This window comes from Microtus oregoni, unplaced genomic scaffold (assembly GCF_018167655.1).
Source record: "Microtus oregoni isolate MIOR12 unplaced genomic scaffold, Mior012 000002F_ref0000024, whole genome shotgun sequence".
NCBI lineage: Eukaryota > Metazoa > Chordata > Mammalia > Rodentia > Cricetidae > Microtus > Microtus oregoni.
Window position 1 is genome coordinate 44,207,133 of NW_024543061.1, and position 288,358 is coordinate 44,495,490.

At 38.3% G+C, this 288,358-nt stretch overlaps 1 pseudogene; it reads right to left on the reverse strand.

Moving 5' to 3' along the window:
• Positions 1–29,643: 29,643 nt before the first annotated feature.
• LOC121442833 lies at positions 29,644–30,120 on the reverse strand (annotated as a pseudogene).
• Positions 30,121–288,358: the final 258,238 nt, after the last annotated feature.

The window sequence follows — 288,358 nt, forward strand, 5'->3', positions numbered from 1 at the left end:
CTTGTGTGTGAAAGTCAGAGAATGACTTTCAGGATACAGTTCTGTTCTTCCACTCTGTGTTCTGTGGTCATCAGCCTTCTGTCAAGTAATTTTACCCACTGTGTTGTCTCACTGAACTGACTCCTTCCCTCCCTTCTCCCCTCCCTCTTTTCCTCCGTTCCTTCCTCTTTTTTCCTTCATTCCTTTCTTCCCTTCTTCCTTCCCTCCATCTCTTTTTCTTTCATTCTTCTCTCTCTCTCTCTCCTTTTCTTTCTTCCTTCTCTGTTTATATATCTGTTTATTTATTGGGGCAGGATTTCAATACAAGCACAAGATGGCTTTGAAAAGTTTAGACTCTGTAACCCAGTCTTGCCTCTAACTTATGGCTTTCCTCCTGTCTCTAGTGTTAGGGTTTTAGGTATGAATCTGATTGCAGTTTATGTATGCTGGTCTTTAAACACTTTAGTCAAGAGTGTGGACTTTACTGCTGATTTACTACCATTTCCTCAAACCCAATGATTGCTTCTTCCACAAAACTGATTTAATTATATGATCCATGATCAGGTCACTAAGTGAAAATTATTATATGATTCTTCTGTCTCATTTTTCCCATCCTCGGTTAGTTAAATCTATTGCAAGTTCTGTGTTTTGAGTTAATTTATTGAGATGTACGATATCCCATTTTTCAGAATTCAAATATTCTTTTTCTCCCCCAACTCTTTCTCTCTCCCTCTCATTCTTCCTTCAAAAAAATTAAAATTAAAGAAACCTAATGTGTATTCAGCTATAATAAGCATCTCTCATCCTATAGTATCTCTGAAGTAAACTCCCATGAGTCTGCATTTTCTGCAAAGCACACCAATAAACCAGCTATATTGCCTTTCTTAAAATAAATTGCTGCAATATTTGAGTTCTTAAATAAATTCTAGTTTCTCAGCAGGGCAGGAAAATGTATGCTTCAGCCATGTTTTGAAGATCAAATATTAAATAAAACCCATTTTGAGAAGGCAGCTTGCAACAAAACACAAATAAAGTGGAACAAACCTTTCACTCATGTAAACTCCCATGCAGTCACCTCTTGAGCAAATGTTTGGGCAATTCCATTTGAAGGAATTGGCCTACTGCCCAAGCTAGCAGAGCAAGTCACAAAGGAATTGAATGTTGCCTCTGGCTGACATATCAAAGCATTAAATGAAAAAAGAAACAGCTTAATCAACCTTAGCTGAACCCTTCTCTAGACACTGAAATAATTCACCTATTAACTGTGCCATCCAACACCAAAGTGTATTTCCTGAGAGAAAGCTATATATCATGGGTACTGGCCGAGTGCTGAATTATGGATGTAAGAGAGTTGACAGGTGTGTTTCCATCACTGTAGAAAAATACCTTAGGTAATCAATTTGTAAAAAGAATAAGGTTTATTTTGCCTATACTTTTGGAGAATCCAGTCAACTACTGTCATCAGTCACACACCATTTCATTGAGCCCATTTAGTTCCCCTAAAGATTACTCAATAGGCACCAAGCTAGGGACATTGAAATTTTTGTGTGATTCAGAATCCACACTATGGTAATACATACAGTAAGAACTCAAATGCATCTTTCTTATAGCCTTCTATCACAGGGTTTCAGTCACTTTTACATTATTTATGCAATTCTCAACTCAAATAGATCTGAGGTAGTGCTTCTTAAATGTATCCTTCCCCAACCATTACCTCTTGCTTTTAACATTTATTCTCATATCCACAGACTTTCATATTCTTTATATAGCAGACGACCTAGAAAAAGAGATAAGAACTAGTGAGCATATTAAATAATGAGGTCTAAAGTTAGCACATGTCTTAAATAATCTGTATTTGAATTTTAAGTATGAAGGCATGAAATGACAATCAAATTAAAAGTTTTCACTAAGACAGTGGTCCATTTCAATGAAAATAATACAGATTAATTCTTTGAGCTAAATACAATCAAACTCAAACTCCAAATTCCTGAATTCCAAAGTTATACAGCTTATTTATTTCATAGATGTTTTTTATTCTATTATTTTTAGCATTTACTTAATGTCAGATTTTACTGACTGAAAATCATGTTACTGTGAATGTTACTTAGTGTATAGAGATAATAGAAAAATAGGTTGTTGGAGAAATTTTTGCATTGGCGCCTTCCCATTTCTTCCTTCAAATGGAGCCAGGAGAGGCCTGGTGTCTTGGTCCAGTCTTTACTGTGACTAACTCTCTGGGTGTATCTCCTCAGTGTAGAAGCAGGAACCGTTCCCGTCCAGATGGAACTCCTCAGCACCGAAACATGGAAGCCTGGTAGTCCAATGACCTGCAGACAAAAGGGTGAACTTGGGGGGCAGGGCGGGGTCGAGGAGAACACTAAAATAAATAAATAAATAAATAAATAAATAAATAAATAAACAACAACAAAAAAGAAAACTAATTAAAAAATACTAGTGAGGATCTGGATGAAAGGGAAATTCATGTTCACTTCTAGTGGGTATGTAAACATGAAACACTGTGTAAGTCAGTATGAACTTTCTTCAATAAATTAAAATAGATCTATATTTAAAAAAGAAAAATAGGGTATAAAATACAAGAAAAACTGGACACTCAAAAGGTTAAATTGCTTTGAACTTAAGCTAAAAGTTCTGGAGTGGTTAAAATTTGTTCTCAGCTGCTTGTGTGATAAAAGAAGGACCCTGGGAACAATTTGTGCTCTGTGTGTGCATGTCTGTATCTGTCTGTCTGTCTTTGACTCTGTGTCTTTGTCTCTGTGTGTGTGTGTGTGTGTGTATGTTTGTGCTTCTTTGTGCATTTGTGTGTATAAATGTATGTGTAGGTGTATGCATGATCATACAGAGATATAAGGTCAAAACTTTGGTATTACTTTTAAAGAGAAGTCCACCTTATTCTTTTTTTTTTTTACCCTATTCTTTTTTATAAATAGGTAAGTTCTCTCTTTGATCATCAGGACTCGATTAAGCTAGGTTGGCTGACAATTAGTCCAGAGATCCATGTGTACCACTGCAGTGTTAGTGCACAGAATGGGCTACTATGTACCACTTCTACATGAGTTTGGGAGATTGAACTTGTCATTATGTGTTTGTGGTAAGCACTTTACTGAGTAAGCTGTGTCTCCATACACATTTTCTGTTTCAAATGTAGTTATTCATTGTCTTCACAAAAGAACTGCATTTCACTTATCCCTTCTGATACTATTTTTCAAGTTTTGGGGGGATATAGTCTTTGTTTTAGATGATGTAACAAATTACCACAGTCATGATAGTTTAAAAAAAAACAATCTTTTATAGTTTTGGATATCAGAAGTATAGAAGCATTTTCACTATGGCGGAGAGAAGCACATATCTTTGCCTATTTTACATTCAAAACAGTCTTCATTGACTTGTTTCCCTTCTAAGTCTTCTATACCAAGATTCAACAGTGTCATAGCTTCAGTCCAGCAATGACTTTATCTTCTACCATCAACACTCTCTGTGACATTCTTTACTTTTTTAATTTTATTCTGTTGACTTCATTATGTTAAGTGCAGTAATATGAAACATACCTTCTTAATATATTTTATTTGTTCAGCAAAGTATTATTGACTCCTGTTGAAATGTCTTGCAGAATATTTGCACACAGTATCCATCATGAGTGATTGAAACATTACTACTCTTCAGTAGCAACGTCTCCTTTGTATTACACACCAGTCTCTGGAAATCATCATTTTACTACTTTAAATACCTTACAACATGTGTCTGTGATTGTCTTACTTCATTTGGGCTTTACATATTTCTAAATTTTCAACTTTATTGATGAGTTCTGTGTGGGTATACTAATGTGGTATCATACTTCCTTTTCCATTTCATTACATTTGTGTATGTCAGTTCCTTGTTGTTCTACCTTAGTTTGTCAATGCTTTGTAGAATGAAAATGAGGAGAAAGAATATCTTTATCCTCTGCTTTATCCTCTAGAAGGACCTTGTAGTTTTTACTGCATTATGTCTTTATGTAATTTTTCAGCAATTATTTTTATTATGTTGAGGTAAATTTCTTGCATTTCTAGTTTCTTTACATGCTTTGTTACGAGACGTTGAACAGTTTATCAGATTCTCCATCTTCATGTAATAACACTACATAGTTTTATCCTTTATTATGCTAATGTGTTATTTCAAATTAAATTGGTTTATGTAAGAATCCATCCTCACATCCAATGAAATCTTACTGGTTATGATCCATGATCCTTTTAATGTTATGCCAAATTTAATTGGCTTATATTTTTGAGTATCTTTCAATATATACCATCATTGATATTAATTTGTGGTTTTCATTTCCTGTAGAATCTATTGTAGTTACTTTTGTATAGCTGTATTAAAACACCATGACTATAGCAGCTTTTGAAGATAGCATTTAATATGATTTATGACTCAATAGCGTTAGAGTCTTCTATGATGGTGCAAAGGAATAGCTGAGGGCTAACATCTTGAACCAAACCTATGGAGCAGAGAGAATAAAACAAGTCCTATGAAACATCAAAGTCTGTCCCCAGTGAAACACCTGCTTTAACAATGCAATATCTTAATATTCTTCCCAAACATGTCTACCTGTTGAGGATCAATTGCGGAACACTAGCTGAGTTTTACAAGTGAGATATCAAACTGATGAGCCTATACAAGCCATTCTTACTTAAGCTACCACGGCATCTTTCTTTAACATCTTCTCTACCCCAGTTTTCTCTTGGTGTGTATGTGTGTGTGTGTGTGTGTGTGTGTGTGTGTGTGTATGGTTGAGAAAAGAGAAAAGGTCTTTTAGCCCATGCTGTCGTTGAACTTGAAATCCTCCTATTTCTAACTCCATAGTGATGTGATTATAGGCATACACAACTATACTCAACTTCCTGAATTTTATATCAAAAATTTGTCTCATAAAGTTACTTTAAAACTTGGTTCTCTTAAATTTATTAAAAACAGTTTGTGAATAATTGGCATTAATCCTTCTCTAAATGTTGAATAGAAGTGCACCATGGAAGCCGTTTGCCTTGGGATTTTCTTAGTTGGATGGATTACTAATGCTGAACTTCCCCCATCAGGATCCTTGACTTAATTGTATCAGAAAAGTCTCTGAATTAAAAATATATTTGCAGGTTCAAGAGACCAGGACTTGAATAAACTGTGAGCTATTTTCAACTTTATATACTTGACTATGCCACATTCTTTAAAGATTATACTGATCTGAACATAGGTGATCTTAACTAATATAAATCCAGTTAGTGTTTCTATAATTTCAGAAACAGAGTTGATTATAAACATGGAGTTTATAAACTGCAGTCCCTGAAGGCTGTGGTAGGAAGAAACCTGGGTGCAAACAGGAACCACAGACAAACAAAACCATAGATAGATGTGTATTGTCTCTTTCCTTGTTGTTTTCTACATATTCTTATCATTTCTGCAATAAAACACTCCCTAATTACCTTTTCTAGTCCCCTCTTCTTCTTTCCTTTCTATATCTCATCTCTCTGCCTCTCTATATTTGGTTCCCTCTGTTTCTGACTTAGTAATATCCTCCAAAAATTTGTGAACTAGAAAATGAGCTTTGAGAAAGTCAGTGGTTCCTAGGATATATGAACTAACCAATAAATTAACAATTTTCATAAAATGATGGCATTGTTGGAAGGTGATGGAATTAGGAGGCAGAACAAAGTTGAAGAAAGTCTTCTTTCTTGTCACTGTGAAGGAACTCTATGAATATCTGTCATGATGTTAAGACTCACTGTGGCCTAGAGCAGTGGAAACAGTCAGTCATGGACTAAAAACCCTAAAACCATGATCCCAAATATATTGTTTCTCCCAGCATATATATTTGTCACAGTGATGAAAAACGAATACATCCATGTTTCTGAGACTTGATGGATGTACTTGCTAAAAAACATACATCTCTAATCCCAAAGGTAAAAAAGAAAATTGAAAAAGAGAAGATATTGTTGACCATAAAACAAATTATATTAGTCTGCACTATCTAGCACTGAAATAGTATTTAATAAATTTGGTTACCCTTTAGCATTTGAGTAGGTGTGTAAGAAAAATACAGAAAATAGCTATAAAAACTGAAATGAAGCATTATTCTAATTACTCTTTATCAATAAAAAATCAGATATTGTGGAAAGAACTTGAAATATCAGTGAAAAAGAAAGCATCTACCAGTAACCTCCTCCCTCTTCCATTCCTCTGTCCAAAAGGGCTGAAATCCTCCCTGAGCCCTGCCTTGTTACTTCCTGTCTCTTCTTTGTCTATAGTCCTCCAAACATCTATGGTTAATTTTGGTTAGTTCATGGTTACCTCCACCCTCTGACTCCAGGCAAGCTTTATTTGTCAAAACACAACCATATTATCACACTCATACTCCCCTTTTGTCTAAATAAAAAGCAAAGGTGTTGACTAATATGGTAAAACTACATATAGTAAGTACAATAATTATGTACAAATATATATAGGCAAGAATTATATTAACAATGTCCAGTCCATTTTCATTTGACAAATTCAGAGAAATTATTCTATTATCCATCCTATCTTGGTGAGTTCAAAGTGTTGTACCTAATTCATTTTCTCTCCTAACTTGTGTTACCAACTCAAAACCTATCTTTTACGTCTCTCAAACTATACACTTTTAATCTCTTCGGTGAGGTTCTGTTTTGAATTTAGTAACAAAGAAAACTAGAACTATAGCTATCTAATCTTTAATTTTATCAGAGACCTAAAATAACATATTTTTTTACATGAGTAAACAGAAAGTGAAAAGCAAACAATTTCCAATCCTGAGATACAACAGAAGTAACTGGCTGCTTGGACAGTCACTCAAGGTTCCTCTACAATGCTGGAGTATCCATCACTGGCAAACAGGCCTAGAATATCAGACAGGATTTTTGAGGGACTGTCCTGCTTTTTTTGGCCAAGATTGGCAGTAACTTTCTTTGGTGTCATGCTTGTCCAATTTGGGGAGCAAATTGTCATCAGTCAAAGCAAGGGCAGTTTCTTTTCCAGTAAACTAATTTTGCCACTAAGAAAGTAAACTTCTTATGGAGTTTCTTTGATGCCCATTGATAACTGTTTTTGTATCCCTGGTTCTGGGTCTCTCCACTCACACAATAAGGCAGATCAAGTCAAATTAAAAGTCCAGGTTTAATGAGCAAAGCATCCCTGGATAGCTAGTAAGCTCCCCAGAAATGAAGCAGGAGAGGGAAGAAGAAAAATCACATGGCAGGTCTTAAATACTCTTAAATACAGAGCTTAAATACTTTGTAGATATGGTCTTGAGCAGATCTGGGGAAGGAGCCACCAGTTGGAAAACTTTCTGAAAAGAGCAGATTTGGAGAGGGAGGAGGGGGGCTGAGGCAGAGCTGCTAACAGAACACCCATCATCTTTTCTGGAGTAGATTGGTAAAGTGGACATGATCAGACATGTCTCTGTCATAGAAGAAAACATACTGTTATGTTATTAAAGCATCTTAAATGCCATATTCTATAGATCTGTGAAGTGTTTGAAGACCACCTGTCTGTCTAAACTAAATCTCTGTTTGATCTTGAAAAGACAGCTAACACGACTACAAGTTTTATTGTAATATGTAACTATTAACCTGCCTTTCTTTATTATTTTAAATAGATTTAATAATAATTTTCAAGGACTAGAAATTTAAATTACATTTTTAAATGAGTCATATAGGTACAATACCTTGAACAAGAGTAGAAATGTATGCACAGTAGGTTGTAACAAAAATAATCTTAAATTTGTATCAGTGTGCAAAAATCTATAACAATGTAAAATATTTAAGTTGCTTTTTTGGTTTAAATGTAGATTCAATAATATACCCTTTTATCTTATGAGTTTTCTATCCCCCTTTTTTCAGAATGAGATCTCTGAATCTTTCTCCTTTATTAAGCTTTTTTCTTGACCATTGCAACTACCCTCCCCCCTTAAAGGGTAATAAATATTCATAATCCACTGAATGACCAAAAACTGCCCACTCTACCTCTTGGGATTGTGGGTACCATGTTCTTAAAATTACTTTCTGTTTTTTGGATCAATGTCATCTTTAGTGAACTCTGGAAAAATGGGATAACTGTCAAGTCCTAGAAAATCTAGCTGTATCATTTGTTGTCCAGTTTGTATAATGGAAAAAAAAAACAGGGCTTTTCTCAAATCTTGGTAGAGTAGTCTGAGAGGCTCAACCATCTCAGCTAGTAACCTTGAAATTTTCCTGAGCAGTTTGTAGTCCAAACCTGATCTTTGGGTAGTGTTTGTCAGCTTAGTGGTGTTACCACAATCCAGATAGAATCATTGATGTGGGCCTTATCTTCCTTTTGAAGATTTCAAAAGTCATTGTTAGGCATGGTTGTGGTTCACTGAAGAAAACTTAAACATTTTAAATGTCATATGCATCAGATCTTGAAGCAGTTAAAGAGTCATAATTTGCTATGTATATCCTGAGTAAAAAGAACTTAATTCTTAGTTAGGTATAATTATAGTTTTCCCTAGTTATGATAAAAGGTAAATTAGATACAAAACTTTGAACTCACAAAGATAAAAGAGAATATTTTCTTTTTGCAAAATATAAATAAACTATATATTGTAACTGTAATTCTTACTAATAACTATTTTATTATATATAGTTTCAATGTGTTAAGTTTAAAGTCTTCCTTTTTACTTAGACAAAAAGGGAGAAATGCTGTGGAATAATCCTTCTATACACTGTATATATGTATTACTTTCATTGGTTAATCAAGAAGATGATTGGCATATAGCAAGGCAGGATAAAGTTAGGTGGAACAGTCAAACTGAGGATACTGGGATGAAGGACAGAATCTGAGAAGTTGCAATGAGAAGCTAAAGAAGCAGCATGGGAAATATGTAGATTAGATAAATGAGCCTTGGAAAAGCATGTAGATTAAAAGAAATGGGTTGTGGTAAGCTATGAGAAGTATCTTAAAACAAGCCTAATCTATTGACCAAGTATTTATAATTTATAATAAGTCACTGTATAGTTTTGGGGAATGGCTGGTGGGACAGAGCTGTTCAGCGAGTCACAGAATGTTTCACCGACACTAAAACATAGTGACTGGGCAAACTTCCCTATATGTGTCTTTTGCATATTTATTATAAAAAGTTTCTTTGGGGATATGTGATACAGGAAAAGTACTTCACAATTACTACCAGAATTTACATTAGATTGCTATTAAAGCAGGATTTATTTTTCCTATAGATGAAAATCTTTAAAACAAAATAAAAGTGACATCATCTATAAGTGTTAACTAAGAAAGTCTTCTGATAACAAAATTATTATCCTTTCCTCAAGTGCTTACATTGAAGTGGAAAAGCAGACTGAAAGAAGAGCCATTTGTATGTTCTGCTGTGCAGTTTACCAGAAGCTTTCCTAAAAATGCTACTTACTACACACAGGCTCATTCTGAGACGGGTAATTCCTACAAAATTGAATCTTGTTTTCATGCTTAAAAGAAAAAAGTAAAGTAAAATCTCTTTATATCTGGTATTTTAAAATCCTAACTCTTCTGGAACCTACTCAATATGATTTGGTACCACTTACATTATTTAAACTACTATTTTAAATTCACTAAGTATTATTTACTTATAATATAGCTTAGTATATGCTAATAGTTAAAAGCAGATTAAGAATTCAATTTAAGACTTCTTGATGGATATATGCACCTGTAGCTATTGGTGGAAAGTAATTTTGTTTAAGAACAGGGTCCTACATGTTGAGGTGTGTGGGGAGCATTCCAAGAGACCTTGAGTTCTTGATAAAACACAGATTCTCCTGTTTGATTAGACTGGTGAATCTTTATTCTACCTTTCCAGTGGGATTTATTCAACAGTGTTGTTTTTTGTCAGGATAGAAAGTCATACTCTTCATATCATTTGTGATCTGATAGCAAAATGGAGTGTGAGAGTAGGAAGATATAGCCAGTGTATTGGGCACTATTCTGAGAAGATAATATACATGGCTTTTTTTTTCTTTTTTTAAATTAATTAATTTATTTATTTATTAAAGATTTCTGCCTCTTCCCCACCACCGCCTCCCATTTCCCTCCCCCTCCCCCAATCAAGACCCCCTCCCTCATCAGCCCGAAGAGCAATCAGGGTTCTATGACCTGTGGGAAGTCCAAGGGCCACCCACCTCCATCCAGGTCTAGTAAGGTGAGCATCCAAACTGCCTAAGCTCCCCCAAAGCCGTACGTGCAGTAGGATCAAAAACCCATTGCCATTGTTCTTGGGTTCTCAGTAGTCCTCATTAAATGCTTTTTCATTTAAGGGAAATTTTAAAATGGCAAGGGGATATTTTTCCAAAACAAATATCACCATTAGCCAAATAACTGCATGTTAATGTTTCCCTCTGCTCTCTTTGTACATCATGCACACAGGATATATGAAATCACTAGTTTCAGACTAACCTTGAATTTGGAACTAGTTCAAATATTTCAGGCTCCATCTGCTTGTAGGAACTATAAAATTATGAGAATTAAAATGACCAGGAGATTTAAAAAAATTATCCTCCAGTGTTGAAAGTATATATTATAGCTTACAGCTTTAAAAAAAGAGTCTCTTCTGTGCTTTGTATATTTTTTTTAATTTCTCACGTGCATTTGGCTAACTTTCTCCTTCTCGGAAGAGCAACTATAATAGGTATTTAATAAAATTGCCAGCTGTATTTTCTATTTTGTTGAAGTTAAAGTGGTTAAAATCACATTTATTCTACAGAGGAAATAAAAATAATTTTTAGATTTTAATTCTTAGACTTTGATTTTGAACATTTTTTTCCAAAAAGTTTATTTTAAATTGTCAAATTAAAAGAACAATAATAATTTAGTTCAAATATTATCCTAGGCTGAGAGTGTAGTTCTGTGCTTGTGTGTGACTAGCACATTGAAATGTTATGTGTTAGATTCTTGGAACCAAAAATGTAAAAGAAAAATAATGTTCAAATATTAACATTATTTTCAAATTATTCTTTAGAAAACAAAAGAAAAAAGGTATTCAATTGGTTCATTAATTCATAATATGATTTTTAAAAAGGCCTTGAGATTACTGAGAGGTTTTTAAAATATCTGACTAAAACCATAAAACTAATATTAAGATTTTATAGCAATGTGGTATAAATGTCTCTATCTCCATCCATTGCCAGATGAAGTTTCTATGGTGATATGCAAGATATTCATCAGTATGGCTATAGGATAGGGCCATTTAAGGATCCCTCTCCTCAGCTGCCCAAGGAACAAGCTGGGAATATCTCCATAGACACCTGGGAATCCCTCTAGAGTCAAGTCTCCTGCCTACCCTAAAATGGCTCCCTTAAATAAGATATATACTTCCCTGCTCCCATATCCACCCTTCCTTTATCCCAACCATCCCATTCCCCTAAGCTCCCCCATCCTTCCCTTCTCACTTTTCTCTCCCCATCTCCACTTACCCCCTTCCTATCAACACCCCCAAGTTCCCAATTTTTGCCTGGAAATCTTTTCTACTTCCAATGTCCAAGAGGATAACTATATATTTTTCTTTGGGTTCACCTTCTGATTTAGCTTCTCTAGGATCATGAATTATAGGTTCGAGTCCTTAATTTATGGCTAGAATCCAGTTACGAGTGAGTATATACTACATTCATCTTTTGGCGTCTGGGTTACCTCACTCAGGATAGTGTTTTCTATTTCCATCCATTTGCAGGCAAAATTAAAGATGTAATTGTTTTTTTACCGCTGAGTAGTACTCTAATGTGTACATATTCCACACTTTCTTTATCCATTCTTCCATTGAGGGGCATCTAGGTTGTTTCCAGGTTCTGACTATTACAAATAATGCTGCTATAAACATAGTTGAACAAATGCTTTTGTAATATGATAGGGCATCTCTTGGGTATATTCCCAAGAGTGGTATTGCTGGATCCTGTGCCCAAATGAGGAGCAGAAGTAGGGAAAACATGAGCAAGGAAATCAGGACCGTGAGGGGTGCTCCCACCCACTCAGATGATCTAATGGGAGCTCACCAAGGCCAGCTGGACTGGGACTGATAGAACATGATCATAGAACATGTGATCAAACTGGACTCTCTGAATGTGGCGGACAATGAGAAGCCAAGGACAATGGCACGGGGTTTTGATTCTACTGCATGTACTGGCTTTGTGGGAGCCTAGTCTGGATGCCCACCATCCTAGACCTGGATGGAGGGGGGAGGACCTTGTACTTCCCACAGGGCAGGGAACCCTGACTGTTCTTTGGACTTTATACGAAGGGGAAGAGGGAGTGGAGGGGGGGGGAATGGGAGGAGTGAAGGGGATGGAAAATTTTAATCAAAAATAAATAAATAAATAAATAAATGTTAAAAAAAGATTTTTTACCTTTGTATCTGACAATTTAAAATCATATAGTTAAAAGCTGGCTTTGATATTTATTTTTCCTTAATTTTTTTTTCACTTGTAGGCATAAATAGTAAAACAAAATAATTAAATATATTTCTGATAAAAGAAACAGTGAAGAAAGATATGTTTATATACAAGTGCTGGCAAGATAAAGTGCTTTGAGTTACAATGGCCAGTCTTGTGCATGTGTAGGGTCCTGGTTTAACCATTCAGCCTCAACATAACTGGGACAAATGCTCTGTCACCTTGGTACATCTCCATGCTATCAAGACTTCACTAAAGAATTATTTACAGACCTTTCATATAATTCAAGATAGAATTAGCAATTACATCTCATTTTATTTTTCTTAATAATTATGGCTAAAAATGTTGAAAAACTATTTAAACCCACCCTTGTCAAGACTGAAAAAGATTAGCACAAAAATGTGTGGCCTTGGGATTTGAGACATGAAGAGTAGCAAGTTTCCCATGATTGTTTTTGCCGTAAATATGTTTCAGCCCTTTCACACCGAGAGAAGCCTGTGACTCAGAAACACCAGAGTATGCAGTAAACTGAATGAGGAAAAGCTTTCACTCTCTTGCCAAGGTACCAGCAACAGTGAAGACTTTGGACTAAATCCACTCACTTCAGGACAACACCAAAAAAGAAACCACGGCCCCCTTCCGGCCCATGTGCAGGGTAATAGATCGACCCTGGCACTCTGTCTTTCTTTGTCTTTGCCAACGCCCTTTGTGCCTTGTTCTGGAAATCTTCTCAGTGGCCTGACTCCTTGTACTAAATAGACGACTCTATTTTGGACCCATTATTTCTTGATCCATACTGATTTTTTTCTTCCTTGCTTATGCCTTCCGTTTTCTTATAGTTCTTTAATTCTCGTGTTTTCAGTCATACTGGAATTCAATACATTTCACATAGTTATGTAATGAAATAAAAGCCAGTGCTTCTAAACCTCTAAACTCACACACACCTACAATCCAAAATTCTTCCTAATGTACCCAAAGTGACCTTTGTGACTGTCCTGGTCCTTACCTTTCTTCACTTCCTGCCATCATTAATTTCTTCAGTAATGGCACCTATAGAATCTTCAACTGAGCTTTTATCACTAGAAGTCATTTATTTGAAAAAGAAGGCTGAGACATATCAACTTTCTGTAAAAGCTGAACATCAATTAGAGTAATGTTTTAGACTTCCACATGAATGGTTTCAATCTATCAAAAAGCTCTCTCAAAATGTTTTTGCACTTTTTCCATTGTTAACACAGCATCTAATTAGAAATTAAAAGAAAAAAATAATTTCTAAATGTTTCCAAATTGCTCTGTGACTAGCAGTTAAATATAAACTCTTTAGATGGCATGTTTTACATAATTCATGATCTTAATGTGGATGGAAGAAATGTATCAGGACATATATTCCAGCTCCATTAAAACACGAGTGGTATTCTTTCACTTTTAAGGTTCACAGTTGCCACAGCAACCAGCCATATGCATTTATAGTACTACCCCGGCCACATCTAGCAGCATAGAATATCTCACTTTCTTCTACACAGACCAGTCCTCTCTGTTTCTCTTTTTGTCTTTCCATCCACCTTTCCTTTGCTCCATTATCCTGAATGGTGGGATCTGATTACATGTTCTGAATTATTCAAAGTCAGGCAGTGGGCCACATGATAGCTCCACCTGAGAGACGGTTGCTGCTGAATTAAGCAACACCAGTTCAGTATCAAGGATCCAAATGATGAAAGAGAGAAGTAACGCCTGTAATTTGTTCTTTGACCTTCGTATATATACCATGGTATGTGCACACATACATGTGCACATACGCATACATAAGCAGACATGCATACAATTTTTAAATGCAGTAAAAAAAATCAAAACAGGTAGTTTGAAGGGGCAACACTCCTAGGAGTCTTCTAATGGTCTGAGATGCTGTGATAATACCAAAAGATACACAGGCAGGTATTAGAGAGAATTTGGGAAATCAAAACCTTGACAAAGATATGAAAGGTTAGGATCATAATAACAAACATTTAGTGGCTACTTTCCATTAATCAGTGACAACAACTTACTTCTTTTATGTGGTGTTTTAATAAGAACCTGACATTACAGAATCTATTTGAAGTTAAACCCAAATGAATAAGAATTAACACAGAGGAAAATTACAAGTAGAGTAATAGAATCTGGAAGAGACTATAGCAAGAATCAAGGATCTTAGTAAATTTAGGATTGATAAATATGATGTTAACTCAGAAGGGTATTAGGAATTGAGGTGAAGGGGAAGCCAGTAGCTATATCATGAAGAGTCATTATCTGGGCTAGAAAGGTGGCTCAGAAATTAAGAGTGAATTATGTTCTTGTGGATGATTGGAGTTAGGTGGTCTATGTATATATCAGGCATCTCATAAGTGCCTGTTGCTCTAAAGCCAGGAGTTACAACACCCTCTTTTTGTCAATGTGGACACTTGCATAAATGTGAACATAAACACACAAGACATATAAATATTTCTTAAGTAAAGCTTCTCTGATTTCCCTCTCTGCTTCCATATCCTTTGTGTATAAGAGGGCGACTGATTTTTTTGGAGTTTATCTTGTATCCTGCCACATTACTAAAGGTGTTTATCAGCTGTAAAAGTTCTTTGGTGGAGTTTTCGGGGTCGCTTATGTACACTATCATATCATCTGCAAATAACGAAAGTTTAACTTCTTCCTTTCCAATTCGAATCCCCTTGATCCACTTATGTTGTCTTATTGCTATTGCTAGAACTTCAAGCACTATATTGAAGAGGTATGGAGAGAGTGGACAGCCTTGTCGTGTTCCTTATTTTAGTGGGATGGCTTTGAGTTTCTCTCCATTTAGTGAGAAGGGGAGGATGATTGGGATAAAGGAAGGTTGGATAGGAGAGCAGGGAAGCACAAATCTTAGTTAAGGGAGCCACATTAGGGTTGGCAAGAGACTTGAACCTAGAGTAGCTCCCAGGAGCCCAAGGCGATGTCCCCAGTTAGTTCCTTGGGCAGCTGAGGATAGGGAACCTGAAATGACCATATCCTATAGCAATACTGACGAATATCTTGCATATCACCTTAGAACCTTCATCTGGTGATGGATGGAGACAGAGACAGAGACCCACACTGGAGCACCAGACTGAGCTCCCAAGGTCTCAATGAGGAGCAGAAGGAGGGAGAACTTGAGCAAAGAAGTCGGGACCACGAGGGGAGCACCCACCCACTGAGACAGTGGAGCTGATCTATTGGGAGCTCACCAAGGCCAGCTGGACTGTGACTGAAAAAACATGGGATAAAACCGGACTCTCTGAACATGGCGAAAAATGAGGGCTGATGAGAAGCCAAGGACAATGGTACGGGGTTTTGATCCTACTTCATGTTCTGGCTTTGTGGGAGCCTAGCCAGTTTGGATGCTCACCTTCCTAGACATGGACGGAGGGGGGAGGACCTTGGACTTTCCACAGGGCAGGGAACCCTGACTGCTCTTTGGACTGGAGAGGGAGGGGGAGAGGAGTGGGGGGAGGGGGAGAAGGGTGGGAGGAGGGGGAGGGAAATGGGAGGCTGGGAGGAGGCGGAAACTTTTTTTCTTTTTCTCAATAAAATATTAAAAAAAAATAAATAAAAGAAAAGTCAAAAAATATTTCTTAAGTAAAAATTAAGAAATAAATAGCCACTATCAGAAAGTTTTTGGGCATTAGATTATCTTCTCATGATTTTTTTCAGAGATTGAGAGTATACCCTTTACTAAATTATGGAAATACAAAAATAAAATACAGGAAAAAGTGATATTTTTTCTTTTGGCACATGCTTTTCTTCTCTCATACCAATCTATAGTGTTTGAATTTTTTTGCTAGTAATCTTGGGACACTCAGAGTGGATTTCTGATTTTCCAGCTGGTTGTTTGTTAGGCTTGCTTGCACAGAAGGTCAGATTGGCAGGCTGAAAGAGGTTGAAAGGGGCTTGTTACTTTCTGCTTTGATCTTTTTGTGTCCTCATTTCTCCCATGGCTCTTTACCCCAACACAGGCATTTGGTGATATTCTATAGTTTTATAATTCTGCTCAAAACCAGGCTCTTCATAAAGAAAATAAAATCAACAAAGGCAACAATCAAGGTCCACTTTTATATAAAAATTATACCCTTTCTCTTGTGTTTTTTTAAGAAAAGCATCTAAGTCGCACTGGTTTGGGTTTTTTTTTTTTTTTTTTTTTTTTTTTTTTTTGCTATATAAACAGCATTTATTAGAGTAGCTTACAACTTTTGGCCCAACTATTTCAACAATAGCTGTCTCCCCATAGAAAGGCCAAGAATGCAGTATTTGTTCAGTCCAGGGTGCTAGATGTCTCAGTTGGTCTTCAGTATATGTCAGAATCCTAAAGAAGTAGTTTCTAACGCCAAAGAAGAAAAAATAGACTTGCCATTGAGAATGAAGGCAAACAGGCAAAGTGCAAAAGCTTCCTTTCTCTATATCTTTTGCATAGGCTGACACTAGAAGGTATGGCCCAGATTTAAGATGGGATTCTCTCACCTCAAAAGATCTAGATTTAGGATGGGTCTTATTACTTCAAATGATTCAGTGGAGAAATATTCCTCACAGGTGTACCTAGTTGCTTGGGTTTTAGTTAATTCCACATGTAGTCAGGTTGACAACAATAATAGGCAGCACAGAGTGTGACCTGAGAGTTGTAGATGGAAATAAACCTCTGCTCCCAAGCTGCTTTGGGTCATGCTGATCCATCTCAGCAACAGGAACTGTATGCAGTTGCATAAGGCACTGGGAGATAATTGGTTTCATGTTTGGACTTGTAACGCAGCAAGAGCATCAACATCTCTGCACTTGTACTTTTTGCTTTTACCGTTCTTCAGTAAATTGTCCATCGGTCCTATTATATGCCTGCTGTGGGAGCACACTGGAGTCCACACCTACACCATATAGTCACAGCAGAGCAGGCAGCATTGTTGAAATACGGAGCGGCGGGCTGTGTCCCGCCACCCGGCTAGCTTTACCCGAAATAATTACACGGAAACTGTATTCTTTTAAACACTGCCTGACCCATTAGTTTCAGTTTCTTATTGGCTAGCTTTTACATATTGATCTAACCCATTTCTATTAATCTGTGTAGCCCAAGAGCTGGCTTACCAGGAATGATCTTAACCTGCGTCTGTCTGGAGTGGGAGAATCATGGCGACTCCCTGACTCAGCTTCTTTCTCCCAGCATTCCGTTCTGTTTACTCTGCCTACCTAAGGGTTGGCCTATCAAATGGGTCTAGGCAGATTCTTTATTAATAAGAAATCACTCCCACATCATTTCCCCTTTTTCTGTTTAAACAAAAAAGAAAGGCTTTAACTTTAACATAGTAAAATTACATATAGCAAAACAGTTATCAAGCAAGAATTACAGTTACAATATTTATCTATTTTATCTTTTATCATAACTAAGGAAAACTATAACTATCTATTCATTCTTCAACTCCATCAAAGACTCCAGAAGGATATAATACTACCTAAGTAAACAAGAAATAAGAAAACTCTAGAAATGACAGAGACATCTCGCTGCCTGTACAGTCACCCAAAGTTCCTCTGTACCATTGGGGCATCCATCTTCAGCCTTCAGACCCAAAGTATCCAGCAGACATTTCCATGAAGCAGGAAATTCCAAAGACAGTTCAGTCACTATCTGCTGTGTCCTGCAGAATGTCTCGCAGACTCTTTCATGAGTCATGAACCCCGAAAGACCATCTCACCTTTAGGCAAGTTCAGCAGTCCTCTCTCTGCGGGTTCTCTGTGTCCATTTTATGCAACAGTCCAGGCAAGAGCAGTTTCTTGCCCAAATGGCTATCAAACTCCATAAGGATCCTCTTCGATGCCCATCTTCCTCTCGAAGTAGATTGGTGCTGCCAGGAGCAGACGTGTCTCATTGTCATGAAAAGTCCTAAGTTATTAAAATATTTTAAATGCCATATTCTGTAGCCTTTGAGTGATATGAAGAATGCCTATCTGAAATATATCTCTATATATCTAGAAAATCTAAGTAACATGACTACAAACTTGACTATTATAATTATCCATCAACAACCTATATTTCCTAATTATACATTACATTTTAAAAATGAACTACACAATCACACCTTATTCAAGATCAAAAATACATATACATATAACAAAATTGACCTTAAAATCCATACCAATGCAAATTATTCATACCTATATCATATCCCCCTTTAAATGTAAAAGAACATTTATAAACAATATTTTGGGAACATGGGCGCCGTTTTTTCTCTCCAAACTGCTTCCTGCTGAATGGGGGCGTCGTTAATTAGGTCTTTCATGGTATAACCTGTGTGCTAGTTTCATCTCAGTTGGCAGTTGAGCGAAGCAATTTTCTGAAGATGTTCACAACAACCTTTCAGGAGGGCGTGGTCTATCATACCAAATTGTAATAGAAGAAATCCACAGGGTTTGGTCCTCTGTGAAAACAAAAGAAGACCCTCTCCAAAGCATCATATTCTTAAACCCAAATTTTGAAATCGTAATACCCTTATATCCATTATGGTTTAGCTTAGCAGCCCATGTAATGAAATGTCTCTCTGTACTTAGCTCCTTTACAGTCAAAAATTTTAAAGAAAGCACAATGTACATAATCCAGACTCTCTGTGAATTTTCCATTTTTATGTGGCTTATTTTTCTTTATTTCTTTTAATCTCTTAACTATCTGTACTCTGTCTCTTTAAAGACTTTACCTTTTTTTTTTAAACCATTAACTTTATTCTCTATATTCTTTTTCTTCTCTCTCTCAAGCCTACGTACATTTATCCAACAGTGTGGTATTTTATGTCTGAATCTGTTTTATTGTGAATCTCTAACATTTTTTTACTATCCAGGAGCATTTCTTAAAATGTTAAGCAGTTCTTAAAAACTTAAGTTGCACCATGTACAGGTAATACGGTACCGCCTGTGTCCTGCCCAGTTAAAACCTTAACTGCACTGTTTTTATGGTAATTACGGTAGTTCCTGCCTGAGACCAGCACAGTTCAGCATGGCAGAGCTGAGCCAAGCCGCTCCTGCCTCAGAGCCATTTGGTGCCCCTGAGCCACACACAGTTCCAGGCACACAGCAGTCCACATTGCCATCAAGCAAGCCGTAAAGCTTTACTCCAAATGCTCAATTCAAAAGCTCTGTCTCCCACAGGAGCCAGACAGAGATTGCAATGGCGGCACAGCCCAGAAAGCCGGCATTTTAAAACAGCCAGTTTTTTTCCTGCTGCTGAGTCAGGACAATTTCTTTGAGGCACGCAACCCACAAACAGCAAAAAGCTGTCTTAAATTCTCTCTCTCTCCTTTTTAAGTCCTCTCAGGTTTTACGTGGAGTTCATTAGCACGTTGGGTACCACTCTGTTGAAATACTGAGCGGCGGGCTGTGTCCCGCCACCCGGCTAGCTTTACCCGAAATAATTACACGGAAACTGTATTCTTTTAAACACTGCCTGACCCATTAGTTTCAGTTTCTTATTGGCTAGCTTTTACATATTGATCTAACCCATTTCTATTAATCTGTGTAGCCCAAGAGCTGGCTTACCAGGAATGATCTTAACCTGCCTCTGTCTGGAGTGGGAGAATCATGGCGACTCCCTGACTCAGCTTCTTTCTCCCAGCATTCCGTTCTGTTTACTCCGCCTACCTAAGGGTTGGCCTATCAAATGGGTCTAGGCAGATTCTTTATTAATAAGAAATCACTCCCACATCACAGCATAACATAAAAACTGGGGCAAAAAAATGTAAGTGGGAATCTAAACTATTGGCAATAGACTCAACAGGGCCATTGAAAAAATGAATGTGTAAATTTGTGTAAGTATTGTGTGTATGGGTGTATTTTGATAGTCAGTAGATACACAGAAATATGTTTAAATTTTCCCTTATCGATTTTTAGATAATTCATGTCATTCTCAGGGTTGCATAAGCACATAGCCTTTGCATGACACTTTTTTTCCTGTAAAAGTTTATGTGAACAGTTGCTGAATCAGAGAGTGGGGTATGGATAACCATTAGAGACTTGACCACTGCCTTATTCTCAGTACAGATGCTGGAAATTTTGGATAAGCCCCAAATCCAACAATACTCTTTCATGTAGAAGTTAGTAACTGTAGGAGGCATGCTATTTCCGGAAATATGTTTCTCTGGTTTTGATTATCTAGCTCACCCTTACTTACAAGTTTAATATCTATTAGTATACTATCCTTCTAGAAATAGGGATAATTAAGCCAGTCACTCTAGGTGACTATGTGATATAATCACTTGATATTAAGAAAAACTTTCTGAGATCTGTAAGCAAAGGATTTTAAGCAGATGCAAACTGTTATTATCAACACAATCTTCACATTTCACTGAGCTATGAAAAATGGCATCACAGCGACTATTCAAATACCGATAGAAATCTACCCTGTGTATCAGCGATAGAATTTGTAGAGAATTTCAACATATCTTGGGAAAATTATAAGGGCAGCTAATTGAGGTATCTATATTATCAGTAGTATTACTTCCATGATAAAATACTAGAACAAAAATAATAGTAGAAGAGAGAATACTATTTATCTTACAGTTTCAGAAGGATAGAGTTTATCAGAGATAAGATCAGAAAGAAGAGAGACCAAACTTTAGTAACACACAGGGAGCAGATGAAGAGAACTGTAGGCAAGGCAACACTATGAACCTCAAAGCTCACCCAGGTGATTCACTTCCTCTAGCAAAAGTATCCTTCCTGAAGAATGCTTACCCTCACCAAACAGCATCTACGACTGAGAACCAAGTGTTCAAGTACATGAGGCTTTGGGAGACTTTTCTTCTTTTATCCACCACAATATTGATTTCACTTTTCCTAATAATGCAATTCAGCTTTTGTTCTAGCATTGGGTATTTTAAAACATTTTGCATTTATTTAGAAATCGCCTCACGAACACCAGTTATTCATTGACAACATCTAGAAACATTACATTAATTTTTATATACAAGCCTCTACATAAAATTGCATTTGAATTTATCTGTTTATCTCTGTCAGAATTATAAAAAGTTGTCTGTCAGGCATCAGCTTTATACATTTGAACATCGAAGGTCACTGTCTATTTTAATTGTTAGAATAGGCTAGCGAACATTTTTTCATGGAAATTCTTAAACATTATGGTGGAGGAAGGAGGAATCTTTGTGGAAAGATAAAGAAAATCTGTTGAATGGTAGCAACTCCTTTTCCTGGCCACAGACCAAATTGCTTCCTTGATCGCTATCAGCATTCATAATAATTCCTGTAGCTTTTGAAATCTTAAAAAGCAAGTCTACAACCATATTTCTTGCCTACAGTGAGTAAGTAGCTTTATGTACACAGATGATTACAAATATATCTTTCCAACCTCTATTTCCAGAGAAAAATATAACTTTCTCCCTGGCAATTTGAAGAGCTGTGTTGTGTAGTATCTTACAGTGAATTACAATAAAAAGCAGAAGTACAAAAACATATCTCTTACTAATGTTCCCATGAACCATGGTGCTTCACAGTGAGTGTTTGGCATTTATGTATCTATGGTACATAGATATTCTACAAGCCTAGACACTAGGGAGAAATATGCTCAGTGGGTGTGCATGCATGTATAGTCTCTATTCTGTTTATAAACAGACACGACACATGGTAGTATTACATGTTGCTATAGTAATCTAGAAAACACGTATTCAGATCACAATATTCCCTGTTATGACTAATCATTTATGGATATTAACCTGTCTCTTTCTTTCTTTCTTTCTTTCTTTCTTTCTTTCTTTCTTTCTGGCATTTTGAGACAAGGTTTCTCTATATAACCACTCTGGCTGTTCTGAAGCTCACTCTGTAGACCAAACTGACTTCTTTTCTCTGCCTCCTGAGTGCTGGAATCAAAGGAATGCCACCATGACCTGGAAACCTGCCAGTTTTGACTGATCCATTTGTGTTGGATGATTTCTGTAACTAGACAGCAGTATTACCTATTATTCCTTCAATTTTTTTCTCAACAGACATTTATAATTACCACATATATCATGTACTGTATAAGCCTCTGGGGACTCAGGACAGTTAAACTCAAAAGCCTTGTAGTTTTCTGAAAAGAGATAATTCATTAGCTATTCATTGACACTTAAGGAATAATCAAGGAAATGAGAAAAAGATACCAGGAATTTTAAAATGATGAATATCAATACTTACATGTTTCTAAAATCACACATCTCTGGGATTGTGGTTTGAAGGCTTAGACAACAATGAGGACACTAAGAGAGACTTACACAGATCTAATCTGCTTGGCAAGTCTCTTGCCAACCCTAAAATGGATCCCTTAATGTAGGTATCTTCTTCCCTGCTCCTATATCCACCCTTCCTCTATTTTCACCCTCCCACTTTCCCAAGATCTTGCAAGTCCTTCCCTTCTCCCTTCCCTCTCCCCCTATTCCCTTCTTCCCCCAACCTCACCCCCACCACCATGCTCACAACTTTTGTCCTGCAATCTTGTTTGCTTCCAATTTCCAGGAGGATCTATATATGTTTTCCTTTGGGTTCACCTTGTTATTTGGCTTCTCTGGTCTTGTGAACAATAGGCTTAATGACCTTGGTTTATGGCTAGAGTCCACAAATGAGTGAGTACATACCATATTCATTTTTGGGGGTCTGGGTTATCTCACTCAGGATAGTGTTTTCTATTTCCATCCATTTGCATGCAAAATTCAAGATGTCACTGTTTTTTACCACTGAGTAGTACTCTAATGTATAAATATTCCACACTTTCTTTATCCATTCTTCCATTGAGGGGCATCTAGGTTGTTTCCAGGTTCTGACTATTACAAATAATGCTGCTATAAACATAGTTGAACAAATGCTTTTATAGTATGATTGGGCATCTCTTGGATATATTCCCAAGAGTGGTATTGCTGGATCCTGAGGTAGGTTGATTCCGAAATTCCTGAGAAACTGCCACACTAATTTCCAAAGTGGTTGCACAAGTTTGCATTCCCGCCGGGCGGTGGTGGCGCATGCTTTTAATCCCAGCACTTGGGAGACAGAGGCAGGTGGATATCTGTGAGTTCGAGACCAGCCTGGTCTACAAGAGCTAGTTCCAGGACAGGCTCCAAAACCATAGAGAAACCCTGTCTTGGAAAACCAAAAAATATATAATAATAATAATAATAACAATTTTGCATTCCCACCAGCAATGGATGAGTGTTCCCCTTACTCCACATCCTCTCCAGCAAAGGCTATCATTGGTGTTTTTGATTTTAGCCATTCTGACAGGTGTAATATGGTATCTCAAAGTTGTTTTGATTTGCATTTCCCTGATCACTAAGGAAGTTGAACATGACCTTAAATGTCTCTTGGTCGTTTGAACTTCTTCTGTTCAGAATTCTCTGTTCACTTCAGTGCCCCATTTTTTAATTGGATTAATTAGCATTTTAAAATCTAGTTTCTTGAGTTCTTTATATATTTTAGAGATCAGATCTTTGTCTGATGCGGGGTTGGTGAAGATCTTCTCCCATTAAGTAGGATGCCTTTTTGTAGTAAGAGATTCTCACCAGAATCTGAATCATCCAGCACTATGATCTTGAACTTCAAACATTCAGTATTACAATAGAATATTTTGTGTTGCAATAACCATCCAGTTTGTGTGATTTTGTTCTGGGAAGACACCCATAATGCAGTGAACATAACGAAAAAAATGGTAGACTGGATTTGACATTCCCTTGACCCACATATTCATATTCTGTTTACACTACTGGGACCCTAAACTAGTAATGGTTTCATTTCAGTTTGAAATTAGAAAATTAAATTTATTGCATGGTGAAAGTATAGTCAGTGTTGAGCTGTGTGTGAGTGTGTGTGTGTGTGCACGTGTGTGTGTGCACGTATGTGTGTGTGTGTGTGTGCATGTGTGTGAATGATGGGGGAAGAGGGAAGGAGGAGAAAGAGAATAAGAGAGAATAAAAAGAGTGAAAGAGAGGGGGAGAGAAAAAGAGAGACCGTGGTCATTCAGATCCTTTTCCTTCTAAATGCTCTGATTCTCTGGGTCATAGCACACAAATCAAAAATTGAATAGGAAGCTATAGAATCAGTGAAGTTGTTAAATGTCATCTAGAAGATAGACACAGACTTCTTACTAATGAAAAATTTTTGGTCTTCACATTTTCCAGTCTTTCTCCTCCAACCACCATTTCAAGATATTTAGTTATATATCAGAGAAGATACTTTTAAATCAACAACTCAACAAGATTCATTTTGAAAATATTAAACACATTGGAATGTCAGGCTAAGAAGACCGTCCAGGCACACTGCTGAATTTGGATACCCTGGAAGCCCAGCTTGCACTGTTATTTTCCACCTTCTTGTCCAGTGTGTGGGCATACATTGTGTGCTCCGTCTTTTATATGTAGTAGCGCTAGTCAATGGGAACTACTTACTCTGGGGTGTTCCCCTTCAGACCTCAGATTCGCTATATACCACACCTAAACATCAATTTCCAAACACAAAAAGATCCAATATGAAGCAAGGCAAAGAGATAAGATGACTGAATCTGAATGAGGCAGAAACAGCAGAAAAAAAAAAACTTCTTAAGTATTAATTTTAAGAAGGAAAAGGAGGAGGGAGGAGGTCCCTGTTAGAATGAGCTAGGGTGGGTTGGTTAAGTTTTGATTGAGTATGTTAATTAGGGTAGTCAAATGGACATTGCTGGTGTCAAACCTTGATGCTATGATAGTTGGACCTTGATGGTCAGTCTCAGGAGTGAGTGTGGCATAAGAAAGTGGACAAGGAAGAGAACAGACATGGTGGGTATCTTTAAAATGTAATCTAACAGCTTAGCAAGGGAGAGGCAAGGTAAGACCTGCCAGTACCGTGTTTCCCATGCTTAGGACTGCTGGAGCGCATCACTTGTTATTTGACATAACCACTCAGAACCCTTCAGTGCTCTAATCTTTTAATGAAACTTACTTAACAACAGATTCCTCTTAATGCTAAGGAAGATGCCAACCAAACTAAGCTCTTTGGTATGGATTCATCAGTTTACCCTTTTGAAATCCCACCTGCTGTGTCACTGGAAAAAAACATTCTTTCTTCTGTTCTGTTTTCATTATGACAAAGAAAAACATAACATGTGACTATTTCACTTAGTATTTATAACCAAGTGGCCACTCTGGCTAGGAAACAAAACAAAACAATTTAAAAAAAAAAGGAATTATTTTTGAAGTTTCTCTTTTGCCCAGCATTGAGCCAGCTGGCCTGTCTATTTTTCATAGGCAACCAGAAAGGATGAAATGTCTATTTCACCCATCAGCTCTATGCTGTGTTGTTTTAACATCTGGAGAGGAAATAAAACCTCCCTCGTCCTTCTCTCTTCCTAAGTACCACACCTCTTCATTTCTGTAGGGGGAAAGAAAGAGTCTTTGTTCATTACAAAGTGAATAGCTTTGAAAGCAGTTATGCCATAATAGACAAAAAAAATATTTCTTACTTGAAAAAAAAACATCTAAAAAAAACTTACAAATTTTTCTAAAGGTTAATTGGGTGGCATCCTAGAATAGCTTCCTGTACGTAGACTCAGGTCATTTGTGGCTCAGAGAAGAAAACAGAAAGCTGCTTTCATGAAACACTCAAGGCTTAATTTCACTCCAGTTGCTCAGACTTTTATGAAGCCTGCTCCGAGTGTAAGAAGGCAGCATTCATTGAATGCAAAGGAACAGAATTGGTAGAATGGGCTGAATTTGAGGATTAGAAATTGAGACTATGAGAAACACATTCGTTTTGGTGAGGCAGATGTTTATCCAGGTTTAGGACATCAGAGTCTGTTCCCTTCAGAAACCTGCATGCACCATGAAAGATTGCTTTCACCCTGTCTTAAGATCACTGCATTCAATTGAAACCTGTGGCTATTGAAGCAAAAGATTTTTTTTTCAAGTCTTTAATTAGCTGGTCAAGGAGAATTGTAACACCTGTTCTGACTTTCGTGTAAACACCTGAAAAATAGATGGCACAGAGTAACAAGAAATGATGGCTAACGAGTTATAACATCATTGCCCAGTAGCACAGAATGAAGCATAAGCCATGTGGAGCCAGCTGAAGAAATACAAGAACAAAAGGAAGCTACATGGATGGATGGAGCGTTAAGAAAATTAAAGCAATAAATACATGACAAGATGAAATCAAAGGTGTATGATAAAATCCCACTCACACATACATATGCTATTTTATGTGTATATTTTATATAAATATATACTGATGTATTTAGGTATATTCAATTGTGTAAGTATATATTTAAATAGTAATTCCATAAAATGATAGTTGAAAATTCACATGTACTCAATGACATAAACAGAAATATTTATATTGACAAGTTAATATCATACATATACAGGTGAGTTTTGTATATAATGTATATCATAAATGGTCATTCAGAAAAAAACATAAGTGGAAATGAGTCTATAGAGAGACTTCCCTTTGAGACAGAGTTTTGGGACTGGATGCAGTGGGAAAGAAAGATTCTTTTTCTACCTTACAGACTTTTAGGTTGTTTCATTTTTAGCTCAAATATGGATTTTGTAGACTGTAAGGCCTCCTCCCAAGGTTTAAAAATATGAGCAGTAGCTATTGTTCATGTACTGTTTTTTTGTTTTTGTTTTTTAAAGAATTCCCAGCCAGGCGGTGGTGGCACCTGCCTTCAAACAGGAGGCAGAGGCAGGTGGTTCTTGGTGAGTTCGAGGCCAGTCTGGTCTACAAGTGCTAGTTCCAGGACAGGCTGCAAAGTTACAGAAAAACCCTGTCTCGAAAAATAAAAAACAAAGCAAAAAACAAACAAACAAAAATGGGTCACTTTGGATCACTTTCTTGAGAGTTACAGGAGTGGAATTTGTTATCCATCAGTGATACTCTCTTCCTGAAACACAATACAGTCTACCGTCTTGATTTGAGGTATCTGTTAAGTATCTATGCATTGTTGTGTGTGGTATTCATCTATGTGTGGGTGTACATATGTGCAGGTGAGATGCCAGCCCCTCAGGCTTTTCATGTGAGTGCACAGTATCTGAACTCTGGTCCTCAAGTTTTTGTAACATTTAACTTCTTACTGGGTGGTAAAACATGCAATGTGCCAAGCATTCTTTGAGTGAAGTAAGATCTCTATGTGATTTTGTTTTCCTTGTCTTTTCACAACTCCAGATAATTGTGTTTTCAATTGTCATGTGTGTGGCTTAGAAAAATATAAACCCATTCAAACCTGTTAAATTTGAAATTAAATATTAATGACTCAGCCACAGCAAAGGCAAACTGAGGTGGAAAGCATGCTTCATGATAGTGGATTAGACTACCATAGCCTAGCTAAACTATAAATCTTAATCTCCCCTTCCCAAAGCCACAATTGACACAGAGAATATTTGCAGGTCTCACAATAATTGCAGTTCAATTCCCGAATCATAGCTTTTCTCAGCTAAAAATTAAGTTCTCAAATCCCGAACCTCGCGTAGTAGATGGTAAGTATTCAAGCAATCAGTGGTAACTAGACATTTCTTAACTATGTTTTTAAAATGTACTTAGTCCTTTCAGTTATGACTTGAAGTGTTATTTATCAAAAGCACAATGAGAGGTTATCAAACTCTCATTTTGGTTAAAGAAAGAGGAACATTACCCTCCAGAGATAAATCCTTCAGGAAACTTTACAAAGACTTTAAGTAGATTCTACCCCACTTATCAATTGCAGTTTACAGAATGCACTGGCTGCCTGGGTTTAGAAAGAAACCAGGGGATGCAGCTAAAATTGAGGTTGATGACTTGTAGAGTGGCTGAAACTTCTGTTCTACCTTTATGTGTTCACACGCCTTAGACACTAAGTTTAAAACTAGCAGTATTTATTGCTAAAATTTGATGTTGTTTTGAACTGTTAAATAAATAAGTAATGTTTTTAACTTTGGGAATATTTCTCTATCACAAACAAAAACAAATTTCTCATTTATCTTAAGAAGTGCATCTGTTTGGTGTCAGCATACTTTTCTGTTTTTATTCTCAGTGTTTGCAGAAAGCCAATTTTACAAGTGATTATAACCAAAAGTCTGAGAAGCAATAATCTATTTTTTATTGTTTAATTAGTTTTGCCTTTTTCAGACACCATTTCACTGTGTTGATAGAGATAGCTTGACACTTACTAAGTAGTTCCAGCTGGCCTTAAATTTATGGTGATCTTCCTTTGTCCACCACCATTCAAGGCTATTTTCTTTGAATTAATCATTGAGTCTGCTGTTACATTCTTTCACCTAGCATTGTGGTACATGGTTACAATCATAGCATTTGGAAGGTAGAGATAGCAAAATCAATAATTCAAGATTATATTCTGCTATGTAGCAAATTCAAGGTCAGTCTGGGCTACACGAACTCTTGTTTCATAGAAACACATAAATCTAGTGAGGTGGTATGGCAAATGAGACTCTTGCTGTGCAAACATGGGAACCAGAAACCATGCAAGAAGGTAAAAAGGTGGTCATGACACCATGTGGTCATGCAGATGCTGGAGAGGGCATGGTGTGAGGAGAAACAGAAAAATCCCTGAAGTTCGTTGACCGACCAGTCTATCTATATCAATAAACCTCAGGCCGAGGAAAAGAACTTGTCTCAAAAATAAAAGTGGAAGGAAAGATATGCAACTTTTGGCCTCGGTACATATGTGCACTTGCCACCAACCCCATGCAGACAGGCATACTCACATGCCACACAAATACAATACAGCAAAGCAGTTTTTAATTGAAATTATTCTGTTTTCTATATCTTCTGGGGTTCATAATCCTTTTCCGCTCTAGAATGTAAGGTTATTGAGAGCAGGGACTTTACCCTGTCTAGCTCACTCTTGTATTCTAGCTGAATGCATGTGTGTTGGCAGATATCTGTCCTTGTGACAAGATACCTGATAATAAAAACAAAACAAAAACTTCTTCCAAATAAATTTTTTTTTTAACTAGGCAAAGAATTTTATTAACCCTTTTCCAAACTTTATTCCCAGGCTTATTCAGCTTAATTTGCTGCAAAGAATGAATTGTGTTTACGCAAAAACTGAAAAGAGCTGCAGTGTCCAAGGGGCTTGGGCTTAAAAATATTAGCGATCTAGATTTGATCAGATCAATAAACAAAAGACCTTTAAAAAGCAGCCATGATATAAAATAGCAGCTCCTGTAACTTCTGCAAGTGTCAGTTCTTCAGAAGTCTCCTCCATTCAGTTTGCCTCGTTCTTAGAAGCCTCATCAAAATTCTCCACCAGGTCTGGACTTCATCATCATCATCCTCTCCAGTAGCAAGGGGTGTTTTTCCATCCACAGATTGTTTGGGCAGAGCTTCAGCCAGTCTCCTTAAACTAGTCAGACTGTCTGCCCCAAGCTGGTTTAGAATGCTGGGAAGCATTTCTCTTAGTTGTTTTGTCTCGGAATGGTGAAGGTGTTTGCTGCCAGAGACGCCTGAACTTTAGGGTTGTTAAAATGGATCACTGTTCCTTGGTTTGTAAACATGTTCACCTCTCAATACCAGAGATATTGTTCACCCCTAACTTCTTTAAGGAGAATTGCAGTTTTTTATCATCTGCTGTGGCTGTTCTGTGAACCACCTTCTTCTTTCTGCGAGCAGTTCCTTTCCCACCATTGCGCACTTGTGCCTGCAGCTTGGCCAGTTTTTCCTGGTTCATGATCGTTTCTTTCATCTTGTCAGAGTGGAAATGAGGCTGCGCGGGGGACTAGGGTTCGCACTCAGGGGGTCTCGGGGGGACCAACTGAGATAAGGCTCATACACGCGGGGACGCAAGATGGCAGCTAGAGGGCTCTAAAATAAAATTTTAAGTGGCACACGATTCCAGAGGTTTCTGTTCATGGTCGCATGTCTCTATGAACTTGCAACATGGAGTCACAGTGTGTTGTAGTGGGTCATATGGGAAAGGGTATTCATACTTCGTGTTGGCCAGGAGACAAAGAGAAAGAGGAATGGACCTATGGTGATAATATTCTTTGTCAGAGCCCTCTCCCAGGGACTTCGCTGTTATCCTTGGACTCTATCTCTTAGAGGTCTCAGGACCTCCTCATAATGCTACACCCTGGCCGAACCTTTAACCTATAGGCTATTGAAGTCTAAGAACATAATGTATTTGTCTTGTGAAGAACATTTAAGATTCAAGCCACAGACCTCATGAACAGTATACATCCAACATAGATTTTTCAATAAATGAATGAATGGTTAGACGGATGAGTGGGTAAAATGCTTTAACTGCAATAGTTTCAAACGCTGATTTATTGTTTTTAGATGAATTTTACAGCCAAGAAAATAAATCATTCAAATCTGAGGCTATTTTCATAGATTTTTATTTCAAGGGCCATAAAATAAAAAAATTAAGTACATATTGGATATTAGCTTAGAAGTAGCCCTCATTTTAGTATTTTTACATGCTGAATTTATTTATTGAAGTCTTAAACACTTTCTGTAACTTTGGATTTTATTCTTTCCATTATCATTCAAAAACCTTATTCAGTATGAACATTCTGGATTTTGCTGGGCCTTCCTACGAGAGCTATGATCAACCGCGGCAACATCACTGTATTTAGCTTATTTTATAACATTGCCCAGAAGAGGATGAACTGGAGGCTGCATGTGGGTGACACAGTAATAACTGCTTTCAAGAAAGCAAACAGGAGCTAAGACATAAGCTCTGTCCTGCAGTAGTAATTGGACACTGAGAAGATGGGATATTTATTTGTGCTGGAGATAATGTAGGAATTGTAATAAATAAAAAAGATGAGATGTTCTGACATTATACCATCAGTTGTAAAGGAGTGTGTAGCCTTTGCAGCCCAGAATTGAATTAAATACAGGCAACACTGCATGATTTCACAGTGTACTTATAAAACACAAACATAACTATAAATACATAGAAAGTATTTTGTTCAGAGAAAAGAGCATTTGTTAACAGTTCTTTCTGGACATTCAATTTTTTATTATTACATAGTTTGTTTATTTTACATCTTGACCACAGTTTCCCCTCTTCTCTTCTCCCATTCCTTGGCTCCATCTCCCTTCCCCCAATCCACTCCTCTGTTTCTTTTCAGAAAGGAGCAGGTCTCCTAGGGGTATCAACAAAGCATAGAGTATTAAGTTGCAGTAAGACTAAGCACCTCCCCTTGTATTAAGGCTAAGCAAGGCAATCCAACATGAAAAACAGATTTCTAAGAGTCAGCCCAAGCATTAGGGACAGCCAATGGGACCATTTTTAGGAGTCACACCAGTAGATCAAGCTACACAACTGTAACATATATGTAGAGGGCCTAGGTTGGTCCTAAGCATTCTCCCTGGTTGTTGACTCAAACTCTGTGAGTTTCTATGAGCCAGATTAGTTGTTTCTGTGTGGTTTTCTTGTGATGTCGTTGATCTGTCTGTCTTCTACAATCCTTCCTTTCTCTTTTCAGCAGGAAAGTAAAATGTACAAAAGTGAGGATTTCATGCCCTGGATTGATTTCCATGTTCATTAGTTAATTACTGAGTTACAGAGACTATGAAAGGGAAAAGCTGGAGATATTTCTGCAAGAGGGGTTTTTAATTCTACTTAAACTGTTTAATTTATATAATCAAATTTAATGTCAAAAGAAATTTAAAATGACAACCTAGAAATTGGAGTAGTTTACCAAAAATAGCTTGTTATATGATAATGAGAAATTATAGTAAATCTATGACTTTCTCTTTCAGATGCATAGTTTGAAGAATTAGTTTTATTGAGAGCAAGGCTTAAAATTATGTAAAATTAAAACAAAATGGCTAAAGTCAGTAAGGCTATAAATTCAATAACAATTTCCCCCTATTATTTAATCAATACCAGATTGTTTTGCTAAAGTCTGTAACCTCTTTAATTGTCACTTTCGTTCCAATTGTATTGCGAATACATCATGCTTTGAAGCCACCTGACCCAGTACTTGCTGTATACATAAGTATAGACTCAAACTTACAGCAATCTCCCTTCCTTTGCCTCCTGAGTGCTGGAATTTCAGACATGCTTCACAAGTCTTTTAACTGAGTTCTGTGAGCTGGATTTTCTTATTCTCAACTTCTATCGGTATTAGTAACTGGAGGAGATAAACTGACTATTTGGGAAGAATTGATGCTTCAAGCAAGACACATGATGGGGGAGAGTCTTCTGTTTTGTGTTAATTTCATTGGTTAAATAAAGAAACTGCCTTGGCCCTTTAATAAGACAGAAAATTAGGTAGGCAGAGTAGACTGAACAGTATGCTGGGAGAAAGAAGCTGAGTCAGGCAATCGCCATAGCTCTGGTACACAGATTATTAGAAATGGGTTAATCTGGATATATAAGAGGTAGCCAATAAGAGATTATAACTAATGGGCCAAGCAGTGTTTAAAAGAATACAATTTGTGTGTTGTTATTTCGGGTAAAGCTAGCCCTGCGGGAGCTGGGTGGCGGGAAGCGGCCCGCAACTCCTTACTACAGACACAGTTGAATACAAATGTGTATTTGAAATTAATATGGAAAGAACATCTAATGGCATATTTTCAGCAGTACTCAACGATATAATTAAATTTTGATTTGAATATTAGCATAAAAATATGTCAAAGCCAAAAGAAGAAATGATTTATAAACCTAGGATGATCTTGTTCTAGAAATGTGGTCACAAACAAAGGCAGAGTAGTGATACTGAGACACCCCCAGTACTTACTTGATTTCACCTCAAATTATACTCATTTCTTTGATCCATTTCAACAATAAACACTATTTCTGCCCTCCACAATCACATGTACAGTTAAAACTAAATTGTACAGATCCAGTGAGATGGTTTACTGGGTAAAGGTATTTGCCACAAAACCTGTTGATGTGAGTTCCATCCTTGGTACCCGCATGGCAGAAGAGAAGAATCAACACTTATAAGTTGTCCTTTGACTTTCACATTCACACTTATCATACACATACCTATGCATGCGCGCACACACACCTGACACCTGACATTTTCAAGTTTTTCTAAATGCCATCAAATTTTAAAAATAAATATAGGTAGAGCATGAGACTCTTAATCTCAGGGTCATGGGTTCGAGCCCCACGTTGGGCGCCAAAATGATGTGGCATAATAACCAGGCTAGCTTAATATGAAATAGTAAACTTTAATGAGGGAATAGCTTACAACACCAGGGATCTAGCGATGAGCAGGAAATAAAAAAAGGGGACCGGCGGGGCTCGTGCCTGCCAGATTTATATGTAAACCTTAGCCCGAGGTGAACACGCCCCCTTGGGCTGGGCTTCCCCTACATAGGAATATCAATATAAGTAAAAAGCATGTAAGAAAACAGCTTTTCCAATCTACCTCATTGTGCACTCTGAAAAATAATCAACATGATCACTTTCACATGTCTAAATTACCAGTCTCTGTATACACAGATATGGGATATGTACACACACACACACACACACACACACACAAAAGTATATATGTGTGTATAATTGCAAATATTATGCCACATATTTCATTCTGGAACATGCCTTCTGCATCAAATAATGGTTAACGGAATTCTTCCTATCACATTTGATGTTAGTGGCTTGAATGCAAAGATTTAGAAGGACCACAAACATTCAATCTTTCTGACTTGGATTTACAAAATCCAAACATGTATTGTGCTTTGATCTATTTACTTTCCCCTTTTCAATTCTCAAATGTCGTCTTATAATCTGGATGATCTGGCTAGAATACAGCATTAAAGTTAGTGATGAGAGGAATTTGGTCAAGGTATCCTAACCCTACAAGGCTAATAATATATAAAATGGTTACCTATTCTCTAGTTGACAGACAGGTTTGCATTTACAAAGTGGGGTGCAGTCTGTTTAGCTTTACTATAAGTAAGAGGTGGAAAACATTTATTTAATATTTTGTTATGTTATGTCTATTTGAGTAAAGGACAAAGAGTTAACTGTGCCAAAGAGTCCTGTGAATTAATACTGCTTAGTGGCCTGTGGCTACCTAAGAGCAATGACTATCAAATCCTATCATGGAAAACAGTCAATATTTGTGCAGTGATTCAGCCGTTGTCTCTTCTGTCAGATATCATTCATGGATCATGTCATTTTCCCTTTAATTCTAATCAAAGATCACAGTCCTCTCAAGACAGCCTTCGGAACGGCTGTAGTCATTCTGCTGGATTCATTCAGGAGACAGAATCCATTTTCTACACCCGGATCATTTGATACCTTCTAAAGTGGCCAACATATCCCTGCCAACATTGTGTACACTCATCCCTGGTTAAATGAGTTTCATTGAAGTGAAACAAAGAAAACTTACTACAATTACAGAAACTTTATAATATCAAAAGGAAAATATTCAGTGCTCAGACATGTTTTTCTCAAGCCCAATAATAGGAAGTTTATGTACTTTGAATGTAAACCCATCATTTAAAACTACATGCTTACACGAGGGGTGCACCCACACACTAAGACAATGGGGATGTTCTATTGGGATCTCACCAAGGCCAGCTGGCCTAGGTCTGAAAAAGCATGGGATAAATCCAGACTAGCTGAACATAGCGGACAATGAGGAATAATGAGAACTCAAGAACAATTGCAGTGGGTTTTTGATCCTACTGCACGTACTGGCTTTGTGGGAGCCTAGGCAGTTTGAATGCTCACCTTAGGAGACCTGGATAGAGGTGGGCAGTCCTTGGGCTTCCCACAGGTCAGGGAACCCTGATTGCTCTTCGAGCAGATGAGAGGGGGGGGGACTTGATCGGGGGAGGGGGAGGGAAATGGGAAGCGGTTGTGGGGACGAGGCAGAAATTCTTAATAAATAAATAAATTAAAATAAAAAAATAAAAAAAAAAAAAAAATGAGGTTCAGATAGTCAAATGATCCCATGAAGAACATGCATATTTATCCCTGGAGATTTAAGATTTAATTTTCTTTGGAATTCCAAAATCTAACATGAAAATTTCAGATTATTTAAAAGTGGATTTGCAGTCATGGAGAAAATATGACTTTAATAGTATTCCATTCTCTGTTGAAATAAAAATTTCTTAAAACATAAGACAAATAAAAAAAAAAAAAAAAAAAAAAAAAAAAAAAACTACATGCTTACATTCTGTTGCAAAGATCGTATTTGCCTCCTGAACCAAGGAAAAGAGATCAAATTTCACTATACAAAGGTTGTTACCCAGGGCAGATTCACAAGTCTAGAAGAATAGAAAAGAGTATTAGTCACACTGCTCCATCAGTACTTAATTTAATGTTCTTTTCAAGACCTGCAAGAGACCCGACTTTACACAAATTGAAACTTAAAGAAGCATGGAAGAGCAACAACTTCATTTCCTTTCTTCAAGAAAAAGTTTGTATTTCACTACTACTGACTTTTGAGGAGTACTCTCCATGTGTGTGTTTGTGTCTGTGTACACGCACACATTCACATGCATGTGTGCATTTGCACATGTGTATGCTTTTGTTCATGTATGTTTGAGGATTTTTACAACGTTGTCACTGTTATAAAGAAAAAGAACAGTCTTTTGTAAGAATTCTACATTAAATTTGTTTTCTACATGCTTACTTTATAGTAATGCTGTTTATTATGCTCTATATACTATTTCTTTTACATAGTATATTTAAAAGTTTATCTTTGTTGTAGATTATTATAGTCTTGTTTTGATTATATGTGCTTATTATTGTATTACCAGCCTCTTTTGCTCAGCATTGTTTCTGTGGCAGGCAATGAGTTGAAAACATCAGAGTTTGTTTTATTCCTTTGTTCACAAATGGGTATTTTATAAGTGATGATTTTCAGACATTTATAATACCATGAAGATAAAACAAGCATAAGAAAGCATTCTTATTGAGTTTATATTCTGGTGGGGTAATAAAAACAAAGAAAGGGATAATATGGCTTGAATATATTCTCCATTATATTTTTTATTCTTTGGAAACTCAATACTAAAATTGAAATTTTAAAGTGGGCTTAGTGGAAGCTTAATCACTGGGAATGTGACCTTAGAAGAAATTAATGTAGTACTTATAGGGTCTGGAAACAATTTGGGTTTTTATATCGTGATATGATCTTTCCACTTTGTATATCATATTGTGTGGATACCTCTTTTCCTCATGGGTTACTGGTCTCTGTCCCACGAAGGCAAAGGGAGCAGAAGAGATGAGCTGGGTTCAGACAGTTCTTAGCATGATGTAAAGTACTTCTCAGAGTCAGCTTCAGAGAGACAGCTCAGTTTATTTAAGCAATGGGGCTAGCTTATATCTTGAGTCAAGGAGGAGTGGAAAGCAAAGACACAAAGGAGGGAATATACCTAATTTGCATATGCAGACCTAATTGAGGACAGACAAATATTAATGATTAATGATGCACCAATTCAAATACCAGAGCTTGTAAGAATAAAGAAGGAAACTTATGTGCTGAGTCATGAAGCCTTTGTAGGGAGTTCCATGCAGCATCATCTTCCAAATAAGGTTAGGCAGAGAAGGGAAGCCCTGCTGAGAAAGGGAGTTCTACATTTTGTGCTGAGATCACAGAGCTATTTGAACATGGTGAGCTGCAACCTTAAGTGCAGGATTCTTCAACAGTATTGCTGGTGCACGTCTATCTGTAATTCACACTCCAAACAAGTTAACACCAAGGCATGTCCTTGAATCTCATGAAATGTCACACATATAAAGCTATTTTTATAACTAATGTGGATTCGTGAATTTTGTTACAGTAGAAGAAACTGAACTAATAAAATATACAAGAGTGAAAGTGATATAGGAAATGGGCTGATAACAAAAATGTTGAGATGATAGTTGGCGTGGCGGACAATGAGGGCTGACTGAGAAGCCAAGGACAATGGCACTGGGTTTTGATTCTACTGCATGTACTGACTTTGTGGGAGCCTAGTCTGTTTGAATGTGCACCTTCCTAGACCTGCATGGAGGAGGGAGGACCTTGGACTTCCCACAGGACAGGGAACGCTGACTGTTCCTTTGACTGGATAGGGAGGAAGAGGGGAGTGAGGGAAGGCAGAGGGAAATGGGAGGTGGGGAGGAGGCGGAAATTTTTAATAAAATAAATAAATAAGAAAGAAAGAAAGAAAGAAAGAAAGAAAGAAAGAAAGAAAGAAAGAAGATGAGCCAATGTATGTTCACGAAAAGTCTCTCTAGCATAAAAAAAAAAAATCATCCTGAGGCAAGTAACCCAGACCCAGAAACAACTAGAAAAAATCATGCTGAGCTAGGTAACCCAGACCCAGAAAGACAAATAAAAGTATGTACTCATTCATAAGTGGATACCAGACAAAAAGAAAAGATAACTAGCCTACAATCCATAACCGCAGAGAAACTAGAACCCTCTGCCAGAATCAGGTGAAAACAGATACAGTGACCCACAACTAACCACTGGGCCAACATCCAACTGAAGAGAGGGACAAATGATAATATAAGCAAAAGGGTAAAGACCGTAATGGAGAAATCCACAGACACAGCTGACCCAAACTACTGGAAGATTACTAACTCTGGACTGTCAAGAGGGGAACCTGTATGGGACCAAACTGGGTCCTCTGAATACTGGTGACAATGGTGTGGCTTGGGAAGAATATGGGGCCACTGACAGTGGTATGAGGATCTAACATTAATGCATGAACTGACTTTATAGAGCCTCTTATCTATGGAGAGACACCTTACTCATTCTAGGCATTGGCAGGGGCGGGGGACTTAGTCCTGTCTCAACATCTTGTTGAGACAGACTTAGTTGACTTCCAAGTGGAGGCTTTAACTTCTCTGAGGAGCAGATGGGGGATTGGGGTGGGGTGTACGGAAGCGGGGAACAGGAGGAGAGGATAGAGAGGGAACTGGGATTGATATATAAAAATTATTAATTGATTAAAAATAATTCAGGGGACATGTCAAAGGGATGGAAACAGCTGAGTAGATGACCCAGATCTCACTTGGCAAACTAGGTTGGGGAAAGATGTGAAAATATTCTTCTGAACGTTTTCCTTTTTAGAGAGAATTTAAAAGAATGATTCTAGCTTTTATAAAAAGTAGGGGGGATAATTAGCAGGTAGAAGATAGTAAAAGTTGAAGAAGACAGAAGGGATTAATGTTGAAGGAAAGAGTGAACTGCTTAGGACAACGTAAAACTTCCAGGTGAGTACTGAGAATCAAACAGATTTTTTTTTCTTTTATGAATTTAAGGTGAGACACATTGGTTTTATTACTCCACCAATACCACAGTATTCAGTGATTTAAAGAATAGAGCTTAAATAACACGGTCTTTAATTTAATCATACCTGGTAGTTTGTTAAGAACAATGATGAAAGACAAGGACTAAGGGACTGGAGCATACTTGTAAGTAACTAATTGTAGTGTTGGGTCATGTATCTAAAATGGAAAAGAAGAGAAGTGAGGCTCCTTGGTGGCTCAAACCTGAAATCCCAGTACTTGTGAGACTGAGACAGGAAGAATATTATGAGTTCCAAGTCAGCATGAACTACAGAGAGGTACCCTGTGTCTATAAACAAATATACAAAAGGCATTAGGAGGGCGATGATTGTGTGATCACCCTAGTGGATGGAAGGTCAAAAGATGCAAGGATACTTAACTGGAAGCCACCAGAGATGGAAGAATATATTAAACAAGGATTCCATAGTGATGAAACTGAAAGACAAGAGATGGTTTATTGGGAGAGTAACGGATACAATACAGATTAAGGAGCTTTGAAGTGTTTATTCTTAATGACCATAGAAGTGGATAGTGAAGTGTGCAGGACAGAATTTCTGAGTCTAAAGAAGTTAAGGAGCAGAAAGAGGCTTTGCAGAGCCTAAGGTATTGGAATCCTCATCTATATCAATGTCAAAGTTAGTAATAGGTTTGATGGAAGGGAACAATGGGATAGGAAGGAAAGCTATATTCTTCAGAGATTGAAGGCAGCTAAATCTTAAAGGATTGCTCACTCAGGTCACTTAACTTGAATGATAAATGGTAGTCACAAAATAAATGAGGCTCATATCTGCCACTACCAGAACATACTTCCTCCCAGAAGTCTGTGTGTACATGGCATAGCATACAAAATTGACAAATGCCGAATATACCTCTTAATGGCAAACACCAGAGTATTTCCATTTGATCACCCTGCCTTGGTTTCACTTCATGTACTATGCCCAGCCACCTAAGTGCTAATCCTAACTCCTGACCACATTCCCTGTGGTGCATTAGCTCTTCAGCTCAGTTGTTAATTTCCTGGCATCTTGACAATGCTTTGTTTCATCACCATCAAAATTTGGCTCCTCCTCCTTCTCCCCACTCCTTCTTGATTAATGTGGTCTCAAACATTTTAGAACATTTTATTGTTTTATGAACAATTTGTGAACAAATACTTCTTACCTTTCCAAGTATACTATATGTTCTTTACGATCATTTATACTGTACTTTTCCTTCTGAGATCAACTCAAATTGCCCCAAAATTTTAACTACACAATCAAAAATTCAGCTTTTTGATTGATTAAGTTTGTCAGCAGGCAATAGGAGAGTAAAAGAAATTTCAATATTCCCTGAGTTCTCCAAACCATAACTGACACCTAAAAATCTACTATGTCAATAAATAATAAACTTCAGAAATGGCATAAAACATAGACAATATTAAAAAGCATTCATAGCAGGAATTTGGTGCTTGCTAAATATGATCTTAATCATGAGTCTTTGAATTAATATAAGATGCACTACTATGTTTTTAGGAAAATGTTTATCCTGTAATCTATGTTATTATTTAAGGGGAACTCTTAAATGCCAAAACCTTGTGCAGTCCAATAATTAAAGTCAGGAAAGCATTCTCTCTTGTTGTTGAGGTAATTGGAAATTGAAAGCAATTTCATAAAAGGGAATATTAATAATAAGAGAGGAGTAATGAAAAGACAAAAACTCATGTGGCTACTTCCAACAGGTTTTGGAAATTTTTGGAGTGCAGGTTGGTTTTGTATCACTGGCCTGTACTTTTATCTTGTTTCATGTTGTTGTCAGTAATGGTGAATGGTTATTGATGCATCATGGGAAATTGGGGAACAAAAAAAAAAAGTGTCTTTAGGACCAGTCTAAGCCAGTCCCTGTCTTACGGTGTTTTCTTCAGAGAATGAGACCCTAATGACAAACTCTTGAATGGATCTACATTCCTTTCTTTCCACACAAAAGTTCTCAAATTTTAGCTATTTGATTAATGGATGCTGTCATAAGTTATATGGAATTATATTTCTTTTTCAGATTTTTTTTCCCTCCATTTAATAGTCTGATTCATTTTAATGGCCATAATGTATTCTGGCAAAATCCATTTAATTTTGCATTATCTTTATTGAATGCCTCTAATAAAAGTATTAATCAAAAAAGCATGGAGACTATCCTGAAAGTGATAAATGAGGCTTAGTGTTTGTTTTATGAATCAGCCTCATTTTAATAATTTTGCAAATTTATATGTGTTAGATAAGAAACCCGAGGCAGTCGAATGCCCTTGAATAAAAAAAAAAAAAAAAAAACACCAACCCAAATGGTTATGTCAAAGAAAAGCACCATTTTATATTTTTGGTATATTCTAGATTTAGTTGTGGATGTAGTAAATGAATATTAAGGATCTGAAATTAATAATAAGGTTTTAAAATTACAACATCAAATAGGTACTTATATAGCACCTCCTAATGAGCCTGTCACATAGTAAAATATTAAGAGATAATGAGTGTCCACACCCAATCTTTAAGTGCCTGTATTTCTGTTAAAAAGGATAAAAGGCATTCTGGTTCTTTTGCTTAATGCCTGCTGCAAGCATTAATCATCCCTTAGCACTGATGTTCTAGTAGTGCAAAATCATTTTGCAATATTCAGTCCTGTGGATTATAGTCAGCGCAATGGCAATAGGAAAAATGTTAATTATTAATTACTTTACAATATTAAATATATTTATTTTAAAATAATTATATATGTGTGTGTGTGTGTGTGTGTGTGTGTGTGTATCTGTGTGAGGGTTTCTTTGTGTACACACACATACATACAGAGTTTACATGTGGAGGTCAGAAAACAACATGCTGGAATTTATTCTTTTCTTGCACAATATGTTGTTATTGTTCAGTTCTGTGGACTGAACTCATTTATGAGGCTTAGAGGCAAGGCCCTTTAATCTCTGGGACATCTCATTATTTTTAATAGCTATATTCCTAGGTAGATACACTTATTAGCCTCTGTGATCCATAATGTTTTTTAAATGCACATGCAGCATGCATACTATGTTTGTCAGAGTACTACAAAGGACTTAACACACTGCCAGTCCACCGTTGTCAATCTTCAACAATCTTCCATTGTAATTTTTGAGTGTAGTTGTTTTCACCCACCATTTTATGTTATCTCTAAAACAGTTTGCAATACGCAACTATTTGAGTGATTAGAAGTGGTTATGCTAGTGTGTCTGTAATCTCCTGTGCTTTAATACCAGCATTTGAAAAGCTGAGACAGGTTGATCTCTGTGAGTTCAAGGTTGGCCTGTTTTACATAGTTTGTTCCTGATGTACATAGTGAGTTCGAGGATACTTTGTCAAAAAAAAAAAAAACCAATAATAGTAAACAAACAAAAAAGTGGCTAACTGTTCAGAAGGCTTCACTTTTTCAACCCATCGGTAACACTTTGCAAGGAAACCAAGTTTATTAACAAAGAAAATGTCTTCATAAAATAGGAAGGAAACTCAAATGTGATTAAATATGGTGTCTCATATACTTGTCCGGATTCACTTCCTAAATGGCTTTAAAGAGTTCCGTAGGATAACACTGAAAATAATTTTTGAAATATTCAGAAGAGCATTCCCAGGTGCATGATTGGCATCAGTCAAATGATATATTTCACAAACTTATTGCCTACTCCTAGCTAAAGCACAAGGACACAAAACTCACAGATAAATTTTTCTCAGTCCTCTCCTACCATCCTGGTGTCTGATAAATACTGTTTTAGTTTCAATTCTTTTAAAACTCAATGTAATTATGTACAATAATGCATGGGAAAATGTCATAGTAGACAATGTTCATTTATACTTGCCATGGGACAGTTAAAACTCAAATAAAAAATAAAAAATATTTCGTCTTTCTTTTTTTTTTCTCTTACTGAAAATCGATCGTTTTCATATGTAATATACACTGTTTATAGTTCCCCTCCCCCTACTACCCCATGTCTCCTTCCCTCTGGATCCACTCCCTTCTGGCTCTCATCAGAAAAGAATAGGCTTTAGCTGGGTGGTGGTGGCACACGCATTTAATCCGAACACTCAGGGGGCAGAGGCAGGCGTATCTCTGTGAGATTTGAGGCCAGCCTGGTCTACAAGAGCTAGTTCCAGGACAGGCACCAAAGCTACAGAGAAACATTGTCTCAAAAAAAGAAAAAAGAAAGGAAGGAAGGAAGGAAGGAAGGAAGGAAGGAAGGAAGGAAGAGGCTTCTAAGACATAACAACCAAACATGACAAAATAAAATATCATTAAAATGAAGCAAAAGCTATCACATTGAAACTGGACATGGCAACTCAATATGAAGAAAACAGTCCCACGAGCAGACAGAAGAGTCAGAGACCCACTCATTCTCAATCAGGAGTCCCATAAAAATACTAAGCTATGCAGAGGACCTTTTGTAGACCCACGAAGACCCTGGGCTTGCTGTTTCAATCTCTGAGAGTGCATATGAGCCTTCCTTTGTTAATTAGTTCCCTTGGTGTCCTCCACGTTGTCTTGCTCTTATAATCTTTCCATCTTCTCTTCCATGAGATTCCCTGAGCTCTGAGGGAAGAGATTTGATGAAGACTTCCCACTCTCGACTATCTCTCAGCAAAATATCTGTCAATGGATCTCTGTATCTTTTCTCATCTGCAGCCAGAGGAATCCTCTCTGATGATGACTGGTTAAGGCACTGATCTATGAGTATATTAGAATCATTAGAAATCACTTTATTGATACTTTTTAAACATTTTAAAGACAGTTGTATTTGATTTTTACCCTATGCCTCTAGCCTATTTCATCTCTGGTTATTGATTACGTAGGTGTCAAGTATGAATTCCTTCTTGGGGAGGGCACCTTAAGTCAAATCAGACATTGGTTGGATACTCACAAAAGATTGAATACCCTTCCCACCCCTCTTCTCCTCCCCTCCTCCCCTCCTCCCCTCAGCCTCTCTCCTCTGTATTATTAGCTCAGAAAGAGACAGGTCTCCCCTAAGCATCAACAAAGTATAGCCTATCAATATGCCATAAGGTCAAGCACCTCCCCTTGTATTCAGTCTGGGCAAGGCAATCCAACACGAGGAATAGGTTGTCAAGAGCAAACCAAAGTACCAGAGAAAACCCCTGCTCCAATTACCAGGAGTCTCATAAAAAGACCAAGCTACACAACTGTCTCACGTTTGTAGAGGGCCTAAGTCAGTCTCATATAGGTTCCCTGGCTGTTGGTTCAGACTCTGTAAATTCCCATGAGCCAGGCAAGCTGTTTCCTGTCCCTGATCCCACCCCACAATCCCTCCTACCTCTCCTCTCCTCAGCAGGATTTCCAATGCCCCACTGCATGGTTCTACATCTGTTTCTGTCACTTGCTGGATGAAGACTCTCTGGTGACAACCAGTCCCATCTCAGGGCCAGTTCACTGCTGCCAGGAGTCTTAGTTGGAGCCATTCTTGGAGACTTGTGGAAACTTCCCTTCTCAGCACTCTCCCTCTCCACCCACCGCCCCAGCCCAATGCCTCAAGTTCCCATGTGCCCGAGTACACTCAGGATATCTCCACTATTTCCCCCTCCCAGATAGATCCACGTGTCCCCCTTTGTGCTATTCTTGTTACCTAGACTCTCTGGGTTTGTAAATTATAGCATGGTTATCTTTATTATTTACACTTAATATCTACTTATGAGTGAATACATTACATGTTTGTTTTTCTGAGGCTGGGTTACCTCACTTGGGATAATTTTTCCTGGATTTCTTTAAGGGACTTATTAATTCCCTTTTTAAGAAACTCTATCATCTTCATACAAATGGTTTTGAAGTGTTTTTCTTGTGCTTCAGCTTTGTTGGAATATTCAGGTCCTGCTGTGGTAGGATAACTGGGATCTAGTGGAGACTCATTGCCCAGGCTGTTATTTATTGTGTTTTTGTATTGACCTCTAGACCTCTGGGATTGGAATAATGATAAGCTTAGGTGCTGATTTCTGGATTTACCTTTGTGGGATAGGTTTCTGTAATAATAGGAGCGGCAGGCAGCTTCCCGCTACCCGGCTCTCGCACCGGCTAGCTTTACCCGAAATAATCACACAGAAACTGTATTCTTTTAAGCACTGCCTGGTCCATTAGTTCCAACCTCTTATTGGCTAACTCTCACATCTGGATTAACCCATTTCTAATGAGTGTAACACCACGAGGTGGTAGCTTACCAGGAAAGATCTTAACCTGCATCTGCCTTGGAGAGGAGAATCATGGCGACTGCTTGAATCTGCTTCTTTCTCCCAGCATTCTGTATGTCTACTCTGCCTACTTAATTTTCTGTCCTATCAGAGCCAAGGCAGTTTCTTTATTAACCAATAGACATATGACCATCCTCCATCAGGTTTCCATGGTTTCTGCTTTCTCTCAGGATTTTATGAGAGTGTGGTGCCTGTGTGTTGTCTGTACCTGTGTGTTTCTTTTGACTTGATAGTTGTGGCCACTAAGGGTTCTTGGGAAAATGTGTTTCTGTGTATTGGGAGATGACACTTAGGAATGGGGTTAGGCTAGAGTCTGAGAGGTTCAGAAGAGGGATAAGATCAGAGTGTTCAACAAGGTGATGCTTATTTCACCTTGAAATAGGGGAAACAGTAAAGAGAGGTCATCTCTTTTCATCACTATTGTTCTAGGGATGAGACTCCCAGGTGCGATCTAGAGCGTCCATTCTACAGGCTTGATTCTCTGGCAGTGGTGGTTTGTGTATTAGTAGGGAGTGCCTACTGGACTTGGTGGCTGGGATAAAGTAGGTGTTCTGTTGCAGAGCTGGATATGAGACTGGGAGATTGGATCTGGTGAACAGGGGGAGAAGATGGGATCTATTGACACTCTACCTGGTTTTCTGGCAGGTGAGGCTGTGGGTTAGCCGGGAGTGTCTGCTATTGGGAGTTGGGATAAAAAATCAAGTGGAGAGAGAGGTTATAAGAGGAAGATCTAAGGGATCCACAGAAGATGGAAGCAGAGGGGCCAGGAAGGCTGCCACTGGTGTTCTACTGTAGACCTGGGGATGAGACTGGGATTTGGCGGGAAGGAGGGAGTGATGAAGACATTCAGTTACCTTGCCTGTTTCCCTGGCCCTGCTTAGGTGGTGTATTCCCAATGACTGCTGCTCATCTTTGAGGCTGGGATAGTGGGGTGGGTTGGGGGAATGAAGGTTGGAGGAGAAGATTTTTGTGATCCATGGGGGATGGGTCAGAGAGGAAAGGGAGACCACAGCAGGGTTTCTGCTATAGAACTGTGGAAGAGACTGGGGGATTAGATCTGGAGGAGAAGAAGAGATGTGGATCATCTGTCAGCTTACTGTTGCCCTTTGTGGATCATCTGTCAGCCTACTTGTTGCCCTGACAGGAGGGCCCCTTGGGTTAGCAGGTGGTGTTTTCTGGGTTTGGGGTCTGAGACAAAGCACCATGTGAGGGGACAGTGGTCAGAAGAGAAAGATCTGTTGGATCCACAGGAGATTTAAATGGAGGTAGCAGGGCAAGCTGTCACATGTATTCTGCTGTAAAGCTCGAGATGAGATGGCTATTAGTTCTGGGGAAACGGATGGAGAAGAGAGGATCTGCAGGCCGTCTACCTACATTCCTGGCAGGTGTGGCCTGTGGATGGACCTGCTGTGGCTGGGGACTGGGATAAAGCAAGTGCTACTGCAGAGATGGGCATGAGACTGGGGTATAAGATCCGGGGGAATAGATGGAGAACAGAGCTGGACATACAGTCTTTATTAGTAGCAGTAGTAGTTTTGACTTTCACACCATGTATCTTGATCCCATTCATCACCTCACCCCTTTGTATCCACTCTCTGTCCTTGCACCCTCCCCCCAAGTAAAATATAATTTAAGATAAAAGAAAAGAAAAAAGAAGAGAAAAGAATTAAGACAATCTCATTGTAGAAGCTGTAGCGTGACACCTTTAGTCACGCAGTAAATCCTTTCATCCATGTATCTGTACTTGCAAGTGTTCATTGTGGAGACATTTTAGTGGTTTGAAGCACACTCTGGTTTCTGCTACAACAGAGAAACTGAGCCCTCGATCGGACTCCTCTTAGATATCCTGTTGTTGTCCTGCAGCTTTGGGTATGCAAGACCTGCCCCTTCACATGCTCCAGCATATCACAGTTGGGGTGGGTACTGGGGTGGGCCAACTCATAGTCATGGTTCTGGGCCTGGGTAGTTGTAGAGTTGGTCATCCCACTAGCCCCCACCCCCACCCCACCCCCACACACACTGCCAAGGTAAGCTATGCACTAAGGGGTAAGAGGCAGGACTGGTTCCCTTTTTTTCTGCCCTCAAGGTTGGCTTACCCACATCTTTACCACCAGGGCCAGCTCTACTGTGTTGCACAGATGAGGTGCAGGAGCCAATCTCCTGAGCGCTGCAACTGGGGAGGAACTGGGCCAGGTCTTCCATTCTTATGACCTCAGGGCCGGCTCCTTCAACTATCACAGGTGGTGAGGGGTGAAGGGTGGGGGAAGCATCTCTTCTTCACCACCCATATGGCACATAAGGAGCAGGGCCAGATCTCCCACACGCATGTTCCAGAGGCTGTTTTGTTCTTGGGGACAGGCTCACGTAACCCCTCCCCGCAGCAGGGTCAGTTCTACTGTGCTGCCCAGGCAGCATGCATGGCCCTTTCTTGATGCTGTAGCTGATAAGGGGGGAAGGATGAGCAAACTCACCAGTTGCAGGTGGCAGGAACAGGGAAGGGGGTGTACCTCTCCCTCACCCACATTGCCACATGACATGGCAGATGGCAGATGAGTAGTGGGACTGCTTCACCTGCACCCCCACCAGCAGGGTCCCCTCTATGGCGCTACCCAGGCAAGGTGTAGGGCCTGCTTTGGTGAGTGTTGCAACTGGTAAGGGGCAGAGTCAGCTCTCCCAGTCTAGTCTCAGGGCCAGCTCTCCTACCTGTCACATCCGGTGAGGGGAGAGGGGGAGGCATCGTTCCCTCTAATAATACTGAACTGCAGATGAGCAGGGAAAACAGATCTCCCATGCTCATGTACTCTGGGCTGGCCCACCCAAGCCCCTATCTACAAAGTCAGCTCTACTGTGCTGCTCAGGAGAGGTAAAGGGTCCTTCTGTTCTACCAAGTGCTATAGCTAGTAGTGGAGGCGGGGGGGGGGGGGGGGGGGTGAGGGGCAAAGGGGAAGGCATCTTTCCTTAGCACGCCACCACATGTTAGATGAGGCAGGCAGGACTGCTCTCCTACTCTCATATTCTCGGGGGCAGCTCGTTCACGCCCCTAAAAACATGGTCAGTTCCATTGTGCCACCCAGGTGAGGTATAGGACTTTCTCTACTGAATGCTACAGAAGTTAGAGGCAGGTCAGGTCTCCCATACCTTGTATCCAGTGAGGAGCCAGGCCACCTCCACGCAGGCCTGTATCCTCTTGGCCTTTGGTAGTGTCAGTAGCCATGAATCTCAACACAGGTCACAGCTGCAGCAGGTCCGTGAACCCAGTTATGGGCCCTGGCTGCAGCCCAGTCTCAGGCATTAAGGGGGACCCAGGTGACAGCAATCCACCCACCTCAGCCTTATTCACCACTTTCACCTCTTCAGACCTGCCGCTGTACACAGGGCATGAACCATTCTGTCTCTTCCTCTCCTATATCACGCCATACATTTGCTTGCTCTGGGCATGTGTGTAGTGCTAGAATCAGGTATTAGGGGGTGAAAGCTGAAAGATCAGAGAAGCATAGCAGTCAGACACGAGTTCTTGCCTCTATGAAATCCTCAAACCAAATAGGGTATCTGTCTCTACAAGTCCTCAGACTGAATGCTTTGAGCTCTTGTCTCTTCCCACTTTATATTCCTTGGTCTGCCTAGCCATAGACCTTCCTGTCTCTGTCTTCCTCCCTAGTGTTGGGATTAAAGGCATGTGACTCTCAAGTACTGGGTTAAAGGTGTGAGCCACCACTGCCTGGCTCTGTTTCTCTTTTAGTTTGGATCAATCTCGTGTAGCCCAGTGTGGCTTTGAACTCACAGAGATCCATCTGCCTCTGCCTCCCGAGTCCTGGAATTAAAGATGTGCACCACCACTGCCTGGCCTCTGTGGGTAACTAGTGGCTTAGTTCTACACTCTGATCTTCAGCCAAGCTTTATTTGTTTGCTCACAAACAAAATGTCACCACATATATGTATGGGCCTCCTTGTCCTGCTCATCAAAATGGTCCTGGGCAGGGCTGTGCTTTCTTCTCAGTGCCCAAAGAAAACCCAGAAACATATTCTTTAATCATTAAAAATGCATTTTGAAGATGTTCCTAGTTAGAATGGCCAAATGTGTTGGTAAAAATATTTTGTTTTTTTCTAAAACAAAGACCTACTTTATTTAACTATTTATTTATTTTACATGGTATAATTATTTGTAAGTCTCAAAGTTTCAGGATTTTTACCATTTACTTAACTTATGGCGAATTAAAGTGCTGAATTTTATAGAAATTCTCTCATACACTAAAACATATCTGCTCATTTACACACACTAGAAATGGTGAAATTCCTAAAATTATTCCTCTTATACCATGTTTTTCTTAAATAATCACCTTATTATACTTTAGGGAAATTTTTGTTCTCTTAACATTTTTGTTTGATTTCAAGAAAAAACTGGGCAACTCTTTTTTATCCATAAATATTCCAGTGAAAGTCATTTACACAGATAATTGCTCATTCCCTAAGGGAAGAAAATATTAGGTTCAAGGTTCTCACATATTAAAAATGATTTGACTTTGATTGACTCAGCTGACAGCCGGTAGATTTAGTGAACTACTAAATGAACTGTTTATTTGAGGTTATAAAGTCTTCAAAATTCAATAGCTATGTTTGTATCCCCCAAGATTATATTCCCAGTCCAGCTCACCACTTATTTTTTGACCTTTGGACAAACCTGTCTGCTCAACAAACTCCAATGGAAATGTCAAATACTATGTTCGACTCTAGGGACAAAAAAGTGTCAATCAAGTTTTCCATCAATGTTAACGGAACTAAGTTCAAGTTTGGGCAGAGTAGTCCACGTCTTCTTAGCCTCAAGCTTTCTCATTCACATTTCTGTGTCTGGCAGAGTCACACATAAAAGGTTAATAACTGTGGTAGACCTTATGCAACATTTTAGGGGCAGCAGAAACTATGGCCTCAGTGAACTGCAGGATCTGTCCAGAGTAACGACATTTACTCAAATTCAGGACATCACCTTGGAAGCATCCCCTAACAAACTGGTATTTTTTTTTAAGATACTGAAGTTGCAAGTATTTCTATAAAAACCATTTATTCCTAAATATTGGTAAGCAATTTAAAGATTATCAAAATACATGCTGGAGAACTAAAAAGCTTGAGGACCTAAGTTTAAATCCCCAGCATTCTTGTAAAGTCCAAGGATGGCAGCTTGAGCCTGTAATCATAGCTCCCAGAGTTAGAGCCAGGCTGATCCCAGGCACTCATTGACTGATCTAGCTAAAATTGCTTGCTCCAGATTCAATCAGAAATCCTGTCTCACAACAAAAGGTAGGGGGCTGGTGGAATGACTCAGTGTATAAATATATCTGATGCATTGCCTGAAGAACTGAGTTTGATCCCTGGATCTCACATCATGGAAGGGGAGAACTGATTCTTATGTATTGTCTTTGACCTCTACCTACATGCATTATGTTATGTGGATATTGTGGCGTATGCAAATAACATGCACAAATAACTAACTATAAATAAATATATATGCACATAGATACATACATACATGCATACACACATGTGTGTAAATATATAAACATATATATGCATATATATGTGTGTGTATATATATACACACACACAGAGAGAACCCAGAGAAATTAAACAACTTGACATTGAATTCTGACCTCCAGACATGTGCACACATGATTCCTATCTTTTGGGACAAAACTATCACCTTCAGTGTCCTCCATCTTCTTGAGTTCTAGGAATAATGCAATCAGACAACTGATTCTTAATTTGTATCAGTTACATGTACACAGCTCCCAATGATGTCGTTAGAAATTATTGTCTTGCTGCTAGCTTATTTTCTGAGTCTTGCCTCTGTAGATGCATTAACAGCAAATGTTTTCAAGAGTTGCAGAAAAGTCAGTATAATCTACTGGGAATTCTTAAAGTGTTAGAAGTTCATTTGCTGTTGTTTTTTGATAGGCAAGTTCCTTGGTTTTACAGCTCTATTTTAAATAGGGACTTTCTAGCTTAGATTTAAACTCACACACATACACACGCACATAGCACTAGTTTAAAGTTTACTTCTTATGAATCTTAAATTGTCCAAGAAACACTCTTCATTCTTGTAAGGACTTCTAATTTAATGTTGCAGTTTTTGAGTTTATTTAAGAACTACTAAAATACCTTGATATTATCCTCACTGAATGAAGATCTAATAATACAAAGTTACACAACATTTCACCGTCATTACATGAATATATATGAATGACCTTAAGAGATAAAAATTTATAATAAATTTATTAAAAATCACTTTTACTTCAACCATTTTAATTATATAGTTCTATTGCAGTGTGGATAGCTGTGACCCATGTCAGGCCCACAGCCTATTTATCATGCGTGTGACAAGAAAGGTTTCAAGAGAGTTACACATTCATATTCTTCTTTTATCCTAATAGCAGAGACTGGGGTTGACCATAATTAGGCTAATTGAACAGTGAGTGGGTGCTATATAATTCAATTAGAGCATAAAACAAGCAGAGATTGCCAACTGCTAGCATTTGCTTTCCACTAGAGTTTGTTGATCTGGAACTTAATTATAATTCCACATTGATTATATTTTGTTTTCAGAGTGTTTGAAATTACTTTAGAAAATAAACGGATATTCTTCTCAGGCAAGCTGGAAATCCAACATGGAAGAAGCTTGCAATTGCTTTAGGAATAGGCACAATAGGAACTGAAACCCTCCTCCTTGACTATGCATGCACATCGATTTTGTGACTGGCCACAGTGATGCTGAAGCCAGCGAGCCTGCAGTAAAACACCATCTGCTGGTTCTGTTGTCTCCTCTAAACAGCTCAACTCCCCCAAACTTTAGATTCCTAAATTTAAAGTATAAAAATAGTGCCTTATTCCATAGAAGCTTATTTAGAAAATAAAAGAGCACATGCTAATCATTATACTTAGTATATACATAAACATACCCACATATAGATATTCAAAATTTTTAATCTCTCTGTCATCTACTTTCTATTATCTCCTATCTACTTATCAATTAGCTAGATAGCTATCATATATATCAATCAACCATAGATTTATCACTATCTATATCATCTACCTACATATTCATCATGCAGCTGTCACTATCATCTATCATTATCTATATAGTCATTATCTAATTTCTTTCATCTATTTAACTGGCTGTAGATGGTAACCTAGCTAACTATCATCAATATAGCAATCATCCATTAGCATTTCTCATCTATCATCTATAAATCTTTCAACTATTATTTCATATTCTCTCTCACTCTTTTTGTATGTACTATGTATCTTTCTGCAGTATATGTATATGTCATCTATCTGTCTACCAATCATCTATGTATCAATCTGCCATTCTATTTATTTCCCACGTACTATACTATATCTATCATTTACCAGTCATCTATAATCTATCTATTTATATATTCATCCATCTATTCATATATCTCCTCTTCAACACCTCATCATTAATCTTCCTCTTCAATACCTCATCAGTTGTGGTCTTGGGTAAAAGAGGTATTTTTATAAAAATAATGATTATTTAATATTGTCATCACTTATACTTTCCTGCTATTTTTTTTTGGAATTTCAGCATTTTCTTATATTTAAGAAACATTTTTAAAAATAGCTTTTGTCAAAGTTTTAAAAGTAGTAAAGTCTTATTGTAATAAATTTAATCAAGTACTTTCAAATGATTAGCTATAAGCTTTTTTATTCAGCAATACATTTTTAAGCCAAACAGTAACTTCTCTGATTTTAAGCCTTATTTAAAGAGTTGCTGCTTTAGGAAATATAATAATTAAGTAATTTTGATCAATAACATTGAGTGAACATCATATACAGATAACATATTTGACCAAAATGGTATATGCCTTTTATCTCACAATTTAGGGAGATAAAATAGAAGGATTGTGAGTTTGAGAAAAACATGAGAGAATCTGATTCAAAAAAAAAAAAATCCTATGTCAAGCTACAACCAGAATCATTTTATGTCCTAAGTTCTAAAACATAATGGATTGATTGTTGAACATATCTCAGAAACAAATGGCCTCCTTTATGTTCTTTTGTGAGTTGCCTGCCTGCCCTTTTGGTTCTCGGTGCGGTAACGGGACCCTGACAGGAACAAGTACTTTTCAAAATACAACAAAAGGAGTGCAAGAAGAAAGAATTTCATCCATTTTCTAAGAAACATTTTCAAATACTAAACACAATATAAGAAGTGCTGGGAAAATAATACAAGAATCCAAGAAACTACCGTTGAACTTGGTTGCTTCGAAGACCATGGATTGGAAATGTGTTTGATTCATCTCCAAAATGATGAAATTGCATTCAGAAATGATCTAACTATTGAGAATTTTCATTTTAATCACAAACACTTTAGGTTCTATGCCATAGAAGTTAACACTTGGGAAAACATCTGTTGCTGACCGTGGTTGAAGCTTCCATTGATCCCACTACTGTGTGGGTGGTTATTTACTTTATATACTCAGTGCTGCTTTGACTACATTATGAAATAGCTACGCAGAGAGGCCCTCCCACACTACACACCAACATCTTCTTGAAATCTTGAAAATGATGGAAACTGTGCCTGGATAGGTCAAAGTCACTTAAAAGGAGTAGTCAATCCACTGATTCAGGCAGCACTGACGGGGAAAGAAAAGGCTTCTCTTCTCTGTAGTGTCTCCCAGGAAACAGAAAGTTTAGAAGAAACACCAGTTTGAAGCAGGAAAATGCAGAGACTTTCACAGGGAAGGTACTGGGTCTGGGAGAGTTGCTGGTCATGAGACAGATGAAAAAGTCAAGTGAGCTGAACTTCTGTATATGAACCAGGAATCCAGGAATCTCCATAATTTAGACTTTAATAGGTGAATAAAGCCCTATTGGTAGTAGAGGATGGATAGAGGGAGGGTGGAGAAGAGAGAGAGGGAAGAAGACAGGTTGGAGAGGGAGGATTGAATCATATTTTCTACATATGGACTGTAAATATGATCTCATTTAAAGGATTATGTTATATTTGGAAGAGTCACAGAAAACTGTAGTTAGAAAATTATTATAAGTTTGATCATTACCGAGACAGTATTTTTTTGATGAAAAAGTGCAATATGACTTCTATGTTTTAACCTACAGCTTGTTTACAGACTAAAAAAATACCCACTGGCACATATTGCAGATTTTATACATGCAAGTCTATATAATACTTTTGAAAAAATTTTTAAATCATTTGAGTGTTTCTGTTTTGTATATGGTCTTCAACTTTACATCACTGAAAAGATACAGTCTTGTAGTCAGAAGACCACCAAGTCACTAGTAGGAGAGCACTCTAAAATAGACTCCAGGCAATGCTGCAAAATGCATCACTTAGAGACAAGTCTTTTTCCAAGAACGCTTCAACTTCCCTTGTCTGTCTTTTTGTGGTCCTGTCCAAGCCAGTCTTGGAACTGGGAAATGTGTCTGTTAGCATGTAATGCTTTATTAGGGGTCTTATTGATGTGATGAAACACCATGGCATAAAGTAACTTGTTGGGGAAAGGGTTATGTGGGATACATATTCTGAGATATGTAGCACACCATTGAGAAAATTCAAGGCAGCAATTCAAACCAAGTGGAAACCTAGAGGCAGGCAATGAAGCAGCAACTATGGAGGAGTGCTGCTCCTGGGCTTGCTCAACCAGCCCAGGAGCAACACACTACCCACAGGGGACTGGGCCCTCCCCCATCAATCACTGAGAAAATGCTCTACAGCTTACCAGATCTTATGGAGGGATTTTCTCAACTGAGGGTCCCTCTTGGATGCCTAGCTCGTGTCAAGTTCACATAAAACTAGCCAACAAAGGCTTATTGAAGAAAACATAAAATATTTTGTATTATTGACTCATGTGTTCCTATTTTTCTCCACAATCAGTCTTCAGTATCTGGAATGACTTTCAACTATGTGCCAACCTGTATGTAAATCAATGATGTATGAAAGTTAATAAAATACAATACTTGATCTTGAATAGTGTTTCATGTGTTTAGGAGCAATAGCCTTTTGAATTGTTTTACATAACATTCTACATTATTGTGAAGAAATAAGTTTAAAGGCATAAAAAATGTGGGCTACTCTGAGACTGGTAAAAAAAGGAAGATTAAAGTAAGGAAATCTCAGCTGTACATTCAAGAAAAACAGAAGTTTTGGAAAGGTAGAACAAAGAATATTTATGCAGAATGTAAAAATCGAACTCATAAGAAAGTTTATCCTGTCGGTGCTTTGCCTGCAAGCATGTCTGTACACCACTCGCATGCCTCAATCCGTGAAAGCCAGAAAAAGGTACCAGATCACCTGAAACTGGAGTTCCTAAGAGTTCTGTGCTGCCATGTAAGTGCTGGGGATAGAACAGACCCTCTTAATTGCTGAGCCAACTCACCAGCCCTAATGCATCTCAATTTCACTTGTGTCTTTCATTATGACCACCACAGTTTCACAACTTAAAAAATATAGAATTATCAATATGAATTCTATTCATCATATAGATTCTAACCTTCTTTGGAGATCTTAATTTTCTTGGTCACAAATATATACCTTTATGAGTCATAAGTTGCCGGTGTCTAAAAATTTTTGTTACTGTAGAAGTCGGATTTTCTTGCTCATTTTGAAGTATAAGCAACATGCAGAGGGGATATTGTTGTCATGGGCAGTTAGCAGAGTGAAAAATTGTTCTTGAATTTGCCTCTTGCCCGAGAAAAAGGAAATATATGCAGGCTGTGGGTAAACACATTCTCGCTGTGAGCTTTTGATTTTTAATCACATCAGCATGCATTCTGGGACCTAATTGTAAGGGCAGCAATGAGGATTATAATGAAGGGAGGAACTGGCTGTTCATCATTTAGAAACCTGTTCATCCTTTAGAAACCATACAACAAACAAATTCCCTATGGATTTTAAAAGAAGACTCTCTTTGTGTTTTCCTAGGCTTTCAAATGCATGTGGCTGACTTTCTCTTTCTTCATCAGCAAGTACCATGTAAGTCTTAAAATGAGCGTCATGGCCAAAAAGGATACCCTCTGTGCATAATAAGTTTTCATTCCAGGACGCCTTCATCTCTTTATCCAATCACCCATAGGTTGACTGAGTTTTAAAAATAACAGAGTATTCATAACCAACATGTGATATCTGCATTTTAAAGCTCACTTTTGCTTACTTTCACTTCCCACCATGTCCACTGACTGCTGCTCATTAGTTCATTGGGTATTTTGTTTTCTGAATGACAGTGTTGCTGTGCACCGTCCTTTCACAGAGGCAGTAAACATACAGTAAATGCTCAGCTCTGTCGTGTGAGAATTAGATGTCAATAAGCCATTCAAATATTCAAATATTCACATTTGGAAGAAGCATAGCATTCACAAAGAATATATATTTCACTTTAAAATAAATATGTAATTCTATGAAAAAAGAGGACAATATTGGGAACCTAGATCTGTGCTCAGGGGCTCAATAAAACTTCTTCTACATTGTATCTTTTGTGCTGAAAAAAAAATGTGTAAATAATATTTATCCAAGTGAAAGTTGAATACAGCTAGTGTAGATTCAAGGAAAATGAGGCATTATTATTCTTCTTTATGTTTAGAAAAGTCTGTGGTTTGAGTAAATTAAATATGTGTGGGATCCAACTAGAAGCAGCAACCTAATTTGAAAGCTCTGATGTATTTACATATTGACAAGTTTTAATTTTTTTATGGCTTTAATAGAAAATATTCCTCGTGGGCTCAAGGGATAAATACTTTGGGTTCAGCTGGTGTCATTGTTTTTTAGGGTGGTTAGATATTTTAAGAGGTAGGGGTTGAGTTGGAGTAAGTAGGACTGTGAAAAAGATCTTTAGTGGTATTCCTTCGATGGTTCTTCTGTTTGTTTCCCTTTTTCTGCATCCTGGCAACCATGAGGTATAAAACTCCTCTGCCATATATTCCTGCCACTACGTTGTTCTGTTCAAGAGTGTGTGGACAAGCAACAGTGTACTGAAACCCCAAAAATGTGAACCAAAGTAAAGCATCCTCCTGCAAGTTATTCACTTCAGGTTTTTTTTTTTTCGCATAGCAACGCTTTGTAAAGTAACTAATATATCTATTGCAAATTGTTTTATGTGGGAGATGCCAGACAAACTTGAAGAATGGTGAACTCACATTGATCAGAGACCCTATGTCACAGGATTAAGGAAAAGATGCCTGATGTTCTCCTCTGGACTCCAAACATACACATACACTTGAACATACACATTTACTTATACATGTAGGCACACACACACTGAGTATTCTTGATGTTAATAAGGATGCTATAAGTGAAATTGTGATTTTATTTTATACATAATATTTACTCATATCTTAAGTTTTTATTTTCAGTAATTTATGTTTTGCTGTGTGAAAAGAAAGACTTCAGTGGAAAATTGCGTTCAGTGCTGTGACATTTTAGATTTATTACGGTAATATGTTAGTTTCAGCTATGGGTTCGTGCTTTGTTTAGCTGCCCCTTGGCCAGTCACTTAATTGAGGTCCATTTAACCTAATAAATACCTGGCAAATGCCTTCTGAATTGGTTTGAGACCTGCAGACACCCCTAGGAGGGAACCACATGGCAACAGAGCTAATGGTATTTTAGGAAGCTTCTCCATTCTTCTCAAAGACAATTTGCCCTTTCTCAATGAATAACAAATGAAAATGCTTGTTATCAGGTGTTGGTAAGCTAAAACCCATGGGCCAAATCCAGTTGCCCCATTGACTTCATGTGGCCTTTGAGAATATAATGGCTTGTACAGCCTTATGTGCTTAAAAGAAAATGAGAGATAGCATTTCTCAACAGATAAACATTAAATAAAATCCCAACCACACCTGAGGTTTCATTAGAAAATTCATTCCTCCTCCCCATACATCCTATCATTGGCTCTCCTCTTCCTACACTACAGTAGCAAATTTGAAGAGCTGCAACAGAGAACTCATAGTCCACAAAGACTGAAATTCTACTTTTTTTTTTTTTTTTTTTACACAACTCTATCTGTGTAAATAGTGGGAAAGATAGCAAAGAAGGCAGGAGTCACCTGCCCTGTGAATTCCACATTCTTTTGGGTGGCATACAAACTCATAAATCCAAAATGCTTCGTCAGATGGTGATAAGTTCTAGGCAGAAATTGAAATGAGGTTACAGCATAGAAAATCCCTAAGAAGAGGGTCAAAACAAAGTCACCGAGGAGATGGTTAGTAGAACCACTGAATGGAGCCAACAGACTGCTGTGGAAAGAGGAACAGTCAGAAAATACAGACTACAGATACTGACACTTCAGAGATTAAACAATCCTGGAACAGTGGTTCTCAGCCTTCCTAGTGCTGAGATCCTTTAACACATCTCCTCTTGTTGTGGTCACCCCCAACCATAAAATTATTTTCATTGCTACTTCCTAAGTGTAATTTGCTACTATTTTGAATCGTAATCTAAATATCTGATATGCAGAATAGTTGACATACTAACTCTGTGTAAGGACCATTTGATACCCAATGGGGACCACAGCTTGAAAGTCACTGTCCTGGAAGGAAGAAAGGAACCCCTTTTGGCAGAGGAGTCATAGATGAAGATGAATCATAGCCGATGATGACAGAAATGAGAAGGTTCAGCTTGTATTCTTCTGAGCCTCTCACCACTAGCCATGTTTACTTGACAAAGTTGACATGTATCTTCAAGCTCTGGCTATTTTGCATCTCTCTGTGTGGTTTAGTTGTATTCCCCAATTTGGAGAACCATAAGCATTTGACCTTAAGAACTGGGCAGTTGAAATGAGTTTCATCTTAGTTTGAGTTCCAGAAGAGGCCACTGGAGAAATGTGTGTGTAAAATGACTAGTTACATTTTGAAACTTGCCCCTTGATGACCAGGAGGAAAGACTAAAGAGTAGGATGCTAAGGGGATGATGTCCTAAGGAGTGACCAAGGACATCAAAAATGCTCAAAGAACTCACAGATGAACTTGAAAATGAGATACAAGAAAATATAACAATCAGCTGGGCTGTGGTGGCGCACGCCTTTAATCCCAGCACTTGGGAGGCAGAGGCAGGCAGATCTCTGTGAGCTCGAGACCAGCCTGGTCTACAAGAGTTAGTTCCAGGACAGGCTCCAAAACCACAGAGAAACCCTGTCTCGAAAAAACAAAAAACAAAAAAAAAAAGAAAGAAAGAAAGAAAGAAAGAAAATATAACAATCAATCAAATTTTCTGAGGCTTTAACAAAACACTTGAGTCTGCATAATTTATAAAGGTAATAAGCTTTTTTTTTTTCGTGATTCCTTAGGGAAACAGTCCAGACAGTTTGAAGCAATCCTGCCTGTATAAACATGTCATATCAGAGAAACTACATGAGGAAGTGGCCAAGCACATGGTACTGCCTTGATCTGCTAAGAACCAAGATACAGGATCAACTTCAATCTCTTCTAAGAGTGACAATGATCTAACCTTTGTCTAACAGATTCACCTCTTAAAGCTTCTCTTGTCTCAATAGTGACACATTAATGTTAATGTTTATGACACATGAACCCCTGGGAAACAAACCATATTCAATTACTAGCAGCTAATGAAGTTGAAATATGAAGGAGCAAGTGGCTTTGGGGGTGCAAGATAGAAATCAAAAGTCTTATCTTAGACAAATTCAAGTACAGGATCACTGGATGACCTGTTCCACCATTCGACAGCATCCAAAACCAAACACCAACTGTACTCCAGTCACCATTTGGGACTTTAGAAATTAGTTTTTAAAAATAATGAAAGGTTGGGGCTGGAGAGACAAAAATGGCTGAAAGATCTTGCTGTCTTTCTGGAGAACCTGAGTTTGGTTTCTAAGACTCACATGAGGCAGCTCAGAATGACATGGAACTCCTCATCCAGGAAACATGAGGCTTCCTTTGGCATACACAGGCACCAGCCCATATGCAGCATTCTCTGTCTCTTTCTCTTTGTCTCTGTCTCTAACACACACATACACACATGTACAGACAAATAAAAATAACTAACAGTAAATAAGGGTAGAGGTTTTAGCTTGATGGTAGGTAGTAGAGTGCTTGCCCCCCATGCCCAGGGCTCTAGGTTCAGTCCTTAATACTGGCAAAATTAAATAAATTAGTAGCACAGATGAAATGTTCTGCCCTGGTGGATAGAAAACAGAGGAGTGTAGTCTGAAGCTCAGCTAGGGGCCGTGATCAACTACAGAGAATTACAAGCACTTTGATTACAGATTCCTTGCTTCTGGTTTATCTCTCTCTCTGTCTTTCTGTGTGTACAACACCTAAATAATGCCTTACAAATGTCACATGACATCTACATAAAAATAATACAGCTCAGACTCTTCTCTGGGAAAGCACACTGACATAAGCAAGCCTGTTTTGACTTCCTGCTTCCTTCCTTCATGATCTAGGCAGAGCTGTGTTTGAATTGGCAAGTTTGAATTCTGATTCTTCTCACAAGAACTGTATGGGGTGATTTTGTTTTTATTTTAGTTGGGCTGAGTGCTGCGTTGAAAAAGAAAAAGAGGTACCTTTAACATCAGTGTGGAAAAACCAATACGGCTCTAAGTGAATTGAAAGGGAAAGGCCCCCTAAGCAGCTTTACCTCTTACTGCTGATACATCACACTTGGTAACTACTGGAGCAGTAAGGCCTGCAAAAACCTACGGTGCTGAGCTTGAGTCATAATATCAGAGTACTTTGCATTTATATAGCATGCTTACACTAGGAGTGTGACAGCAACCCAGCAAGGTGGGCTGATCAGACGCTGTTATCTGTGTTTGACAAAAATACATCCCAGAGGCAAGAGCTTGTGCAAAGAACTGAAGGAATGCAAATGCAAGAAGATGAAGCTAATGAGGCTTGAAAGTAAGACAGAAAATGTGGATGCAGAGGGAAAGAAGCTGCGGAAAATATCTATGGTTCAGTTTGGTTGTTTCCTGTTTCTTGTATTGTTGATTTTATTTCCTAAATTAATTATCTTTAAAGGTTTATAATGAATATGTTTACTTCTGGTAGATATTTCAAATTCAAATGTTTGGGAAGCTTATCAAGGGACAGGAATGAGTGAGAGGAATGTAGGTAAGGACGGTAGTATCCTGGACCGCCTGCATCCAAGTGACTGACCACCATACAGTGGCAATTATCATCCAGGTACAGTAAAGGTGTTCTGCAGGATGCTAACTTCTTCAGTTGAAGCCAAAAAAAGAAGGTGTTGTGCTGTGTGAAATCTCTGCTCTTCAGTGAGGAATTTCAAAGATATATAAAATTCCCAAGGGCTAAGGAAGTTCCTTTGGAAGTGGATGTAGGCTGCCATTTTCTCAGATGTCCTCACGGGAGTTCAAAACTATCTAATAGTGTCCCGCCCATTTAAGAAAATGTTGAGCTGGGTATGAAGGCTCACACTTGTCTTCCAGTATGTGGGATGCTGAGGAGGTAAAAACACTATAGCTCAGGGAGAGAAGGTGGAGGGAAATAGAGGAAGGGAGAGGGAGAAACTGAAAGGCAAGGAGAGAGAGTCTCATATAAGAAAAGACTTAACATCTGTTTCCAGAGTTATGTTTCCCAATTTCAGTGATGACTTCTTTGGCAGTAAGTGGCATGGTCCTTATGAGATTCTTCAGGGTCTTAAGGGAAAGGAATAAGCTTTTTATATATCTTGCTCTGTCTTTTAAATATACTGCATCCAACGATGGCCTATAATACTGAAAGTGAGTTGGACACAAATGGAATGTGTGGACTCTTCCTATAAATGTACCACTGTAGGGAAAGACTGACACTGCCATTCTCATGTCGGCAGGGTTGCCTTTCATTTTAGGGACATATAAATTCAATTGCCCAAGGAACTGAAGGAAGTAGAAATAATTTTACACATAGCTCATTGAAAAGGAGCCTTAGACCTGATTTAGCCAGTGAGCTAAATCTAATGCATAATGAAGACACTCATTTTTCAACATTTCCACTATGCGGGAATTTGGTGAAGGGCAAACGTATGAATTTTCAGTTATCATTAATAATCCCAAACTATACGGCCCCTTAAGATGGCTAAGAATGGTATGTGGGTGAGTTCTCTGAGCCAACACAATGTCAAGATATGGAGGAGTTAAGATAGTTTCTTTTCAGAAAAAAATAGGCACAGAAAATCAGGATATATTTATCTCAACTTCATGGAGCTCATGGTCATGTAAGGTCACTCAGGATTCTTGAATATCCGGTCACAGTCTTGAGGAAAGCAGAAAAATATGCTGTAGACTCAAAGCATGAACACACTCACACACAGATTCTCTCTCTCTCTCTCTCTCTCTCTCTCTCTCTCTCTCTCTCTCTCTCTCACACACACACACACACACACACACATTCAATATGGCCAATAATCTTGGATTAGGTTTGAAAGAGTCCTTTCTTCCCTTCTATTTTCTTTTCTGTCTGTTCATCTGTATTCTTTTTCTTTTCTATTTTGAGTCACTCCAAATTTAAGCATCAAAACGATATCTTTAGTATGCCTGGTAGAAAACAGAGTAGTTCAACCCACTAATAGCAGGGATTCAATTGGATATTTAGAATGAAAATGTTCAAATAATTTGAAAACATTTACAACATTTCTTTGATGGAAGACAATTTATCTCACCATTTATCCAAGACATATTTCTCCCTAGGAGAAGACAAGCTAAGAGATAAGAAAGAAGACAGAGAAAACCACAGTCCCTAGCATACAGAAAGAGCTGCTTTCTGCATCTCAGTGTGTGCTATGGACTGTTACTCATGAGAATGAGTATGTTTACAAAAACTGATTCCAAACATAAATGATTTTCTCATTCAGTGATGTTCACTTTTTACTGTAAGTTAGGACAAATTAACAGATTAAAGAAACAATTAGTGGTGACTGACTAGCATTAAAGTAATTAATTTAGGATAAAGCAAGTCATGGTTCACTTTTACATGTGTAAATGTACCTGAGCAATCAGTGGTGACTTCCTAACATCTCTAAATGTGCTAGAAAACCAACGCTCTAGCCTCCTTTCCCTGCCTTTTAATATTATGGAGGTGAATTGGCTATGGTGGAAGCTCCTATTCTACTATCATCCATTAGAATTCCTGCATCAAGTCTGATCACTATGGAAAACGGTTATCAGTCCGTGATATTTTTGCATACAGTGAACATGTTTTCTTGCAGCCCGAATGCAGCAACAGTGCAAGTGACACCAGGTGTTCAGACTCTGCGATCCTGAATAATGGTGACCTTGAGATGGTTTTGTCTTCATGTATTTGCTGTTATGGCAAGCTGGTTCATGAATACAGCAGACCACTTTCATAGTTCTTTGTTGCTTTTAGTTGCATTGGTTTTGAAAAGAAAAATAATGGCAAGTTCATATGCAACACACATACTTCCTGTCTTCTTGTGGTTACATTTTTTTTTTTTTTTTTTTTTTTTTTTTTTTTGGTTTTTCGAGACAGGGTTTCTCTGCGGCTTTGGAGCCTGTCCTGGAACTAGCTCTGTAGACCAGGCTGGTCTCGAACTCACAGAGATCCGCCTGCCTCTGCCTCCCGAGTGCTGGGATTAAAGGCGTGCGCCACCAACGCCCGGCGTTGTGGTTACATTTTTAATTCAACTTTCTAGAGTTCCTACACTTTGTCCATGATCTTTTAAATACATTTACATTGCAAGATGATCTGAGCCACTTTAGAGAATTAACTTCCCAGCATTAATTTACAACTGGAATGAATTCCTTTCGACATAGAGGTGGTGGTCACAGCTCCTATTCCATGCTGGCTTTTCTCAGTTCGAGTACTATTTTGTTTACCTTCTCAAAGCTGTGCTAAGTAAGAAACACTATAACAAGTGCAATGTGGAGGAGAAAGGGTTTCTTTTGAATTACAGCTCCAGAAAGACACCATCCATAGTGGCAGGGAGGACATGGCAGTGGTGGGGATGCATGACAAGATTGAGAAGCTGACTGGTCATGTGATATCCACACTCAGGAAGCAGAGATTGATGCATGCAGCTGCTCAAACATCTTTCTGCATTTTAAATAGCCTAGGACCCCTCCTCAGGGAATAGCCACACCCACAATTAAGGGAAATCCCCAACATACATAAAAGTCTAGGACCCTGTCAAACTGATGATTAACATTAGCTGTCACAGATGCCTTTTTCAATGTTCACCAACTCGCTCTTGCCTTGAACCAACATATGGTACTAAAAGTTACAAAGAGGGTTACAGAATTACTAAAACTTGGTGGCATTTTAATTTAATGCTTTAAGACTCAAATTGTAAAAAAGCATTTATATGTTCACTGGCAACAGTCTCACAATTTCTTTGCACCCATATGCATCCATAACTCATTATGTTAAAATTACACACTGTAACAAGTCTCTATAACTGCAATGCACATAGATAAACCCCTGAGATTTATTTGGCATGATTAATAAAGTAAGTGTATCTAAAGATCACGAAGTTTTCTCTGCAGACTGATTATGAAAGTTGTTCTTTTGAATTAAATTCTTTGTGTTCCTTCTATGATTTGATATGAGGAGGAATGAAATTGCCTCTCTTTGAAATTAGTTGCAGCTGATAAGACTCCAAGAGTTTCCTACAAGCTGAAAGGACCATACCAGCATGTGGTCACTGTCTTTAATGGGCTTTCCTGTTTTCCATTTCTCTCAGAAGCATGGAAACTTTTTAAAAGATCTCTATAAAACAAGGGGTCAAAACTCACATACTTACATGTCAGTCTGAAAGTGTGTGCCACTATCAGGTGCCTTTCTAATCTGTCACGGTTAGGTATGGCTAGCTGTCATGCACAAGGCAGCGAAATTTGTCCAGCTTCCACACACAGGCAAGAAATTCAAAATACAAAATTTAGTCTCATTGCAGGAATAAGAAATAATTCAGGTTAGAGTGACCTCTAGTGGACATTTCTAGTCATGTCTGAATGCAAATTACAAAGAAAAGGATGCAAAATATGTTTTGAAATCAGTACTATATAACCATATTCTTTTCTAAAAAAATTAAAAAAACTTAGAAGATAAAAATATATATCATAGCTGAAGTAGGCACTCTAGAATAAAGGGTTAAGTCTGAGTGCATAACCACAAACATCTGTTGAGTATTTTCTCTCTCAACATGCCACAAAAAACAAAGTATAAAAAAGCCAGTAAGACATGAAAGATGTTTTTATCTATCTTATTTATGATTATGTAAAAATTCTACTTTAAATTAATTAAAGTATAACCCGCACATAAATCACTACTTTATTATCATTCATAATCAAAACTGAAGTCGCTGACGCCACAGAAAATACTAGAGCAACAACCAATCAATCAAAACTCCTTTCCATCACACTCTTCACACCGTGTTTTCCAAGACATTCTCAGACATAATAAAATTAGCAGACTGAGCAGTCATAAAAATCCAAGTCAGAGAATTAATTCCTTGCCTTGCCTTGTCAAAAAAAAAAAAAAAAAGCAGACAATGCACCTCCCATCACTGGCTGTACTTTGACACGCATTTCCCTCCCGAAAAAGTGTTGTGATCTATACATCATGTTTCTAATCATAAGGAAGACTGCAGAGTTTTTATTCTATAGGGATGTTGCAAAACCCAATGTCCTTTTATTTTTGTATGTTTATTGAAATGTACAGCTCCCATTTATTTTATGTTGTAATATTGTCTATAAAGTTTAGCTCTTAATTACTTCATAATTGCCCCTCCATTACTAATCACATTCCCTTACCAATTACAAGCTCTTGAAAACATAGAGAACAGCTTGCTAACTTCCTACACTTCTCTATTAACTTTCCTGCTTCCTTATATGCGCCTGACCCCTTCTCCTTTTCTTCTTGTCTTCTCAGGAGCCATGGTAAGGCTTCAAAAGTGGGGACTCCAGGAAAGGATACAACAGTGAGCTGTGCTGTAGATTCTTGAGTCATGGGACTTAATTCTGACTTAATGTTATCTTTTTCTGAGAGCTTGTCTTTTTCTTACCTTCTGCTTCTCCTTTTTGACTATGCAAATTTCATTCAATTTTGTCTTTGAACAAGTACTACATGCCAGAGCCAATGATCTCTGTACAGTTATTTTCTTGGGCCAAAAAACTTGAATGTAATCATAAATAAATTCATTCATACAGACTTCTGCACCAGGTTGACATTTTCTTGCATTAAGAATGAGGCAAAAGCATAGAGTAGTGAGAGTGTTATTGTGTCACCACCCACAGGAATTAACATTTCCACCCCAAACTGTGATGCCTTCTTCTGATAGTGCCAGTTCATGATCGTAATCATCAGAATTGCTGCTAAATACTAGTGTTTTGAAAGGAGGAAAAGACAGTAGGTGGGAACTTACAAGAGGAAACGTATGGGGAAAGGTAGATGAAGGGGAAGGAGAAGCTGTGAAAACAAACTTGGTTTGAAAATGTCATATTGGTGTGCAATGTTTTGTATGCTTACTTTTTAAAAATTGAGAACTTCTTTTTTTATTTTTTGATCTATATGTTTATCTCTGCTCACCTCCCTTCTTCTCCCCTCTCCTTTAACCCTTTCTCAAATGCTCCAAATTTACTCAGGAGATCTGGTCTTTTTCTACTACCTGTGTAGATTAGATCTACATATATCTCTCTTAGGGTCCTCATTGTTATCCAGGTTTTCTGGGATTGTGATTTGTAGGCTGGTTTTCTTTGCTTTATGTCTAAAAACTACTTGTGAGTGAGTACATATAATTACTGTCTTTCTGTCTCTGGGTTACTTTACTCGATATGATGTTTTCTAGATCCATCCATTTGCCTGCAAATTTCAAGATGTCATTATTTTTTTCTGTTGTGTAGTACTCCATTGTTTAAGTATCATATTTTCCTTATCCATTTTTTTTTGGTCAAACGGCATTTGGGTTGTTACCAGGCTCTGGCTATGACAAACAATGCTGCTATGAACATAGTTGAGCACATGTCCTTGTGGTATGATTGAGCAACCTTTGGATATATACCAAAAAGTAGTATTGCTACTCTTTTTGTGGGGAAAGTTGTTTCCTAATTTTCTGAGAAATCACCATACTGATATCCAAAGGGGCTGCACCAGCTTGCACTCCCACCAGCAATTCAGGAAATTCCCTTTCCCCACATACACTCCAGCACAAATTGTCATCAGTGTTTTTGATCTTGGCCATTCTTACAGGTATAAGATGACATCTCAGAGTTGTTTTGATTTGCATTTCTCTGATAGCTAAAGATGTTGAGCATTTGCTTAATTGTCTTTCAGCCATTTTAAATTCCTCTTTTGAGAGTTCTCTGTTTATGTCTGTACTCCATTGTTTTTTTAATTGGATTATTTGTTCTTTGGATGACCAATTTCTTGAGTTCTTTGTATATTTTGGAGATCAGTCCTCTGTCTGATTTAGGGTTGGTGAAGATCTTTAACTGTTCTGTAGGCTACCATTTTATCTTGCTAACCATGTTCTTTGCTTTACAGAAGCTTCTCAGTTTCAAGAGGTCCCATTTATTAATTGTTGCTCTCAGTGTCTGTGCTTCGGTGGTTATATTTAGGAAGTGGTCTCCTGTGCCAATGCATTTAAGTGTACTTCCCACTTTCAAAAATTGAGAACTTCTTAAACCTCACATTATTCATAAATTGTTTTTCTTTTGATATGTTGATGCTATCAACATAGATTTTTTTTTTTTTTGGACTTTGTTTTCCACATTTACACATGATCTGAGAAAGGGTTACTGAGGCACCTTCAGACAGCACTAGATGAGGTTCAGGAGAACAGTCTGACCCTTTCGTATTTTAAAGGAAAGTGTTGGGGATCTTTGCACTGGTATTACTCCTCCCATTCCAAATCCCAAACAGATCTCTAGATAGGAAACCAGCCCCACTCCTTCCATTCCAGACCCTGCCACATAAAGTCCACCAAGCAGCTGTTTCTTCCTCTAAGATGCTCAGAACCATGCCTACAGGGTATTTAAGACCTGGTCCCTACACCTGCCACGTGATTTCTCTCCTACCTCTGCTGAGAGTAACCCGAGAGTTGCTTTGCTCTGTTTATACTGGTCTTATTAATTCAGCTGGATTTGGCTTATTGCATTGGCAGAGAAACCCACAACCAGGGATATAAAAATATTTACCCGAAAACATGGGCTAAGGCCGTACTCAGCTCCTTCCTAGTCAAGAGCCTTTGACTTCTCAGTCTCTGTGTCTCTTCTAAGACAGGGAGAGTGATTCTGAGAATTTCCTTTTGACCATATGAATTCACAGAAACCTAACTGATCCAGAATGATGCAAAACAACCTCTGCTTCAAATATACTTACTTTTTCAAGTGGTCTTTATTTATTCTTAGAGTATCTTCCATATCAAAAAACAAACTTCATGCATTTTTTAAAAGTTTATATACAGGCTGATGATTATACACAGACACAACCCTCCCATAGTCACTTCCAAGTTTATAGAAACTTATAAGGATCCTGTTTCTTCTCCCCACCAAGTTATATCCTCCTTTTAAAGTTACCTCCATTAACACATATCAGCTCAGTTTACTTTTGCCTGATGTACTTTATGGAAATAAAATTATATAGAATGACTTTCCTTATCTACCCTCTTTCTGTGAGCACTCTGTTTATATCAACCAATCAAATGAATATTTGTGTGAGTGATTTACTCTATTTCAGTCCTGTGTCATGTTCTGTGACTATATCCCAGTTGATTTATCAGTTCTGCTAAGAAATGTAGTTTTCTCTCTTCTCAGTTGGAGCCATTATTGATGAATATGCTACGAACATGTTTGTGTGGGTTCTAATAGACATACACATAAATTTTGGTGTAGTTTAGGATTCATACAATTTTTACTCTGGTAGATTTGGAAAAAAACTGATTTTTCAAAGTTGCTGTGCATATTTAGTAGTTGTATGCCATTATCCTCATCTCTAATATCCAGTGTTTTCAACTTTTCTGTTCCCATCCATCCAGTGGATGCAAAACAGACTGCCATGGTGGCTTTAATTTTCATCTTTCTAGTACATATCAATGCATAAAGAATAATTGGAAAAATAAAATAGTTGGAAAAATAAAACCAGCTACCACTTTCCTCAGTGCATTTATTTTATATTCATATTTTTAAAGTACCAGCAGATTTGGAGAGAAGGCTCTTACATTAAAGGCCAAACTCATGACCAAAAAAGTAAAAAAAAAAATAAGAAAAGTACCAACAAGTAAATATATAACATAAAATTAACCAATTTTAATTCACTACTCAATAGATAAATGTGTTTAAATTAAGTCTTAGATGATGAAATTCTCAGTGGTTTTGACTGATATCTGATTAATGCACAGGATGGGAAGTGGTGGCTGCTTTAATTGACTTGATATTCATAATCATTGCACAATGTACACATTTATCAAGTCATGGCATTGTGCATGCTGAATATATAAAGCTTTTATTTGTCAATTAAATATTTTCCAATTGAAAAAGAAAACAGCATTGAAAACTGTCTCTTCTCTGTGGTAAGTCCTAGGTCCTCCCCTCTCCATCCATTTCTAGGAAGGTGAACATCCAAACTGGCTAGGCTCCCACAAAGCCAGCACATTACGTAGGTTCAAAACCCCGTGCCATTGTCCTTGGCTTCTCATCAGCCCTCATTGTTCGCCATGCTCAGAGAGTCCAGTTTTATCCCATGCTTTTTCAGTCACAGTCCAGCTGGCCTTGTTGAGCTCCCAATAGATCAGCTCCACTGTCTCAGTGGGTGGGTGCACCCCTCGTGGTCCCGACTTCTTTGCTCATGTTCTCCCTCCTTCTGCTCCTCATTGGGACCTTGGGAGCTCAGTCCAGTGCTCCAGTGTTGGTCCCTGTCTTTATCTCCATCCATCACCAGATGAAGGTTCTATGATGATATGCAAGATATTCGTCAGTATTGCTATAGGATAGGGTCATTTCAGGTTCCCTATCCTCAGCTGCCCAAGGAACTAACTGGGGACCTTGGCTTGGGCATCTGGGAGCCACTCTAGGTTCAAGTCTCTTGCCAACTCTAAGGTGGCTCCCTTAACTAAGAATTGTGCTTCCGTGCTCCCCTATCCAACCTTCCTTTATCCCAATCCTCCTTTTCCCCCAACTTCCCCCCATTCTCCCCTTCTCCCTTTTCTCTTCCCATCTCCCCTTACCCCCATCCCACCCCACCCCCAAGATCTCAATTTTCTCCCCGGCCATTTTGTCTACTTCCCATAGCTAAGAGGACAACTATATGTTTTTCCTTTGGTTCACCTTCTTACTTAGCTTCTTTGGGATCACCAATTGTAGACTCCGTGACCCTTGTTTATGGCTAGAAACCAATTATGAGTGAGTACATCCCATATTCATCTTTTTGGGTCTGGGTTACCTCACTCAGGATAGTGTTTTCTATTTCCATCCATTTGCATGCAAAATTCGCGAAGTCACTGTTTTTTACCACAGCGTAGTACTCTAATGTGTAGATATTCCACACTTTCTTCATCCATTCTTCCATTGAAGGGCATCTAGGTTGTTTCCAGGTTCTGGCTATTACAAATAATACTGCTATGAACATAGTTGAACAAATGCTCTTGTCATATGATCGGGCATCTCTTGGGTATATTCCCAGGAGTGGTATTGCTGGGTCCAGGGGTAGGTTGATCCCGAATTTCCTGAGAAACCGAAACACCGATTTCCAAAGTGGTTGCACAAGATTGCATTCCCACCAGCAATGGATGAGGGTACCCCTTCCTCCACAGCCTCTCCAGCAAAGGCTATCATTGGAGTTTTTTATTTTAGCCATTCTGACAGGTGTAAGATGATATCTCAAAGTTGTTTTGATTTGCATTTCTCTGATCGCTAAGGAGGTTGAGCATGACCTTAAGTGTCGCTTGGCCATTTGAACTTCCTCTGCTGAGAATTCTCTGTTCAGTTCAGTGCCCCATTTTTTAATTGGGTTAATTAGCATGTTAAAGTCTAGTTTCCTGAGTTCTCTATATATTTTGGAGATCAGACCTTTGTCTGTTGCAGGGTTGGTGAAGATCTTCTCCCAGTCAGTAGGTTGCCTTTTTGTCTTGGTGACAGTGTCCTTTGAACCCTGACTGCTCTTTGGACTGGAGAGGGAGAGGGAGAGGAATGGGGGGAGGGGGAGAAGGGTGGGAGGAGGGGGAGAAGGGTGGGAGGAGGGGGAGGGAAATGGGAGGCTGGGAGGAGGTGGAAACTTGTTTTTTTTTTCTCCTTTTCTCAATAAAAAAATGGAAAAAAAAAGAAAAGAAAACTGTCTCTTCTCTAGATATCACAAGGCCACTGTATTCATGAACTCTACAACTGTGGTTGCCAGGAAAAGGCCTCACAAGACCAAGCTAATCAACATTTCAACATGGTTAAGGGAGGAGGAGCTCTTAACAATTGATTGTCACTAGTTTTCTTGGGGTGTGTCTGAATATGTTGAACGTACTCCAGCTGGTGTCCCTACACCTTGAGTATATTGTTGTAGTAATATGTCTCAGTGGGTTATTAAAAACTTTTTTTTTTGGATTTTCGAGACAGGGTTTCTCTGTAGTTTTTGGTGGTTATTAAAAACTAAGCAAAGTGAAAGACTTGAAATTATGATGGAGATACAGGGATGATTCAAGTAAAGATAAGGAGAGGAGCTAGGTATAAAATTATCAAAATTATAATATTAAAGGAAAAATGAGAATTAGGACTTTTGAAATAAGTACAATTGTAAATTTTAAAACAACAAATACTAGGAAATATATATGTAGATACAGCAAATATTTTTAAAAGTGAGATAGTTATGGCTGAAGAGATGGCTCATCAGTTAAGATCACTGGTTGCTCTTCTAGAAAACCCAGCTTCAGTTCAAAGATCCAAGATGGCAGCTCACAACCATCTTTAACTCTAGTCCCAGGGTATTCAGCACTTTTCTCTGGCCTCCACAGGCACTGCACACAGATGATGCACAGACATCCAAGCAGGCAAAATACTCATACACATAATAAAATAAAGCAAAATAAAAACAAAGAAAGAACAGATCATAGTTGGGGTCTATCAAAACTATTTCGATGAAATAGCTGTCCTCCTACCCTGCAGTTCACCACCTTAGTTCACATTACAGACAGAACATAGAGGCAACTACATTATTCAATTTAGGAAGTAATTCTTTGGTGTTGATTTACTGTGACTGGGGAGAAGATATTCTTATAAAAATTGTCTATGTAAATTTACTTCCTTCCCCTTAGACTTGAGTCTTCCTTTTAGTACTGAGTATCTTTGCAAGGTGGGAAGGTGACTGTTGTCTGACAGTACTCAGTACCATGATTCTTTTTCTGCTGTAGATGTTGAGTGTCTGCACTCTCTCCAAGCCATCGCTGTTATATCAAGAGCTAACAGACCAGCAGTTCTTGAGTGATTAAATATACTCTCTGACTCTTCCACCTGTCAAGGACACTTTCATTGCTTGCTGCCAAATATTGGTCAGCTTTTTTAGGTTTGAGCGGCAATCTGCCAGCTGAAAAAGTTAGCAGTAAAGAAATCAAATCTAAATTAAATGTGAGCATATTTTTGGAAATACACTTTTTTATATGAATATGTATCCTGACAGACTTATATAATAAAAATAATAAATGTAAGCTGCCCAATGGATGACAATTCCTGCTGGTGACAATTCTTATAACAACTCAAATGTGAATTGCTTTTCTTTAACTATCACATAATGTTTATCACCATTAATGCCATTTATTTCTCTTACTAAATGAAAGTTTCTATAATAACACCTATGATAAATTGGCATGGGATTAATGCATCTCTAAAAACATTGTTTCAGTTCACATTATCCATGCCCTTGTTTTTCTGCAATGATTGTGTCTGTACAGTCAGTATTAATTGAAACAATTTTAAATTACTAAGATTTAATTCAGTGAGTGCCTACTCTATCATTTATGCTAAGCAAAAATTCTTTGTGCATATACAGTCTACACAAAATACCTTCTGTATCTATGATAACAGTTTGAACCACTGCATTCTTTTCAATTTAAAGAATTTTAATTACCAGATTCTCAGACAATAATAATTATAAGTCTCTAGATAGAGTCAAATTGATAGGCTATTTTAAGTTTATATCTTTAGAATTAAAGATATTCATATCGAAGTAAGAAGGTGACAGTTCTTTTGGGTTATATTATATATCATTAAAACAAATATATGGAATTCAATTAGTGGTAGGGAGAGAGTAGACATCCTTGTCGTGTCCTGATTTTAGTGGGATGGCTTTAAGTTTTTCTCCATTAATTTAATGTTAGCTGTCGGCTTGCTGTAAATAGCTTTTATTATATTTAGGTATGACCCTTGTATCCCTAATCTCTCCAAGACCTTTATCATGAAGGGGTGTTAAATTTTGTTGAATGCTTTTTCAGCATCTAATAAAATGATCATATGGTTTTTTTTCTTTCAGTTTATTTATATGGTGGATTACATTGATAGATTTGCGTATGTTGAACCAGCCCTGCATCTCTGGGATGAAGCCTACTTGATCATAATGGATAATTTTTCTAATGTGTTCTTGGATTCTGTTTGCCAGTATTTTATTGAGAATTTTTGCGTCGATATTCATGAGTGAGATAAGCCTGTAATTCTCTTTCTTGGTTGGGTCTTTGTGTGGTTTTGATATCAGGGTAACTCTAGCTTCATAAAAGGAATTTGGCAATGACTCTTCTGTTTCTATATTGTGAAATACATTAAGGAGTATAGGTATTAGGTCTTCTTGGAAGATCTGGTAGAATTCTGCATTGAAACCATCTGGTCCTGGGCTTTTTTTCAAAGGGAGATTTTTGATAACCGTTTCTAATTCTTCGCAACTAACAGGTCTATTTAGATCATTCACCGGGTCTTGGTTTAGCTGAGAAGCTTCGGTAAAGCAAAGGACACTGTCACTAAGACAAAAAGGCAACCCAATTACTGGGAGAAGATCTTCACCAACCCCGCAACTGACAAAGGTCTGATCTCCAAAATATATAAAGAACTCAAGAAACTAGACCGTAAAAGGCTAATCAACCCAATTATAAAATGGGGCACTGAGCTGAACAGAGAATTCTCAACAGAAGAAGTTCAAATGGCCAAAAGACACTTAAGGTTATGCTCAACTTCCTTAGCTTATGTATACTATCATATCATCTGCAAATAACGAAAGCTTAACTTCTTCCTTTCCAATACAAATCCCCTTGATCCCCTTATGTTGTCTTATTGCTAGCACTTCCAGCCTTTGCTGGAGAGGTTGTGGAGAAAGGGGTACACTCATCCATTGCTGGTGGGAATGCAAACTTGTGCAACCACTCTGGAAAGCAGTGTGGCGATTTCTCAGGAAATTCAGGATCAACCTACCCCTGGACCCAGCAATACCACTCTTTGGAATATTCCCAAGAGAGGCTCTATCATACAACAAAAGTATATGCTCAACTATGTTCATAGCAGCATTGTTTGTAATAGCCAGAACCTGGAAACAACCTAGATGCCCTTCAACGGAAGAATGGATGAAGAAAGTATGGAATATATACATATTAGAGTACTACTCAGCAGTAAAAAACAAGGACTTCTTGAATTTTGCATACAAATGGGTGGAAATAGAAAACACTATCCTGAGTGAGGTAAGCCAGACCCCAAAAGAGGAACATGGGATGTACTCGCTCATATTTGGTTTCTAGCCATAAATAAAGGACATTGAGCTTATAATTCGCGATCCTGGAGAAGCTAAATAAGAAGGTGAATCCAAAGACAAACATATAGGCATCCTCCTGAATATTAACCTTCATCAGGCGATGAAAGGAGACAGAGACAGAGACCCACATTGGAGCACCGGACTGAAATCTCAAGGTCCAAATCAGGAGCAGAAGGAGAGAGAGCACAAGCAAGGAACTCGGGAACGCGAGGGGTGCACCCACACACTGAGACAATGGGGATGTTCTATCGGGAACCCTCTAAGTCCAGCTGGCCTGGGTCTGAAAAAGCCTGGGATAAAACCGGACTTGCTGAACATAGCCAACAATGAGGACTACTGGGAACTCAAGAGCAATGGCAATGGGTTTTTGATCCTACTGCACGTACTGGCTTTGGGGGAGCCTAGGCAGTTTGGATGCTCACCTTACTAGACCTGGATGGAGGTGGGTGGTCCTTGGACTTCCCACAGGGCAGGGAACCCTGATTGTTCTTCAAGCTAATGAGGGAGGGGGACTTGATCGGGGGAGGGGGCGGGAAATGGGAGGCGGTGGCAGGGAGGAGGCAGAAATCTTTAATAAATAAATAAATTAAAAAAAAAGAATTTTCAGCATATAACTTGTGTGGCCTCCCTAACTGACATAAAAACATATTGAAGTTCATTTTTTGTAAGTCTGCAAATTTGGAGAAAACCAAGAAAATCAAGACTGGGAGCTCAGGCTTTAGACCCAGTAAACGTTGGTTCTGTGTTTACTAGTTAAGCAGAACCATTTTCTTTGAGTTATTTTCATCTTTTATTGTTCCTCCCACATCTTTCCATGTATTCATACTCTACTTCTTGTCATGCATGCCATGCTCAGAACATATTCTCATAAATAGAAAGATGATAGATGATAGATAGGTAGATAGATAGATAGATAGACTGATTCATTGTTTTTTATCCCATCCAGTTTCTGTCTTCAAAGGTTGCTTTCTAAAACAAAAATGAAAAAATAATGCAGGGATGAGGAGGCAAGCTGGAAAAATTACTAGAGGACCTGAGTTCAAGACCCATATTGGGCTACTCACAACCACCTATAACTCCAGCTCTAAGAAATCATTTCTATTGGATCTGTATATTGTTTCTATTGGACAACCGAGGACTGATGTGGATTCCAAAGTTATCTATCATGCAGACAAAAGTGTGCCATGGAGTTAGTAATCAGATCATAATGACGTCAAGAAAAGAAAATTTGCTAAAAGGAGGAGGGAAGAATTAGGTATGTCAGTTATGGCTAAAAGAGGAAACAAATGCCCTAAAGAGTCAAATAAAGGAAGGATGGATGGGCATCAATCCAATGTCAAATTTTAATAGATATTATATTGGAAAAGTTTATTTGGTGAAGACGAATAAAACAGTGTTAATAGAAACTTTAAAAGGTGGCTGAAAATATTTTTTTATTTTTTACTTATTTTTTTAAAAATTTCCACCTCTTCCCATCCTCCCCTTTCCCTTCCATTCCCTCCACTCCCCCTCTCCCTCCCTGGCTGGAGAGATTTTTTTAAGTGGTTAAGAACTCATTGTTCTTCCCAAGGACTAGAGTTTGAGTCATCCCACCTACCTAAGACAACTAACAACTTCCTATATTCCAGTTCCTGGGTATCTGATACCCTCTTCTGGACTCTGAGGCACCACACATATGGCATACAGACAGACACACACACACACAAACACTTAAATAAAAAGGATCTTTGAAGATAAAAAAAATCTGTGAATTACAAGCAGAGAAATGATTGGATTGAAAGGTAAGGTCATTCATTAAAACTAGAAAAAATTGTCAGTCATACAGAGGAGTTCACAGCTGATCAGAGAGCTATTTTACAGAGAGATGCAATGGCAAGGGGCATTGTGACCTCATTTTCCACCTTCCCCTATTGTGCTGGAAGTCTTACAGTTTGTTAACTAAAAAGAAGGCACAAGATAAGAGAAACCTTTGAGATTATGTACACAAGCAGGCCCTCTGAGACAAAGGGGCACAAAAAGACACAGAATGAATATTGAAGGGCAAATGGAACACATCTGGCAGAGAACAATTATTTTTATACAGTGCTAGATCTTCCAGGACAGTGCTTAACTTCTGTACATCTGGCATCAGACCCTCATTCATGCATGCAAGCACTGGGTTAAAATATCCATATCTATGTGTCTAACTTCTGAATGCGCTCACGATACTGGAATGTGAGTCCATATTTTATGGCAGCTAATAGTAATAAAGTCACAATCCATGTCAAACACAGTTTATATCATCTCCCCAAGCCTTAGACTGATTTCCCCATCCATAATAGCTGTGGGACAAATGTGTTGATTCAATAAGTAACTGAAAATGAAAAGACTCTCCTTGGCTGACTTACCACAAGGCTCCTTTGCTCTTCACAGGCAGTTATACACATGTTTTTTTTTCCCATATAAATTCTCTGAAGAGTCACATTAGATGCCCCCATCCCTACTCCAGTTGAGAAACTTCTAGAACACCCTAAAGCAGTAAGTGGTTTGCACAATGACATATTGCAAACTGTTGAGAGGGTAGTAATTCAGATTTCAATTTCCTGACTTAGGCGTGGACAGATTGACTTCACCCGGTCTTCAGAGAGACCACAGCTGGGCAGCAGAATGCCGCAAGACATGCCATTACCTCAGCCTCCTGAAGCATTTTGCATGGGCATCTAGAACCCACAGAAGAGGGGGCCTCTAGCGATACTAATTACCCAGATCCACTCCAAGCATCTGGCTGCAGAGTCCCCTTCCCAGGCGATAACCCAGTGCTTTGCTTCATTTCTGTTTCCGCTGTTTCCATTTCTTTGATAAAGCCATATACAGAGCTGCAGCTAAACACATTGCTGTTTAGGGGAAATCACGAATTAATGAAATGTGTGGCAGTGCTTATTACTACACAGAAAATGTGTTGTACTGGCGAGCAGAAATGCCAAGGTGATTACAGATAATAGAATCAGAGCTCCCCAATGCGTCCCATAAACTGTCCTCATTCCCCTTGTCACAGAATGCTCTGCCATTGAAAACGTCAGAGGCTGGATAGCCCTAACCTAGTGATACTGGGGCAAGAGCTAATTTCTGTCATTATCTGTCATTACTGCCTCTGGAAATGTCTCTATTTAACATTTGATACCTCTTAACACGAGCCTTGTGATTTTATTGCTTCTATGTCAAAATAATTTTAAACAAAAGAGTGGAAAAGTCCCACCAGGATACTGCCCAGACATCTGTGCCAGTCAGCAGACCAAAGGTGCTGACTTGAACTTTAGAAAGGAAAAAAAAAAAGAATGAACAGATGTTAATAGGCAAAGAAAGGAAGTATTTTCCACTAGGAATGAATATATTTACTTTGAATATATTGAATCAGAGATGATTTTTTTCTTTGGATAGTAGGCATACTTTTTAAAACAGCTTCCTGTGTATGTTTATTATCTAATGTAAAAGGAAATCAAGTGAATTTAGATCTCAAAGCAGGTTGTAGTCTAGTGGGAAAGACCATTATTGATCATCAGACTCCTTGCCAATTTATTCACTCCATTCTACATGTTCATGTCTTCTGGCACAAAGTGATCAAGCACAAACAACACTTCTAGCCCAATGGGAATCCTCGAATGTTCTACAGAAAACAGTGGCTAGAGTTGCTTAAACAAAGAACACACATTTCTTGAGCAGATGCTGTATGATGTGTCCTGGGAAAGACATAAACAAGGATCTATTTACTTCCAGTGGAACACAGAAGACACATCGATCAAATCAGCCCACTTAAGTCTAACTTGAAGAACCAATGCATTATTGGGTTTACTCACAGGAGCGTGAGTGACTCAAAGGCAGATGCATCAGCAGAAAACTCAGAATGGGTGATTAATTACGAAAGCTGCATCACTGATGCTGGTTCCCAATATTCAGGCAGCTCCACTGGATGGTCTCTCTCCTGCTGTTGTTTGCTGCTTTTCTGAGCAACCCTGCAAATCCTAGAAACACATGAGTTTACTGTATCCTGTATATTTCATCTGCTTCCCAAGTTTTATGAGCCTTCTTCATTATAAGGGGAACAATTTCAATGGTAGGAAATAACTCCAGAACAGTGTGTTCCTAGACATAATAGCAAGTGATACCACATCCTTTAACTGCCCAGTCTGTTTTCTGTTCCTATAACAATATACTAAGCCACTGAAAATTCATGAAGGGTAAAATTTTGGTTCAGGATTCTGGAGATCCGAAACTGTATCACCAGCATCTCTTTGACTTTTGGAGAGGCCCCCATGGTGAAAAGGCAAGACGAAACACACAAAGAGAGAGACACATGTGAGGGATGAAATGTAAGTGGGTACACAATGTTTGCCCTGCTTGAGAATCTGGGAGTAACTGACCCATCCTCTCAGGAACTGCATGAATTCCTCCATGGAGATACTGTGAGGTGACTAATTATAAAGGTGTCATCACTCTTAAATATCACTGCTTTGTCTCACCAAGAGGTTTAGTGGAAAGTTAGTATGTTTAAATTACAGTGCTACCTACCCTCTGCACTCATAACATCAGTGCAGTTTATGTAGCATGTGTACTGCATCCTGGAGAATAGTACCCCTCCTTCCTAGGGAACTCTTCTTTGGTATTCCTTTCCCCTTGGTAAGTTATTTCATCGCTCATCAGGTGGTGGCTGTGTGTGTGTGATGGATACAATAGTTATGTGGTTAAGCATGCTGTTTTACTGGCAAATGGCTGACTTGAGTTGAATTCACTAATCATAGTTCTCTTAGGCTGACAACTCCCAGCTTTGCTCTTCTGAGAGAGGAGTTGGCTATTCTTGACTATTTGCATTTGCATATAATTTTAAAACCAGTCTGTTCATCAACATACTCACATGGGCTGCTGCAGTCTAAACAAACTATTTGAATTTACACATCATTTTTTAAAAAAATCAACATCATAATAATATTGAGTTGTCCAGAACATAAACATCATACAACTCTTCATTTACTTAGATCTGCAACTTCCCTCAACATCTTTTCTGTAGAGGTCTTACACAAGTGCACACACACTCACACAAACGCACACATTGAGATATAATACTTTACAGATTCCTTATATTTTGTAAACAAAGGTGTGTGATGTACAGAAAGTTATAATTTTATATCTTTCTTTTCTACTTTTTGCATATTTTTCCTTAAAGTGAGACCTTACCTGGATCACTGGAACGAGGCTGATTGAAACCAGCAAAAGTGAGCATCTCCGTTTTTGTAATAAACTGAAGAGAAGTGCAAATATGTCACAAGTAAGTATGATGTTTGCTACAATTTTTATGCCCTGCTTTAATAAAAATCACCATAATGAACTTACAAATAAAACAAGCACACAGCTAGATGAAAGTGTGTATTCAAACATTTGTCTAATAACCTGTATATATCTCAGTGAGCATCTACAATAAAAGCAGTCATTCTGAAGCCATGAACCTTCACTTAGAATTTTACACTTTCACTATCAATGACATTTTATCCACTTATCCATGACAAAAAGAAAGACACAACAGATTATTTTTATTTTTAATTAAATGTGTTTATTTATTTACTGTGTTTGTGTGTGCACGCCCACATATACAGATGACACAGCATATGTGTGGAGATAAGAAAACTACTTACAGGCACTGATTCTCTCTTTCAACCATATGAGTCCTAGGGATTACAATATCGATAGGCATGGCAGCAAGCCCCTTTAGTTATTGAATTGTATTTTTGACTCTTAGTCAGAAATTTTAAACGTGAACATATGTTAAAATCTTTTCAGGCCAGGTGGTAGTGGTGCACACCTTTAATCCCAGCACTTGCGAGAAAGAAGTAGGTGGATTTCTGTGAGTTTGAGGCCAGCCTGGCCTACAAGAGTTAGTTCCAAGATAGTCTCCAAAGCTATAGAGAAATCCTGTCTTGAAAACTCAATTAAAAAAAAAATCTTTTGAAGTAGAGTATCATTTTAGAATGTCTTATAATTTTTTCCTAGAATTTTTTATTTCATTGGAATAATAAATGAAATATACTTATTTTTATAATATAGTATAAAATCTTGGAGGAAACTTGTCTGAATGTACCATAGGATACAACTGTATGAGACTTCTAAGCCTCCAAGCCCTAAAATGAGTATTGGGATATTTATTATCTCGGAAGGTCACATATAACTAAGAGCAAGAGAATAAACCAAATTTGAATCCTGGACCTATTTCTTTTTTATTTTGAAAGCTTTCACTGTGTAGTATTAACTGTTTATACTGTCCTTGTAGCTAACTTCCATTGTCAACTTGACACAGAAAGAGGGAACCTCATTTGAGGTATTGCTTCAGTAGAATTGTCCTGTGAATATGTCTGTGAAATTCTTTCTTGTTTGCTAGTTAATGTAGGAGGTTTCAGCATGATGTGGGCAGCAGCATCCCTAGGTAGGTGGGTCTGGGCTATGTAGGAAGAGTAGCTAAACAAGCCAAGAAAGTAAGTCAGTAAGCAATATTCATCTGTTACATTCTGCTTCAAGCTCCTGCCTTGAGTTCCTGCTTTGGTTTACCTTGATGATTGATTATAACATATAAACTTAAAAAAGCCCACTCTTTCTCAAGTTGCTTTTAGTTATTGTGTTTATTTCAGAACCATAAGCCAGACTAGAACATTCGTCGTGTATACAACAATAGATACTTGCCAACTCCTGCACATTGGATTTTGACACATAGTTTTGTTAGGCTAGTACAAGGTCATTTATCCTAGCTGGAAGTGAAGCCATAAAAATTTTGCTTTTTATGCCTATGAACTTTTTCATATTTTTTGGTAAGCATAACAAATCATTTCATTCAGGTACAAACTTGAGAATGGAATCATTTTTGTAAGATGTGTAAATATTAAAGTTAATGTCATTTTCTCTTGCAATGCAGCTATAAAAGTGTCTATGTCTCATCAGCAAACTCCGGATTATTTTTCTTCTTAAACTTATCTGTTAACATCATATTGCTCACTAATGCACACAGAGAGAGTTCTAGATTGTTTTGCTACAATAATACAGACAATAGTGCTTTTAAGCATCTTGTCTTTATGTTTTAGTTCAAAGGAAAGAATTTTTCTTGGGCTATGCACACAATAGAAATAAGGCATTATTTGACCATATGCACAATTCGAATCAAATAGTAATACCACATTGTTTTCTTAGATGGCCTAGCTTTTTATTCTGTACGTGTTTAGTTTTCTTTTATTTCTGTTGAACATTTTGTTATATGACTCTTTATATTTCCTATTCATTCACTAGCATTTAAATTCTTTCAAGCAACATTGTTTTTGTTTGTTTGCTTGCTTGCTTGTTTCTCCTTTCCTCATTCTTAGACTATTACATAGTACCTAATGGCCACTCAATAAATATTTAATTAAATCAGTGTATTAAGCAAATTAAGAAACTCATGGAAAGAAGATTTGAAGAGGAAATGAAAATTAATTTTCTTTTTAGCATGAGTAAAATGTTCTTGTATGGAAGAAGGGGCCTCTTGTTTATCCCAGCCGCCTGGCTAGCTTACACCCTAAATAACCATACAGAAACTGTATTAATTAAAACACTGCTTGGCCATTAGCTCTAACTTCTTATTGGCTAACTCTTACATATTAATCTAAACCATCTCCATTAATCTGTGTATCACCAAATGGCAGTGGCTTACCGGACTTTCTAACCCGGGTCAGTCTTAGGTGGAGGATGCATGGCTTCTCTCTGACTCTACCCTTCTTCCTCCCAGCATTCAGTTTTATTTTCCATGTCTATTTAAGTTCTACCCTATCAAAAGGCCAAGGCAGTTTCTTTCTTCATTAACCAATTAAAGCAACACATAAAAAGAAGGACCTTCTACACCATTTTCCCTTTTCTGTTTAAACAAAAATGAAGGCTTTAACATAGTAAAATTACATACAACAAAACAGTTATGAAGCAAGAATTAGTTACAATATTTATATTTACTTTATTTTTTACCATAACTAAGGAAAACTATAACTATCTATCTATTCTTCAATTCCATCAAAGACTCCAGAAGGATATATTATTACCTAAGTAAACAGTAAGTACATTGTAAGCAACTTCCAAAACTCTAGAATTGACAGAAACATCTCACTGCCTGGACAGTCACCAAAAGTTCTTCTGTACCATTGGGGTATCCATCTTCGGCCTTCAGGCCCATAGTATCCAATACACTTTTTCACAAAGCAGGAGATTTTAAAGATAGTTTAGTCTGTATCCTTTCTTCTGTATCCTGAAGAATGTCTCGCAGACTCTTTCATAAAGCAGGAACCCCAAAGGATCATCTCACCTTTAGTCAAGTTCAGCAGTCATCTCTCTGTGGGTACTGCATGTCCAATGAAGCAGTCCAGGCAAGAGCAGTTTCTTGCCCAAATGGCTAAGGAGCCTCTTTGATGCCTATCTTCCTTTTGAAATAACTGGTGCTGCCAGGAGCAGACATGTCTCACTGTCATAAAAAGTCCTAAGTTCTTAAAATATTTAAATGCCATATTCTGTAGTCTTTGAAAGATATAAAGAATATCTATCTAAGTGAAATATATCTCCATACATCTAGAAAACCTTACTAACATAACTACAAGCTTGACTATTATAGATGATTATCTACTAACCTATATTTCTTAATTATACATTACATTTTTAAATGAGCTACACAATCACAATACCTTAATGAAGATAAAAAATACATATACATATAACAAAATTGACCTTAAATTTGTATCAATAAAGCAGGATCCATACCAATGCAGATCTCTATAGCATATCCCCCTTTAAATGAAAACAAACATTTATAGACAATATTTGGGAATATGGGTATCATTCTGTCTATACTGATTCCAGCTGTTTGGGGGTGCTGTTAACTAGGTCTTTCATGGTGTATCCTGTGTGCTAGGTTCATCTCAGTCAGCAGTTGGGTGAGGTAATTTTTTGAGGGTGTTCATGGCAACCTTTCAGGAGGCCTTAGTCCATGAAACCATATTCACCTGGAGGCAATCCACAGGTTCTCATCTTCTGTGAAAACAAAAGAAGAACCTCTTTTCCAAAGCACCATGTTCTTTGACCCAAATTTGGAAGTCATGATACTTTTATAATATACATGCTGGTTTAGCTTCTCAGCCCATACAATGAAACGTTTCTCTGTACTTAGCTCCTTCACAATCAAAAAATTCAAAGAAAACACAATAATATACATACTCCAGACTCTGTGAATTTTCCATCTTTATGTGGCTTCTTTTTACTCTATTACTTTACTCTGTCTCTTTAAAGACTTTACCCTTTTTAAAAGCATTTACTTTATTTTATGATTCTCTATACTTTTTTTTTCTTTTTGCTCTCAAGCCTGTGTACAATTATCCAGCATTTTGACCCATTTTTAGGTCTTTTATGTCTGAATATGTCCTTACTGCACTATCTGTAATTCTCTACTGTCTCAAAGAGCTTTTAAAATCCTAGGCAGCTTGGTTGCAGCTACTCTGGATGTTGGCTCCACCTCTCTCCAATTTCAAAATGGTGGAAGCACCACCAGTGCTAGCTCTGGGGCCGCCTGGCAGGAGCCATGCTCAACAGTCCAACCCTGAGAATGAGCATGCAGCACATAAACCCTTCATATCTGAGTTACAGCCAAATCTGTCATGCAAAACACTGCACAGCCTGGAAGCATCTCTCTATATGGTGGCAGAAATCCTCCATGCTCTCCAGCTTGTGCACACCTAGTAGATCCCACTGCCTGCCCAGGCACTGAACCACACACATGGTCTCAGGCACTTTCCTCCCAACCCTAGTGGGCACAGAAACACCCCAGCCCACAAATGCCATTGAAATGCTTCATAGCCAGAGTTTGCATTGGTGGCACAGCCCAGGAAGCCACGTTTTAAAACCACATCTTTTTTTCCCCTGCTACAACTGCTGAGTCAGGAAAATCTTTCTTAAAGGAGCTGCAGCAGACCACCAGCAAACAGTAAGAAGCTGTTTTAAACTCTGTATTTTTTTTTTAATCTAGAATTGCTTTTTAAGCCCTCTTAGGTTTTCCGTGGTTTTAGTTGACCACGCTGGAGTGCCAACTGTTGTATGGAAGAGGTGGCTGCTTTTTTGTCCTGGCCTTCTGGCTAGCTTACACCCAAAATAATCATACAGAAATTGCATTATTTAAAACACTGCTTGGGCATTAGCTTTAACTTGTTATTGGCTAACTCTTACATATTAGTTTAACCCATCTCCATTAATCTGTGTATTGCCATGTGGCGGTAGATTACTGGAGATTCTAACTGGCATCCATCTTAGGTGGAGGATCCATGGTTTCTCTCTTACTCTGCCCTTTTTCCTCCTAGCATTGAGTTCTGTTTTTCCTGCCTACCTAAGTTCTACCCTACCAAAGGGCCAAGGCAGTTTCTTTATTCACTAACCAATGAAAGCAAAACATAAACTGAAGGACCTCCTACCCCAAAATGTCAATCTAAAAAACTAAGAATTTCAAAGCAAAATCTATACTTTGTTTAAAAACAGCAATAAAAGTGTGTGCATTACCGGTTGTTAGAGGCTTTAGTATAAAATAAGGATACGTTCTGAGGCAATACAAAGGGGAGCTTCCCTAAGAGAAACTTCCCAATCCTAGTTATCTGTGAAAATGAGGGAGACCCAGCACACCTATTCCTGATTAGCTCACATTAATATATGCCTATAGGTTACAGTGAGCACACAAGTTTCAAATCTAGTCTTCCATGATAGTATAAACAAGAACATCTTAAGACAGTGGTTGTCACTCTTCCAGAGACATGGAATCTGTGTGGAAGCTGCATTAGGTATCATCATTTTCCAGCTAGAATTTGGGTACCATAAGACACCTGGGGGTATTCTCGGAGAGTGAGGTTTTGTTTGTTTATTTTGTTTGTTTATTTGTTTCAAAATCACAATAATATTTCAGGGCCAAACCAGAACTTTCCAAAAGACAATCTGACAGGAAGACAAGTTACACGCATGGGAAACAGCTCAATACATCTTCATTATGTATTCTTCTTAATCAATTCGCCTCTCAATCAAAATTATTCATGGACTGGGGATATAGTTCAGTGACAGATCACATGCTTGGCGTGTAAAAGGACCTGGATTCAGTCCCCAGGATGAGAAAGAAGGAAGAAAATTTATACTTCCTCTCAGCCTATACTATGTGGACATGTATATTATATATTTAATGTTATTTGTTTGGTTTGATTCTACCTCTTTGAATAGTAGAGTGTGTGTGTGTGTGTGTGTGTGTGTGTGTGTGTGTGTGTGTGTGTTTCTAGATTGTCTTTTCCAGTCTGCACATATCTGTAGATGTAATATGTTACATTTATGATTTGGGCCAACTCTTGCGTTAGTCTGTCCTGCTCAATTATTCATTATGTAGTCATCTGGATTCACTATATAAGATTTAAGAATAAGAGAATTTTGCCTGTTGTAGAATGGCCTCAAAATCACATTGATTTGCTTTGCCCAGTGGAAAAGTATCAAATCAATATAAGCAGGACTTTGAAGAGTTCTTTTCTAACCTGTCTATTGCTATGCATTAATTATACACAATAATGAGTTTTACTATTACATACTTCTGTATGTATGTGATGTGTTTCAGTTATGTTCACTCCCCATAAGCCTGTCTTGTTCCCCTCCTCTCCATCCTCTCCTCCCATGAAGAACTCTTCAGTGATAGAACTTGCACTCAGTCATTATTCTGGGTGATCCTACAGTTGTCTTTTGGAGAAAACTGAACAAGATCACTATCAACGCGGCTGGAAACAGATGAGATCTTAGACACTTTAAGAGAGTGCATCTCAAATTTCAAACATGTAATGAGTACAGGCTGGAGCATCTGAATTCAACCAGTCTATCTCCTAACCACAAATGCATGATAGACCCTCCTAGTGATAAATAGAGTTGCCCTCACAGAAGTCAAGTAAGACAGCATTTGATTATCTTTTTTGAGTAATGTTTATAGCAAAAACTAACTTGACCAAAGATTGCATCAACAAGCAAAATAATAATCATAATCACAATAACAATAATAAAGAAGTAACAGATCAGAGAAAGACACACCAATGACTTTATTTTGAAACATTTAGCACCTAGAAAGGTGAAAACTGAAGGGAAAATTGTAGAACTCTGCAGTAGCACAAAAGTGGTTTCACAAAGTTTGCATATAATTGCAGTGAACTTAACTTCTTTATTTACAGGAAACTACAAAACTAGACTAATATAGCCTCTTGGTGAGAATGCCTTTTTACTGTCTCCCTTTGATCTCATGTGAGTGGTATTAATAACCCAAATCTATCCCAAAAGAACAGTAGTTACATGGAACATAGAAACTCCACGTTAACCAAATGTGACACAGGTGTCAGGTCAACCCTGGAGAAGTGATGCTATACATGACAGTTTGTAAAGTGAATATTGCCAAACTGAATTTAAGGTAAATTTTCAAATTGAATGATTGAGTGAAGGTTTGGAGGCTGGCAAGCATCCTGAAGTGTAGTATACACATGGTAGTTTTTATGTGTCTTTTTATTTATCTTTAAGCACAACATAATAACTGAGATACAGGAGATGCTAATTGCACTTTAAGAAAACTGCTACTCATGTACTCATTTTTGTGAGGACAACAAAAAATAGTGTTTTCTATAATTTTGTTCCACCTAGCCAGGTAATAAGCATGCATTTTCCTCTCTTAATATACTTGTTACCTATACCAAAATACATCTGTGTATTTTTAGAATACATCTGTTCTGTTTTCAAATGGTGAATTCAATGATCTTTTGATTTGCCATAATTCTTGAATTCTTCATGATCTCTCAAAGTCGGCAAAATTGGTCAAAATTTTATCCCCTTCAAGTATCTCAAAATCCCGAAATGTAGTCCAGGTGAGCAAGGAAGGTAAAAGCCCCTCTTAGAGTAGGAAATTCTTCCCACATTCTCTTTTGAAACAGTCTCATTCTTCAGTGTGTTCTAGAAGGCTGGTTTGAACTGCATCACTGAACACATTCAGCTCCATTCACTGCCACATGTCCTGCAGACACTAGTGGTGAATATCCCATGTTCTCTTCTATGCCCATAAACAAGCACTTTCTTTTCTTTCTGAAAGTTTTCTTCAGTCGATTATAGTCTAACCTCTGGAAAACCCATTGGCCCTTCAAAAATGAGCTACAGAAAGCAACCCATAACATTAATAGGACCATCTTCCACTCCTAGATAGTACAAGAAAGAAAATGAGGACTGATTTGGCTTTGTTGACAACTGTAACCCTTCTGGGTACTCTGGTTCTATGGAAGAAATGCCTATATTCAGCCACAGACCACCATAACTATACAGTAACTATATGGCCGAGGGCAAGTCACTTTCCTTCCTTAATTTCAATACCCTCTCTGCAAAATGAGGGATTAATAATATTATTTTATTCCAGGGTTTCACTGAGTATTAAATGAGATTTGGAGACATATTTTTTTGTCAACATAGAACTCCAATAGCTTTAGAATAAGGTTAGGAATTACATTTTATACAAACATCATTTTCCTTTACGTTTAATTATGATTTCATGTTAATTGAACACGGTATTGGGCTATTTTGTGATATTTCCATCTGTGTGTGTATCATGTTGTGACAATATACACCATTCCAGCTTCTCTCTTGTAACATCTGCTGTTTCCTCTGTCACTCCAATCTCCTTAGAGTTTCTTATACACTCACTCCTGTGTTCAGGTTGTGTTTGCTTGGTTATTGCTGTTGTTTCTAGCTTCCACATATAAGAGAAAATATGTGTTATTTATCTTTCTCAGCATGGCTTATTTTGCATAAAATGCTGATTTTGAGTATTCATCTACTTATGGGGTAGCAGTCCATTGTGCATGAATTTTTTTTTCTCCATCCTGTCATCTGTTACCAAACACCTAATAAAATTCCACAGCTTGGTTATCAAGGACATGCCACAATGCACATAGGTATGCAGGCATGCCTTGTGCATACTGACTTTCTTTGAAGCTTTGTATGTGTGTGTTTGTGTGTTATAGCTAAGAGTGGTATATAGCTAGTGGTATAAAAATAGTAGTTCTATTTTTTAGGAATTTCGATTTCCATTCTGCTTTTGGTAATAACTTCATTAATTGAATTTTCACTTTTAAAACTCTATTTTATTATTTAGTGTGGGGGTGAATTTCATCTGAACCTTTGTTTGTGGACCATGTGTGTGCAGTGCCTAAAGAGAACAGAAGGTACTAATCCCCTGGAACTGGAGTTACAAATGGCTATAAGATGCCATAGGGTGCTGACAACTGAGCCCTGGTCTCTGAAAGAGCAACCAGTGCTCTTACACGCTGATCTGTCTTTCCAGCCCAATTAGTATCTTTACCAGCAACGCATAAGGGTTCCTTTATCCATACATCCTAGTCAACACTTTTACTTTTTTATTTTGCTTATTTGTTCTCTTCTATTTTGTTTCTTATGAGAAGCATCATGCCTGGAATGAGATGAAATCTTAATATAGTTTTGATTTGCATTTTTCTAATAGCTAAATATATTGTGGTTTTTAAAATATTTTTGTTGGCCATTTGTATGTCCCTCCTTTGGTAAATTATGTTCAAATTATTTTTGATTTTCCTCATTGCATTATTTGTTTTTCTAGTTTTTATAAATTCTGGATACTTGCATTCTCTGTGATGAATGACTTGCAAAAGTTGAGTCTCATTTTACATGTTATCACCACCTCACTTTTCTTTGTATGTTTTCAAGACAGAATTTTTGATTTGATACACCTGGTACATTTCAGCCTTCAGAACAGTACCGGACATTTAACAGGCAGCCAGTAAGTCTTAGTGACTGATAAGCACAGGTCTTTTAGATACTTGGTGACCAATAACTCTTCTTTGGTGTTGACCAGATTTTCACCTAATCTTGAGACATATGTTACTTTTTTCTTTAAAAATGGCATTATTTCTCGACTGAAGAACTAAGTGGAAGTCACTTAGCTATGATCATAATGTTTATAAATGCTTTAAGTTACATGCAATCTTTAGCTTTTAGATCTCAGCATAGAAAAGGAAATGACAATCCAAGCATCTACGATGAAATCAATACCATCTGCCTAGATAAACTATGTGAAGAAAACTTTATTCAGATATAGTTCTTGAGACAGTTGAGTCACTTAGTTACCATCCTGACTTTATCAAACTTTTCCCCACCTGCTACATGCATAACTTATGCCTCTCTTCAGCTTCAACTGTTGGTGGCACCCTCTAGACTTATGGCTTCATGTCCCTGTCCATGCCTCAGCCTCCCAAGGAATAAGGAGATCACTATTTCTGTGGTCATGGGATTCAGATACAGTCTGTGCTTTCTTGCCCACCTGCCTAGAGACTTTGAACAGCTCTTAGAGATATAGGTAAGAGCTCTTAATAGTTTCCTTTCAAGAAAATTCTAAAATAAACCTGGTCGCCTAGTTCAACACCATTTCTGTCTTTGAAATCCTGTTTTCACAATGATGCTATGAGCCATATTTCACTATGCCACCTACTCTAAGGATCCCTATAGCACTGTATTCAGCAGAAGATGCCAAAATTGGTTACAATCAACATAAGATGCAATTCTAGAAACAATTGAGTTTTCTAGAAAGCCATGATTATGCCAGATTTGTAGATTAAAAGTGTGTATTGGCTAATTCTGATCCTTGAATTGACATACCTTGGAAGAGGGAACATAAAATAAAGAAATATATATTACACATTGACCTGTAGACAGGTATGTAGGCTATTCTTTGATTGCTATGTTTTTTAGGTTAATAACCCACTGTGGATTGACAGAGTATCAAACCCACTGTGGGCAGTGCTATTCCTAGGTAGTTGGGCCAGGGCTGCATAAGAACATTGAGTTGCCACCCTGACTTCTCTTGATGATGGCCTATAACCTATAAACTCTTTCTTCTCCAGGTTTTTTTTAGTCAGAGATTTTTCTCAGTAACAGAGAAGTTAAGTACAATAAAGTATAAAAATAGATTCTCTGAGAGACCATGAGAACAGGAAAGTACCTAAAAAACTACTAAAAAAAAAAAAAACCAACATTGAAAAGAACCTTAAATCTTCTTTTAAAAATATGCTAGGAGCATTTTTCTTCAAGCAGTACCAAAATATTTAGCTTGTGGAATAGCTTTAATGGGACTTGAATATTACTAGTTTTCTATTTTTAAAAAGGCAGATGTCTTGGCCTTAATTTCTTATTTTAAATTCATTCCACTTATGTGAAGGAAAGCTGGTAATTGGGTGAAAGTTTCAATATCCACAGTATACAGCCTGAGTAGACCTAACCAAAAGATTCATATATTGTCAACAATCACAGGTCAAAGAATCCCACTATTTAATCTTGAAAGTGGTTGTTATGGTGAATGCTGGGGAAGTTTACTTCTGCTTCTGACTTCACAGTAATAAATTCAGAATGCCAATGTGTTCACTTATAAGAGTTACTGATGAGAATTTTTTTATGTTTTATAAATGTATTTTTGTGTTTGTATCCCAGAACTTTATTTTATGATGGTGATATTTGTCTTAGAATTCAACCCTGGTTCCATTTATTTTATTGTTTGGCCTTTAAAGATTTGTTCAAATATAAATTTGATATAGCTATAGTGTTTTTCTGTAATCCTTGGGAGCTCAGGGTAAGACATCAGCTTTTCAGTAGTATTACTCTTATTTCCTTACGCACTGCACCCTCCTTGGCAATAAAAAAGTTCTTCATGATCCACTGCTTTGGAATAGCAAGGAATAGGAGTGATATAAATGAACAAGGACTAACCCTCATCTCTCCTTATCATCCACCCAAAGGCATGCAGTGCTTACAGGTGGGGAGCACTAAGAGACCGGCATCATTTGATTATTGCTTTATTCATACCCAGTTTTGGTTCATGTAATGCCCAGTTATAAAATTGAGGTTCAAAGAAATAATCTATGGAGAAGAACCATTGGTCTGTCTTCTATGCATCTTATCTCCCAGATACACTATAGAGCTGTTTTCTCTATTTGATCATGGGTTTGTACCAGTACACCCAGCCTCCAGGGGTATTCTTTTATTCAGTATTGGACTTTGAACAAGTGATCTTCCTGCCTTTACTTCCCAAGTACTGGTGTCACACGTTTATACCAGCATTGCTATCTCCTAGGGCGCTGCTCTCCAGTCCTTCTTTAAGCAATGGGTACAGATTGCTTCATCAGACTCAGGAATCCATTCCCATCATGCTCAACTTATTTTATTCTTTCAACTTTTCCATTTTGCCAATAAATCTACATTTAGTGCCACTGAAACAAACAAACAAACAAATTAGGGAATAAATACTAAAAAGTCCAGCATTTATTTACAGCTTTCTGCCACCTGCTGGTCATTTGAATCTCAACACTACATTCTTCTGCTTCTTATATGAAATGTCTCTGGGCTTTGTAATTATTTTTCTAAGCTGACTGACGCAGTATTAATGCATGTCAGCAGAGGGAGCAAAAGAGACACTGCAGAATGCTAGGGTTTTAGTTTAGATGTTTTTTGCATCAGTTGTAGATTCATTAGCACCTGCCAAATGGAATACATGGCCAGAAGCAGCACCTTATGCAGTAGCCTCCATCAGCACCACTGCCTCCATCATTGTGGTTTTGTACCAGATGTTTCCTTTGGGAGCCATACAGACCAGGCAGTGGTGGTACACCCCTTTCATCCCAGCTGCAGACACACTAGTTAGCCATAGATACCCGGTGGTGATGGTGCAGGCCTTTAATCCCAGCACTAGAGAAAAATATAAGATTGAAGGAGACAGCTCTCAGGCTCAGTCTTTTTCTGAGGAATTTTGGAGGCAGGATGGCCATTTTCAGATTGAGGTAGAGGTAAGAGCCAGTGGCTGGCTGCTTTGCTCTCAGATGAACCACCCAAAAAAAATAAAAGACACATTCATGTGAACAAGTCCCACTACTACCCTTCATGGAGAATGTCTGGTAAATGCAAAGGCCATGTTTCCATGCATTACATAAACCCTGACACTCAGTGATTCACAGCTTTCTACTCCAAAGAAAGGTTGATCGTCAGGTTAGTTAGGTAAGTCAGAAGGGGATGTTTTCTCTGTGAACATTTTCTTCAAAGTAGGGTACTAACTTCTTATGTCTCTACCTGAGACAGAAAGGCTTGCACTCTAGTTTTGTACACAAGGTCCACCTGAGTCTGGAACAGGACAGATCTGCATATGATAAGGATGAAATTTCCTAAGGGTAAAGAAAGGACAACTGGAGAACATTAGGCTGAACATTCTCAGAGCTCAACTGGGATGCAGATATTTTCACTTGTATCAGTCAAAGCTGTAGGCCCCTATTTCCTACAAGATGTAACAGCCAAGTTCTCTGGCCATGCTTGATTTCCAAGACAGTTACTACCCTGCCAGGCCACCAGTGGCTACCTAACAAAAGGCTCAAGATGGGCTGCTCCTTCTCTTTTGTTATTATGTAGATTGCCTGGGAAGAGGTGTGAATTCCAAGCTGGTGATCAAGTTGCAGGTGTGACTGCACTCACACATCCCCTGGAACAGAGAATATTAATGAGCTTCCACCTTGGTTTACCTGGGGGAATAAAAGGTGTTTGAATAATAAATGCTGGTGATCTTCAGGAATGAATGAAGCCTGAGACTACCTTCCCATATTGCTGTGTGAACTGTGTCTCATTTTTTCCCATGCTTCTGCACCCATCCAGTTAGGGAAAAGTAGTTTTATGTTGGGGCATGAGACCCTGACACAAAGCAAAAAGGTTTTGTAATAGAACAATTGAATAGGTTTCCAAGGGTACATACCATGGAAATGACACTAAATTTAATGTGAGATTTTCCTCTGTATGTTTTATTATTTGTTTTATTATCATTGAATATATTTTTATTACCATTGGTTAATAAACAAGCTACTTTGGCCAATGGAAAAGCAGAATATAGTCAGGTGTGATGTGGGAGTACTCTCTGTATGCTGTGAATACTAGTGGTTAATAAAGAAACTGGCTTGGCCTGATAGGGTAGACTAGAACTAGGTGGGGAAAAGTAAACTGAATGCTGAGAGAAAGGAAGCAGACTCAGAGATAGAAACCATGAAGCTACCCCTGGAGACAGACCTGCTGAAACTTTGCTGGTAGGCCATGACTTCATGGTGATACACAGGTTAATGGAGATGGCTTAAATTAAGATATAAGAGTTAGCAAATAAGAAGCTAGAGCTAATGGGCCAAGCAGTGATTTAAATAATATAGTTTCTGTGTGATTATTTCAGGAGTCTCAGTAGCTGGGAAACAAATAAGCAACCTTCTACAGCACAAGTGGCAAATCAGAACATAGAGAGAGAGAGAGAGAGAGAGAGAGAGAGAGAGAGAGACAGAGAGAGACAGAGAGAGAGAGAGAGAGAGAGAGAGAGAGAGAGAGAGAGTAGGTGGAGGAAAGGAGACATTATGTAGTTGCCAAAGAAGAAAGATGTTGGAAACTTACAGGTAGGCCATGGCCTCATGGTGATACATAGATTAATAAAAATGTGTTAATTTAAGGTATAAGATCTAGCTATAAATGTGCTTAAGCCATTTGCCAAACAATATTGTAATTAATATAGTTTCTATGTGAAACTATATTGGGTCTGGTTAGCCAGGAAACCAATGAGCAATCTCTGATTATGTAATGATGCCCAATGTTTCACAAAACACATCCATATAAAGCCTAAGAAAGCATTTTTAAAAAACAAAACAAAACACTTTTAGACCCACAAAATTTGGAGCTTCTTGGTTGCCACATATTCTCAGATAGGCTCTGTTTGCTGGTAGTGAAAAGAGATACAGTTCCTTTTAAGAGAAGGTTTCCTAACTCAGCATTAGCAACAAAAACTGCATGACTTCTTTAAGAGAAAACTTCCTGGTTCATGTTTGTGGCACAAATGACTCTGATTCTATCAGGAGATACTGCAATGAAGCACTTAAATGGGGTCTGTGAGCTGCTTGTTACAAATTGCTTAATGGTGACATAGACCCACTGAGTCCCTGGAGCTGGGGCAGTGAGTATGGCTCACAGAGCCCAGTGAACATACCTCCACAATGTTGGATGAGGGAAAGCCAAGAGACAGGGCTATGGAGTTGGTCCTAGCCAATCCTTCTGAGCATTTAAAAAAATTCTCCTGGTTAGAAAATGATTAAAGATACACAATAAAGACAGAGTCAAACAAAAATAGACCTCTGAACGGGACACAGATTGTTTAAAAATGTAAGTATGCTTAAGAAAAAGAAAGAAAATGGGTATAGACATTTATAGAAAGAAATAATTTTAAAAAAATGAAACAAAGTCTTTAAAAGACAGTAAAAGTAAATGAAAGAGTACAGACAGTCATAGATTAAAGTAGTAAAGATAAGAAAATAAACGTTAAAAAGTAATAGAGTAAAATATGTCAGGTAAAAATGCAGAATACACATAGTCTTGACTCTGCATATTATTGTGTTTTTTTTTTTTGAATTTTTGACTGCAGAGAGCTGTAAGCTTAAACCAATATATGCTATCTTGACTTCAAAATTTGAGTCTAAGGATATATTACTTGGGAAAAGAGGTTCTGCTTTTATTTCCACAGAGTATGGGAACTTGTGGATTCTTTCCAGACTAATGTGGTGTGATGGAACAAGACTCCCCCCACAAACAGCAGGAAGCAGTTTGGAGAAAACTATGACCAGATTTCTAAAATGATTGTTTATAAATGTTTTGTTTTCATTTGAAAGAGATGTGATATAGAGGTACATACTTTGCATTGGTAGGGATCTTGGTCTATGGATGCAAACTTAAGCTCAATTTTATTAAACTATATATATATATATATATATATATATATATATATATATATATGTATTACTGCTCTTGTTTAAGATACTGTGTTTGTGCAGCTCATTAAAAATATAATGTATAGTTAAGAAATACAGATAAATAAGTAGACATATATAGTAGTCAAACATGTAGTCATGTTAATTCAGTTTTCTAGATATATAGAGATATATTTCAGCTAGAGAGGTATATTTTCTAGCTTTCCAAAGGCCTACAGAATATGACATTTGAAAGGTTTTAAGAACTTAGACTTTTCTCAACAGTGAGACATGTCTGCTTCTGGCCGCACCAATTACTTCAGAGAGGTTTATGGGCATTGAAAAAACCAGTTATGTAATTTGCCTTCAATGTGACAAGGCTAGCCATTTGGGCAGGAAACTTCTCTTGCCTGGACTGCTTGATGGTACGCTATATGAATTGGACATGCAGTACCCACAGAAAAATGACTTTTGAACTTGTCAAAAGAAGGTAAGACCCTTCAGGGTTCCTGCTTCATAAAAGGATCTCCCAGACATTCTGCAGTACACAAAAGAAAATGACTGACACTGAAAATATAGGTGAATCAGTCTTTCAAATTTCCAGCTTCATGGAAAATTCTCCTGGATATTATGGGCCTATAGGCCGAAGATGGATGCCCCAATGTTACAGAAGAAGTCTGGGTGGCTGTCCAGGCAGTGATCTCTCTCTGTCAATTCTAGAGTCTTGGAAATTTCTTACAATATACTTCCTGTTTATTTAAACACTAATATATTCTTTTGGGGTCATTGATGGAGTTGAAGACATATATAGTTATAGTTTTCATTAGTTATACTAAAAGATAAATTAAATATGAAACTTTAGACTCACAAAAATAAGATAGATGATGATTTTTTTTGTTTTTGCCTATTACAAATAGACTAAATATCGTAACTAATTCTTAATTGATAACTGTTTTGTATATATTATTTACTATGTTAAAGTTAAAACATTCCTTTTTATTTAGACATAAAAGGAGAGATGATGTAGGCTTCTCCTCTGTATGCTATGAATATGTTTTACTATCATTGGTTAATAAAGAAGCTACTTTGGCCTATATCAGGGCAGAACATAGCCATTCAGAAAATCAGAACATAGATATATAGAAAGAGTAGACAGAGTGAAGGAGATACCATGTAACTGCTGAAGGAGAAAGATGCCAGAACCTTAAGGGTAGGCCACAACCACATGGCGATGCACAGATTAATAGAAATGTGTTAATTTAAAATATAAGAGCTAGCTAGGAATATGCTTAAGCCATTTGCCTAACAGTGTTGTAATATTGTTTCTATATGATTATTTGGGTTTGGGCAGTCAGGAAACCAATGTGCAGTTTTGTTTACATAAATTTGTCCCAAATTAAGAAGACTCTTGACCTAACAATGTGACATTAAAAAACACAGGCCACTTGATCCATATTCATGTCTCAACACTGGAGATTATGTGATATTGAAACAGTAGAAATTAGAAGAATATATTTTGAATATAGTAGATAAACCTTGTTGGGGGAAAGGCAACATCAGGTCCACTGGTAAACAGACACTGAAAGGTAGTCTAACTGGGGAACTACTGAGTTAATCATAATCATGTTTCAACATCCTGGTCACATTATTTCCTTTAGGTTTTATGATAAGGATGAGGGATCTTAGGCTCTTGAGCTGCTGAGAAAGTACAGCACTGGTACATGGCTCTGGGTTTGATTTCTCTCTTTACAAATAGAAAATCAAGCTGTCAGGGAGATTCATCAAATGAAAAGCTTTCAGCTGATTTAATTTAGTAGATTTTTCTCCTATACAATATTTCTCCAAAGCTGTTCTTCCTTTCTCATTAGCATTCAGAAAATTCAAAGTTAATAAAGCATTATGCAATCTATTTCCGGGTATATTTATCATCCTTTTCTGTTTAACTAACATATCCTTCAGAGTTTGATTTGATCTATCTATAATGTAGCATCATGTACTATATCTGCAGTAGGCTTTCCATTACAATAAGCAAAAAAAAAAACTATTTTATTTTCTTAGAGACATATGCTGGGCATTATCTGTTTTTTATTGTACAGGTATACCCATGATACAGATAACTTCCAGAAAAAGTATAATTACCAAATCAGCCTTTTATGAACTCAAAGAAGTTGCCCATTGAATGCCTGAATAGGTATCCATGATGTGGTGTACATACTTTAGTTTTCCAAATCATACAAAATGGAACAGATCCATCGGCCAGATTTCATTCCTTTAAGTACCGTTTGGTTACTTCTGGCAGGTAGTGTTGTTTGGTTGTATAAAAAAGACTATATAAATGTAGTTACTTTTCTTTCATGACTTGGCCAAGTTATTAATTATACAAGACCTAAGCTAGTTAGAATAGGATATTTGTACTTATTGTATATAATTTCGTAGTAGGTTTAGAACTCTCTTACTTAAACAAAAGTGGGAGGTGTTGCAGGAGGTCCTTCGGCTCCTCCAGCCAATAGCCACTGAGATACCAGCCCATTGGGGCATGGTCTCTCTCTCTTTAAAAAAGGGGCCACTTTCCTCCTCTCTCTCTCTTTGCTTCCTGCTCCGTTTCCGGCGACTAGACTCCTTCCTGATTGCGCAGAGGGCTGTTGTCTGGGATGGTGATCTGTAAGTTTTTTCCCCTTTAAATAAATACCACCCTATTAATCATAATTCCAAACTGGTGTGGAATTGTTTGTGACTTACGTCTTCAGTTGTTACCTTTGGAAGATCAGCAGTTGTTGTATTGTTCTTGTACAGCCTGAATGGTTGGTAACTGTTCTTTAAATATCTTGTAATATTTTCCCCAGAAACATACATTAATTTATGGTTTGTTTCTAAGTATGGGGAAATGTTAATCTAAGTATTCCATTGCTGTAACAAATCATGTCCCTACAAATTTATTGTCATGTTAAATACATATGGTTTTAATATTGCTGTCTATTTTTCTGGTCCTATACATCCAACCTTTCTCACACTTTGGTTTACCTGAGATAAAGTTCTAATACCTATAAATGGAACATTTACATACTGAAGAGGCCAATTTGAATGCCAAGTTTCTCATGAAATTATTGTTACATCTGTACTTGTGTCTACCAGACAATCAATAACAATGTCATTTATTTATGTTTTTTAATTTTGGTTTTTGTTCATTTACAGAAGTTTGTTATACTTGCTAGATGGTTTCTTCTGAATTTTTTATTCGTTCATCTATAGCTTTTCTATTATCCACAACAGCAGTGTGGTTTTTTACAATATGCCTTAGGTTCTTTAACTGCTCTGGAAAGAAGTTTATTCTACAAATGGCAGGAAATGACTAAAATGGATTTGGCATAGGGGCCTGCAAAAAGACACTCATGGAGTTTCCTGCTGGCAAAGGATTACCTTGAATATTCCTTATTGACCTACATTTATTAGTCCAATGCCTGTCTTTGCCACACTTTCTGCATAATCCAGAAAAAAAGAGGAGTTCTGAATGGATTATTCTTAGGAAAAAATTGTTTCTAGGAATGCCCTGTTTACAATCCCTTTTTAGGTGACCTTGTTTGCCACAATTATAACATTTGACATTTTGATTTTACCTCAAACCTCTGAAAAATCACCTCTCCTATCCATGCATCATCATAGTCATGAGATTCAGTATGAATTTTGTCTTATATCCAGTCCTCCAAAGATGCTGACCTTGCCTTTAGTGGTGTAATTATCATTTGCATGGAGAATTGGCATTTTCAAAAGCCAGAGATTTAACTATTACTTTTTTTAGTTTCTGAATTTGTTATCATTCTATTTACTTCTGACGTCAATCTTTGTTAGAAATCATTAAAAGTTTCCATTGGGTTCTGTATAACTTTGGTAAATGAATCAATTTTCTTTTTTATTTCTCCAATTCTGTCTCAGGCCTTCAAAGCTGCTGCATGGCATAAATCCAGGGTGTTATCATCATATACAGCTTGCCATCCTAAAGTAGCATAATCTTTTTCTCCAAGAATTTGAGCTTGTAGATCTCTCTACCTCTAGTTTTACTCTGTTGTTCAATGTCTTATCCTCTTTTCTGAGGATACTTGCTCCATTGTAATTGTGAACCAGGCTCTAAAATATGTTTAACCAATTCTATCTACTCTTTAGAAAGAATTCTATTACAAACTGATCATAAGTTCAACATTTGCTCCACAAAAGGTGAATGAATGCCATATGAGACTATTGTTCCTTGAATCTCTTTAAATCTAACATTGGCACAGAAGTCCAATTGGCTGTGACAGAGACTCTGCCATTTGGCAATTCATGTAAGATTACTGGATATATTAAAGTTGGTTTTTCTGAAAACCTTAGGTCATTCCTCTTTATTTTTATATTGCAATGATGCAATTGGTTCTCCCCATTAAATTCCTCTGTCTGGATTTGAATATCTCTGTTATCTGTCTTACTAAGTTTTTCTAAGGCCTATATCGTAGCACTCAAATTAACAAAAATTTTAGTGATCAGATAAAAATGGTAAAGCTGATCATGTTTACAATTGACATTACATAAATTTCATCTAAATTAGATATCCTCCCATTTAATAGTCCCATGTTCAAACTATGTAGCATATTATCATACAGTGACCCAAATCCCTCAATTGTAATTGTTTTCCCATTTTGTAATGTGGGAAAACCTCTTTAAACTAATTTCCCCCTTTAAGAATTCCAAAACAAATCTACCAATGATGTTGATAAAGATGTGAGGCTTATTGCTGCTGTGTAGAACAGTAAATGCCTGACCAGATTTCAAGGCAACTACTTATTTTGGCAGTAGTCCAAGAAGGAGGTTCAGGGAGAGCCCACAACAAATGATGGAGACAGAGAGAGAGAGAGAGAGAGAGAGAGAGAGAGAGAGAGTTGTCTAAGAAACACACAGGGGAAAAAGCAGGTATGGCGGGGGCTGCCTGAAGACAGAACCAGCCATTCTAAGGTGGGTGAATCCTGTGGTGTTTAGAGCCCAGGTGCTCTGGAGTTTGGGTGACAGCTGGAGAGTGTTTCAGAGAGGCTACAATAGGAAAAGCCAAAAGTTACTCAGGTTTGGGGAAAAAAAGAAAAGAAAGTTTAGTCAGATGGAGCTGGAGCCGCACATGAAATTCCAGCAGGAGTCCCACATTGCAACTCTAGCTTGTGGCAAAAAAAAAAAAAAAAAAAAAAAAAAAGCCACCAGGAAACAACTTTTGTGTATGTGTGTGAACTCATTCCCCAAATATTGAGCTCCAAATGTATCATGAATAGTAAAAACCCAGAGTCAGATATTGGGATTTAATCTTAAAATCAGAAAAGCAAAGGAGCCAAGCCAGTAGAGAACTCTTACCGCTATGAAATCTTCAATCGGAAAAGAGTAAGTTCCTGTCTCATCCCACTCTATATTCCTTTCTAGTGCTGGGATTAAAGGCATGCACCACTACCATCTGATCTGTATGGCTAACTAATTGTGGCTGATGGGATTAAAGGTGTGTGCCACTACTGCCTGGCCTGTATGACTGACTATTATGGGTGTTTTGCTTTCTTATTCTTCAGGCAAGCTTCATTTACTCTAAGAATGGCCAAGATCAAAAACACTGGTGACAACTTATCCTGAAGAAGTTGTGGAGTAAAGGGAATGCTCCTGCATTGCAGGTGGAAATGCAAGCCGGTACCGCCCCTTTGGATGTCAGTATGGTGATTTCTCAGAAAATTAGGAAACAACCTTCCTCAAGACCAGGTAATACCACCTTTGGGTATATTTCCAGAGGATGCTCAATTGTGCCACAAAGAGGTGTGCTCAAATATGTTCATAGCAGCGTTGTTTTTCATAGCCAGAAACTAGAAACAACCTAAATGCCCTTCAAATGAAGAATGGATAAGGAAAATGTGGTACATTTACACTATGGAGTACTATACAGCAGAAAAAAAATAACATTTTGAATTTTGCAGGAAAATGGATGGAGCTAGAAAACATCATTTTCAGAGAGGTAACCTAGACACAGACAGGTGATTATCACATATACTCACTCATAAGTGTTTTTTTTTTTTTTTAATGTAAAGCAAAGAAAAAAAACCCACAAATCAGAAACCCAGAAAACCTGGACAAAAATGGGGACCCTAAGAGAGATATACATAGATCTAATCTACATGGGAAGTAGAAAAGGACAAGATCTCCTGAGTAAATTGGAGCATGAGGACTTTGGGAGAGGGTTGAAGGGGAGGGGAGAAGTAAGAAGGGAAGCAGAGAAAAATTTAGAGCTCAATAAAAATAAAAAAATACAAATGAAACATCACTAAAATGTCATCAACTATCTCTTTAAACATGGGCTTTAGAAATTTGGTTCTAAGCATACAGCAGTATGTGTGTGTGGTTGTGTGTGTGTGTTCATGCATATGTGTCATCAATGATAAAGAAATAAAGTTACATATAAAAAATACAAAAAGGGATTTAGTAGGTTTTATGAAATGCCACACCTATTTTTGGGACAAGCCTAATAGAGAAATGAGGCAATAAAATCTCCCTTAATTCATCACTGATGAAGCATCTGCTAAGATGATGTATATAAAGCACAGGGCATATGAGTAAGACTATGCATGCCTGCCCACAGATTGCAGTAGAGAAAGGAAGAATGAAAACAACTTCCAAAACAGGAATTTTCACTTTACATTTAAATGTGCTCACATTATTTTTTGCTGCATGAAAATATATTGCATATTATTTGAAAGATTAAACAAAACTTTCCACTACCTCCTAGGCTTTATGCACACATTTAAATTTCATATTTAATGAGCAACTTATTCTAATAAGGGTGCACTCTAACACATAATTCTCACTGATGCTTGATTGTTCAAAGTGTGTGTGGATATTTATAAAATAGAGAAAAATCCATATTCATATATACTTTCTTATTCTCTGTGAGAATCTGATTTCCTTTAAAATTAAATTTGTATTCCAGCATTTTGATTACTCTTTAATAAATGTACCAAGACTGTTGAGAATTAGATTGATTTTTCTTAACATTTGTGTCTGCCTCAAAGTTAATTGCATGAAATTCTCTTATAACCCTCAAATTGTAGAGAATTGAGAATATTACCCATAGGTTATAACTTTGCATAATTATTAAAAATACAAGTGGCTTTTATATGTAATCTGGTGATTTTCAAGCTAAAACTATGTGCATCCACTTAGAAAGCAGAACGCTTTTTTTATTTTCTACTAAAGAGCTCTTTAAATGTACCCACACTCTTAGTACATTTCTACATGTAAGAAATGAAACTGTTCACCATATGTAGAAAAGCTTGCTACCCCATCAACTATCTCCATGAACAGGCTGCCTTAGAAAGTTGTTCCCACTCATCTTTATAAGTACACCCATTGAGGGTGAGCATCAGCATGCTGTTTTATTGGCTCTTGGCTTTATTTCAGATTTATACAGTCTAGAATATCCTTTTATCCTCAAGTGAAAGAAAAATGGGGGGTGAAAACAGAGTTTTCCGTATCTCTTTCAAATGTAGCACACAGATTTAAATTTCAATTGCCAATATGTCTCTGTCTCTAGTGCACACATTGACTCAACTCCTATGTATTACTATAGAGCAAACATAGTTTAGTAACATACTCTGTTATAAAATTGTGTCATGTTATAATGGTATGATACCTTACAGTGTGAAAATAAAGTTGTCTTAGATAAAATTGGTCACAAATTGTTGTAATTTAATTTCAAATAGTTATTCAACTTCAAATCCAATGTATTTGATGTATTTGTTTCTATAGTTTTATTAGTAGTCATAAACTTCAAAATATCTTAAGTATTTAATGGAAATTTTGGGTTTTTTCTTTTTTCTTTTTTTTTTTTTTTTTGGAGATTATAATAGCCAGACAATGGTGGTACATGCCTTTTATCCCAGCACTCAGGAAGGCAGAGGCAGAAAAATCTCAGTAAGTTTTGGGCAAGCCTGGTCAGAGAACAAATTTCAGGACAGCCAGGGATACACAGAACAATCCAATCTCAAAAAAAAAAAAAACACAATAAAAAGGATTATAATATAATTATATTATTTCCCTTTCCCTTTTCTCCCTTCAAGCTCTGCCACAAAGCCCTCCTTTCTCTTTGAGATTCATGGCCTCTTTTTAATTGTTATAAATGCATACCTGTATATGTATATAAAAGTGTTTTTCTAAATACAACCCACTCAGTCTGTATAATGTTAATTGTATGAATATTTTCAGGGTTGACCATTTGGTACCAGACAACCAATTGGTTTGTTCTCCCCTGGAGAAGATTTCTCCATCTCTGCATTGTTGAGTTGCTTGTACTTTTTTGTATATTATTGAGAACTCATATACTTTCTCTAACCACTATAACATCTCTATTATTGTTGTCCTTCTTCAGCTCATGTTTTTGTAGTCATATTGGTGGGACTTTATATGTGTAGCTTCTGCCCTTACTTGGAGTCACAATCTGACTACAATCTTCCAGATCCTCTTGCTCTTACAATTTCTCTGACTCCTCTTCTTTAATGTCTCCAAAGCCTTAGATGCAGGAGTGTTTTATGCTAGATCCATTGAGACTGGACTCCATAATTTTGCAATTGATTCATTGTTGAAAGCCCCAACCCATCATGGTATTTAAATGTTGCACTGAAAAGTTTTTTTTTTTTTTTTTTTATTGAAAAGAAAAAAAAAATCGGTCTCCTCCCAGCCTCCCATTTCCCTCTCCCTTCTCCCGCCCCCTCCCCCTCCCCCCACTTTTCGCCTCCTCCCTCTCCAGTCCAAAGAGCAGTCAGGGTTCCCTGCCCCGTGGAAAATCCAAGGTTCTCCCCCCTCCATCCATGTCTGGGAAGGTGAATATCCAAACTGGCTAGGCTCCCACAGAGCCAGAACATGAAGTAGCTTAAAACCCTGTGCCAATGTCCTTGGCTTCTCATCAGCCCTCATTGTTTGCCATGATCAGAGACTCTGGTTTATCCCTTGCTTTTTCAGTCACAGACCAGCTGGCCTTGGTGAGCTCCCAATAGAATAGCCCCACTGTCTCAGTGGCTGGGTGCACCCCCCGTGGTCCTGACTTCCTTGCTCATGTTCTCCCTCCTTCTGCTCCTCATTTGGACCTTGGGAGCTCATTCTGGTGCTCCAGTGTGGGTCTCTGTCTCTATCACCATCCATCACCAGATGAAGGTTCTATGGTGATATGCAAGATATTCATCAGTATGGCTATAGGATAGGGCCATTTCAGGTACCCTATCCTCAGCTGCCCAAGGAACTAACTGGGGACATTGCCCGGGGCAACTGGGAGCCACTCTAGGTTCGAGACTCTTGCCAACCCTAAGGTTGCTCCCTTAACTAAGATATGTGCTTCCCTGCTCCCCTATCCAACCCTCCTATATCCCAATCATCCCGTTTCACCAAGATCCCCCCATCCTCCCCTTCTCACTTTTCTCTACCCCTCTCCCCTTACCCCCATACCGCCCCCACCCCCAAGATCCCAGTTTTTTCGCCTGCAATCTTGTCTACTTCCCATAGCAAGGAGGATAACTATATGTTTTTCTTTGGGTTCACCTTCTTATTTAGCTTCTTTAGGATCACAAATTATAGACTCAGTGACCTTTATTTAAGGCTAGAAACCAATTATGAGTGAGTACATCCCATATTCATCTTTTTGGGTCTGGGTTACCTCACTCAGGATAGTGTTTTCTATTTCCATCCATTTGCATGCAAAATTCGAGAAGTCACTGTTTTTTACCACAGCGTAGTACTCTAATGTGTAGATATTCCACACTTTCTTCATCGATTCTTCCATTGAAGGACATCTAGGTTGTTTCCAGTTTCTGGCTATTACAAATAATGCTGCTATGAACATAGTTGAACAAATGCTTTTGTCATAGATAGGGCATCTCTTGGGTATATTCCCAAGAGTGGTATTGCTGGGTCTAGTGGTAGGTTGACCTGAGGAATCCCCACACTGATTTACAAAGTGGTTGCACAAGTTTGCTTTCCCACCAGCAATGGATGAGGGTACCCCTTCCTCCACAGCCTCTCCAGCAAAGGCTATCATTGGTGTTTTTGATTTTAGCCATTCTGACAGGTGTAAGATGATATCTCAAGTTGTTTTGATTTGCATTTCCCTGATCGCTAAGGAGGTTGAGCATGACCTTAAGTGTCTTTTGGCACTTCTTCTGTTGAGAATTCTCTGTTCAGTTCAGTGCCCCATTTTTTAATTGGGTTATTTAGCATTTTAAAGTCTAGTTTCTTGAGTTCTTTATATAATTTGGAGATCAGACCTTTGTCTGTTGCGGGGTTGGTGAAGACCTTCTCCCAGTCAGTAGGTTGCCTTTTTGTCTTAGTGACAGTGTCCTTTGCTTTACAGAAGCTTCTTAGTTTCAGTAGGTCCCATTTATTCAATGTTGCCTTAATGTCTGTGCTGTTGGGGTTACACATAGGAAGCGATCTCCTGTGCCCATATGTTGTAGGGCACTTCCCACTTTCTCTTCTATCAGGTTCAGTGTGTTCAGATTGATATTGAGGTCTTTGATCCATTTGGACTTGAGTTTTGTGCATGGTGATTGAGATTGCTCTATTTTCATTCTTCTACAGGTTGACATCCAGTTGTGCCAGCACCATTTGTTGAAGATGCTCTCTTTCTTCCATTGTATACTTTTAGCTCCTTTATTGAAAATCAGGTGTTCATAGGTTTGTGGGTTAAAATCCGGGTCTTCTATATGATTCCATTGGTCGACTTCTCTGTTTTTATGTCAGTACCATGCTGCTTTCATTACTGTAGCTCTGTAATAGAGTTTAAAGTCAGGAATGGTAATACCTCCAGAAGTTCCTTTATTTTGTTTTGGCTATCCTGGATTTTTTGTTTGTTTGTTTTTCCATGTAAAGTTGATTATTGTTCTCTCAAGATCTGTGAAGAATTTTGATGGGACCTTGATGGGGATTGTATTGAATCTATAAATTGCCTTTGGTAACATTGCCTTTTTTACTATGTTGATCCTCCCAATCCAAGAGCAAGGGAGATCTTTCCATTTTCTGGTATCCTCTTCAATTTCTTTCTTCAATGCCTTAAAGTTCTTGTCAAATAGATCTTTCACTTCCTTGGGTAGAGTTACCCCAAGATATTTTATGCTGTTTGGGGCTATCGTGAAAGGTGAAGCTTCTCTGATTTCCCTCTCTGCTTCCATTTCCTTTGTGTATAAGAAGGCGACTGATTTTTTGGAGTTGATCTTGTATCCTGCCACATTACTAAAGGTATTTATCAGCTGTAAAAGTTCTTTGGTGGAGTTTTTGGGGTCGCTTATGTACACTATCATATCATCTGCAAATAACGAAAGTTTAATTTCTTCCTCTCCAATTCGGATCCCCTTGATCCCCTTATGTTGTCTTATTGCTATTGCTAAAACTTCAAGCACTATATTGAAGAAGTATGGAGAGAGTGGACAGCCTTGTCGTGTTCCTGAGTTAAGCGGGATGGCTTTGAGTTTCTCTCCGTTTAATTTGATGTTAGCTGTCGGCTTCCTGTATATAGCTTTTATTATATTTAGGTATTACCCTTGTATCCCTAATCTCTCCAAGACTTTTATCATAAAGGGATGTTGAATTTTGTCAAATGCTTTTTCAGCATCTAATGAAATGATCATATGTTTTTTTTTTCTTTCAGTTTATTTATATGATGGATTGCATTGATAGATTTTCATATGTTGAACCAGCCCTGTATCTCTGGGATGAAGCCTACTTGATCAAAATGGATAATTTTTCTAATGTGTTCTTGGATTCGGTTTGCCAATATTTTGTTGAGGATTTCTGCGTTGATTTTCATGAGTGAGATAGGCCTGTAATTCTCTTTCTTGGTTGAGTCTTTGGGTGGTTTTGTTATCAGAGTAATTGTAGCTTCATAAAAGGAATTTGGCAATGACTCTTCTGTTTCTATATTGTGAAATACATTAAGGAGTATAGCTATTAGGTCTTCTGGGAAGATCTGGTAGAATTCTGCATTGAAACCATCTGGTCCTGGGCTTTTTTTGGTAGGGAGGTTTTTGATAACAGCTTCTAATTCTTCGCGACTAACAGGTCTATTTAGATTGTTCACCAGGTCCTGGTTTAACTTTGGTAAATGGTATTTATCTAAAAAAGTGTCCATTTCTTTTACATTTTCCAGTTTTGTGGCATACAGGCTTTTGTAGTAAGATCTAATTATTCTCTGAATTTCCTCTGTGTCTGTGGTTTTATCCCCCTTTTCATTTCTGATCTTATTAATTTGCATATTCTCCCTCTGCCGTTTGATTAGTTTGGATAGGGGTTTATCAATCTTGTTGATTTACTCCAGGAACCAGCTTTTTGTTTCATTGATTCTTTGGATTGTTTTCTGTGTTTCTATTTTGTTGATTTCAGCCCTCAGTTTGATTATTTCCAGTCTTCTACTCCTCCTAGGTGAGTCTGCTTCTTTTTTTTTCTAGAGCTTTCAGGTGGGCTGTTAAGTCTCCAATGTGAGCTTTCTCTGTTTTCTTTAAGTGGGCACTTTGTGCTATGAACAGTCCTCTTAGGACTGCTTTCATAGTGTCCCATTAGTTTGAGTATGTTGTTTCTTTATTTTCATTGAATTCAAGGAAGACTTTAATTTCCTTCTTTATTTCTTCCTTAATCCAGGTATGGTTCAGTAGTTGACTGTTCTGTTTCCATGAGTTTGTAGGCTTTCTTGAGGTAGGATTGTTGTTGAATTCAAACTTTAATCCATGGTGATCTGATAAGACACAGGTGGTTACTAATATTTTTTGTAACTGTGGAAGTTTGCTTTGTTACTGAGTATGTGGTCAATTTTCGAGAAGGTTCCATGAGCTGCAGAGAAGAAGGTATATTCTTTCCTATTTGGTGGAATGTTCTATAGACGTCTGTTAAGTCCATTTGATTCATTACCTCCATTAATTCTCTTATTTCTCTGTTAGGTTTCTGTCTGATTGACCTGTCCATTGGTGAGAGAGGAGTGTTGAAGTCTCTTACTATTAGTGTGTGTGGTTTGATGGCTGCCTTGAGTTAATAATGTTTCTTTTACGTACGTGGGTGCTTTTATATTAGGGGCTTAGATATTCAGGATTGAGACTTCATCCTGATGAAGTGTTCCTGTTATGAGAATAAAATGTCCCTCTCCATCTCTTCTGATTGATTTAAGTTTGAAGTCAACTTTGTTAGAAATTAGTATGGCCACACCTGCTTGTTTCCTAGGTCCATTTGCTTGATAAGCCTTTTCCCATCCCTTTACTCTGTGTAGGTGCCTGTCTTTGTGGTTGAGGTGTGTTTCTTGTAAACAGCAGAATGTTGGATCCTGTTTTCATATCCAATCTCTTAGCCTGTGCCTTTTTATGGGTGAGTTAAGACCATTGACATTAAGTGATATTAATGACCAGTGGTTGTTAAGTCCGGTCACATTTTTAGTAGTAGAGTTTGTGTGTTTCCCTATTTGATTTGCACTGGTGGAGGGTCTCTAGATGTCTGATTTATTGTGGTCATTGTTGGACTCCTTGGTTAGTGATTATCCTTCTATTACTTTCTGTAAGGCTGGATTTGTGGCTACGTATTGTTTAAATTTGTTTTTATCCTGGAAATATTGTTTTCTCCATTTACAGTGAACGAAAGCTTGGGCGGGTATAGTAGTCTGGGCTTGCATCCATGGTCTCTTAGTTTCTACAGTACATCTGTCCTGGACCTTCTGGCTTTCATGGTTTCCAAAGAGATGTCAGGTGTAAGTCTGATAGGTTTACCTTTATAAGTAACTTGGCCTTTTTCCTTTGCAGCTCTTAATATTCTTTCTTTATTCTGTATGCTTTGTGTTTTGATTATTATATTGTGAGGGGATGTTTTATTTTGATCCAGCCTATTCAGTGTTCTGTATGCTTCTTGAATCTTTATAGGTATATTTTTCTTTAGGTTGGAAAAGTTTTCATCTATTCTTTTATTTAGTATATTTTCTGGACCGTTGAGCTGCACTTCTCCTTCTTCTACTCCTATAATTCTTAGATTTGGTCTTTTTATTGTGTCCCATATTTCCTGAATATTTTTTGATGAGAGTTTGTTGGACTTGCTGTTTTCTTTGATCAGTGTGTTTCTTTTCTCTATGGTATCTTCAGAATCTGAGATTCTTTTTTCTCTCTTGTATTCTGTTGGTGATGCTTGTTTCTGTAGTCTCTATTTGTTTACCTAGATTTTCCATGTCCAGCCAGCCCTCCATTTGTGTTTTCTTCTTTGCCTCCATTTCAGTTTTCAAGTCGTGAACTGTTTCCATTATCTGTTTGATTGTTTTTCCTTGGTTTCCAAGGGTATCATTCACTGATTTATTCAATTCTTCAAACTTTCTGTTACACTTCTCATCCATTTCTTTAAGGGCATTATATACATGCTGTTTAAGGGCATCAATCACTTTCATAAAGTCAATTTTTTCTACTTCATCTTGATTAAGGTGTTCATGTCCACATGTTGTGAGGTCGTTGGGTTCTGGTGGTTTCATGTTGTTTTTGATATTGTTGGGTGAATTCTTGCATTGGCACCTGCCCATCTCGTCCTCTGAATGCTTCCCTATGGATCTTCTTTTACAGGATCAGGTCTGCTTGCCTACTGATGTATCTTCCCAGTGATGGCAGTCCCCAATGATGGCTCTCCTGGTGCTCCAGTGATGTCTTTCCTGGTGCCAAGATCAGATCTCCTGGCTGCTTGGGTAGCTCCCAATCATGGCTCTCCTGGTGCTGAGATTAGATCTCCATGCTGGGTGGGTAGCTCATAAACAAAGCACCTACCTTGCTTGCTGCAGGCAGGCTATTGAAACAAAGGACCTCCCACCCGCCTTCTCAGTTGCCCAAAGATTAGGTCCCAGTGCCCAGACAGGCTGCGCTGGGAGAAGTTATGTGCCCAAAGAGGGAAGAGAGGCAGAAGTGGGGAGGGTTCTGGGTGCAAGCTGGGTGGGATAGGAAGAGAGAGGCAGTATGGGGGGGGAGTATAGGCCCTGCAGGAAAGCCAGGAAGTATAAGGGGGATGAGGAACGTCTGAGTTCCCGGCCCCGGGCTGCTGCCACTGGTCAGAAACTCACCCCACTGATGGCTCTCCTGGTGCCGAGATCAGATCTCCTCTGAAAAGTTTTTAAGCATACAGAAATTAGCTTTTTTTTTAAAACGAAACTACCTCAGTATTTGGACAATGTTTCCTATTTCTAACTGTGTTTGGAATCATTGAGCAGTGCTTAAAAAGTAGATATGTTCCTAGCAGTGATTCCCATTGAATCTAATGTAACAGGGAGGGAGTAAAGCCTAAAATTCTGTATAGTCAATGAAGTCCTTCAGTACTTCTCTTTCATAGCTGAGTATGGAAACTACTGTTAACTGAGCCCTCTGGCATAGAGGGGAGGACTGCATTTTTTTCAAGATTCTTTGACTCCTATACTCACAAGTATTCTCCATGGAATAAGAGAATTATTATTTCATGGAAGATTTTTATTTTAAAAAGTGCTAACAATCTTAAGTTAGAAATGTAGTAGAATTTCCCATAACATTAATATCTATTTTTCTTTTACCCCAAACAGTTTTATGTGTACATGCTAAACACATTCTCATTCAGTTATTTTTGCAATGCCTCTCCTATATCCTCGTTATTTTACATAATATAAAATCTGTATTCTTATTATTTTCAATAGGCAACATAAAATATTTCATTTTTAATGAGCTATTTCAAGCCTATGGAAAGACAGAGAATCTAAGGTAACCAATGCTAGAATCATACACAAATACCATATCATGAATCTAACCATAACACACAAATATTAGCTCTGAAAGTGTTAGCATTTTTACTCTGATCTGCTTTACATTTTAATTAAAATTTCCTGTTGAACATAGTGATTTATAACAAAGCAAAGTGCTACATATGCAACAAATACCTTTTTCTTTCTTTTTACATTATAGGTAGCCACTTAAAGTTTTTATTGTTCCCTCCAACTAAATATTGGTGCCTACACAAACTATGAATAGTGTAAGGCTGACATTCCTTTCTCTAGACTCATTCTTAACTTGCTGCTTCAAGTCTATATATGTTTCCTGTTTGCCCGAATCATTTGTTGCAGTAGTAAGCATCCATCCCAGAGCTTTTGAGTATCCTAGGTAGATTCTCTATCACTGAGCAACCAATCTACCTCAGTCTTCAAAGTCAGGGCCTTTAGTACCCTAAGTGAATGCTCTACAACTGAGCTACACCCCCACCTCAATCTAATAGCTTTATCTAGTAACTTTCTCTTTATTTCTGCTACAATAAAGACTTTTCCCTCCTAATTCATAAATGAGGATATTTATGATTAAATCATAATGAGTATATTACTGTAATTGTTGATGTTGAAATTTGATAATTCCAGAGAGATAACAGTCAAGAGATATTTTTATTATAAAATCCATTTTTTGACCAAGTTATTTTGGGATTTCCAGCAGACTCCCTCAGACAACAACTCAACCAAAACTCACTGGAAACCTTTCCTCACTACAAAAGATGTGGACTTCATTCCTAGGAGTCCTCCTTAGACTAACCCTCATTGATTCTAAGAAATTTTCACTGCATTGTCCCCCAAATGCCCATCAATTCAAGCTTTTTCTTCCTACACTCTTTCTCCAGATAGATATAGATATATATTATAAAGATACGGATAGAGATTGATACATATGTAGATACATATATACATAAGCATATCCATCCTCCCTATACACCCGATCCCTCCAACTCCTTTCGCCATCCACCCCCTAGTCTACCAGAAAAATCTATTCTGTTTATCCTTCCCAAGAAGATCCTTTAATCCCCTGCAAAGCCCCCATCTTTACCTAACCTATCTGGAGCTGGGGATTGTAACTTAAGTTAGTACATACCATACCATATATGTCTTTCTGGGTCTTTGTTTCATCATTCAAGATGATTTTTTCGAGTTGTGTTGATTTGCCTGCAAATTTATGATGTTTCTTTTTTAGCAGCTGAGTAAGACTCCATTGTATAAATAAACCACATTTTCTTTACCCATTTGTTGTTTGAAAGACATTTAAGCCATTTCCAAGTCCTGGCTATTATGAGTAAAGCCACAATGAACATAGTTAAACAAAAGTCCTTGTGGCAGAATATAGTTTCCTTTAGGTATATTCCCAAGAGTTGTATAGCTGGATCTTGAGGTAGATTGATTCCCAACTTTCTAAGCAAGTGCCATATTGATTTTTACAGTGGCTGTACAAGTTTTCACTCCCAACAGCAATACAGGAGCATTCTGATTGCTCTACATCAGCTCCAGAAAGAGTTGTCACTTGTGTTATTTATCTTAGCCATTCAGACAGGTATAAAATGAAACCTCAAATTAGTTTTGATTTGCTTTTCCCTGATGGCTTAAGATGTTGAACATACATTTAAGTGTTTTTTTGCCATTTAAGATTCCTCTACTGAGAATTCTCGGTTTAGATCTGTGTCTGATTTTTCAAAATAGATTACTTGTAAAGGGAGTTGTTTCCCTGATTTCTCTCCCATTCTGTTTGTGTATTGGTGGTCTACTGATTTTTTATCTATTATTTTTTGGGGGGAGATTGAGACAAGATTTCTCTTTGTAGCCTCAGAGCCTGTCCTGGAACTTACTCTGTAGACCAGGCTGGCCTCAGACTAACAGAGATCTGCCTGCCTCTGCCTCCTGAGTGCTAGTATTAAAGGCATGCACCACCACCACCTGGTTTCCATTTATTCTTTTATTCAGTCACTTTAATAATTTTTTATCTGCTGTAGAAATTTCCTGGTGGAATTTTTAGAAGCGCTTATGTAAACTATCATATCATTGGCAAATAACAATACTTTGACTTCTGCCTTTCCAATTTGTATCCCCTTGATCTTCTTCAGTTGTATTACTGCTCTAGATAGAACTTCAAATACTGTACTGAATAGCTATGACAAGAGTGGACAAGTTTATCTTGTTCAGAGGGTCACTCTTTGACAACTGGGTGCTTTGCAGAGAACAACATCTACACTGTTCATTGATGGTAGAAAGACTGAGACTGCATAAAGCCTTCACCTCTATATTCTAGTCTGTTTGCTTCAGGCAGGTACTCTTTAGGCTGCCAAAAAAGAAACCAGGTCACCAGCACAGCCCCCAGATCTTCAACCTACAATCTGTCCTGCCTAAAATGATGGGTTTTGGTAATGGTAGTTCAGAACTTGTGGGAGTGACCAATCAATGTCTGGTTTAATCTGAGGCACACACATAAGAAGGAGCCAATGCCCTATATTGCCTGAATGCTCAGGAAACAGAGAATAGATAGTCCAGAGATCTCAGGTAGCACCAAATAAGATTTGGAAAAAAAAATCGGTGAAATGATTCATAATGATATTATGTTACACTCATAGATAAGTGACTGTCTACTTATCATTAGAGATTATTCACAGAGACAAAAGCTGCAAGCATGGGGCCTGCATGGGTCTGCACCAATTCCTCTGCATATATGTTATGGCTATTAGCTTGGTGTTTTTGTGGAACTTCTAACAGTATGAGCTGGAGTGTCTCTAACTCTTGCTTGCTCTTGAGACGTTTTTTCTACCTTTTGGGTAGTCCCAATAATATGAGGGCTTTTGTTTGATATTATTATATCTTGTTTTGTCAAGTTTGATTTTCTTTTGGAGGTCCACTCCTTTCTGAAGAGAAATGGATGGTGGTGGATGTGGGAGAGAAGGGAATTAGGAGGAGTACTGGGAGGAGTGGAACATGAGGAAACTGTGATCAGGATGTGTTGTATGAGAGAAGAATCTATTTTCAGTTCTTAAGAAGATATTTTTAATTGTCATTAATGAATAGTTTGAGAATGATAGAAAGCTTAAAACACTTCTTTACCTCTGTGTTTTCTCTATTTGTCTGAAGTTATTGTCTGACATTTTACATTGACTGTTTAACTCAATAGAAAAGCTGTGAATTATTTCTCACAAATGTAAAAGTGTCTACTTGTACCGACTCTGTTCTTGTTTTGTTTTTTGTTTGTTTAGTTTGGTTTTCAAGACAGGGTTTCTTTGTGTAGCCCTGGATGCCCTGGAATTCTCTCTGTATACCAAACAGGCCTCGAACTCATGGATCTACCTGCCTCAGCCTCCCAAGTAATGGGATTAAAAGCAAGCACCACCAGCCCCAGCTCCTACTCGGTTCTTATCACTCTAAGTAGAACAAGTTTCTTTGAAGTAACATAGTGTTCTGCATATGCATCAGAGTGATTTGATGCTGCAGTAGCCAAAGGGCAGTAACCAAATGGAACTTTGTCGGTGTGATGTTCTTTCACACACTTTGCTACCTGACATACTTTGTGAGGAAGAATGACTATAATATATCCCCATCTCAGTTGCCTTTAATATTTTTTTAATTTGTAGAAAATGTCTTGTACAACCTTTAACCAATTTCCATCATTGTTAAAACTTGAAAATTGGCTTTCATACAACATATAAAACTAATGAGATTTTATTGCTTACACACACCAATGTGAATGTATCAACACATTGCAAGCATATCCCATATTTTCAGACTACTGCTGCTACAAGCAGAACATTTAACTGTATCATTTTTGTATTATTTCATCATCACATGGATGTGATAAGCTTTTATAGCCATTTAAAAGCCCTCCGTACTCCTACCCCTAAATCCTAAAAAAGCTATTATCACATTCTCCATATCAATAACTATGATATTTTGTGAACTTAATATCAATAGGTGCATTCAGTATCTTCTAAGATTGGCTTTATATCAGTAGTTATTTTCTTTTATTGAGGAGTAGTTGTAATATATGTATGTATGTGTGTCTGTATATATGTATAAATATGCATGTGTATGTTTATTTGCTTGTTTGTGTCTCATTAATTCTTTGAAGTGCATTAAAGGTTTCCAGATTTTATTATAGAAACTAATGCTTCTATGAAGTAGTTCCTAGTTTAACATAATATACAAATATTTTCCAAGTATGAATCTTACATTGACATCCTCCTTAATCAATTTACCAATTTTTCCTCTTATAAATCCAATTTGCTGAGTTTGCCTATTACTTCTTCGAGAAATTTATTGATGGTTTGGTATCCACTAGCTATTCTTTTCATCTACAAGTGAGGATGATTTTATTTTCTTCTTCATAATCCATGTGGCATTTGTGAATTTTTTTTTTCTGGAATATCTAACATCGGGTCAAAAAATTACCTCATATTCAATCCTACTGGGAAAACATAGTCTTTCACTGTAAGTATGATTGTTTATGAAGACTATTTTTAAATAGATGTTTCTATGAACTTGATGCTTATGTGCCACAAAATTGATATGGTGAAATCTCTAATCTCCAAGGTTATATGATATTCAGATGAGGACTTTGATAGGTGCTAAGGGATAAAGGGAAAGACCTCAAAAACCAGAAAACAGACTTTCTCCAGATAGATGCTGCCAGTACCTCCATGTCAAACTTCAGAACTCTGAGAGATTCCCATTGCTTATGATGCTGTTTGATGAACTTTAGTTTATTTTTTTGGTTTTGAGAGACAGAGTCTCTCTATATAGCCTTGACCATCCTGCAACTCACTATGTAGATCAGGCTCACTTCCAACTCACAGAGATCTGCCTACCTTGGATTAAAATGCTGGAATTAAAAGCATGTACCATTATGCACGGTTCTGAGAACTCTATCATGAATCAATGTTAAACTTTGTCAGATGCCCTTTCTGAAATAACTGGTGGAATCTAATCAGATTCCATTAATATCTTCATAGGAGAGGTCAGGTAGGCTTCTTGTCAAATGTTAAAACCATTTGTTAGATTTGGCATTTTAGATCTTTGAGCCAAGTTTAGAAAATTTCTTCCATTTACATCCCTTTACCTTCTCTTATTTTAAATTTGTCTTATTTTCTGAGCATTCATTGAATGTTACTTTTAAAATTATTATTGAAAAAAAAGTCCCCATGTAAGTACAATCTGTTTTCTTTTAGTATTGGCTGTTGTAATATTCTTTTGTATCTTTTGTGTGGTTTTTCTATTACCACATATTTCCCATTTTGATAACTTATTTTAGTATTTCTTTACAAGAAGATGCAAGTTCATCTGAGAATAACTTTGTTTTTCCTCAGTTTCTGAAGATCAACCCAATGGCGCTAGACTTTGCAGCTGATATTTATTTCTCTTGATGTGTGACAAATTCTTCCAGTTACTACAGTTTAGACGAGAAACACACTCTCCTTGGAATGGGCCCCTCCATGAATCATGCATCGCTTTTCTGGTTGTTATTAAGGTTCCTGTCTGTCTTTACTGTCACAAATTGTAATTTAATTTGGTTTCTTGAGGATTTCCTCAGGTTTGGCTAACTTGATATTGTCTTTATTTCTTGTATATATTACCTTCATGTCTTTTGTTACATTTAAATTCAGAGCCATGATTCTCTGAATATTTTCCCAACTCCATATTCTTTTCCCTCTTCTAACTTGAGGTCTGCAAAATGGGTGTTAACCTTATTCTATTGCTGTACATGCTCCTGGAATGCACTTCACTGTGTAAAAATTATGTTTCCCCTACTGACCAGAAAGCAGATTCTTTATTAATCTGTTTTCAAGTTACCTAAGTCTATCTCTATAGATAGAGATTTGTGTCTAGTCCAATCCTGCAGTCATTCACTCCCAAAGAAACACACAAAGGCCTACATTAATTATAAACTGGTTGGCCTATTAGCTCTAACTTTTTATTAAGTGACTCTTACATTTTAATTTAACCCATAATTCTTGTCTGTATTAGCCCCATGACTTAGTAACTTTTATCAGTGAGGCATTCTTATCTTGCTTCCTCTGCATCTGGATGATAACTGTGGTCTGAGCCTTTTATCTTCCTAGAATTCCCCTATTCTGGTAATCCCACCTATACCTCCTGCCTGGCTACTGACCAATCAACATTTTATTAAACCAATACAAATGACAAATCTTTACAATGGTACAAGACTATTGTCCGGCAGCACTTCCCATTTTTTTTCTTTTATAACAAGAACTCTGAATCTAATCTCCTTTGTTTAGTTTTTTTTTCTGACCATTATTCATAACAACTTGTAACCAATACTCTAAACAAAGGCAAACATCCATAATTCATTTCTTTGTAATGTGGGTATGGTTTTCTAGGCTACTTCCTGCTTATTGGGGGCACTGATAATCTTATGAGGACATAAAAAAAAACTTAGTATTATGGTCAAGTTTTGACTGGACTGTTCTGTGAGGCTTGATGATCTCAGCTAGCAGTCTTGAGTTTATTCTAGATGCAGAACTCAGAGAAAACTTCAACAGAGGTTCTCTGAAATGTTGAATCATCTGAGCCATCTGCTTCTATAGGAGATTTTTCAGGGGATCTTCCTTAGTCAAAACTGAGTTTTCTTAACCCAGAATGAATCAATAGCCTCTCATTTCCTTTGGGAAACAAAGCAAAGCCTCTTATCCAAAGTAACATATCTTTTGGCTTAAATTTTGAAGGCAAGGCATTTTTAAAATATATTTGTTGAATTAATCCAGCAACACTTATAATCAAATGTCTTTTAGCAGCTGTTGATCCTTCCTCAACCATTAAACAGTTCGAAAATAATACAATAACATACAGTATCCAGACACTCTGTGTATTTTCCATTTCTATGTGGCTTTATTTTAAACTCTATTTCTTATATTTTTATTTTTAACTATTGTTTTAATTTTTTTTTAGATAGTTTCTCTGTGCATATTTGGCCGTCCTGGAAATCACTCTGTGGAACAAACTGTCCTTGAACTCACAGAGATCTGCCTGCCTCTGCCTTCTAAGTGCTGAGATTAAAGGTATGTGCCACCACACCCAACTATTCCCTTTCTTTTTTAAAGGTCTTTATCATTTTTTTTCTTTCTCAAGCCTACATATATTTTTAAACACACTTCATACTCTTCTGATGGTTTTTCTTTTGTCTAAATCTGTTTATCTCTCTTTTTCTGACCACATGAGTCTTTAATTTGCAAAGAGATATGACTAGGATTAAAGTCATGGCTTTGATGGATAGATCTCCCCATTCCTTAGCTTTCTAAGAGTCTAACTTCATGGCAGAGGTACAGGTGGGAACCATGTTTATTGTTACAACTCTATGGAGTTTCTGCCACCACCAAGAAGCATGCTGTCAGCTATTCATAAACACCATTTAAGTGTTTTGTGGTATGGTCTCTTTAAAAAGCTGCAAGATTTTTGCAGCTAAAGCTGAGTCAGGAAGCCACTCTTAAATGAGACATGCTTGCCTCTAACAAACAGAGCTCACCCAAGAAAATGCTGCTATCAAGAAGCCATATCTAACTCTCATCTTTTGTGTCTAGAATTACTTCCCAACCTCCCTCATGTTTTATGTGGATGTAGTTGTCCACTATGGCATGATGTGGGAGTATCATATATAAATCTGTTGATTTCATTTGTTAAGCAATAAAGAAACTGCTTGGCACTGATAAATTAAAACATAGGTGGGAGGAGTAAACAGAACAAAATGCTGGGAGGAAGAGGAAGTGAGCTCAGAGACGCCATGCTCCCCTCTCCTGGGCAGACACACACGATGAAGCTCCAACCCAGGATAGACGTAGGCTAAAATCTTCCCAGTAAGCTCACCTCAGTGCTACACATAATTAGAAATGGGCTAGTCCAGGTGCGAGAGTTAGTAGAGAAGAGGCTAGATATAATGGGCCAAGCAGTGTTTAAAAGAATACAGTGTCTGTGTAATTATTTCGGGGCATAAGCTAGCAGGCGGCCGGGGTGCTGGGGACGCAGCCCCGCTGCTCATATTACAACAATGGCAACCTTTGTTGACAGAGGTTTCTGTCTTGCCTGGTCTCATAACTGTTCAGTCCCAAAGAAACACACAGAGGCCTACATTAATTAGAAAACTGGTTGGCCTATTAGCTCAAGCTTCCTTTTAATTAACTTTTATATCTTAAATTAATGCATAAATCTTGTCTGTGCTAGCCATGTGGCTTCGTACTTTTTATCAGTGAGGAATTCTCATCATATTACTTCCTCTGCATGTGTGTGATGACTGCAGACTGAGCCTATCCTCTTCCTGGATATCTCCTATTCTGATGACCCCAACTATGGCTCCTGCCTGGCTACTGGCCAATCAGCATGTCATTAAACAAATACAAGTGACAAATCTTTACAGGGTAAAAGACCATTGTCCCACAGCATATCTCTTTCATTTCTGTTATGATATTAATGTTGTCTGGTGAAGAATTTGTCTCAGTTACTGTGCTTTTCCATTGTCTAAAAATAACCAATAATATTTGGTAATTTCTGTAATCTTTTTGTAGTGTGGCTAGGACTTAAAATGTTTAAATCTTGCTTCGAAATGATATTTGTTATTTTATCAAGTTTGTCATAAGTGTTTAAAAACAACTTGAAAAATATTTCTCATATCATTCTAACCTTTGATTCTTCTTTACTTTGGCATCTGTTGATTTTCTCTTTCAGATTATAGCCTCTTTGTTCTTGATATGAATGTTTGTAGACTGTATCTTAGATGGTGATAATAATATTAAAGATCTTTAATCTTTTTAAATCTCTATTTTCTAGGTTTTCTGCTCATTATCTTTGTGGTTCTTCTTTGCTATATAGGCAGAGGTTTACATGACACATTCATTTTTAGAGCTATGCAATACAATTTTTAATACTCAATTTTTTTTAATATTGCTGATGTTCCCATTTTATCATTCCAAGTGCTGAAAGGATGGAAGTTGCTTCCCTGAACTACATAGCCTTCTGATGCTACTTTTTGTAGCAAATTAGTACATAGAAGCCCCTTTACATGATTCTACTTGTGATGCAAGTATAGAAAGATATCACAGTTGACTGCAACTACTAAAATTGTCTGCTAGCAGAGCTCTGGAAGGAAGATCAGGAATGGAAGATCAGGTGCTTGGTGATGCCCAGGCAGAAGTAGATGCTGGAATGATTCCTCGGCTTCTGTTTAGTTAGAATTCCCCACTATGTCTTTGCTAGGTTGTTGATTAAGGTTTCTGTCCTGCAAGTTCCCACAATCATTAAGTCCCAAAAAATTCACAGAGGCCTACATTAATTATAAACTGATTGGCCTTTTAGCTCAGTCTTCTTATTAACTCTTATAACTTATATTAGCCCACAATATTTCTTTGTGTTAGCCACGTGGCTTGGTACTTTTTTTGGTGAGGTAGCTACATCTTGCTTGCTCTGAGTCTGCGTGACAATTGCAGACTGAAACTTCCCTCTTCCCATAATTCTCATTGCTCCACCTCTTCTTCCTGCCTAACTAATGGCCAATCGGTGTTTATTTAAAATACAAGTGACAGGGATAGACCATTGTCCCACAGCAGTAGGCTTTTTTTTTTCTTGATTGTTTAGCCAAATAGAGCAGGCATTCTTGAGTTACTCTTCTACATGCTGGCATTTGTGGACTTCAGAATTCCCTGGTACCAAATATGAAGTATGGGAGAGTAAAAGGAAATCTATCATCCTGTCTACCATTAAGTTCTGTGCCACTTATTTCTACTTTACCTCTTCTAGGGTCGTATCTTTTTCCTTTAATTATTTTCAGAGTATGTAGTTTGATCTAGAAGAGAAGAACAGAGAAAGTGACTGACTAATCTTCTTTAATTATACTTTATATTTCATTATTTATAGCTATTCTATATTTACTTTAAAGGAGCTAAAGTTAGCACATATTTATATAATATGTATTAAGTAAAATATACATTTATATTTTAAGTATTTGAATCACACATTATTTTCATCTATATTTTATCTAATGACTCAGACATTTAGGGCACTGACTGCTCTTTCAAAGACCTTGGTTCAAATCCAAGAACCTACACATTGACATTTAACCACCTTTTACTTCAGTTCCAAGAGATTTGGTACACTGTTCTGGCCTCTGCAGACACCAGACACATACATAGTTCACATACATATATGCATACTTATATACATATGAGTAAACAAAGTGTTAATCATGATTTACAATCTCTTTCTAAGGTGGGATATTAAAATTGTTAAGGAAAAATGTCCTATTAAAGTCAAGATTAAAGGTGTAAGTTATTCTACAGTCAAAAACACAATGAAATCTACTTTCGGTCTGAAACAAAGTTTGTCTAAGAAATCTGTGCAGTAATGCCAATTAAAATGTGCTTAGATGTCTCATGTAAAAGTGCTGGACTTTGACTCCTGATGATTGTGGTGTTTCTTATTTTTACTTGATGAAGAGCAATGTAGGGAAGTCCATGATTTATATATGTTTGAGAATAAAGAACTAAGAATTCAACAGAAATCAGCACAAGTCAGCTGACTGAACTCTGGTGAAAATGCATATTTAATCCTGAAATATTCTAAAATTTATATTTTAAAATTTCAGAATTTTACTTATGATTACCTAATGTGGAAATAAAAGGAATTCTTAACAAAAGTTGAGAATACATGGGTGGCTGCTAACAGCTGAAGAAAGTAGGTAGGAATGAAAATAGTAAGGGATTGAAAAATGGGTACATTGTTTCCATAAAGCAGAAAAAAAATAAGTTCTTTTGTTCTACTGCACAGTAGGATGACAACAATTAGAAAATAACACCTTGTTTGTAGCAAAACAACTAGAAATGAAGAATTTTGGAAGCATTCACCTAAAAAACAGATAAGGTGTTGGATATGATAATTATTGTGGTTTGATTAAATTGTACCTCATAAAGACAAGCATTACCATGTCCAAAGCAAACTCCAATTCCCAAACTCTAAAAGGCCGTCCAAATATCCAGAAATGAGTTCACCTGAACTATAAAAGTATTTCTGGCAACTAGATCAAAACCAGCATTCCTCAGGAACTTATGAAGCTGGTTTTCTTCTACCAACGAAGTCATTTTCTTTACCTCTGGAAGAAGTGACTGAAGGCTATTTATGGTGCCTATCAGCTAACAACGCTCATTCTAACCTTCATGCTCCCTCAGTATCACATTACAGGTTATATGTTTCAAAGCTTATGCTAGCATAATAGCCTTTCTTACCTCCTCCCCTACCCTAAAGTCCCTCCATTAATGGACATTCTGCCATGAAGCTACTTATTCTCCTTGTATTCCTTCTAGTCTAGCTATATTTCTCTCTTTTCTCTCTCTCTGTCTTTCTCCCTCTGCTTTGTTCCTGCTTCTCTCACTATATTTTCTCTATTTTTCATGCCCTTATATATAATATATAGTGTGTCTGTGTGTGTGTGTGTGTGTGTGTGTGTGTGTGTGTCTGTGTGTGTGTGTGTGTGTGTGTGTGTGTGTGTATGGTCTTTCCCTTAACCATACCATGAAATGGTCTTGTTATCAGTTTATACTAACATTAGAAGTCAATTCTGAGGGACAGGATGTTTGAGACAGAGATTCTCTTTGTAGCCTTAGCTGTCCTGGAACTTGCTCTGTAGACAAGGCTGACATCAAACTCACAGAGATATCTACCTACCTCTGCCTCCTAAGTTCTGTGATTAAAAGCATACACCATTACTGCTGGGCTAGAAGTCAATTTTTTAAAAAGCAGCTCGAGTGATGGTTCAGAGGTAAAAAACACTGGCTGCTTTCCCAGAAAACTTGGTTTGATTCCTTGTACCCACATGTTGACTGACAACTGTGTGTGACTCCATTTCTAGGGGATTTGTTGCCCAGGTCTGCCCTCCACAGGCTCCAGGCACAAATGTGGTGTAAGACATACATGTAGGCAAAACACTCAGACAAAAATTTTAAAAATGAAAATAATGAATAAAATTGCATAATTTGTGTGATGTGACCACTCCACCAGTACCTGTTTTCTAGGCGTGAATAACTGATATCTATAATCCAATTTCATATAATAAAGCTTTTGACAAGAAATATAATTAAAGAAAAAGGTTGCTAGGAGTAGTGGTTTAGATTAATTTGTCCGAGAACTGCACTCTGCAGCATTTAATGAAAAGAAACTAATTTTGTTAAGATCTAGAGAATGCATTTTATGCAAAGATGATAGAAAAATATAAAGGTTTTAGAATGGAAGCACATTTGGTGCAATCAAGAAAAGGAGAAATATTTGTTTGATGGAAGCAGAGTTGAGAGTCACAGAGTGTGTTCTGTAATAAAGATTGACAATTAGGGGTAATTGAGGATTTTGTTATAATGTGCCCTATTTGGATGTTCTCAGAATGCTGTAAAAATAATTGTTGTCTTTATTTGGGTTTCTATTGCTGTGATTGTGCACTATGACCAAAGAAACTTAGAGAGAAAAGGGTCTATTCTGTTTATGCTTTGACATCATAGTTTATCAGCAAAGGAAGTCAGGACAGTAATTCAAACCGGCCAGTAACCTGAGACAGGAGATCATCTGAGGCTATAGAAGAGTACTGTTCACTAACCAATTCTTCATGACTTATTCAGTCTGCTTTCTTATATAACACAAACCATCAGCCTAGGGATAGCACCATCGGCATTGAGCTACACCCTGCCCCATCAATCACTAATTAAGAAAATGTCCCATATATATATATATATATATATATATATATATATATATAACATATATATAAAATAAGAAAATAACATATAATTTATTTCAATAAACCAAAATCCATATCAATGTAAATTATTTTGAGATTAATAGTTGCTTTTTAGATTAAAGTAGATTCAATAATCTAACCTTTTTATCTCATCATTTTTATATTATATCCCCTTTTTTTCTTCAAAAAAGAGTTCCTTGAATCTAATTTCTTTTTTTAGCTTTTTCCCTAGTCACAACAAATAACAACTTGTAAGCACCCTCCCCAAATGATGTCAGACAGCCATAATCAATCTCTTGGGTATGTGGGATTGTTTTCTCTAGACTATTTCCTGCTCTCGAAAGGTACTGGAATCTTTGGGCAAGTCCTAGCTGGAGTAGACAGTGAAGATGGACCTTCTCAACAATCAGCCTTGAAGCTGTTCTGGATGCAGAACTCTGATGAAACGGCAACAGAGGCTCTCGAGAGGCTGGATCACCTGGCTCACCCATTTCATTGGTGTTTGATCTTGCTCTGAAAACAAATAAACTCTCAAAGTTTGTGTGTTGGACAAAAGTTAAACAAGGATGATATTTTGTTTTATGTTTGAGCTGGTAAAATATAAATCTTGTTTCTTGTGCTTTTTCTAGGTTTATTTCTTATGTCTGTAGTCAAGATTTTCAGGGGGCCTTCCCTGATCAATCTGATCTTTAATGCTGAACAAATCCACAGCCTTTTGCTTTCTGTAGAAACAGAAACATAACCTCCTCACCCAAAGCAATACATAGTTTGACTTCCATTTTGAAGTCAAGATACTTTTAAAACATATAGGTTGTTTTAATTCAGCAGCCTCCATAATCTAAAATCTCTCAGCAACAATTATTCATTCACCAGCAATCAAAGAATTTAAAGACAACACAATAACCTACAGGATTCAGATTCCCTATGTATTTTTCATTTTTACATGGGTTTTTCCTTTACATAAGTTTACTCCTTCTTTAAAGACTTTATTATTTTTAACTATATTCTTTTGACTGTCTATACCCTTTCTCCTTTTCTCCTATGTATATTTTTAAACACCCTGTAACCTGTTTGGAACTTTCTTTCATTTGAGTCTTCCCGTATTAAGTATCTGTAGTGTTCTTTGACTGCATAAAATAAACCTTAAAGTCTTTTCAGCTACCAGTGCAACTCAGTTTAGAGCATGGAGCCAGTGCATGGTGGCTGGAGGTTGGCTCCATTCCACAGGCAGCTACTGGGAGACATGTCTCTGTACTGGAGCTGGCATGAAACTGTCATACTAGGAAGACCCATTGCCTCCATTTTTGTGCATTTAGAGCCTTAATTTAAGCTTTTTTAGGAGTTATGTGGATATACATAACAGGTATTGGGTTCCATTTATATGCTAAATATTCTGTCCTGCAAATCAGCTCCCAAATAACCAAACAGAGACTTATAATTAATTATAAATGCTTAGCTGATAGCTTAGGCTGGCTACTAACTAGTTTTTACAGCTTAAATTAACCTATATTCTTGATCTATACGCTACCATGTGGGTCAGTACCTTTTCCAACACAGGAAGTTAGTATTGCCTCTTTTTGTATTTAATTCTTTTTTTTTCCTCTGAGTTCTCTCAGTGTGGCTCTCCTTCTGAACTTTTTCCTGCCTAGCTATTGGCCAATTAGCTCTTTTGAAACTAATGAGAGCAATACATCTTCACCGTGTACAAAAAGATTATTTCACAGCACTGACAGAAGGGCAGGACCCAAACCAGAAGGCAGAAGCCACTGAGGAACTCTGCTTACTGACTTTCCCTTCATGCTTTCTGAGTTTGCTTTGTGAATAAATCAGGACACCCAGCAGAGGAGTGGCAGCATCCACAATAGTCAATAAAAATGCACTATAGTCTTTTCTACAGCCTTGTCTCATTAGATTCTGCTTCTCAGGTAATCTAGTTTGTGTCAAGTTGGGGGAAAGAAAAAGAACCACGACAGTTACCAAAGTTACAAGAACCTTCTCCAAAGTTATATAAAAATAATTGCTGGAAAGAATGTTTTCCCATGGGGTTGCCTGAAAGTGGGGCGTGGAACTCTAGGGATGTATATTTTGTAAATCAGTCCCTTGCCATGGGGTATTTTGAATGATAAAGTTCTTTTGTACTCACTAGTGCTCATAAAAGTAACTAGTAAACCATGATAATTTAATCAGAATCAGTAATTCATTGGTTAAGAAGGTGGTCTATAGTAGAATAATTCCTTAAATCTGTCATTGTTGCTCATTTCTGGGGTAAATAATTTTGTTCATAACTCTTTGGAAAACCAACAATAGTTGGCAATTACATATGTTTAAATGTGCTATGAATGACTCTAGTACATATTGAGCAAGTTGAAACTATTCCGATAATTTATTATTCAGAAACAGTGGCTCACTTTTCAATCCAAGCAACTGAGAGACAGAAGACTAACAAGTTTGAGACTTCTTGAAGCTCTATTATAAGCTTGCTCTAATTTTATTCTGTTGCTGTGATAAAGCTCCTAGACAAAAAACAATGTTGTTTCTACTTACACTTTCAGGACACAGTCCATTATTGAGAGAGTTTGAAGTGAAAATCATAGAGGAATGCTACTCATTGGTCTGCTCACAAACTCCGGCTTAGCTAGCTTTCCTATATAGCCCAGTGTAATGGATAACGATAGCATAATTAATAATCAACATAATCTTCTGTAGATATTGCCATAGGCCAATATGTTCTGGAAATTCACAAACAAAACTTTTTCTCAATGAATTTAATCTGTGTCACATTGGTAATCAAAGGTAATTAGGAAAGAGACTATGTCCCCAAAACAAAAACATAACAAAACGCCATGACTTACTTGTGGCTCTGACTTTTTGAAGATCATCACATGTCTGATATGAAAACTCTTAAAGATTTGTTCTGTCCATAAAGCCTGACTTACTTCTCACCTAACTAAAGATCTAATGATTAACAGAACCTGGTAATATAGGCACTTAGGTAGGGGGAAGATTCACAGTAGCCATATAGCAACATTGATATCCTGTATGCTACTAAGAACATATTGTTTATAAGGCATGTATGTCTTTGTCCCACAGATAAGCACAAGGGAAACAATATGGGTTATTTACACAGAACCATCTCATCAAAGGGAGAGGTGTATAGACTGTTTCCAAGGCAGAAGATTGGAAACAAATGTTGATAGCCTGGTGACCTCTGTGCTATCTGTATGCTAGGCCACACAAGTTCCAACAGACTTCTTGATTTTATCTTGGTCAATCTATAGCCCTGTTCTCCCGCAGACCATTATCATGAGCTTATTTACTTTGGGTTTACTTCCTCAGTAAATCTATAGAATCTATCTTTGTTGAAAATGTCACTGGTACTTTACAAACATTTCAATGCTCAAAGTTTAAACCAATACCAGCTGCTGAGTTGTGGTGAAATGTACTTCCTTTTTGCCACTCTGGGACTGACACTCTGATGGCCATGGTATTTGCAGAGAGAGACAACTTGCCATACAATAGTGTTTATAGAGAAAGTCAGTACAATTGAGCTTGTTGAGTGGTATTTCAAATATTAACTATTGGTTTTCAGGCTACAGTCTTATGTCAAGTAATCATCTATAGGTTATATGTTAGGCAGAGGAAAGAACTGTGAATTACATGATCTTAATATACTTGTTTGAAGTGCAGATATATATATATGTATATATATATATATATATATATATATATATATATATATATATATTCAAACTATTGTGATATGATATCTACTGAAATTGAGGTTAATTCTTGGGGTACACAGTGATCATTTTCTCTACTGAATAATTATTCAAGAAGAGAATAATTTGTGTATTCATATTTGCTATTTTGTATTTCTGTCAATAGTGTGTTCTGTTAGGTATACTCCTTTTCCAGAAATGTTAAGAGTTCCAGGAGAACTTTCTCCAAAATTAACTGCATACTTATTCAAATTGACTAAGATATTTAGAGAAAAGGTCCAAATTAACAAAATTCAAAAAGAGGAGGGGGACATAAAAACAGACATCAAGAAAATCCAGAATAACATAAGGACACACTTAAAAAACCTATAGTTCAGGAGATTGGAAAAAATCTAAAAGAAATGGATAATTTTCTCTGAGTATACCACTTACCAAGGTTAAATCAAGACCAGGTAAAATTTTAGGCAAACTTATAACTCCTAGCAAAATAAAATCAGATATTAAAAGTCACTCAATGAAAAGAAGCCAAGGGACCAAGTAATTTTGTGCAGAATTCTTCCAGATCTTCAAAGAAGTTAATGCCAGTACCCCTCAAATCATGTCACAAAATAGAATAAGAAGGAGCACTGCCTGATTAATTTTATGAAGCCACAGTTACCTTGATACCTAAAACACATAAAGATACAACAAAGAGAATTACAGACCCGTTTCTTTTATGAATGTAGATGCAAAAATTCTCAGCAAAATATTTGCAAAGCAAATATAACATGATCAATTAGGCTTCATCCCAGAGAAGCAAGGATGGTAAAACATAAATGAATCAATAAACATAATCCACCATATAAAAAAGTGAAATACAAAACAAAACAACAACAAAACAAAAACAAAAACCACATGATCATCTTATTCGACATAGAAAAGGCCTTTGACAGAATATTATACACCTTCAAGATAAAAGTACTAGAGAGATTATGGATATATAAGGGACATACCTAAAAATAATTAAGGGGGGTGACAACAAGACCATAGGCAGCATCAGCTTAAATGCAGGAAAGTTCAAAACATTTTCACTAAAATCAAGAAGACCAAGTTGTCCGCTTCCTTCATACCTATTCAATGAGTACTTAAAGGCTTAGCTACAGCAGTAAGACTATTGAAGGATATGAAGGGTGTGCTAATTGGAAAGAAAGATGACAAATTATCTTTACTTGCTGGTGATATGACAGTATACATAAGTGACCAAAGGAAACCCCTACAGTAGGATGTGAAATTAATTCACAAAACATCAATAGCCCACCAATATGCATATGACAAATATACTGAGAAGATAAGCAACAACATTAATAATAGCCTAGAGAATGATTTTCTTAAAAAAAATCTTTGGATAACTATAAGTAAGTAAAGATTTATATGATAAAAACTTTAAGGCAGTAAAGAAGAAAATCAAAGAAGATATCAGAAGATGGAAGGATCTCCTTATATTCATGATCAGTAGGATTAATATAGTAAAAAATGTTCATCTTGCCAAAAGCAACCTACAGTTTCAATACATTACCTACAAAAATTCCAATGCATTCTTCATAGATCTTGAAAGAACAAATATCAACTTCATATAGAAACACACACAAAAAAAATAATAAAGCAAACAACAGCAAAAGATAGCTAGACCAATCCCAAATAATAAAATGACTTCTAGACCTATTACCATCTCTGAGCTATAGCAATAGAAGTAGCATGGTATGAACACAGAATCACACTCATTGATCAGTGGAATTTAAATGAAGACTCAGACATAAACCCACACAACTATGGGTCTTAATTTTGATAAAGAAGCACACTGGAGAAAAGACAGCATCTTTAACAAATGCTGCTGATCAAATGGAACAGCTACATATAGATGACTCCAAATAGTTCCATATTTATCACCCTGCACAAAATTCAACTCCACATGGATCAAACACCTCAACATAAAACCATGTTTACTGAACCCTGGATGGTCTTTAAAACCACAAGATGTTGGAGATACCGGAGCAATGGGATACCTGTGGAGGAGAGCTGCTAACAGGGTATAGATCCAGCCCAAGAGAGAGAAGTGTATTGCAGTCGATAAAGTTAAAATTAGTTGGAGATTTGAAGAACACTTTAACAATAGACATGGAGATCCAAAAATTTAGAGTTTTCCCCAATTATTTTTAGTCCTGGTTTGGTCCATAATTTCCTATGCTTACTTTCCTCTCTTTTGGAATGGTAATGTATATCCAGTGCCATTGTATGGTGGAAGTCTATGATCTTCTATTTTATTTTGATTTTACATGGGATTGTAGTTAAGGGATTGCTTTGATTTTTCAGAAGAGACTTTGAACTTTGGGCTTTTAAAGAGTCCAAAGTTGAGACTGTGATAGACTCTGGGGAATTTTTGAAGTTAGACTAAATGTATTTTTGCATTATGTATGACTAAAAGCCCATGGGTACCATGGGATGGAATGTGGTGGTTTGAATAAGATTTATCACCGTAAGCTCATATATTTGAATGTTTAGTCATCAGGGGGTGAAACCACTTGAGAAGGATTAGGAAGTATGACCTTGTTGCATTATTGGTCTTATTGGAGAAATTGGGCCCCAAGAGGTGGGATTCAAAGTCTAAGCCAAGCTCAGTGGCTCTCTCCTGCTGCTGCTTATAGATCCAGATGTAGCAATCTCAGCTACTACTCTATCACACATCTGTCTTTAAATCACCATGTTCCCACCATGGTGATAATGGACTAAGTTTCTAAAGGAGTAAGTCACAAAACAATCCCACACCAGTTTGGAATTATGATTAATAAAAGAGTTATTTATTTAAAGGAAAAACTTACAGATCACCATCCTAGACAACAGTCCTCTGCACAACCAGGAAAAGATTCTGGTGGCCCAAAGCAGAGTCTAAAGCAAGAGAGGGAGTGCACATGCTACCTCTGCTTTTTCAAGCCAAAGAGACCACACCCAAGTGGGCTGGTATCTTAAAGGCTATTGGCTGAAGGAGCAAAAGTAGTGCCCGCAGCGAATGTCTGAAATTATGACCAATCTGCAATTAAGTACTTGATTTTATAAGAGTTGCTGTGGTCATGGCATCTCTTCACAGTAATAGAACAGTGACTAAGACAACTATCCTCACAGAACAGTTCCTTGTTTACACCTCATCAGTGAATCTTTCTCCTCTTGTGGGTGGCAACAAATATAGGAACCCACATTCAGAGACTGTGCAGTGACGTAGACTTCTTGAAATGCTCATCTCTAAATAGAATTTCTCTGTCAAATTCCACCAATCAGTGCTCAGGAAATCCTGCTTAAATGGATGCAGAAACAGTTTAAGAGCCAGAGGTGATGGAGGCTGCCAAGGAAACAAGGCCCTCATATAAACTCACAAAAAGTGAGGAAAATGTGCAGACCCTGCACAGAACTGCACCAGATGGTCCTAGAGGTGAAAAGGAATGTGGACACATGCCCTTCCCTTTCTCCAATCAATAAGAGTTCCACTAGGGAAATGATTGACTTTTAGGGATAGGCCGCATGCCCAGCAATAGATGGCAAATGGAAAAGAAACTCACGTCCATCTTTGGAGGTTCTTTATCTTCTAATGTGTCAGGGCTTTTTCTTTCTGTCATTTTAAATTATTTGTTTATTTTATTATATGTATGTGAATATTTTCCCTATTGGTTATTTGCATATATATTATGGCTTTCAGCTTTGTGCTTTAATGGAACTCCAGAATGTGCAAATGAGTGGGTCTCTTCACCTGTATCTGTCCCTTTTCTTTGGCTTTTTTAGATTGTCCTAATCATATATGTTTTACCTTATTATATTTTATTAGTATCCCTTAGCTGCCTCTTCTTTTTTCAAAATTAAAGACAGAAAGGGAGTAGATCACCATAGGAAGAGAGGGAAGGGGAACTGGTAGGTGTAGAGGGAAGGGAATTATAATCAAATATATTATATGATAGAAATAAATTTTAAATGCTCTTTAAAAAAGAGCTCGATGAGATAACAATCATGTCCCATTGGCATATCATGAATTTACGTGTTTTTTCTTTGATCTACAGTACGTTCATTATACATCTGAAAGCTTGTCTCTGGGAATGGAGAGATGGCTCAGTGACAAAGGGTTGGCTCACAACCAGAACGACTAGAACTTAACCCAGAAATTCTGTAGATGCCTCATTCCCAACTTCTAAGAAACACCTGCTGTCACTCTGAAAGTAGTCTTAGTAACTGTAATTTCTCTAAAGTTAACTTTATTTGTGGAATGAAAACAGCACCTAAACTAATGCATTTGTTACTCGTGATGAGTCTGTCAAAGTACACATACAAAAAAAATACAATCTGTTACATCAGACTGTTACCATTCTCAAATTCAACATACTCACATATACGTGCATCTGTGTTGATATCTCCATCACACATATTTATATATTGTAGAATCCTTATGTTTTGACAAATATATATAATTCCAATCAAGCATACTCTGTTCACACACATGTATCATCTTCCTTTTCTCTAGTACATAACCTCCTTCCTACTACCAGCCATAAATTTTCTTTCTGGCTTAAAATAAATCACACAAGGGTCTTCACAATTTTCAATTCATATCAGAGAAGGATACAAATTGATGCTCGATGATGCTTAAATTGTTTTGGTCTTTAAAGTAAGTGTGTAGAAATAAAACATAGTGCTCAAAATTTACTTAATTAAGCTCCCCCCCCCCCCGTGATTATGATAGTTATTTGAAACAAAAGCTACTCAAATCTGGCCAATATCAGAAAATTGACAATAACATGACTAGAAATATAACAGTCTAGAGAATAAAATAATAACTAACAGAAACATAAAACGTAAGAATGTCAAATATGTATTACAAAAGTATGTATATATATAATTATAAACAAAAACAAATAATACATGAATATGTAATGAATTGGTAGGATGCTACCTTACCATAGAATAAACTATATACATATATATACATACATATATATATATATTTGTTAAATAAATGAAATGAATAAAACAATTTAAACATAAAAGAAAAATGATGTGAGTTGTGGGTATAAATTAAAGAGGAACTAGAGAGGGAGAATAAATAGGAAGTAGGCTATTTCCTGAGTGAGTAATCTTACATCTATACTACATAGAGAAAATACAGACAAATGCATCAAATGTCCACATATAAAAATATGTGTATATATAGAGATGTTCATCAATGTGTGTATATATATATATATATATATATATATATATATATATATATGTATACATACATAATACACTAGGAAGATATTCTTTCATGTTGAAAACATAATGTATTTCTGAATGTGGGAACGTAATGGAAGTGAACCAGTAATTCTTTTCATTTATGCTTGAGTCTAAATCTTCCCATGTTGCCCAAGCTGACCACAAGAATGTGGTCCTCGTAACTCAGCTTCCTTAGTACTAGGATTTACAGGTATACACAGATGCATGTAACCACCATACCTTGGTCAAAGTAGTCACTATTGTAGCTACCCCTTGTCTATAAAAATTGTTTCCCAGCTAGGTTTTAAAAAAGTGCAAAAGAGCATCCAAACTGGCTAGGCTCCCACGAAGCCAGAACATGAAGTAGGATCAAAACCCAGTGCCATTGTCCTTGGCTTCTCATCAGCCATCATTTTTCGCCATGTTCAGAGAGTCTGGTTTTATCCCTTGCTTTTTCAGTCTCAGTCCAGCTGGCCTTGGTGAGCTCCCAATAGAATAGCCCCACTGTCTCAGTGGGTGGGTGCACCCCTCGTGGTCCTGACTTCCTTGCTTCTGCTCCTCATTTGGACCTTGGGAGCTCAGTCCAGTGCTCTATTGTGGGTCTCTGTCTCTATCACCATCCATCACCAGATGAAGGTTCTATGGTGATATGCAAGATATTCATCAGGGAGGCCTGATCTCTCGGCGCCAGAAGACCCAGCGTTGAGGTGAGTTTCTGGCCCCGTGGCGCCAGCCCGGGAAGGGGAGTTCAGAGGTTCCTTGGCCCCCTATCCTTCTTGAGCTCTCTGCAGGGCCCCCACTCCCTGCATACCTCCTCTTTCTTCCTAGCCCACCCAGATTCCATCCAGAACCCTCACCACTTTGCCCCACCGCCCTCTTTCTGCACATAACATCACCCAGCCCAGCCTGTCTGGGCACTGGGTCCGAATCCTCGGGGCACCCAAGCGGGCGGGAGTCTCTTTGTTTCTATGGCCTGCCTGCACCAAGCAGGGTAGGTGCTTTGTTTGCGACCTGCCCACCAGCACAGAGGCCTGATCTCTCAGTGCCAGGAGACCCAGCATTGGGGTGACTTTCTGGCCCCGCGGCGCCAGCCCGGGGAAGGGGAGTTCAGAGGTTCCTTGACCCCTATCCTTCTTGAGCTCTCGGCAGGGCCCCCACTCCCTGCATACCTCCACTTTCATCCTAGCCCACCCAGCTTCCATCCAGAACCCTCCCCACATTGCCCCACTGCCCTCTTTCTGCACAGAACATCACCCAGCCCAGCCTGTCTGGGCACTGGGTCCCAATCCTCGGGGCACCCAAGCAGGCGGGAGTTCCTTTGTTTCTATGGCCTGCCTGCACCAAGCAGGGTAGGCGCTTTTTTGCCACCTTCCCATCAGCACGGAGGCCTGATCTCTTGGCGCCAAAAGACCCAGTGTTGGGGAGACCCAGCGTTGGGGAGAGACAACGTTGGGGAGAGCCAGCATTGGGTAGGCAAGGAGACCTGATCCGATAAAGAAGATCCATAAGGGAGCATTTGGAAGAAGAGATGGGTAGACGCCAAGGCAAGAATTCGCCCAACAAGCTGAAAAGCAACAGGAACCCACAAGAAACCAGCGACCTCACAATGGGAGGACATGAACACCTTAATCAAGAAGAAGTAGAAAAGATTTACTTCATGAAAGTGATTGACGCCCTTAAACAACATGTAAAAAACGCCCTTATAGAAATGGATGAGAAATCTAACAGAAAGTTTGAAGAACTGAATAAATCAGTGAATGATACCCTAGAAAACCAAGGAAAAACAATCAAACAGATAATGGAAACGGTGCAAGACTTGAAAACTGAAATGGAGGCAAAGAAGAAAACACAAACAGAGGGCCGGCTGGACATGGAAAATTTAAGTAAACAAACAGAGTCTACAGAAACAAGCATAACCAACAGAATACAAGAGATAGAAGAAAGAATCTCAGATTCTGAAGATACCATAGAGAAAATAAACACTCTGATCAAAGAAAACAGCAAGTCCAACAAATTTTCATTACAAAATATTCAGGAAATATGGGACACAATAAAAAGACCAAACCTAAGAATAATAGGAGTAGAAGAAGGAGAAGAAGTGCAGCTTAATGGTCCAGAAAATATATTTAATAAAATTATAGAAGAAAACTTTCCCAACCTAAAGAAAGATATACCTATGAAGGTTCAAGAAGCATACAGAACACCGAATAGGCTGGATCAAAAAAGAACATCCCCTCGCCATATAATTATCAAAACACAAAGCATACAGAATAAGGAAAGAATATTAAGAGCTGCAAAGGAAAAAGGCCAAGTTACTTATAAAGGTAAACCTATCAGACTTACACCTGACTTCTCCATGGAAACCATGAAAGCCAGAAGGTCCTGGATAGATGTACTTCAGAAACTAAGAGACCATGGATGCAAGCCCAGATTACTATACCCAGCCAAGCTTTCATTCACTATAAATGGAGAAAATAAAATTTTCCACGATAAAAACAAATTTAAACAATACGCAGCCACAAATCCAGCCTTACAGAAAGTAATAGAAGGAAAATCACTAACCAAGGAGTCCAACAATGACCACAATAACTCAGACATCTAGAGACCCTTCACCAACACAAATCAAAGAAGGGAAACAAACAAACTCTACGACTAAAAAAATGACCGGAATTAACATCCACTGGTCATTAATATCACTTAATGTCAATGGACTCAACTCACCTATTAAAAGGCACAGGCTAAGAGATTGGATACGAAAACAGGTTCCAACATTCTGCTGTTTACAAGAAACACACCTCAACCACAAAGACAGGCACCTACTCACAGTAAAGGGCTGGGAAAAGGCTTATCAAGCAAATGGACCTAAGAAACAAGCAGGTGTGGCCATACTAATCTCTAACAAAGTTGACTTCAAACTTAAATCAATCAGAAGAGATGGAGAGGGGCATTTTATACTCATAACAGGAACAGTTCAGCAGGATGAAGTCTCAATTCTGAACATCTATGCCCCTAAGATAAAAGCAACCACGTACATAAAAGAAACGTTGCTAAAACTCAAGGCAGCCATCAAACTGCACACACTAATAGTAGGAGATTTCAACACCCCTCTCTCACCAATGGACAGGTCAATCAGACAGAAACCTAACAGAGAAATAAGAGAATTAATGGAGGTAATGAATCAAATGGACTTAACAGACATCAATAGAACATTCTACCCAAATAGGAAAGAATATACCTTCTTCTCTGCAGCTCATGGAACCTTCTCAAAAATCGACCACATAGTAGGTAACAAAGCAAACATCCACAGTTACAAAAAAATATTAGTAACCACCTGTGTCTTATCAGATCACCATGGATTAAAGTTAGAATTCAACAACAATGCTACCCCCAAAAGGCCTACAAACTCATGGAAACTGAACAGTCAACTACTGAACCATACCTGGATTAAGGAAGAAATTAAGAAAGAAATTAAAGTCTTCCTTGAATTCAATGAAAATAAAGAAACAACATACTCAAACTAATGGGACACTATGAAAGCACTCCTAAGAGGAAAGTTCATAGCACTAAGTGCCCACTTAAAGAAAACAGAGAAAGCTCACATTGGAGACTTAACAGCCCACCTGAAAGCTCTAGAAAAAAAAGAAGCAGACTCACCTAGGAGGAGTAGAAGAGTGGAAATAATCAAACTGAGGGCTGAAATCAACAAAATAGAAACACAGAAAACAATCCAAAGAATCAATGAAACAAAAAGCTGGTTCCTGGAGTAAATCAACAAGATTGACAAACCCCTATCCAAACTAATCAAACGGCAGAGAGAGAATTTGCAAATTAATAAGATCAGAAATGAAAAGGGGGACATAACCACAGACACAGAGGAAATTCAGAGAATCATTAGATCTTACTACAAAAGCCTATATGCCACAAAACTGGAAAATGTAAAGGAAATGGACACTTTTTTAGATAAATACCATATACCAAAGATAAACCAGGACCAGGTGAACAATCTAAATAGACCTGTTAGTCGCGAAGAATTAGAAGCTGTTATCAAAAACCTCCCTACCAAAAAAAGCCCAGGACCAGATGGTATCAATGCGGAATTCTACCAGAACTTCCAAGAAAACCTAATAGCTATAATCCTTAATGTATTTCACAATATAGAAACAGAAAAGTCATTGCCAAATTCCTTTTATGAAGCTACAGTTACTCTGATACCAAAACCGCACAAAGACTCAACCAAGAAAGAAAATTATAGACCAATCTCACTCATGAACATCGATGCAAAAATCCTCAACAAAATACTGGCAAACCGAATCCAAGAACACATTAGAAAAATTATCCACTATGATCAAGTAGGCTTCATCCCAGGGATGCAGGGCTGGTTCAACATATGAAAATCTATCAATGTAATCCAGCATATAAATAAACTGAAAGAAAAAAAAAACATATGATCATTTCATTAGATGCTGAAAAAGCATTTGACAAAATTCAACACCCCTTTATGATAAAAGTCTTGGAGAGATTAGGGATACAAGGGTCATACCTAAATATAATAAAAGCTATATACAGCAAGCCAACAGCTAACATTAAATTAAATGGAGAGAAACTTAAAGCCATCCCACTAAAATCAGGAACACGACAAGGCTGTCCACTCTCGCCATACCTCTTCAATATAGTACTTGAAGTTCTAGCAATAGCAATAAGACAACATAAGGGGATCAAGGGGATTCGAATTGGAAAGGAAGAAGTGAAACTTTCATTATTTGCAGATGATATGATAGTGTACATAAGCGACCCCAAAAACTCCACCAAAGAACTTTTCCAGCTGATAAACAGCTTTAGTAATGTGGCAGGATACAAGATAAACACCAAAAAATCAGTTGCCCTCTTATACACAAAGGATATGGAAGCAGAGAGGGAAATCAGAGAAGCTTCACCTTTCACAATAGCCACAAACAGCATAAAATATCTTGGGGTAACTCTAACCAAGGAAGTGAAAGATCTATTTGACAAGCACTTTAAGGCATTGAAAAAAGAAATTGAGGAGTATACCAGAAAATGGAAGGACCTCCCTTGCTCTTGGATTGGGAGGATCAACATAGTAAAAATAGCAATTCTACCAAAGGCAATTTATACATTCAATGCAATCCCCATCAGGGTCCCATCAAAATTCTTCACAGATCTTGAGAGGACAATAATCAACTTTATATGGAAAAACAAAAAACCCAGGATAGCCAAAACAATCCTATACAATAAAGGATTGTCTGGAGGCATTACCATCCCTGACTTCAAACTCTATTACAGAGCTACAGTGATTAAAACAGTGTGGTACTGGCATAAAAACAGAGAAGTCGACCAATGGAATCGGATAGAAGACCCGAATTTTAACCCACAAACCTATGAACACCTCATTTTTGATAAAGGAGCCAAAAGTATACAATGGAAGAAAGAAAGCATCTTTAACAAATGGTGCTGGCATAACTGGATGTCAACCTGTAGAAGAATGAAAATAGACCCATATCTATCACCATGCACAAAACTCAAGTCCAAATGGATTAAAGACCTCACTATCAGTCAGAACACACTGAACCTGATAGAAGAGAAAGTGGGAAGTTCCCTACAGGAGATGGGCACAGGAGATCGCTTCCTATGTGTAACCCCAACAGCACAGACTTTAAGGGGAACATTGAATAAATGGGACCTACTAAAACTGAGAAGCTTCTGTAAAGCAAAGGACACTGTCACCAAGACAAAAAGGCAACCTACTGACTGGGAGAAGATCTTCACCAACCCCGCAACAGACAAAGGTCTGATCTCCAAAATATATAGAGAACTCAGGAAACTAGACTTTAAAATGCTAATTAACATCATTATAAAATGGGGCACTGAACTGAACAGAGAATTCTCAGCAGAGGAAGTTCAAATGGCCAAAAGACACTTAAGGTCATGCTCAACCTCCTTAGCAATCAGGGAAATGCAAATCAAAACAACTTTGAGATATCATCTTACACCTGTCAGAATGGCTAAAATAAAAAACTCCAATGATAGCCTTTGCTGGAGAGGCTGTGGAGGACGGGGAACCCTCATCCATTGCTGGTGGGAATGCAATCTTGTGCAGCCACTTTGGAAATCGGTGTTTTGGTTTCTCAGGAAATTCGGGATCAATGTACCCCTGGACCCAGCAATACCACTCCTGGGAATATACCCAAGAGATGCCCTATCATATGACAAGAGCATTTGTTCAACTATGTTCATAGCAGTCTTATTTGTAATAGCCAGAACCTGGAAACAACCTAGATGCCCTTCAATGGAAGAATGGATGAAGAAAGGGTGGAATATCTACACATTAGAGTACTATGCTGCGGTGAAAAACAATGACTTCTCAAATTTTGCGTGCAAATGCATGGAAATAGAAAACATTATCCTGAGTGAGGTAACCCAGACCCAAAAAGATGAACATGGGATGTCCTCACTCATAATTGGGTTCTAGCCATAAATAAGCGTCACGGAGTCTACAATTGGTGATCCCAAAGAAGCTAAGTAAGAAGGTGAACCAAAGGAAACGCATATAGTTGTCCTCTTGGCTAAGGGAAGTAGACCAAATTGCCGGGGAGAAAATTGAGATCTTGGGGGTGGGGTGGGATTGGGGTAAGGGGAGATGGGGAGAGAGGGGGGATAGGGAGAGAATGCTGGGAGCTTGGGGAAGGGGGAGGATTGGGATGAAGGAAGGTTGGATGGGGGAGCACGGAAGCACGGTTCTTAGTTAAGGGAGCCACCTTAGGGTTGGCAAGAGACTTGAACCTAGAGTGGCTCCCAGATGCCCAAGCCGAGGTCCCCAGTTAGTTCCTTGGGCAGCTGAGGATGGGGAACCTGAAATGACCCCATCCTATAGCAATACTGACGAATGTCTTGCATATCATCATAGAACCTTCATCTGGTGATGGATGGAGACAGAGACAGAGACCCACACTGGAGCCCTGGACTGAGCTCCCAAGGTCCCAATGAGGAGCAGAAGGAGGGAGAACATGAGCAAAGAAGTCGTGACCACGAGGGGAGCACCCACACACTGAGACAGTGGAGCTGATCTATTGGGAGCTCACCAAGGCTAGCTGAACTGTGACTGAAAAAGCATGGGATAAAACTGGACTCTCTGAGCATGGTGAACAATGAGGGCTGATGAGAACCCAAGGACAATGGCACGGGGTTTTGAACCTACATAATGTGCTGGCTTTGTGGGAGCCTAGCCAGTTTGGAAGTTCACCTTCCTAGAAATGGACGGAGGGGGGAGTACCTAGGACTTACCACAAGGCAGTGAAATCCGACTGCTCTTTGGGCTGGAGAGGGAGGGGGAGAGGAGAGGGGGGAGGGGGAGAAGGGTGGGAGGAGGGGGAGAAGGGTGGGAGGAGGGGGAGGGAAATGGGAGGCTGGGAGGAGGAGGGAATTTGTTTTTTCTTTTTTAAAAAAAATATTAAAAAAAAAAAGATATTCATCAGTATGGCCATAGGATAGGGCCATTTCAGGTTCCCTATCCTCAGCTGCCCAAGGAACTAACTGGGGACATCTCCCTGGACACCTGCGAGCCCCCCTAGGTTCAAGTCTCTTGCCAACCCGAAGATGGCTCCCTTAGTTAAGATATATACTTCCCTGCTCCCATATCCACCCTTCCTTTATCCCAACCATCCGATTCCCCCAAGCTCACCCCATCCTCCCCTTCTCACTTTTCTCTCCCCATTTCCCCTTACCCCCATTCCACCCCACCCCAAGTTTCCAATTCTTGCCTGGCATTCTTGCTTACTTCCAATATCCAGGAGGATAACTATATGTTTTTCTTTGGGTTCACCTTCTTACTTAGCTTCTCTAGGATCACAAATTATAGGCTCAATGTCCTTTATTTATGGCTAGAAACCAATTATGAGTGAGTACATCCCATGTTCATTTTTTTGGGTCTCGGTTACCTTGCTCAGGATAGTTTTTTTTTTTTTTATTTCCATCCATTTGCATTTGGATGCTCACCTTCCTACACCTGGGTGTAGGAGGGAGGACCTTGGACTTCCCACAGGGCAGGGAACCCTGACTGCTCTTCAGACTGGAGAGGGAGGGGGAGATGAATGGGGGCAGGGGAGTGAAGTGGAGGGACGGGGAGGGAAATGGGGGAGGGGGAGGGAAATGGGAGGTGAGAAGGAGGCCGAAATGTTTTCAATAAAAAAAAATGAAAGTCAAAAAATAGTGGAAATGAAATATTTGCTGGAGAGCCGGGCGGTGGTAGCGCATGCCTTTAATCCCAGCACTTGGGAGGCAGAGACAGGCGGATCTCTGTGAGTTTGAGACCAGCTGGGTCTACAAGAGCTAGTTTCAGGACAGGCTCCAAAACCACAGAGAAACCCTGTCTCGAAAAACAAAAAAAAAAAAAAAAAAACAAAAAAAAACAAAAAAAAAAAAAACAAAAACAAAAAAAAAGAAAGAAAGAAATATTTGCTGGCTTTCAACATAGGGAGAGAGAATAACGTATTTTATAAACTCATCTTTTACTTTTAATCTAAAAGCATTTACTCTGCACTGAATTTATGATAAAGAGAACACCTTAGTTTCTCCTTACTCTCAGCTTTCCTCTCTTGTGGTAGAAAGTGGATAGCACTTATGGTTACAACATCCGTATTGGTATTTTATACTCTATTAATTGTAATTTTTAAAATGTGGTCCACTTATGATTTTTGTTCTATGTTATTTGACTGAAAAGTCAAGCTTCACTTTTATTTAGGGCTAATGTCCTTTTGCAGGGTTGTTCCTCGGCTTTGTACCACTAAAACCTTCATGAACTGTAAGATGAAAAAAAGGACTAGATTTCCAGCTGAACTAAAAGATTTCTCCTTTCTAGACTCCACTTTGGCTTCTGAAAACTATATTAATGTCTTGATGTGCTTTTTTGAGGTTCTGCACACAAATACACACTTGAGCTCAAAAACACCTCTAAGGCATAGAACATGAACTAGAGGGTTTTCATTTTTAGTGTAGTGCCTCCTTTGTCAGAATTATTATTTTCCTTAAATTTAGTGCAAAAGCATGAGACATTTTATAGCTGATGCATAATATATGACTGTCTATAAATCTGGCCTCTGTCTGGCATCAGACATGTATAAGAACCAAGGTGTTATAAATTTACCACAGTGGTTGGTTTTAATAGCTCTGTATGGTGTAAGTTCAAGGCCTAGAGCTTTGGGATGTTTCAAAACTTTCTAAGTTCAAGCCATTCTGTTACTTTCACCTATTGAAGAGGAGATAAACCAGCTGAAGAGTCAGTTAATCTCTAATTTCTTGATTTATATATCCTCACAATGCAGGCAGTTAAAAGTCCAGTGATGTTCTGAGTCATAAAACTTCATTTTCCTTACACTGCCAAAACAAGCTGAGAGCGTTTAGCTCTTTGGAGACCCAATTAGAAGAGACTTGGGCTAACAATCGCCTCACCTAGGAAATGCTAGGTGAGTCTAATGGTGATCCATGCAGTCTCTTCTCTCATTCACTTAACTGCCTGGATCCAACTACACCCTAAGATTTTCTATTCCTAGAGGTGTTTTGTTACTTAGCATATACACCATTTCTGTTCATGCTAGTTTAAGTTGCAAGCCTCATATATCAAAAACTGCCTACATAGCTGAGCATGTTGGTGTGTTCCTGAAATGTCAATAGTTCAGGCAATAAGGCAGGAGATCTAGTGAGATCTTCTCTCAAACCTGTGCGCACAAAACTCTCACTGTGATGAAGAGAATTCTAAACTTTAGTGAAAGATGGGTTGATAAACAAAAGGGTTCTTACACAGCTGTATTCACATGAAAACCAACTCAAAAACAAGAAAAGGGGACTTATTCAAATTTTCAGGGTAAAAAAATATCTCTTTTGATAAGTCCAGATCTAGGCTAAAATGTACTGAGCTTAAGCCCTTTATCTAAGACTTAATATATAAGAAATTCAGCAAAGCAATAATTTGTTTTTAGGGTACTGGCTTGAAAATTACCTCCCTTGCCTAATTTAAAGATCTAAGTAACCAAATGGAAATACATATGCAAATCTCTGGATATTGGAGAGTGTCTTAAGATGCATTGTCAATAACAAAAATAATTCTCAGTTGATAGTTTATTTTGACTTTGCAGCTATCTTTCTCTAGTGGGTTAAGGCATGCTCCAATCATTCCTCATTATTTTAATTAGGATTGGAAAAGTCAGTCTTAACACATAAAGCTAACAGTGGGGAACTGTAGCTCATGGAGAGGGGACTATGGAAGGCTCACCTAGTATGATCTTGTCCACAACTTTATATTTAGAGCAAGTATCTATATATAAAATTTCCATGAGACAAAATTAAACTTTGATTTTTTTGTTTTAATTTTTAGAAATGTAATGTACACTTTCACTATTTACCCTAGCAAGTCACTTTCTTTAAACATAAAAAGAGAACAAACAGATAGAGCCCTAATATAATGGAAATCAAATACTGTACATGAGCCTGGTCAAATAGTACAAAATAAAACATGAGATGATTCAGAATGACCTCAGAGCTAAAGTATCTGCTGAAATTGCTTAGGTAAGGAGAGTTTCAAAAGTATCTGAAGTACTTATTAAAAAAAGGTTCTAATAATAGCCCATACATATGATTTTATCATAGACATTTTATTTTTTAAAAGCTCTTCCAGATTCCATGCAAGCTTTCAAAGGGATAAGCAATCAACAGTTCTACCCAGCTATGATACCTATGAACCAGAACAATGGCCAGTACAGGATAATAACCCTGAGATCATAATAGCAACACAAACACCTTGAAAGTATTCAACAGCTTTTTAATTAGGCTTAAGATCTTCTCAACCAGAAGGACACCAGGCCAGATCCAAGAAACCTAGCCATCACCCAGGGCTAGTGAAGTTATGGATCTTGGAGGAGAACCTACAACAACTACTTTTCTAAAACTATATAATCCCCAACTAAAATCTGAAGGTTTGTCCTATTCCCACAGATAAGCACAGGCCTCATCTCTCTTCAAAGAAACTTATCTTTGGAGGCCATCACAGAAAATGACATCAAACTGCAGAGTTATAGATTTCTGTGCTAATGGATATCTCTATAAAATACTACTACAACTAAGGCTCCGGAATCTCTATGGAAGAGGAGGCGAAAAGATTGTAACAGCCCCCAAATCGGAGAGTTTGTTGTGATATTGTGTGTCATAGTAATGTCAGAAACTTTATCCATAATGTCTCACTAGCATGGGTGCTTAAACATGAGTTGAACAAACAAAACAATGGACATGGGGGATGTAGATGGGGGAGCTCATGAGGTAGCAAGCCTACCCAGCAACTAAGGAATGTTGAGAGGAGAAATAGAGTTTCTTAGGGAAGAACACACCAATAAGTTACTCTATACCAAATGTTCATTCCTAAAATCATTCATTTGAATAGCATTATATATACACTGAGCATGATATTTAGAATATGTGTGTATTATGTATATGGATGTATGTGCATATAATAACAATTAATGTAAAAAGAAGTCATAAATTTGAAAGAGAGTAAGGATGGAAGGTTTGGAAGTAGGAAAGGGAAAGGAGAATATTTTTTTAGGAAAAGAGAAAATAAAGCTAGTCTGCTTGTTCCTTTATGTGCCAACACTGAGAACTGAAGTTTTAATTGAATTACATTAATATGAAACATGATGCCATCATGATGGAAGAAAAGAGATTTTAGATGTGCAGCTGTGTAGTAGGAGCTGCGGGTTGCATTCTGCCACCCAACTCCTGCCACCGGCTAGCTTTACCCGAAATAACAACACACAAATTGTATTTATTTAAACACTGCTTGGCCCCTTATATCTAGCCTCTTCTCAGCTAACTCTCGCACCTGGACTAGCCCATTTCTAATACAGTGTGTAACACCCCAAGGTGTGCTTACTGGGAAGATTCTAGCCTACATCCATCCTGGGTCGGAGCTTCATCGCATCTGCCCAGGAGAGGGGAGCATGGCCTCTGAGCTCACTTCCTCCCAGCATTCTGTTCTGTTTACTCCTCCTACCTATATTTTAACCTCCTACCTATGAGGCCAAGCAGTTTCTTTATTACATAACCAATGAAATCAACAGATTGATACATGACACTCCCACATCATTTCCCCTTTTTCTGTTTAAACAAAAAAAAGAAGGCTTTAGCTTTAACAGAGCAAAATTACATATAACAAAACAGTTATCAAGCAAGAATTACAGTTACAATATTTATATCTATTTTATCTTTTATCATAATAATGGAAAACTATAACTATAACTATCTATCTATTCTTCAACTCCATCAAAGACTCCAGAAGAATACAATATTACCTAAGCAAACAAAAAGTAAGCAACTTTCAAAACTCTAGAAATGGCAGAGACATCTCGCTGCCTGTACAGTCACCCAAAGTTCCTCTGTACCGTTGGGTCATCAATCTTCAGCCTTCAGGCCCATAGTATCTAGAGACGTTTCCATGAAGCAAAAATTTTCAAAGGCAGTTCAGTCACTATCTGCTGTGTCCTGGAGAATGTCTCGAAGACCCTTTCATGCATCAGGAAACCCGAAAGATCATCTCACCTTTAGGCAAGTTCAGTAGTCCTCTTTCTGGGGGTTCTCTGTGTCCAGTTTATGCAACAGTCCAAGCAAGAGCAGTTTCTTGCCCAAATGGCTATCAAACTCCATAAGGTGCCTCTTCGATGCCCATCTTCCTCTTGAAGTAGATTGGTGCTGCCAGGAGCAGACGTGTCTCATTGTCATGAAAAACCCCAAGTTATTAAAACATTAAATAGCATATTCTGTACTCTTTGAAAGATCTGAAGAATGCCAATCTAACTGAAATATATCTCTATATATCTAGAAAATGTAACTAACATGACTACAAACTTGACTATTATTAATGATTATCTATTAACAACCTATATACATTACATTTTTAAATGAACTACACAATCACAATACCTTAATCAAGATCAGAAACACATATACATATAACAAAATTGACCTTAAATTTAAATCACTAAAGCAAAATCCATATCATTGCAAATTACTCATACCTATATCATATCCCCCTTTAAATGTAAAGGAACATTTATAAACAATATATGGGAACATTGGCACAGTTATTTCTCTCCAAACTGCTTCCTGCTGAATGGGGGTGCTGTTAATCAGATATTTCAGGGTATAACCTGTGTGCTGGGTTCATCTCAGTCATCAATTGAGTGAAGTAATATTTTGAGGGTGCTCACAGCAACCTTTCAGGAGGGCGTGGTCCATCATACCATATTGGGATAGAAGCAATCCACAGCATTTCATCCTCTGTGAAAACAAAAGAAAAATCTCTTTTCCAAAGTATCACATCCTTAGATCCAAATTCAGAAGTCAAGATATTTTCAAAATATCTATGTTGGATTAGTTCAGCAGCATTTATAAACAAATATCTTTCTGTTGCTCCTTCCTCAGCATTCAAACAATTCAAACAGCATAATAGCATACAGTATCAAGATTCTCTGTGTATTTTCCATTTTTGTGTGGCCTTATTTTAAGCTCTATTTCTTTTATTTTTACTTTTATTTTTTGCCTTTTGAGACAGGTTCTCTGTATATCTTTGACCTGGAATAACTCTGTCGACCAGGCTGTCCTTGAACTCTCAGAGATCCACCTGTCTCTTCCTCCCAGGCATTGGGATTAAAGGTGTATGCTACCACACCTTGAAGTCACAGAGGTCAATCTCCCTCTGCCTCCCAAGTTTTGGGATTAAAGGTGTGTACTACCACACCCAACTACTCTCTTTCTTCCTTTTTATTACTTTTAAGAACTTTAACTTTTAGCTTGCATATATTTTTAACACACAGTAAACCATTTAGAAATTTTCTTTGTGTTTGAATCTCTCTTTACTGTATATCTCTCCTTTTCTGACCACACAAGCCTTTAAATTACTGAGCAATATGGGTAGGATTAAAGCCATGGCTTTGGTGGCTGGATCCAACCCATCCCTTAGCTTTCCAGCCTCATGGCAGAGGTACCAGCTGTAGCCATGTTTATCACCACAACTCTATGGCATTTCAAGGTTCCTGACAGCAAGCGAGCTGCAACAGACAACACTCAAGTCCGCTCTCTGTTGTCAGCCCTCCAGCCTCAAACAATCAGAGTTTGCCCTGGCAGGACAACTCAGAAAGCCGGCATTTTTAAACAGCGCAGCTTTTTTCCTGCTACGGCAGGAAACAAACAAGCATTCAGTCAGCTTTTATCAACACCATTTAAGTGTTTCCTGGCAGGACCTCTTAAGAGCTGCAGGGTTTTGCAGCTGAAGCTGAGTTAGGAAGCCTCTCTTAGATGAGAGCGCTTGCTTGCCTCTAGCAAGCAGAGCAGACCCAAGAAATTGCTGCTACCAAGTTGGGCGCCATTCTGTAGTAGGGGCTATGGGTTGCATTCCACCACAAAGCTCCCGCCACCAGCTAGCTTTACCCGAAATAACAACACACAAATTGTATTCATTTAAACACTGCTTGGCCCCTTATATCTAGCCTCTTCTCGGCTAACTCTCGCACCTGGACTAGCCCATTTCTAATAATGTGTGTAATACCCCAAGGTGCGCTTACTGGGAAGATTCTAGCCTACATCCATCCTGGGTAGGAGCTTCATCGCGTCTGCCCGGGAGAGGGGAGCATGGCCTCTGAGCTTACTTCCTCCCAGCATTCTGTTCTGTTTACTCCTCCCACCTATGTTTTAATCTATGAGGCCAAGCAGTTTCTTTATTACTTAATCAATGAAATCAACATATTGATATATGATACTCCCACATCACAGCTGTCCAATGAGGATGGATGAAGGTAGTAAGGAAAATATGTATTCTGCCTCCATCCCTACTCTTCTCATCAGAAATCACATCAGCAAAAGCTCTAGAATAATGCAGGCTAATACCCACTCCTCTCTTGGCTTATGATGTGTTAATTTGCAATGAATAAGACAAGACAATGTCATCGTAACTGATGATAGTTCAGATTTTACTGTCTTACCATATCTGTCATAAAATGTCTCACACTGGGACCTCCCAAGTTGAATTAAATGAAAACACAGAGGATGATTCTCACTGGAATGCTTGAAATACCAGAGGCAGAAACCTTATATTAAAAATGACCTTGACATTTACAAATTGTTCTATATTCTGAAGGCTGATGAGAGTAAAGAGATGCACAGATGCTGTTAAAGACATCATGCACTATGGATACAGGACATGTAAGATTTAAACTGGTATGATATGAAAGACTCCTCCCTAAGGACTAATTTTCATAGTACCTGAAAGAATGTGCAAGCTCCCAAAGAAGGAAGCAGTCAACTGTCCTACACCCAGCTGTGATGCTTATGATTCACAACAATAATCATTGTGGCAAGGTGATCCCTAAAGCTGTAATAGTGTCACTTTTACCTTGGTAGTAACCAGCAACTGTCTTGTTAGACTTCAGGTCCATCCAAAAGAGGGAAATTATTCCTGGAAATGAAATACTAGATCTTAGAGGATAAGCTATTACTGTCACTTTACTAAGTCAGCATAGGTCCTAATTTCATTCTAAATACATGTAGCTTTCATCCCTTGCCAAAGAAGCTTCTCTCTTTAAAATAGAGGCCATCACAGAAAGTCACAATTGTTCAAAATGCAGAAAGCTACTGATAGATCTTAGGTGCCTCAGCGATGATGGATACAGCTACATCATAATCCCCACACTTAATGCTCAGGGGATATATCACAAGTGGAAGCAGAAAGACTGTAAGAGCTTTTGGACCAAGACGTCTGTTGTACGGTTGTGTCCCCTAAAATGATAGGGACGCTACACTAATGATGCGTCAACAATAGGGCTTCCTGTGTAAGCGCTGAATAATGACAACACAAACAGACATAGTAGCATAGAAGGGGGAATTCTTAGGGGGCCTAACCCCTAGACAAAGGACTGCAGGCAACAACAGAGTATTTAGAGAGGAAAAATTATTCTTTCTCAGTGATGGGCTCCTTAATTGCTTATCCAATTTCAAATTGTCAGTCCTGAAATGATATAGACACAAGAAACACTAAATGGACTCAGAAGGTTGTATTTATTTATATATTTATGCATACATGTGTATGTGTGTGACAATAGTTCTTTAAAAACTTAGAAATTTGAGACAGGATATGGGAGTGGTTGGATGGAAGTGAGAGAGGGAAGAAACTATATATATATATATATATAAAATTGTAAAAAAAAAAAAAGGTCAGGCAAAGTTGTGCATGTTTATAGTCCAAGCACATAGAAGGCAGAGACAAGCAGATTTCTCTGAATTCCAAGACAGCCTGGTCTATGTAATGAGTTCCAGGCCAACTAGAGATACATGGTAAAACCTTTTAGTTAAAAAAAAATTAAAAATTTCCAAAAACCAAAAATAGCTCGTATTAATGAGATTTAAAAATGTGTTATATCCATTGACAATTTTCAAATGTATCTTCAGCTATGTCTCCCATAATTAAATTCATATCAGCATTTAAGGTGGATGTCTAGTAGTCATCATTAACATATTAAGAAAACAACAACAAAGTCTTAGGGATGGAGAGATGATTCAGTGGGTAAAGTGTATGTTCCAAGGCATGAGGATCTGAATTTGAATCCTCAGAACTCATATAAAAGCCAGGTACTGTGGCATGTATCTTTAATCTATGTGTTCCTAGGGTGAGATGGGTGGGAGAGCCGGGAAAATACTGGAATCTAGGAAGCCAGCTATCCCATCATACAAAATGGCAAAACAAGAGTCTATCTCAATCAAGATAGAAGGTAAGGACCAATGTTGTTCTCTGTTCTTCACAATCTTATCCTAGAGTCTGTGTGTGCCCACAATCATGCGCTGAACTCTCTCTCTCTCTCCCTCTCTCCCTCTCTCCCTCTCTCTCTCTCTCTCTCTCTCTCTCTCTCTCTCTCTCTCTCTCACACACACACACACACACACACACACACACACACACACACGCGCGCGCACCACCACCACCACCATCTCCGCCACCACATACTACACACACACGAAATTAAAAGAAAGTAGCTGTCTGTTTCCACCCTTCCAGAGAGATCCCTCTTCAACAACACTGTAACCACTGAATCTACCTAACCAATGGACTGAAAGCTAAGTCATTGTTAATCACACTTCTCTTTCATTTGGTGTCTGTGTTTCACCAATTTTTGTTTGAGAACAGATATTGCTAAGTGAGTCAAACTGGCTTAGACCTAAGTAGCCCTGGCTAGTCTCAAACTCATGGCAATACATGTGCCTCCCGCTTCCTGAATACTGGGACTAAAGGCAAGGCACTGAGCCCATCCTTTTATTCTGTCCTTGCTCCTTCAACTCTAAAAGCCTCCTACCCTCTACCCATTAACAAGCCAAATTGTCTCTGTGTTCAAATGAATAACTCACTGCATAGCAATGTCTACTGACACACTTGGTGAATCTGCTCTTCTTTAACATATAGGCTGATGAAGAAGATGATTAATTATTCTCTCTGCTTGTATTTCTATGGCATGATAATTCATTCACTACTCAAAAACAATGTGAATAAATTCTTTGTGTTTTGCAACACTGTCCAATCACATCTTTGTTCACCTATTTAAAACTGGTGACCATCTTTGTTAGATTGGTCCCTCTTTGTGTCTGTAGTTTTAACACATTGTTTAGAATAAACAGAATTGGTTCCCGTAAAACATATTGATTTAAATGATAAACAATACATTGTATCTATTTGAAACTCTGGTGATTTCCTATTGTGGTTAAAAGTTAATAGAAATGTTCATACAGGGTCCCAGTGTTATGATATGCAGATGTCTCTATCTTACCTCAGTTTCATTCTCTGGACGCTATAGTCACACCTTACCTCCTTTTGCTTTCATATGAATGTTTCTATCCTAGAATACTGTGCTTCTTTAAAAAAATAGCATTGTTTGTTCTTTGAAAAGTCCATACATATATTTAATATATTTTGATAATATTTACTCTCACTGCCTGGCTTTATCTCTTTTTTTTTTTTGAGAGATCCAAATATGTTCCTTCCCAATTCCGTATCCTTTTCGAATATAATTAATAACCCACAGAGTCTAATTTGTGATGCCACTATGCACATGGATATGGGGTCTTCCACAGAAACGTGGGCAATCTACCAATGTCCACACCCTGAAGAAAAGTGACTTTTCATCCTGATCTTCCTATGGCTAATTTCATCCTTCTGTTCATCTCCTTGTTAGTGTTGCTCCCTCAGGTAACTCTAACTCTTGTTGCTCAGTGCAAATTAGTTTCACAGTCATTACCCATCAATGCCCTGCATTCATTTTAGCTGTTTGTAATATTGCATGGTACATGTGACTCATTTAAAAGAGAACTTCTAATGTTCACTCTTTCACTTCCAGCATATAGAACAGAGCTGGGTGGAAAGTGATCACAGGGAAATATGTGTTGAATGATGACTGAGTATGTCCCATGGTGGAATTCTGTCTCATCCCTGCGTAACTTATAAAATCAAATAAATTGTGCCTTTCTGATGGAACACATGCTTGATATTTCTAAACTGCAATTTTTAAAGTAGTATTCAAACTCATATATATTCATTTGTTGTTCTTTTTGTTTTTATGTTTTCCAAATCTACAAAACATTGCTCCCAATGTTTTCTCAGTTTGGTTGGAAACTGAAGAGTCCTGAATCTGTGTGAGAGCCCGGGTCACTATACTCTCCACCACTCTTCAGTTTGGATATGGAGCTTTTGTTGTGACACTGAATATGCCCATAAAGCGGTTTTCCTCGGATTTTGAAAACATGATTTAGGAAATATCACCACAATTATGAAATGTAGCTGTTGGGATGCCAGGGTGTGATAGTAGAAACTGTTGACATCAGAAACTGGTGATGGCAGATACTGGTGTTGGCCTCATTGGGTTGATGAAGGAGTCTGAGTCAGTTCAGGTCCTTCTCCTTGTTGAAGAATCTGCAAACTGTCTCTGACCCTTAGTCCAGACCCCAGGTGCAGTGACCAACTATAGTGTTTCTATCCTGGACTTCCTTGTCTTTTAACACCAACAACATGAGGAAATTGTAAGCATCTTTCACTCCATGTCCCAGTGCTTGACTCAGGATCCCTCAGAGTAAGGTTGGATTTTCTAAGGTGAGAGTACCTTTCAGGATGTATAGTTTTTGTATTGTAGTGTGTGTGTGTGTGTGTGTGTTTAGAAACGAGACAACTCATTTTTTCAATACATTTATATTTTTAAATTAAAATATAATTACTTAATTTTTCCTTTCCTTTCGTGTCTCTCCCCCATAGCCTCTACTTCTTTTATTGTAACACAAATATGTGCATGTATACATAGGCATTCACACACATATGTACTTTTATATTCTGCTCAGTTCACATGTTGTTTGTATGTATATAATTTCAAGGCTGACCTCTTGTTATTGTATCACATTTTCAAATACTAGGGATTATAGGAATGGCTGCCTCTAACAGGTGCTGTGAAGTATTCTTGGGATACAGCATTTAGGAAAACCATGGACACATATTAAACACTGATTAAATTCCAGTGGATTTCACTATTGATATATTATTCTCATGATCATTGTTCTTGCACAGTTTCTGCCTGCATGCTCTCTGTAAGTCACTGTAAGACTTTCAGTTGCTGAGATTTGTATAAATCAGATGCTTGAGTTCCACATCACAGGAAGGGCCAGAGCAGCTAGCTGTATGGGTGACCAAATATGGAGAACAAAAGAGAAGAAAACTGACATCTGTTGTTGCTACTGTAGCTGGTGTATGTGTGAATCTGTGTGTGTGTGTGTGTGTGTGTGTGTGTGTGTGTGTGTGTGTGTGTATGCGTGTGTGTGTAGATGTCTAAAATCATCCTGGAGAAGAGCTTCAAGAATAAATCCTAATCTTTTTTGAGACATGAGTTTCTCTTATATTATACTCCAAGTGAAGACATAATATAACTTGGTGAGAATTTTATTTCCTGGAAACGAAACAAATTAGACTTTATTTTGCATATTCAAATTGATCATATTTTAAAATACATAAAATATGGCATGCATTTACTTCCCTACTTTGTGCCCTTTTCCCACATTTCTTCTTGTATTCAAGCCAACATTTGTTGAACAGTTAGCACATCCAAGTGAGATTATTACTGTGCTGCTTGGCTCCGACTGGCCTGTGTGGCTTTCCTCAAACCATATATTTTGTTTGAAACATATGCAATCAAGGGTCACATAAATTATTTCTCCGGAAACCACATAGTAATTTAAACATATGGCAGAGGAACTTCTGAGTGTTTAATCTGCCAAGCCTGACCTCCAACTTCTAACTAACAGATTGCTATGTAATTTTTAATTAACTCTCTTTCCTTACAAGGGCTTGTTATAGATGTGGTATGGATAGCATAATGTGGCATATTCGCCATATGGCTTTTGTCTAACTACAGCATTCCTTCAGTGGAGCTTACCCTTAGAAAATTGGCATTATTTCACTTGAACCATTGGGTTTCAAATTAACTTACTGGAGATCACTGCATGATATGTTTTAAAATGTAATAGCTACCTGAAGAACAAAAGCAGCAAAAGTAAAATGTTCTGATATTCCTGGCCTCCTTGTCTTCCCCCTCAGGGTAGAACACTATCCTGTTTGTTGCAACTGTGATGATATTTGTGTCATGTCATCAAATAATTCTACTATCAGAACTGGGCAGCATCAAATGAATTTGAGGGGAAATAAATCTTTTTCTATTTTGCTATTTCAAACCAAATGTTGATACAACATCAAAAGTATGTAGCATTGGTATTTATTGAATATTTCGGAATGTTATAATATGCTAAAGAAAACATTTTCAAATAAAACTAACTCTAAAATGGACAGTTCGCAATGGATAATTAATTTACTATTCTGCTAATATAATAACATTCTACTTACTATGACTTTTGGAAATAAAGTAAAATTTATATAATTAAGATCTTTCATTTGTCTTTTAAAATGTATGTTTCACTTTTATGTGTGTGTTGTTATTTGCATGTTATACATGTATGGTATGCAAGTATATATAGTTGTGTGCTTCTATGTGCAAGTGTATGGAGGGCAGAGTTTGCTGTTGGGGATCATCTTTGAAAGCTCTTTCACCTCATTTGATGAGGTAGGCAGGGTCTCTCAGTCAAATACAGACCTTACCCATATGGATAGTCCTGATAGCCAGCTTGCTTCACAGGATCCCATGTCTCTACCTTTTGAGGATGAAATTACAGGCTGGCGTTAAAGTACTTACCCTGTGGCCTTTATGTAGATTCTGGGTATATGAACTCCAGTCCTCATACTTGCATAGCAAAGACTTTAACCACTCCAACACACACACACACACACACACACACACACACACACACACACACACTACATCCCCCCAACACACACACAGTGTTCTCATCCTTAATCATCTTTTATCAATAAAAAATTCACAAAAAATGGCAGGTGTGCTTTTATGCTATTAATAGTTTGATATCTACTTTTCTATTTTGAGACATGAAATAAGCCTAGAAAATGAAAATAAAAAGCAGTTGTAATATTGCTTCTGAGTCTTCTATAAACTCGCTGGAAAAATGCAAAAAAGGGGGGGGATTGTTCACATCAGTAATTCAAATTAATTTCCCTTTGTTAACAAAAAAATGGTTTCCTCTTATTGGGAAAAGAAACATAAACAAGATTAACAGTCAATCTGCCTTGGCAGTTAGATACATGATCAAGATAAAGTAGTGTCTACTATCTGAAGTAGAAGTGTGACCATTTAATTCTAAATAACTTCAAATTTGCCTGAAATGCATAAGCAAATTACTCACATTACAAGTAATGTAGGACTAAATTCTGCACAGAGTCAACATTTAAGTGTTTGAATATAAATAAGCTCTTCTGTAAACAATTTAGAAGAAAATAGAAAAGGATAGTAGCATTGCCTTGGGTTAGGAATAATCTTTCTGGATAAAATTCACATCCCAGGAAAGACTGGAATGCTTAACTGGATAAAAATTGTAATACTTTCTGTGGCAAATTGAGCCTAGTAGCAACTCCTCATATTTCTAGTAGTTAGATGTTAGGTGAGGGGATCAGCAGCTCCAATTCAGCCTGATCCACCTAGCAAGAATCTATCAAGAAGGAAGAAAGTGAACAAAGACTACTAAGTATTTGTGTAACATGCTTGTAACACACTATAAAATCAAAGATTTAGCTTTGAATTTATACTGTAACATTCATTCAAAAGGGAGGCATGGAGCTAAAATAGAAACATTCAAGCAGATATCTATTAAGAAGTGACATATTTTTTGATACCTTGACTTAAACTCTAGAGGATCTGGATAGTTATTAAGGTGAAATGGCGAGCAGAATAGTTTATTTACAAAGAGTTTTTCTAAGGAGAAGCACTGTTGTCCTGGGAAACACTCCCGAGTCTCTATGCTGAACAAATGTTCAGTGTCTTTTTTTTTTTCTAAAGATGAGTGGGAAAGGCTTAACCTGACTCAAAGGAGAGACTACCAGTGCCTTACATATGGAGGTGGTAGTTATGTCTGATAGCTTGGCTATCATACCTGAGGTCTGGTTTAGAGACTGCTGAACAAGCTTGGCAAACTGCTCCATCATGAAGATGCACATACTCTTCCAGATCATAAACTGGATAGAAGAGAACGAGAGACACCAGAGCAATGTGTCAAGTTCTGTGAGGAATAGGGAGTAGGTCTAAAAGATTCTGGGATTGAAAGGGATGACAACTCACACAAAATTACATAGGTCGGTCTGATTTAAATATCTGTCAGGCGAAGAAAATACAATTTCCTCTTGTTGAAGCATGCATCAGTTAAGAACTTTGCATAACCAGGTGTGATAGTTTACACCTGTAATCCTGGCACTCTGGATACAGGGGCAGGATCATCAGGAATGCAGGGGTGCGCTTAGAGTCCAGCACAGGCTACATGTGAATCTGTCTCATAAAACAACAACACAAAATCAGCAAGAGTGCACTCAAAGCCCTCTACATGCCTTCCTTTCCCTTTAACTCTTTTCTTTCCTTTAACCTCAGAGCTGCTAGAAACTAACTATATCAGTATACAGAGAGTAGAAGAAAGAATAAAATAGACATCCCCAAAGCTTTTCCCACTCAGAAGCTTCTCTTTGCAACACAAGTCAACATCTTAGACCATCATTGGAGTTTTGCTTATGAAAGTCCACATTTTAATACTTTGTAACAATTTGTTGTTCTCATACTCCTTATATCTTTAAATCTGTATTACTTATATTAACTAAAGAATACCAGAGATGTCATTAAATTAATGAAATTGATTTTTTCCTTTTCTTTCTTTGTGTGTGTGTGTGTGTGTGTGTGTGTGTGTGTGTGTGTATGTGTGTATGTGTGCTGGGGATTGAATGACAAAAAAGAAAATTTATCATTTAATAAACAGAAAAGTGGAAAGGTTGGGATAAAACAGTTGCCTAAAATTCAGCCTCAAACAGCGACCCAAATTGGAGCACCGGACTGAGCTCTTAAGATCCAAATGAGGAGCAAAAGGAGGGAGAACATGAGCAAGGAAGTCAGGACAACGAGGGGTGCACCCACCCACTGTGACAGTGGAACTGATCTATTGGGAGCTCAACAAGGCCAGCTGGACTGGGGACTGAATAAGCATGGGATGAAACCGGACTCTCTGAACATGGCGGACAATGAAGGCTGATGAGAAGCCAAGGTCAGTGGCACTAGGTTTCGATCCTAATACATGAATTGGCTTTGTGGGAGCCTAGCCTGTTTGGATGCTCACCTTCCTGGACCTGGATAGAAGTGGGAGGACCTTGGACTTCCCGCAGGGCAGGGAATATGGACTGCTCTTCATTCTCGAGAGGGAGGGGGGATGGAGTGGGGGCGAAGGAGAGAGGGAGAGGGGAGAGGGGGGAGGGGGCGGTGTGTGGATGGAGGGGGAGGGAAATGGGAAACGGGGAGGAGGCAGAAATTTTTTTTCAACAACTAAAAAAAATAATAAAAAAATTCAGCCTCAAAATCTTTCTGCTCAGAGAATCTTGTAGTTATAGAATATACAAGGAGCAAAAGAAAGTGTACCCAATTCTGAAGATTGTCTACAACTACAGACCACTAGCATTCACAAGAAATATGGTTTGATCTCCAAAACTACTAGAGGAGAGTGGGGGATGGGGAGGCAAGAGATGTGGAGGACAAATGGAGGGATGGAGGGAGAAAGAAGAGACAAAGCAATATAAATGAGTGGGTAGCAAGCACATCAGCAGCCTTGACAAATCCACAGCTAGGGAACCTTTTTAGGTAAATTTTTCTGTGTCCTAGAGGAAGTAATTTGTCCTTTTGTTGAATGTTTTAACCAAGAACTGTGCTAGAAAACAGAAAAATGTAGCAGAGAATAAAAGACAAAAATAAGCAAGTGAAAGACTATTACTTCATCAACATACATGCTATGGGACAGTGTGGAGCAAGGTCCTCTTAAATGATGATACATGGTTGATGGGAGAACAGGTCTGTGTGAGTGTTGAGGGGGCTAAGGGATGGTAAATATGCCAGATGAGGGCTGGAAGTGTGAAGTATGGCAATGAGGGTGTGTCAGTCAAAGTGGTAGAGGGAGAGTAGTGTGACAATCAGGACAAAAGAGATTTCTTGATGAAGTGTATCCATGTGCCACTATATTAAGGGATGGACAACTACAGGGAGCTTTCTGGGCATGGAAGCCAAGAGGTTCTGGCAAGCTACATTTTTTCTGTTTGGTTTGCCTTCCAGCTCCCATTGGGTGAATGCCTTGCTCTAATGCATGCCGCCTGTCATGGCAAGATGACTCCCAACGATAGATAAAATAGCAGAGGTAGTTGATTATGCACCAGCAGCACCAAACACGTGGAAAAAATAAACCTTTCTTCTTTGTAAGTTGATTGCTCATGTAATTTGTTGTAATAACTTAAATTTGTTTTATACATGGTAAATAAGAGCAGAGACATTTGACAGACGTGCTGGAGTGTTCACATGAAGTTTATGGGAAAGTGATCATTCTGCTTACCTGTATTTCAGAGAAAACATACAGATATACAGATATTGATAGAGGATGGGATGAAATTTTGAGTTTCCTAGTTTGAGTCTTTGCAAAGTAAGTAAAGGTCACATAAAAGGCACAAGGAAATGGAGAGTGGAGGCATATACAGAAAGGTGATTTTTACAAATGACCGTGGAATTTAAACTGGACAGAGGAATAGTAGATACTATTTGTGGCTTAATGTAAAGACTATTATATCTAGGAAGTATTGTCATGGGTTACCATATGGGTAAGATAGTAGCAGAAAGATAAATGGAGAGGTAGAATATTCTCACTAGAAAATGTAAGAAATAATTATCTGTTATCCATAGGGAATACAAAAATAAAGCATGGCATCCATAAGGCACAACACTGAAAAGATAATTAAAAGTTACATAGTTGCATTTCCTGATAATGGAGAAAGGTGAGGGATAGCACTATACAGTCAGATGAATCCAATTTGTATGAGTACACAGACATAGACAATCGAAGCGTGAATGGACATCAAATACTATAAGATGATTTACAGTCAGGGGACAAGCTGAAAGCTCTGCAAAGGGGATCAGTCTTCTAATCCCACCAGCCCAACCATCTCTCACATGCATCATAGGTGCTCTACAGTGTTGATGAAGGAATGGATATGTGCCTTCTGCTTCATGCTCTATGTTTCACTCTGGTGAGAAGTCTAAGACATTGTATTGGGTTACTGCTCATGAAATTAAAACCAACTCAAAAATAATAATACAGTCAATGATCCAGCATCTTGAATTAAAGTAAGCCATCTCAGATCACAGTGTATTAAATTCTTAACATTAAGCAAGTCTATTTTTAAGTAAGACAATTAATTACTATTTTTCAATAGAAGCACAAAGTTATGCTGTGGTGTAGGAGTTCCGTCTGATTGTATGTTGCTTTCATTGGTTAATGAATAAAGAAAATGCCTTGGCCTACTTGATAGGACAGAACTTAGGTAGGCAGGGAGACAGAACTGAATGCTGGGAAAAAGAGAGCCTGAGTAGGAGAGAGACATCATGGAGCCACCAGAGACAGACATGGTGTATATTTCCCGGTAAGCCACTGCCACGTAGTGATATACAGATCAATAGAAATGGGTTAAATCAAGATGTAAGAGTTAGCCAATAAGAGCCAAGAACTAATAGGACAAGCAGTGATTTAATGAACACAGTTTCTATGTGGTTATTTGGGGGCTAAGCTAGCTGGGTGGCCAGGATGAACAAGCGACCCTCTCCCTTGCAACAGTACTGTAATTCTTCCTTGCTTAAAAACTAATTCAAGAAGATTGTTTTGAATTGAAGATACTGGCAACTTCTCATGCAATTCCACAATGTATCTTCCAGTAATCATCCCTGTGGAGTGTACAATTAGTTCTCACAGAGTTAAAAATGAAGCAAGGACAATATGCTGGTAATAGTTGAGCCAAAACTTCTGAGAGCTTCAGTGTAACTACCTCTGTAATGGACTTTGCTTCATGCTCCCTGGTGTATTTCCTAGTTTGGTTTCCTACCTTTACTATTTGATGCTTATGCATAGATTTAAAGGAAGAAGCTTTGTAGTAAAACAAAATTAGGCACAGAGTTAGCATTTTTAACCAATTTTAAAAATGGGTATCAAAAAGTTCATTTTACTCAGAAATAAAATGCAGGCTGTGAATGTAAGAAGGGAAGTAAAGCGATATCAGTGTCACTTGCCATGACCATCATGCCATGATCTGCTTACCAAGGAAAAACTACAAGAAGAGAATGTCACTGAGGGACCACACAAGGTGGAAAAGCCCAGTGTCTTGTCACATGAAGGATGGAAAATGCAAGATTTAAAAATTCAGTTTTCTTATAAGCTTACAGAATTGAAGCAGAGAACATTCTCCCTCTGCTGGGCTATTTTGGAAGAGCATAAGCATAAAGAAATATTGAGAACAAGAATGCCAGGAGCAGCAGTAACAGGGGTTACCATTTAGTTTACTTCACTTCTGTGATGTTCAATAAACTATTTTTATCTACACTACACACACCCACACATGAAGGGAGAGTGAGAAAACAGGCATTCAATGAAAAAGAATGTATTTTGCATCTTTGTTAAACTTCTGAAATTTAGTCCAATGTGCATAACTCAAATTCTATTTTATTTTTCATTTCTTATCTTAAAATTGCTCCCAATATGGAAACCATTTAATATCATGTATTCTGTAGTACTAAAATGACACTAATAATTTTATGTAAGTAATATGTAATATATAATTATATATATATATAAATTTTATGTAATTAATATATAAATTATATATGTATATAATATTTATATAAAATGACTACCACTTTGTTGGATGAATGATCATTGTGTGCTAGCAAAATTAAATGTGGTTTGAAGTTTTAATAAGATTTATCTAATCTTAATTGTTTAGTCATTAACAAAGGTAACTATAGCTTCCTAATAAGTAAAAATGTGTAGTTAAGTTTGCCTTTTTCAAAGTGGTTCCTGAGAGTGCACAGAAGCTGTGCTCTAGAGATGGCCTAGGTTAGCATCCAAGTATAGTAATGTCTAAGAGTCACCCAGGTGATACTAATTTTGATAACATGAAGAAGTCACCGAGAGCACCTGAGCTTTGCATTGTGAGAGGCCATTGGTGAAGGTGCAGCCTCAGTGGCAGTTGAAGGCCTGGGACTGAAGGGTCATGCAAAGGAGTTAAGGCTTGGCAACATGAAGAGAGCCTATGAGAGGCTACTGGTAAAAGTACAGCCCAGGTGCAGAAAAGACCCCAACATTGTAGAGATGCCAGTACCCTGGGATGGCCACTATGAACAGCCCCAGCAGTGACAGGTAGCCAATGGATCCTAGAAGTCAAGCTGGGTGGAGCCAGAGAAGTAGCCCAAGCCCTTTGGAGGAGTCCAAAAGATCTTGACATTGGATACTGATTTATTTACAGTTTGAGTTTGCTTTTGCATTTTTTTCAGATTGTTACTATGCCTTGGTTCTTTCCTTTTGAAATAAGAATGTATTTAGTGTATTTTTATTTTATAGGAGACCACGGTTGGGAGATGTCGGATTTTAAAAGACGCTGGGTGTTTTAAAAAGTCTAAAATTTTAAGTGTTTAAAATTTTAAAGACATTGGGACTTTTTAAGTTTATAAAAAAATATATTGTACTATCAATATTAATATGTGATTTTGGGGATAGACAAGAAAGAAAAAGGTTGTGGCTTAACAGTTGTTTGTGTGACAAGTTAGCAAGGAGTCAGTAGGGCTGGCTAGTTTTGTGTCAACCTGGTACAAATTAGTCATTAGAGAAGGGAGCCTCAGTTAAGAAAATGCCTTCACAAGATCAGGCTGTAATTAGTGATTAATGAAGGGAGCAGCCCATCGCAGTTGGGGTCTCCCTTGGGCCTCTGATCCTGGGTTCTATAAGAGAGCAGGCTGAGCAAGTCACAGGAGCAAGTCAGTAAGCAGCACTCCTCATGGCTTATGTATTAGCTCCTACTTCCAGGTTCCTGCCCTGTCTGAATTCATGTCCTGACTTCCTTCAATGATGAACACCAATTTGAAAGCAAAAACAACCAAACCCTTTCCTCCCCTCCTCCATCCCCCCTAAAAAAGTTTACCTTTATCATTTGAAGGATTAAATTTTCATGGACATTATGTGCATGCTTAGAAGAAATAAATACAGAAGTATGTAAGTGTCAGAGCGAGTGGAGTCTCACTACCAAGGCCAGTTCTCGCCCATTGTTCCTAGAATAAGAGTTAGTAGAAATGGTTCTTTGCCTGTATTAAAGTGACTCATCACTTGATCTTCAAAAACATCTTCTCTCATTCACTTCTTTGCCTGGGAGACCCAAGGAAATCACACAAGCTAAGCTCTCCTGAGAATTCCTTCATGTACATAAGCTAGTTGGGTGCTTGAGGTTTTCGAGGAAATGTCTGGAGTAAAAGAGTTAACACTAAGTAAGGATAGCCCTCCATATCATTGTCATATGGCTTTTCCCCTGAAGACTGGAACAAATGTTGATTTGTGCACAGAGAGCACCAACAGCACAACAAATAAGTGATTTTACCCATGGAACCCATGAGTTTGCTTGCGTCCCTTTGGAGCACCAGTGAGAGGATGCCCAAAGAAGTATGAGTGACTGAAAGCTAACTTTATCGCTAAAAATCATACCAGAGTATGGATGGTGACTCATGAGACCTGCATCGTTGGAGCTCGCTGCCCATACTGCAGACAGCCATCATAGAGTTGCCTTCCCCCTGGTTACTTTTTGCTGCTTCTCTAACATTGTGGAGAGGCTTTCTGCGTCTGGGAGCCTCTCCCTCCTTTTGGAGGCAGTATTTCATTATGGAGGAAACACAGCTTGACTACTCACAGTTCATAGTATTTGGAAAATAGATCATTGGGCTGCTGAAAAGCCAAGGACAATGGCACTGTGTTTTGATCCTACTTCATGTACTGGCTTTGTGGGAGCCTAGCCTGTTTGGATGCTCACCTTCCTAGACTTGGATGGAGTGGGGAGGACCTTGGACATCTCACAGGGCAGGGAGCCCTGACTGCTCTTTGGACTGGAGAGGGAGGGGGAGAGGAGGGAGAGGTGGGGAGTGGGGGCAGAGGGAGGGAAAAAGGAGGCGGGGAGGAGGCAGAAATTTTCAATTAAAAAAATAGAACATTTGTGAATGGGGCAGATTTTAGCATGTACTTTAAGGTGTTCATTACCCGCTAAAATGCCTTAAATTCATCACATTTTTTTTCATGTTCATGGCGTAACCACGTTCTTCTTCTGTCTATAGCCTGTTTATGGTTATCCCTACCTAACCAGGATTTCTTCTTCTAGCCATGACTCCTTCAACCTATTCCAAAATCTTTGGAACAACATACAAGGAGTATGTTATCTTAGCTCTATCTCCTTTTGGTTGTTGAATAACTAACAAAGGTTACTCTGCTTTTGTAATTCACAGAATAATAATCTAAAAATTGGACAGATATATTTCATTTTTCAGTGTTCACCACCATGCACTTATAGTTAGCATGCATGCAAACAGTGTACAGTCTCAGAGTTAGCATTTACTGCTGTTATCTTCTTTAGTATAGGCCATTCAAAAATTTACCAAGTAGGATGCATAAAAGTGTAATAGTTAACTAAAGTTTAAAGCAGAATATAAAGATGTTACTACAATTGATATAAACTAAGCATTCTTGACATTTTTGGTGAATAGAAAGATTGTTTCTGTCAGTGAGATTTGTCAGAAGCAGCAATGAAGAGCATTTGTGTTCTCTTAAGTTCCTAAGTTTGGGGGATGAGTTAATCAGTCACAATTATATTTCAGATCAAACAAAACTGTTAGAATAAAGAATTCTGCATTTATGAAACTGGAGAAATTTCTTATCCTGAGCTTTAGTGTGTGTGCAGAATTATATACTCCGAATATAAGTAGCATGCTTGGTTATACACGTTTTACCTTAGATGAAACAAGCTTCAAAATGCCAGCTGGATGTTTGTGTTAGAAAGTTTCAATAATGCATAATAATATTCTCCAGTCTCTCATTACGGATTGCCACACGGGGCTGCTTTCGTGTATTCCTTGTAATTTTACTGTGCTGGGAGATATTTCCATGTCTCTCAGACTTGTAGTTGTTTGAATTCAAAAGACAAACAAAGTGTCTCTTCGCATGTGTTCTTCTTGACGCAAGTCTCCGCTTTAGTCACCTAATTCCTCTTCTTGTGTAGTTCCTCTCCTTTCCCTCCATGCACTATCACTGGGTCATTAATTAAGCTCTGTTCCTTATGTAACAATGGCATTTGCTTCAGAAGTGGATACAGAACCCAAAAATTCAATTGCAGAATTTTCTGGGGACATTTATAATTGACTAGCCAGAAAGATACTTTCTCCCCAGCTGTTACACTGGGTATTTCAACTGGACAAAAATATTGGTGTCTTTACATGATTCAATAGCCTCCTACTTGTAAAGAATAAGAGAGTGGAGGCTGGAAGGATGGTTCAACAGGCAACTGTACTTGCAGAGGACCGAGCACTCACATGCACATTCACAACTACTTGTAATTCCCATTCTAGAGGAGCCAGAACCCTCTTCTGGCCGTTGCAAGCTCCCGCACATACATAGCACACATAAACTCATTCAGTAACCCCCACAGCCACATAAAAATAATAAACAAATAGACAAATAAAAAAATAAAGCTTTCTTAAGGTCTGATGATTTACTTGTTACTTTTGAATACATTTTTCTCCCCTGGAAGTAGGGGCTTTCAGAGAGGACAAACTATGTCTCTTGGCCATTTGTTCCTGGTATTTTCTTTGATTTCCTTCATTCTCTTGGCACAAAGTTTGGCATAATCTTCAGTCTCCCCCTAGTTTTTCATAGTGTGTTGTTTCTTCAGAGCATTGTATCGGCATTTGTGTTACAGAAGACCTGAAATAACAAGGTGCTGAATCCTAGGTGCTTTGGTTCTGGGCTGCTATGTTCATTATGTAAGAATATTCTAGCAACATATTGTTATCTTTTTTACATAAATTAAAAATATCAGATTATGCTAGCTCTTTGGGAAAACTGGGTTTGTCATTGCCACCGGTGACTCATACCACATAACTTAGAGCATCAACATGTACTTCCGGAGTCTTGCACATCTTATAGAAAATACAACCGGGCGGTGGTTGCGCACGCCTTTAATCCCAGCACTTGGGAGGCAGAGGCAGGCGGATCTCTGTGAGTTCGAGACCAGCCTGGTCTACAAGAGCTAGTTCCAGGACAGGCTCCAAAACCACATAGAAACCCTGACTCGAAAAACCAAAAAAAAAAAAAAATACAAAGTTTGAATTCATCATTCACTTTAATAAGTTTCTATCAAAAGGAAATATTCAGCCTCTTGTTGACAGAGTCCAGTACCTAGGTGACACCATGGAAAAGACTAAAATCTTAGAGGAAAAAAGAGACAGAAACAAACCAGTAAGAAGACTCAGAAAGAAGGGTCTCTGAGAGATGAAACAAGAAAAGGGACACAACTGAAAATAACATTTGAAAATCAAAGACTTTTGTTTTTATTTCTATCTGTTTTTTTAAATATTAACCAGAGGAATAGTTGCTATTTTAGGGAAAGACCAGTGCTACACATGAATACATGTGCCTAGTGATCTGTCAGAATATGCTAAATGTTTAATGCAAGAAGATTTTAAAGGTGAAATAAGAAGATTAAAAAGATCTTCTTCTTCTTCTTCTTCTTCTTCTTCTTCTTCTTCTTCTTCTTCTTCTTCTGCCTTCTCCTCCTCTTTCTCTTCTCTTTCTCCTCTATTCTTTCACCTCCTCTTCCTTCTTTTGGGGGTACAGGAAATTAATCACTTTACCTTATAATGCTAGTCATGTACTCTGACTCTAGGTCATATACCAAGATAGCATAAGATATTTTTATAGAATATTAAAAAAGCTTTGCTAGCTCATATTTGAAATTCCAGTCCTTGAAAGGCTGAGGAAGGGGGTTGGAGAGTTTGATCCCAACTTGGGCTGCATCATAAGATTTGTCTCAAAAACTTACCAATAGTAGTAATTGTGGTAAAGAATTAGTTATGTTGCAGTGGTCCTTCAGAGAGGATGAAAGATGTAGATCTGGAAAAATCTTCTGTGTATAATTCTTTTTTAATTTTTTCTTTTTCTTTCTTTTTTTAAGACAACTCTCACTATATAATTCTGAAACTCATTATATACACAAGCTCACAAAGTTCCACACACCTCTGCCTCCCAAGTGCACCTGCATTTAAAGGTGTCCACCAATATGCCTCGCCTGTGCATAATTCTTTTTTTTTCTTTTTTTTTATTTTATTGAGCTCTGTATTTTTTCTGCTTCCCTCCTTGCCTCTCTCCTCTTCTTCAGCATTCTCCCATAATCCCCATGCTCCCAATTTACTCAGGAGACCTTGTCTTTTTCTATTTCTCATGTACATTAGATCCATTTGTGTCTCTCTTACAATCTTAATTTTTGTGTAGTTTCTCTGGGATTGCTCTATCACCATGCACAAAACATAAGTCCAAATGGATCGAAGACCTCAACATAAAACCAGTCAATGAACCTCAGAGAAGAGAAAGTGGGAGATATATTTGAATGCATTGGCACAGGAGACTGTACATAATTCTTAATGACAAGCATATGTATAGGATACTCCTTTCTTCACATCTTTGACTGTCTGTGTTTGTTTGGTTGCTGATGAAAGTTTGATAATAATGATGTCATTTGTTGTTGTTTTTATTTTTAAATTTTTTTTATTTTTTGTTTTTTTTCCTTTCTTATTACTTAAAAAAATACCAATACAAATTCCCACTCCCTCCCCTTCTCCCCGTCCCCTCCCTCTCCCTCTACAAACCCTCCCCCCACCCCTCCAATGCTAAGGGAGTGCCATGTACCCTGCCCTGTGGAAAGTCCAAGGCCCTCCCTACTACATCTAGGTTGAGCAAGGTTTACATCCAAAGAGAATAGGGTCCCATGAAGCCGGTATATGAAGTAGAGATACTTCGCAATGTCACTATCAGTAACCCCTCAGTCTGCCCCAGTTGTCAACCCCCTTCAGGGAGGCTTGGTTGTTCCCATACTCATTCATTCCAAGTCCAGCTGAAGTTGGTGAGCTGCCATTAGCTCAAGCAAACTGCCTCAGTAGATGACCCCTTCATGATCTTGAATTCCTTGTTCATACTTTCACCCCCTCCACTCTTCAACTGGATCTTGGGAGTTCAGTCCAGTGCTCCAATGTGGGTCATTGCCTCTGTTCCCCATCTGTTTTTGGACAAAGGTTCTATGGTGATATTTAAGATAATCATCAGTCTGACTACAGGGTAAGGTCAGTTTAGACACCCTCTCCTCTATTGTTTAGGGTCTCAGCTGGGTTCATCCCTGTGGGTTCTTGAGCATCTTTCTAGAGCCAGGTTTCTTGCTAATTCCATAATGGCTCCCTCAATCAAGATATCTCTTTCCTTGCTCTCATATCTGTCCTTCCTCCATCTCAACCATTCCATTCCCTCAAGTTCTCCTCTACCCCCTTCTCTCCTACCTACCCCTCCTCTCCTTTGCTCCCAAATTTTTGTCTGATTCCAATTTCCAGGTGGGTCTGTATATGTTTTTCTTTTGGTTCACCTTATTATTTAGTTTCTCTAGGATCCGGAGCTCATTGCCCTTTGTTTATGATTAGTATCCACTAATGAGTGAGTACATACCATATCCGTTCTTTTTGGGTCTGGGTTACCTCACTCAGAATGTTTTCTAATTCTGTCTGTCCATTTGCATGCAAAATTCAAGATGTCATTACTTTTTACTGCTGAGTAGTACTCTAATGTGTAGATGTGCCACACTTTCTTTGTCCATTCTTCAGTTGAGGGGCATCTAGGTTGTTTCCAGGTCCTGGCTGTTACAAAGAATGCTTCTATGAACATAGTTGAACAAATGCTCTAGTAGTATGATTGTGCATCTTTTGGATATATTCCCAAGAGTGGAATTGCTGGATCCTGAGATAGGTTGATTCTCAGTTTTCTGAGGAACCACCACACTGATTTCCAAAATGGTTGTACAAGTTTGCATTCCGACCAGCAATGGAAGAGTGTTCCCCTTGCTCCACAACCTCTCCAGCATAAGCTATCATTAGTGTTTTTGATCTTAGATATTCTGACAGGTCTAAGATGGTATTTCAAGGTTATTTTGATTTGCATTTCCTTGATAGCTAAGGATGAAGAACATGTCCTTAAGTATCTTTGATGCTCAAAGGTGTATCAATGTGTATGTAAGAGATAGACAGACAGAAAGAGAGAAAGAGAGACCTTCCTGTGTATACGTGTGGGTGTAGATGGACTCCCCTGTGTAGGATCTGTGAAGTCCAGAGATTGGTGTTATGTTCATCCTTGTAGTTCAACCTTATTTTTTGTAAAACATATTTTCTGAACCTGCAGTTTACCATTTTTGCTAAAATAGCAATTAGCAAATATCTTATATCTGTCTACTTCCATTCCTCAGCCTTGGAATTATAATAAGGACCTCCATGCCTAGCTTTCCATGTAGGAGCTTAGGGTCCAAATTGAGTTGCATATGCTTGTATAGCAAGAATTTTACCCACTGAGTCATCTCTCCAGACCTAGTTCTCACAATTTCCTCAACTGAAAATAGTCTTCATTTTATTTCCTGAATTCCCAGTTATATTATTTATTCTTTTTTAATCTACTTTTTCTAAATTTCTCTCAAATACATACATATATTTGTAATGATACTGATTTTTAATTTAGTATTATTCAAAAATTTTAAGTAGCATATTGTTTTAATTTAATATAAAACCCTGTTTAAAAGTGTTTTGTTGCTGTAGAAAATATCAAGTATTTAATTAACAAAGTAAAGCAATGCATTTTCTTAATCAAAGGCAAAATATTCTTTTCATTTGAGACTCTTTGGAAATTATTGAAGCTTAAACCACAGATATGATGACAAATTTATTTTCTACTTTGCATGTAGCTTCTTCTGTTTTCTTCTTGTTGGGAAAGAGCAAAGTGGGGCTTAATAAAAAATACAGCTACAGAAAGAAATTATACTTGGGGAAAGAAATATAATTCCTGATCTAGGGAGCAACATAAAGGACAACCTTTTATGTAGACATTTACGAGATTGTTAGGAAAAGAAAAACAGTACTAGCAAAAGACATGATTGCAATAAGGTGGGACATAGTTCAAGCCAAAGAGGAGGGAACCCCATGCTTAGCATTGCACACAAGACATAAGAAGGAACAAAGAAGATAAAAACTCCAGGGAAAACTGTGGATGAACTGGAGTAGAGTGTGGCAAAGCCTACTACAAGCCTGATACGTGAGAAGGCTGCAGAGTACTGATGACCCAGAATTCACCGCACAAGGAGGGCTGGTGGATTCATTGGAATCAATATTTGCCTCTGAGAAAAGCAATATTCCACCTCCAGCAGTTTTCACTCTTCTTTGAACATATTATGATGGATGAAGTAGGGTTTATGGGATGAACCCTACTTTAAGGGAGAAAAAAAATGCACTAGTAAGTTTGAAAGGTTTCTAGGAATACTGATTCTTGAACAAGTACAAAAGACCCATAACTGTCTCTATTACAAAACGGAATGGAGAAAAGACACCTGCTGTGCTTTCATGGGGCCTGTGTGAACTGAGAGAATCTGAAGCCCTGCATGCATATCCACACATCTCAGAACGCCAGCAACTGTTGTGAAGTATCTTGGACTGATACACTTCCAGGGGTGTGATATGACCCATCTCTGTGTCAGTATTCTTCATATATCCCATGCTAAAGTCATAATCCACTCTGCTCAGCTTTTTTCTTTTTTTTTAAATTTATTTATTATATTATGTGTATAGCATTCCTTCCACGTGTGCCTGCAAGCCAGAAGGGGGCACCAGGTCTCATTATAGATGGTTGTAAGCCACCATGTGGTTGCTGGGAATTGAACTCAGGACCTCTGGAAAAGCAGTCAGTGCTCTTAACCTCTGAGCCATCTCTCCAGCCCCTGCTCAGCTTTTTTCTGAATCTAGGTCTCAGACATAGGTCCTGTTTCTTTTGAGTTCTATATCTAAGTGGCATTCAAAATAGAAATCTCACGATGATACCTCTAAAATAGTTATCAGTTTCCAACAGGATAAACTTTGGGCTTTTAACAGGACAGATGCACTTCCAGTGCTGGCCTCTTTTTCTGGCTTGCTTTCATCGTGTGACTATATATAAATTTGATCATATATACATATGATAAACTGATCAAAACTTACTATGTTGTTAATTAGGATTTCAGGTTCTCTGGTCACTTCTCCTCCAAATCCTATAGAAGTAGCTAGACATTTATGCTACTTTATTATCATAGTGTCCTAAGACTGCAGTGACAACTGCCACAAGTGTGTGGCTGGAACAAAACTGTATTCTCTCACAGCTCTGAATTCTAGAGCTCATGGACATCAGGTCCTTCTCTTAATGTTCTTGGGAAACCGCTTCCTTTACTCTTCTTGTCTTTGCTGCTGTAGTAACCCTTGGTATTCCTTGGTTTATAGTTAAATACTCCAGTTCCCTCATTGTCCTATTTCTTCAGACCTTAGTGTGTCATCAAACATTCTCTCCTATAGATGCCAGTGATTGGGTTTATGGTCTTTTGTAAAAGCATATGATCTCATCTTAACTTGATTCCATCTGAAGACACTTTATTTATAAATGAAGAAACCTTTACACATATCATAGATGACATATTTAACACATACTTTTTAAAAAACAGGTCTTACTATATAGCCCAGGTTGGCTTTAAAATTATGTTTCTGCAGAGCTGGAGAGATGCCTCAGTGGTTAAGAGTAGTGGCTGCTCTTCAAGAGGTCCTCAGTTCATTTCCCAGCAACCACATGGTGGCTCACAACCATCTGTAATGAGATCTAGTACCCTCTCCTAGTCTGCAGTGATACTTGCAGACAGAACCCTGTATATATAATAAATAAATATTATTAAAAAATTATGTTTCTGCTCCCAGTTGTTGATATTGGAAACACATCATGTATGTGCCAATACAACTTTTTAAAGGATGCAGTTTTGTCTATAATACTTGCCTATCATGCCATCTGTATGACCAGGTTAAAGGCAGGGTTTCATGTAAAGAAACTTATTTTCTTGGTTTTACTTGTGGAAACAATTTTTATATTGATGCATCTTATTGAATCCAAGTTGAGAAGTGGGGTTTGTAGATAGGGAGGAATAACATAAGGGGAATGGAAAGAAAAGGAAGAGAAGAGGAGTCCAATGTTCAGGTTGGTAAACTGTAGATGGAACTTTCTGTCTCACCTGGTCTCTCAGCCATTCAGTCCCAAAGAAACAAACAGAGGTTGATATTAATTATAAACTATTTGGCTCAGGTTTATTATTAACTAGCTCTTACAACTTAAATTAATCCATAATTCTTATCTGTGTTTAATCATGTGTCTTGGTACCTTTTCTCGATGAGGTATTCTCATCTTGCTTCCTCTAAATCTGGCTGGTAACTCCGTCTCTGCCTTTCCTCTTCCCAAACTTCTCTTAGTCTGGTTGCCCCACCAATACTTCCTGCCTGGCTATGGGCCAATCAGTGTTTTATTAAACTAATATGAATGACAAATTTTAGAGTGTACAAAAGCAGTATGCCGCAACCATAAACCCCTACATGTACTCTAAAAATGAGTGGCCAGTCTTCGGTCAATATTCACAAAAGGCTAAGACTTCCTTCTCACACTACTGCCTTTCAAAGAGTGAATATTCTTGGACAATTAAGATATTATGCAAATATGACCATAGTGGTCTACAGTAGAAAATTTTTCTGTTTTCTCAGACTCCAGTGAACCTACATTGATATTTCCAGGGACTTGTCTACTGAAGTTACTGATGTAGCAATTTTTGATTCCCATATTTCTACTAGCTATGTATACAACTTTAGTAAAGACAAAAACTTTTGTTGTGTCTAGGGTTTTAGATTAATTGTCTACTAAAAAGTTTTCTTATCAAATGTTGGTAGCCCAGTGTTTACACATAGGAGAAAACTTCCTTAAGCATATTAGGCTTGAAAGTTTGATGTGTGTTGATCCAATGCTTTAGAACTTTATGTAATAAGGCAAGGTTGGAGAATAAAATTAATACAGCACAAAACAGGTTAATGATCAATATATTCCTATTTCATAGTGTGTCTGCTGGACCATCTCTGGCACTTTTGTCTGCAGAAAGAAGGCTCTGATAGTGCATTAGAATCATCTTGCACCCTGACGTGACAAAATACTAATGACCCTCCTTTGTTAACAAGGCTTTATTTCAAAATGCTATGGGATTTCTGTTTTTCCTAGATTTGGGTGAAAAGAACTACTTTTTTATTCAGGTAAGTCATGTGTTTCCCATCATAACATTTGTTGGGGTGAGCTGCTTGTTCATTCTAGCTGCCCAGAACTAAAATAATCACACAGAAACTATATTAATTAAAACACTGCTTGGCCCATTAGTTCTAGCTTCTTATTGGCTAACTCTTATATTAATTTAATCCATTTCTATTAAACTTTATATTGCCATGTGGCTGTGGCCTACTGGCTCAAGTTCCAGCATCTGTTTTTGGTGGCTCCATGGCTTCTCTCTGACTCTGCCTCCTTTCTCCCAGCATACAGCCTAGCTTTCCCCACCTAGTTCTGTGATTCCCTGCCATAGGCTCAAAGCAGTTCTTTATTCATTAGCCAATAAAAGCAACACATAGATATAAGGACCTCCCACACCATTTTCACTTTTTTGTTTAAACAAAAAGGATGGCTTAAACTTTTACATAGTAAAATTACATATAACAAACCAATTATCAAGCAAGAACAACAGTTACAATATTTATATCTACTTTATACTTTATCATAACTAAGGAAAACTATAACTATATATTCTTCAACTCCATCAAAGACTCAAGAAGGATATATTACCTAAGTAAACAGGAAGTACATTATAAGCAACTTCCAAAACTCTAGAATTGACAGAGACATCTCACTGTCTGGACTGTCAACCAAAGTTTTTTTGTATTGTTGGGATATCCATCTTCAGCCTATAGGCCCATAGTATCCAGCAGACTTTTCCATGAAGGAAAAAATTTTAAAGACATACTGGCAGTTTGTCAGTCACTTTCTTCTGTGTTCTACAGAATGTCTGGCACACTCTTTCATGTAGCAGGAACCCCAAAGGATCATCTCACCTTTAGGCAAGTTCAGCAGTCATTACTCTGTGTGTCCTGCATTTCCAGTTAAGCAGTCCAGACAAGAGCAGTTTCTTGCCCAAATGACTAGCAAACTCCATAGCAAACTCTTTGATGCCCATCTTTCTCTTGAAGTAGATTGGTACTGCCAGAAGCAGATGTGTCTCATTGTTATGAAAAGTCCTAACTTCTTAAAACATTTTAAATGCCATATTCTGTAGTCTTTGAAAGGTTTCAAGGATACCTATCTATCTGAAATACATCTCTGTACATCTAGAAAATCTAACTAACATGCCTACAAGTTTTACTGTTATTGATGATTATCTATTAACCTATATTTCTCAATTATACATTACATTTTTAAATGAGTTCCACAAACACAATACCTTAATCAAGATCAGAAATATATATACATATAACAAAATTGACCTTAACTTTATATTAATAAACAAGATTAATTAATTAAAACACTGCTTGGTCCATTAGTTCTAGATTCTTATTGTTTAACTCTTATATTAATTTAACTCCTTTGTATTAATTTTATATTCCCATGTCACTGTGGCTTACTGGCTAAAGTTCCCAGCACTAGAGAAATTCCTAGGAATCCACAAGGATGACCCCAGCTAAGACCCTAAGCAGTATTAGAGAGGGTACCTGAACTGGCCTTGCTCTGTAGTCAGATTGATGACTATCACAAATGGTACCATAGAACTTTCATCCAGCAACTGATGGAGACAGAGACCCACAGCAGAACACTGGGCTAAGATCCCAAAGTCCAGATGGAGAGTGGGAGGAATTCAAACAATGAGCAAAAAGGTCGAGACCATGATGGGGATACCTACTGAAACAGTTTACCTGAGTTAATCAGAGCTCACCAACTCCAGCTAGATAGTGAAGGAACCAGCATAGGACCAAACTAGACCCTCTGAATGTGGGTGACAGTTGTATGACTGGGACAGACTGCAGAGCCACTGGCAGTGGCACCAGGATATGTTCCTGCTGCTTTTACTGGCTTTTGTGTAGGGATAAGTCCCACTCCTTAGGGGGTGTGTTCGCCTCGGGCTAATGTTTACCTATAAATCTGGCAAGTGTGCTTGTAGAGCTTGCTTCTGCTTTCCTGGTCTCCACGGGAACGGTGGTTCTGTAAGTCCATTTCTCCATTAAAATTGTATATATTTTTACAATCTGTCTGCATTCGTTTACGCTGTTACACTTTTGGAACCCATTCTCTTTGGATGGATGCCTTGCTTAGCCTAGATATAGTGGGGAGGACCTTGGTTCTTCCTCAGAGCAATGTGCCTTGCCCTTTCTGGGGAGTGGATGGGGGGCATGAAGTGAGAAGGAGGAGGGGAGGGGTTGGGAACTAAGATTGGTGTATAAAATGAAAAAAGATAATTTGGTTTTGTTTTTAAAAAAGTAAAATAAAATAAATCCATGCTGAGGGCCCTGTCTTGTGATGGTCATCACCTTGGGTTTAAAAAATTTTTTTTGTTGTTTCTCTGTGTTAGAGGGAGGCTCTTTATTAGTTCCTGGCTGCCCAGAACTGAAATAATCACACAGAAACTGTATTAATTAAATTACTGCTTGGCCCATTAGCTCTAGCTCCTTATTGGCTAATTCTTTTTTTTTTTTCGAGACAGGGTTTCTCTGTAGCTTTGGAGCCTGTCCTGGAACTCCCTTGGTAGACCAGGCTGGCCTCGAACTCACAGAGATCCGCCTGTCTCTGCCTCCCAAGTGCTGGGATTACAGGCGTGCGCCACCACCGCCCGGCTATTGGCTAATTCTTACATATTAATTTAACCCATGTCCATTAATCTGTCCATCACCACAAGGTTTTGGCTTACCAGCAAAGTTTCAGCACATCTGTCTCCATCGGTGGCTCCATGGCTTCTCCTCGACTCAGCTCTTCTTTCTCTCAATATTCAGTTTAGTTTTCCCTGCCTGAGTTCTGCCCTTCTATAGGTCTAAAGCAGTCCTTTATTAACCAATGGTAATCACAGCATACAGAGGAAAATCTCACAACATCTCTGTTTGTCCGCCTGCCCCCCCTGCTATCCTCCCTCTATCTATCTCTGTGTCTCTGTCTCTCTGTCTCTGTCTGTGTGTGTGTGTGTGTGTGTATGCATCTGCGTGCACATGACCATATACCACCCAACCATATCACTCCTGTCTCTACTTCCCTAGTATTGGGATCAAAGGTGTGTGATCCTAAGTACTGGGATCACTTTGTGTAAGCTATGTTTCACTTTTAGATAGATTCAAACTTCTGAAGCCCAAGGGCCTTAAACTAATAGATCCCTCGGCCTCTGCCTTCTGATTCCTGGGATTAAAGTTGTTTGCCACCACTCCCTGGCCTCTAGTAGCTTAGTTCTTCACTCTGATCTTCAGGCAGGCTTTATTTGTTAAAGCATAAACAAAATGTCACTATGGGGAGAGGAGGAATGGGAACATCTATCCTATTTCACCGCCTTCTTCATGGTTGCCAACATATTGTTCAGCTCCTCCTACTTCCTCTTGGAGCGAATGTGCTTGCTCACCCTCGCTTTGATGAACTTGAGCACGTTCTTGTCCTTGGATATCTTGAGCAAATCCATGAAGAGCTACTTTTAGGAATTTGCTGTGCTTGACGAGATGCTAGGTGCCCTTGTGGTCCTTGGTGAACCCTCAGGGTTCAGCATATCGTCAATTAGAGTTTGTCTCTTCATTTAATTATTTTCAGAATCCATTGCTTGGATTGTTTTAGTAATTTTTTAAAGTATTTCTTTAGTTTTTATCACATGTATTTGTCGTTGTGTGTAGATACACATGAGACATTATGTGTGTGTATGTATGTGTGTGTATGTAAAAGTCAGAAGAGAATCTTCAGGAGTTGGTTGCAGATATCAAATTCAGATCATCAGCTTATTGACAACTGTTTTTATCTGTTGGACCATCACGCTGCTCCATTTTTAACAATGTTTTTGTTATGCCTGTGTCGTGAGCTCCCAAGAAACCCCCAGGAGTCTGAGTTCATATGCAATGTCTTTATTGCAAGCTCCAGCTTGGAATCTCCATCCACTCCAACATAGTGTTTGGATCTGGAAGAGTATTGAGCTCAGCTATGGCAGGGTTTTTAAGGGGTAAAGCATGGGGGGATATGGGAATTCCAGATTCAGATGGGGGCAGGAGTGAGGTAACAGAAGTCTTTCACACAAGGATTGGAACTGGTACTGCTGTAAGAAAATTGGCAACCTATATACAAGTTAGGTAAGCTATTCTTAAAGTTCTGGAGCATCTAGTACTTGTTTGTTTCAATTCTGATTGGTTCCCCAAAGGGTACAGTCTGTGGCTTTTCCTGGTTATTATAATGGTGAGGCCTTGTCTCAGTGTTGTTAGTTTGCACCCTGTCATGACTACACTGATGTTAAATTAACCCTCTTCAGTTTTAATCAGTAGATTCTGCCTCCAAATCGAAGTTAATTTACTTACCACATATATAAAGGCTTCTCATAATAGTGTCCTATAGCTCTCTTTCAAACTTATATCACTGCCTCTCTTCCATCCCACTTTTGAAGGATATACTGTGTTCATATGCAGCTTCTCAATAAGGCTTTGTGCCTTCCCTTTATCCGCGATGAAATATTTTTTGTTTACTCCAGCATCCTTCCAAACTAATATTGGGGATGCTTCTCAAATCCTCCCTTTTTAAGGAGCCTCTTTTCACTGATGTGCCTGGTACTTGTGCTTCTATTGTATGAACTATTTTAGCAATTATTGTTCTTAGTTTCATTGAGAGGCCTACTTGAGACTGAAGCTTTATTCCTGTTGTATACCCACACTGCGCGAATATGTGTATCGGGGCTTTGGTTCTATAATTGTTCTTGAGCCTTGCCCAAGGAAATTGGCAGAGCTTAGAGTGAAGATGAGGGAAACCTTTTCAAAAGTTGGTCAACAAACATTTGCCAATCTCTTAATGCAATTCAGTCATATAACCTGAGTTACAATAATATGAAAATCGTTTTGTATTTTGAAAATACATCCATAGAAACTAGCCATTTACAAAATCTGTAGCCAGCATAAAAGCATGTGAGAGTAACAGCATTAATCATAGCACTGAGCTCCAAAAATATCCACTTCTCCTTATGACAAAAATCCAAAACAACTTCAGCAGAGAAAATCAGAGCACTGCATTAGACTATGTATGTGTCTTATTTAATACGCCTGTTTTTCTTTCTTCAATAATGCATACTTTCCTTTCCCTTTCACACCAATGACTCTTACTTTAATGGTTTTTAGTGTGTGTGATGGTGTTTTAGATGTGGATGCAGACAGACAAAAGTTTCTCTATCTTTTTGTCCCATTTCTATAAATTACTCAAGGTCAATAACAGGCTGCAGTGCTTTTGCAATTACCTAGAGGACGGGATTTGTTATTGTGTTCAGATAAGTGTGCTGATGCCTCCTTTATTTATGGGCTGAGATAAAAGCCATGCAGTCTTCTGAGACAAAAGGCAGGTATATGCTTTATATCTGTGTTTTTGATGAGTTCTCTCATAGACATTGTACCTTTCATAGCCCAGTGACTACCTGATGTAAATTTCAGGTGGAATAAAGCTGTCAACATTTAGTATTTTTTTATGGCTTGCATTTATATAGCAAGAAAACAAACATCCCCCTTTGCCAAACTATAGCAGATACAGATATGGGGTGTGTGTGTATGTGTGTGTATGTGTGTGTGTATATGCTTAAGTGTTACTTTATACAATTTATATTATGTCCTGGATCTCACAGCATAGGTGTGTGGGTTCACAGGGGTCTGTGAAATGAAGACTCAGAGACTCTTTGAGAATGAACTTAGTTTTTGCTGAGTACTAACTCCAGAGCAAGGCCAGATGTGACCCAGAGTGGATTATGTCTAGTATGGGTGGGGGGTGTGCTTATTTACTCTTTGGCACCAGGCCAGCAGGGAACTGTGCCACAATATTAAATAAAAATGGCCTATTTGGTGGTTATTTAAAATACAGTTTTAATAGACTTTGAAAAAATAATAAATATCATCAATGATATGAATGCCTTTAAAATATTTTAAAATGTCAAGTCTGGCTTCATGAGTTTAGAAAATATGACAGTTCACATTTATTATACAGTGAACAAAATACTGTCTGTTGTCAGCTACCAATAATAATAGCATTCTTGACTGATTTTCAGAAGAATCTTACTTCACGTATTTTTATTTCTCTTGAATTAAATTATGATTTATGGCTTGTTTCAAAGTTGCAAAAAACCAGTTTGTGTCTATGGGGTGGGTTTCTGTCCTCAAATGTTTGACTCTTTTCCAAAAGTTCAGAGCTTCTGCATCTGCATAACTGAGTTTTCCCATCTGAAATATCAAAGCATAACACTTGATTATTATTGTTATTGCACTTGAAGCCAGTTTTCTTTATATTAGGGTAATATATAATTGTTTTTATTTATTATCAAAAACTGACAGTCTTCACTATTTCATCAGAACATTTAATTAAGATTAAAAACTTATTGTTGTGGTTATGTGTATATGTGTATGCACCTGTGCATGTGTGCACATAAGTGCATCAGATTCCCTTGAGTTACAGGTGGTTATGAGTCAAGCAACATGCATAGTGGGGACCCAACTTGGATTCTCTGCAAAAGCAGCACACAGATACTTAGTCACCACTGAGCTGCTCTCCAGCCCCTGTTATCAATGGGACAGGGAGGTACTTGTTTACTCTTGCTCTCCTCCCCTATTTTTCCTTCCCTTCTAATTGCCTTGTTCTTGATTCCACAGCTGTGCATTCATCTGTCCTCTCCTTGAGCTTGTTATCTATCCATATCTTCATACTTCTTTCAGGAAATTGTCCTGGATAGTTACATTTGAATACTTAAGGCCTGACCAAAAATAAAGTACTTTTACTATTTCCTATACCATATCAGGAATATAAAACACATGAAGGGTTATCTTTATGTGTGTATGGCACTTTTATCTGGAAATATTTATACTCCATATTTACTATTATTATTTATAATGCCATTACTTTTAAATGAGCAATACAATTCTGGATGAAACTACACATTTATGCTTTGTACTATCCCTGTCTTTCTGAGTCCCTGTGCTTCTGGGAGATCATTTTATACTTGCCTTAAGGAATCCCTTTCTTGTTTCTTTTCTTAGGAGTCTAGTGAGAACAAATTACCCAAGAGTTTGCTTTTACCTTTTTCTTTTATTTCTTCTGCATATATAATTCAAAGTTAGCAGTTTTTTCCTTCACTTGAGTGGTATTATACTTTACTATCTGCCTGCCCCTCTCTCTCTCTCTCTCTCTCTCTCTCTCTCTCTCTCTCTCTTTCTTTTTTTCTTTTATCTTTCTTGAGAAATTAGCACCTTATTGTTCCTACTCTGAAATCTTTTCTTTTCGGCTTTTGGAAACAAGGTTTCTCTGGGTAGCCCAGGCTGACTTTGCACTAACAGTATTCTTTCTTCAACCTTCTGAGGGCAAGGACTACATCTTAAATCACTGTGCCCTCCTGTGTTTACTGCTTTATTTATTTGTTTTTAACACACTCTACCTTCCTTTAAGGTGTCTTGTCATCTGTGTAGTCTTTTTTTCCTTTCTTTCTTTCTTTACTTTTTTTTCTCTGTGATTTGTAGATTTCAGCATGCAGGTTAAACAGAAAACAAGTTGAGTGAAGTGAAAGGGAAGTCAGCTGATGTGCCAAGCAGAAAAATGATAAACGAAGTGGCATCAAACACAAAAAGACAATTTAGGATTTAGAATTATTGAGAAGTAATATGATAATAGAACAAAGGTTATATCTACATATACAAATGACCATGACTTGGTCACATCGAAAGACAACAACAACAACAACAAAATATATATATACAAATCACAGCAAAAAACAAAAAGAAAGAAAGAAAAGAAAGAACTACACAGACAACAAGACAAGGAGACAAAATCTTTTTTTTTTCTTTTTATTGATTTATTGAGAACTACATTTCTCTCTGCTCCCCTCCCTGCCTCTCCCTACCCCTTCAACCCTGTCCCAAGGTCCCCATGCTCCAAATTTACTCAGGACATCCTGTCTTTATCTACTTCCCATGTATATTATATCTATGTAAGTCTCTCTTAGAGTCCTCGTTGTTATCTAAGTTCTTTAGGATTGTGGTTTGTAGGCTGGTTTTCTTTGCTTTATGTTTAAAAAACCACCTGTTGGTGAGTACATGTTATAATTGTCTTTCTGTGTCTGGGTTACCTCTCTCAAATTGATGTTTTCTAGCTCCATCCATTTTCCTGCAAAATTCAAGATGTCATTATTTTTTTCTGCTGTGTAGTACTCCATTGTGTAAATGTACCACACTTTCTTTGTCCATTCTTCAGTTGAGGGGCATTTAGGTTGAGTCCATGTTCTGGCTATGACAAATAATGCTGCTATGAACATAGTTGAACATATGTCCTCGTGACACGATTGAGCATCCTTTGGATATATACCCAAAAGTGGTATTGCTGGAAACAACCTTCGTCAAGGAAACAAAATCTTAAAGGAAGGTAGAGTGCATAAAAAAACAAATACTACTTTACAAACTCTTTTTTTTTTCTCCAGGTACAGAAAGCAAGCTACAGATCAAGGGAGTATGGTGGAATCACACCTCTCAGTTGCTGCAACTGGCTTCAGCCAGGTAAAATACATCAGACACTAAATAACTACACTAGAGTTTCTACTGCTGAGATCCTCAGAATCAGAATGGACATGTATATAACTATCATGGCAGACATAGACAGGGTATATCTAACATCTGCTTTGTTGTTTTGCCCTTTAGTGTTAAAAAAAAAAATAGCATGTCAACTGGGCTTAGAGGTGCATGCCTATAATCTTAGCATTCGGGACACTGAGTCAGGAGTACTGACATAGTTTGAAGTAACTATGGGCTGTGTAGGAAGTACCTGACCTACCAAATCTACACAATGAGATATGACCTTGCCTCAAGACAATAAACACATGCTCATACATGTTTGTAGAGCAGAAATCAAATTTTGTCCTAGTTTCAAAACAGGTTAGGAATGCAAGTGTCTAGTTTCCACTTTGGGAAAGGTAAGTCTTCTAATCCAGGAGGCTTGAAAGCACAAAAAGGATAGTTCAAGCTTGTAGACAGACTGTCAACAAGCTAAGTAGCAAAAGTATGTGAGCGGGAAAAATCTGTTCAGTTCCAGATTTTTAAAGATAACTTTTTAAAAGACACATTGTATGTGTGGCTGGAAAGATGACTCAGAAGTTAAGAGCACTTGATCTTCCAGAGGACGAAGGCTTGCTTTGATTCCTAGAACACCATTATAGCTTAAACTATCTGTAACTCCAAATCCACGTGATCCAACACTGTCTTCTGACATGTAGTCTTCCACAGGCATTGCATGCTCAAGGTTCACCTATGTCAAAACAGGAAAAATTACCATACGAATGAAACAAAAATAAAATATAATTAACACAGTTCATTCTGTATGACATTTTATACAATTACAATATTTACCATGAGGAAGGATAGTATACACTGGTTATCTGAACACTCAGGAGGCAGAGGCGGGAGGATCGGAATTTCAAATCTGTCCTTAGATGCATACTGACTTCTAGACCAGTTTTGGCTATATGTGACTCTGTCTCAAGACAAGCAACAATGAAAATAGTCTTGGAAAGAAAACATATCACATTCTTAGTGGATAGCTACCACACAAAACTAGTAAAAATGAATATGGAGTAGATAATTATCTTTAAGTAATCTCATTTACTTAGAAACATTTTAAATCTGTATATGGAAAATTCTCTTCAGAACAGTTATCTTCTGCCAGAGGAAATTCTTTCTTATTGTAATATCCACATGAGGAATTAAAGGACCACCAGAACATTGGGACAAGTAAGAGTACCTTATTTAAGTTAGTGACCATGAGCAGAGTCCTTCCGCGGAGAATTCTTGGACCCAAAGTAAGGTAGGGTAGGGTTGATAAAGTCAAAAATTACAATTACAGCACCCCGATGGAAAGGAGTTAAGTTTTAGTTCAGGTGATTAACGCCATTTGTCTGTTATTGTGGAACAATCAACCATCCAACGCTGCAAGTATAGCTGCATGAGGACTTTCTGCAGCAGGGCTTGCTTATCAGAGCTAGGGCAAGTTAAACTAAGACAAAGTGGAGTTACTCTAGGTAACTCATCATTCCGCAAAATGCAACAGGAAGGTTAAAGAGTCATATCTCTGATTCAGTAAGCACATTCATGCAGCCTTTTCTCATACTAGAGTAAGATAAACATAGCATGGTAGTCTCTGTCTGTCAGCCTGTCTGTCTGTCTATCTATTCATCTATCCATCTATCTAGTTAATTTAAGACAGGGTCTTATGTATTCTTACTGGCCTCCAATTCATTACATAGCTGAGGATGACCTTAAGCTTCTGATCCTCCAGCCTCTACCTCTGTACAGTGCTGGTGTTTGAATCCAGGGCTGTGTGCATGTAAGACAAGCACTTCACCAATGGAGTTACTTCTTCACCTTCCAAAGTCTGTATTTTTATTGGAAAATCTTTATGGGATAGATTATTAAATAGAATACCTATGTAACAACAGATTTTCTATCACACAATTTGTGTCCATTGCAGTAATATCTATAAATCTTTCCCTTACAATTTAAGTGAAATTAAATTACAATTTAATTTCAAACTCTGGTCACCTCGGTTATATGTTTATAAATATCACATTTATTTTATATGGCATACTGCCCTGTTGATGCTGAGTCATGCATAAGTGATCATGAGAGACTGGGGGTAATGATTTCTGTTTTAGCTTATGATTGAGTTTTGTATATTCTGAAGTTGAACACTATGTAAATGTATCAGTCTAGAACCCTACACCCATCCTCATGGGCTTCCCAGTGCAGGATACAGAGGAACAAATCATCAGAACAAAAGAAATTATTAAAGGGCATTAGTGTGCACGTTCTGCCAAAAAGAGAGCATAGATGCTGATGAAGATATTTCTACCAGAACTTATATGTAAATAATGGCCTGAACTCTGAAATTGAGGGCTTTGGGCTTCTTACCTAGTGAGAATTAGGGGTCCAGTAGCAAAGATCTCAAAGTCAAAACACCTCCTTCCAGGACCCTGGCACGATTTTCTACTCTGCACTTAGAGGACAAAGAAAGCTTTCCTAAAATTCCTCCTGAGCAGGTAGTATACATGCTCCCCTTTCCTTTCTTAGAAACAAAACGTTTCCAGTTTTACTTAAGTTCAGCACATAGTGAAGACGATATGCTGCAGCCTCCTTGGTCATTTAGCGTTGCTTCTTGTAATAAATTTACATATACATAAATTCCAATAAAATGTAAACAGAAAACTGATTTCCAAATGTATTCACAGTCATCTTGAAACTCAGTTGTCTCTCTCGGACTTTACTCTCCCTAAAAACTCACAGTGATGGGAATATGGTCTTCCTTTGGCCACATAGGACAACAAAGGAATTCATAAGATGGCAGAGTAACACAATGCTGTGTATTGTATTCCAGCCTTCCATAAACAGGAAGCTCTATAAGGGCAATAGATGGGAGTGACTCTGTGATTTAATGGACTATGGCTTTTAGAGCACACAGCAGCCTAGCTTACAGTCTGAGTGTCTCTGAAGAGTTCTTTGTCCTTCATTTCCCTTTGCTTCTGGATCGTCCCCTACTGTTTGATTCATATTCAACCAAAGGAATTTTTCCATCCTATTTCTCCTTCTTTAGCCTCTTCTCTCCTTTTAAGTTAGCACCATAAAACAATATTGTCTCTGAGCTATTTTCCTTTCCCTTTCTCCTTATCCTTTTATTCTCTTCTTTCTTTTGTTGTTTTTTTTTTTTTTAAATACAGAAGCTCACTCATTTTGTAGTCTAGACTGTCCATGGACTCATGGAGATGAGTCCTGCCTTGCCTTCCTGAGTGCTGCAATTACAAACATTAGAAACTATCATGGCATAATACATACTGATTCTATCACTCTGTTACTTTAGCGAAGCCTAGGTTATATGTTTATAAATATCATATTTATACAGCCTGTCTTATGGTATCCAGAGGCAAGGAGATAGGAGCACCGTGGACTTCTCCATGAGGGACTTGAAGCTTCTGTGTCCAGGGCGACATTACTTTGAGGGGTTTAGGAAACTTCTTTTCTACTTTAACTAGAAGAAAAATTCACTCTTAGACCAAAAAAAAAAAAAAATAGTAAATAATATCAATACTATTTATTTAATCATGACAGTTCATATTAATCAGGCAGAAGGATGGGTTTATATAAGTGATAACATAGACATTGACATGACTGTTTCTGAGAACTGCAGATTGAATAAAATTCATGCAAATTATTGTTAATAAATATTGTGTCAACATTCTCACATAAGGGCTCTGAAGAGATGGTTCAGTTGTTAACAGCATTTACTGTTGTGGTAGGGAACTCAGGTACAGTTTCAGTTCCCAACACCTACATGGCAGCTCATTACACTTCATGATTTTAAGTACGACACCCTCTTTTGGCCTTCACAGGTATTACGGCTGCACATAAAACAAATATAAGTATATACTTGTACTTGTGTGTGTGTTTACAGCATACACATAAAATATTTAAAACCCCACACAATGGGAATGTCTGATTGTAGCTTTAAAATGCTGTACTTAAAGACAGACAGACAGACACATAGACACAGAACTGGAGAAGGGAGGAAGGAGAGAAACATATATTGAGAGAGAAAGGGAGAGATTTAGAGAAAGTGACCCACAAAGGCAAAAGGACCTGCAACTCATCAAAGTCATAATGTAATATTACATAAAGACAAAAAGTTCACCAGTTATAGTCACTGAGAAGTCACCCATGCTCCAGTAAACAACCCCTACCCACGCTCTTACAGGCAGCTCTAATTAAACGCAGTGGGCACATATGCACAAAACAGACATGACAGTAGGAGGGGAAGCTGTTGGAAAGAAGAGTTTTGGTGAGGGGGGGGAATACGACTGTAATGGGCAGTGAAAGGCCAATAATTTTTAAAAACAGTACTGTGGTTTATTTTGTTCTTTAATTTTTAAAAAGATGTATTTCTTTTTTATTTATTGTGTGCTGGTATTTGGACTAATTGCGTGTCTGTGTAGCATATGTCTACAGAACCTAAGAAGGTCAGAAGTAGGTGTTACGCCCTCTGGAACTGGAGTCACAGATGATTGCTGTCATCTGGATGCTGGGAACTGAATCTCGATTGTCTGGAAGAGCAGCCAATGTTCTAGGCTCCTAAACCATCTTCCCAGCCACCATCTTTTATCTTAATGTGAAAAATTATTTCTATTTGCTTCTACAGCATGTCTTACCTTTTGAGTTTTTTAAAAACTAAGATTCTCAGTTCTAAGTACATTTAGATTATAACATGCACGCTGGCTGTCTTTGTTCCTCCCAGAGTTAATTAATAAATTCGTTTATTTGTTCATGTCCAGTATTGAGCTGAGGGCCTCCTACAGGCAAGGCTTGTGCCTTACCACTAAGTTACATTCCTTGCTGAAGCTGTTTCTTGACCATACTTAAGGGTTCCAAAATAATGAAGTGGGAAAGTTCCCTATGAATTATGAGAACCCAGAGATTTAAAGTCATGATAAAATACTTAATTCTAATTCTCAGGCCTCTTCCATGTGCTTTGATCACATAAAATTTTCATAAAAGTGAACTCACTAGTTGTTGAATTCTTTGAGAAATAAGGAAGTGCCCATGGTGTTCCTCAACAGAATGGACTGGCTTTTGTCTCTGGGAGATGAAGCGATTACCAGCTTCTAATATCTCAGACTTAGGTTTAACTCTTGAGTCTCCACTAAAGCTCTAGTCCAGTGTGGTGCACACCAACTCACGCTTGCCTAAGAAGCCCTCGTTCCCAGCTGGGCTTTATAATAAGTCCCACTCTCTGGCCGAAAGATGAAGATGAGAAGGAAAGCTTCTCACTGGCTGATCTGCTCCAAAGGTTCACGAGAAGAAGAAGTCACAGTCAGGAAATAAGGTGTTACCAGGGGCTAAGGGGGCAGCATAAAATTGTAATACTCGCTTTTGTTTTACTCATACAATATGCCAATCATTCAAGTGTGACATTGTGATAAAATTGGGATGCTAAACCATTGAGAATCACCTTTTAAGAAATATTTTAATTGCTTGAGAATATGCTAGACTCATTCCCTAAAGAATTTTTGTTTATTAAATACATGGCAGCCTGTTTTCTTCACATGTAGGTGACTTTAACTCTCAAAACGTAGGCTCTGTGTTTGGAAATAAAAATCTTTCACAACAGCAAAGAACATGCATAGGCTGCAGTGGAAAGCAAAACAGGGGTGTGAAAGCAGCATGCTTTGCTGCCAATTAGGGACGTAGTGCTTTCGCTTTTAATCATGCTTTTTCCCAAGTGTGTTTCTCCTAATGAGACAATATGGTAACCAGGGTCCCAAGTCTAGCAAAGGTTAATCTGTTTATCTTCATTATCTCAAGTCCTGGGGACTGAATGGCCCTTGAGACACATAGTGAATGGGTTCTGTCCTGTAAAATTGAGAGTGCTTCATGGCCCACCAAGATAAAATCTTCAGAACTTTTTTTTCTGTTGGAGATTCTATGAATGTATATTATATTTCCAGAGGGTCGATTAAACTCGGGACTGTCACTCTTTTCTGGAAATGTAACATCACATCTGGTAAGTTATCACTTCATTCAGCCCAGAACAAAGGTTTCATTCTAAGTTAAATTGAGTGGTGAATTATGCAGTCGTATTACAGAAGCTGAAAACAATCTCATTATTTTTTTTTCCATTTTTTATTGAGAAAAGGAGAAAAAAAAAAAACAAGTTTCCACCTCCTCCCAGCCTCCCATTTCCCTCCCCCTCCTTCCATCCTTCTCCCCCTCCCCCCACTCCTCTCCCCATCCCTCTCCAGTCCAAAGAGCAGTCAGGGTTCCCTGCCCTGTGGTAAGTCTTAGGTCCTCCCCTCTCCATCCATTTCTAGGAAGGTGAACATCCAAACTGGCTAGGCTCCCACAAAGCCAGCACATTATGTAGGTTCAAAACCCCGTGCCATTGTCCTTGGCTTCTCATCAGCCCTCATTGTTCGCCATGCTCAGAGAGTCCAGTTTTATCCCATGCTTTTTCAGTCACAGTCCAGCTGGCCTTGGTGAGCTCCCAATAGATCAGCTCCACTGTCTCAGTGGGTAGGTGCACCCCTCATGGTCACGACTTCTTTGCTCATGTTCTCCCTCCTTCTGCTCCTCATTGGGACCTTGGGAGCTCAGTCCAGTGCTTCAGTGTGGGTCTCTGTCTCTATCTCCATACATCACCAGATGAAGGTTCTATGATGAAACACTATCCTGAGTGAGGTAACCCAGACCCAAAAAGATGAATATGGGATGTACTCACTCATAATTGGTTTCTAGCCATAAACAAGGGTCACGGAGTCTACAATTGGTGATCCCAAAGAAGCTAAGTAAGAAGGTGAACCAAAGGAAAAACATATAGTTGTCCTCTTGGCTATGGGAACTTCCAAATGGCCGGGGAGAAAATTGAGATCTTGGGGGTGGGGTGGGATGGTGGTAAGGGGAGATGGGGAGAGTAAAGGGAGAAGGGGAGAATGGGGGAAACTTGGGGAAAAAGGAGGATTGGGATAAAGGAAGGTTGGATAGGGGAGCACGGAAGCACAATTCTTAGTTAAGGGAGCCACCTTAGAGTTGGCAAGAGACTTGAACCTAGAGTGGCTCCCAGATGCCCAAGCCAAGGTCCCCAGTTAGTTCCTTGGGCAGCTGAGGATAGGGAACCTGAAATGACCCTATCATTATTTTTTACATTAGTAATGATTGTGAGCTATCTTCCTCTGTATGATGAAGTTGATTCTGAGGTCCATTTAGCTCCAAATACTGATGGGGGTTTTCCCTGGAGTGACACCAACTTCCTGTGGATGGATTCTTCATTTTGTCCATTTCTTCCCAGGCACAGTGGTACTCTGTTAAGTTGCTAAGTTGAATGAAAGTGTAGTGTAAAATGGAGGTTAAAATTAAATGATGTTCAGCCTGGGACCTTGCATAGCAGTTATCAGAATCAGACGTTTGCCCAATGGGAGACCTTGGAACCTCAGGAGTTAATATTCTTTGACAGCCTATCAACTGGTTGAGGATGGGTCAACTTTAACTATTGGTAAATATACAGATTTTGAGAAGATTATTTTATTTATTTTGTGTGCTCTGTGCATGTGTCCATGTGCATGTTCAAGTGTGTGTGTGTGTGTGTGTGTGTGTGTGTGTGTGTGTATGTGCACATATGGGAGGGTGGAGTGTGCATGCATGTGTGTGTGTAGGCCAGAAGACAATCCCAGTTGTCAGCCCTCTCGTCAGGTATGTGCATTTTTCTTTTTTTGAGACAAAGTTTCTCATTGGTCTGGAATTCAATGAGAAGGCTAGGGTAACTGGCCAACAAGCCCAGGAATCCACCCATTCCAGGCTCTCTACCTCTGGCATGAGAAGCATGCACTACGTCTGATATTTTTTCTCAGGATCTGGGAGTCATCCTCAGCTCCTCATACTAGCATGACAATCATTCTGCTGGCAGAACCAGTCTCACATTACTCTGATATGATTGTCTTTTTGTGAGGATTCAACAATAAATTACAATTAATGCATATCATTGCTAATATTGTATGGAGGCCCAAAAATGCAAGCCTATGTGTTATGGTCAAAGTGAAATGCTGCAGGTCCCTAGTGGCTGCAGCAGGCAGCGGGTCCCGAGAGCAGCCAGTCCCAGGCAGGGATGGTGCAGTTCCCCAAGTGGCTGTAGGGGCCCACGAGGGGCAGTGAGTCCCAGGTAGGGAACCACATGGTGGGTGAGAGACCTCTATGGGGCAGCCAGTCCCACGAGGAGAGACAGATGAATGGGCATGCCTTAAGACCATGCCACAGGTCTTCAAAGGTGGCTGGTCCCAGGCAGGGAGCCACGTGGCAGGTGAGAGACAGAGACATGGATAGGCTTGCAATGCAGAGTGAGGTTGGATATTTATTTAGTGGATTATGGAAGGGAAAGGGGAGGAGGGAAGAAGAACAGAGAGAGAGGCAGAGATAGATAGATAGATAGATAGATAGATAGATAGATAGATAGATAGATAAACAGAAGGGAAGAAGGGGTAAGTGGTGAGAAGGGAGAGACAGAAGCTGCCTCTTTGAGAGGGAGACAGAAAAGAAAGGGACTCAGGCTGGAAGCTGAAGATCAGCTTGCCTGGGCAGATGGGGGAGGGGTGGGCATGGATTGTCTCTTAAATGGATAGAGCAGACCATTACACTATGCCCACCTTGTCTGAAGAACAGTGAGTTTGAGGTTGCTCAATAATTTTGACAACAACCAGGAATACACATCCTCACCTAGGGTGTGGTTACTTGGTCTTTTTGACAGTAAGATGGCCCACACAGGCATTCACTCCATTCTGACCAAGAGTATTCAAGCTTACTTCTACTCTGATGGAGGAGGGTTATCTGTTTATGTGTTACTCTCATTGGTTAATAAAGAGACTGCCTTGGCCCTTTAATAGGACAGAAAATTAGGTAGGCGGAGTAAACAGAACAGAATGCTGGGAGAAAGAAGGCAGTGAGACAGTCGCCATGCCTCTCCTCTCCAAGATGGACGCAGGTTAAGATCCTTCCTGGTAAGCTACCACCTCGTGGTGCTACATAGATTATAGAAATGGGCTAAGCAAGATGTGAGAATTAGCCAGTAAGAGGCTAGAGCTAATGGACCAAGCAATGTTTAAAAGAATACAGTTTCTGTGTAATTATTTCGGGGCATAAGCTAGCTGGTGGCCAGGAGCCAGGTGGCAGGAACGCAGCCCACAGCTCCTTACTACACTGCTCCTTATTTTATAATAGGAGGTTTAACCTTGGGAGTGGTTGCCTTCAGGATACTTGGTCTAGGGTGGGTTCACTGCCTAAACAACAGAATGTTTTTCTCATGGATTAAATGCTTAATGTCTCAAAGTATTGAAGCAAGCAACTGCTCTATTTGTCCTTTGTGTCTTGTTAATGTAGACTTTTGTCATCTTCCCCTAGTTGTATTGGGGTATAAAAGTGTATGGAAAATTAAAAGCAGGCAGATTTCAGTATTCTTTGGAACTCCCTCCTGTTTTATTATTTTCACTTGCATCTTCATCCTCTTTACTATTTTTTACTATTTTTCTGAGCCCCATGCCCCTACCCTGCTAAGTGGTATTGTTGTCGAAGCTGGTCTCTGACAATGTTGCTAATCCACAATGTGTCAATATCCTCAGACACTGGCAGTATTTCATTATTTTTTTAATCTGTAAGAAGTAGACTGTACTCATATATTTGTCACTAAAGTTTACTGCTACCTGTCAAATAGAAAAGGGCAGATTTTAGGCAACATTCATTATCATAGAGATTTTTTTAAATTCATTCTAAAGAAGAGCAGGACAGCTATTCTTGGCATTATAAAAAAGGGATTTTTGCAGGCTTATAATCCCAGCTATTCAGACACTAAGGCAGTGGTATCACAGGTTAAAGTTTTGCCTGAGATAAAGAGTGGGAAACAAGAATGGTGGAAAAATAGGTCAGTGATGGAGCATTTGCTTGTCATGGACAAGGCTTGAGGTTCAATACTCAGTAATACCAAATATACCAAAAATACCTCTTTCCAAGAGAGAGCAGGAGAGGAGAGGAAAGATGAAAAGAGCAGGAGAGGAAAGGAGAGGAGAGAAAGGGAGTGGAAAGGAGAGGAAAGCAGAGAAGAGAGGAGATTGGAGGGAAGGTAAGAACTTAGGAATGTACATACCAATTTTAAAAAGGTTTTACTTGTGATGAATTGGAACCAATGGCATTTCCCTTTAGCTAGCTGTTAATGAGAAAATCTAAAGATGTGACTTCATGGAAGAGAATCTGAGAGTGAGTAGACAGTATGTTTAGTTGCTTGTAATCTTAATTGAACTGTCTCAACTTGTTGACGTGCAGGAAATCCAATCCTGTGGCTTAAACTACTCTGTGGTGTTTCCTTTGTTTGGAGGCAGCCCTAGCAGAGGAAGATGAAGAGCTAAACAAGTAGCTTTAGCAACTGAGGCAGCAGCAACTCAAAACAACAGACTGTGCTAGACACGGTAGAGATGTGATGCAGTCACTGTTGATACTCAAGTCCTTAATAGAAAACGAAACACATGATAGAGCATGCTGGTAATCCCAACACTGGGGAATTAGAAGAGAAGGATGGGATATTTAATGGGAAGTTCAAGCCTCATTTGACTAGTGAGTCTACAACTAACCTGAACAACACAAGACCCTGACTCAAAATGCAAAACAGAAGACAAAATGACTTTAACATAATGTAAAAACATATTCTGTTTTTAAAAGAGTATTGTTATTTGTTAAAATAGTTACTGTTGGGCCTATTGGCATAAGCATAAGCCTACAACCCAACTTTAGGGGGATGTATGTAGGGCATTTGAGTGGTTACACCTGGAAGATCATGAGTTCAAGACCATCCTGGGATACAGCATGAACTCCAGGCCCATTTGAGTTATTTAGTGAGACCATGTCTCAAAATAAAAAAGGTAAGAGGAGAGTTTGTGCTATAGATTAGTGGTACATTGCTTCCCGAACATGCTTAAGGCTTTTCTAGCTTTCCGAATACACAACTCACACACACCACCACTATCACCATCACCACCCCACAAAGAAAATGGGAGTTTTAAAACTATCTGTGGTATCAGTGAAATGGTGCTGCAGGTGAAAGTGCCTGTTACCAAGTCTAGTGACTTGAGATTGGTACCAGAATCCACATTGCACGTGTTCTCTTCTGAGCTCCAAATGTCCACCACTGTACATGCACACACACAAGCATACATATAAAGAAATACATTGTTTAAATATAATAAGAATTTTAATAATAAGGCAACCTGTGGTTGAAACTAAACCTGTCTTGAGGCTAGATCTGCTCCATATCATCATTAATTTGCAAATATTTTGCCAGAGCTGTTGAAAATGCCTTATAATAGAAGGTATGGATGATTGTTTGACGATACAAACAATGTTGCTTCTCAACATTCCAAAATGCTCAACGGATACCAACATCAAGATACTCAAGTCCTTCATATAAAATAGGATCACCAATACTTGCATATAATTCTACATGTCTCCCCAAAACGTTTTAAGGATCCTCTGTTTTGCTTATATATTGCTAGGTGTTAGTATATCACTATGTACATTAATATATAATATGCTATATATATATATTAATGTGTTATTGATATAATCTATTACATATATTGTCACTTTGTTACTATATATATATATATCACTAATATAATGTAAGTACTATGTGAAATTGTTACCATACTAAATACTTAATAATGATAATAAAAGCTCTGCACAGGTCATTTTATACAACCACATTCTTTTTCAAATAATTTTGTGTAGCAGGGTACATTTTTAGAAGTATAGAGAGTCAACTTCATAAGCATTTTTGCCCAAATAAACCCAATTGTTGTTGTGCTCTCGAGTGGGGGATGCTTTAGAACTTGCAAGTGATGACAGCCACCCCTTAACACTCTGTGTGAACTGAGAAAGCCAGAATAGCAACTGCTAAAAATGAGCATCACTTACTTTTCCATCTGCAAACGCTCTGCCATGATGACAATCAATCAGGATAAATCACACAACTACCCAACTAATTCATCCATAAAGAAAACCAGTAATTAGAGAGTTGAAGTCATCAAGTCTGAAATCAGATGTCCGTGGCATCTGCATTTTGGGACTCAAGGCCTAAGCAATATTCAATGAGCAACTCCAAATGCAGCCATATGAACACTAGCCAGTAGTATAGACGTGGGCAGCATCCTTCATGGTTCTCAAGGTCATGTTAGTAGTTAAGAATGCATTTTGTTTAACATTTTAAGCTGTGAAGGTCCTGAAGGAATTTGAAATTCCTTCTTTATTGCTGCGTACAGAATGAAAAAACAATCCTCTGAATGTGAAATGCCAGCTCCTTTTTGAAGAATGATTTCCTGACTTCCTATTGGTGATGACTGGTGGGATTTCCCAGTGTCGGTTACTTAATTTTGTTCATTGCTCTGTTAGCACTTTTATTATTTGGCTCCAAGATTCATTCCCTATTCCAGGCCCAGACACTGTTCTCATCACCCCTTTCTTGTAGTTGTTCAATAATCTCTCATAGCCTTGTTTATTCCAGCCCTTAGCAGTAGCTATTCTGGTTTCCTTTGATATATATGGAATGTGAAGGCCTGGCAGTTATTGCTTGCATAGTATGTAATTACTATTTTCTTTTAAGGCCAAGATTTAATATAGACTTGGGATTAAGTACCAAATGTGACCCCCATCCAGTATTCATGGCCCTCCATCCTCTCACCCCCAATTGTCATCTTTGGGATATAACCTATGTATTTTCATTTTCAAGGAATTAAGATATAAATGACAGGCGGAATGGTTATTTTTAGATAAATAACTAATTAGATGGATAGATAGATGAAAGATAGATAGGTGATAGATAGATAGATAGATAGATGATAGATAGATGATAGATAGATAGATAGAAAGATAGATAGATATCTAAGTGATAGAGAGCAAATGCATTAATATCTCTCCCTCAATATATGGTGGTTATGGAATTGGAAATTTCTCTGTTAGAAACACCAATTCATAATAAGGTACGAAAGAACACTTAATTAGTTCAACCCAAGTAATGGCCACTGAAATAAAAATAAAGCATGGTTTCAAAAGAACCAGATATATTCGAACACAGTTTCTGGGTGAGGTGAAGGGTACTTCTGCAAAGTGAGACAGATTAGCAAGACCACAGGCAAAGACAGGAGTGGAGCCACTGTGAAGGGATCGGAAGGTCATGTTGGTGAATAGTGATCAAACGCAAGTAGGCAAAATGAGGGATAATTCTGATTCCACATCTCTTCCCTAATGCAGGATTGAATCTGTGGCTTCATTCTGCCAGACAAGCATTGTATACCACTCAGCTTAATCTCAAACCTACACCTTCTACGTTTTTAATCTATTTTTGTTTGTTTTTTGATGCAAACTGTAATGTAGGCCAGGCTGAAGTAGCTGAAGATGCCTTGGACTCCTGTCTTTCCCTCCTTAATACAGCGATTATGTGAATTGTGCAGAATTTTATATACAGAATGTCATATAGAATATTATGTGATACTGTGTAAATTATGCAGAATTTTATATGGAGAATTTCATACAGAATATTATGTGATACCATATGAATTATGCAAAATTTTATATATAGCATGTCATACAGAATATTATGTGATGTCATGTGAATTGTGCAGAATTTTCTATATAGAATGTTATGTAGAATAAATATTATGTGAGGTTGTAATTTTGTGATAGGGTCTCCCTAAATTGGTCAGGCAGGACTAGAATTTACAACTTTTTGACTAAGCCTTGTGAATATCTGGAATTACATGCCTGCACCAACAGATACGGCTCTGGTGACTCTTAAGTAGAAAGAGAATTAATTCATTTGGAATGGTAATTTATGCAAATCTAAGTAATTTGTATCCAAAATATTCTCGTGTTCAGAATATACGTGAACAATAGGGAATTGCCTAACGCCATATCACATGACACTAAAATCATTTTGTTAGTGAAAGAAGTGTCAAATATCAATAATCTTTTATATTTTCCCTAAAACCTTTGTAGCCGCTTTTATTCTGTGCTGAGAAAGTTGTTCTTAATATCGACCACCAGAGGGCGGTAAGGACCTATGCTTTCTAACTGTTCACTTGCCCAATGATGACCTTCTGTTCTATAAACAAAAAATATATATAATTACTACGTATCTCATAATATGGAGATTTGGCGCGTTCCCCCATTTTAGTTTACTATCATTAATGTTGAAAACGGCATCACTCGGCACCGTCAGCTTACATTGCCTGCTAACAGACATCGTTAAACAGCACACATCTCAATCTCCTGTATGTATGAGCATGTTTAAAATGCAACAGACTCATCTATAAATGATGAGCCCCCCACCGCTGTCAAAATTCAGATGTGTGATGATGAGTTAAATAGAATTTTAAATGAAGAAATCTCTGTTTAAAATCCACATCCCCTTCTTGCGTGTGAAATGAAATACTGGAGAGAATTTAGGGGAGTGGTCCCTTGGTTCCTGCTTAGAAATCACTCAGGCTCCCACTGGTTACTGTTCTCTGTGACCCTGATCAAACCGCTCAGTTCAGCTGGGAACAGAATTGTGTATTTAGCAGATTAAGCATTGCTACTGACATTTTACAGAGAGACACACCTACTTGTTATGGTATTAAAAAGGGGGTTCTTTTGAATTAAAATACCAATCTCCCACTTTGCAAGGAAAGGTCTCCAGGGCTTGGAACTGTGCTTATTTTCCTCCTTGTATTGATTTCCTTTTTCTTTTTCTAATTTTCCTTCTTCATAACTTGAAATTCCCAATAATTGAAATACAAATTATTTTATTTCTCAGGAGTCTTTGGGTGTTTATTTCTGAGACTATTTCTGTGACTATATTTCTTTGAATACTAATGTACAGAAATTCATGAGTGCATGTCTGTGCACATATACGTGTGATGATACATTTGGGAATGCTAGTGCAATGTGTGTATTTATTTGATTAGAGTTAGCACACATCTTTATGTAAATGTCATAAGTATGCTATGCATGAGATGGTTCCACATACATGAGCAGGTGCACAGCATGAAGTACATGCACAAATGCAGTCACATATACAGGTATGCTTTGTGTGGGATGCACTTTGTGTGAGACATATATTGTAGTGTGTTCATGTATGATGTGTGTGCCTGAGCTTATGAGTGTACTCGTGTGCATTGTTAATGTATACGTTCGTATACATGTGTGTTTTTATGGTTACGTTTGTGAGCATTTGGAAGGTCAATGGGGAGATGTCAAATTGTGTTTGGGTGCCAATCCATCTGTGTAAAGACACCAGATTGGACCCACTGTCCTTAGAACCTTCCATAAATGAGAGAAGACAACTCTATCCCCCCTTTAAGTTCAAAGGGGAAAGTTTAAAACGCTGTCTGTCTTTGCCCTTCTCCTTTCTTCGCTTGGCACTTTTCATCATTATGTTATTTGAAAGCTCAAAGTATCATCAACCTTTCCTTTCTTTTCCTTTTTTCCTGTGTGAAAAGATTGGCACTCCAAATGAAAATCACCCAATAAAGCCAAGATGATTGGGACAGCACAAGACGAATCACTTGTTTATTTTTTTCATATAAAATTCTCACTTTCCCTGCTATTTGACAGTCATGGCTATTGGATATTATAATAAACGATTGAATTTCATTCACAAAGGAAGTTGTAAAATATTTCTTGAACTGCTTTCTGCACCAATACAGCCACACCATTAGCATGGGTAGCTTCTTGCAAAGGAACTGTTTTCAGCTAATCTATTCAAAGCTCATTTTATGCCTCTTTTCAATTTTAACTTAGCATTCTTTGGTGGAAAATGTCAGGGCAGACTTTGCAAATGTCTTTTTTTTTTCTTCATAAGGATACAGCTGGTCACTGAGGTGGGGAGTACCTTTAAACAAGTCTTCTGGTTTTCTTAGAATCTGGCAGGTAATCTCCTCCCCCTCCTCTCAGCCCCCTCCTCTCCTACCCCCTCCTTTCTGTCCCCCCTCATCATCATTCTCTTCCTCCTCTTTGTCTTCCTTCTTCTCTCCCCCTTCTTTTTTCTCCCTGTCACCTTTTCATTTTCCCTGTTTTCTTTTTTCTGACTCAGCTAGCCTGCTTTTTAAAAGGAAGCTTTTCTAGTTTTGAGCATCGTGGCAAACACTGTTTGCACATCAGTGACTGACGTCTACAACTACTCACTCATGACCTTGTCTGAAAATCCATGAAATCATTGCCAGCAATACAACCAGGAGCCAAGCCATCTATTCCAGCTTGCGTTTTAATTTCTGTTTTCCTTTGATGAAGTTAATTGTCCTTTTATATTGTATTCTACACATAAAGTTACACCGTAGGCTCTCCGGAGACTCCTACTAATTATCACCAAGGTTTTGTGAAGGAAACTTCAAAAGCTGCTGTTTTTGCTTTTGTTTTTATAATATGCCACGACTGCCCATATTGATAGAATGGGGAAACCTCACAATTTTCCTGTTATCCAAAGCTACCAACACTGTTTCAGAAGAGAACTACAGAGAGGGGCAGTGCTGGCCTGTAATCCCAGCCCTTGGCACAGAAAGAGAAGGAGGAAGAAGCTGAAATTCTGCGTCATCTTTGGCTGTTTATTCAGTTCAAAGCCAGCTTGTACTGTGTGAGTGAGACCCTGTGTCAAAACGAAATGAAGAAACAACAACAACAAAAAAGTCAGCAGTAATGGCCCATACTTCTAGTCTCACCACTGGGGAGGCAGAGGCATTTCTGAGTTTGACACCAGCCTGGTCTACATCACAGTGTGAGGCCGGCCGAGGCTATGTAATAAACTCTGGTTCAAAATAAGAAAAGAGAGCCGGGCGGTGGTTGCGCACGCCTTTAATCCCAGCACTTGGGAGGCAGAGGAAGGTGGATCTCTGTGAGTTCGAGGCCAGCCTGGTCTACAAGAGCTAGTTCCAGGACAGGAACCAAAAGCTACAGAGAAACCCTGTCTTGAAAAATCAAAAAAAAAATCAAAAAAAAAAAGAAGAAGAAGAAGAAGAAGAAGAAGAAGAAGAAGAAGAAGAAAAGGAGGAGGATGAAGAGAAACACAAAAGCTGCCTACTTTAAACATATGCACACACCTGTAATACCTGACACTTCAGAGGCTGAGGCGGAGGGTTTGCTCTACATTCAAGGCCTACCTGGGTTAGATAGTGTGTGACAAGCCAGACAGACTCTGTACAGAGACCCCTGCACAAAGCCTTCACTTCACACAAATCCATCCCACCTACAAAGGTATGAAAACTATAAAACATCCCTATCAGAGTTTATTTTGCCAAGAATTTTTTAACATTAGTGCCATCATTGATAAATAAGCTTCTAGAAATTACCGGGAGTTTAACATTATTAGTTACTTCAAAAATTTTTTAGAAATTCACCTCATCTTTCAACTTATATTCAGTTGGGTTATTTAAACTTTTTTTTAAAAGAGATGTCAGATGATTGATTAGGATTATCATTTGGTGGTGTTAAAAACAAGTCTCAGAAACTTGAATTCACCAATAGGATGCACCCATTATCAATCTGATCTTTATTATTTATGTATGCTATTCTCTCCAATTTTTCAATCCTAGTTCAGCATCTATCTATCTGTAAATATTTCTTCCATTTTTAGATTAATTTATCTTTCCTGTCCCCATTCTGCTTATATTTTCATTTTTTTTTTTTTTTTTTTTTTTTTTTTTTTAGTTCTTTGGCAGCTCAAGGCCAAAGCTTTGTCCTGTTGATGCTCTGATCTCTGCTTCCAGAATGCAGGAATTACTGGTGTATGACAGCTCATTCAGATGACCTCATTTCTTCTCATCCTTCCTTTTACTCTTCCGGCTAATACAAAGCATAATCTTTGCTACAGTGGAGGCTTAATGGCCAACTTCCAGATGTGCATTTTCCAAACTCAGCAAGTCAGCTGGTGCTTGATCAGGTTCTTGTATGCAAATTGAAGAGTCTGAAACTATAGGAGGCTCAAGTTCTTTTATCTATATTTATTATGGTAACAAACCCCTTAGATGTAACCAGAAAAAAATTAGATGTAGGCCTTTAATTAATTACCTCACCATAGGATTCAGCTGCACAGTGCAGATTAATCAAATGAAAACCCAATTTTTCAATAAAAGAAAAATTATCATTTTACATCACTACTGTTGTTGCTTCTCACTCGTTACACAGATTAGCTCATCAAATCAGGAATAATGAGAAATTCCTGAATGCTGTATGTTTTTGTGTTTAATCCATTCAAAGCTAATGCATCTGTCATTTCAGAGTTCAGATGAAACCATGACCTATATTGCATTTAGTCCAATTTTTAAAGAACCATGAAAATAAGTTGAACACAGTAGCTTATACCTGTAATCCCAGTACTTAACGGACGGAAGTAGAGGGGTTTTTGCAAGTTTAAGGACAGTCTAGGCTACATTGTATGTTCCAGGTTAGCCTGAGCTACACTGTGAGGGTCTGTCTTGAAATTAATTAATTAAAAAGAGCCACACAACTTTCTCAAACTTGAATTCATTCTTTTACTTTAGGAATAGAGAGGCTAAAACTAGCAGGAGGAGTAACACTAAAATCATTTGATAACAACATTTTCTGGATCAGGACACAGTCAGAGTCACCAATAACGTTCAGGAAAGATGTGTAGAGACACGGTGCAGTTGGCTGAAACACTGCTGGCACCTTTATTCCATTAGTGCCTTAGTTTAGCCAGTTCAATCCACAGACATCTACTGACCCAGTGCCATAGTGTGCGCCCTACAGACACATTGGTTGTGCTGTACAGTAAACAATTCTTACTAACAACCGAACAATAGACTGAGGGAACATCAAAGACATTGTTTCTCCAATACAGAGATATTCCCTTATTATTCCCAGGGTTAGTCTCCCACCATGTTACCCCTTACTACTTCTCTGCAACCTCTCTGCCTCTGTGGCAGCCCATTCCCAGAGTCTCCTGGAATATTGGCCTCTTCTCTGTTGGTTCCTCCCTACATGAAAGCTCCCTTCTACATAGATGAAATCTCAGGCCAGGATCTTCTTGGCCAAATGATTCTGTACTTGCCATATTTCCTGACTCTGAATTTAGGACACAATTTAAGAGCCCAAATATCTTGTTTATCATCTATTCTATTCATTCTTGAAGAAAAGGAAAGAATGTTTACAAAGTACTAGATTATGCTATGCAACGGGGATTCTAGGTTCCAGAAAAAGCTTTTGCAGTCTAGTGATGAGCAGAAGGAAAAAGGATGTGGGAATCACTCTCAGACAGCCTGGTTTGTAGACTAGGACACTGCACTAAATACATCTCCTTCCTAAAGTATAGAAAGCATTTCCATATTGGGTACCCAATGCCGAAATCATAACGATAGGATTGAATGGCCAAAGAATATTTTATCTTTTAAATGGATAAAAACCTATTGTGTTAAATAAAATAAGCTGAATAGCAGCAGATAGTCGGGACATGGTGGTTTGCAACACAACCATAGAAACACAGTGGTGATTTAGGATATGAATGAACTCAGACTAAACCAGCAGCAATAATGAACATCTAGGAAATCTGCTTTAACTGGAGAGTTAAGAATTATTTTCATTAATGTATCAGTACCTGCAAAGTTAGGACCCATGCTTTTAAAGAATTTGCTTTCCTTGGTAGGTTCAGCCAGCTGCACTGATTAGGCAGTGCCCAGCTAATGGTCACTCCACCTATTGCCTCATGGTCATAAGCTCTGGAGTGTCTTCTAAATGAATGAAATTGTACTGTGAGATGATTCTGCTCATTTTTGTCAGACTCTGCATGCCCTGAAGTCATGTCAGGAATCCAGTCCTGGAAGGCTACTATGACTTCAGCTTCATTATGCAGTTAGAGCCACCAATTCTTCCTGGGACTGACATATAAAACCTCCCATCTGAGGAAAACGAGGCAGATTAATGTTGCATAAAACCTATACGGTCTGGATTATAAAATCGCTAAAGCTATCTCTCCAGTGGAGATGCCTGTAATCGCAAGAAAAATTTCCCCATGGCTTTAATATTTCCTCCTCTTACAAAAGATAAATCTACATGGTAGAAATAGACCTTGAAATAGGGAGATTTTGAGTAAATTTTGCTTGTTGGCTAGGAAACAGTAGCATAATTATTTTGATTAACCCAGTTGGACACACATATTTTATTTACAGAAAAGAAGATTTTTCTCACAAGATTTGCAAAATAAACTGTTAGAGAAACACTGGACTTAGGAAAGTGCAATGAAATGTTTTACAGCAAAGAATTCTTTTAAAACAATTTTTAGAAGGAACTGGCCTGTTGGCAGCATCACTGTCCAGCATGCACGGCAAGTTAACACCATGAAAATCCAGTTCTCCCTCCCTTCCCTTTCTTCTCGACGTCTCTTCTTTTGCAATTTGTCTTTTATGCTTTTTGAATACAGCTTTTATCCTGCCCCTCTTCTCCTGGGTTTTTTCTTATTTTGCTGAAGTTACGAATCTTAACACAGTTCCCATGAGAAGACTGGTTTAGATGACCACCCTCTAAGGGGCAGAAAGGATGAGTGCAGATAATAAACAGTTTTCTCGGAGGCATAACCACATGTATTGACAAGCTACTGCAAGATTCCCCTCCCAGTCTCTGGGATAGCAGGACGGTGTGGAGGCGGTAATAGTCTTTGTTGTCTTCGCCCCCACCCCCACTATCTCTGGGGAGGGACTAACCAGCATGTAAAGTACTTCCTGCAGGCAAGAAACTGTAGGGGGTAAAGAGACTGAAAGTCTTCAAAAATCCACAAATTGGATTAGCAATGTTTGAGAAGCTAGCTTTTGTCAGGAACAATGCCTTAGGGCATGGAGTTCCGGGGCTCTGGAAGCAGGAGTGGAGAATATGTCACACACCACCCATTTCATCAACATTATTATTACTGTGAGTGTCATCGTTGTCCTCATCGCTTTATTTGCATATCCATGCTTTTTGCTGCGCTAGTCAAATTCACCAAGGCTTGGAACCACCTCAGATCTCAGCAGGGGAATAGATAAAGAAAGTGTGTCTTCTGAACACCACAGAACTCACTTGGAGACAAAAAGAAGGGATGACACCTGTAGGAAGTACAGATGACCAAGGTAAGGAAAATAAACCAAACTCACGCAGAGGTGCCAATATAGCAGCAGGCACCCATGTAAAAGTATAGCATTGTTCCCGAAGCTGGAACTGCCCTTGCTATTGTATAGATTTGAAACTATCTTACCTTCAACCTGGACTAGTTCTTCGATAACAAACTAATTATTTCAACTCTTTACTTCTCGGCTTCCTCATCTATATAATGTGAGAAATAATGTTAGCTGCACCGTGGTGACAATATTTAGAATGTTAGTGCAATGCCTGTCATATGCTAGCGACCCACCATAACATCATTTGCTATTATCAGCAAATGTTTATTTGGAGTACATTGTATGACAAGAATTGTGCAGAAAATTGAAGATGCCCATGGGGTTAGGGACAGATTCGGGTTTGTGGTCCCCCAAAGTCTCAGCTGTAATCAGATCCGTATTGTGCATTAGCGTAAAATTGCTCCAAGAGAAAGGACACAGCATTAGGCCTGGTGGCACAGGACTACAGTAGCTCCTCCCCAGGAGGCGGAAGCAGGATTAACCCAAATTAAAATTCAGCCTGGGCCATACAGTGAAGTCCTACTTCACAATAAATTGGAAAGGCACTAAGTGGTAGAGCACTCGCCTAGTGTGTATATGGGCAGCCCTAATTTAGACCCCAACCCTCCAGTCCCAAAATAAACAAATACATAGACACAAGCATGGGCCAGAAGGTTGAAAGTAGGCAGTGTTGGGGAATCTGTGGCTGAAGCCTCCACTTTCAGTCTCCTGAATGAGTCACTGGGAGAGAAGAGGAGGAATTTCCAGGGTGCAATCAGCTATCATCTCTATTATACACTTTCTGACAATTACGCCTATGGAGATTTTGGAAGAGTCTATAATTTATTGCAACATCCTTTTTTTTTAATTCTTAGTTAACATTTACTTCCTGTGGAATTTTAGAATTTGTAATTTTGATTTTCTTTTCCATTCTTTCTTTAAAACTCCCCTAACAGGCCACCTATATGACTACATGGGAAAACAGTTCAAACTTGACAACCTGCATTCATTCCCTGGAACCTTCATAAAGGTAGAAAGAGAGAACTGACCCCACAAAGTTGTTCCTGGAAAAGCCCTCAAGTCAGGCATATTAATACATGCCTGTAGTCCTAGAACTTGAAAGAAAAGGGCAAGGAGATGGGCAGAAGTTCAAGGCCAGCCTGTGCTACTCAGTAAGTTCCAACCCTGCTGAGTTATCATTTGAAAAAAAAAGAAAAAGAATAAGAGAAGAAAATAAAGGAAGGAAGGAAGGAAAGAAGGAAGGAAGGGAAAGAAAACAAGCAACAACAACAAAAAAAGTGATCCTTTATTTTAATTGACATTCAGATTGCCTTAATTGAATTTCTTTCTTTTTAGTCATGGGAGAATCATTCTGAGAAAATAAACTCGAAGTAGAAGTAGTTCAGTGTGTTAGGTGGTATTGAGGCAGGATAGAAAGAGGTCATCCATGACTCCACCCTCCCTGCCATCTGGCTGGTGTGAGTCAAACTTAGTTCTAGAATGTTCATGCAATTTGAAGAAAAACCACTGCAAATACTCCTTGCATAGATGCAGTAATCCTTTTCTGAAAGATCTCAAGCAATGTTTGAGAATGTTAACATAGGTAATGAACCTTGCTCAAAGCCAAACAGATGCATCCTTTGAATTTATTTTGGTACCATGATGTCATCTGTAAACCTACAGTTTTCTGAAAGAAAAAAAGACACAAGGAAGATTATTAACCATGCCTACCACCAAAACATGTCTTGACCTTCCTGTAATCATGTTGGAGAAATAATACTTTGACCTTTTAATTATTTTTTGTATCTTATCAACTCTCCCTCTTATCTGTAAACCTGTAATGCTCAGAAGGACTTTATAATGTCAGTCATTCATCCTCATTTACAGAAGGGATAAAAGAGAGTACCCTCAAATACCATATTTTAATTTTGTATGTATGGTGCATGTACTTCATGTATGCTAGTATGCTAGTAGGTGATGGCCATGGGAGCCAGAGAAAAATGTCAGGTGTCCCATTGAACCCCTGTCCACCTTATTCCCCTGAGGCAGGGTCTCATTGATCCTGGAACCAGACTCTCACAGCCCCCTTTCCTTTTTGAATTGGATGACAGGTACTTGAACTCAGGCCCTCATACTTGTACAAAGAGCCTTCTTATCCACTAACATGTCTCCCTGCCCCTGATTTTAAAACACATGTAGTTTACATATTTTGAGTGATAGAACTCATATTGATACTGTTTTTTGTTTGCTTGTTTTGTCTGAGACAGGGTTTCTCTATGTAACAGTCCTAGTTGTCCTGGAACTAGCTCTTGTCAACTAGGATGGTCTCAAATTCACAGAGATTCTCCTGTCTCTGCCTCCTGAGTACTGGGATTAAAGGCATGCGCCACCACTTCCCGACTCATACTGATACTCTTAACACAGAGTCGATAGTTCTCTCTTCAATCCTAAGCAACAGATGTTTTAGTGCATACTTTTTTTACCCTCCACAGTCACTCACAATAAGATACTGAGCTTCACCTCTGAAGCACTGGGTCAGTGATGAAAGAGCCCTCTACAGGAGGTACAGCCAGCCACCAACCACATGCAGCTGCATATTCTACCGCTACTGACTATGCTTTACAGAAACTGCAAAAAGATTGAAAACGACATGCAGAGGTCTGACTTGGATATAAGTGCATGAAACTTCCTTCCCTGCTCTTTAAACTGAACCCTATAATGAGTAATACATATGTGTACATAAATTAAACAAGACATAGTATTATATATATATGTATGCTATTTGCATTCTATTTATATATGTATATATAAACAAATATCTATCAATGTTCTAGAGTTTATTATTCTTTTATTTTTGTTACTGCATTTGTGTATGAGTGCACACATCACATATCACATATGTGGATTCGCACATGTGGCATGCATGTGAGGGTTCAAGAACATCTTTTGGAAGTTACTCAACTCTCCTACCTTATGCTTCAGTGTTTTCCCGTTTGTGTTGCTGCACTAGAAATGGGAGCTTCCAGTTAATTCATCCAGTTTTTCTCTCCCCATGGATTCCAGGGTTCTACTTCTGGGTATCAGGGTTTTTGTGGAAAGCTGAGCCATTTGGCTAACCCTAAGTCATTCTTCAAATATTCCAGAGCCAGTAGGACATACTGGTACACCTTGACATGCCAACACTTGGGAGCTCAGATAAGACTGCCTTGAATTCTAGGTTCACTTTGGCAGCAAAGGGACTCCAATGCCATCTTGGACTACAGAACTATAAAACCAGCCAGAAATCAATAAAAAGGTGGCTGTACAATTTATTATTTTAATTAATTCCTTACTATTACATGCTTTCTTAAATAATCATCTATTCAAATGCGCTTATTTAAATTAGTAAGACTGCAAATTGTATACAATTGCTTTCTTTTTTTTAAAAGATTTACTTTTTTGTTTTATGTATATGAGTCAGATCCTATGATAGATGGTTGTCAGCCACATGTGGTTGCTGGGAATTTAACTAGGGATCTCTGGAAGAGCAGTTAGTACTCGCATCTGCTGAGTTATCGCTCCAGGCCCTACAACTAGTTTCTAAGGTTACAATTAAAAACAACATGTCGAGCTCAGGAGATAACTCCATGGGTAAAGAATGTGGACTTGACTTCAAATCTGCAGAACCCACATAAAGCTAGGTACAAAAGTATACACCTGTCATATCAGTGATTCTGCAAAGAGGTGGAATATGGGAAAAGAAGACTCCATAGAAGCACATAGCCCAGCTGGCCTGACAGACACAGAACAACAGAAACCCTGTCTGAAAACATGGTGGAAGGTGAAGAATGACACCTGAGGTTGTCTTCCGACCCCTGTGTATACTCTGTGGTATATGTACACCAGTGTTCACACAGATTAAGCATTCATCATATGGACACACAAAGGGTAAAGAAGGTAATAAAGACAATATACTATTATTTTGACTTCAGATGAAGAAACCCACCATTTTGAATTTGATCCTTTTCAAAAGACAATGTCCTATTCCACAGTTAAGCATTTAGTTCCTGAAAGAGAAAAGGAGAAGAGAATGAGCAAAAAAAGATTACTTGGAATTGCAATCTTCAGTGTCAATTGTGTTCCGCACACCTACCCCTCTCAGTGTGACACTATATGATATAGGATAGCACAACTTTCTGCCCACTGGGATTCCCAAACACGCACCCTAGAAGCAGGTGCACTCAAGGCCAAAGCCATTCATGTCCTCCGTCAACGATGACTAGTACAACTGCTATTTTCCTTTTAAATGAGCTTGAGAAAACTTGGGTTGTTTTTGCAATATGGAGGAAATAGAGAGGAGCTGCTCAGTCTCAGCAATGAAATCCTGTTGATGAAGTGACAAAGAGAGCCTTGTTCCTTTAAATACCATAAAATCCATCAGGATTGGTAATAGCACACATGCATAATCGTTTCTTTTGTATCAACCAGAAATCTCTGCTGAGGGGCTCAAGCCCTGCCTCTGCTTCCTCCTAATGAGAATGAAAACTGGGAGGAACCCAATTTCATAATATTTAAATTACTTCCTAAGGGCACACAGGCTGCATAAGAAACACAAAGATCAATTATCAGATGAATATAGCTCTTCAAATTGCAAAAAAAAAAAATAGTAATATGTATCAGGGTAGTGCTGCCCCCAAAACGATACTACTCTTCTACGTAACTGTGTTTTCTAGTTATTTTGCAATGACAGTCCATATCACTTAGGTAATTGCTCTTTAGTGGCTGTTATCAGTTCACAAAACAGAAAGTTTGACTGCCATCATGTTCATATATATATATATATATATATATATATATATATATCTGCAAAAACTGAATGGAAATAAACATGGTTGGCATTTTTTCATGTTAACACTTCTTTATAATTTTCTGTGTATATGCATTTTTCACTGTAAATATATTTCCTTTTGTTTTCTGTGATAACTTTTGATTTAATTCTGAATTATAAGACATCACTTCAATTGTCCATTAGCAAATGTTTCAAAAAAGCAATTAATTTGTATTAATTATTTATTAAACACTATTTTATTTATTAAACACTGCTTCTAAGCGCTGTTTGAATTCCATCAAATGGAGTGACTAAACGCGCATAAGAAGGCTCACAATGCCAGTTACCCGATCACATAATGACTGTGACTCACCAAAATTAATTGGGAACACCTGTTCCTAGGTAACTGAGGAATTGAGAAGCATCCATCTTGCAAGGACAGACACATGCATCTTCCTCTAAAGAGAGAGTGAATATCCGTTATTATTAAGTCAACATTATCTGGTCACAGAAGCCGACCTTCCTTCCAATAGCCTCTGCTACTGCTTCCAGCTTCAGCGCACAAAGCGATGGGTCGATCAAAGTATTTTTAAATGGGAGTCAATTGGTGTGGCATTGTTGAAGGAATCCATTCAGAGGCTGCGGGTGTATCCCCCTGCCTTTGAAGTCGGCCAGTGGGATTCCAGCATGAGAATAAGAACGTGGGTAAATGACAGGTCTGGGCTTCAGTATTGAGAAAGTGCTTCAAATAGAGGAATCAAATAGAAGAAAACAGATAGCACTTTGTGGATAATGTTCTCCTTGAGCTGGAATTGTTCCACGCCTCTTTCTCAGCGTTTCCTGAAAGAAGGCAGAAGGTCAACTGCTAACCTTCCGCTGCCCTTGGTGCTGCACTTTCTGCCACATTTATATAAACAATCTCTTGCACTAGCGCTGCAATGCACGGGGATCAGCACAAGTTCACTTTGTTAATTCACTGATGCTGGCTGATTTTTCTATCAACTTCTTATCAGAGCGATTTTTGTTGGTTGGTTGGTTGGTTGGCTGGTTGGTTGGTTGAATACTGTTTATTTGTGTGGCTTGTTGTTACTGTATACCTCAGGCTATCTTAAAATTTACTATGTACGACTATCTGACCTTGAAACCTCGATCTCCCTGCTTTGGTCTCTAGAGCATTGGGGTTCCAGGTGTGCCTCTATGTTGATTCTCTTTGCATATTTTAACAAATCAGTACTTTGGTGTGCCTTAGAGTCCTAGTCTAACTCCAGGTTGCCCACTGCAGTTTCTGCATGTGTAACTTGGCTGAGAAAGGCTAAAGTATCTGGAAAGCCTCTTAACTTCTCCACTTGGGGAAATACGCTATGGTGGTAACTGCATATTCTTTCAGTCCCATGTGCCTGTTGCAGGTTTAGGATGGATGAAATTGGACATAAATTGTGACATTTTTACTTGATTGCTACATTGCTGAGGAATCCATCTGCTTCCTCCTCTGTGATGTAAGGAAGGAAACAGAGCACATCTTACAGGAACACCGTGAGACCAAAACAAGACACTGCCGATAAATCTCAAGACGAGAGAACTCACCAAATATAGATTTGTAAAGATTTTTATCATTTTACATGTATGGGTTTTTCGCTTGCATGTACATTTGTGCATCTCTTGCAGACCTGCTGTTTACAGAGGCCAGACAAGGGCATTGGATCCTGTGGATCTGAAGTAACCGATGGTAGTTAGCTGTCATGTAGATGCTGGGGATAGAACCTGGGTCCTTTGGATGAACAGTCAGTGCTCTTAACCACTGAACTATCTCCATCATTGACTTTTAATATTTTAAAATTTTTGTAGGATTAGATTTTCTTCGGTGTGTGGAATGCCCATTTACTTTCAATAAATTTTGAAATGTTAAGTATTTCTTCCCAAAAGGATTTAGTATAAGGATAAAAGTATATGAGATCACTCCATGTATAGAAAATCCTTACATGACAGCTATTCTATGCTTGTTGTTCTTTATAGTATTGTTTAAATATCATCAGTCTGAGTGCTTCACAAAGTCTGACTTCTGTCTTATATTTGAATGGGGAAAGAATACAGTACCAGATTTAAATAACATTGTTATTATATTATATGAGTATTAACCACTGGAAGATATTTTTATTATATTTACTTTATCCTTATGGCACATATGAGTTAAAAGAATTGAGTCATTTTGGTAAAAAAAAATGTTAAGGAAGAAAAACATCAAAGGTACAGGGAAGTAGTACCTTTGTCTTTTTTCCCTTTGTTTCTTTTCCTAAGTCCCAGGCACTATAGGTTTGGCATAACAGAATGGCCTACCTGACACTCATGTTTTCTAGCTCATTGTATACCAGTATTTATCAAGTGGAAGGTGAACACATCCATCTTTAGCTAAGCTGCTCATTTTATGGCTACAACAGCCGACAACCTTGGAATGAGGCTCACATTGGCAATGAACAGCTATTCAGCATCAGGTTACACTAAAAATAAAACAAGGAAGCAGGGGATTCCTCCATTTTCCTACACAGTGGTATGATGAGGGGAAGGCAGGGTGACTGCACTACAAAGAAATCAAATTTTATCAGCTTACCAGAATAGCAATTCCGTCTTCCCCGTGTGGGAATATCTAAAGATGACGGCATTAGACAAGGGCCTGTTTACTCTTGTCCCTGAGAAAAGAAAATGATGAAAGGAAATGTTACCCTGAACATAGATGGAATTAATCATTTTTACTAAGGAAATGGAGATGGATTAGAAACCACAGCGCTTTACTTCTTTTGTGAAAGGGGAAGTGCAGGATGTTTTTCATTAAAAAAAAAAAAAATGAATCACAATAGCCTACTCTGGTAGAGAAAGCAGAAGGGCACATTCTGCACACTGTGCATAAGCAGGTAAGAAGAATTACATCGCCTTCTCTTGTGGACCCTTTGTCTGAATCAGCACAGCACAGCTGGTCTAAGGCAGTGACAAAGAGATAGAGAGGAAGCCTTCCGGAGGCACAGACTCGGTTACAGTGGTTTTTGATTTTGTTTGTTAAGATGTGCTTTTCTGAGACTGTCTTTGCAGCTCAGCACTGCATCAGCAAAACAGAGTCTACAAACAAACAAACAAACAAAAACCACATCTATATTCCCACAGCTTTACGGGTAGCTATAAAGTATTGCTAAATGCATCTAAGAAAGATCTTGATGTAAATTAACTGAAACTTCCTCTACAGATGCTATCAATTATTCATGACATAAATTATGCAACAGAGCTGTGAGTAGATACTTGATAGAATATACAGAAAGAAATATACATACATATATTCATGGATATATATGCATATCATGTATATATCCATATGCATATTCAAGCAACAAGTATCCATTAATGTGTTTGTGCACTTACTTGTATACATGTAACACATTCCTGGAAATATATACACATATGTTTTGGCTAAACATACATGTTTATGCATATACACATAAAGATACACATGAAATCATACACACAGAGAGAAACACACATACACACATGCAAAGGCACACATACACAGTACACACACTTATACAGAAAACGCATGCATGCAGAGACACACACATACAGAAGCACACACAGAAACATACACACACAAAGTTCACAGATACACATACACAAACATATAAATGGTAGGATAACAAACCTCAGATTCTTTGGAAACCATGGTTTCAGCATTTTGTGTAAGTCGATCTCTGCTGCTTCCATAAACTCCTGTGACTGAGTAGTTCCTGTGCTTGGCCCTATGTCCCTTTTAAACATAAAGTGTATTTATTCATCCTAGATCCTCCAGCTCCTGTTTTATCAGATATGCTAATGATGCTGCATTTAGATTGAACCAAGGTTCTCAAATTAAATTACTTTTCAGAATGAATTTGAAAGAATAGAAAGCCATTCCTTTCTGTTCAAGTCACTGTCTTCATAATCCAAGCCTCTCTCAAAAAATCCTGTAGACTTTTTACTTGCTTAGTGACACTCCCACCCCCAACTTCACTGATGCTAGATACCCTACACAGAGCTGGCTAACTGCTAGGAAAGTGCCCTTCCCCATTCTTTTGTATCAATTGAGTGCACTTAATATGAGAACAAGTAGAAGACTGGATAGCTGCTTTATGAAATCTAAGACAGAAAACTTAATTTCACTGCTGGGGATATAGCTCATCAGTAAAGTAGACTCTTAACATGAATAAGGTCTTGGTCAGTATCAAAGGCAGTTTTATTTCTGAAGTGTCTTCTAATTTTCCCTAAACTGTGAGTGTTAACGAAGGCTACTCAGTTGGATATATGTACTCCAACAGAATTCTCCTTTCTTAGATATCAACCAAAGGAACTCCATCATTGTTCAGTTTTATCCAGAGAAAGGAAGACATCAAATTGTTGCTTATTGGACACTCGGGTTAGAAACATGAGGCCAAATGTGACTTTATCTGACACCCATTTCCTGACTGTTTGAAATGAAAGCTGCTATCACATCATGAGGATGCACACACATAGGTAAGAATGAGAATGAATAGACATTTGGAATCTACATGCAATTCTCACCTTGAGTGTTTCTACATTCAGTTGGATCAGATTCTTTAGAGCTGATTTTAAAGGGTGCTGGACACAGACGGAAAGGTTGTAGACATAGGTTGTGATGGGACAAGTGACTGTTTTGTATATGTACCTATTGTGTTCCTCTTTTTAGTATGTGGTGTGTGTGTGTGAAGGGTCATCCATGTGGTGCTGGTCCACATGCACATATCTCCTCAAGCATCTGGCCCAAAGTTGATGTTGGCTGTTTTCTTTAATCATTCCCTATTTACTGAGGCAGAGTATCTTGCCAAAGCAGTAACTTCCAAATTCTAACTAGTCTTGTTAGCCTGCTTGCTCCTGGGATGCCCTGTTTCTGCCTCCTGAGTGCTGCCATCATAGGTGGCATCTGTCCAGCTTTCATGTAGGTTGTAAAGATTTGATCTCAGGTCCTTATGCTTCTGCAAGTGTTTTACAAGCTGGGCTGTGTACCCTACTACTCTTTTTCTTCTCTTTTAATTAAGACTTAATTCCTAAAGCACTGTTGACAATAGAGGTGGCATTTTAGTAGAGCGCATTTATCTCTTTGAAAGAAAGAGGCAAGGGTAATATAGACACAAACACACTGAGAATAGGCAAATGGAAGAAGAGTGGATGAACTGAAGATAAGACAGATGTTAGAATGGCAGAACTATAGCAAGGGGTCACTGTAGCCAGCAACAGTTGGAAGAGGCAAATATCAGATTCTTGTTGGAGCCTTATGTGTGAACATAAGCCTGCTGTCTGTCACTATGATGACACCAGGAAACTGTTTCAGGTTCCTAGTCTCCAGAATCAGGAATACCTAAATAGTTACTGTTTCTTGTCACCAAGCTTATAAGTCATTTGTTATGGCAGCAATTGGAACTTAATAAATATTCTAAATTTTTACATCAATAATTCCCTAGAAATGTGGACATTACTTTGCAGTCAAGTAATAGTGGATAGATGTTGGGGAGCCTGAGAAAATAAGATAGCAAATGCCTACATTTTCTTGAACAAGTCTTCATGGAAATGGAGATTCTGAAGAAGATGTTGCTGTGGTATCAGAAGGAATAGAGGAGAAAATCTGGATATCCTCTATAGTACTAGAGAGTGTCTATGCTTTCCCAAAGTGAATATTGATAGAAATATGAATGCCAGGAGAGGAGAAATAGAAGTCGAGAGGCAAATAGGAAAAAAGGGGGGCATGTGAAAGTATTGCAACAAAACTCTTTTCTTGGCTAGACAAACATTAGTACTAAAGGAAGAAGTGAGAATGTCAGAAATACTGTTAATAAAGGGGTCAGGGCAAATGAAGAATCTGTTAAGATTAGAAACTAAAGGGCAATGAAGCCTTATTATAGAGAGCTAGAGAGTTTGGCTGAAGTTTTCTCTTGTGTCAAAAGTAAAATATATGAACTACGAACTTGAATAATTAGTGGAGTGCAAGATGTTCCAGGTGTTAAATATGCAGCCTGGTTTCCTCCTGCTGCTTGCTCATGGTAAGTAAATACAGGAAGAAAGGGATAAACTGAAAAAGGAACTGAAAGCTGGGTGGAGCTAGTACCAAATAACCAAAAATTTATAGTCTATCTACATTGGGGGGGAGTTAAGGCTGTTTCTCCTTGTTTTCCTCTTTCCATCTGTTTCTCCCACCCTTCTTCCTTCCCTCCTCCTCCTTTTTTTTTCTGTAATACAGATTTAACCCAGGGCCTCTCAGACCCTAGGCAAATATTCTACCACTCAGTTACATTTCCCATCCAGAAAAAGTGTTATTTAACTGTTTTAGGGCATGGTTCCTTTATTTGGGATGGCCTGGAAGTCACACTACATATAATCTACTATTCTCTGGCCTCAGACTCTTAAGGATTCAGATTTTTATACCACACCAAATTGGAAAAACTAAGATGCAGATTCACTGTAGGAAAGCAGGCTCTTAGAGGGCCAAAGGTGTGGCTGGACAGCACTTTATTTAAAAGCTATAGGTATGTGATACATGAGGCCACTCAATGTTTCAACAGAAATGAGGATCCCAGATTAGGATATACTGGACCATATGTTAAAGATGCTGCAGTTTAATGCTGAGTCCTCATGGCACACATGGGATTTAAAAACAGGTATTAAGACTGTTCTGTCATTAGAAACAAAGCCATATGACATAGATATAGAACATAATAAAGAAAAGTCATGAAATATTTTGCATTCTATAAGCAAGAGGCTAATGGAATTGCCCAGCTGCAAATGAAAACTAACTTCCCCCCTAAAAAATTTAAAAACACTATAACTAAAATAAATAATAATTTAAAAAAAGAACTCCAAGGCCAAAACCTTGAGTTGAGGATAAAACTACAGACCCAGAGGTCATAAGGTAAGACGATACAGGATTTTGCTGATTTCCTGAAATGTGAATGGAATTTCCCTTACTGCATTTTGAACTTCTTTGGAACTGTAGCCATATTACTTCTTTCATCTTTTTCCTTCTTCTAAAATAAGAATGCCTGTAACTGCTTGCTGCACCCGCCCACTGTTGCATTTTGAAGCTGCACTACCATAATCTAGAAGACAGGTGTGCCACAAAGATTTTTCTGTCTTTAGAGAGTGTAGCTTTGCCAGTTCCTTGATATTTTATTTCTATCCTACCAAATTGTGAGAAATAAGTGTCTATTGTTTAAAGTCACCAATTTTGTGATTACTTATTAGAGCAACTCTGAAAACTCTGAATAATGGAATAGACCCAGGATAAGAATGCACTCTTACCATAATGTCCTTAGGGATAAAAATATGTACCATACACCATGCTTTAGGTAAGGTGGATTCTATATACAGCTATGATCTAATAAGACTTGAGGTGAAAGGAAAATTCTTAGTGCCTATTGATAACTTCTTATTACTCTGTGAAATAACTAATTACTTCCATGTTTATGGTGATATTTGTATGGACAAGAACTGTGTTGATGGTCCATAAAGTTCAGCATATATGATCAGGTACCATGCACAGTGCTAGTGAATGGTGACAAAAAGAATACCCTACTACTTCATGTATTTATTGTACTGCATTTTATCAGTACATTCATGTAGTCACCTGATACGCATTAAATAGAAACCAGCAACTGTGAACTAGCCTGATGCAAACCTTTCAGGAGGTGTTTTAGAAGGAAACTTTGTGATCATGAGAATTGTCAGCTTCATAGCTGCCATTGCATCCAGAAGACCTTCCATGATGGAGGAAGGTCATTGGTTAATTAATAAAAAAACTGCTTGGCCCTGATAGGTTAGAACATAGGTGGGTGGAGTAAACAGAACAGAATGCTGGGAGGAAGAGGAAGTGAGGTAAGACGCCTCAGACAGATGTCATGCTCCCCTCTCCCGGGCAGATACCATGAAGCTCCGACCCAGGATGGTTGTAGGCTAGAATCTTCCCGGTAAGCACACCTTGGGGTACTACACGCATTATTAGAAATGGGCTAGTCCAGGTGCGAGAGTTAGCCGAGAAGAGGCTAGATATAATGGGCCAAGCAGTGTTTAAAAGAATACAATTTGTGTGTTCTTATTTCAGGGCATAAGCTAGCCAGGCAGCCAGGAGCCGGGTGGCAGGAACACCAACCCGTAGCTCCCTCAACACTTCCCAGATAAGAAGTGGAAGAGACAGTGACACAGATGATCTTGTAAGCCAAGACTAATGTATTGCTTGTATCTTCATTTTTAGCAAACAAAATATGTTTGGGAAAGAGGAAAAGATATTAAAATGGAAACAATGGGTTTTACTAATAGTCTAGGTAATCCATGGCTTTATTGTGTGGTGTGGGACAATTGTCTATATTCTGTCAATTATATTTTAAATAAGTGCTGATTGGCCAGTAACGAAGCAGGAAGTATAGGCAGGACAACTAGACAGTAAGTAGAGGCAGGTCAATGAGAACAGGAGTATTCTGGGAAGAAGGAAGCTCTCTCTGAAGTCCTGTCCAGACAAAGAAGAAGCAAGATGTGACTACGCCTCTGAAAAAGGTACTGAGCCATGTGGCTAACACAGATAAGAATAATGGGCTAATGTAAGTTATTAGAGTTAATAAGAAACCTGAGCTAATTGGCCAGTTTATGATTAATGGAGACCTCTGTATGATTTCTTCGGGACTTAATGACTGCAGGAACCAGGCAGGACAGAAAACTCAGACAACAATTGCGTGTCAGTGAATCTACTCTATGATGCTCACATACGCATGAGATTAGCTAACATTACATTTCTCAGATCACACTCATATGAGCAAACAATAAGGGGTTACTGTGACTCCTTACAGCAGTTCTCAGCCTGAGGGTTGCATATCAGATATTTGCAACATGATGCATTGCTGCAGCAAGACTAGAGTTATAAAGTAGCAATAAAAATAATGCTATGTTTGGGGGTCACCACAGTATGAGAAACTACATTAAAAGGCATTAGGAAGAATACTGTGTGTGCTATGTTCTCAAGGATGATAAAAAGTCTCCCAAAAGGTACAAATTGGTGTCACCTCCAAAACAGCCTTAAAGACCACAGTTTTGCAAGGCCATATCCCTCTTTCTCTCTCTTTCCCAAACAGTCATTTCAAGTAATCACTGCTCCCAAAACAGTTGAGGAACGGGAACTTGATTTATGACTGATCAGCTGCACAGTCATGCTCAAAATCACACTTTTATATGGTCAAAACACAGATTAAACATGAAAGTTCCCTGAAACCATGTTGTGAACTTGTTAGATCAAAAGCAAGTTATGGCCTCCACGTAGAGAAAGGAGATTCCACAGCCTAGGGAGTGTAGGTCAGATTATTGCTGACATGGAGAATTCTTGATTGTGCTTGACTAGGCTCTGTTCAGAATCATCACACCCTCCTGTCTGGTGGCAGAATGTTGACCCAAACTGCCTTCCACAGCAGGGAGTATAGAGCCCTGTCAAAGCCCACAAGGAATATATATATTTTTTGCTTGCTTTTTAACCATTTCAAACACTGCTGAATACTTTCAGGAGCAGCTTCTTTGTTCTCAGGGTTATGAAGTGAAGGGGAGGGGAGGCACAGTCAGTGCTCAGCAGAATTAAATGCTGTTTTGCAAGATAATGAGGACAGTAGAGACTTCTTCCCACACCTGGTAAAATATTCTATCTGGGGACACTCCACCCTAGGTATAATGCCTCCATCTGGACTTATTCCAATGCTCTGAAAACACCTAAATGATAACACAAAATCCAGCAGAGAAAATTAAATTCAGGACAAGTTGATTTATAAAGCCTCAATTAGGTAGCCCAGCTAGTTCATTTGAATGGTAACTAAGTCAGTACTTGAAAAACAGCAACCTGAACTACATGGGTGTGAATGGAAAAATCAAGGTACAGTCTGTGGGAGCAATGAGCATAGCAATTGGTAAACTTTGGTATATCTCCTTTTAAAGATTACAATTGAATTCCTTGCTCCTGTTTAAACTACATAGATAACATATAATTAGGGATTTAAAGAGGAGGAGCCCTGTTTTGCTTATCATACAGGATTATGGCTAATTTCCACATAACAAAAGACAAACTAGCAAGAGAAAAGCTTAAGAACTGGGCATGATGGTGCATACCTGAAATCCCAGACACCTAGGAGGCTAAAACTAGCATGTATAAGGTCCTCAATCCATTTCTTCTTATTAAAGAAAAAAAAGAATAAGAGAAAGAAGGAAAGAAGGAAGAGAAATAAAAGGGAAGGAGGAGGAGGAGGAAAAGGAAAACATAAGAAACACATTCATTTCACTTTATGACACAGGTTTTTCTTTAGATGAAACAGCCAAAGATAAGCTTATAAGCTTATATAAGCTTATCCAAGATAAGCTATGTGTGTTGATGAAGTAAAGATGGTTATGTAGAAAGATGATTGCATAGAAAGGCATGAACTAATTCTAATCGTCTGAGTATGGGTGGGTGGCAGGAAGGCCTGCCTGTTCATATTCCCTTTTCCACTTTTATACAATATCCTTCTTCATGGGGAATATCTTTTCTGAAATCGAGGTCCTAGGTTCCACAATCAAATAAGGTAGGCCAGAGGATATCTGCATGGTCCCCCATGGCACAGAAAAACGTAAACCTACAAGTAACATTTTTATGGCTATCTTTGAGAGGAAAGGAGTCTGGGCTTCTTATATCTGTCTGATGGAAGAGTAATGTTAGCTTCTGTGGCCTGCCTTTGGGGAGAAGGACGATTGAGAAGAAGGAGGAAAGAAGGAGAAGAGAGCAAAATTTGTTCTATTTATGAGCCTCAACAAGACCACTTTGCCCACATTACTGGGGATTTTCTACATCCGATTCTGCATTAATATTTCATGTTTATACTTGCCATCCACACAAGATGAAATCAGGTGGAGAGGGAAATTAAGACAAATTAAAAGATTTCAAAATACTCTGTTCATAATTGTTGGAGCCAAGATAAGAATTCAGCCCTGTCATCTCATTTTTCATTGCTCTTTTATTAAACTCAAACCAAAAATTAAACACTTTTCTCTTGAACATCGTAACTGTCATAATGAGATTTGATATCAGTAATTGTTTCAGATGAAGACTTGGTAAGGTTATAAAGCAATTGAATTAAACAGGATTTTGTCCGGTGTATTCAGAGAGTTTGTCTCAGCATGTAGTATAGGTACACCCCTCTGCTCTCTAAGAAGTTTTAGCTTTCCCTGACTCCACAGGTTTGCAGCAAACTTAATCATATGCCTTGCAGGTGTGCTTTCAACTCACTGTGCATCTGCAGTGTGCTGAATTCTATGTGGAGACACAGTGAAAGCTGTGCAAGTTCTCAATGAGTCTTTAAATTTGGCAGGAGGGGAGAACATAGGAAGAGAGATGTTATGCCCAGTCCATGGGGAGCGCAAAAGACCACCAGGGAAACCGACTCATCTAAATGCAAAGGTAAGGTTTATTGTGAACACATGTTCAAGCCAGCAGAGACCTCAGCACAAGTTTTCACTGGCAGTGAATGGAGTACCTCACCCTTCTAGAGAACACTCTTTAAAGGAAAAAAAAAAAAAAAAACCAGAAAAGTTACATTACCAGAGTTTGGGGTAATAGGTTTAATCCTGATGGGCTCATGTCTGGGGACTTTTCACAAATTTTATTTTCGAACCTTACCTGTTGCTTGTCAAGTTTTCTTATCAGTTGACCTTTGGGTGGGGACATTCTGCAATTATCTGTACTTTCTACTTGGCTACCCTGATACTTTTTCCCCTAGCCATTTCTGAGGACTGGAATGTTTTACAGGAAATAGCTTAAACAAGACATAGGATGGAGGTGGAGGGCAAATGGAGGAACTGTGGTTCTTCAAGAGAGGCACACAGATAAATGTTTAAAAGATCCAGTTGGCAGAAAGAGCGTAAACTCCTTCCTATTGATCTAAAGATAAGGAACTGAAGAAGTTAGCTTGATTTGGGAAATAACCAGGCTTGCTGAAAGATAAACAATTATATTTTTATTTATTATAAGGGGAAAAACTCATGAAACAGAAAGGAGAAGTCCATGCTCAGCTGTACCATGTGGGAACCACAGAGAAAGAGAGCACCTGGGCCGTGTGCCCATATCTTTAAGACTATGAAGGTCAGAGTGAGAGAAATTTGATAACTTGTCTTTGTCCTCAAACCTTTATAACTTGCAAACATGTTTGGAGGAGGGGTTGCTTGTTGGTCCCCAGCTGCCTGGCTAGCTGAGACACGAAATAATCACACAGAAACTGTATGCTTTTCTCTGGGTCCCAGAAAGCCACACCCTAACTTGGTCCCACCTCTTGAAGACAATTGGTTAACAAATCTTCCCCATCAAGGGACAAAACATGTAAGAGAAAATAGCACTATCAACAAATGTGGGCAAAAGCAGTTGCTATGCAAATCACCTATACAAACCTTGGTATCCAGGGTTTTTAAGTCTCAGACTTTTCCCAGAGGCTCTCTAGCCAATTTCCTTTCTCTTAGGGGCCCTTTTCTATCTTAACAAATAGGTTCTTTTTTCTTTTTTTTTTTTTTTTTCTAATTCCTAGTTCCAGGACACAAGAAACTAGAACTTGAATGTATGCTTTATCAAGAGGGAAGTTGGAGACAGAGTCTCTCGTCACCCTGACTCCATTTCCCTATGACTTGGAGAATACTCACTGATTAGGGCAGAGAGTTCCTAGTCAATCTAGACATTCATTCGCTTTATCTGTTCCAGAAGTATCATACTTCCAGCAGGCAACAGAGATCCGGTCAGATCCTTTATAATGTGAAAGAACAGCATGAATCAATTATCTCTAGTTAAGATGAGCTGAAAAAGAACAAATTGGAAAGAATATGGCACAGGGCTTGATGGTTAGAGGACATGAAGACCAAGAGGCAGAGAAGCAGGGGTTTTAGACAGTGAAATTGTGAAAATAATCTCCATTCATTTATGTGACACAGAGGTCCAGCCCATAGTGCACGAGTGGCTCTTATCTTCTTCCTCCATTCACACTAGCTACACAGAACACAGAACCCCTGCCCTTGACCCTCGGCTTCTCACTTTCTTTGGCTTCCCACTTAGTTCTCGTTTTTTTTGTTTGTTTGTTTGTTTTTTGTTTTGTTGTTGTTTGCTTGTTTTGTTTGTAATCATAGGAATTAGGAACTGAGGATGTGACTTAGAAGCTAAGTGTTCTTGCTGCTCTTCCAAAAGAGCCAAGTTTGGTTCCCTGCACCCAGGTTTGTGACTCACAACTGCTTGTAATAATAGTTTCCATGCGTATGTCATACACATACATATACAAAAGTTAAAATGAACTTTGAGAAATGCATGAGTAATAAGAAGAAGGGAAAGGGTAAAAGTTGCAGGTGGTAAAAATAACAGTAACAAAAATTTTTTCAGGCAAGTGTTATGTTGGAAATTGAAAAACAGTGGCTATGAAAAGATGGCAGATTAGTAAAAGGAAGAGAAAGGGGATTTTGTAATGTTAATTTGCATTTTGAAATGTTGATTTGAATTTTGAATGAATTTTTTTTCCTTCTGAGAGATGTGAGTTTAGAGGTATGCTGAAGTTTGCACTCAGCCTGGCTCCCAACCTGGAGGAATTTGAGCAGGATACAACTCAAAACCTGTACCACATGGGTGCTAGTTCTCTCTCCAGTTACAATTATGTGACATTTATATGTGGGCATTGTACAGGCACCTAAATTATGATAATCACCAAGGCTGGTAAGATGCAGTCTGCAAAGAATTTAAATTCCACTAAAACACTAAAGGAAGCTGAGCGTGGTGACACATTTCTGTAATTCCAGCTATTCCCATTGCTGAGGCAGAAAACAGAGCATGGCTGGCTCACAGGCCTGCAACCAAAAACTGGGTGATCATCAAAAAGAGGAGGATCCAGGGAACATATTATCTAGGCAGTCTAGATGAAGAAATGGTAAGCTCTTGATGACAGAAATTATCACACACAGAAAGGACTTCTCCTAAAAGAGGGTGGGGTTGCATTCTGGAGAAATGATTCATCTGTTAAGAGTACTTGCTACTCTTACAGAGGACCTGGATTTGATTTTTGACCCCTGTGTCAGGCAGCTCAAAACCCCCAGTAACATAGGATTCCAGGGGAAGTCTATGTTCTCTCTTCTGGCCTCTGTGGTGATCTGCACGTGAATGGCACACATATATACACATAAAATCAATCAGCCATTTTTTATTTGTTTGTTTTATGGTTTTCTGAGACAGGATTTCTCTGTAGTTTTGGAACCTGTCTATGAACTTGCTCTGTAGACCAGGCTGGCACTGAACTCACAGAGATTTATGTCTTTGCCTCTCAAGTGGCTGGTTGTAATATTGAGTTGGAAACGTCACCCCAGCCCCTGGCCTGGAAGTTGCTTTGGTCCAGACTCCAGCTCCCAGCCTCTCCCCAGGGAAGGTCAGGAACACTATCACAGACGATTTAGGCTCGCACCTGAAAAAAGGATCACATGCTTTTACTCTCTGTCTCCTTTCGCCATGCTCCCTGCCACCCAACAGCACTGCATTTATTAAATGAAGGCATTTTTAATTTGGTCTAATCTGGTTTAATTAGAGTTATTTTGCATTGGCGGGGAGGCTCTTCTTAGGATTATTTCTAATAGATGGAGGTTTCCCACCGAAAGGGTCCGTTTTCCTGCGGATCCAGGGCCCAGGTCCACGTGCTGTAAAATGCCTCCTCCATGTGCTGTAAAATGCCTCCTCCTCCCTCTCTGCGAGGCAAGATTGGCTTCACTTGGTGAGTTCCCCTTTTTAAAGCGCATGGCTGGTAGGGTTTCCAGGGTAACCCACTTGCTTTTGGGCTTTTGCTGAAGTTGTGGTCCACAGAAGCCTGACCCACACAGTGAAAGGCAGAGGTTTTCCTTGAGGTGAAGACTGCATGATGCCTGCCATTCGATTTTCACAGCCCGGTTTTCAGCTCAAGAGTTGTCCAGGTGGACATGCTGTGACAGACTTGACTCACACAGACATGCCCTTCTAATGGCTTTCGTGCAGTTCCAAGCTGATTCCTAAAATGCCCTTAGACAACCTTTTACACACACACACACACACACACACACAAAAAAAAAAAAAAAAAAAACTTTTAAATTGGGGCTATCTAACTTAAAGCAAGCAAGGCTCTTTAACCCATGGTTTCTAGATGCGCTTTCCCATCCTGCCCCCACTTCATTACCCCTCCACCTGCGGGTTGTTCCACCTCCACTTTCATTTCTCCATAGTCTGCAGGACTCCATCACCAAGCACAGACGCATAGCTGGCTCCCATACCATTCCGGATTTGGGGATCTAAAGCCTACTCCCTTTCCATCGGCTGAGAGTAATGGAGGCCATTGTTCATCTCTTCAGAAGGGTGTTCACCCATCAGCAGTTTGCTATGCTTCCCTGGCCTCTGCCTCCTATTCTGGGACCACTCTGATCCCTTCCCCTCCTTGATGTTTGCTGTTTGTCCCACGTTGAGACTCTACAATGGATACATTTTTCACCTGTCCTTCCACCCTAAAACTGTATCAATGTTTTATCCTTATGTTTCTCTTCCCTCTTACAGTATCTGCTAGTCTGGTCCTTAATGGGATTACCTCTGTGCTTTTCTGGCTTTTGCTGCCAGGATTTTTAAGTTGGTCAGCTGACACAGGTTTCTGAAAGTGTTTTAGTTGTCTGTCTGTTAAAATTATGTGGCCACAGTATGTCTGTGTAACTTTGTAAATGTTTTTGTGTGCATGTGTGCTCATTTTAAGATTCTTTGACTTATTAAAATATTCCTTTTAACATTCATATATCTACTAGCATTGATAAACTGTAACTAATTGGTTAAAATACATGTCTAAACTTAGCTTATATGCCCAATTTAAAATAACGGGTAATGATGCCCTGACTCTCAAGTGCCTTTACAGATCTGAGACTTTTTAACATTTAACAAAAAGAGCCTCTGACACAGAGACATGCCAGTTTCTGCAGTACCCTTTAGCTCCTCTAAGAAGACTGAAGACCTTCCGCGGCAAGGCCTTGCCTTTGGGTTTGGTAAACCCACCCACACAGCAAAAAGCAGCCTTTCACCTCTTCAGCTTTCTGGATGCTTCTTTACCTGGGGAATCAATCTTCTCATCCTGCCAAGACAGGTATTTAACATGAGGGCTAGCTTTTTGGGGTTTATGTCCTGCCCAGTTCCGACAGCCAGTAAGCCCCAAAAGAAAATCACAGAGAGAGTCTACATTAATGATAAACTAATTGGTCCATTAGCTCAGGCTTCTTATTAACTCTTATAACTTATATTAGCCCATTATTCTTATCTATGTTAGCCACATGGCTCCGTACCTTTTTCAGTGGGGGCAGGTCACATCTTGCTTCTTCAGTGTCTGGACAGAACTTCAGAGAGATCTTCCTTCTTCTCAGAATATACCTGTTCTCATTGCTCTGCCTCTTATTTTCTGTCTGGTTGTCCTGCCTATACTTCCTGCCTGGCTACTGGCCAATCAGCATTTATTTAAAACATAATTGACAGAATACAGAATTGTCCCACACCACAGGTAGACTAAAATTTCCCTCCACAGGAAAAGTCTTTGGGCCTCTTGTACTCAGCAGCTAATGGCAAGCACTGCTTCTAAGACTGGTGTTCTCCAAGGACTAAGGAGGGGATTTGGGATTGTGTGTATAGCTAAAAAGCTATCTCATTTTTGCTCATTTATCCCTCCCAGATCTGTCTAATGGCATTTGACAACTTAAGGTACAATTAACGTATTGCTTCATTTATGATATTTAATAAAGTTTCCTACTAAAATACCGACAGATGTGACTAACAGGTTTTAGGTGTATCTTAAAGAATCCAGGGTTCCCAATTTCTTTAATTGTCTTAACCTAAAGCAATAGCCTTTTGCTATGACACCAAGAAGTAAATCTGTTCCAGTTCTCTTACAGGTTCTGGGGAAAAGTTATGTTACACTAACCACAGCCAGTTTCAAGCATGTTTTACAGGTCACTCTTGCTGCCTGTGCCAAGACCAACTTATAAAGCACTCTCCAGACAACGCCAACATCTACACCAGCTCCTGGACTTCACCATTGGTGCCAACTCTCTTGGATCAAGGACATCTGTCAACTAAAATCTGGTTTTATCTGCTATTGTGTCCTATCTTATGACTAGCCCCATTTCATAGGGCCAATAATCACAATATTTTTTCTACTAACCTTCTGCCTTCTCATCTCCCTCAAAAAGCAGCTGCCTAAAGACTCCAGGATGTCAGCAAACCAGATGCTGCTCCAGCCACACCTCTCACTGAGCATTAGCTCACTAGCTCCCAGCTCTGCCCCTCTCCCACATTGCCCCATGCCCACAGGAAGAATTCAAGCCTGCCAAGTGGTGTACCCTCGCCAGGGAGGGTCAGGACTACTCCAATGGGCAATTTAGGCTCACACCTGAAAAAGAAACACATGGTTTCAGGTTTTGTTTGTGCTTTCACTCTCTGTCTTCCCCCTCCACCACCACCATGCCTGACCACCCGAGAGTGCTGCATTCATTAAACATGGACATTTTTGATTCAGTCTAATCTGGTCTAATTGGAGCTATTTTTGCATCAGTAGAGAGGCTTCTCTTAAGATTTTTTCCTAATACTCGTATTAAAAAGGTGTGCCATTACCACCTAGCTTATAAAATCAATATTTTTAAAAAAAATATAAGGAGGAGACAGAGGAAAATGTTGGAAGTTGGTATGTGGCCTTACATAAAAATTCACAGAATAGTATATAGCTCTACAGACATGTACACACACACACACATACACATGCTCATGCATGCACACACACATCTCTAATAATGGACTGAGAATGTATATAGATATAATAGAGTGTATGTTATTCTAGTATATAATGTACTGAGTTCAATAATCTATACTTCAAAAGAAAAAAAACAACATTGACAAATGTATAACAATACAAGGTGGTAATTTGTGAGGATATAGTCTGTTCATTACATGTGCCTATTCCTCAGATAAATCCTATAAGTCCTGTGTGATTAATATTATCCATCTGATAGGGGAAAAGTACAAAGAGACTTGTTCTTTTCAAAAGAGACACATAAAGTCAATACTAGATCTGTAATTCTGGCATAAGTCTGTCTTGAGTCCAAAAACCTGATTTTTGGATGCAAAAGTTATTCAGTAGATAGCTAAGAGATCAAAAAGAAGTGAGGAGCCCTTGGGAGATGCCAATATTCATGGGTTAGAGAAGGAAGGTTGATGTAGAACAGAAAGTTGTTTAGTATGTGTCAGAAAGATAGAAGGCAAAGTAATATAAAGTGGTGTGATATTTTCCAAAACCAAAGAATACAAACTGTCAATGTCATGTAAGAGGGAGAGGAAATGCAGAGATATTGTAGCAAGCCATGCACAGAGGAAACACGATGAGAATGCCTTACTGAGAAAAGGTACCAATTCACATGGTTAAACCAAGATAAGAATTATGGGTTAATTTAAGTTGCAAGAGCTAGTTAGTAATAAGTCTGAGCAATATGCCAAGCAGTTTATAATTAATATAAGCCTCTGTGTGTTTATTTGAAACTAAACAGCTGTGGGACCCAGCAGGACCCATCTACAGTGGAAGCAATGTCTTCTAAATTCCAGGAAGAGTAGACTCAGCCCAGTCTTGGATTTAGAAATACCTATGTCCCTGCACACATCACTCAGTGATCATGCTTTCATGGAACATAAAGTTAAGAGGAATGGGTAAGGTCAATTTTATTATGATTACTAAGAATATTAATTCAAATTTATATTTAAAAACCTCTTTTCACAAACACAATTAGATTTCATGTTAATAATGCACATGGTAAAATGTTAATATTATCTTATTCTTACAATTACTTTGTTTTTGGTTTGAACCTGAAGTCAGGCAGCTTAATTAACTTATCTGTGTCCAATCCAAATAATTTTTGACTACTAGAGTCTCAAAACAAAATTTCCCAAGGTAAAATTCTATACATGCTTTGATGCCTAGAAAAGAGATGAGAGACTGATGGTGGCCTCCATGTGCTCCTCCTTCCTGCCATGAGTGTATCCATACCTTTTAAGAACATTGGTTTTTCTAGCCATAAAAACCCTTATCTACTCATTAAAAATTTGATTTCTGTTCCTTAAAAGTCTCATGAATTGTTCTTTATTAAATTTGTGTAATTTAATAAAGGATATATTTGTAATGGAATTTCTGGTATATGAGTATTTATGTAAATTTTATAACAATTGCACAAACAGCTGTAACACTAAGGAAAGTGTAAAAGCTTTAGGTAAGTACCCCAGGTGAGTTAAATAAATATGCAGATGTATGCATTAAAGTGAAAGTTTTGCTTTTTATCGCATGAGCCCACCTTGTCACATCTTGTATTGAGATGGTTAAAATTGCATATGGTATAGCAGTCATTAGTGCAGCTAGCAATATTATATAGTTGAAAAAGGAGAGGTTCTTATATGGTTGATAGCTGGGAGTCAGTTTATTGTGTGTGGGGTTTAGTTGGTTAGCTCTGTGTAGCTCTGTTTCTTTAGACCTGAATTGGAGATAAAAGCTCTTATTGAATTATTGTGATGGTGAAGTTGGGTATGAGCATGAAGTAGTTCACAGCCTACAATGAACAGTTGTATGTGATTTGATATTAGTCACTGATGGAGGAAGGTCATTGGCTAATAAAGGCACTGCCCTGGCCCATTTTATTGGTTAGAGGATAGGTGGGAGGAGTAAACAGAACAAAATGCTGGGAGGAAGAGGAAGTGAGCGCAGAGACTCCACAGCTCTCTCGGGAGCAGACGCCTCAGAGAGAGACGCCATGCCCCGCTCCCGGGATGAAGCTCCGACCCAGGATGGACTAGGCTGGAATCTCCCCGGTAAGCGCACCTTGGGGTGCTACATACAGATGATTAGAGGTGGGCTAAATTAATATGTGAGAATTAGCCTAGAAGAGAATGGGCCAGGCAGTGTTTGGAGGAATACAGTGTCCGTGTAATTATTTCGGGGCATAAGCTAGCCGAGCAGGTGGCCGGGGTGCTGGGGACGCAGCCCCGCCACTCTTATTACTTCAAGTCACTATTATTAGGACTAAAATTACTCAGGAAGAGCACTTAATTAATTAATCAATTGAGTGATTGATTTGCTGCTTGTGATAGAATCTAGGACTTACTACATGTGAGGCAAGTTCAGAGCTATATCACCAACCTAAAATTTTGAATTTAAATTCTTTTTAACAGATATCCAAAATCATAAATAGAAGCTGAGTGTATTTTTACAATCCTACAACTTGGGAATCAGGAAGGAAAATGAAGATTTTCAGGCCTGATTTGGTCAGAATACAAGTCTAAAGCTAGTCTGGACTACATTAAGAACTCTTTTACTAAATTAAAACAAAACAAAAATCTTAAGCAATATATATTCCTAGGTAATGTTATTCTTTGTTATGTGCTGTCTAATGGCTTGATCAGACTGAACATATCTGTCTTCTGAAATTGTTATTATGTCTTGTTCTTTTAATTAATGTTCTGTTTAGCATCGTCCATAGCACAGATCTCCCTGTGACATTTTCATCACACATGCATCATTATACCTTGTGATTGTGCTAACCTACCTTCTTCATCCCTTTATTTCTCCTCCTCTAAATTGCTGTAATTTGTCTAATGCTAAAACCAACTTCTAAGACTCTCATTTTTGAGATTGTAGGGGGAAAGGGAACACTTCTGCATTGCTGATGGGAATGCAAGCTGATACAGCCCCTCTGAATGTCAGTGTGGTGAATTCCCAGAAAATTAGGAAGCAATCTTCCTCAAGATCCAGCAATACCACTTTTGGGTATATATCCAAAGGATGCTCAATTGTGACACAAGGAAATGTGCTCAACTATGTTCATAGCAGCATTGTTTGTCATAGCCAGATCTTGGAAACAACCAAAATGCCCTTGATCAAAGAATGGATAAGAAAATTGTGGTACATTTACACAATGGAGTACTACACAGCAGAAAAAATAATGATAGCTTGAATTTTGCAGGAAAATGGATGGAGCTAGAAAACATTATTTTGAGTGAGATAACTTAGACACAGAAAAACAATTATCACTCATAGGTGGTTTTAAAACATAAAGCAAAGAAAACCAGCCTACAAATCACAATCTCAGAGAACTTAGGTAACAATGAGGACAGTAAGAGAGACTTACATAGATCTAATCAGTAGTGAGGAGTGGCAGGCTGCGTTCCTGCCACCCAGCTCCCGGCTGCCTGGCTAGCTTATGCCCCAAAATAATTACATAGAAACTGTATTCTTTTAAACACTGCCTGGCTCATTATCTCTAGCCTCTTACTGGCTAACTCTCATATCTTGCTTTAACCCATATCTAGTAATCTGTATAGCACCACGAGGTGGTAGCGTACTGGGATGATTCTTAACCTGTGTCCATCTCGGAGAGGAGAGCTATGGCATGTGCCTCACTTCCCTTTTCCCCAGCATTCTGTTCTGTTTACTTCGCCTACCTAATTTTCTGTCCTATCAAAGGACCAAGGCAGTTTCTTTATTAACCAATGAAAGTAACACATAGACAGATGACCCTCCTCCATCACTAATCTACATAGGAAGTAGAAAAAGACAAGATCTTCTGAGTAAATTGGGAACATGGAGACTTTGGGGGAGGGTTGAAGGTGGGAGGGGAGAGGAAGGGAGAAGAACAGAGAAAAATGGAGAGCTCAATAAAAAATCAATGAACAAAAAATGACTCTCCTTTTCTTTTATTTTTACACTACCATCATGACACACATATTTTGTGAATCTTCTCTTTGAGTGTCATCCTTGGCTTCATCATGCTTCTCAGAATGTTCAGAATAGTGTGCCCATCTGCCTCTGTGGTCAGCAGAATGTAGTGCCCATCAGAGCTTCCTGTCCCTTTGCAACTTGATACGCATTTGACAACCCTTGTTCTTTACTCCCTCATCCCTACAAGGAGGTCATTAACGCATACGTTCATCTGTACAATTCAAGTGTTATTTAATTGGAAATGGTTCAGCTTGACATTTGTAAAAATAAAAGCAGGTTTTCCATATAACCACACGCGATGGTGAGTGTTACATACATCCATTACTCTTATATGAACATAAGACAGCTAATTTAACTTAATTATTTGTTTATTATTTTTGAGATAGGTACTCATCCAGGTTGGCCTAGAACTCACTAGGTAGCCCAGGCATTCCTCCAACTCAGGGTAATTCTGACTCACCCTTCCAAATATAAGGATTGTAACTGTGAGCCAACTGAGATACCCGTTCTAAACTCATTGATTATATATGTGGTAGAGACAAAGTTTATAAAAATCAAGAGACTGATCTAATTGTATCAATTTGTAATTAGGGACTTATGGTCAAAAATTGGATCACTTTTTTCTTCTTTCCCACCATGCTTTTTATAGCCTTCAATCAATAATCCGGAAGTAGCTCTCTGTTAGCAGGAACTAAGTTGATTGACGTGGGTGTTGATATGACTTTTCTGGCTTTGCAAGCTAATGTTTTATTTTAATCCAAATGGCCATGAATGCCTTCTTACATGGCAGGTACCATTTAATCATGTAGTATATTATAGTCATGAAAAGTTACACACTATGTGGGAGTGATCTGGGTCTGTCATTTATTGATGTGGGTCCCTAGACAAATCCATGCTCTCCAAGCTGTGATCTCATCAGCAACATAACGAGCAGTAATAATACTAGCTCATAATTTTGGATGACCAATGGAATAATAACTTTCTTTGAAAGCATAAACCCTCAGTTTGGAGATGTGGCTAAGTGAGGTTCAATTCAGGCCCTTCTCTCTAAACATTCTTCAGTGTCAGATGTACCCCAATATTTTATGACTTGTTTCCATTATGGTTTTGATTTTTCTTTATTGTTACATGATATTAAAATTCTTAGCATTTTTCTTTAAAAATCCTTGAATCTCGATGTGGTGACTCATACTTGTAATTTCAACATTTGGGAAACTGAAGCAGGAGGATTGTTATGAGTAGGAGGCCAGCGTAGGTTACAACATTCTATGCTGGCCTGAATTATTACTGTGAGACCCTGTCTGAAAACCTAACCAGAACAACATGATGTGGGAGTGATTTTTTATTAATAAAGAAACTGCCTAGACCCATTTGATAGGCCAACCCTTAGGTAGGCAGAGTAAACAGAACAGAATGCTGGGAGAAAGAAGCTGAGTCAAGGAGTCGCCATGATTCTCCCACTCCAGACAGACGCAGGTTAAGATCTTTCCTGGTAAGCCAGCTCTTGGAGCTACACAGATTATTAGAAATGGGTTAGATCGATATGTAAGAGCTAGCCAATAAGAGGCCAGGCAGTGTTTAAAAGAGTACAGTTTCCGTGTAATTATTTCGGGGCATAAGCTAGCCATGTGGTCGGCTTGGGTACTGGGGACGCAGCCCACTGCTCCTACTACAACAACAACAAACAAAATTTTTGAAAAAAAGAATTAGCTTTTATATTTAAGATACTAAATGTTTATGTTTAAGATATGTAGGGTAAATAAAAGGATTGTTTCAGTTTCCTGTTTTTCTAGGCTTGATTGTTAAGAAACAATCCCAGTAGTTCAGAATTGAGGTAGAAATGATCTTAGCATTTTCAGAAGCATTTCAGCAACATAAAGTAGTTTTAGAAAATTCTTATAAAGACTTGGGTAAAGCCACAATCAGAAAACAAGATAAAAATGAGCCCCGTGTAAACCACAGATCCCACAATTCAATAGAGGAAAGCAATGGGCTGCTAAGAGCAGGATGCAGAGGTATGTGCTGTTGCTGACTCAATTCACCCTGGCAGCTTTGGGCATCTCAAAATGTTTCCTTGGCAGAGGCAAGAATATTATGGGACAACAGTACATCAAAATCATGAGACCAGTTTTTCACATAAATAAAAAGAATGTGCTTAGGGCAAGTTAGGAAACAGCCTGCTTCAATTTTGAGAATTTTGTGGCAACTCAGATCCAACAGACAAGTCCCAGCATAGGCACAGCTAGTCATTTCCCATCATCCGAGAGGGAGTGCGGTGGAGCAGAGCTGGGACTTCCCGTGATTCTGAGAGTGAAGAAAATCAATAACACCACCAGCAGCGTAAATGCTAAATGAACACTTAATGAATTGAGAACAGAGCAGAAAGCCAGCAGTAATGACATATTCCAGGAGCGCTTGGAGGAGGGGATTGTGCAGTTGGCCAATGTAGTACAAAGGGCAGTTATAGCTTTTCAGTAAACTCCACATTTGATTTATTTTTACAATTCCAATGCAAGTAATTTGCACATTGAAAAAGTGAAAAATGCAGAAAAGGAAAAATTGATTTTGATAGTGGTCTGTGATTATCTCCTGACTCCACTATGTTCTGCCCTTTTGACCTTAAGTGAGTTAATTAAGCCTGACAGGCTGGTCTGGTTAGATGACTTATGCTTAGTACAACTATGACAGCATGTGTCCTAGCCCTGGATTCTATGGTACAGGGACCTGACTCCTGAAAGTTATCCTCTTATCTTTATGTGTGCAACATAGCATGAGATGATCAGCGCAGCACACACACACACACACACACACACACACACACACACACGCATGCACATACACACAGAGAGAGACAAACATATTTTTTAAAAATTAAAGTCTCAATTCATTTATATTTACAGTTTTCACTTGACATTTCTATAAGGCTCAATCACATATATAAGCTTAACACAGTGTACATATTTTTTAAAATTAGTGGAGTTGGGGCTAGAGAAGTGACTTCGCAGTTAAAAACATTTATTTCTCTTGCGGAAGACCCTGGTTAGACCCCCAGTACCACCACTACATCAAAGGGCACACAATTGCCTGTAATTCCTGTAATCTGTCACACTCTGTGGGCTCTGTTGGCACCTGTAGTCACATGGTGCACAGAAACCCATATGTGGCACACACACGCACGCACACACACGCACACACCCACCCACACACACACACACATAAAACCAGAGTGCCTTTTAATATTCATGAAATGTTAGCTTTCTCACTACATTAAATCTAGACATCACCATCTTGCAAATGGCCAGAATACCTAGTAAATCAGCCTTCAATCTGAGAGAAGAAGAATACAGAGGAAATATTTCCACCGAGAGGGGCTGAGATCATTCAGTGCAGACTTTGAGCACCCACGTGATTTATGTGTGCAGCCTTCTTCTAGATTACATCCCTGTCACTACGTTCCATCTGCGGCCTTTATAATGTTCCTGCCAAAGAGAAACAGCACAGCAGCCTGGATTCATGGTCGACATTCGATGCCACTCAGAAATGCAGCTTCAAAAAATGCATACACCTTCCACATTAGCCATTCAGGGACTGCATCTAGATAAAGGAGTGGCGTATACCATTGGAGACCTGTTTTTTTTTTTTTTATTAAAGTTGTATGGGTTGTATTCTTTGAGTAGTCTTAGCCTCTGCTCAAAACAACAAAACATTCTTTTCTGCAGTCGCAGGGTGTTGGTCACTTGTCTCCCCCTGTTCTCATCCTGAATATTGGCCTTTGCCAAGCTACAAGAAAAATCAGACTGCAGAGACCCAGAAAGACCCCAGTTTCTAGAGTTTACTATAGGGCAAAGCAGTGCTTTGTTCTGAGAGCCAAACGTTTCATTCATGCTGTAGATCTGTGCTTCTGGTCACTGAAAAAGTCTCGGTATGTTTATTATCAAGGGCTTTTGGATGGCTCCTGCTCTCTGCCCATGTGCCAGAATCTTTGAAGAGAGCATTGTTCTTGTGCAATGAATTCTGGTTCATCAGGACATGGAAGGCTATTCCCCTTCTGAAGTGCCCTTTCAAAACTGAGCCGGGAGTGCAGGGTTCTTTCTATCGCCTACCCGTGGACGTTGGCTGTGCTCTTGCGTGTGTGAGCACATGTTTGTGAATGGTTTCTCATCTGGAAGGGATGTCACTTAGCCCTGGGAGTAACCTGTGTCATTTTAAAGTGTCCAAATGTTCTTTAATAATGTTTCTTACCAGCTCCCTGTCTTGTAGTTTTCTCCAGAAAGTTTCAAATTCGGTCCCAAACAAAAATGCAGAGTCTTTTAGGCTTCCCAGAGGTAAACATTTTTGTCACTATTGTGAGCACTATTGCTTTTATTTTAAATTCAAAGTAGCATTTTGCCCTATACCATCAGAAGGGAGTAGTCTGCCATGCTCAATCACAGGTATTACCCCTTGCTACCAATGAAGAGTCATTTTGTTGCTGTCTCCAGAATTTGAAACCCTCTGTTACTTTGAATCCAGCTTTTAAAGGCTCCTTTGCAAACCCTGCCAAGAGTTGCTGTATTTAGAGAGCCAGTGTTTCATTTGCAATTGAAAAAGACAACCCTATCATTGAATGAAGACATTAAAGGGAAAGGAAAATGCAAAAGCTGGGAAGGAAGATGCTCAAGGAAGGATCCCTTTAAACTCTGGGAGATACTTTCATCTTGAATGTCCATTGTTTCTTAACTGCTCTGCTCAGTGCCTGTCTTGGACCCCTTGGCTTATAGCTGTGGGTGGCTTGAAGTCAAAGTTGTAAACCAGGTCACTTGTACTCGGAATGCAGCCAGTGGCTTTCTGCCACTGGTAAGTGAGAACAGTAGGCACCTCCCCACAAAGCTAGCAAAAGGCCTGACCTTTAATTGATTACCGGAAGGAAGCCTGACTCCTCAAAAGAGAAGTCAGGCCAGTTTTGACATAAAACACTGCCCTTGCCAGCAAAGCCTTGGGCAGAGTCAGGGATACTCAGCTCAAGAGACTGCAGTGCAGGCAAGAGGTGAAGCATTGATTTGAAGGTAGGAAATGATAACACATGGCCAATCATGGGGATTGAAAGGGTGGGTGGAGGGGAACATAGAGGGGAAAGCTTAACATATGATCAACGTTTACTAGAGAAAATGCATTATCTTCCTTTAAATGTAAAGCCAGGAACAGTAGAGGATCCAAGAAGTTTCTAAGGTTTTAACTACTATAAAAATATATAAGTGGAAAGGAGGCTATACTAAACACACACACGTGCACACACACACACACACACACACACACACACACACACACACACACCAGTTCCCAGATAACTGGAGGAGTAGGTGTGGCTTGTCTTGCCCCCAAGTACCAGGAGGTACTTATAGAGCACCTGCCTAATGAGTAGAGAGCAGATCTGAGGATAGTGTTACAACGTTCTTAAACAACTGGGAAGTCCAGACCCAGCAGTACCGCCCCTGTGAACCTCAGCATCTGCCTCTTAAGAAGCGTAGTATGGCAGAACAAATGCAGTGAAGTTTCTAAGCCGGGCCAGTTGGTTAAGGCCTTGAGTCCATGAGTCATACACTCAGCAGCTGGGAGATCTCTGCTAGATGTTTCACTTTTCTCGGTCTAATTTCCCCCTCTTTGTGGTAAGATTATAAAACCTGATTTACAGGAACGGGTGTGACTGATTAAGAAAGCACGTACACATTCAACAGAGTTGCCTAGTAAAAGATAGTTATTATTCAAGGTAGAGTTTCTTGAACTTTTTCGACTTGGCAATGGCTTGTCCTCCAGATTTTTATATGACCCTCCCCCCACCCCAGTATGTCAGCCTATGAAATAGGTTTACAAATAAAACATTCACTGAGAATAAACAGCAAGGACTTTTATTTTAAAACAGTTGTTTGCTGTTTTACCATTGGAGGAGGATGGAACAGATTTGCCTACTAATGAGTTGGATGAGCTTGTTTATATTTACAGAAACAACTTAATCTTGGCTGAGTATTTGGTACTATGATACACAGAGCATGTGAATATTTGGTACTACCATACACAGAGTCTAAGTCCCGGTTCTGGCCTCCATCTTTGGAGGCCCTGCCCCTGTGCCCGCCAAACCTTGGCCCCTCCCGCCTCTCCCGGGAGGGGCAAGGTAGCCCATGTGGTGTCCTTGTCCTTTAATTCGGCTTGTTGTCAATTGGCTTGATTGGGATTTTTGCATCAGTAAAGAGCTCGCATTAGGAAAAAATTTCTAACACAGCATGTGACTATTTGGTATTACCATACACAGAGCATGTGAATATTTGATACTATCGTACACAGAGCATGTGAATATTTGATACTATCGTACACAGAGTGTGTCTTACTTTTCAGAGCTGATAATTATTTCACTTTTTTTCATAACTATCAAGGCTGAGGACTCTGTTTCATGCAAATATGCCAAAGAAAATGGAGGAATTATTGAAATAGAGCCATTTTAGAATCTTTTGGAAATTCTACCTTACTCTGTGTTAATGAAACTCAAGTTGGAACTCATATAATTGAGGGGAGTTGGCACTGGGTAAACATCTGTGGATGTGTTTAAGCCAGATGTGAGCTTCAAGTTTCTTCCCCTCTTATTTTCTACCCCTCAGACCTGCCCTCCATACCCCCTTGTTGAGACAGTGTCTCTCAAGAGCATAGAGCTTGCTCTCTTGGCAAAATGCCATCAAGCCTCCTGGTTCGTCTATCTCTCATCCCTGCACTCCCAGCATGACATATATAATGACATATATACCCTGGCGATAGAGACCTGGTTTTAAATGGGTGCTGGCGACCCAAATTCAGTCTTCATGTCTGAGCACTTTTCCCGCTAACCCTTTCCCCCAACCCTCAAACCTTTAAAATCCAACATTCTAATACAATGTAATCTGAAGTTGTCATCATTTCTTAAAAAATGATGTTAGGAAAATATTGAAGCACTTTCATGCCGTAATTTTATCACCATGTTTCTAGAAGGACTGAAAACGTTGTATAGAGTGAGCACAGCCATTCATAGCGTATGGCAGTCTTGAATCTGAGCCCTGGGGTTTGTTTCAGGGATCACTTGCATGGACTCAGGTGTGACATCAAAGTGTACCAGGTGAAACAAAGCTGCAGGAAAGCTGTACAATGCACAGGGGAACTTGGTGCTAGAAACATCTTAATTTACTACATACCTGATTTTGAATTGTTGGTCACTATACATTCAGAAACCTTTTACTATTCTCAATTTTTCAAAATGCCATCCCCCATTCAGTTGTGTGACCTTATATGGGACCTTAGTGTGTCGCCGCAGCAGGTGTAAACTGAGGAAGACTGAGTGACTGTGATTTTTGCTATCCCTTAGTTTCCTCACTCCCCAAATCACCACTAATGTTTTCAGGTTTTGAACATATTTTTATTCACTACAATTACAGATCATATGTGCATTTCTTCATCACTTTGATAGAACTCTTTTGCACTTTTTTACTATTTGTTTCCAAAAGACAGAGATAGCAAGATCACTGAGCCATATAAAATCAATATGCCAGGAGAAAAGTTAAATTCCCTCTTGGGGTTTTGCAGAATATTGCTGCTGTGCTCTCATCTTCACACATGATGCAAGATAAAGTGTCCTCTGTCTCTCTCAGGACATGACTTTACAATCCAATTATTTTTACTGTCGGAAATCATTCTCTTCATTCCTCGTCAAAATTTACCTCTTTAATTTCAGCTTGTGCTATGCTAAATAATTCTCTCCTCTCACTCACTGATTTGCTATGTGCATATACTAAATCTCTCTCCTTCTCCTTGTCTGTCTCTCCCTCTCTCCTTCTCTCTCTCTCTGCATTCCCTTAATCAGTAGATTTTTTTTAAAATCAACGCGTGTCTGTGCCTTTTTCCTCAGCATTGATAAGCTCCTCCATCTCTACATGAACTAATTGGCATCTGTCTAATACTCCCTTAACCAAAACATTAGAATTTTGCTCCTGGTGACTAGCAAACATTTAAAAGCCAAGATAACATAACATGATTTAAAGGAGCAGAAAATCTTCCAAGGTTCATCCAATTATCACAGATTTTCGATATGAATTCCCTATGTAACTGGGAGTTCCAAAGCACTAGACTGGCCTTCTACCCCAATAAGACAACAGAGAGAGATTAGTTAATGGTGGGAAGAAGAGAATAAAGATGTAATCAATCAATGCACACATTGGAAGAGGAGCATGTAAGTGCTTTAGTGATCCCCAAGGTCATTTTTCAGGTGCTGAAAGAGGTTTTGGAATTGCAAGAATTCAGTTAGCCATACAGAGATATACAGAACTAAAGAGTTTAGCAGTTCAGGATAAGGTGTGGTCTACAGATTATTGTCTTGTTCTGCTTCTGCAAGGTGTTTTGATAAGAAATTGTCATTGCTTGAGGGCCTCAATGTGGTTCTTATAAGACGGTCACTTCAATTTATGGTCCTAAACTCACCAATTGCACTTGACTGAAAGATGGTCTCTCTTTTCTCTTCATGGGTTCTTTTTTTTTCCTTCCTTCAACTTCTTTTTTTTAATTTTTCAAGACATTTGTGTGTGTGTGTGTGTGTGTGTGTGTGTGTGTGTGTGTAGCCCTGGCTGTCCTGAAACTTTGTAAGCTCGGTTGGCTTTGAACTCACAGAACTCTGCCTGCTTCTGCTTCTCAAGTTTTGGATTAAAGCTGTATTTCTTTAAAATCTAAGGTGACTTCATGTTTGAGACAATGACTGGTATCCGTGTGCCTTTAGCTTTGAGAAGGAATGAATAAGCTATGTATCCCTGGATTCTAGGTAGACGCTGTCTGAGTGATTGCCATCCATGATGTACAGAGAGATAAATGGATGACCAAAAGACAGCACAAAATAAAAGAACAGATGTCAGTCTTTTTTCTGCTTTTAGTAAATTTCAAGTGAGGAGACAGTGTTTTTGAGTCAAAGCAATTTCTAAATGCCTGTTGTAGCTATAGTTCAGCTGTCACAGGGAACAGCTAACTATTTGCTTTCTACATTATATAAGAGACCCCCAAGGACCTGCAAGATCTGGAAAAAAATAATAAACAAAAATTCATGTTTTCTTAGTCTTCTAATAAAAGCATAATGGTCTGAAAAAATGGGAAAAGAATGTATACCAGAGTTTAAAATAAACACTGCTTTTGTTGTTCTGGTTTTCTGGTTTATTTTTCACTTACCAAAATATATATCCCAAAATGCTTTATTATTGTCATTATAGTTTATTCAGTTATATTTTTTTTAATTTTATTAATAACTTAAATGGGAATTTAAATAAAGAGAATATATTATTTATGTGGCTGAACATGGAAGAATAGGGAACCTTTCACATATGATAGAGCTGATGACTCATCTTAGATGGGAAGCTGATGACTATAGATGGGAAGTGGTGTAGGAGGTCCTTTTGTATTTGTGTTGTTTGATTGGTTTAATAAAGAAACTACCTTGGCCTTTTGATAGGAAAGAGTTTAGGTAGGCATGGAAAAGAGAACTGGATCCGGGGAAGAAGGACATACAGGCAGACACCACGGTTCTCCTGTCTGAGATAGACATAGGTTAGAATCTTTCCCGGTAAGCCATGACCGTGTGGTGCTACACAGATTATTAGAAATGGGTTAGATTGTAGAAGGAGCAGCGGGCTGCGTTCCTGCCGCCCGGCTCCTGGCTGCCTGGCTAGCTTATGCCCCGAAATAACAACACACAAATTGTATTCATTTAAACACTGCTTGGCCCATTAGCTCTAGTCTCTTACTGGCTAACTCTCATATATTGCTTTAGCCCATATCTAATAATCTGTGTAACTCCGCAAGGTGGTGACTTACCAGGAAGATTCTAGCCTACGTCCATCTTGGGTTGGAGCTTCATCATGTCTGACTCAGAGAGGAGAGGCATGGTGATTGCCTCACTTTCTCCCAGCATTCTGTTCTGTCTACTCCACCCACCTAAGGGCTGGCCTATCAAATGGGCCAAGGCGGTTTCTTTATTAACCAATGAGAGTAATACATAGATAGATCATCATTTCCTCCATCATTAGATCAAGATGTGGGAGTTAGCCAAGAAGGGACTAGAGATAATGGGCCAGCAGTATTTAAATGAATACAATTTCTGTGTGGTTATTTTGAGCATTAAGCTAGCTGGGCAGCTGGACATGGCCCAGGCCCACTCTTCCTACTATAGGAAGGATTTCTCCTGTCTCCCCCAAAATGAAGAGAAGGCTCATATTCATTGATTGTCCCCTCTAGATGGTAAAATTTGTTTTAACTGTTTCTCCTGTTCCCATTACACAAAGTCAATGCCTAAGAAAATATAGATTATTATTATAGTTTTTATTTTACTCTATACTATTATTTATTTTTAGGACTGAGTAGCATATCACAGGAATCCTTTTTAATTCTCAGTAGTTAGTGACAGGCTACATGTCTATTCATAAACCAATAATGAACGTACATAGAATTGGCTTCAAACGAGTTAAGCTACATCAAATTTTGTGTGGTGTAAGAGGAAAAGAGTGAATTAGCTATGTGGCAATAAGGATCATTGTCCTCTACCCTCTGAAGATTAAGTCTGCTAAATTCAACAGTAGACAGGCTGTCAGTAGTAGAAACACAGATTTATTGTCATGTGCTTATGCAAGAGCCACACAATTTGGAAACTCTCAGAAGAGGCAACTGGTAGAAGCTCTTGTGCAGGAAGAAAAGCAATAGGGACTTGGAGCTCCTGGAAAGTGGTGGCAACATTTATTAGACTATGAAGAATTGAATTGCATTATAAATAAAGGTTATTTTGTGCAGATAAGAGTTGTTCAGGCAATGGTGGCACACTCCTTTAATCCCAGCACTTGGGAGACAAAGGCAGGTGGATCTTGGAGTGAGTTTGAGGCCATGCTGGGCTACAGAGTGAGTTCTAGGACAGTCAGTACTACACAGAAAAACCCCATCTTGAAAAAACAAACTGTAAATGGAGACTGCACTTTTGTTCCAGGCTGCACAGACCCAAATCATCACACAGAAATTATATTAATTACAATACTGCTTGGCAAATGGCTCGGGCATATTTCTAGCGAGTTCTTATATCTCAAATTAACCCATTTCTATTAATTTGTTTATCACCATATGACTGTGGCTTACCAGCAAGGTTCCAGCAGTGTCTTTCTTCTTAGACAGCTACATGGTGTCTCCCTGACTCTGCCTACTCTCTCTAATATCTCTTCCAGTCTGTGTATATTCTGCCCCACCATAGGCAAACAGAAGGAAATCCCACATCAGCAAACAAACAAATAGTTACTTAGGCCATCCCCCCCAGATTCTGTTCTATTCTTGGTCATGTGTCTCTTCCATGCTTTATTTCACTGAGACTATTTCCTATGCCTATAGGACTTTCTTTACAAAATACAGTTTTGAGGGCCATTCCTATGTCTGTCTCTGTCCAGTCATCTTTAAATTTACTAAAGCAGTGTATTTTGAAGTAGAATATTATGATCTCCTACATTTAAGATCATCTGTGACTATGAAAAAGGAAAAAAAATAATTGAGGTTTAAATACTTAAGAGAACATTCCTGAAGGTTCCATACTGTAGATTAATAGGATATTTTGAATTTTATTTTTGTATCTGCTGTGAGACAATGGTTTGTAACCTGTCACTTGTATTTAATAAAATGCTGATTGGTCAGTAGCCAGGCAGGAAGTATAGGCAGGGTGACCAGGCAGGAAGTAGAGGTAGGGCAAAGCAAACAGGAGAATTTGGGGAAGAGGAAAGATGAAGTCTGCAGTTGTCACCCAGACACAGAGGAAGCAAGATGAGAATGCCTCGCTGATGAAAGGTACCAAGTAACATTGCAAACACAGACAAGAATTATTGGCTAGTTTAAGATATAAGAATTTGTTAATAAGAAGCCTGAGATAATAGGCCAACCACTTTATAATTAATGTAAGCCTCTGTGTGTTTCTTTGGGACTGAATGGCTTTGGGATCAAGGGGGACAGAAACCTCTGACAACATATATTCTTCCCTATACAAAACCTAGTGATATTTTCTCATTCTAGGAAAATATACATAGAAAGCAAAGGCCCTAATTAATTAAGAATATATTTTATTCAAAGATTAATTGATTCATTCTTATTGATTTATGTTTTCATTTTAGTTTTTATATGCTTTTGATCATTCATTTGTTTTGAGATAGGATTTTACAAATCACAGGCCTAATGCTCAATGTGCAGCTGAGGCTGATTTTGAACTGATCTTCTGTCTCCACAGTCACAAATACCAGGATTACAGGTATATGACATTCATATCAGGGATCTATATATCTATATTATTTATTTACTTACTTATGCATATGTGAGTGTATGCCATATAAGTGCCTGCAGGAGGCCAGAAAAGAGCATCAGATTCTCTAAAACTGGATTTATAAACTGCTGTGAGATTCCAAATGGATGCTGGGAACAGGTCACCTGTTAAGTCTAATAGCATTTAGTGCTATTAACTGTTGAGTCATATTTCCAGACCCATGTAAAAATTAATTACAAATTATAAAATAGCTTTGTTACTCTGTTGTCCACTAAAAAAACCAAAATCTAAAATATACTCCTTGTAAAGTTCTCAACATCTCCAATACAAACACAGTTGTGAGGGGTTTTATGGTGGTTCACAGCACCTGTAATACAGGCTTGTAATAACACATATGGAAGAGAATTCCCCTGGGAGGTGATATGAAAAGAAGAGGGGAGAAGACCCAGAAATACACAGGAGACCAGAGTTCTGTGTCTCAGCATCAAATGGACAGCAATACCCCTGTGATTTGCTTTATGAAGTAAAACACTTTGTGATGGTTTGTTTAGGTGTCTGACTGTATACCTGAAGAGGGATTTCAGTAGAGAATTTTCCCTCCACTGGGGCTCTGTGGAGGAAGTGATCTTGTGTTTTGCTTCTAATTGACATGCCAGCCATTATTATGTCACCACAGCCCAATTGTAGGCCCATATTTCTGTATGGCACAAGAGTCATAAGCCTGGTTTGAGGTGGTCACGAACTCTGCAGACAAGCTGTCTCTGTTTAACAATAGCCAGGATGTGGTGCTCCTAGTTTCTTTTGTTATAAATGTAGATCACCTGAGAAGAGATATTGGCTGAAGCTGATGACTTAAGTGTTAGGATGTTTGGTGCTTCCTTCCTTTGTAATTTGGAGGATGTCTTATAGAGATGCTAATTCATGGCCTATGTGACTGCTAGCATACAGGTAGATGCAGACACGACTAGAGTCCATTCACCTGGTTGCCTAGGAGACAGCCTGATGTGTTTTCCCGCTCAATTTAGGTGATGATATATAAGGTGTTTGGATAATAAAGAGAGGGGCTTGGAGAGAGATCTTGCCCTTGAAGGATGACTGTGTAAGCTGCGTCTGATTATTCCTCGCCACTCCGTTCCAGTCCCAGTTAGGGAAGATAACTATCTATGTTGGACCCACACGGGCTTCAACACCCAATGTCTGCTGCATTGCTAACATTTAATATTGACCAATATTATCAATACTGATATTTCTACATTATCATTGCCCATTGCCTTTATCACTTGTAGTTACTTTTTTTTTTAGCAATGTTTATTCCTTATTCTCATCCCATATGACAAGATACATCAAAGCCCTTAATGTCTTTGAGAAATTTTTGAAGTTATTCTTGGCCATGAAAACCGAGTCTATTTTTGATATCTGGAATATGATGTGTTATTCCTATATATTTTATGGAAGAAGTAAAATGACATTTGTTAAACACCACAGGCTAGAATCTACTTTGTTCATTTTAAAAATAGTATCATATAAAAATTCTCATATCAACTTTCATAGTATTAAACATTACTTGATGTATATCAAATATTTACTCCCTCTAAACAATTTTTCCTGCCAGGTGTATGTGTGTGTGTATGTGTATTCTTATTCTTGTTTTCTTCTATAATCCCCCCACATTTATATGTGGTTATGTATATATACATATGCATATTTGTATGTATGTAATTTAGTCTGTCTTATTCTTGCTTCCCTCCATAATCATATATGTATAGGTATACGTGTGTGTGTGTGTTTAGTCTTGTCATATTCCTGCCTTTAATTCCACACCACCTCACCCAGAACAACTATTGCTTAGATGATTTTAAGTTGTTTTTATTACTCAAGTCAGAATCTTTTTTCAGCAATAGTTTTCCTGATCCTCTAGGATAAAACTATGCCCTTTGTTTTTGCCCAGAAATTCTATGCTATTTTGAGTTTGTAGGCTTTGGGGTCTCTATGTTTGAATATACCATGAGCAACCTGATAGTATCAGTATACATTCTTGACACATAGTGAATACCCAGTTAGTATATGCTAATTTATTTGTGCGTATGAATATGTTCATGTGTGAGAATGTAGATATTCATGTGCCATAGCACCTGTGTGAATGTCAGAAGTCAGGAATCTAAACACAGGTTCTCAGTTGTACAGCAAGAACTTTAGAAAACAAGCCATATCTATAGCCCCATTCTTTGGGTTTTAATTCAATAACCAGTCCATGTTTGTCAGGATTGCTATAGACTTTAACTATACTTGCTAATATGAATAGCAAGAATTATCTCTACTACCTTATGCTGAAAAGAAAATGTACTCAAGAATATCCACTTTAAATAAGTACCCTGTGTGTTTTGAGACAGATGTTCATGAGCCACCTTTTGAGCTTAGGACATGAAACTACAGCCATTCAGAGACCAGTGTAAAAGTATAAATGTTAGATGCTAACACAACATCTGCACCGGGACTTGCATTTTTGGATTCTGTTTTCATATCATTCTAAATCCTATTCTTGATTTTGATTGATATTAGTTTTGTCCTTTCATAGACAGGATCTCATTCTTTAGCTCAGGCTTACTGGCCTGAAACTCAGGAAAATCCTCCTGTCTCACCCCCTGAGTGCCAGACCTATACCACCAAACCTGATGCCATTTGTCTGTGTGTGTGACACTAAATAATGATGCTAAAAAAAACCAAAATAAATCAACCTACCAATTTTTCTGACAGTCACAGAGATCAAATAGTTTGCTGTAGCTCCTGGGCTTAAAGAGAAAAAAAGAAAGAAAGGAGAGCCCAAACTTCTACTTCATTTGCTTCCCACAAGCTGAAGGGCAGTTTCTACTGAGTAAGATTCCGGTCAATTGCTCCAAGATGGGGCATTGTCTGCACATGAAAGAGTTTCTTGGAAATGAAAGTCAATGCAGTTTACTGAGGGTGGTGCCCATAGCCGGGATGGTCTGACTCATGCGTGGGGAAGCATTTCCAGTTATGTTAATACCCATTTGGCAGCTGTCTCTCTAATTGCCTAAGTCAGTTTGTAGACATGGAGGGAATGTTAATTCTCTGCAAATATAGCTATTCATAACTCAGTGTCAAATTTTTCCACCCTCAATAGAGATGGGTCTTCAGATGTCACTGGCACTGGGGACAGGTAGTTGTTATTTAGTGAGCCTCGGGGAGTCCTTGAACTCCCTACAGTAAAATCAAGAGGATTAGGAAGTGGCATGAGACTGAAGCAGCATATGAATGCATCGAATGAAATTCGGGCAACCTTCATTGGCTGCCTTTCAGTTTGATGGCTCCCATGCTCAGGTTGTACCAGATGGTGCTCTCATAGTCTCCATCGATGCCGGGATGTGATGAAGAAGGGGAGGAGAAGAATGGATGAGAAAAATAATGCTGATCTGCACAGCTGAAAATAATTATGATTGCATAGCTAATGACCCAGGGAATTAGACAAAGCCAAGCTCATTGGAACTCAGGCCACATGCCGGCGAGTGTCACAATTTAATGACAAGAGATGAATTGTTTTATCTCCTACGTAGTAACTCATGACATGGTGGTGATTCTTATTTCTGAATCACTGTGTTAGAAACAAGTCATAGGGAGATGTGTATAGTCTCTGTTTTTTTTTTTTTCATTTTGAAAGGGAAGTGAGACAGTCATCACAATGGACTATTAAAAATGTCAAGAAGTCTCAGTAAATACTGTATTGATATTCCTCTTGACCCACAGTGCAAGTGGGCAGGAACCCACAAGATGTTGAAAGTAGCCGCTAAAATATAGACTGTGCATTCCTTGGAGGGTAGGGTCAGAACTTGCCCTTCTTTTGAGGTCATTTAAAAGCATTTATTGAAATTCTGCCAAGTATGTGGCACTCTTTAACAACCTGTGATAGAAAGATGAAAAAGACAGAGTTCCCACAACTGCCTGAAGGAGCACACACTCTGTAAATATTGATTGGGGGTGGATGACTGATTGCTATTCCCTGTGGAGACCCTGCCGAGGTGTCTGAAATTCTCTCTTATTTCCATTACAGCTGTGAAAGCCAATATTCAAATGCTGGTAGTTCAAGTATTTGCCCCTGTGGTTCATTTGTTTAGTCATTTAGCAAATCTTTATTGACTATTGACTGTGTATCAGACATTGTGTTCGCCACTAAAATAAAAGTGGGGAGTAATATTTTATTGTAATTATAATATATGAATATATATCCTTATCAACTATCTATTTACTTTCAATTATTTACTTCTGGGTGCTAAGGGTTGTGCACTCAAAAGACGTGCCAAAGTTTACAGGAGAAACCCACAAGGCCTCAACACTACAAAAAGAACTCTAGGAATCTAAGGAACATCGCATGTAAGAAATAGTCTTCTTCAGTGAAAATAATAAAATTTGTTTTCCGCTACCAAGTGAATAGCCCTGAAAACACACATGTGAGTAGCAGTACTCAGAGTGTGTAGGTTATATTTAGGAATATATGTATATACATATTCAAATATACATGTAAAAGCAATTAATGAAAAACGAATCCAGGAATTTGAAAATTAGAAAGTAGGGGTATATGAAAGGGTTAGGAGAGAGAAAAGGAAGGGAAAAATAATGTAATTATAGTTTAATCTCAACAATCCCTCCAAACAATAAGGAAAATATTCAAAAAAGATACTACTATGAGGGGCCATAGACAAAATCACATTTAGTCTAATGTGTAGAAGAAACCCATAGTAGAGTTAGTGACTATGAGAAAAGTCTATGAGAAATGTATGGAAGAAAGAACATACTATCTGTGAGCCACACATTCAGGAAACTGTAAAGCAGATACTAACATTATTTTGAATCCTAAACATCATGTTTATTAACACACACACACACACACACACACACACACACACACACACACACATTAGGGGGCTGGATCACATAGAAGTTTGGCAGTGAAATACCAAACATTTTAAGTCTGCATAATTGGTTGAAATCCAGCCAGAACTGATAAGAAATGCCACTCTTCCCATCTGCTGGTTTACGCAAATGAGTTAGTGATCTCATTTAGCCTACTAGGAGACAGGTGTCTCTATTACTAAAGCAGCAACGAGGCTGGCTTCTAGCCCTAGTCTTAGGCAAATGTCTTGAATTTAGTTGTGGGTTACAATTTAGCATCAGATATGCTCCCAAGAATCCTAGGACCAGAGAGCAGGGCCAGAACTAGACATTACTACAGCTTTATGTCCTGTCTGATGGGATACTATCTCACCCCAAATACGGAAGTTTCTAGACTCCTATGACTACTTGATTCCTTCTATGTACATGATCTGAGACTTCCAAACCTGAAATATAAGAATATGGAAACTGACTGGATAAGACCTTATTTCTTTCTGGCTTTTAATTTTTTTAAACATATTTCAAATAATAATAATAATAAAAACCCCTCAAGTATCTTTTAAAACACTTATAGGGGTAAGACATCACAGATAAGTTCTGACTAAAATGCACTAACAATTAGTGAGGGTATGCAATGAAAAATTAGAGAAGTGAACAAAATATTGAGCTAACCTGCCCGCTTTGGAATCTTCTTATTGTTGCTTGTTAGCTGTATAAAGTCCAAAACATCACGTAACCTTTCTATTCCTTGCATCCTCTTTCACAGGATGTAGGCAATAGAAGCCCCTCTCATCAGAGCATCATGAGTTCATGAGCAAATCATACACACGAGAGTGCTGGGCTTGTAACAATTGTCATGTACAAATTATCTCACGCTACTGTGTTTCATAAACTATATCAACCCAATTTTTAGAAAGCACATTTTAATTCTGACACAAGTGCTTAGCTATAGGCATTATACAGTGTCACTTTAGAGGTGAGGAACTAAACTTTAAAAGTAAATGGCAACTAGTAGTTCATAAAGCTTCTCATATCTGTCTAATACTGAAAATGATCTATCTTACTTAATTGGTTAAGCATCCATCATGGCTTAGAAGCACGTAACTTCTCAGAGTCTTGTCTAAGGTTTCTGGTTCTCTGTTGACTATGTCTTCTATACAAGGCAGAGAACAACAGTGAATTTCAACTTCTGACTTCATCAATGCAAAGCAACAATATTTACAATTTAGTAGACTGCCAATTTTAGTGATTTTTTAATAAATTTTTAGCTACTATTAGTGAGTTATTGGCTAACCTGTGATTATCTCAACAAACTACACCAGCAGTGTGGTTACTGAAAAACTCTGGGCACATTTTCATTACTCAGTTTTATTTTATTTTTTGCTTTTAATTACTTTCACAGTTGTGAATTAATTCTTATTCTACCATGTTGGTGGTGGGAACTAAGCCTGGTTCTCTCCAAGAGCAGGGAGTGTTCTTTATCTACTGACCTATCTTAGCATCACTTTGACCATAATATTTTTAAAAGATGATTATTAAAAGATGGTTGTAAGCATTAACATTTGGGCCACACTGTTTACATCAGTGCATATTCACAGTTTATTGACAAATGAGTGGTTGATAGAATGATGTGGTTAAGCAATTGGCTGCATGACTTCAGGGCTCCTGAAGAGAGGAGCCCCAGTGAAGGCACTCCTTAGAGGTCTGTGAGCCTGGGAGGTGAGCCCAACCAATGTTCCCAAATCATCATTCATATTAATCTGATTAACTCTTCCAGTCTCATTTGCAAAGTGCAGGGATCAGGAATTTTGGCAATCATCTGGGTAACAGAACTCCCTCCCCAAGGACCTTGTAAATTTCTGCCCATATGTTTCTTGTAAAATTGCATTGCCTACGGGTGCCCTGCTCAGCTCTTGTCTGCAAAGATAGCCAACCAACCAGATCTGTGATGAAGTCCTTCATCAGATATAGCAATGGTATTTATTGAGGGGGAGGCTGTTTTTCATATAGGACATTATAGAACTTTTATTGATAATATGAACACTGAGAATAATGACTACATTAAGCACAGGAAGGCATTATATGACACAAATCTTTTAATGTGCAGGATCATTTTTAACAGGTCTTGGAATGATTAGGTGCACAAAAAATAGTGGCCCCCCTTTTATTTTTCAGGGTAAAACCCTGGGAGTAGGCTTTCAGGATGTCAGTCTGACAGTAGCCCTCATTTGGGATTTTTCTGTCTGTATGTGCTTGTTTGGATGAAGGTATAGGCATATATGCACGCACCCATTTTTGTGTGGAGAGGTGTAGGCATGTACAGCAGATGTGCGTACAAACAGAGGGCAACCTCAGCTGTCACTCTTCAGGTGTTGGCTACCTTTTGTTTGAGTCGGGGTCTCTCATCCATCTAGAACTTTGTCACAAAGGCCAGGCTGGCAGGTCGCTGAGCTTCCAGACATCTACTTCTCAGCCTCACAGTTCACCCTTTCGGGGATTTCAGTCACACAGTGCCATATGCAGCTTATTATGTCTGCGGTGGGGATCTGACCTCAGATTCTCATGCTTGTTAGGCATACATACTGACTGAGTTGTCGTCTCAACCCTACAATGCCAGTTTTTATAATGGTAAACTAAGGACAATCAGCCAGTAATGATTTTTTTTTTCTTTTTAATGATGACAGTGATTTTCTTTATCTCGTTTCCCTGGAAGGTACGTCCTAATTTGTCACTAGCTTTCCTGAACTGATTAATGAATAAAAGTTCTCCTCTTGAGTTACTGTAAGGAGCATGCGTTTCATTCAACATCGCACCTTTTTCTTCAGTTTTCAGTGTGAGTTGAAATATTTAGCTCCTTCAATTCATCGGAAGCTTCAGGAATCAAGACTGATTATTTGAATACTCAGTTCACCTAATTAAGAGGAGATACTAACACCTAAGATACCTAAGAGGAAGAAATATTAATTTCTCAAGATATTTCTATTTCCTAATGATTTAATGAATATTCAGGGTTGAAAACAAGGAACACATTGGGTATCATACGTAAAGTCATTGTAATCCATGTTTTGTTCTTAGACAATGAAATAACCTAATGTGACAGGGTAAGAGTGGTGAAAACTACTCCTTTGGGCACTTCGTGGAAAAATACTTCATGGAAAATGGATTGCAACTACCACTTTCCAAACCTTCTCTAAACAAATCTAATCCTCATCCTGGAGATATTTGCAACTATTTCTTGGAATGTGTAGATTTCAGATTATATGTATCCCTTAAAGTCATAAGCCAGATCATGTCCCTTTAAGGATGGAAGGTACAGATCCAGGAAAAAAAAATGTTTCCTTATGCTGACCATATCTATAGAGAAGTACTGAGCATAAAAGGCCCACTGATACAACACAACATTCTAGTGATTAGAAAAGAATCATGCACGTAGCTAAGGCTCAGGTCATGCCAGAGAAATGGTGTCATAAAGGCTATATGAGTGAGGAAGAAAGAATGCAACACTGTAGTATGGGTATTTTCTCAAAGCATAACATTATCACCCCATCTGTCATGAAAGAGAAATAACCTTGGCCCATGATGAAGACAATGAAATAAGTGAAATACAACAGTGGTAGCTACATCAGTGGCAACACTAAGGGAGACATTAATGCTCTTTAGAAGAAAGGGGGTTAAGGGTACAGATGCCATCACATGTTATTACACCATCTACTACCTCCTTCCCATAGCTAACTTGAGTGGTAGTGGCAGTTGCCAGTATATAAGAAAGGGGGTGGAGTGCTAACTGAAGGTAGAATTCTATGATGGAGTTTCCATGAGACCATCATCCATGATGGGATGGGACTTTTTTGCCTTGTAAATATTTTTTTTTTAGTTGACTGTGCACATGCATGTAACCTCTTTACTTACATTGCTGTAAACTGAGAATTTAAAATAAGTAAGCCTGATACTCATTGAATGTCACATTGGACTTGGGTGGAATCATTTCTCTGAGGCTTTATTGGAATCCAAACTGGGATGAATAGACAGTTCTTCATGTCTCTTCATGAAAGTTAACATTCAATTCTAGAATTAAATGATTTTTAGCCAACTGTATTTTATGGGAATAGCAGGTCTTTGGCCCAGCCTGCTAGGCTCGATCATGAGTAATTCAGAGGAATTTCATTGGAGTATAAGAATTATCTTCTGTTCTAGAGTGACAAGCTTAGGAAAAGACAAGGTCATGGTGTGTGAACAGATCTCTAGGTTCCAGTTGGGACCAAGCATAAGCTATACAAACTCTCTTAAGCAGACTCCACCTAAATAATTTGTTAGATTTATTAATGCCTGCTTCTCTTTCTTCAGGCATAGTCCCTAACAACCAAGCTAAGACAAAAACAAACCTTGTTTGTGCAATACTTCTATGAAGAAAGTCCCGACTCCAGAAAGCATCATTTTTGTGAAACCCTCACAGTTACAGTTGCTGTCCCTTCTTTTAACACCTAGAACTTAGATACCAAGGAAGAGAACGGTGTCTCGTGTATTTCTGCTCCCACCATTTGAGCTGTTTACTAAAATGTCTGTTTTGCCATTTGTTCCCAAACCTGTTTAAGTTGTTGATTTGTTATTATAATTGCATAATGTAATTATATATAATGTAAACTGATGAAATGTCTCTGTGAAAATAAAGAATTACATTGCCATGGAAACTAATTGGAATGTTTTAGAAAGATCCAATGAAGGAAAATTGCTTAAAAAAAAATTAGGATTAACAAGATGTCTTAGTGAGTAAAGGGACTTGCCACCAAAGCTGACAGTCTGAGTTCCTTCCCAGACTGTGGAAAGAGAAAAGTGACTCAAATAAGTTGTCCCCTGACATCAAGTTGGGCATTGTAGCATGCATACATAAACGCACACACACAAACACACACACATTAAAAAATAAATAAGTATAAAAATATATTAAAGTACATTTGACAATTTAACTTCAAAATACTTAGGGGAAGAATACAATCCTGAAAGTCTTTAAGTTTTTATCTTTGCAATCAAAACTGAAAATAGAAATCATAGATAATTCATTATAGGTATGGTTTGTGTAGCAAAATAAATGAAAAAACACATCTTGGGGCCTCTTATTTACTCTCAGTCTGTTGGCCACCAGTGCACAAGGGCAAAGAGGCATAAGCGGGGACAGAAAGTTTTATATGCAGCCTGTGAGCACTAACAGAAACAGCCTTTTGAGAGACTGCTTTCGGTGAAATAGCTCAACTTTATTCCAGAGTATAAGGAATATATAGGATTGGGGAGCCTAGAGAAAAACCCTAATTTGCATTTAGTGTCACACAAGGTTTAGTACGTGGCAGTAGTGTCCAAAGCAAAGCTCCTAGCACAAATCTTCTAGCAAGAATCTCTACCAAGGTCAAGCTAAAGACCAATCAGGCATCTGACTTAGTGACAGCTTTTAGATAAATTAAGTCAACCCGAACCAGAGACATTCTCCAGATAAGGGCAGGAGATTTCGCTGGGGAACAACGGAGTTTCCATGTTGCCAAGTATTTGCCCGGCCATAACAGACTGCAGCTTTGACAAGCCAGCAATGCCTTCCAAGAAACACCAATGAGATGTTCCATACATAAAAAAGGTTATTAGTGATTGTAAGTGGCTTATTTGTAGAGCTATTGTCTCTATGATAAGCACCACAAAAACTGGGTGTGGTGATGCAAGCCCATAATCCCAGCCCTAAGTGGAATCCCAGCCTCCCTAAAGGAGGAGGTTCAGGAGCTAAAGGTTCTCTTCTGCTACTTAGAAAGAAGTTCTTGGTCTTCTAGTTAATGATTGTTATACTGTTATAGATTTTAGCTAAAGTAAAAGCACGAGCGATTTGGAACTGAGAATATACTTCAGTGGTAAAACATTTGTATGCTATGTGAAAGAACCTGTACCATACAAAACAAAAGAAGGACAACCAACAACACATATAGAAAACAAGTGTTAAAAGTGTAAGGTTTACATGAGTTAATTTGCAAATTCCTGATTTAGCCTGCTTCTTCCAGTAATTCCAAAGGTGAAAGGGCAGCATTTTCAACACTTCAATTGATGTTATTTTTTATGTTTCAGTATTATGTATTCTTTTCATTGTGCTCTAAATTGTAGTAAGGTCCTGTCAACTTACTATTCTCCATTAATCACTATATATTGACCATTCATGTCTTATAATCAAGAGGAACATATTTGTACCTGGCTTGCAAACTCTTTCATGCCCCAGACTTTTCCTTCCCATTTTGTACAGTTTCTCACTGGGTCAGTGAAGAATAAGAAGATTGAATAAATATTTTGTCACTGTTCTCAGAAATCTCTGTGTCAATACTAAAGAATAAAATATTAAATTACAATAAAATTAAAAAGTAAAGCATAATTTGCTTAAACAATCCACTTTTTTATTAGAGAAATCTGCAAGACTCGCTTTATTGTTCTGGCACCAAAAGAATTATGGAAATTAGTAAGATATACAATGCATAATGTAAAACATGAATATAGTCACAATTTCATAATGAATATTGTATTAGTATAAATAAGTCAGAATATAGGAATAAATTCTCACCACTGATACAAAATAACAATGAGCTTAAAAAGTTATTAGACCTGAGTTTAAGAAGGGAAGGTATCAACGCCTATGGATCGGCCTTTCAATATAGACATTGGAGTTAGACAGATGTAACTGAAAGTCTAGACTCTGATGTTTGCACTTGTTTGACCATGGCAAAGCTATAGACCCTTTCTCGACTTCAGTTTTCTCATCTTTAGAAGAAAATCACGATTGCTAGGATGTTTTTGGATATACTGTACTTAAGCAAAGTTTTTGGAGCATTACAAGTACTTGGGGATCTCTAAATTCATTAATAGACTGTACATATTCGAAAAGTTTCAGACAAGCAGTAGCAATTAAACTGTCTGAGTTGGTAAGTCCGGAAGTTAAAAAGGATGATGGAAACAAGAAAAAGGATTTGTAAGCACCAGAACAGTGTGACCTGTGCCAGATCAGAAATATTAACATGCAAAGAAGAACACGAAGATTGGAAAGAGAGGGAGTGGCCATGTGAAGATGAGTGCTCTAGGAGGCCTCTGAGGTTCCCAGGGAAAGAACAACATTTACCATAGCCTAGAATCCTCAGTCCCTCTATTTCAGAGAGAGAGCTCCTAAATTCCAGAGAAAAGATTGGATTTTAGGTAACCATCCTTTGAAACTGCTTGTGCAAACTGGGATGAGTGGATGAGAAGAAAATCAGAGAACAATTAAAGAAAGACCAAGTAACAGATCCAATTGCGACATCTTTGCATTTGTGAGAGCATGACCTAATGTCTGCATCTGCATACCTTACAACATCTGAGATAAAAAAAAATTCTCATATCTTCCTTCTATTCCGGCATGGAGTCTACAGTGCTTAAGTAATTTGATTTGAAATAATTTTTCTTCCTGTGCGAAGTGCTCTCAACCACCTCATTAATTTTGATTTTATGCTCAATAAAGTTTCTGTTATTTCTGCAAATTTCATATCTGGTTAGGCTCCTGGAGTTCTGCCCTTTTCATCTTGTATTTAAAGTACAGATCCCTCTGTTAATGTTCATCTGTTTCTATTGTTTCTTCTGTCTAGTCATACTTCACGAAGAAAACATTCTATCTCTCAGAGAAACCCATGTATCTCTCATTCTCTTATCTCTATGGTTCATATTATCCTTCACTGAGACATTTCTGTTTTATGTGCATGTGTATCTGTGTTCATATTTGTATGTGTTCATGTCATAAATATATGAACATATAGGTGCATGTGTAGCTTTAGATGCCAGACCTCAGGAAACTTGCATTTTATTTGTTTGAGATAGAATCTCTCATGTTGTACAGAGCCAGTCAGGCTAGGCTGGTTCTCCAGCAAGCCACAGGGATTCACTTGTCTTTACTTTCCCAGCTCTTTGTTTATAAGTGTGTGTGCGTGTGTGTGTGTGTGTGTGTGTGTGTGTGTGTGTGTGTGAGTGAAAGGGCACTGGGGATTGAATTCACATCCTCATGTTTGCAAAGTGAGCATTGTACTGACAGAGCTATCTTTCTAGCCCTCCCATTTCTTTTATATTACAGCTGTAATTCTTAGATTTGTTGTTAAAAATAATGTATTTTCATGAATTCTTCGAGAATTTCATATAAGCAATTTTGATCACAGTCACTCCTCATTTCCCCCCCCCACTTCCTTCTTGATTTGCTCTCCATTGCACATCCTCATTCTTTTTTTTTAAACAGTCTTTTCACAACAGATATCTTGTAACCTTCCCTACTCCCCATCACCCTTTCTTGATATTCCATGCACTTTGGGTGTAGGGATTATGTTGTCAATACATTAATTGGGGATGGGCATACAATGGAAAGTTGCTTTATGTATTTAGGATAAGTAAATATTTCACGTGAGGTTTTATTCCATTAATCCATAGCTCTTAAACCATTCTAAATATTGTTCCATAAATTACATTTCATAAATGTAAATGCAGTGCTTACCTTGTGCAAAGGTAGTGGAAGATAGGAGGAAACAGGCATCATGTATGCTTCAAAGTCCTTAAATACAGAAAGACAGACAGCAGGAACAACAAGTAGCTGAATCCAATAATTTCTAAGCAGAGTGATTTATTAGGCTGGTGAAAGGAGGGGAATTCCTTGGGAACAATTGCGAGGACAAAGTAAAATGTGCTAGATAGAGAATTTGGGGAATCCTTACAGGTGAGACTACTTGAGAGGTAAAAAGGAGAACAGGAAGTGACCAAAGAACATATTAATTTATGCAGAGAGTGGAAGCCCTGCAGTAGGAACAAGCTGTCATCTTTGAGGAAGAGGAGGAAACAAAGTGTGCATGATTTCAATAATGATGTGGGTAAGGAGGCTGAGGCAGACGGGTCTGAGCTTTGCAGATCATTGTTGCAGAGTAAATAAAGTGGGAAGGGAGAACAAATTTATAAGATACACACACAAACACATATACACAGAAAGACACACACAGCCATGCACAAACATACACACACACATATATATGCACACATATATTTATGTATACACACATACACATATACATATATACACAGACACATATACACATAAGGAAACACATATATACACATACACACATACATGCTTACACCCATATAAACACACAAAGGGACTCATATATACTACATATATATATATATATACATGCATACAGACATACACAGAGACAGACACACACAAATATACATGCACAAACATTCATGCATATACATAAACATACATACATATCCACACAATCATATCCACAGATACATACATTACATTTTAAAAAGATATTATTGGTTGTGAAAAATATACACATATACATATGTACACAATCATACAGACCCACAGATAAACACATTATATTTTAAAGAGATATTATTAGTTATGAAATAATAAGTTTTCTCTATCAGAGACAAAAGGAGAAACAAAGATATTAGCTGAGCGGCTCCACTCATTTATTCACTCCAAGCTGTTGTTACAGAGAGAGAGAGAGAGAGAGAGAGAGAGAGAGAGAGAGAGAGAGAATTTCTCCTGTGTGTCTGTTTTTATGTAGTAGTGTACTCATGACTAATTGCCCTCTACCTCCATCGCATATGCTTTAGAAACACACAGTTTTGAGGTCCAACCTTTTCACATGTTCCAGGGTAGGGGTATGTGGATTAGAAATATTAGATGGAAGGAACAGAGATGTGGAAGAAAAGGAACAGAGAATAGAACCAGTAGGGCAATCCAGTGAATACTGAATTCACCCACACTTATTTCCCTTATATACCCAATACAAAAGGGGGGGTAGGAAAAAAAAACAACCCTGCTTCACGGTGGCACAGAACAAACAGCAATTGCTTGCTTCAATATCTGAAACATCAAGCAACTATATCCTGAGTTAAGCATTTTGCTGTTTAGGCAGGACATATAGGCATCACACCTTATACCAAGCATCCTGTAGGCAGCCAATCCCATGGTCAAACCACCTGTCACATCCTTGGAGGATCAAGTTGAATTATTTGACCTTTGGTCAAGGTGGAACAGGTACACTTCTGTGGGTTCCCACAGCACAGTTGTTCATCCCTTAGCATATACTATCCATAGTCTAGCTGAGATATGGTGCTGAAAATAGAGAAAGGAGCCAAGACAGGTCAGGTTGATGAAAGAAATGTTAAGAGAAAAAAGAAGAAACAAACTCAAGACGAGTCCTCAATTGCCAGTTGATACCGTAGAATGTATAGTAAATTGTTACTGGGCTGGAGGTTGTTTAAATCTAGAAAAACCTTTTCTCAGTAAATTTCTGATAGTTCTATTCAAAAGATAATGGTTAAGAAAATGAAGCTAGACAGTAAATATTTTATATTTACCAGCCATATGACCTTCAGCCACTGTCCATACATATATGAGAAAGAGAGACTCGGTTCTAATACATCTTTATTTACAAAACAAGCACAGAACATAGCAGTAAGCTCTGCTATATGTAATATTTGTTATATGTGTTAAAAGAAAGAATAAAAAACAAACTCATGTTTCTGGTTATGCAATATTTCACAATATATTTAACTTAAATATTAAGACATCACATGATGTTAGAAACATGGATTATTATGCTTTTTCTTTTTGAGTATATATTTTCATCACTTTTATTTAAGTGTATTCATATGTGCTCAGGAAAACCAGAGACACTGTATTCCCTGTTCTGGATTTACAGGCAGTTGTGAGCTGTCTAACATGGGTGCTAGGAAACAAACTGGGGTCCTCTACATAAACAGTATGCTTCTTAATTGGCAAGCCATCTCTCTAGCCCCACTACAATATTTTCAAGGCATGTTTTTCTCTCATTGAGAATTTCTATATGTAAGCCGGGTGGTGGTGGTGCATGTCTTTAATCCCAGCACTTGGGATACAGAGGTAGGCAGATCTCTGTGAATTCAAGGCCAGCCTGGTCTACAGCTAGTTCCAGGATAGCTAGGGCTGTAACACAGAGAAACTCTGTCTTGAAACAAACAAACAAACAAAAAGAATTTCTATATGTCTGATGTATTCAAGTCCTTATCTCCATAGCCACAAGATGAAACCACTTGACTAAACATTTTTTTTTGGTTATCAAACCTTAATAGAAAACAGCAGTTAAAAGGTTGCATACAATTGAGAGGCAGAGGGAGAACATTTATTGTTATTTCTAATTGACTCAATTATGCCAAATGGCATCCATTCGTCTATGGTCTTTTCTTCATTGCTCCTCATTGAAAGGTGTCATCTGAATTTAACAAGTACTTCCCCTTTGCTGGGGTCAGAGCTATTTACTATCTGTATCTCATGAAAAAAAAATGCAGCCCCCACGTTCCAAATGTTATTCATATTTATTCCAAATTGTGATGTATTGAAGTGGCTTCTTTTATCTTGCCTTGAAAGTCCTGATAACAAAAAAGACAGGAAGATCAATAACCACATGATGGGTAACTAATTGCTTTTGCTTCAACCTGCAACCTGCCATCCCTGGAGGAGCTCATTCCAAAGTCCATTTGACAATCTCAGATATTGTTTTCAAGCTCGAATCTCAAAAGTCTAGACTGCAAATGGAATAGGAAGAATACATTTAAAATACTCCCATCATTAAAGCCTTTATATGTGTGTACTACTCAGTGTGATCCATATACAGCATTTTCAACAGGCAATTGCTAAAATGGCTATTAAGAACTAAGAGATTTTTTTTTTTATTTTGCTGAGAGTGATGTTCTACTAAATGTCATTGAATTGCTTTTAAAAATGTTTTTAATTCACTGTCGGATACATCAAAGCATCACACTGAAAATTCATTTTTAAGAGTTTATTTGGTTCTATGGCTTATAATCAACACATTTTGATCCACTACAAAGACCTTGCTCTAATCCAAAGACAAACTTACTTAATCTTCACGAATCCATAGAGGGGGTACTCCTATTTCAAAACAGGGACATAGAGAACTCTCTGCAGTTTCACATTAAAGAATTCTGTTTTCCATATAAACAAAATTCAATTGCCTCTTTGTCCCCTTGTTTTTCTATTCATGAACTGGAGATAAAAATATTGCCTATTTTCTTATTGTATATACACTGATATCTTGAGACATTTAGAAGACTGTCATATATAAGAGACTTACCTAACAGAGGTAATGCCTCTGAAGGCAGAAACCTTTTGTACAATATGCTATGAAGAATACAAAGATTCATGGGCAGATCCAACATATACATATGTTAATATGAGCATTTTCAGAATTCTGCACAAAACCCATGCAAGATCAAGCTAGATAAGATACCAGCATGGAAAAGGAAAGTGTTCATGAAGTCTCATCACTACCAGAGGAGCTCTTGGTAACTGATAGCTACTAGAAAAGGCCAAGTCAGTTTTCTTTGAGGTTGTGGCCCCTGGTAGGTTAAACACATTCCAGTGAAGCCCTTATTAAAAAACAACCCACCCCCCAAAAAACCCACAATTTTCATTTTTTAAAGAGGATACAGAGTTGAATGAAAACGATAGGTGGATTTGAGTAAAGTTGGGGGAAGTGTGAATATGATCAAACTATATCTTACAGAACCTAAAAGAACTAAAAAACATTTTTTTAGGGAAGTAGTGGTCACAGGGAATTGATTTTCTAAAACTACACATGATATTTTCCTGTTGAGAAGCTGCTTTTTCTTAGCTTGCTGTTTATAGGTTGTTTTCATGTTTCTATGAACGTGTACAGATGTTACTTTATACCTCTTGGAGTGCTGACTGTATCCTTAGGTATGGAACAAAGTTAGCTCCATACTACCATAAAGATAATGGAATAAACCTCTGAAACTATAAGCCAGTCTGAATTAAATGTTTTTCTTTATAAGAGTTGCCATGGCCATGGTGTCTCTTCACAGCAATAAAAATATTAACTAAGACAGAAATTGGTATTACAGGGTATTGGGGTGATAGACCATACCATACTTTTGTTTGGAGGAATGCGGATTTAGGAAATTTGGATTAGAAAAGTTGACCACTTTCAACAGGGTTTAATGAGCCATACGTGAAGGAGCATGAAAAACAGTGGTACTGAGAGTGATTTCAACTGTAGTGGTCTGATTCAAGATGTTTCTGAAGAGAATTTTAGTATGATACCTAGAGATCATTCTTATGATATTTTGGTAAAGAATGTAGCTGCTTTTTGCCCTTGTTGTAAAAATTTTCCGGAGGCTAAAGTGAAGAATTTTGAATTAATTCTTTTGGCAGAGGAAATCGAAACACAGCCCAGGATAGACTCTGCCATGTTGTGTTTCTAATAAAGATTTATAATGAAAAGGAGCAAGTTAATAAAGGAAAAATGCAAAAATGCTTAATTTGAGGAAAAAAGAAACATCAAAAAGTAGAATGGAACTATGTCAGGAGTTCAAGAAGATAAACAGATTAAGAAATAAGATAAAGGGAATGGTCACCTCAGGGCAAGATAACACCCAACTAACTTTCAACTTGTGAAAAGAGATTAAAGAAAAGCTTGAGCTAGGTGTTATGGTGCATGTCTTCAATCCTAGCACTCTGAAGGCAGAGGCAGATGAATATCTGAGTTTGAGGACAGCTTGGTGTACAGAGCAAGTGCCAGGACAATCAAGCTTAGGCAGTGATGGTAACCATAGAGATCAGAAAGTTGGTGATGACATAAGTAAATGAGGGTCCATGTTTTAGTCCTAGCAAGCAGCAGAACTTGGCAGCTTTAGCCACATGGTTCTGGCTTCAAAGTCAAGGATAGAAGGAAGAGGTCATGGAATCTTCCTTTGTGACTAAGGAAACCCACGAGAACAAGTGTGTGTCAGGGGTGTCATTGAACATAGGCCATGAGAGGCTAGTACATGATGTTGTGGAGGTGAAGCCTGGGTTGCCTTGGAGATCCCAAGATGGAGATGCCAGAGTCATGGGATACTAGCTGATGAGAGCTGCTAGTGGGGAATGGAATCAGCCCAAGAGAAAGAAGCATGTTGTAGACAGAAGTTTCCTCCCTGCCTAGTCCTACAGCAGTTCAGTCCCAAAGAAACATACAGAGGCTTATATTAATTATAAACTGGCCTATTTAGCTCAGGCTTATTATTACCTAGATATTATAACATAAATTAACCCATAATTCTTATCCATATTTAGTCATGTGGCTTGATACCTTTTCTCAGTAAGGCCTTCTCATCTTGCTTTCTCTGTATCTGGGTGGTGACTGTTCTCTGCCTTTCCTCTTCCCAGAATTCACCTACTCTGGTTGTCCTGTCTATACTTCCTGCATGGGTAAAAAGCATTTTGTTAACCACTATGAATGACAAATCTTGGCAATGTAAAAGAGTATTATTCCACAGTATGTTGCAGTCAACAATGCTGGATGGAGTTTGAGATCTGAAGTGGATTTTGATATAAGACATGGAAATAGAGAGTTTGTACTTTGCCCACCTGGATTTCCTTCTTGCTTTGGTCCAGTATTTTCTGACTATGCCCTTTTCCCTATGTTTTAAAATTGTTAGGTAGGCCGGGCAGTGGTGGCGCATGCCTTTAATCCCAGCACTCGGGAGACAGAGGCAGGTGAATCTCTGTGAGTTCGAGGCCAGAATGGTCTACAAGAGCTAGTTCCAGGACAGGAACCAAAAAGCTACGGAGAAACCCTGTCTCAAAAAATAAAAATAAATAAATAAATAAATAAAATAAAATTGTTATGTATATCCTGAGCTGTTCTGCTTTTTTATTTTGATTTTATAGATGGTTATAGTTATGACTAAATGAATCTCAAAAGAAACTTTGAACTTTTGACTTTTAAGTAAATTTGAGGCTGTTATAGACCATGGGTACTTTTGACACGAGACTGAATGCATTTTTGCATTATGATGTGCCTACAGGTCTATGAGGGGCAGAGTGAAATATGGTGGTTTGAAAGAAAATGCCCCCCTTTCTCCCGGAGTAGAACTATTTGGAGATATGACCCTGTTGGAGTAAGTGTGGCCCTGTTGAAGAAAGTGTATCACTGTGGGGGTGGGTTTTGAGGTCTTCTATGTTCAAGCAATGCCCAGTGTGACACATACTTTACTTTCTGTTGCTTGCATATCAACATGTACAATTCTCAGCTCTTTCTCCAGTACCATGTCTGCCTGCAGGCCACCATGAAAATAATAGACTAAATATCTAAAACTAAGTTATCCTGAATTAAATGTTTTTCTCTAAAAGAGCTGCTATGGTCATGATGCTTCTTCACAGCAATAGAGACTGTAATCAAGACACACTTGGAGAACTGACATTTCTCAATAAACCTTAAATGACCATTTTGCACATATTTCTGTGAACCCCCTTTTTACTTCAAGATACTAATTCAGAAAGCTATCTAAAACATCAATAGGAAACATAAAATTTTCTCTGTGTGTATGTGTGTATGTGTCTCTGTCTTAAACAGAGTCTCTCTATGAAGCCTAGACTAGCCTCAGATGAGTTTTGATTCTCCTGCCACAACTCTTGAGTGTTGGGATTGCAGATGTGAGCCACCATGTCCACTTGTTACTAGCTTTTCTTCCAAACAAAGAACACTGCCAGGAAAGTTACTCCTAATTGGGGGATTTGGGATGCCATTTATCTTCTTGCATTCGCCTCATCTTATTGCCTTATCATCCTCATTCTTAGACACATTTCTTCAGCGTTTTGAAGGGATTAGTTTTAAAGATAACAAATTTGGATATCTCCATATACCCACTCATCTGTCAGGCTGTCTTGTCTCAGTTTTGCTCAGAAATGAAATTCTTTCTTTTTCTTCTTAAGTAGAAGTATTTCAATATTTCGTCACCTTAAATTAGCCTTTAACTTATTCATTTCATTCACTTCTAAATGTGAAGCTAATGGTATTACTTAGTTGTTGAGAATTTTTTAAAGGAAATGAAGACTGTAGAACTATTCAACTCTTTCTACACCCTGTTCTTGTTCTATGATTATATTGGATGATAATGCTTAAAATGTCTACTAAGCCAACGAGCAGGTGAGAAGCTTAAGTTCTTGAAAATACCTCTGTGATTTATTAATGTCATATGCTTCACACATAGCTCTGTACCCCCCTCCCCGCCTTTCTTCGCTAAGAAAATATAAAAAGCCTATGAAAGCTATCTGTAAAATAAATCTCTAAAATACCACTCATTAGTTTGGACAAAATGAAGGGTTTGAAGTTAAAAATCTGGTTTATAAGATTCAGTTGAGTCAGGGGTGCTCTGTAAGGGACAAAATGTTCCTGTTTCTCTCTCTATTGAAAACTAAGATTCTGACATTGAGGTTGCCTCAGAATCATCTCCTTGGTGTCCCCAAGTCTTTAAAAAGCTTTCTTGAATAAAGCTGATTTCCTCTCTCAGAGTCTTGTACTTTTAATGGGCTTCATGCTGTTACAAATACTCAGACAAGATTTCCCTTTCAATTCTCTGAAATGTTAGACGGAGACAATTAAATTCCCTTTGTGAGTCTTTCGTGAGTAATCTTGGACAGAAGCAGCAAGAAAATAATTGCAATAGATCAGTGGGTCTCTAAGCTCTGGCTCCAGACTGGCAGCATCTCTTGCAAACTGGCTACCCAAGCCTCCCAGCTTGCATCTAGTGAACCTAACCATGCAATTGGGAGTGCACTACTTGAGGCATTTTGATTATAGAACCTCTGCTGTGAAGAAACACTTAATAGTAAAACACATTTCCTCATGGATGATGTAATCTGTACTTCTGTTTCCTTTTATTGCATGATTTTTTTTCTTTCTGTGAAGAATTATTTTAATATGTATAAATCTTTCCATATCAATCATCTTCTTAGCCGAAAACCTCCTGGCACCGCCACATGCCATTTCTGATGTGATTTGGCCACTGCCTGCCTATCTACCAAATCATACTAGTGGCTGTCTCTCTCATTTCTATCAAATGTATTTCCATCCCTTTTAAATTAAATCACAAGACATTCAGAAATCTTGATGCCTTCTATTTTCTTTTGTATTATTGTAGGTTCTGTTTCTGACATTATGAATTCATTGATGCTTTATTTGAAGAAAAATGTATTTCTCTTATAAATTGAAATTGACTTATGAGCCTAATTTTATTCTCGTTCCTGTTGAAGGGCTGGTGCCGCAAGCCTTCCAGACTTCAGTTTAATCACTTGTATAATGGGGAAACAACATCTGTTATATAATATGTATTATATGCCAGGCATGTATTTTAACTTCTTTTTTAAATTTTTTATTTCTTTATTTATTTGAGAGAAAGCTTCCCTGAGTAGCTCTAACTGTTCTGAAACTGACTCTATAGACCAGGTTGGCCTCTAAAATCAGAGATCCATCTGCCTCTGCCTCCCAAGTGCTGAAACTAAAGGCATGTGCCACTGTGCCTGGCTGAGTTTTAACTCCTTATATTAATCAGTGAACTAGTTGTTACTACTGCCCTACAAAGTAGGAATAATTTTTATTTATATTCTTCATTTGAAGAAAGCGAGGCAAATAAAAACTGTCTCACCTCAAATCAGAGCTTGGATATAGTGGAGCTGATATCCCAGGCAACCTAAGTGCTAATATCAAGTAATGAACACCACTGACTACTGATGTCCAATCAAATGCCTTAAGGTTGTTTTTTGTGTTGTATAAAATAAGGCAGGCACTTAATAAAGGTCAATCACTTTAACATCTTTCATATAGGGTAGATATTTTAGCTACTATAAAAACATGCAGTTGTGGCCAGGTGGTGATAGTGCATGCCTTTCATCCCATCACTAAGGAGGCAGAGGCAGACAGATCTTTGAGTTTGAGGCCTGCATAGTCTACATAGTGAGTTCCAGGATGGCCAAGGGTACAGAGGAAACCCTATCTCGAAAATAAATAAATAAATATAAATGAAGGAAAAAATATGTGAAATTGTGTATGACAGCATGCACCATTTATTCCAGTGCCCAGGAGCTGGAGTCATGGAACTCATGAGTTCCATACCAACATGAAAAATATTGTGAACAGCTGTCTTGAAACAAGACAAAAGGAAATGCAGTTACACGGAAGCAAAAATATGGGAGCAAAACATTCTGTGGATATCATGATTCTGCTGTTCAAGTGAATTATTGTGCTCTGTATGGCAATGCATCACCTTACCTCTTGGGAGGATAGAAATCTGAAATTAGTTTTCAAGGATTAAATTCAAATGTCTCACATGAGCTGTGCTTCTTCTAGCTGTTCCTTGTTTTATCCAGTCTGTCAGCCCTGCCTGTGTGTCTTAGCTTGCTTCATTTGCCTTCTTCAAAGCCAGCAATGCCATGACTTATGGCACATCTGCCCAATGCTTGCTTTCTGATCTTCGTCTTTCACTCTTGAGTACAATCAAATCCGACCATTCGGAAGCATTTTATAATTCATAACTCTATTCCATCTTCAGAGACACTTGAGTCACGGAAGACAACATGGCCAGGGGTAAGAAGATGGAGAGGATGGCATTCTAGTACATTCCCACACTCCAGTGAAAAGTGGAAGTCAGCAGATATTTAGGCATAAGTGACATTTGGGTAGGACTAGCTCTATGCATCCTTCTTTCATCACTCAAACAAGGAGGGATATGAACTGAAATAGCTCTTATTCACTGAGAATCAGTGGTAGCATGCACGGATGATTGTAAAATAGTAATCAGTGACCAGGTACTTGACGCCCTTGAATGGCAAGCAAAAGCATCAGGTACTCAGAGCAGATACTCAGTAAATAACACTGATTGGCAAACTGTGAAAATGATGAAGAGAAAGGTTTCCCCCAAAGTTTAACTGATAACACCCTCTCTGTTCTGAAGGCAATATTTAAATAGAGCCCCCTCCCAAATTTGTCTTATGTAGTACTGGAGAAAAGATGGGCATTTAGTTGCTCAAGAACAATCCTAGACATTTACATGATCCAAAAATGCATTCCATTAAAAAATCAATTGCTTTTGCATGAGTCAAAGGGTCCTAGTCGAGGTTGGTGTATGGTATCTCATCTCGGGACCTTAGGAACTGTGGTGTTACAGTTGTACTCACATTCCCAAAACATAAGCTGGCGGTTAACCCAAAAGCAAATAGAACTCTGAAAGAAAAGACACGGATGCTTATCAGCACAAGATGTCTTTCTAAGATCACAGACCCCCTAGCTACCTCTGTGTGTGTGTGTATGTGTGTGTGTGTATGTGTGTGTCTGTGTTTGTATGACTTTCTTTGTCTCTATCTCTCTCTGTCTTTCTTCCACCCTCCAACCCCTTCTCTCCTTTCTCAATCAGGTCATGCCCCACCCCCACTCCTGCCGGAGCTTTCTCTGGAACAGTGTTGATAAAGCATACTATGCCTTGCAGCCTCTCTCCCCCTTGCAACTAAGTGCTCCAGAGTATCTGGAATTTAAACTTTTTATCATTGCCCTCTGACCTCTACCTATTGGGTAGGCCAAGGAAGGAGTATACAGCTTGTCTTGAAATGATTCAAGAATCAGATGCTCTCTCTGTCATGTGAAATTGAAGACACCCTCTCCTTTCAAGACACCATTATGCTCTCTTTGGTATGAAGCTATACCTCTCCTGAGACTCTGGTAGTGAAAGAATGGAAGGGTTCATATCTAGCTCAGAACTTCTGTCCTGACAATCATAACAGTTGTCATTCCTAGTGAAGTTCTTTCTTGCACGTGGAGGTTTGCTTCTCCCATCTCAGGCTGTGATTTCATAATTCTAACTAGTCCACACCCTACTCTTCCTAACACCTAGGATTTAAAAAAAAAAATTCCTTTACCTCTCCAAGCAGCTACACTGGCCTTCTCTAAGTTGGTACTGTAGCCACTGAAGTAGCAAGAAAAATTATTGATTTTAGGGATTCTTTGAGCAAGAGTCTCTTTTCACTAGGACTCCATGCCCCTGGAGAGTGGTAGACAGGCCTCATCAATCATGCTCAAGAAAGCATAAAGGACACATGGGCAGGGTTGTGATTTCTCTGAAAAATCCCCTCTTCTCATTTGGGTTAGCAGCTTTGCTTTCTCCAGACTCACCCACATCATCTGTGACTCATAACAGTGGCATCCTTTTATTTTGTCTCGGCTCTAACTGAACAGTCTGGCAGAGTACAAAGACGGGAATACTGGGCTAGAATCCTTAGGGTTGAGCCTCTTCTTGGGTCACTATTTAAAACTCTATGACTAAATTGGACATTAGTTGTATAATATATCACAAAATATCAACTGAGTTCCTCCTGTGTTTTTTGGCTCCTTGCAAGGTGTCCTGAGTATTCTAAGGCAAAAGAGAATAAACAAAGCTGTTCCTGTACTTTCTGAATGTATTCCTTAATGGGAGAGAAGACTTCATAAAATTAAGCAAAGGAATTAAGTACTTGTCTCTACCATGAGGGCTGACTCCAGAATCAAGAGAAGGCATGACTTGAAATGCATTAATATCTGTAGAGCCCCAGAACAATGCTGTGAAGAACAGGTGACTTCTATCTTATGTCAACTCAGTCTAAGATCACAGGTTTCCTCCAAGTTGTTTCAAATACTCACCGAAAGCACAGAGGGCCCAGAGAACCTGCAGTCAATTAGATTGGACTCCCTCTGAAAAAGTCAGGAAACCATAGCACCAAATTATGGCAACTGGTTCTCTAACCAGACTGCATGTTGCATCTCATCACCATGATAATGAGATACGGCCCTGGCTACCCTCTCCCTGGACCTCCCTGATCTTCCATCCCCAGGGGAGCTCCTTGAGGATCATTTATGAAAATCAGCAGTAAGCACCAGTGGCCTTTGGAGCCTCTCAGAGAGTGCTTAATGCAGTAATTGTTTACTCTGATTCATAATGAGCAAGAGTGACACAGTGATGCAAATTCATTTTCCTGAATGTATTCCAGAACAGAAGGCACCTTGAAGGGCACGGCTCATTTTTTTTCTCCCACTGAGAATTACCCTGTCATGAGTTTTGCAATCGAAACCCACGGGTTCCCCTGAAAGCACAGTTTGCCATAGATTTACATAAGGTGAAATTGCTGAGATAAAGTATTATTGTGTGAGGGATTAGTTATCAATTTCTTACCTCCAATTTGGGAGAAACCAGGACCATGGAACCAAGAATAATACAAATGGGGTAGGTCATTCATTCAGATAAGCAACAGTTTTGTTTCTCTGCCTTTTAAGAGGCACCAGACAGTAGTTAATGACTCCTTGACTCAGAGTGACCATTTTGAAATAGCTAAGAAGAAAAAAATAAACACCAACCAGATGTAATCTACCGCAAAATAAATAAGCCCAAAACATTTATACAACATGTCTGTGTTGTATACAGTGGAATTTCTGAGATGCGTGAGTTTCCCTGTGTTTAGAAAAGGCTTCTTTCTATCAATTGGTCTTTTGTGACTGCTGTGGGGGCAGGGGGTATGTGTCTTGGGAATGAGGGCCTTGTAAATTGGCCCTTACCAGCTGCTTTGTCTTGTCTTGTAAATTGCTTGAAAAATCTATTAAGATATATGATCCACATAAAATAGGACCAGAGGGTTTCTGTGTGGTAGGCCCTAGGGATTGGATTTTAGTTTATCACCCATTAGCAAAGAAGGGATTTCATCAGTAGGCTTCCCCTTCTCTCACCCCTGAGAGCTATAAAAATCCCAAAGATTATCCTCTCTAGGATATAAGCAGAGATGTAAATTCCCAGATAGCTATTTGTTAGACAGACATGCCAGCAACTGTGGGATGCCCTAGAATGGCTGAGGTATATATAAGTCGTGATGTAGGGACGGAAGTGAGGTCTGTGGAGAGAATTGGCTACTGAAACAGACATGCAAGATGTTAGATAGGAACTGAGTTTTGTTATGTTTACTTCCTAATTTCAAAAGATTTATTCATTTTTGTTTTATGTGTATGAGTGTTTTGCCTGGATACAATTCAGTGCACCATGTATACACAGTGCTCAAAAGGGCTAGAACAGGCAAAAGATCTTCTAGAACTGGAGTTGCAAAAGGTTGTTAGGCTCCTGAGCCTATGACCTTTTTTTTTTTTTTAATTTTTTAATTTTTTTTAGTCTATTCTTTTCCTTAGATTTGGATTACAATCACGCAGTGGTTCACTTTTATTGTCAAGCTGGCCGGATTTATCACCAGGACAAATACAATGCAGGGTGTTTCTGTGAGGATGTTTCTATACCAGTTATGCTGAAGAAGCAGGAAATCCCACCTTGAACGTGGGCAAGAGCATCCTGTTGTTTGTAGTTCTGCATTAAGTACCAGTTTCTCTCTCTGCTTCCTGACTACCATGCGACCAGTTGCCCCATGTTCCTGCCACGGTGCGTTCTCTATTGTAATGAGATGTGTCCAATTTTAACCATGAACCCAAATCAACCCTTCCTTGGGTTGCTTTTCTTAGACATTTTATCACATAAACAGAAGTAAGCCTGCCTATTTTCTGTCCATCTGTCTGTTGGTCTATCTCCTACTTGCTCAAAGCATTCTTTCCAGAGGCATCTTTGACCATGTTCTTGCCTGTTGGGATCTGGGTTGCATCATGTTTACAGCATTGTAACTGAGTATCCAACTTTTATATACAAAAAGAGAAACTCAGCACTATCATCCTGGACAAAGGGAACGGAAACTAGGTAGCTGATAAATGTAATAGTTGATAAATGTAACTGCTTAGGCCAAAGGTACTAACTGCTGGGCAGCTGATGTATTGGTGCTAAGGACATGATTTGTGTGGCTTGCAATGTCTATTAGGAATCTTGAATAAATTTCTAACACAGTGAATCTGTCACACTCCACCAAAAACCAGCTGACTTTTTGGTATTCTTGACTGTAGACTTCATTGTTCCAATGAGAGGACATCCTCCTGCCTCATTTCTTTGTGCTATTTACTGGCTCTAGTGAGTGAATACTTGCTTGTGATCCTGTCATGTGCCAACCACCTTATTCTCTTTTTTTCTCATTGGTTATTATCCGAAGTACGGGTTTCTCAGCAAGCATTTTGCTCTATTGGTAGACCTCAATATCACTCAGCCCCACCCTATTGCTGGACTTATTCATCACCAGTGTCCCAGTTTGTAGAACAGTTTGGCTTCATTTATTTTCCAAGTAAGTCATGGGGAATTCAAAAATGAGTTTATGTAACTTGTTGGATGGCCCAAGCTCCCAGGAAATATGCACAACCCAAGCCAAACACATTGAACCTTTCCTGTGTGTATGTATTGCTGTGATCTCACTTCTTAGAGTCAGCACAGGGCTTCTTGCTTCTGCTATATTGTGTTGTACAAGAATTATCTGAACGCAATGCACAGTCGCTCCCTCCACCTCATTTCCTAAGATTGGCAGCCCCATCTCTGCAGCCTGCATGTATTAGCAAAGAGATGATTGCCTTCCGTTTATCTGTGACTGGGTTTTGCTTAAAGAGAGTGGCTTCCTGCCAAAATGAGATGCATGCTTAATGAACTCAAATGCTCAGAAGCCCAGGCCTCCCAGAAATCCTCCATGTCAGCTTGCAGCTAATGGGAAAATGGAGAAGATTTGAGAAGGTACATGGAGAATGAGTCACATCCTTGACATTAGTTTTCTGTGTGGGTAATTCCCCTGAAAGGTCTGCAAAATCTTATTTTATTTTCTAAAAACAATTTGAACTAGGAACCTGACACTATCTTTTTTTTCCTAATAGGTTACTGCCTTTTTGGAGAGAAAGTGTGTGTGTGTGTGTGTGTATGTGTGTGTGTGTGTGTGTGTGAGAGAGAGAGAGAGAGAGAGAGAGAGAGAGAGAGAGAGAGAGAGCGTGAGTGTGTATAGAATGTGTGTTGAGTAATATTAAATATGCCTTTAGTTTTGAAGCCATTCCGTTTCAGAGAACGGGTGCTAAAACCTTGTGACTTTAATATTGGACAGAAAGTATGTTCAGAACACAGAGTTGTGTCTCCCTCAAAACAGGAAATTGCACAACTTGAAGAAATGATGACTGTGGAGATTTCCAAACTCACTCAGGTCTTTCAATTTCGTAGAAGATTGGATGGTAGGAGGGAAATGAGTCCTGAGGATCCAGTGATTTCAGGCTAGGTAGTGTGGTGCAGGTTTTTTTGTTTTTTATTTTTGTTTTTCAGAAATACAGAGTGATTGTTTGCAAAACATGGTAGTTGCTATATCGGAGCGTCTAAGGGATGAGAGATTGTACAGTTATGAACTTGAGGTAACAATGCCAGAGCAGCCACCTGCCCCCTATTAACTCTTTGATTTACAGGTAGCAGGCTGCACCTCATCTCACTGGCAATGAAGTCACAATAATGTGGTCCCTGACCTCACCAGCATACCCCATAAGTCCTGCTCCCCAGTACATCAAGCTGCACACTAGGATGAAAATTGCTGTTCTGAAGCATGGATTTGCCAGAGATTCCCTGGGGGAACAGAGGGAGTTAATGCTGTTTTCCAATCTGCCTAATTTGCTCCAAGAGGGTGTTATGTCCTGTGAGGGAATAGGAGTGTATGAGTGCCTGGAGAGAAGGGAGTGTTGGTGTGTATGGGGGTGGGGTGGGGGGATTAGAGAAAATCCAGAATGACAACAGCCCTCTTTCCAAAGTGTCACAGTACACTTTTGCATAGAGCTCTGTCCTTAGCCGACAGTGACATTCCAGCACTCTTTCAATGTAAAACGTGAGATGCATTCTTTTGTGGTTCGTTTGTTTCTCAGCTTCCCAATTGTCTGTGCAGGATAACAGAGCAAGTATGGAAGGGAAACAAGACAGAGTTTTAGGATTGCAACCTTCTTTAAGCCCCTCTGTCAGCCACTTCCTAGCCTTGTAGCTGTAAAGTAAGTTGGAAGAATTAGATGACCTCATTTAGGGGCCTTCCTTTCATGATTTTGTGGTGCAAATGCTTGCATCTGTCCACTCTTAGCTTAGCTTCTTTGAATTGCAACCTGCTATTTAAATACGAATAGCTTCTTTTTCCTTCGTTAACTCAGGATACTATCTAAAATGAATTTATACATTTCCTCTTAATAGAACACTTAACAACAAATGAAGCTGGAGGGGCTGCTGGGTCTCGTTATTTATGGATAATACAGCGTAATTGCCCTAACCTTTAGCCACTGCCAGTAGTGAACCATGTGAAGGGCTTGGACATTACAGAAGCAGTCAGCCATGACCTTCTAACCCTTTACTCCTCCCACTGTGCCCTGGTGAGTGACTCTGGTGTCTATCAGAAGTCCTTGGAGCTTAACTATATCCCAGCAGGGAGGTGGGATCTTGAATGCCTCGCTTTAATGGCTGCACACAGAGCCTCTGAAAACCATGAAATTCCTCCCAGTGTTCTAGTTCTGTGTGTGAGATCAGCAGGGAAAGTAAGAAGGCTTTTTCCTGGGTAAAACTATGTTTATATTGTCTTCTTGAAGCAGGCAATGCTTTTAGAAATTTTCATTCTGAGCTTAGAATATAATTCCTATGGTTGGTCTCATAGCTCACTTTAATGCAGTAGCCACAAGCCATATGCAAACTTTACATGTAAGTGAATTTAATTTGTATAAAATCCAAAATCTCGTTCCTTAGTCACTCTAGGCACAATAAAGGACTCAGTAGTTACACATGGCTCGAGGCTACTGAGTAGACTGTTTAATGTACAGTACAGACACATAATATTACAGGTAGAAACATCTGCTAGACCATTCTGAGAGACAATAGGCTTGGTTTATTTTTCTTGTTTATTTTTGTATTTTGCTACAGGGTCTCCCTCTATATCTTATATTGGTTTGTATCTCATTGTGTAGCCCTGGGTACCCTGGAATTTATGCCATTGTTCTTGCCAAGCCTCCTGAGTGCTGGGATTAGAGGTGTGAGAAAACACACTGGGTAGAATGTTTAAACCGTTAGGAGTCATTTGTTTTTGTTTCAATTTTCCTAATCCATCCAGCTATTCACTCAAAGCACATTAATTTGAAGGCAATGTGGAAAATAAGTCACATACTGAATGGTTATTATAGGTCAGCTATCATTCAAAGAATTTTTCATATTGTGATTGTTTTCTCTAAAGTAGGTGCTTTAGACCATTTCACAAAAGCGAGAACACGCTAAGAATTTCATACCTCATCAGGGCACAGTTGAAATTTCAGATTCCCAAGGTTATGGTACTCTGTGGTAAAAATGGCTTCTGGAATATTCCCACAAATATTAAGTTTATGGATTAAATCATCATCACGAGAGATAATTGTTTAGATAGGGATAAACCCTCTTATTAGTTGTCAAATGGAGAGTGGTCATTCCTGAAACAATATGCACACAAACAGCAAAGACAGACCCAGCAGTTTGTATTCTTATAAAGTTGTATATCCACATACTGCACACATATACATATGCATATAAAAATAATAATTAAAGAAAAGGCGGCTATCAACTTAAGGGGCCCACATGGAAAGGGTTTGGGAGCCTGGGAGGGACTGGAGGGAGGAAAGGGAACCGAGAAAGTAACGTAATTATATTTCAATTAAAAACATGTTTTTAAAAAGATAGTGTTTATATATATTTGGGGAGATATATCTTGGTTTTATCAAGAACCTGCAATTTGAAAGACTTTCTCCTCATAGGCCAGTTTAGATAGGTAATGGGAAGAAATGGAACAAAAGAAGTAGACGGATTACATAAATAGCTTGAAGCTTTACATGTTAGGATTTGTTTTGAGCAAGAATAGCCTTTTGCCTTCTGTGCAGCTTGGTTGGTCCCAGGATTTGCAGGTGAAAATAAGTGTGAGCTATTTGATATGCAGTGTGTTTCTTCTCTGTGAAACAATCCAGCTGAAAAGGAAAGAACTGCATTTCCGACTTTCTATGCTTTATCCCTTGGCAACCTACTGCAGTGATATTACAAATACTGAGACTGTTAGGCTAATGGAAGTAAATAGTGGAAAAGCTGTGAAGGATGTGGCAAAATATTCACTCACTCGTACAGGAATAATATACCTAGTACCCACTACGTGCTAGGTGTTGTTCTATGTACAGCCCCGGGAAAAAGTACAGTCCTGCTCTCCAGAAAAAAATGTTCGGATACGGAATGGTACACAATTAACTATAAAATAATCAGCAGGGTTGGATGTTTAACAACTAAATCTTCAGGAACAACAGAGCCAGAATATATCATTTGCACTTACTGAGCTGTGAATCAATATTCCTACCAGAGCTGATGTCACGTTACCAACATGATCTCAATGCCTGTAGAGCTGGGATGTTACCAGCTATTATAATAAGTATTAGCCGGCTCTATCCAGCATGCCATAAGTTGGATTATGCCGGCAGTTCTCAACCCGTGGGTCATGACCCCTCTGAGGGGGAGGGTCAAATGATTGTTACACAGGGGTCACCTAAGACCATCAGCAAACACAGATATCTTCATTATGATTCATAACAGTAGCAAAATTACGGTTATGAAGTAGCAACGAAAATAATTTTATGGTTGGGAGTAACCCCAACATGAGGAACTTTATTAAAGAAGTACAGAATTAAGAAGGTTGAGCATCACCGTATGCTGTAGTATTATGAACCTAACCTATTGTATTAGCATGCATACATACAAATATATATGTATATATATTAAAATAGAAGAAGCAATATTATTTAAAATTATATAGTGCTATATCTTATGATAACATAGCATATAGGTTACGAGTTTATGTTTGGGGATCAGAATAGTATAACTGTAAGTGTTAACATACCTACCTATTAGCTACATCATTTAGTAGTGTCTTCATCCTCCTATACCTGTTTACATATCTACTTGGTGGAAGAATCCATCACCTCGGGTTCTTGAAGGATGAACACTGAAATGATTGTTTCAGTTTCCCAATGCATAGTAGGTGCCTAATACATAGTAGGTGCTCTATGCATGTTTACTGAATTCATGAGTGAGTAGAGGGCAAGTAACAATAATACTTCAATACTTCAATCTAAAGCAGATGGCCATAAAGCCATAGAGAAGAAAAAACAAATCTACTGTACATTAGTAAAGCTTTGACAGATGAAAAAAGATTTAAATTGTGCCTAGAACTTCAGCAGGAGTTATGGAAGACCAGCAAGTAGAGGCTGTCTCTGGGCAGAGGCACGCGTGGTCTTATGGCCGAAAATGGTTCTTATAGAGATAGTTTGTATTTTAGTCTAATACACTTGCTTCTTTTCTTAAAATCAACTGGCAGCATCCACAAACCTTTCTTTCCTGTGAATCCGTGAAGGTCCCCTTGCAGATGATGACCGAGTTTTGACAATCTTTCCCAAAGCCTTGGTGTAGTCTTTTGGACATCATGTAGACATTCTTTTATCAATAGCCTTTACTTATTAAAGTCATGGAAGCTGGAGTAAGAGATGTATTAATGATGGGGTTTACTGTCTGTTGTGTTTTACTGAGATTCCATTTTAGCGGCAGAAATGCCGAATGCCTGCCGGTGAAATGCAATTTCTTGAATATCACATATTAAAGGACATCATATTTCATCTCTCCATGCCTGAGGTTTATCCAAACAAAGGAAATGGGTTGTTACCAAGGAAAGCATAACTCAAAATTCCAATTATAACTGTTAAACCACATGTGAAATTACTTTTAATAATTAAAAATGGCTCTTGCCACTCTGCAATCCTGGCTCAATATTAAATCTGCTGCCATTTTAAGGAGAGCTAATAATCCCCAGTAAATCCCGATGACCTTAATTGTCTTCACCGCCACCCTTCAGTGACCTTTATCGCCTAGATGGTTAAAAATCTAAAATAAATGATAAGACGACATCTGCCCTGCGAGGGCATCCTGTGCATTTCTACTGTGCGTCTATTGTTTCCAAAGCGCATTTCCTCAGACCAGCTGAGCTTGCTTTGAGGAAAAAATTCTTATTACAGGTACATTTTAAAGTTCACGTTTTCAAGTGCAGAGGAAAGGAAATGTCAATAAGAAAATATCCATGTGGGAGAAGACGCTGAAGAGGAGAATAAGAGCTCTCTGTAAGGGAACGGAGGGCCATGTGAGGGTTAGTAATTACAAAGTCCATTGCTAAAACACAATTGTAGCACTCAACTACGAAGAAGCAGAAGAGAGTAGCACATCAGAAGCAAGAAATGAGTGTAAATATTTGCACCATGGGTGATATTTCCCTTCACTAGAGATAGTGGGGTTTAAAGAGCTTGTACAATCAAGGATCGAGTAGTGTCAACTGCTTACCTACTTAGAGGGTCAGATTTTTTTTTTTTTTGAGATAAGGTTTTTCTGTGGCTTTGCAGCTTGTCCTGAAACTGGACTAGCTCTGATAGACCAGGCTAGCCTCGAACTCACAGAGATCCACCTGCCTCTGTTTCTCAAGTCCTGGGATTAAAGGCATGTGCTACTGTACCTGGCTTCCGGGTTGGATTTTATAACTGAATCTGGAAATCTGAGATCCAAATACATAGATGATCACTTGGGCTTGCACAAGCAGTATAAGCATTATGAATGTAAATGTTTCTTGCTTTTTTAAAAATGCATTTGACTTTCACATTATTGTGGTCCAAATTTCCACTGAATTATGATCCATTGTTCTTGGTAAAATCTATTTTTGCATTCATTCATTCATTCGTTCATTTAGTCAGTCAGTCATTACATGCATTCAACACGTTTCCAGCCTCCAAAATTCCCTGCTGATCCTTTTTTACTGCTAATCCCAAGTTTACTCTTCTAGGGGTGGTCTGTGTATTCAGTGGGATGCTATGAAAATTACAGCATATGACATCAGGGTGAGTCCATAACCCTACGTAGTTTGGTGGGCTCGTGTGGGTAAAGCCAACAGTCTTCTGACAGATTCCTTCAAGTACTCCATGGGGAAAGCCCTGAAACAACAAATGACAGGGGATACACCTTGGAAATTGAACATCTAAGTACTACTGAGGTATCAAGAACTATAACTCTGACTGATAACTAATTGATTACAGTATTATTAAAAACCCCAAGCTAGAAGCATATAAACAGGTTTCTTATGGTTCTTGTTACCTGTAATTTGTACATGATTCTGAAAGTCTATGTGGTCTGCGATGCTAGATTTGGGAGTCATTTTCTGTAGGAATGGATACTAATTCAGCCACACTATGCTAACTGTTGGCTTTTGTTCTTAAAACAGAGCCCCTTAGATAGCAGGTCATTAGCATTTGTTGGCTGTATTAATGAGTAGCAGAGTGGTTGAAGATAACTCCTTCATTTCCTGTAATTGCATTTAAATGAAGACTAATGATAACATCACTGAGAGATGTAAGATATAGCTACTCTTAATATCAGGTTTATTTTGTTAAAGATAGCTCTGATGAAATCAATATCAAGTACTTGATTCCTTGGTTTGGTTCATGGTTGCTCTTTTATTGAATGTTAGATTGCTTTGTCTTAACAGAGAAAATGGCCAGAAAGGATTTTAATTTTATTTCTCCTATTCCCTCTTTACTTAATGATCTTTGACTTCTATTTGCCTTCAAATCTTCCCCTTTATCATTTCTCTAGGTTTGCTGTGATAACAGATTATTTTTATCCCTCTTTGAAATTCTACCATTTTCCTTAAAAACAAACAAACATGCAAAACCCCTCAAACTGTGATTCATTGGTATGATGTTAAGCAGACATTTCTTATGTACAACTGAATGTGTATCACTCGCTTGGAATCTAGTTATTCATAGCAAAACAAAGAGTTGCAGATTGCCCCAGTGCTGAACGGAAAGCACATCTGTGGAGTTGGGGAACGGTGCTGTAGCTGAAGGCTGCACAAAAGTCTCCCAAACATTTGCAGTATCAGTTGAGATTCCAATAGAAATCATAAGGTAACATATTGGGTCCGCTGGTGTGAGTACAGCTTCTCACTGACGTACGTTTTCCCTCTTTAAACATCCGGGACAATGCTTCAGACATTTGTTTTTCTGGCTACTATGAGCTCATTTTTATGAAGAGTAATAAGATATTTTCATTGTTATCAGGATTCTTTTCATGGGCAGCAAGCCTTGCTGCAAATGTGTTTCATGTGTGGAACATTTGCTTCATTCTACAGCCACAGAGGAGCTTCCGTTGCCAATTTACAGTGGAGAGACACTTTGAAAAGTGTGAGTCATTTTGTTTTAATGACATTTTATACTTGTGATTCTCATTTTTGTGGAGAAAATGGGGTGCCATTAAGATCAGAGCCATTTTGATTTCTTATAATATCAAGTTTCAAATGGAGAATGTGTAAGCCTTGATAGTTTTTAAGCATGAATTCACATTTCAAAACAAAATAGAACTGGGAAAACAGCAGGTATGGAGGGGGTTTTAACTGTTTATTTTCACCATTAAGAGGAAAGATACAATTGGCAGCCATAGACCTGTTTATCACCCAGTCTTGTATTATTAATGATCATTATATGACCAAGCCACACACATTAGCAATGGAAATAGAAATATCAAATTATATAGCATCATTGGCACCACCTTACAAATAGTAAAGCAGAATGAGGCATTGGGGTTATTAATCATTGATGGGGCATCAATGAGAGATTAGCATTTTGCAATGTGCAGTGATATTAAATTCTCAGTTGCAAGAGATTCTCGATAGACATACTGTTGACATTTTAGGTTGGATACGTTTTCCTCATTAGGGGACTGTGCTATGTGCTGTTGAGTATATATGTATCTGCACACCTAGTAGCTCTTGCCCTTGTTGCTAGTGGCATCACACCACTACTGACAAACATCACCAAATATCCTCTGGGAGGAAGGCACAACTCGGAAGGCACAGCTCCAGAGTTGAAGCACGGTTCTAATTAGTCTTAATAATAATAATAATAATAAAACTGAGTCAGATATCAAGGGTAAAAGTTGAAAGATCAGAGAAGCAGAACAGCCAGGCACCAGATACTTCTTACCTTTATCAATCCTCAGACCGAATTGGGGGTGATCCTGTTTCTATGAATCTTCAGACTAAATGGGCCACCATGATCCTGTCTCTACCTCCTTAGTTCTGGGATTAAAGGCATGAGCCTCCTAAGTGTTGTGATCAAAGGCATGAGATCCTAAGTGCTGGTGTAAAAGATGGGAGCCACCACCACCCTGCACTGTTTTTCTTTTAGCCTGGTTCAATCTCATGTAGACCAGGGTAGTGTTGAACTCCTCCTGATCTTCCTGCTTCCTCCTCCCAAGTGCTGGGATTAAAAGTGTGTGCCACAATTGCCTGGCCTATATGGTTAACTAGTGGCTGCCCTCTGATCTCCAGACAAGTTTTATTTTTCAGAACACAAACAAAATATTATACACAACACAGAGTATCATATTTCTCTATTCAAAAAAAGCCCATACAATGACAAACCAAAACTGACCAAGAGAGAAGTACAGATCGTTAGGAGCTTTAAATGGCAAGTGAATCATTTTCATTTTTTTTTTATTGCGAAAAGAAGAAAAAAAACATAAACAAAAAACAAGTTTCCACCTCCTCCCAGCCTCCCATTTCCCTTCCCCTCCTCCCACCCTTCTCCCCCTCCTCCCACCCTTCTCCCCCTCCTCCCACCCTTCTCACCCTCCCCCCACTCCTCTCCCCCCCCCTCCCTCTCCAGTCCACAGAGCAGTCCAGGTTCCCTGCCCTGTGGTAAGTCCTAGGTCCTCCCCCCTCCGTCCATATCTAGGAAGGTGAACATCCAAACAGGCTAGGCTCCCACAAAGCCAGCACATTAAGTAGGATCAAAACCCCCTGCCATTGTCCTTGGTGTCTCATCAGCCCTCATTGTTCGCCATGTTCAGAGAGTCCGGTTTTATCCCATGCTTTTTCGGTCACAGTCCAGCTGGCCTTGGTGAGCTCCCCGTAGATCAGCTCCACTGTCTCAGTGGGTGGATGCATGCCTCGTGGTCCCGAATTCTTTGCTCATGTTCTCCCTCCTTCTGCTCCTCCTTGGGACCTTGGGAGCTCAGTCCAGTGCTCCTGTGTGGGTCTCTGTCTCTATCTCTATCCATCACCAGATGAAGATTCTATGATGATATGCAAGATATTCGTCAGTATTGCTCTAGGATAGGGTCATTTCAGGTTCCCAATCCTCAGCTGCCCAAGGAACTAACTGGGAACCTCATCTTGGACACTAGGGAGCCCCTCTAGGGTCAAGTCTCTTGCCCACCCTAAACTGGCTCCCTAAACTAAGAATTGTGGTTCCGTGCTCCCCTATCCACCTTTCCTTTATCCCAATTCTCCTGTTTCCCAGGTCCCCCCTCCTTCCCTTCTACCTTTTCTCTCTCCATCTCCCTTTACCCCATCCCACCCCATCCCCAAGATCCCATTTTCTCCCCGGAAATTTGGTCTACTTCCCTTAGCCAAGAGGACAACTATATGTTTTTCCTTGGGTTCACCTTCTTACTTAGCTTCTTTAGGTTCACCTCTTGTAGACTCCGTGGTCCTTATTAATGGCTAGAAACCAATTATGAGTGAGTACATCCCATATTCATCTTTTTGGGTCTGGGACACCTCACTCAGGATAGTGTTTTCTATTTCCATCCATTTGCATGCAAAATTCGAGAAGTCATTGTTTTTTACCGCAGCGTAGTACTCTAGCGTGTATATATTCCATACTTTCTTCATCCATTCTTCCATTGAAGGGCATCTAGGTTGTTTCCAGGTTCTGGCTATTACAAATAATACTGCTATGAACATAGTTGAACAAATGCTTTTGTCATTTGATAAAGCATCTCTTGGGTATATTCCCAAGAGTGGTATTGCTGGGTCCAGGGGTAAGTTGATCCCGAATTTCCTGAGAAACCGAAACACTGACTTCCACAGTGGTTGCACAAGATTGCATTCCCACCAGCAATGGATGAGGGTACCCGTTCCTCCACAGCCTCTCCAGCAAAGGTTATCCTTGGTGTTTTTGACTTTAGCCATTCTGACAGGTGTAAGATGATATCTCAAAGTTGTTTTGATTTGCATTTCCCTGATTGCTAAGGAAGTTGAACACGACCTTAAGTGTCTTTTGGCCATTTGAATTTCTTCTGTTGAGAATTCTCTGTTCAGTTCAGTGCCCATTTTTTAATTGGGTTAATTAGCATTTTAAAGTCTAGTTTCTTGAGTTCTTTATATATTTTGGAGATCAGACCTTTGTCTGTTGTGGGGTTGGTGAAAATCTTCTCCCAGTCAGTAGGTTGCCTTTGTGTCTTAGTGACCATGTCCTTTGCTTTACAGAAGCTTCTCAGTTTAAGTAGGTCCCATTTATTCAATGTTGCCCTTAATGTCTGTGCTTCTGGGGTTATACATAGGAAGCGATCTCCTGTGCCCATCTGTTGTAGGGTATTTCCCACTTTCTCTTCTATCAGGTTCAGTGTGTTCGGGCTGATATTGAGGTCTTTAATCCATTTGGACTTGAGTTTTGTGCACGGTGAGAGATATGGGTCTAATTTCATTCTTCTACAGGTTGACATCCAGTTGTGCCAGCACCATTTGTTGAAGATGCTTTCTTTCTTCCATTGTATACTTTTAGCTCCTTTATCGAAAATGAGGTGTTCATAGGTTTGTGGGTTAAAATCCGGGTCTTCTATACGATTCCATTGGTCAACTTCTCTGTTTTTATGCCAGTACCACACTGTTTTCATTACTGTAGCTCTGTAATAGAGTTTGAAGTCAGGGATGGTAATGCCTCCAGACAATCCTTTATTGTATAGGATTGTTTTGGCTATCCTGGGTTTTTTGTTTTTCCATATAAAGTTGATTATTGTCTTCTCCAGATCTGTGAAGAATTTTGATGGGATCTTGATGGGGATTGCATTGAATCTATAAATTGCCTTTGTTAGAATTGCCATTTTTACTATGTTGATCCTCCCAATCCAAGAGCAAGGGAGGTCCATCCATTTTTTGGTATCCTCTTCAATTTCTTTCTTCAATGCCTTAAAGTTCTTGTCAAATAGATCTTTCACTTCCTTGGTTAGATTTACCCCAAGATATTTTATGCTGTTTGTGGCTATCGTGAATGGTGAAGCTTCTCTGATTTCCCTCTCTGCTTCCATATCCTTTGTGTATAAGAGGGCAACTGATTTTTTGGAGTTGATCTTGTATCCTGCCACATTACTAAAGCTGTTTATCAGCTGTATAAGTTCTTTGGTGGAGTTTTGGGGGTCGCTTATGTACACTATCATATCATCTGCAAATAACGAAAGTTTCACTTCTTCCTTTCCAATTCGAATCCCCTTGATCCCATTATGTTGTCTTATTGCTATTGCTAGAACTTCAAGCACTATATTGAAGAGGTATGGCGAGAGTGGACAGCCTTGCCGTGTTCCTGAGTTAAGTGGGATGGCTTTGAGTTTCTCTCCGTTTAATTTGATGTTAGCTGTCGGCTTGCTGTATATAGCTTTTATTATATTTAGGTATGACCCTTGTATCCCTAATCTCTCCAAGACTTTTAACATAAATGGATGTTGAATTTTGTCAAATGCTTTTTCAGCATCTAATGAAATGATCATATGGTTTTTTTCTTTCAGTTTATTTATATGCTGGATTACATTGATAGATTTTCGTATGTTGAACCAGCCCTGCATCTGAGGAATGAAGCCTACTTGATCATAATGGATAATTTTTCGGATGTGTTCTTGGATTCGATTTGCCAGTATTTTGTTGAGGATTTTTGCGTCGATATTCATGAGTGAGATTGGCCTGTAGTTCTCTTTCCTGGTTGAGTCTTTGAGTGGTTTTGGTATCAGAGTAATTGTGGCTTCATAAAAGGAATTTGGTAATGACCCTTCTGTTTCTATATTATGGAATACATTAAGGAGTATAGGTATTAGGTTTTCTTGGAAGTTCTGGTAGAATTCTGCATTGAAACCATCTGGTCCTCGGCTTTTTTTGGTAGGGAGGTTTTTGATGACAGCTTCTAATTCTTCGCGACTTACAGGTCTGTTTAGATTATTCAGCTGGTCCTGGTTTTATTTTGGTAAATGGTATTTATCTAAAAAAGCGTCCATTTCTTTTACATTTTCCAGTTTTGTGGCATACAGGCTTTTGTAGTAAGATCTAATGACTCTCTGAATTTGCTCTGTGTCTGTGGTTATGTCCCCCTTTTCATTTCTGATCTTATTAATTTGCGTGTTCTCTCTCTGTCGTTTGATTAGTTTGGATAGGGGTTTATCAATTTTGTTGATTTTCTCCAGGAACCAGCTTTTTGTTTCATTGATTCTTTGGATTGTTTTCTGTGTTTCTATTTTGTTGATTTCAGCCCTCAATTTGATTATTTCCAGTCTTCTACTCCTCCTAGGTGAGTCTGCTTCTTTTTTTTCTAGAGCTTTCAAGTGGGCTCTTAAGTCTCCAGTATGTGCTTTCTCTGTTTTCTTTAGGTGGTCACTTAGTGCTATGAACTTTCCTCTCAGGACTGCTTTCATAGTGTCCCATAAGTTCGAGTATGTTGTTTCTTTATTTTCATTGAATTCAAGGAAGACTTTAATTTCTTTCTTTATTTCTTCCTTAATCCAGGTATGGTTCAGTAGTTGACTGTTCAGTTTCCATGAGTTTGTAGGCTTTCTGGGGGTAGCATTGTTGTTGAATTCTAACTTTAATCCATGGTGATCTGATAAGACACAGGTGGTTACTAATATTTTTTTGTAACTGTGTAAGTTAGCTTTGTTACCAAGTATATGGTCAATTTTCGAGAAGGTTCCATGAGCTGCAGAGAAGAAGGTATATTCTTTCCTCTTTGGGTGGAATAATCTATAGATGTCTGTTAAGTCCATTTGCTTCATTACCTCCATTAATTCTCTAATTTCTCTGTTAGGTTTCTGTCTGATTGACCTGTCCATTGGTGAGAGAGGAGTGTTGAAGTCTCCTACTATTAGTGTGTGTGGTTTGATGTCTGCCTTGAGTTTTAGTAATGTTTCTTTTACGTACGTGGGTGCTTTTATATTAGGGGCATAGATATTCAGGATTGAGACTTCATCCTGATGAATTGTTCCTGTTATGAGTATAAAATGTCCCTCTCCATCTCATCTGATTGATTTAAGTTTGAAGTCAACTTTGTTAGAAATTAGTGTGGCCACACCTGCTTGTTTCTTAGGTCCATTTGCTTGATAAGCCTTTTCCCAGCCCTTTACTCTGAGTAGGTGCCTGTCTTTGTGGTTGAGGTGTGTTTCTTGTAGACAGCAGAATGTTGGATCCTGTTTTCTTATCCAATCTCTTAGCCTGTGCCTTTTTATAGGTGAGTTGAGCCCATTGATATTAAGTGATATTAATGACCAGTGGTTGTTAACTCCGGTCACATTTTTAGTAGTAGGGTTTGTGTGATTCCCTTCTTTGATTTGTGCTTGTGAAGAGTCTCTAGATGTCTGAGTTATTGTGGTCATTGTTGGACTCCTTGGTTAGTGATTTTCCTTCTATTATTTTCTGTAAGGCTGGATTTGTGGCTACGTATTGTTTAAATTTGTTTTTATCCTGGAAAATTTTGTTTTCTCCATTTATAGTGAATGAAAGTTTGGCTGGATATAGTAGTCTGGGCTTGCATCCGTGGTCTCTTAGTTTTTGGAGAACATCTATCCAGGACCTTCTGGCTTTCATGGTTTCCATAGAGAAGTCAGGTGTAAGTCTGATAGGTTTACCTTTATAAGTAACTTGGCCTTTTTCCTTTGCGGCTCTTAATATTCTTTCTTTATTCTGTATATTTTGTGCTTTGATTATTATATGGCGAGGGGATGTTTTCTTTTGATCCAGCCTATTTGGTGTTCTGTATGCTTCTTGAACCTTCATAGGTACATCTGTCTTCAGTTTGGGAAAGTTTTCTTCTATAATTTTATTAAGTATATTTTCTGTACCGTTGAGCTGCACTTCTTCTCCTTCTTCTACTCCAATTATTCTTAGGTTTGGTCTTTTTATTGTGTCCCATATTTCCTGAATGTTTTGTGATGAGAGTTTGTTGGACTTGCTGTTTTCTTTGATCAGAGTGTTTATTTTTTCTATGTTATCCTCAGAATCTGAGATTCTTTCTTCTATCTCTTGTATTCTGCTGGTTATACTTGATTCTGTAGTCTCTATTCGTTTACCTTGATTTTCCATGTCCAGCCGGCCCTCTGTTTGTGTTTTCTTCTTTGCCTCCATTTCAGTTTTCAAGTCATGAACTGTTTCCTTTATCTGCTTGATTGTTTTTCCTTGGTTTCCTAGGGTATCATTCACTGATTTACTCAATTCCTCGAACTTTCTATTATACTTCTCATCCATTTCCATAAGGGCGTTTTTTATATGCAGTTTAAGGGTGTCAATCACTTTCATGAAGTCAGTGTTTTCTACTTCTTCTTGATTAAGGTGTTCATGTCCTCCTGTTGTGGGGTCACTGGCTTCTGGTGGTTTCGTGTTGTTTTTCAGATTGTTGGGAGAATTCCTGCATTGGCGTCTGCCCATCTCTTCCTCCCAATACTCCCCTTTGGATCTTCTTTTATAGGATCAGGTCTTCTTGCCCACTGATGTACCTTCCCAGTGATGTCACTCCCCAGAGATGTTTCTCCACAATGATATTTCACTCGGTGCCCAGATCGAAACTCTGCGCTGCTTGGTTAGCTCGCGAACAAAGGGCCCACCCCGCTCGCTGCGGGCAGGCTATGGGAACAAAGGAGCTACCGGCCACCTCATTTTTTTTTTTAAGTATAACTCTTAGACATTGAAAGAAGTAAAAATTTGCTCCAAATTTCACTAGACATATATCATGACTGAAGTTCAATGTTGTCTGGTAGTCATGGTGTCTTCTCTTCCCACTATGGTTAGACGCAAATCTTATTTTCTGGGACGTGCACACAGTTTGAATCATTTTTACTCATGGAAATAACCTGTGCTTCTGGAAGGAAAGCACAAAAATCTCAAGCTGAGTAATGATTGGTTGCTTCAGGCTTGGTAAGTAGTATGAATATACACATCCAAGTGTTTCTTGTGTCCAAAGACAGGGCCAATGATGTATGCTTAAAGACTAAAGCTTTAAAGTACACATTCTATGTGAATGCACAGAAGCCAATTTTGTGGCTTATGTTCAAATTTGGCACAAATTACCCACTCGCTTTGTAACTTTGACTAAGTAATTCCTTAAAGTAATTTCTATAAGAATGGGTTTTTTAAAATTTGAATAAAAAATGGCAGTCATTGAACCTAATATATCAGAGTGCCATAACAGTAAAATAGAGAATATTTACTGACATTGAACACAATTTCTTATGTGCAGAGCACACTGTCTATATATAAGTCCAGTTGCAGCTTCTGTTAGTATATTTTATGATATAACCTGTATGATTATCAAAAAAGCTAACTGTACATGGTAGATGGAATATAATTCTTTTTAAAGCACCCAACAAAATGACTAAGCAGTAAATAAAGATCCAAGGTTCATAAGTGGAAGAATTTCCTGACATCACCATGAATAATAAAGACAGTGTAAAAATAATCAAGAGATTATTAAGTGGAAGAGTTCCCAGCCATCATCAGATCTAAGAAAGATCATATGACAATAGCCAAAAAATTCTAATTCAAATTGAGCCTGGAAGGTGGCTCAAAAGGTAAAGCCACTTGCTGTCAAGTCTAATGACCCCAGTTTCATCCCCAGGTTCCACATACTGGGAGGAAAAATTTAATTCCCCAAGTTGTTCTCTGACCTCCACACACTGTGGACACACACTCGCATGCACACACACACACACACACACACACACACACGTGTACACACACATGTGTACACACACACATGAATAATTAAGTGTATTCTTTAAAGAAAAACATCATTGGAGTATACAACATATTCAAATTGGTAAGTTTTAAAATAGACTTAAAGAAGATTGTTTCATTTTGAAGCTAAAATAATCATTTAAAACACACCTCTGTAAATGTGAATGGCATATTTTCTAGGTTTTACTCATTGATTAACTCCAGTGTGTCAATACTTTTTCTGCGGTTCCAGTCTTCACCATGTTGACTCAGTAGTATAATTAGAATTGCTTGAAAATTTTGCCCTTGTTGAGATCTCAGGATTTTGAACAATTAATAAAATACAGTAAAAGTCTAATATGCATTATCATTGAAGAAAAGATGCTGAATGTCATGTTTCTCTGTGCATGCTCTGAAATGAGAAATTAAATGATGACTAACAGAATAATACAGAAACAGCATAAACTTGAGACTTTGGAATCATTTCAAAATTTTCCTGTAACCCTAGAGCTGTAACAAATAAAAAAGACAACACTGTCAATTTTATTTAGTTTGTTGGCACTGTGCATCTGGGAATATCAGAATACATAATCTTCTTACCTAACCTATTAGAATTCATGGATATCCACCAGAGAATTCTTGGCTCTTAGGTTTTGTACAAAATATAGACTAAGAGACTTCACTTTGGTTTTTTAGCTTAGCATGGGTTAGATTTGATACTTTCTTGTAAAGTGGTATATATGCTCACCAAGGAATACTACATTTTAAAGACTATTTTTCACGAAGGGAGAAATAGTGCTGTTAAAATGAGCAACAACTGAAGTCCCGCTGTTCACCACACCAAATGCCCCACTCCCTTGCATAATAAATAGGAAGCACTCATTGACATCTGGTTCTTCACTGTCATGATAATTTCTCATGTGGAAATAAATTAGTCCTGCTCTCCTTTTAAAGAAAACTATGGAATAGCAAAGCATTAAGTTTGAAACTAAACAAATCTAATTTGACCTGCTTTATATAAACTATGTGAACTTAAATAAGATCTAGGTTATCAGTTCACAAAATAGAGATAAAGCTGGCCTTTCCATCTGCGTTTTTGACTGTCACACTGAGAACGAAGACTGCCAGTGTCTGTGGGTTACACTGTTTAACAGGAAGCATGATGCAAAGGTGAAATATTATTGAGAGGGAGAAAGGGCACTGACACCATCACTCGAGTTCAGACATGTCTGAGCATGACTGCAGAATGGTGCAGCAATCCTCTCAGGATGTTGTCTGCACAACAGGCATGCTGTCTGATGGAGCAGATATCATTAAAAAGGAAAGGGTGTGTCAGGAATGACACTCTAAACCTAGAAAAACGTAAGAGGTGTAGTTACTCAACAGGGAAAATCGTAATTATAAAACCATTTTCAAAAGTTTGCAGTAAGTTTGTTTTCTGTTTCTACCCTCTTGATCTCAGATAGGTGTCCTTGAAGGGTTCTAGAAAAATTCTTTCTGGAAATTCTGGAAGGGATACCTTTTTTTTTTTTGACTTTCTAATCTACAGACACCTCCTCTATTTCTTGGTTTATGGCCCCTTCTTGCTGACATTGTTGTTTCCATTTCTATGATAAATCCCATCTCCTATGATTCAGCCCCATCTTTCTTAGTAGAAGGACCTTGTCATATCCTTACATTAAACCCACAGGATCCCTAAGGAAAATCTTCCCACTTCATGATTCTTAAATGCAAAGGCTTCTATAATATAATCTGTTCATTTGGACTGTGTCTTAAGATGTTGTCTTTGTAAAGATATTAATTTTCCTTCAAATATTTCTTACATCAAAATGTGGTCTTACCTAGATGCTTATTAGAGAAAGGATGATAACTGCTATTTTATTTTACTTTTTAAAGAAAGAAGATGTGATAGCTAGTTTTATTGTCAACTTGAAAAGTCTTGAGTCACCAGGAACAGGCAAACTCAACTGAGGAGTTGGCCTGCAGCCCTGTCTTTAAGAGATTGACTTGATTTATAATTGATATGAGGAGATTCAGCCAACTCTGCACCGAACCATTCTTAAGATGGTGAAACTTGATTGAATAAGAAAACTGACTGAGCAAACGAGAGTACAAATGAGCAAAAAGAGTTTTCTTCCATCATGTCTGCTTCAGCTCTTGATTTATCTCCTGTCTTGACTTCCCTTAATAATGGACAGTGGTAGAAACGCAACCTGAAATAACTTTCCTCATTAAGTTGCTTCTTTGCTTCTGATCATCGTGTTGCTTGCAACAGAAGAAAGCAAGTTAGAATAAGAATACTCCATTCATTTATTTGCCTAGATTACTTTCAAAATTTTAACCCTGGTATGACTTCTTTTATAAACTAGAACAAGGAAATTGGTGAAATCTATCAAACAACATAAGAAATATTGCAAAGAATGTTAAGATCACTATGTGCTAATAACAAGTAAGTTATCCCGAGAAAGCCCCTATTTACGTGAGAATTAAATTCTTACTAAAGGAAGAAAAACAACAAACATGGTAAATTGAGATATAGTTCAAGAATAAAGCCAACAGAATTTGCTTGAAACTATATGAACCTATACATGGTAAGTAAAAGAGAAGGAGAGAGAGAAAGAGCAAGATGGGGAGGAGAGAGAGAGAGAAAGAGAGAGAGAGAGAGAGAGAGAGAGAGAGAGAGAGAGAGGATGACTCGGGCATCTCAGATGCAGTGGCGGGGCACAGACACTGTCGAGACACTGATGACAGCATAGAAATCAAATGTCTTAGTGATAGAGTTTGGTGAAAATAGAGACACAGTAGGTCGTGGATGGACATAGATTGAGGCTCATGTTATGATGATGAAAATGAAAGCAATGCTCAATGGAAAAATCACAAAGATGCTTAAAACCACTGTTAATTGGAGACATATAAATAAAAATGATGTGGTCATTTTCTCATACAATCAGTGAGAACAAAAGACTGGTAGTAAAAGTTAATGGCCTGATATTGCTGTGTAAAATGCTATGCGAGTTATTTAGCTGCCCTAAATAGATACAAGATCATGTATTGTTAGGGAGTTTGCAGAAAGGAAGGCATTTTTCTGCCCTTGTTGGAGAAATCAAGTGAAAATTGTCCTTAGCTTTCCAGGGAAATTGTGTTTCTATTGTCTCTTAAAATTAAAACTGTGTCATTAGCATAGCACAGTGATTACATAT